The sequence below is a fragment of the Coenobita brevimanus genome, chromosome 8 (genome assembly GCF_032717465.1).
Source record: "Coenobita brevimanus isolate Jiangsu-jjx chromosome 8, ASM3271746v2, whole genome shotgun sequence".
Taxonomy (NCBI): Eukaryota; Metazoa; Arthropoda; class Malacostraca; order Decapoda; family Coenobitidae; genus Coenobita; species Coenobita brevimanus.
This window is the reverse complement of record NC_136961.1, coordinates 38,162,883-38,451,240: the sequence shown is the minus strand read 5'-3', so window position 1 is coordinate 38,451,240 and position 288,358 is coordinate 38,162,883. Positions and strand designations below refer to the sequence as shown.

Genomic DNA, 288,358 nt, shown 5'->3' with positions numbered 1-288,358 from the left:
ACAATAATCAGAGAGCGCATACCTTTGCCAACGACTATACCAGACAACTTAGATTTCCCCCCAAACTCTATCAACTCTTCGTTTGGCCATGACCAACATATCCAAAAAAATTAAATCCATCTAAAAGTCTTTTCAGTATCTGGTGGACAAACAAACAAAAACCAGTCCTGAACCAGGATCAAAAGCAGATCGTCCCTGGAATTTAATCAAATCTTCCTTGGCCTTTGGCCCACATATCCACAAACTTTCATTGAAATCCATCATTTACTTTTTAAGGCATCTTGTGGGCAAACAAACGAACAGACAAATAGGGGTGAATGCACAACCTCCTTCAACTCCGTGGGCGGAAGTAATGACCTAGGCAAGAAAAGCTGTGATTTTATTTATTTATGTATTTATTTATTATTTTTTTTATTTTAGTTTGAGCGTCTCAACATAGATTAGGAGGATGATCATGATGATGATGATGATCATGATGAACGTATATAGTTTGGAACAATGTTTGGCCTAATATTTCACCTCTCCTACTTCTCACTTTCCTCTGCTGGCAAATGTTGCTAAGCTCTGCGAGGCTTGCTATGTTGTTCTGCCAATAGATGATTCTTCTTAGTATAAGGCATCGGGGAAGAAAATGTCGGACATGCTCTAAATGTGAATTAGACGCAATGGAATGGAAGGCCATTTTTGTTCCCGACTGTACAGATCCAAAATGTTCATGTCAAAATGCCTTCTCCATTCATCTTCGATTTTCACGCCAGTCAGACTTTTGGACAAAATATGTTTCCCTTTTGTTCCTGTTTAGCCAGTGGTACAGTTGGGAACCTGGATATAGACCGACTACAGCTGCTTATATTCCAGGAGATGAAGACTTTGGGCTGTATTCAAAGTCGCATCGTTGGTTTCGTATCTCCTTTTTGTCAGCGATTTATTTTGTAAAGTACACATTAACATTCTTTTGTATGTTACCACACTTGTTCTGATATCGTCATAGTTTGCTTTAATAACATGCATCAGGATACTGAAGTGTAATTGCTATGTGTACTGTAAAATAAATCGTTCGGTTGGAAAATTACGAAACTACATCAAATGAAGAAATTCTAATGTCAGCCATGAGGACGTCAGAGGTGGAAAGTGATGGAGGAACAGCACCCGAATCTTAGCATACCCTGTTTCAGCAATAAAGTCATTAATATAATATTGATTAAAAAAATTATAATAATAATAGTCAGCCATGAGTACGTCAGAGGGGGAAAGTGATGGAGGAACGGTGTCGGAATCTTAGCATGCCCTGTTTCAGCAATAAAGTCATTAATATAATAATAAGAAGAAGAAGAAGAAGAAGAAACCACCACTACTACTACTACTACTACTACTCCAGGTCGCTGTGACTTCTATGTGTCCCGCACCACATACGCCACATCTCATCTTGGCTTTCTGGCTCAGAAAAACAGTCCATTGATTCCAGGGTTAAACATCATGTAAGTAATGCATTACTATAGCCCTTATATGGTCAAAGGAACCCTGGTGTTCTATTGCAGCTATACCCACCGCCAGGTAGCTTGTCTCTTACGCTCCGCTCGTCCTCACCAACCCCCCCGAGAGTGGGTGGGGACGGGCGGGGCCACGACTTCAGGAAAGAGGTAGGGCCTAAGAGACAAGTTCCCTGTTGGGGGGGGGGGTATAATAACTGACGATTTGTATTCACGAAACTGGTTTAGTCTGTCAGATCTCTAAACTGTTCCCAGTTTCATCCCAGATCAATCTTATCCCTTTCAGTATGGTGATATCTTTACTATAATTTATTTTACACTAACCTGTCACAAGTTTTCGTCCTTTTGTAGCTTAAATTACGTAGCTCAATGCCAGAAAAAGACAGTGCTTTGGCTCAAAGTCTTTCCATTTTATCCTTGACTAGGACCAGAATTTAACATGAAGGGATGATAATTTTAGGTCAAGTTAAAGTGAGTATAATAACAGGCGACTTATGTACAGCTCCGCGGCACAGGTTTAGTTCGTCCAGTCCCTAAAATGTTCCCAACCCCATCACGAATCAATCTTGATCACTTCACTACGGTGATTACTTTACCCCATTTACTCTACCTTGGCCTAAAATTACCATCTCTTAATGTTCAGTCCTGGGGTTTAACAAGAGATTAACACTAGAATATGTTGCCAGTCATTGTAGAAGGACGAAAACCATGGCTAAGTCAGGTGAAAAGGGTATAAAATGTTTTTCTTGTATGCATGCCATTTACTGACGTTGCTTCTCAGCCTGGGAAAGGCAATTAGGTATTTGGGTATAGCCTTCATGAATTCTTTTATTATTAGAAACTTTCACAAGGGAAATAAAATCGTCAAGATGTAGCAGCAATAAACTAAAAAAAAAAAAAAAAAAATCAACAGACTGAAGACGTCAGTTCTTTACGCCCACCATTCCTGTAATCTATCCCTTAACACATTTATCACCCATGGATTTTTCTGTCTAGTACCACACGATTTTATTATTACTGGTAGAGTGGCCTAGTACCCAATTCGCTAATGAAGGTTATAACTAATTTCTTTAGCTCGAAAAAATATGTAAAAATCGTTCAGAGACAGCAAGACAGGAATAAATGTACATCTGAAATATGGGGTTGAGAAAATGAAAACTAAAGAAGTACGACTTAAATCACAAAGATTTATTGATTGTGTGTGTGTGTGTGTGTGTGTGTGTGTGTGTGTGTGTGTGTGTACAGAGTGTCAGCACTGGTTCAGTCGGGCCTCTACGAGAGATGGATGAAGTTTTCAGAAGGGAACGCCACCGCGTGTAACAACCTGCCCAAGATTATCACTGCTCACACCGTCCTCTCACTCTCCAGTCTGTGGGTAAGCCCCCCTCTCACTCACTGGTGTGTAGGTAACCTGTGTAACATTATCATTTTCCTGCTTGTCTATAGTGGTTAAAACTTCCTTTCATTTGCCAGTCGAAAGGTAATTCACTCACTTGTCTATGGGCATAAAAAACAAATTAATTCACCAGTCGCAAGGTAATTCACTCAGTTCTGTATGGTATATGAGTAAATTAATTCACCAGTCAATGAGTACCTCTGACTGACCTCTGGTACCACAGTCACCTCTAGAATTTCTTTAGAGACTTGTGCTGATTGACCCTCTCACGTTTAGGAAAACTCTGTTAATCTTTTCCGGCTGGCTTGGCGTTCTGGCCTATTAGTTTTGCCTACACAAAAGCGTTTTCTTGCTGTATTGTGACACTGGGTTAGTATGCTCGGTGGATAATCAAGTTTATTCCCTATGCTCTAAACCATTTGTAGTTCATCTACAAATTCGGAGTCTGAAACCCTACCTGCTCTCAAGTGCATAGATATGAAGGCAAATCTTTTAACATTAATATGATGATTCGAGTGGTAATGCACATACACACATCTGTAGATTTTTTGTATACCATAGTCGTCAGGACACCTTTATCCCTGATTACCACTATGTCCTAGAAGGGCAGAACGCCAGACCAGCCAAAGGATCCTTAGTTAATTTACTGAAAAACTTAATATACATGTAGCTTTTAAATTCCACACACAAAATGTAATACACCTTGTATAGGACAATATGTAAAAAAACCAAGTCTTACACAATAAGTATAATGTAAGGACGCCCCAGCAGAGTGGTGGCTTATACAATCACAAAGCATCCAATGATTCCACACTGACAGGAAAGCTTCTAAGATATTAGCAAAGTCGAAAAATTCCCCTGAAAGAAATATAACTGTACCATGCTCAATTTCCATTACAAATGAGAAAAAGGTAAACATGAGCCATGGTTATTTTAATGTGATTAACCGTTAACCGAATTAATTAATTAATACAAAGCAGTATCCACAAGGCAAATTTTTTTTTGTATAGGCTTGCTATGGTTTAGGATGCAAGTTCATGCGATGTGAGGTGAAGTGAGGTTAGGTCATGGTACGTCTGCTCAAGTGAAGCATGCCTTTGTTTTGTGTGCCTCTCCCAGCTGCAGGCGTATATATGTATGTGACTTCCAACCCTCATACCTCAACGTCACTTAGTCTGAAGGTGGAGTATACGAAGTACTTACTGTCTCTATTTTCATTTCTCCTGTGGTCAATTTGCATACATTCTTCTAACGGCGAAGTTTCTGCGGATAAGTAAATAATTAACTGGGTAAATAGATATATAAATATAGAATATATGACCATACACACACCCTATATATAAATATCCAACTTTCTAATACAAGAGTTAACGATATCCTGCCTTTAATATATGGTACAGGTGAATTCAACAACTGTCTTCCTCTTTGTCATTCTCACACTTACCTCCAGACATCTGGAAAGGAATGTATGTTGAACTAGGATTTCTTTATGTTTAGATATTTGTGAAAAGGACTGGCATCCTTATGTTCATTCTTTTTGCATGGAAAAGAGGTTAATTACTTCAGTCAAATTCCTCTATTTTGATAAGTCTCTGCAAAGCAGGGCAAAATGGTCCGTCTTTGGCGATAATGCATTTATACACTGCATCATGCAAGTAAAGGGGTTAAGTGTCATCATTCTCATTCTAACATTTCAGGGAATGTTTGCGGTGCTGGGGATGGGGTTCCTATTGAGTGTGTTGGTTCTGGTGGTTGAGGCTGTAGCTGGTGGGGCCAGTACCAGGTGGGGCCGCTTGTGGCAGACGGCCAAGCAGAGTCTCACAGCCAATCATCCTTCACCCTAGGCTTTACTTGACTGCTGTTCTACACATTTAACCCGCCCCCATCCCGACCACTTTTCAACCACTGACTTCCCCAGTCCCGACCATTTTTGGAAAATTTTTCTTTTTGGCTGAAACCTCCGCTTTTGGTGAGAAACATTGATATTTCATAGAGAAATTGCTCACCTGAGGTTTAAAATACTCGATCCAGGTAGCAGTACCTCCTTACCTTACTGGGTTTTCTAACAGGTTGGCTCCAAAGAAAACGAGTTCTATGGGAGGGTAACTATTTCACACCACTCATAAACGATATTTATTTATTTACTTGGTACGAATATATATGTAGTACGAGAGTATGTTCGTTTTCAAACAGTAATATAGGCATTATAAGCATTGTTTCACTCACTAACTCATCACCATACCTGACCTTTTTTTCCCACATTACCTGATCATCATTTCTGACTGTTTCTTCCTCTAATGCTATGTAAAGTTTGTCCTCCACATTGTCATCGATTGGGGAATCACTCTGGCCCTGAATTTCGTACCGTGGCATGACATGGCTTTACTGGCCAGGTCACTGATAACGGGTGAATTGCTGAGACAATGGCATGCAGGGGAGGGGGAGGTCATGCTGGGTAAGGCATTGTCCCTGCCTGGCATCTTGTAGAGGAAGGTGTTCCATGTATACGTACCAAATATCACTTGCGAAAATTGAAAATTTTGCAAATTAGGGACCTTGCAATTGATTTGCATTTATGTACGTTGACGGGATTGGCAGTGCCAAAATGTGTGGACGTTAATTCACGTCAACGGGATGCCACGGGTTAAGTGCAGCTAAAATTAGGATCTGGAGTTACGGATTTGTGAGTTACCGTACTGCAGATACTTTTTGTACAAACACTGAAAAAAAAAAAATAATAATTTAAAATTACGGTGTGGTAAGCTTGTCTATTACTTTCCTTTTCATTTTACAGACAGTAAGTGGTAGATAATTAAATAATGTTGGTAATTATAATGCCTCTGTTAAACTAATTTGTAAAACACTTACTTTAGACTGGAGAACTATGTAGATATGAACGATATATGAATGTAGTTGTGGCCTTTGTGCATAGTCATGATAGCTCCTAATTTTGGACACTCTTATATTTGCTGCATGTGTGTCTAGTGTCTGTCAAAATTTTATGGCTACGTTTTTAACTGTAAATAATTGTCTCTGCGGCTGTCTGTACACAATTAGGCTGTAAGAATGAATTCTTATGGGGTGTTTGGATATAGTAGACGGATTCTTTAATTCCTGTGTGACTGGAAACTGAGAGATTTATTTATCATGACGGGAACATAAAAGTATTGTTCTTTTAACGTTAACATTAAATAACCTGGAACACAAAGGTTTTGTTCTTCTAATAGCAACATTAAATTGTGGTCCCTACATATCTAGGAACAAAGTGTTCAAATAACGAACATATGCGAATTTTATGGATCTTCTCTATCTTTCTCATTTTATTCTGCTTAGTCAAGCCACCAAGGTTAATACAGTTACACATACTGTATATTGATCCAGGTGTGTGCGATTTTGAAATGTGACCATTTCAACGAATTTCATAACTATGTGCGATATTGCATGGCATAAATATACATCTTGAGTAGCACAGCACTGACTGAGAGATGTGTAAATTTACATTCTGACCAGTAACGAGTATAACAGCTGCACTGTATTTACAGATTACCAACAAAACCACGACTACTGAATGTCACTGAAACACAGGAAACTCAGTTGCGACTCAGAGTGAAAGTAATAAAGATAATTTCCTTAACATTTAATATTTATTTCAATGAATAGGTTTGTTAATCCAGATTTGTCACCATCAGCTACTTTATGTTGCTTGTCTCAATGAAATTAACCGTTTCATTGTAAAAAAAATATACAATATCAGTTTCAGTAAAATGTATATTACACCAGTTATTAGGCAGTGTGAAACAATCAAGAAAATGGCAAATGGAACCTGAATATTAAAAAGAAATATTATACTGAAAATTTAAAATTAACTAAAAAATACTTCACTATTAAGAGTTCTGTATTAAGCTATCTAACATAACCTCAGTGCATACAGGACATGGGTAAAGATTAGCTAAGTCTGTTGCCAAACTCAGTACTGTCTACAACATTTCACAGATCAGAGACAATGATCGCGTTAGTTCTGTTGAATAAAGGCCTGCTCCTGTTACACTACAGTTGATAGGCACATAGGAAGGTGTATCAGCAAGAGGTGATGATTTTTACATATTCATGGCACCTGTTCCCTTTCGCTAGCCTCTTGTCTCCAACGGCCGCATGACACCTGAGAAAGGACGTCGTTAATGTCAAGGAATTATTAGGCGTCTTTCACACAGAGACCTTGGGTGAACGATCATATATTATTGAATTTGGGTGAGCAAAGGTTTAAGGAAACCCCGATATTAGACACTCACAGACACCTGCATTTGTTAGGTGTCATCACTTTGTGGACATTTATGGAACACTTGTAATCTTTATATGTGATCAGTTTATGGCTACTTATAGCAGAAACATCAATAGTTGATACAAGGGGTTGGCTCTCATCCTACATTACAGAGTGTATTCATTCATTCATTCATTCACCATCCAATCCTAAGTTGCCCCATGAGGAGCGTAGGCGCCCGGGGCTAGGCAAGTTGGTCTTGACATTTAAGATGAGAGTGACCAGCCGCACTTCCCTGGGTGACATTACGTGAGCAATGAACCCCAACCTATCCTTGGATATAAACCTTCACTGGCTCAATCAGATTGGAGTGCCGTAATTACCCACTAAACCACCAGACGCCAAAATTTGGTTATATGGTTAACACCCAATGCAGTAAATGGTTTCCTGGTGTACAGGAAACCATTTGGCTTGTCACTCGGTGTAGAGTTACCCACAGGCAGAAGGGAGAGGAAAGAATGAAGAAACAAAGACAGAAGAGGGAGTGTAAAGTCACCCGTAGGCGGAAGGACGAGGAAAGAATGAAGAAAAGAAAGACAGAAGAGTATGGAGGGATAGAAGGAAGGAAGAGAGGAAAGGGCAGACACCCGTCAGCAGCGCTACATCGACTGAGGGAAAGGTGAGCGCCTTCACCTACCCACTCTCTGCGGAGTGTAATCACCAACAGTAAATACTGGTACCAATGATCTGAAAATCACTTGAATACGATATGTTTCAAAACATTGGTGCAGACCTAACCAAGCGATGAATAGGGCAGGTTCTCTTTCATCATGCTGAAAAGGAAACCGATGCAATAGAACGAAAGAACGAAGCGGGGAAAGCTCCCCTACCCCCCCAAAAATTAAAAATGCACAAGCTTATGGTCAATACTGGGTAAAATTTGTACGTAAAGGGGGAATATAAATCATCGCATTCTTTTTCCCCGTCAGGAGTGAAGGGTCCGGGCTTCGGCTACTCAGTCGCGACATTTAAGGTGAGTGTGACCAGCCTCATTAGCCCCAGAGTGGCATTATGTCAGGCATAACACCTAACCATCCCTCAGATGGAAACCTTTATCGGTCCTATCCAACTGGAAAAACTTAATCCACGAAGGAGTCATTTGGCTCTATGGTTTCCATCCAGGGTAGTAAATGGTTTCCTGGGTTACAGAAAACCATTATTAGTGTCACACAGTATAGAGTCACCTAATCAAAACTATGTTCAGCGAGTGGCTCGTGGGGGGAAAAAAATGCAATACAGTAAAAGTTTCCCCTTGGATGATTCCCCAAGATGATCCTCACAACTAAACACAGAAATACAATATTATTCTGAAGAGCTACAAGGCCCCTTACACCTGACACAATCTGAATGATGTGGATACTTTTACCTCTGCAGTTCTTGCTACAGGATGGTGGGTGTGGAGCATTCCCTATTTTGTGATGATGGGAGAAACACAGTTACTATGTAGCTGTTGCTGCACTTTTATACAGGAGATACAGGATGTTTCCTGCCCCACTCATATCCCCAAGACAAAGCTATCACTCTACAGTTCTTGCCACCTGTGGGGTTACCTTGTGGGCCTCCAATCCTCTCGAAGGCGAGGAAAGATCACTTGGGATTCATGTCACAACAGAATTGTTGCAGGGTATTCTGCTTTTGCCTTCCTTTTACTTTTTACGGAGCCCTGCTCTAATGTTTGTTAACAGGAATCGGGGTAAGGTTGACAATGACAACCACATGATTTTATTCTTAACACAATAGAATCCTACCGTTTATATCGTATCGTTTATAAGGGCTCCAACATTCTTGGATGCATAGGCCTTGGCCACACGATGGTGGTTCTCTACGCTGCTCGATCTCTGGCGGCCTCCCTATTCAATACCTTATCTCTGATGTCACATTCTCTGACTTCGTCCCAGGTCTTTTTTGGTCTGCCTCTCGCAACCCTACTCTGGACGTTCACGCGTCTCACTTACCGCACCCAAATGTCGTCTTCTATCCTTTCAACACACCCAAGTAATCTCAGTCTAGCTCTCCTCATCAAAACACCAATATATACCAGTCCCACCCTTCCTCTCAACTTTTCAATCGCAATCGTAGCCCTCCCTCCACCAGGCTTGGCATTCAAGAACGCTAAATACAATTAGTTTCAATCATGGACTCTAAATAAAATTAGTCTATTGTCAATAATAAATTATTGTGAGTAAGTTTTGACATCTTGGGCGCTTCAGACCGTGTAATATTTTATGAGCACCTCCACTGCATTCACTGTCAGCATAGTAAATAATTGTTTTTGCTTCTGCGACCCAAGGATAATGTCGTCAGTCTTAGTTGAAGAGCAGAATACAGCGTGAAGGGAGGTGTTCACTGGCTGGTGTGGTGAGAGGGTAGGTGTTCACTGGCTGGTGTGGTGAGAGGGTAGGTGTTCACTGGCTGGTATGGTGAGAGGGTCGGTGTTCATTGGCTGGTGTGATGAGAGGGTAGGTGTTCACTGGCTGGTGTAGTGAGAGGGAAGGAGTTCACTGGCTGGTGTCTTGAGAGGGTAGGTGTTCACCGGCTGGTGTAGTGAGAGGGTAGGTGTTCACTGGGTTGTATGGTGAGAGTGTAGGTGTTTAGTGGCTGGTGTGGTGAGAGGGTAGGTGTTCACTGGCTGGTGTGGTGAGAGGGTAGGCGTTTGGTGGCTGGTGTGGTGAGAGGGTGGGTGTTCACTAGGTTGTATGGTGAGAGGGTAGGTGTTCACTGGCTGGTGTGGTGAGAGCGTAGGTGTTTAGTGGCTGGTGTGGTGAGCATGGAAGTGTTCACTCGCTAATGTGGTAAAAGGAGGTATTCGCTGACAGGTCTGGTGAGAGGTTACATGTTCACTGGTTGGTGTGGTGAGAGGGTAGGAGTTCACTAGGTTGTATGGTGAGAGGGTAGGTGTTTAGTGGCTGGTATGGTGAGAGGGTAGGTGTTCACTGGCTGGTGTGGTGAGAGGGTAGGAGTTCACTAGGTTGTATGGTGAAAGGGTAGGTGTTTAGTGGCTGGTATGGTGAGAGGGTAGGTGTTCACTGGCTGCTGTCTTGAGAGGGTAGGTGTTCACTGGCTGGTGTGGTGAGAGGGTAGGTGTTTAGTGGCTGGTGTGGTGAGAGCGTAGGTGTTTAGTGGCTGATGTGGTGAGAAGATAGGTGTTCACTCGCTAATGTGGTAAAAGGAGGTATTAGCAGGCAGGTCTGGTGAGAGGTTACATGTTCACTGGTTGGTGTGGTGAGAGGGGAAGTATACACTGGCTGGTGTGATGGGAGGGTAGAAGTTAACTGCCTGGTGTGGTGAGAGGGGCAGGTGGTTAGTGGCCGGTGTGGTGAGAAGGGAGGTGTTCTCTAGCTGGCAGTGTTTATATAAGGACAGTGGGAGGGGGTCAGCATTCACTGATCAACTGCTGCTCCAGGCCGTGAGAGTCCAGCTCCGGTATCACCTGCCCCCACACCGTCACCGTGAGTCATGTGACGCCATGTCGCTATACAACCTGTTGTCAATCGTGTGGCACCGTCTTGCTACACACTTCGGCGTCAGTCTTGTGGCACCGTGATGCTGCACACTTTGTTGTCAGTCTTGTGGCAGCGTGTTGCTGCACACTTTGTTGTCAGTCTTGTGGCAGCGTGTTGCTGCACACTTTGTTGTCAGTCTTGTGGCAGCGTGTTGCTGCACACTTTGTTGTCAGTCTTGTGGCAGCGTGTTGGTACACTTTAGTTACCAGTAATGTGTTATGATAATTTATTCAGGTCACTGTGATGTTTCTCAAATCAGAGTTGAAAACAAAAATAACAGTTTTTCAAAGCTATGTGACTTTGAGTGAATAATCTGTCTCTGTGTTTTTTCAGCTTCTCCAATTTCTGGTAAGTGTGATATATAAATTTGCAAATCTCTTGGTATGTTGTATATTACAGTAGCCCACAGATGGGGCAGCTTTTATTCTTCTGGAAAGTATGTAATATATATATAGTTTTTTTTTTGTGTGATAGAATGAGTTCTCCTCAGGAAGCTAAAACCATGATTTGAACGTCCACGTAAATATCATAGTTTGTTTCATTTCAGGCTTAGGCATATGTTGTATATGTCAGTTTTGATTTTTTTTTTTAAACCAGTCACGAGAAGTCCCTTCTGAACTATATTACGTCGTCCAGTTGTAGAAAGAAAATTATTCAGTAGGGCTTCAGTGTATATATGTGTTAAATATATAACAGAAAATAATGACTGGCCAGTAATAACATGTATGAAGGCATATCCGCTCAAGGAATAACTACAATTTCCGCCCGGTGTAATGTTAACACAGCAGGTCTTTCAGCAAAACCAGCAATTATTGAAAGTTATGACATGTCTGCCACTTTCCTCCCTCAAGCATCAAATAATAAATGGTTCATGTATGGCCAATGAAACATACCAAGCCACTCTCAGCTTAGGAATATTAGCCACCAGTGGAAAGTGACAGGCTAACAAGGTGAAACATTAGGTGAATACTTGTCCCCGACTCTACATGCAAACTTATGCCCGTTGTTGAAGGCAGTTAAGTCACACGATATAATGGTCAATGTTTTTTTGATGGAACAAATAAAGTTTTTTTGATGGAAACTTTTTCTCCTATATCGTGAAATGAAATATGGAAGTGAGCATGAAAGTAAAAATGTCACTGCATGATAGTACTGTGATACAAACTCTAACATATGGAAGCGAAGCTTGGACCTTGTTGGAAGGACACAAGTCAAGAGTGAAAGCAGTGAAAATGAGTTATTCGAGAGGAGCATGTGTAGATACAAGGAACCACAGACTGACTAATATGAAGTGAAGGACTGTTGTGGTGTGAATGTGGATGTGAGAGAAAGCGTATGGAGAAATACACTGAGTTAGTTTGGCCATGTGGAGAGGATGGAATGTGAGAGACTAACGTGGATAGTGTATGTGAGGGAGGTGAAGGTGGGAGGGGGAGGGGGGAGATTAAGGATGAGATGGAGGGATGGATTGGAGAGGTATAAATGAGAGGGGGAGTGAGCTGGAGGGAGTGATGCAAATGACGGGGACAGGGCGACATGGAGGCCCTTTGTTTTTGGCCACCCCTTACTGGATTAAGGGAAGAGCATGGGATCCATGATGTGGTCGCCTGTGATGGTACGTTTATGGCCAATCCATGGGGGAAGGAGGGAAGCGTGCTCGTTTCTGATATACTTGAAGGCAAGCTGTCCTAAGGAGTTGTTTTAACGAGTCATGTCGTGCTGTCAATAACCGGGTGAACATGTATCGTCACTGGTGGCACAAAATGCACTCTTAAAGGAGACTTAGAAGAAATTCCTAATAATATCATGCCATCAGCATTATGTCCATGAAACTGTGCGTTGTATTAAGAACAAGACTACAGGTAATCAACCCATTTTGCCAGATATGGCGGATGCCTGTTTTGTAATGACAAAAGAATGATCATAGAGAATAGCTCTAAATGAGTCTGTAAGGAGGAAACGGAGGTTAGCAATCAAGTTTAAAAAGAGTTTTCAGAACAAAAGTGAATTTTAACTAACTTATAGTATTATCACTCGAGGAATGATAATACAAATACGTACCTATCAGATGGTGTTGTTTTACTTTGGATTACGTCGGACGATTGTACGCCCTCCCAAAAAAGTATTGGCACTCATACAGCACATATCATTCTGAAACATGGGTGAAGCATTGTGATATATGGGGCAGCCTGTAATTATAAGTGCAAATCCTATCTATCTATCTATCTGTTTATTGTCAGACGCCTTACTCCCGTAAGGGGTGGCCATTAACAAATCGCCTCCATGTCGTTCAGTCCTCCGCCAATTCGCTGCCCTGCTCCCAGCTCACACCCTCCTCTCTCATATACCGCTCCACTCTATCCCTCACTCTCATGCTTGGCCTCTCTCTCCATCTCCCCCCCCCCATCCATCTCACTCACATACACTCTCAACGTTAGTCTCTCACTCTACATCCTCTCCACATGGCCAAACCACCTCAGTGTGTTTCTCTTAACACTTCCTATCACATCCACATCCACACCACATCGCTCCTTCACTTCCTCATTCGTCAGTCTGTCTCTCCTTGTGACTCCACATACTCCTCTCAAATAACTCATTTCCACTGCTCTCACTCTTGACTTCTGTCCCTCCAACAAGGTCCAAGCCTCACTTCCATACGTTAGAGTTGATATCACAACACTGTTATGTAGTAACTTTTCACTTCCATGTTCACTTCCCTATTTCTTATCACTGCTGTAATTATAAGTGCAAATATTATCTTTAGTAGTTATTAGAATTCAAAATTGCAAAAAAATTCACTTACAGGGTGGTATATGTTTTGAGGCATCAGATTTATAGACTCAAGTGTGTCAGCAAAAGTTGCTCATTGTCACAACCACCGTACCCAAAGGTGTCGAATAATTTTTGTGCAAGTGTACATTGCAAAGAAAATTTTGAAAGAGCAAACGAAAGCGTGGTAAGCTTAATGGACGTCAGGGAAAAGACTCTTTGGTGCCAGAGTCATGTAAATATATTTTTATGCAATGTTAACTAAACTAAGTGGAATAAGGAACAGCTCGTTAGGAAACCTTATAGAAAAATACCAAAGGTATGAGCACCCCATGGCTATGAATGCTCAAAAGATATGAAGTTGAAACTAAATGTGTGTGTGTGTGTGTGTGTGTGTGTGTGTGTGTGTGTGCTGCTGGAGGTCTTGACTGAGGATGAGCTACTTAGTGTCAAATTTTAACACAATGCGAACAATGTCATTGTTAAGAAGGCCTGAATTAGAAGAGTGTGTGGCCCACAGATTCCTTGTTCTTAATCAGCCCTGTATCTTCATTAGGGGGTCACCTAAACAGATAATGACGTTGAAGAAAAACAAATAAAAACAAAAGGGATTTTGTATTAAAGACTTTAAAACCTAACGGAAGCCCATTGGTGCTTCATTATAGAGGGACCTAAGTACAGTACTTTTTTCAGCTTATGACCTAAAGAAGTTTATTTATCTGAGTAGCGTGCCAGCTGTGCAAGAGTTAAATTACATTATTAGTAGTGTTAAATACAGATAACATTGAAACCAACAACAACACAAAAACAACAGCAGCAGCAATAACAATATTAATAATGATTATAATAATGATAATTAACAAAAACTTTGTTACTGTCTTTCGGACAGTCCCTAGTCTCCATCTACTGTTTCTTACAATGACCTTGACTCCACGGAGGAGATTTGGATTTTTTTTTTTTTTTTTTTTTTTTTTTTTTGGTCAGCATTGACCCATACCAGGACAAGAACTTGTGCTTTTCAGATTCCTTGTGCAGGTCGCATTGAAATCTCCATTACACATGACCAACTTAACTCGTTTACAGCATATATTGATAAGTCACTGACATGTCCTTCATCTATGCATTAAAGAATTTGATTTTTTTTTTTCAACAATGGCCCATGCTAGGACACATAACCTGGGCCCTTCAGATTCCTTCCACAGAGTCTAGATCTCCTGTAATCATCGCGAGACTCTGAGCCGGGAATAATAACAATGCCAACAAAAGCAACGGTCTCCACCTATGTAATAGATAGAGACTAATGACAACTAGGATTCTGAAACCGCTGATGCAATATTCACAGAACTCCACATTCCAGATGATAATGCCACATTCCATATTAGAATGACAAAAAAAAATATTAATCCAGGCTTGTACATCAGATATGTCTACAGTCTTTGAAACATACACAGTATTTTGATGATAGGTAAAAAAAAAAAAAAAAAAAAAAAAAAAAGGCATCAGAAAACGTAAAAAAAAAATATTGATTCGTTATAATCGCTGTTATGAAATTTTAAAAAGTAAACATGTGAGATACGGAAAATACTTTTATCACTGTACACCTAATATAAGGTACTTTCGGTATGCCTCAAATTTTCTTGCAGATTTGACCTGTGATCTTGAGATCGAGGTCAGGGTCATTCATACAGTACTATGCAAATCATGTTCACTCATGACCCACTACGTTTCTACCAAGCTTGGTCAAAATCGACCTAATTCTTTAAGATTTAGCACTTTCAGGCATGTGGTGGCCATTCTGATTTTCTTCAATATCTCAAAAAGTATTTATCGGACCTCAATATTAATACCTAGGTGCACTACAATATGTTGACGAGTATATACTGGAATATTTGTAAAGAAATCGATAGAGCAGTTTTTGATGCATAGGACAGCAAAAATTTAAGAAACTAGAGGGCCCCCAAAGGGAAAAATTACACCAGCCGCGAGCCGATACATGTAAAATTTTGTGATGATATCTTGTGCAGTTGCGAAGTTATGATGCTAACAGACAGACAGACCTTGACGTCCTTTCACCAATTTTGAAGTCGTGATGGTTTTTTTTCTGTACTACACACCTGCAAACTTTTCTTATGATATCTTGAGCAGTTGCAATGATATCTTGAGCAGTTGCGAAGTTATCATGTTAACACACACACACACACACACACACACACACACACACACACACACACACACACACACACACATTGAAAACAATACCAGCTTCGCTGTCGAGCTGGTAACAAGGAGACTTTCTTCTGTAAGTGTTAAAACATCTTAGAAGACTGGACCAAGTTTACACCCATAACACGTAACCAAACTGATACACTTAAGAAACGCCTGAACACCCTGTTTACGGCAATGAATGCAAAAATAACTGGTACAAAATTTAATGAAGTTGTTAGTGATTATGGCCCTGGATATATTCATGGTAATGTCAAGAATCACAAACAAGGCAACCCCCTGAGGCCGATTATCTCCCAGATACCCACTCCAACTTACAGACTGCAAAATGACTGAACCAAATAATCATGCCTTACATACCTACAACTTACTCATTGTGTTCAACAGAGGAGTATGTGGACATTTTGAGGGTGATCAGACCATATGGCATTGTTACCTCACTGGACATAGAGAGCTTATTCACCAATGTCCCAGTACAAAGAACAGTTGATAAAATCCTGGACTACGTCCACTGACATTGCGAACTATTACCACCAGGGATACCAAGAAGCATCATGGGAAACTTGCTAAAAACCTGCACAACAGAAGTGCCATTCAGGTGTACAGAAGGAAAACTGTACGTTCAGAAGAATGGTGTAGCCATGGGGTCTCATTTAGGAGTGCTCTTTGCATAAGCCTTCATGTCTCATGCAGAGCACCTGGCATTTGAACACTGAGATGGTAAACCTCAAGTCTGTTGAGGTACATTGATGATATACTCGTGTGTGCAGAAAATCATGATCGACTTCAGCAACTAAATACATGCCTAGAAGAATTATCTGGCTTATGATTCACTGCTGAGCTTAACAACAATGGTAAACTCCCTTTCTTGTATGTGATGGTAGACAGTGCGAATGATAGCTTCACTACTAATGCCCATCATAAGCCAAGCATCACTGAAAAATATATGGACAACAGAGGTGAATGTGCTCAGAACTACAAGACAGGTGTCATCAGAGTGTATTTTAAAATGGCCATCGCAGTGTGCTCCTAATGGCAGTCTATAAACCGAGAGATGCAACATCTATGTCAGATGCGCATAGATAATGGCTACACTAACAAAAACTTTGACTATATCACTAGCAAATATTTCGAATGTTATATATCTGGCCAGCATAAACCCCAGACCAGTGACATTACTGTCTTACTCTGCAACACTTTTAGCAACAGATTAAAAAAAAAAAAGATGAAAAGACTATTAAGAACATTGTGAAAAGAAGCTGTCAACCTACTAACGAAAATTGTATTGTCATCTATTACATGAACCCCTGTACCAGTGCCTTGGTAAGGAAAAACAACTTAACCGGTCAGACTGGGATGCTATCTAAAACCGAGGTAGTGTATGAATATCAATGTACTGGTGAGGACTGCACGCCTCATAATAACACCTACATGGGTAACAGGACTTGCACCCTAGATTGTCAGCTATCTCTACATGTACAGGTTTGAGCCATCAAATAACTTCGTCTAGGACATCATGGAACTTATGCTGACAGAGAAAGTATAGCTGAGAACACCAAAATTGTTGCACATTGCACTGACTAGAAACAACTGAAATGTCAGAAGCAATTTATATATGAGAAAGAGCACCGAAGATTAATATTCAGATTAAAATGACTATGAACATATTCTTGTGTGTTAATGCTACGTGCAGCCATGTAGGAGACAGTGACACTCACCTCAGGTCAGATAATAAATTTTTCTGCTATGTAGAAGGTAGTACTGAATGATTTTGTGGTCTCTGTGAATTTGATGTCTAACTTAATCATACTAATATCTTGTATTTCTATACCAGTCACATTGTATAAATCTAAGTCACAGTCTAACAAAAACGTCACTTTTCTTCTATTCCTAAAAATTCTTTCAAACTCATCTTGCGTTATTGAATTCACTGGTGAGCCTGAATAAAAAAAATAATGAAATCTTTTCATCTTAACAGACAGCAGAAATGAAAATGCTTTCATTTCCAAAAATACTTCCTAAGTTTAATATTTGTCTTTTTGGGTGTTTTAAGCAATGTCATCATTTGTGCTGGTATGACCTTCCTCCAAGTTATAGACAGATACAAATTTTTCTGCTGTTTTACAGTCTGAGGTCCAGTGACCGACAGATTTGTGTTTCCTGCAGAAGGGTTGAAACCCTTTTGTCTTTTCTCTGTCTTCTTCATTCTTAATGTAACACTCAGATATTATGCGGCCAGGGTTCGCACTGATAACATAGTGTATCTCTTGAATTTGATGTTTGAGGTGATTTGTTTTGTTCATTCTGTTGGTTGATATCTGCTCAGATTACGGCCTGACTTTTCTGCTGGTCTGTTGCTCCACGTGCGGGAATGAGGCCTTGAGCTCATTTGACTGTTTGTTTGTTTGCACTCTGGTTGAGGTAGTCTTTGGTCCTTGCCTGGACTTGATTTACTTTTCCCTGCAACAATATCTTGTACTTTCATTCCTGTCTTATTGGCCTATGAAGTGTCAACCACACCAGCTTTGCTACAGTTTAATTCCACCTCATAAATGAAATCAAGTAAGCACATGTCTTTATTATATGGTATTGTTTTTGCCATGTTGAGAACTCTTTCTGGCAATATACATGGAGCTGCTGTGTACTCAGTAATGTCAACAACATGCATGGGTGACATATACCATTACCTGTGACTCAATTTCAGTTTTCTAGGTTAGCTAACAGGGTTCTCCTAATAGTGGAAACATTGCTGTCATATCCCCTAGATCTGAGCTGGAAAGTGTTTGCCTTAGTAGGTCCACAGTTGTATGTAATTCTGGGGTATACCACCAAGAAAATTCCTGCCTCCTGAGAAGTTCCTGAGAAATTAGGTCTTAAAATCCTCAAATGCTAGAGCTCTCAACAGCTTGTCTGACCTGAGCAAATTGCCAGCTGGGCAATGTTCCTGATTTATTCTAGCTGAAAAAAACAGCTATTTTCTCCTTCTCAACTGTAATATTTCTTCTAATGAAATATTGCTGACATTCATCTATCATCGTATGGATATCGACTGTCTTTATCTGCACCAGAGAATTTTGTGAGATTTTTATCCTCATGAAAAACAAACACTGGCACTGCAGTCGTACTGGAATTTTGTGGAAAAGGTACTGCACTCTTGCTTGCTGTATTTGTGTCAGCCATCTTTACAGTGGTTTCCTTGCAATCGTCATTTATAGGGAATTTATATGTTTTTCCTGACCTTAGTACTCTATGATCTAGGTTAATATAAGTTTGTGGTAAACTATAAATTTCACTGTTTATATCTGAAAACACTGACCAGCTATCATCATTGTTCATTTGTTTGTTGCTCTTGCTTGTTGTTGCCCTTGCTCTCTGTCTCACTTGTTCACCTCACTTCCTCATTGTTTTGCTTTCCTTACACGGTACGTAGTTTTGCTTTCCCTGGCTCATCACCTATGTTGATTGTAGCTGATTATTGATTGTTACCTGTTGATTCCACCAATGTTGACTGTGTTGCCCTTGCAGTGGTTCAGGTGAATTGGTAGCCGCATGTAAAGTCGTGAGACATAGATTGTAGTCAATTTATTTTTTCCACTCGCCGCCAAATGTCGACTGACGTAGTTTATCATTGTCATCGTTGTTATCGTGCTGTAAGTGTCGTCTTTTACTGCTGCCACCAAATGTCGATAGACGTAGCCGAGGGGTTTAATTAGATGGAAATAGATATTGTGGGTGTATTATACAGTAATGGCTGCCCCTCTATCACCAGTGGAGTGGAACGTGGGCTGCTGCCAGTAAAATGGTGAGGCATTGAGTATAGAAAACAGGTAGGTCTCTCCTTATCTCACTTTCCCACTTTGTGCATTCTTTTATCATAAGTGAGGTGAGTTATAGTCACATCTTAGGCTAAGGAGTTTTACTGCGGACAGTTATATCGAGATGTGATTTAAAAGAGTAACGTAACGTGACAGCAAACCTCCCAATTACCCTCTCCTACTTCTATCTTTGAACGTTCTCTCGGGCTTTCTGCTCTTATAGATTCTTTCCCTGGGATTATATACCAACCAATGTATAGGTGTGTCTATGACTGGTACTTTTCCACAGGTGGCTTTCAATGACGTCAGATAACTGGCTCAGGTTGGTTACATTGTGTGTTCATAAAATATTTGTCTGGCTAACAGGGTTTTGTGATACATCGGGTGGTCTAACATTTCTGTCTCGAATTATGGCATGACTTTTCCTGAACTGGACATATGCACCTACATTACATATACCGATGACTATAGCTATATAGCTACCTAGATACATATTACATAGCAATGCCTACAGGGGGAGAAGGGGAGGGAGAGACAGATGATGAAATCAAGGGATGGAGACATTTAAGGGAAGGGGTGTGGAGTTGGACGGATGGCAGCCAAATGACATTACAGAGCAACGTGGAGACGATTAATTTGTGGCCACTCTTTACTAACGGGATTAAGGGATCTAGCAACAGGTAGATAGATATACAAACATTAGTTTCTTGGGGTGATTTTGCAGAGCGTTGTCATTGGTGGAGTCTTAGTGCTTGAGATTCTGCGACCATATTAACAGTGATTCTTAGAGGCATTAAGAGCACTTAAATTAATTAATTTCTCAATTTTACTCCTAAATCTGCCTGTTGTAACCAAGCACTGTTTACAAAAAATTTTGATGCTAAAAATAACACTTAGCAGAGGAAACATTTAAGATGCCTTATGAAGTGTCAGTGTACATTAAGAATTCTTAAGCTTCCAACATGGCTGTATAACAACAACAACAACATCAAGTACGCCGTGTAAAAACTATTCACCCTCAACAAAAATTTTTTTAAAGTATTAAAGTTAATTGGAATTCAAGACTTTTCAAGAGGTACAGACTAAACCGTGCAGGGTACTGTAAAATGGTCAGCTCGTCAGCATTGCTAACCACAATGGGTTTCCTTTATAATGAAGTTTTTGGAATAATTTAAAATCCTACTTTTCATTTTCTTTTAGCCTCAAAGGCATACCCAGAGTTATAACAAAAAAAGTATGTGGGTTAACGAAATTTTATGATAAAAGATTTTAAACTTGAAAATAACTGGTTAGCTAGGGTTCTCGGTCCGTCGCTTAAGGGTTGTGTGACTGATTTAGTGATAGGAGCTTTGGAAAGGCCCACAACTAGGAGTATGCCTATCTCCCCTCAAATAAATTGCGTGTATCTTAATGTTATCTGGCTACAGACAAAATGCACCAGTGCTACAGTTTGGAGAAAAGAAAACAAAAACGACAATGTAATGTCTGTAGAAGATAAGAAAAAAGTAAAGAAATAATCAGTGCACAGCAAAACAAAAAGACTGAAAAGGATAAAGGTTGGGATGCTGATATAAAGGCTTCGACCCGCCTTTAACTACTATTACCACTACTAGTCATGACATAGGACCTTCACAACCCAGTGGGTGTAAGCAGAGTGCTAAGTCAGGCAGCAGATGCTTTGGCATCATCATCAGTTGCCATTAGGTTCATCAAATCCCTGAGAAACAAACAAGAAATTCAACAACAGGAAGCTGATTTTGTGCATAGACTCTTACTGAGGTTTCGTCTACAACCGTTCGGCATTAGATATTAGAGACTTCATGAAAATACCATTTCAATGATTTCTAGCCCAATAGAGTCTGTGGAAAATGTACTTACCTTTAATTAAAAGGTTTCTTAAACATTTCAGCCTATAACACTTTAAACTCTTATGTTTACATTCTGTAAATTTTGCTATGTGAGGCTTTCATACTAAAAGAAATATGTCAGCCTTACAACTATCCTAGTTGAGTATGTCTAAAATCTGCTGATTATTCTAAGGTGTTTTCCTCAATTAAGTTTAAGAATGAGAGTTAAGTGTAAAATTTAAGAAAAATTTTATGAGTATTTGTCAAAACAGGCCTTGACTACCATACTTAACCACCTGTTTCAACGGACACACCACTATCACAGTCAGTACATTCTTCTTTGTCGTATAGACAAACCAGTGACAGCAAAGTGGCATGTGATTCTGATATCAATATTTAAACATATAAGGAGAATATAAGAAGTTTAACCTTTTTACCTTGTTGCTAATTGCGTTACATAAAGCACAACACCCCTTACCCATTATCTGTCAACAGGTGTTCTTAACGAACAGCTACAATTTACGGATGTACCTACGTCTGCAGTTGCTGGAGAGCGATGTCCTCATGCAGTGACACCTTTATTACCGAACTGCTTTGCTGCCTGGTTATAAAAACGTGCCTCAGCTCCCTCCCCGTCCCAGAGAAGGATAATGGTAGGTTGAAGGAGGAGGGCCACTTAAGCCTACAGTACACTGATTTCACGTTCAGATGAGTCTTGGGTTGCAACTACTACTACTACTGCTGCTGCTACTACTACTACTACTACTACTACTACTACTACTAGTACCACCACCACCAACACCACTGGTACCTGAATCTGCGGTTACTTAGTTTTAATAAATAATATGACCAATGGACTTGGTACGTTGTGGGTGTAACAGAGTTTTGTCACTGGTGGTGTCTGGAATGTTTGAAAAGTGGCTGAGACGCTCGCTGCCAAACTCTGCTACCTGCCTAAAGCAGTCCACCACCATCACAGTCAACACAGTCCTTTAAGTCACCAACTAGTGGGTTAGCATATCATCATCATTAATGAGTAACATCTTCTTCTTTTGCCCACCTGCAAGTGGGGAGATGTAGGGTAAAGAACGTCAAAAAAGTAAGGAATACTAGCACTTAAGCCTGTCTCCGAGTACAACCCTTAGGAGTCATCTCCCCACCCACTTTTTTCCCCATTGACCTATACTCATTTCATTGACCACTTTCCTCCATGGACCTATTTTCCCGCCTTCAGCCCATTTTGTTTAAAACCACATTTCCTCCAATGTCTTAATTTTATCCATTGACGTATTTTCCTCATAGCCAGACTTTCCTCATGGACCTACTGCTCCCATGGACCCTTTTTACTCCACGGATCATTTTTCCCTAATGGACCCCTTTCCCACATGAACATATTTTTCCCATGGACCTATATCCCCCATTGGGCCCACTTTCCATCATGGACCTACAGTATATTTCCTTCATGGACCTACTTTTCCTTAAATGCTGAATATTCCCCATGGACATGTTTTTCCCCATGAACCTATTTTCCTCCATGTGTCTAGTGTCTTCCAATGGGTACACACCAGATCCCCCCATGGACCTATTTTCTCACATCTATCTATATCCTCCATGGATCATTTTTACCCACTGGGCCTACTTTTCCACTTGGGGTTATTTTCCCGAAGCACTATTCCCATGGGCCTATTTTTCCACATGGACCTGTTATGACCATAAACCAATTTACATCACAGATATACGTCTATGGGCCTGTTTTCTCCTATCCAACCACCCATCAACCAGCCAACCCACTATATACATGCCCATTTGCCCAGTATAGTAAGCCAATCTCCTAGGCTGGTCCTCAGGAAAACCACACAGCCACTCTACCACCCAATAGATCCACTCACCCACCCACAAAATCCACCTAATGTACCCACGTGCCCATTCCACCCAACCATCCCATCCTACCCACCCACACATCCACCACACCATGCTTGCTTGTCCAACCCACTCACCCACCCAAGCACTCCATCCTGCCCATCCACCCACCCACCACATCCTGCCTGCTCGCCAAATCCATTCCCCCACCAACATCGCCCACTCTTCCAACTTCGCCCACCAGACCAAACAAACCCTGCCATCTTTAAAAGAGTACAGTCACGTGGCCTGGGTTTTTTATATCGACGGAATCGCTTTTTCGAATACGAAAATTACTGCAAATTACGCTGTACAAAGATGTCAATGTGAACTGTACAGCTTCCAATATATGTAGATCCTCAGATGGGACACAGTAATGAGGAGAGGGAGAGCAAGAGGCAGCAGCATTTGCCAAAGCATCAGCATGCTCATTGCCTATGACTCCCACACGAGCAGGGACACAACACAACCGTACAGAGTAGGGATGTATCGGATATCTGCATCCGCATCCATTATGACATCCGCATCCGCGCTTATGTAAAAATATACATCTGTATCTGCATCCACATCTGCATTGACATTATAATAAACATCCGCATCCACATCTGCATCCGCATTTGAACGAAACATAAGCAGATGTGGTGGGCCACTGCATTATCGTGACTTTAATTGAAATGTATGCCTTCGTTATAAACAAATACATTAGTGTTTTTCCGTGATGTGACTTGCTTGCTGTGTTTACTGTTTACTCTGGTAGGCGGTCATAAGGGCGAAAATTTTGCAGTTATTCTATAACGCTTTGGTCTGCACAAGACCAAAATGCTGTGACTAACTCAACCAAGTCGATAAGAGTCGTATGGGTAATACACTTACCTTCGTACTTTGTAAAATCTAACAGGGTTAATAGGAGTCAAAATGCATTTACAGTGGTGTGTATGGCTGTGCGTGTGTGCGTGTTTGAGTGTGTGTGTTATGGAGACTAAGGCTAGGGAAGTGTCACAGTGAGTTAAAGAAAGATGGTGAAAGTACCACTGTCTGAAAAAGCTATTTTTTACAGTACCTAAGTTCATTATGAATATTTTAAAAGTAGGAAAAAATCAGTTACCAAAGGCCGGGATAAGGGATAGGCAGCTGTCTCAAATGGCCGAGCTTTAGTTAAATGATTAGGCAACAATATATCCTGAAAACATCCGCATCTGCATCCGCGAGGATGTCATAGTTTCACATCCACATCTGCATCTGCATCTGCAGTTTTTAGAAACAAACATCCGCATCTGCATCTGCAAGATGCAGAAACATGATATTCGCATTCACATTCGCATCCGCGGATGTTTAAATTCTGACATCCGATACATCCATAGTACAGAGCATCAGTGCCTGTATAATAAGAAGAGCTATTCCAAGACAGACAGGACTATGGGATATGATGGGAAGCCACGAAATAAAGTTTGCAAGGCAATGGCTGTCACTAAAATCTGTAAAAGAAGATGAAGGGAAACTAACAATCAACCGAACTGCAACTAAAACTGCAGTAATTTCAAAGGTAAAAACAGATGCAGAATGAGAGAGACTCCAGCCATGGCTAAAATCACTGAAAATGACACCAAAGCCTGTCCCTGCATGGGACTGGTCCATCAGTATATATAGGGATCCAGTCTCTGTGAGCAGAGGGATGTTCTAAAAAATAAGACAAACCTTCCTGTGAAGATAGAAAGGCCTTCCTCTCAGGGAAGTCAGCACATGGTTGTACCTCAGGGGACAGGGAGCCACTCGGGGAACATGCACTGGGCAAACAGGGGAGGAATGAACACCCAACTTCCCCATGGCACCCCTCACTCTGTACTCAAACAGGTGTGCATAGCTTGGGTCGGCGTTATAAAAAAGTAGAAGACAGACAGCCTTACAACAATGAGACAGGAAAACGGTGGAGGCAGTGCCAACGCTGCATCATTAAGGGGTGTTGAGGGAGATCCAATGGCGGTTCATTTGCGTCATCAAATAGACTAAGAATCGGGGAAGACTGGAATGCCCAGTTGACAGATGGATCCCCGCATGACGGATTGAATTTAGTGGTCGCATACGTGCCTCTGTAGCCGAGGAGTATACTACACCACCATAGTTCAATTTGCTCCTTACTAAGGCACAGTAAACGCAGAGCAGGGTAGTTCCGTTGGCACCCCAAGACAAGTGAGGCAGAGTCTGTAAGAGAGAGAGGCGTTGGAGGCATGACCGTTGTAATCAACGGATATGAGGAACCCAGATCAACCTCCTGTCAATAACAAGTCCAAGAAACTGTATCTTGCCAACACATCATACCTTGTGACCATATAACTGGAGGGGTGAACACCTCTCAAGTGGCAGAAATGCAAGGCCACTATTTTTGTTGGCAAGAAATGGAAGTCATGCATGGTGGTCAATGGAAGACTGTCTAGGGAGAGCTGCGTGTGACTTTCAGCCATGGACATTCGCAAAGTAGTATACCATTGAGACAATTCAATGACATACAGTGAGGCAGACATCCCCTCTGGAAAAGACACAATAGCATCCAGTGCTATAGCTGAAGACACTTCCTTGAGGCACCCCTTCCTCCTGAGGGTGTGAAGGAGACAGGGTGACACCAATCCAAACCCTGATTGAATGGTTATGCAGAAAATTCAATATGAATAGGGGCAGCCTGCCACGTAAACCAAAAGAATGTTTTCGTTTGAAGATACCAATCTGCCATGTAGTATCATATGCCTTCATTAGGTCAAAGAAAATGTAGACCATATGCTGCTTCCTAGCAAAAGTATCACATGCTGGAGCCTGAAGAAGGACAAGTGCATCTGCTGTTGAATGGCATTTTCGAAAACCCGACTGGCACTGAGACAGGCATTCATTCCTTCGGAAAAATACATTAGGCTGGTACTGATCTTTTTTTTTTTTTTTTTTTTTTACAAAAAAATCACACAAGCAAGGTGTCAGGGCAATTGGGTGATATTCCAGGGGACTGTAACCTGCCTTCCCTGGCTTCTGGAATGGCAGGACTACAGCCTCATGGCAAGAAGTGGAAAGAAAAGGGTCCCTCCAGATTCTGTTAGGAGGCTGAGGAGAAAAGACAGTACATCATCATCCAGGTGCCGAAGCATCGTGTATGAAATATCATCTGGCCCTGGCGAGGAGTCATAACAGAAGAAAAGGGCAGACTGGAGTTCACAATCAGAGAAAGGGAGATTGTAAGGCTCACCATTCTCTGAATGGAAGTCCAGCATCCTAGCCTCCTCTACCTTCCTATGTCTGGCAAAAATTGGAGAGGTAGTATCTCTATGACTGACCATTGCAAAGGCAGATGCCAAAATATCTGCCACAACTGCAGGTTCAGCAACAGGCTCACCAATAAACAAAAGCATGGGGGACATGCCTTGAGCAAATTTACCCAAAATCTTTCGCACCCTCAATAAAATTATTTTAAAAGTTTTAAAGTTAATGGGAATTCAAGATTTTTTAAGAGGTACAGACTAAACAGTGCAGGGTACTGTAAAAGCCATCCAAGAGTCCCACATAACTTGTCTTAGTACCCAAAAAGCCTTAGCCTGCACCCTCCTGAATTCAACAAGATTATGCTGTGTTCTGCATCTACGATAATGGGAGCAAGCTATCTTCTTAGCACATACAGCAATACTGCAATCCTCATTCCACCATGGGACAGGTTGATAGTGATATGTGCCAGAGGTGTTAGGAACAGCATGAAGGCAGCAGAATGCAGGGCTGAGGTAAAGAGTGAAACAGCCTCTTCTATATGTGGAAGTCTTCAACTGCAACATTAACAGAATTCAAAGAAGAGAAAAGGGACCAGGTTGCCTTATCCAACCTCCACCTCAACAGACAGGAACAAGAACTAGATACCACTGCAGTTAGGAGGATGGGAAAGTGATCATTCCCATGTACAGTAATCCCTCATTATATGATGCCTCTTTATACGATATTTCGCTTATACAATGTCAACATTTTAGTACCCTATGCTCGCTATACGATGGGAAAGATTCACTACAACAGTGGATCGTCCGCGGCTCAATGAATAGTGAACACATGAATACAATACAAACGTACCCACACAGTCGGCACTGGACAACACACACTCGTCCTCTGGTCCAGCCTCATCAGCCAGCCCTGCCCAGCCAGCCAGCTACATATCAGTTTATTTAGCAAGTACACTAGTTTTTGAGTACTTCTACCTCTTCGGAGTCTTTTTAAAATATACCCAGGATGTTGTAGTACCAACGGAAATTAGTGAAGACAGCTATGGATGATGCTAGAATATAACTCAAAGTCAACTACAACGACGTAGAAACAAGTTAATTATTGTTTAAAAATGCAATTTATAAATGATATCCAAAGCCTACGATATTGAATGAACATAGACTTCGATTGATCACCCTGAAAATTAGTTATTAAAGTATCAATTAATCAATAATAAGTATATTTATGGAATGACGGTGAATTGTCCTGACGGGGAATCGTCCATATTTTGACGACGAATTGTCTAGGAACCACATCAACAACCCTACTTGCTTCAGTAAAGGTAATAACTACTGTATACTGTAATTTTCATGTTTTTTCCTCTTTATTCATTATTAATGTGTTACTTTATGAGTAAATGTTTAAACATAAGGATATTTCATGTAAGTGCGTGCTAAGGTGTGTGTATGTGAGAGTTTAGGCAGGTCTGGGAACGTAACCCCATTGACTCTATGTAATAACGGGCTCACTATACGATGGATCACTATACGATGGGGTTTTCAGGAACAGGACCCCATTGTATAACGACGGGTTACTATAGATGCTCCATAACCTCCCAGGTCAAGTCCTGGAGGTAGTCAGGAGAGCAGACACAAAGGTCAGTTGCAGTAAATAAACACGTTTGGGAGTGAAAATGCGAACTCGCCCTGTATTGAACAGGGCAAGATCCTCATCCTCCAATAAGGACACAACACATTAGTTTACAAGACTGTCACCCCACACAGAATGGCGACCATTAAGGTCCCCAAGAGAAGAAGGGACATAGGTAACTGACCAAGAAGAGTTTCAAGTTCTGACCTTCCGACTGCTGTGTTGGGTGGTAAATAAATGGAACAAACTGTATACCAGCAGTGGACATACAAGTGCACATCATCACTCTGGGGTTCACACTGGAGGTGAACTGGTCAATAATGGACGTTAACCCTCACCAAAACAGCACTACCACTAACAGGACCTTGGGTTGGAGATGAGCAATAAGCATAGTACTGTATGTATATATATATATATATATATATATATATATATATATATATATATATATATATATATATATATATATATATCATCATCATCAGCCATTATAAGTCCACTGCTGAACAAAGGTCTCCCCCAACCTTCTCCATGAATTCCTTGGCTGAGCCAATCTTTGCCACGTTTTCCCTGCAAATTTCTCTATCTCATCTCTCCACCTCCTGTCTGGCCTTTTTCTTCTACGCTTACCATCTCTTGGTGTCCAGTCAGTCAACCTCTTGCTCCATCGATTATCCCTTGTTCTTGGTACATGGCCTGCCCACCTCCATTTCTGTTCTTTTATAACTTCTATAATATCTTTGACTTTAGTCTGCTCTCTCACCCAAGTTGATCTTTTCCTGTCTCTTAAAGATATTCCCAACAATGACCTTCCCATTGCTCTCTGAGAACGAATAGATTTATTTTCCATCGATTTTGTCAGTTTCCAAGTCTCACAACCATACGTCATAGCTGGAATTATACATTCGTTATATACTTTTCGTTTCATACAAATTGGCAAGCTACTTTTCATAATGTCTCTATGTTTACCGAAAGCTTTCCATCCAATTGTAATGTGACTTTTTATTAAGCTATCATTATCTTCGTTAATTTTAGTATTTGTCCCAGGTAATTGTACTCCTCAACTTCTTCAAGAATTTCTCCACTTATTCTTATGACGCTCATTGGTGTTTGAGGATTAAACATTACTTTAGGTTTACACCGGTTCATCTTTAGCCCTACTTTGAGACTTTATCTGTTCAGGTCATTTATCATTTCTTGCAACGTCTCTGCTTTTTCTGAGATTAGGACACTGTCATCTGCAAATCTTAAATGGTGTAGCTTTTCTCCTATGTTTACTCCTTTGTTTTTCCAGTCTAGCTTTCTGAAAATACTTTCTAGGCATGCTGTAAATAACTTTGGTGAAATTGTATCTCCCTGACGCACGCCCTTCTCAGTCTTAATTTTTTCTGAGTCCTTATGTAATTTAACTGTAGCAGTTCCCTCTTTATATATATATATAAATATATATATATATATATATATATATATATATATATATATATATATATATATATATTCAGACCATGATATGTTTTTGAAATATGAATGTTTATAAAGCATTCTTTAACACCATTGCCGGATGGCTATAATACACACAATAGATTCGTCTAAAAGCAGCAAGAATAAAATAAACACCTCATCATAATGAAGGAGCTAACCACCTCACCTCATTGACATCGGTCATATTTTTCTTTTAAATATTTTCAATGACTTTTATTCAGCTTTAAAAATAAAGCAGGCTGCTGGAGACAGGTAGAGCCATTATTGGTAGTATTCCTACGCTGAAGATCATCATCTGGTATTGATAAGATATATTCGAGAATGTCGGAATGTAGATTTCCTGTTTCCGCGTCTTCTTGTCTGTTATTTCCTCCATATTCCCTTCATTGGCACAGCACGGACAGAGTGCAAACAAATAGCTGGTGTTGACATACGAAAGGGCAGTACGCCAACGCTCACCATACTGTATGCTGATGTGAAGGTGGAGGGATGTGGTAGAAATCTTGAGAAGTGTCTTCCTAGACCAAATGTGAAAAGAAATAATTCTGATCTCTATTGCCCCGAGGCCTGTCTGAATTATAAAATGAAATACTTAAATCTACTCCATAGGGAACAAAATTGTGCGAGTGTTACTTATGTGCTTAATGTTTACTGATTCCCTTATATTTACTACCCGCGATGCGAACCGAGCTGACTGGAAATATTTTCAGTTGTAAGGTTGGTTGGCTGGCTTTGTGTTTGGATAAAAAAGATATCTCATGGGCTGCTTGACATATAAATATGAAATTTTCAGGGTATCAAGATATGGTCAGAATCTTGCACGAGTTCGAAAATGGGCACTCGGGGTCAAGGTCACCAAAATGACTGTGAAAGGTCAAGTAGTTGACCTTTGGTGACCTTGACCTTGACATAATGCAAGTGAAATTCGCCTTAAGAATAATCATACACTGCATATATGATTTTGCTCACTCACTGAAGCTGCAGAAGTTCGACAGTTGTAACGAGTATGTTGCTTGTTATTGAAACTGAAGAATGTTGCAAAGTACTGTAGTACACTAAACGGCACATTGTACCGTTGTTTGCTATTCATAGGCGAATGTACAGACATTACTCTTCTTCTGATATTTATGTTATTCATAGGCCACTGTATACGTACGTTATACTGTAGAGTATTTTCATTATTTTCTTAACACTTTTAGCACAGTGGCATCTGTTTTATATTCTTGCCACATTCACACATTTTTATTTGATATGTGAAAGGCCGATCAAACTGGAAGGGTTGCAAACGACATTTGTCCATCACTTTTAAACGAGGACATTGGTTTCTTGTAGTCTTGCAAATAATGGATAATATTCACTTGCTGGGAAAGATATCTCGTGCTGAGACTGTTACTTGTTTGGTGATATTTGCTAAACAGGGATACCAAATAACTGGATTATTATTCAAGCAAACATCATGAGATATACAGTTTTCACACACACACACACACACACACACACACACACCGTGACAGTGCACAGCACTGTGGTAAAAACTTCTGCAGAAATATAATTTTTTATCAATGTCTTCCACTACGTTTCACGTCCCTGGCCTCGCACTGTTTATATAAAGGGCGCGGGATAGGGTTCAGCATTCAGTTCTCAGCTGCTGCCCTAGGCTGTCAGACTCCCGCTCCTGCCTCACCTGCTCCTGCACCTTCACCGTGAGTCATGTGGCATCGTCTTGCTACACACTTTGTTGTCTGTCATGTAACACAGTATTAGTACAGACTTTGTTGTCAGTCATGTGGCACCGTGTTACTACACACTTTGTTGTCAGTCATGTGCTACCGTGATGCTGTAAAGTTTGTTGTCAGTCATGTGGCACCGTGTTGCTAAACATTATGTTGTCAGCCATGCAGCACCGTGTTGCTACCCACTTTGTTGTCAGCCATCAAGAACCATATAGCTAAAGAAACTTGGGCAATGTTGTGTCAAAGTATGTGCATATTGAATGACAGATCTCCACAAACTTTCAGACAGTGTAGTCATTATCTCCTGCCGATGTATTGCATTCTCCTTAATTTACCGAAATTAGGATTTTTGCTAGCTACATTGCTCCCGGAATCTCTCTCTCTCTCTCTCTCTCTCTCTCTCTCTCTCTCTCTCTAATTTACCTAAATTAGGATTTTTGCAAGCGAAAGTGCTCCCGAAATTCTCTCTCTCTCTCTTTCTCTCTCTCTCTCTCTCTCTCTCTCTCTCTCTCTCTCTCTCCATATGTACCAATAGATAACGTCACAGTCCCACTAGATGCTAGCAAGGCTGTAAAAGAAATGTTTTTTTATTGACAATTACTATATGCTATAATTTGCCCATTCGTAATAATGGGATGATACCACCGTCAGCGGTAGTATAGCGTGTCAATGAGTTGCAGAAGCGATATGAATGTAGTTTACTCCAAATCAAATCCTAATCAACAGGGAGAGCTTGTGTCTGTCTGTGAAATTTATCAGACAAATTAATATCATCATCATCGTAACCAATTACAGTAGAGAGGACGGGTTTCTAAACAGGAAGAGGAAAGCAATAAAGCGGGAAACTCTGATTGGGTAATCAGTAAAATACAGCAGGACATGCTGTGCATCTATCTGATTCAAGCCCTCACATATTTCTAAGCTCAGTCTCACAGACCAAAATTATCCCCAAATAGTTTTTTGCAGTGTCCACTAGACAGAGACGAATGCTTCGACGTCCAGGTTAAATAAAGAGTTGTAACTATTCCACACACTGACCTATTATATAGATCTAACTTTTTTTCACGCCTTTTCCTACGCTTAGACTCATACCGTAATTATTGTCGCGCTATTTATACCTATTTAATTGCGACCCTATCACGGAGTACGGTAGCACTCCATTATTTGGAATGGCGCAGGTTCAGTGGCGTCCTCTTAAACAGGGTATAGGAGCATTCGCAGGAAAACTGTCACAAAGCTTAGTTCTAAACTAATGAACTAAAAGACCTTTGCTATTCAAGTACAAAACTACTCGCAAAGTCTTGCTAACCTTCGCAGGAGTCGCAAAATAGAACTGCAAGAATATCGATTTTGTTGTTCTTTCTTTGTTTCTTTCTTCTTAACCCACGGCGTCCTGTCGACGTACTTCCACGTCCTCACGTTATGTCACTGCCAATCCCGTTGACGTACTTCAACGTCCTGCAATTGCAAGTTCCATAATTTCCACAATTTTCAAAATTCGCGCGAGATTTTCGATTCGCCCACGTACCCAAGCCTCCCCTACCTGCCCCCAAGCGGGCAGCGTCCCAGACCCCGCATGACCTGTGCTTGCCCTTGTCTCGCTCACTCACCTGTTAGCAGTGACCCAGGTCAGACATGGCGCGTAAAGGTCTCAGACGACGAAATACAATCCGCCCTGGATGCCTTCACTGGAGATAGTGATTCTCCACTTGATGATGATGTGGTGGATCGAGATTATGTGCAGCCTGAGGAGGAAATAACAAGCAGTGATGAGGAGGTCCCTTCGCCCCGGAAAAAGCGGTATGTCACGTATCGTAAGGCAAGGGAAGGCCAGCCTGCACCCAAAACACCTGCATGGACCTCTCTCCATCCCCTAGAGAGAGATTCTGATGAGGACAAGGATGAGGACGATGATGATGACGGCGGCTTAGGACGTGATGTTGCCTCGTGGTTGGGGAAGGAAAAAATGTCACCCCGAGGATCAGAAGGTGGGGCGAGAAGGCAAATAAAGTATGGCCTAGTGTTTTGTCTGGGGAAGGCGAAAGTGGTGTGGTGGGAGTGTGGGGTGAAAGGGAAGTGGTGTGAGGGAGGCAGCACGAGCACGTGGTGCACGTAGGCCTAGGGGAGAGGAGGTGGAGCCACTCCCCAGCACGTCTTTCTTCATACAATATTCCCAAACTTCCTCCACACAGCCCCAGGATGTGGGGAAAGGAAGGAAAGGGAAGGGAAAGGGTAAAGGAAAAGGGAGAGGGAAGAGAAGTGCGAGTGATGAAAGGCGCCGCTCTCCACCTCCCCCACCACCACCAATGTTGCGTTGTGCCTTCAGCCATGTTTCAGAGAGTACCATAACTTCCTACACTACTGAAACTGTGTGGGATGGCGATATGACGCTCAGTATAATGGTAAGGCCAGTCAGTATGTGCCAAGTCTTATATAAACTTGAAACGGATGTAATGTTTGCAGGAAAGTAATGTATAAGTTGAGAAATAGTGTAAGTTGAACGAAGTGATATGAAAACTACACCCACTGTATAACTCTGCGAAAATATGACGCTCAGTATAACACTCTGGTCAGTAAATATGTGATAGCAAGAATATAAAGTGGAAACGGGTGTAATGTTAGCATGAATAAAACGTATAAGTTGAAAAATAGTGTAAGTTGTTATAATTGATGTCATGAGTACACCCACTGTGTAAATCTGCGAAAATATGATGCTCAGTATAACACTCTGGTCAGTAAATATGTGATAGCAAGAATATAAAGTGGAAACGGGTGTAATGTTAGCATGAATAAAACGTATAAGTTGAACAATAGTGTAAGTTGTAATAATTGATGTCACGAGTACACCCACATTCTGGTCAGTATGTGATAGGAATTATATAAAGTGGAATTTGTTGTAATGTTGGTAGTAAGGTATTTTATAAGTTGAATACTAGTGTAAGATGAAACAAATGATATCGCGATAACACTCACTGTGTAAGTACGCGCTAATATGACGCTCAGTTGCATCGTAAGTTCTGAAATTATGTGATTTCAATTATATCAAGTGTAAACATGTGCAATGTTAGTGGAGAATTATTATATAAGTACTAAAATAGGTTGTAAGTTGAAATAGTAGTCATAGCGACCTCTCAGTGTGTGTTATTATGCGCTATTATTACGCTATATATTTAAGTAAGGCCTGAAATTATCTCAAAACAGTTCTATAAAGTTGAAAAGTGTATAATGTTATTAGAAAAGTATTATGTAAGTAGAAAAAACACAATACGAGTTGAAACAACAGTCACAGCGAGTTCACTCACTACGTAAATAAGCACTAACATTATGCTAAATGTTATCAAAAGGCCTGTGAATACGTAAAAACAGTTCAATAAAATGTAAAATGGTATAATGTTATTGTAGAAGTATTATGTTAGTAAAAAAAATGATATGTATCATGATTTTCGAATATTAGCGATTCATCGTGACCAAGTTGCCCGATTTTGCTCGTTTCGCACGATGGTACAATGCTTATTTCTGCTCTATTTTTGTATAAAATCCAATATACTCTTTTATCACATGTTTTTATGTTTGTAATAAACACATATCTACTTACTTTCATTGGTTTCCCAGACTTAAAATACCATAGAAAACGTTAGAGGCTCAGACCGCCTATGGAGAACACGGGGCCAGGTGGGACCAAGGCATACCTGGTTAGGGTAATTATGGACCCCGGGGAACAGTTTCTTTGTCACTGACCATTGTTTCTGACCAAAAGTGAAAGTTTTAGCAAAAAAAAAGGGGTCGAAAAATGGTCGGGATTGGGGGGTACCAGTGGTGAAAAAGTGGTCGGGACGGAGCGGGTTAATCAGTCATAACTCCAAAACAAAAAGGCACACGCGAGCGTAGTATAAATCAAAATGCTGCTTGTCAAGTGCAGATCTTACTTTTCATGTTTAGAAAAGTATTCTGGCTACGGTTCGCGAGTTACGTCCTGAAAATCACATAGCAGTCACTAGTAAGTACGCCATTTTGCACAATATTTGCTAGGTACAGCTCGCCTACAGTTAACAATGCCATCAGCTGGACCTCTCATGTCAGATCACTTGCTAAAACCGCCTCAAAGAAACTTGGATTATTGTACAGAGTCAGTAACTACTTCACTGATGAGCAGTTAGCTATAATTTATAAAAGTCATGTGCGATATCAGCTTGAGTATTGCTTACCCTTGTGGAATGGTTGTAGAGAGGTTGCTTTAAAACAAACAGACAAAATTCAGAACAAAACTGTTAGAATCATTAACAACCCTGCCATTACAAATAAACTACCTCCCCTGCAAATAAGAAGGAATGTTGCCTCCTTATTATTATTTTACAGATATTTTTTTGGAAAATGCTCAGACGACGTTGCGTCCATGGTGCCACCTGTCCATGCCTTCCCTCGTGCTACACGGGCTCCTGGTACCGCTCATGACTGGAATGTCACTCAGCCATATTGCAGAACTTCTGCCTATCAGAATTGTTTCATTCCCCGAACTGCATCTCTCTGGAACTCGCTTCCCCAGAGTTGTTTCCCTCCAAATTTTAACCAACAGCTGTTCAAGTCTAACTGTTACAGATATATTAGGAACAGAGGACACCAGTAATCTGGTGTATGGATTATTTTATTTATTCATTTGTTTTTCCTACCTCTGTTCTGTTATATATATATATATATATATATATATATATATATATATATATATATATATATATATATATATATATATATATATATATATATATATATGATATATATATATATATATATATATATATATATATATATATATATATATATATATATATATATATATATATATATATATATATATATATATATATATATATATATATATGTATACATATATATATATATATATATATATATATATATATATATATATATATATATATATATATATATATATATATATATATATATATATATATATATATATATATATATATATATATATAAATGTATATATATATATATATATATATATATATATATCTATATATATATATATATATCTATACCCACACACCTCTATATATTGTTACGGAACAGAGAAAGATAATGTACACTTTAAGTGAGAATACGAAGAGTCACTACTGTCCCGTAAAGTTCCAGGTTCAAAACAAAAGAGTTAGGTAAAATTACAAGTTAAAGTTTAATGCACAAACTAACAACAAAACATTCAGAACTCATAAGGATAATGTAATGGCAAATAAACAGGTTAAATATATGGTTAACTGCAATAGCCTCTATTAACACGAAGTTAGCAAGAGTAAATTTATCTAAGTCAGCCCTGATAAAATGAGATACCAGATAATACTCAGTGAATGCCAGATAAATTTTTACAGATACAAACTATTATCAAAAATGACTGACATAAAGATCCATACATGAATTACAAAAACTTCACTAAGCCTACAAATTAAACTTATGCTATACAGTACAAGAAAAAATGCAATAACAGTAATACTCAAATTACACACAGCTGCTAGATGGTTGGAGATTTCTTGAGCACTCACAATAATAATATCTGTATAGGGGAGGACAGAGATGTGAACAAAATGAGGAGCAGATCTAAGTGGCCATGATGCAGAGACTGAGCTCATTATATAGGGGCCAGCAGAGCCTGATACAACTTGTAAGCAGGACGCGCAAATGAAGCCATGGGGACAAAGAGCTGATAATCCCGCTCTAAGCAACAGAGAGAACGACTTACTCTACTATAACGGTAGAAGGGGGGAACTGAGGCAGAACACGCTCGTGATCAAACATGCAGCATACTGAGCGTTAAAATTACACAAAGCATGATGAAATCATAGGCTATGTAACACCTCCCCACAAAGAAAAAAGAAATTTACAAAGGAAATTTCTTATTACTCTAAAACAATCTGAACATGGCATTATAGAACATGCAAATGTCCTTCCTAATGTTACAAAACATGAGATCTCCCTAGCACGTTCAGTCATAGGTACTTGCCAGTATCCCTTTAACAAATCAAACTTACTTATGTACCTAGCCTTTCCGATCTTGTCTGTGCAATCTTCCACATGAGGGAGAGGGTAAGTGTCTGTTTTGGTTATCTGATTAACACGTTTGTAGTCGATGCAAAGCCGCTGTGACCCACCTGGCTTAGGGACTAGAGTGACAGGAGAACTCCACTCGCTCTGACAGGGCTCAATCATCTTGTGGTCCAACAGGTAGCCAAGCTCCTTCTGGATGAGAGGAACTTTCACTGGGTTCACACGGTAAGGAGGCAATTTAATTGGCTTTGCGTCTCCAACATCGACATCATGCATCAACACAGTGGTTCTTCCTGGAGTGGCACGGAACACTTGCGGGTACTCCTGCAGTAATGCCGAAAACTCCTGCCTTTCCTTGGGTGGTAGATGAGAAAGCTTAGTCTGGAGATCATTCATGATATCAGGATTCTTCCCCAAACTATCACTCAGGCTCATACTGCATGGGAGAGCTTCACTTGCAGACTCGGGTGGAACAGCTACAGTGCAGACTGGATTATTTTCATCCCGCTTGTGATATAACTTTAGCATGTTGATGTGACATAGTTGCTTGCTCTTTCTACGATCTGGTGTGGCGATGACATAGCTGACATCACTGAGTTTCTTCTCCACGAAATAAGGGCCACTAAACTTGGCTTGAAGAGGTTGCCCATGAACTGGTAGCAGAATCAAAACCTGATCTCCTGGCTGAAAGTGGCGTAACCTGGACTTCTTATCATACCAAGTCTTCATCTTCTGAGCAGCTCCTAAATTCTCTCTCGCCAGCTGTAAAGCAGTGGACAGCCGTTCTTTGAAATTCATCACATACTCCAGCAGGTTGACGTCATCTTCCTCCGACAGCCAGCATTCCTTGAGTAACTTAAGGGGTCCTCTTACTTCATGGCCAAACAGTAGTTCAAAAGGTGAGAAGCCCAGTGATTCATTTGGAGATTCTCTTGCAGCAAACACAACGAATGGAAGACCTTTATCCCAGTCTTTCTGATGTTCCAAACAGTATTTCTTGAGCATCGATTTGAGTGTTTGATGATATCTCTCCAACGCTCCTTGGGTCTGGGGATGGTAAGCTGACGACGTGATCTGGGAGATGCCCAACTCTTTCAAAGACTGCTTGAAAACATTTGACATGAAATTACTTCCTCGGTCTGACTGTACCTCCTTGGGCAGACCAAACTTTGTGAAGAACCCTAGCATTTCCTTAACCACGTTCTTTGCTGAGATGTTTCTAAGTGGAATGGCTTCAGGATAACGAGTAGCCATATCAATCATGGTCAACACATAAGAAAATCCTGAAGAAGTCTTAGGAAGAGGGCCCACAATATCCACCAACACACGGGTGAAAGGCGCCTCAAAAGGAGGAATGGGAACTAGAGGTGCAACCTTTTCGGTCTGATTACACTTCCCCACAACTTGACAGGTGTGACAAGACTTACAATACCAGGAAACATCCCTGAAGATACCTGGCCAGTAGAAGTGTTTCAAAATGCGTGCCACAGTCTTCCTCACTCCAAGGTGTCCTGCCAAACTGGAATCATGAGCCACTCGAATGATATCCTGCCTACAAACACGAGGGATGACAACTTGATGTACAACCTCCCATTCACAGTCGGCTGATGCTGTTGGGGGTCTCCACTTCCTCATAAGTACTCCTGACTTTACATAATAACAAGTAGAAGCACCGGCTGACTCTTCTTCACTGTAAGCAGAGTTAGCTAGACCTTTCAACTCAGGGTCAGCAACCTGCAACTCAACCAACTCTTGACGAGACAAATTATCAACACTACGGGGTACTGCCTCATCTGGTGAGTGGTCCAAATTAGCAAGAAAAGTGTCAGCTAGGATAACATCATCATCATTATCCTCTAAATCACCAGTAACTTTAGACTTAGCCCTAGTGACAGCACATGCAGGGAACACATCAGGGACATCACAATCCTGGGACGCAGCCACTGGCTCACTAGACAACTGAGGAGCTGGACACACTTGACTTCCACCAATATCATTTCCAAGTAAGAAAGTTACACCTGACATTGGGAGTGTCTCAACCAACCCAACCATAACGGAACCATTAACAAAACCAGACTCTAAATTCACTTTGCACAGAGGAACAGAGAAGTAATTATTCCCTACACCTTGTAAGATTACAGTTTCATCAGAGGAATTAAAATTAGAGCCTAGAACACTGGTCAGCATAAGGGATTGGCAAGCACCTGTATCACGATATATTTTAACTGATTTCCTGTCATTACTGTCCAGAGGACTGACAAAACCATCAGACAGGAAATTAGCACATGAACTCTTGAGAGTGTCACCCACGTTACTGCTCAAAAGAGGAGCTCCATCATGAGAATTTAAGTTACCCCTCAAAGCAGGTTCAGTTAACTCAGTTAAAGAATTCTGGGAACTCTCAAGAGTGGACACTAGACCAATTGACTGAATATTTAAAGACTCCTTTTTGTTCACATCACGCTGTCTCCTGAAACATCTCTCCGTAGTATGACCAAGCTTACTACAATAAGTACATTTACTTTTCTGAAATCTAGAGGTGAAGCTGGTATTTACTTCCTGAGAAACATCATCCTTATTCTCTTTCCTGTTACCTGTACTCTGAGTAGAGGCAACGTACTTACTCTCAGCTTTCCTTTTTCTCTAGAATATCTCTTGTGAGTGAGAACATACTCATCAGCTAAAACTGCAGCATCAGACAAATTATCTATTCTTTTCTCATCAAGATATAGGCTTACATCTTTATAAATACACCTTTTGAAGTCCTCCAGCAAAATCATCTGCTTAAATTTGTCAAAATCAGAATCCACATTCTTAGAATTTAACCACTGCTCTAACAGATCTTCTTTGATTTTTGCATACTCAACATGGGATTGCTTATCTTTCTTGTAAGTTGTCCTAAATTTTACTCTATAGGCTTCAGGAACAAGCTCATAGGCCTTAAGAATCAAGCTCTTAACTACATCATAATTATCAGATTGATCCTGAGGCAAAGATGCATAAGTTACTTGAGCTTTACCGGTGAGAACAGTTTGAAGGAGTACTGGCCAATACTCCTTAGGCCAATTAAAACCTGTAGCTACCCTCTCAAACAACTGAAAATACTTTGTTAAATCAGATTCATTAAAAGGAGGGACAAGTTTAACATTTTTAGCCACATCAAAATCATCAGAGCAAGATGATCCAGTTCCACCTTGTTTCATGCGATACTCATGGTCTGCCTGAATCCTGGCAAGTTCAATTTGTGCCTGTATCTGTGCCTCCTGAATCCGAACCTGAGATTCCGCCTCCTTAGCCTGAGACTCAGCCTCCTTAGCACGTGCATGAAATTCAGCCTCCTGAATACGAGCCTGAGACTCCGCCTGCTTAGCATTTGCCTGAAATTCAGCTTCTTTAGCACGAGCCTCCTGCAGAGCTAGCTGTAACTTAGCTAATTCAATCTGCGTTTGCTCATTTGGAGGAGTTACATTAAACAAGCTTTTATTAATCATGCCAACAATTTGATCTTTAGAATGATGAGAGTGAACTGCAATTCCCAATTGTTGAGCAACAAGCTTAAGTTCATTCTTTGTTCTGTTTTCTATATCACACACTGTTTGCACATTTGACAAAAAATCTTTGGCTTCATCAAGTGTAGAAATAGTAGCCATCATGAATATATCACTGTCACAAAATATCAAACAATATCCTTATGATAATATCCTGAATATCCTGATATGAGGTCGCCAAATTTATGTTACGGAACAGAGAAAGATAATGTACACTTTAAGTGAGAATACGAAGAGTCACTACTGTCCCGTAAAGTTCCAGGTTCAAAACAAAAGAGTTAGGTAAAATTACAAGTTAAAGTTTAATGCACAAACTAACAACAAAACATTCAGAACTCATAAGGATAATGTAATGGCAAATAAACAGGTTAAATATATGGTTAACTGCAATAGCCTCTATTAACACGAAGTTAGCAAGAGTAAATTTATCTAAGTCAGCCCTGATAAAATGAGATACCAGATAATACTCAGTGAATGCCAGATAAATTTTTACAGATACAAACTATTATCAAAAATGACTGACATAAAGATCCATACATGAATTACAAAAACTTCACTAAGCCTACAAATTAAACTTATGCTATACAGTACAAGAAAAAATGCAATAACAGTAATACTCAAATTACACACAGCTGCTAGATGGTTGGAGATTTCTTGAGCACTCACAATAATAATATCTGTATAGGGGAGGACAGAGATGTGAACAAAATGAGGAGCAGATCTAAGTGGCCATGATGCAGAGACTGAGCTCATTATATAGGGGCCAGCAGAGCCTGATACAACTTGTAAGCAGGACGCGCAAATGAAGCCATGGGGACAAAGAGCTGATAATCCCGCTCTAAGCAACAGAGAGAACGACTTACTCTACTATAATGGTAGAAGGGGGAACTGAGGCAGAACACGCTCGTGATCAAACATGCAGCATACTGTGCGTTAAAATTACACAGAGGATGATGAAATCATAGGCTATGTAACAATATATATCTATATATATATATATATATATATATATATATATACTGTATATATATATATATACTGTATATATATATATATATATATATATATATATATATATATATATATATATATATATATATATATATATACTTTATATATTCACTATAGCATTTGTAAACTGATTTCACTTAAACAATCACTTGTATCTGTATATAGAATTAGATCCACACGATATTCGCTTTGCTGATCTCTACTGTCATGAGAATACCGTTGGGGCCGTTGTGTAATCCGCCGTTTTGGAAACAATCGCTCGCGCACAGTCCAGATACAACTAGAGATGTGTAAGATCAGAGTGGTGTGACTTTTTTGCTGTTTGGTTACGGCTCTTATTCACTTTATATTAGTATATATTAAATAATTTAATTAGGGCTGACAGTTGATGTATTTGAAATAGTTCCTGCTTCTAACAGTTCTGTTTCTTATATTGATGCTCACTATAATAAACCAAGTGCCTTGCCTGACAGCCAACAGGTGAATACAAGTGTGCAATATAGAAAGGTATTGGACTTTTATAGTCGATGGTGTTCTGACGGGTGAGGTGTTTCAGCTTTTTCATACGTAAATGCTTTCCATCCTTTTCCATAAACTCTCTTAATCTGGGCCGACAGTTGACGTATATGGAATAGTTCCAGACTCCATTGGTTCTCTTATATACTCGTATTGACATCCCCTATAATAGTTTATGTGCCTCGACCGATAGTCAGCGGGCGATGAGTGCTGGCGGGTAATGTAGAAAGGCCTTATATATCTGTAGTCGATGGAGTTCTGTTAGTCGAAGTACTTTCCCTCTTAGTATAAATACTATATATATTTCTTAGGTTTATCTATTTGTACTGTATGTTTAGATTTACGTGTAATGTAGCGATTTCTTTGTTAGGTTTATCAATTTTAGGTTCGTAAATTTTATTTAATTTTTCAAAACTCATAAAAATTTAAAGAAAAAACTAAAGAATAATATTAATTTCAATATATATATATATATATATATATATATATATATATATATATATATATATATATATATATATACTCTCCTCCTTCCTTCTTTCATTCCTTCCTCTTCTGTCTTTCATTCCTTCATTCTTTCCCCTCCTTTCTGCCTACGGGTGACTTTACACTCCCTCTTCTGTCTTTCATTCTTTCCTCATCCTTCTGCCTGTGAGTGACTTTACACTCCCTCTTCTTTCTTTCATTCTTTCCTCATCCTTTTGCCTGTGGGTAACTCTACACTGAGCGACAGGTCAAATGGTTTCCTGTACACCAGGAAACCATTTACTGCGCTGCATGGTAACCATATAACCAAATTATGGCGCCTGGTATTTTAATGGGTAATTAAGGCAATCCAGTCCTATTAGGCCTGTCCAGGTTTATATCCATGGGGTGGTTGGGGTTTATTGTTCACGAAATGCTACTCAGGGATGAGTGAGGCTGGTCACTCTTATTTTAAATGTCAGGACCAGCTTGTCTATCCCCGGGCCCCAACTACCCTCATGGGGCAGCATAGGATTGGATGATGGATGGATGGACGAATGTGTGTGTGTGTGTGTGTGTGTGTGTGTGTGTGTGTGTGTGTGTGTGTGTGTGTGTGCGCGCGCGCTTGTGTGTATTTATATATAAATTTGTCTTAATGACTTAGGCCCTTGGCCTAACGACCGATAGGCAAAAAAAAAAATAATAATTATCCAGCTCACGGGTAATTCTTGACTTTGATCCATACAGCATATTTTATAAAATGGTATGCAATAAGCCCTGTCCTCTCTCTTGGGTATTGCCTGACTTTGAAACTACACATATTATCATAAAACGGTATACGTAGTACAATCAAGTCCCTTGTCACGGAAGGGTTAATGAAGGATATATGTAACCCAGGTTCCAAGAGCATGTCCTGAACTGAATAAAACGTCTAGGCCTCTAGGAAATCTGGTGCTCTCATTCACTCTGTCTCTATGTCTGTACGATTATACTGAGTTTTGCGGAGAATTTCTGAATTGTAAGACTCAGATATAACCCTGTAGTTCGTGAAGTCTTATCGAATATACCTGTAAATAAAATAGTTTGTTGGCAGCAAGAAAAAAAATGTAAACTAAGTCACTGGAATGAAAAAATACATCCTTTGGATGAAATGGTAACCGTTATCGTCTGCAACCGGCGGTTACGACTTTCCAAAAAAAAATATATATATCGTCCAAGTCGGATAGTACGATTATCAGTTATATTTCCCCCATCAGATACTTGCATGGAATCTGCTTAACCCGTTCTCTAAGATGACGTAATTCCCATTTTACTCAAACAATACATGACTTTCATATATTTAACCTTAAAAAGGATCTCTAGGAATAAAGAGGTTATTGAATTCTATATCTAACCTCTGCAGTTCGAAAATACTATCAAAAAGTTAACTATATTTCCCAGAGGTTATAAGAATCAAATTAGAAATACATTCCCTGGCGTTAGTCGTTAATCTGTTGTTCATATTCAGATTCCCACTATCATTTCTTTGAACGCTAAAACAAGAAATTAAAGGCATCACAGATGGTTCGAAGTGGGTTTTGCAACTGTGGTTACTATGTAGTACCGATAAAAATTTCCATATGCCCTTCAACCAAACAATATACAGTATTCTATATATATATATATATATATATATATATATATATATATATATATATATATATATATATATAGATAGATAGATAAATAGATAGATAGATAGATGTATATATATATCAGTCTCATGGGAGGTGTCTCTCTCGTTCATATCTATCTATCTATCCATCTATCTATCTATCTGTCTGTCTATCTATCTATCTATCAGTCTTTCACGGGAGGTCTCTCTGTCGTTAATATATATATATATATATATATATATATATATATATATATATATATATATATATATATATAATATATATATATATATATATATACTATTTTTTAACACTCTATCTGGAAATAAAACCCAAGATTCCAAGGTAGGATCCAGGCACTGATATATCTACACCATGGCGTGATAAAGACAAATCAACCAAGTTTTATGAAGAACCAGGTAAATCCATTATGGGAGGATATGTTTAAACCCATACCCATATGATGACACATATTTCAAAGTCATCTGGATTTTTGCTTAGCCCCACGAAACTCGGCAAATGCCATAACAGTTTAAATTTATCCTAGCCACTACAAGCGCTTTTCTGTATGTTTGAGAAACACATAACACGTGTGGACATGTTTGCAAAGATATACCGTTTTAATGTTCTGACCGGAAATCGCACCCGGAACTTCAAGAGAGGAGCCAGTAATTGTTACCACTACCTGGTGTAGTGATGTCTTGTCTTGATTTTATTCAGCTTAAGATTGAATTTTCCAAATGAAGGAGGTATAGATATCCTTCATTAACTCCTCTACTAGGACATTCTAAGTTGAATGAAGCTGTCTAGTAGCAGCAAGAATAAATAATATAACGATGATGTCCTTTGATGCAAGGAAATAAGGGTTTATTGAAACCGATATGCAGCATAAGTATTTTAACATTTCCTGAACTTAAAGTTTGTGTAATAATAATAATAATAATAATAATAAATAGTACAATTATCGATTTTGCAGCCATAAGACTGAAAATATGGTTTCGATATATGGCAAACATGAAAAGTGTTGGTGAACGGTGAAAGTATTTGGTAGTTTGATATTTCCATTTGCGTACAATATGCTACAATCATTAAACCTGTGTTCTGGAGAACAGTAGTTAAAATCCGTGACAAATGATGAGAGTAACAGTAACAAAGGAGAATTGATATCATTTTTGCAAAATGACATGGAGGCGATTTGTTTATGGCCACCCCTTACAAGATTAAGGCGTCTGGGAATAGACAGATAGATAGACATTATTTGTTGTTGATGAGTGTTACAGTGGTAGGTATAGGGCTGTCCTTGTACCGGTCAGTGCGTGCTCTTATCGGTGTGCGAATGTTGGTGTGTCACGTAAACCTCTGTGGTGGTGGGAGGCAGGGGGTGAAGCATCTCGCGGTGTCTCGGATTATGTAGCAGTTGCCCGCCAAATCGCCGCAAAATGCCAAGGGAGGCCATATCCATAGTGTTAAAAGCTTCTCTGTATGTAATGTATTCTTTACCCAGTATGATATGGCAGGTTCTTTTCTCTATCATTTCTAGCTGTTGCATCTGTGTAATGCTGATTGGTGGGAACCAACTTGGGAGGCATATATACTTGTGGAATATACACCTTAGCTCCCACTGCAGTGCGCCTAGGGATTTGAGCCTTCGCAGCATGTATCGGCAGTAAGAGGCTGACTGGGTGATGGTTGGGATATGCTGCTTCCAGTCTAATTTGTTGTCTAGTATAATCCCCAGGAGTTAATTTGCCTCCACAGCCTGGAGTGGGTGACCTCCAAGTGCGACTGTAGGTGGTGGTACATGTATGGTGGATGTATGGAAATGCATCATCACTATCTTGTTGTAGTAGACGGTGGTGTTGTTGACTTCAAACCAGGATTGCAGGTTGTCCAGTTGTTGTTGTAGGTGGAGGTAGTCTGGTTCCGTGGAGTCATCCACATACTTTCACCGGTGTGGCGTGTCGGTTAGGGTGTCGCTAATGAGGATTAGGAAGCACAAAGGCCCCATCCTCGTTTCCCTGAGGTGCACATGTCAGGTGCTGAGGTGTTGACACAGCACCCTGATACCTTACCACCTGCTGCCGACCACTCAGGAAATCTGCCAACCACGCTCCTGGCTCCATCCAAATACGCAGTGGCTTATTTAACACTACATTAAGGTTCACCAGATCGAAAGCTATTTTGAAATCAATGAAAGGCAGTGCTACTGAGGTCTACCCTTTCTTTAGGTTTCTGTATATGAAATCGAGAAGGTTAATGAGGTACTATGTGGTGCAAGATAATTTCATATTGCCCATACTGTTGTTGATCAATGGCGTTTGCAATGTTGGAAGGACCCGGTCAAAAACAAAACTTTCACACAAATGACTGGAGAGGAGGGTTATGGCAATAGGTCATACCTGATCAAATGACTGAGGATTAGAGAGGTTAGGGATTGGTGTGACATATACTGTTTTCCAATCTACAGGAACTTTATACTGTTTCATGGATGCACTGATTATGGAGCAAAGGAATATGGCGAGATCAACGGCGAATTCTGTATATAGTTTAATGGGGAGGTCAGTGGAAGTGGTGAAGCGTCTGAGCTTAAAACTTGAAAGCTCATAGGCGACCTCGTACTCGTGTACTCGCGGCGGTAGGGGGGGGAGGGGAGGGAGGCAGCTAGTTGGGATGGGTCAAATTCGGGCAATCTTTAACATATTGTCGTGAAGTGATCGTTGAGGAGGTTTGCTGCTTCCTGGCTGGTATGTCCGCTGGTGCTTGGGAAAGTGGGTGAGTGTTTACCAATCCCACACACGTCCTTCACCTTGCTGTACCACTGGCTGATGTCTGTCTGTTTCAGCTACTGTATTTTAGTTGGGTAGTGCCTAAGTTTTGTTGTTCTAATTTTCCTAAAGACTCTGTTACGAAACAGATTGTATGTTGCCCTGTTGGGAAAAAATAATAGTAATGGTAATGGTAAGCTTAGTTGATGGTTGTTGAGTAGTTCTCCAATTTGGTGTTTATATCACCGACAGTCAGTGTCACCGTCCACGGATAACGCACCAACCAATGACCAAATTGCCTCATTACTGAATCAGGTGCAGGCCTGTACTTCCTGGTGGTGGTGGTGGAGGGGGACGGGGTCGGTGGTAAGTGGTGGTGGCAGGGGGGGTTCACACGATGGAGAGGTCCGTACTCTTTCCCACATGTGTCAGTGGTTGTGGTGGGACGTACTGATCTGATAGGTCAGTGATGAATTTGTCGACGACACTCTGGTTTCGCGTACGGATATTGAGAACTTGGGTGAGGGAGAGTTCATCTTAAATACGTTTGTGTCGATTTCGTTAAAGTCCCAGTATATCACAACTTTTCCTGACTGATACTTGGTCCGTAGAGCATCACAGGTGTTGATGATATGATCAATCAGCGCTGCCTGAGCTGTTGCACGTAGTGGGTGGTAAACCAGGCAGTAAATAATGAAGGCGGTGCGTCGAGGGTGGGAGGGAGGTGTTAAGCTGACCTACAGGACCTCGATTCCCTCGATTTGGGGACGGTATTTGTCCCGAGCAAACAAAGCTAAGCCGCCGCCTCTAAGGGGATGGAACAGAGTAACATTTTTCATATAGCACAGTTCAGGTACTATTTGTCATGCTTCTGTAACACACAACATCAACACCAATAGATTTGACTATCAACACTAGTTCATCTACCTTGTTGCACAAAGATGTCATGTTTGATAGGAATAAGGTGGGCGAATCAAACCACAGGCGAGGTACATTAACAAAGTTCCGTGGTTTCACAGTAACAGTCTGTTTCTGTTTCCTACTTGTGGTGAGCACTCGAATTGGTCTATGTTTAGTTTTACTTGCCTTACATCCCCTGCTATAAAAAAAAAAAGGCCGATTTTTTTAGGCGGGTACCTACGTTGCCAAGCGGGCATCCAGCTCCGGGTTTGAGCTGATATAGAGAGGCACGGGAATAGCGGTGTGATGCAGCTTCACTATGGTGGGTTACGTGAACCTAATCGCTCGTAAATTTTCATTAAACTTCACCATTTGTCAGTTCGCTCACTCTGTCTCTCCACTGCACAGCACTGCAATACTCCTTAGATTATTGATGATGTTCTGTGGTGATGAATATGAGGTTACTCGCTGACCTTGGCTGCCTCGGAGAGCGTCTTGTCACACGCCTGACCCTCACGGTGTCAGGAGTGTGTGTGTGTGTGTGTGTGTGTGTGTGTGTTAGAGAGAGAGAGAGAGAGAGAGCATCAGTATACCACTGCATTATCTGCCAAAAAACTCTGTCACTCGTGCTTCCCTCTCCATGGATAATTGTATATCAGTGCAGTGAATCTGCAGTAACTGACTCCCGTGAATTTATTTGCTCACAGATAAGTGTCCGGCTTGTGTTGCTGATAGCATATATCAACAAAGGTGTAATTATCATCCAGCCTTGCATGATATCACACTCCTTGTTTCACTCAATAACTTTGGACTGTGCATCACTTTTCATACAGCCTTTGGTAACCCTTTACACTAAGAAAACCGCCTGACACTAGTAAGCATAAGTAATCGTGTAGAAGTTGTTAATCTTCTTACCCATAGGTTGCGTTGATCCTTTCAGTCAGAAGACGTAAAAATAATTCATATCTTATGGCTACCTCCAGACGATGGTACCCAACTTAGGAAGAGACTGTACTGGTGAGTAGGGTAATAAAGCCTATATCCAAACTCATTTGTTTCACTGTCTCTCTTAAGCTGCATAATAAAATCTTCTAAAACTACTAATAATATAATTTCTTCGGTCTGATTTTCTTTCTTCTTTAACCATATAAATCCACTGAAGAATTTCCTGTTATATTCTTGTTGTTGCTAGACGATTTTATTATTCTTAGGACAGAGTCTAAGAGGCAGCAGAGTCATATACAGCCTCACTTAATCGCTTTGGTGTCAGGTAGCTCTTCTAAAGCAATGAAATCATATGGAGACTGCAAGAATAAAATACAGAGTACGTCATTAGATTGAAGGTTTTACTGTGGTGTTACAAGAATAGAATTTGATAACGTTTCCCAGGGCAACCCTATCCTAGTGACTTTCTCTTGCTGACTTATTACCTGTCAGATTATGTGTGCATATATGTATGTATGCATGTATCTCTCTCTCCCTCCCTCTCCCTCTCTCTCTTTCTCTCTCTCTCTCTCTCTCTCTCTTTCCAAATACGAAAAAAAAAAATGCCTGACTAACCACAGCATGAGCAGTCACCAGAAAAAAAAAACCACACAATCAGACACAAAGTTCCTGCCAAGGTCTAGTTGTCTAGGAAAAATGGCCAGACAAACCGACAGCGTGACGCCGTCTTTACACACCCTTCCTCTGCTGACCTTATTGTTTCTCCCCCTGATGTACCCTTTCTTTCCCTGCCTGCTTCTCTCTATCATATATCTCCGCCTACTCCTACTGTTCTATCTTGCCTCCTTTTCTTCACCCCTTTCAATAAAATGACGTATTCTAGTGACTTATTCTTGCCATCTCCAGACAATTATATTTACCTTATGGGACTCTTACGTATTGTAGTGAGAAGGTCAGTGGAGGCCATGTCTCACCCTAGAGTTAAAAATGTAACCTTTAAACAAATTAAAATTGTCTTGAAAGAATGAAATACAAAGTTACGTTTTCGATTTTGACAACTAAGTAGTCTGTGGCACTCTTCCTTAACCGCTCCAGTTCGATGGCTTATGTTGTCTTATTCTTGTTGTCTCCTGGCGACTTTACTCTGTTTAAGAGAAACATGTTTAAAGTGGAGTTGCTTGACAAGACTTCATCATTTCCTGCACTATCAAAAACCTCCTCTGATGTAAATTAAATAGATCGTCTCTTCGAACAAAAATTGAAAATAAATATGTGTTGGGACTGAAGAGGTTAGCATGCCTTCTTCCTACCACTACCTCTCTATTCCGAGACTCATTAAAGCAAGAGCCCCCCCCCCACCTCTCTCTCTCTCTCTCTCTCTCTCTCTCTCTCTCTCACACACACACACACACACACACACACACACACACACACACACACACACACACACACACACACACACACACACATTTTCTGCACTGACACAGATATTTAAAACACAAAATGACCAGGGGAAGGAAAATAAAGGCCTAATAAAAATACTGGTGCGATTGTTGTTATCAGGTTATATTTTCCCCCGCCATAAAGCAATTACTATTAAAATAAACATTTGATGATATTGCGTGGGAATAGATAGTGACAGACTATTTATGTGTTCTACTATTGTCATCATTTCCGATTTTTTCTTCCTCAAAAACTGGATGTTTTTTAAGTTGACTGTCTGGTATATGATTTGGCTTTTTTTTTTTTTTTCGTCAGAAATACAGAAAATATTCTTTCAAGATGATAATACCATTACCATGATAGGGAACGTATAAGAACTATGAAAAATGCTGCACTTGTTAGTTTGTGATAATCAAGGCAACGAGCTTTTTGGTCCAAACCCTTCACCCTATCTACCCTAGGCCTGAAGGAACTGGACGTTAGATGTAATCTGTCTTACGTACGTATAGGGGGCTTTCCTATACTTAATACTCTCGTGTAACAGCAGCAGGAATAAAATGATAATACGTCATTAACTAAAATCAGTTAATGTCGTGTCTCATCAACATTTGAACTCATATTTTTTAGCAGAACTTCTGACGCATTGATCAGTTATCGCTTTTGCATCTGTTAGTTATTTATTCATTATTTTTTTTTATGCGTCCTACTCTGGACATAGGCTTCACAGCCTGTTCTCTGAAGCCCCAGTAGTCATCCTACATACCATACACCTCTACATATCACCAGTTCGGCGCTAACAACCACCGTCCATATTGAATATATGCTAGGGCTGTCTCATACAGGACTGGTGTATTGGTATTTGCGGGAGTATTTTTACGACATGTCGGAGGGTCTTCTGGTGGATCAGGAAAGTCTGATTTTATGAAAGTCAAATTCTTAAACTGTTCCCTGCCCCAGCGGGGATTTGAACCTGGGTCCGGTAGGACTGCGGGCCACCTCTCTACCAACTGAGCCACCGCCTCCCCCAGTACAGGTGTGCTATAGCTGGTTTGGTTTTTATTTTCCTATGGAATTATAGACGCCACTTTAAAGGAATGAACATCTACATTAGTCTTTAAAACCATGATAATTATGTAATATACCTATTTATCATGATCAGCTGTTCTGACGTGTGTGTGTGTGTGTGTGTGTGTGTGTGTGTGTGTGTGTGTGTGTGTGTGTGTGTGTGTGTGTGCCAACTATATTAGGTATACAGAATATGATGGAAAAACAGACAGTTATTTGAGAGAAGATGGAATAAGCCAAGATAGCAGGGGTGGAGTGTGTTAATTTACTGTATGACCCAGTGTTTGCATTACCATCTTTAAAAAAGTTTGTTTGCTATCGGCAGTTATAATAAGCTAATTATCGTAGTAGTAGTAGTTGTTGTTCACTAGGCAATCTGGCCGAACAGCACCGAGTCCCTAAGGAAGGCCACGGCCAAGACCGGGCTTTCCCATAAAGCTCTCATGGAGTGTATGTTGTGTTGTCGGCGCAGGCAATTGTGTGCAATGCAGCCTTCCATTATGTGTTAAATAGTATGGGGTGCTGTGTTGATTCATGGACAGGCATCAGCGACTGAGTCATCCAGCCTCTTCTGATAACTCAAGAGGGCTGGATGATGCCCACATCTCAGCCTGGCCAGGTGGACCCTGTCCTCACAAGGGAGGTAGGATTCAGAAAGGTGGATACCAGGCGGCCGTGCATACAGCTGTGTGTTGTCTTTGAGTGACTGAATGGAGCAGCAAGTGATCTGAGCATGGATATGCTTCTGGAAGCTGGTTTGAGGCTGGCTGATATCGTGCGCTGGGTGTTGTTTTGATGTTCCTTGGTGTGTGTGGATGTGCTGCCATGTAGTGTAGTGGATGGTGTGAATTTGTAGAGGCTGCGGCAAGAATTTGAGTGTCTCTCTTGTATGATCCTTGACTATGAGGACTTTGGTTTCTTGGTGCAGGTGTTCTTTAGGTGTAGTAGCTGTGCAACCTGTGATTAGTTTTAGGGCCTTGTTCTGTATGGTCTGTAGGGTGCTGTAGTGTGTTTCAGTGAGGTAAGAAGCTCCAGTAGGTCTTGCATAGTTCATCACTGAACGTAAATATTGTTTCTATACTGTGGAGGTGGTTTCATTGTTGTGTTGGAATGTTGTATGGGCAAGTAACCATAGGGAGATGAGTCTTGGTGCTAATTTATTTTTAACATTTGTGATCTGTTCTTTGAATGACACTGATGTATATTACACCAAGGATTTGTGTGTGTGTGTGTGTGTGTGTGTGTGTGTGTGTGTGTGTGTGTGTGTGTGGTAGGGGGACGTTGTTTATGGTTAGGTGTGGAACGTGACTATGTTCTGCTGTCCAGTTTGTAAGAAGGGTCACTGTAGATTTGGCTAGGGCTATTCTGTGTCTGTTTTTGGTGAACCATTCGTGTAGTGTGTTAAGGTATGGTTGGAGGACGTGTGTGGCTTGTTTGGTCCTGGCGGGTACATGCAAGTGTTATGTCGTCTGCATAGGAAGCCATGTGTATGTGTGCGGTGTGGGCATGTCGTGCACGTACAGGTTAAAGAGTGTAGGAGACAAAGATCCTTGAGAGACGCCTTTGCGAAGTTTCTGATGTTCGATGACTGACTGGCAAATGTTACATGTGCACATCTTCCTGCTAAGTAGTTTGTCAGCGATCCTTTTGCGTTATTGTGTCAAGGCATTAAAATATCACCAGACACTACATAACAGTTGGAGACATTAATATGCTGTTAATATGTAATGTTGAGGTTTGAGGAAAGTAATATCTAAATTCTAGAGAGTTGGAGGAAAGAGCAGTGGAAATTCTAGCTACGGAATGTCGCACACAGCACATCATGACGTCATGGGAAAGCCACACAACACACCTGATCACCACAGACTCATACACGTGCCCACACATATTGACCCAACCAGGCATATACGGGGGAAATTGGAGAGACTGGTCAGAAGGGGTTGGGACGCAACGGGAGAGAGAAGAGGCACGGTGGAAAAGGCAGGAGTAGAGGGCACGGCGTTAGTTAGCATATACCGCACTCACCTTAGTATTACTCTTGTCAAGATATCTCCCTTTTGAGAATAAAATTGCAATCAACCCCCACATTGATATTTATCTTTCTTCTGCCATCCTCGACAAGAACAACTTGAAAATTCTCTCCTTTTACAACCCGATAATCTAACATTTTTGAGAAACACCTCGGCTACACCTACCGGATTTGTGGTGACAGCGATTCTACGAACCACGACGACAATCGATTAACGCCTCACGATTTTATCAACAATCAACATCTACTTTCCGCCATACGACGTCTTACGACTTTATATGCATCAGCCAACTACCCTGAACTGCTACAGCAATAAACAACAGCTGTAAACGAAGCTGATTAACGTCTCTATCAACAATCAACGAACAAATTAAGAATCAACTCTACACCCGAAACAAGATACTACGATCCCAGTAGTAAACTACAAGCAAGTGAGACGGTAATCAAGATCAGCTTCAAGTTCGCACAATACAACAATTAACTACAATTAAACACTATACAAGTACTCACAGGCCTTCAAGTTAATCATGACAAAGAGAAGATATACAAGTATGAAAGTCAGTTACCCGAGGCACTGAGGAGGCGGTCGCGCGAACAAGCAACAGAGTGAGGAGGCGCTGATTTAGTGTTGTGTCTGGGGAGAGACAATGCAGCAACACCTAGGGCTGCATTCACATGCCCTGACTCCCATTACTCACCTCACTCACCACTACTCACCATTACTCACCGCTATTCCATCACCACGACGTTGAGTTTTCGGGGTGAGGAGGCATGGTGATGCCAGCATAACAACCATCACCTACCTACACAGCCTGTACAGCATCCTGCACCTTCTATATAGTATCGATGAGGGGACTTATACCATAGATTCTCATCTCTATAGCAAGAGGATCAGCTCACTTACATCGTCAACATATAATAAGGCAAGGATGCCTTATAGCCCCAACGGCCTCGACAGCAACTGTGAAAGATATCATGGATGTCTTATATGAATTACCGGTATTGTTGGAGAACATTGCTAAGCCACTGAGGACATTGGAAACAATGATAAGTTCTGCCTCAGAAGCTCATCACACAAAGGAAGTGACTGAATTCATGAAGTTAACAAAATGGAAGTTAGAACAGGCAAAGACTACCTTGCTCACCATGATCCAAGGTATCCCATCTCGTGGATCTGAGACACTTAGGGACATGAACAATACCGCACATACATGTGAGAGGTGCGGTTTGTTCGACCTGGGTGGTGCAATTCTAGGGGATACTTTTGGATTGTCGACGGAAAAACATCTTCAAATAATAAACAACAAAATTAATAAGGTACCGAGGTTCAGGTATTAACATATGAACAGAAGCTAGTTGACAATCAAAACACAGCAATGATGACGTCTGTGAAAAATCTCAGATAGGCAGAAAGAATACCTCAAGAAAGTGTGGAAAAATAAATGCAATGGAAGGAAACATGACACTTTTTCTGATTTTTTCAGTACTCTCGGAACATATTGACATAAAAATACTTCATTTAGACAATACCAACGCTCGTTATCAAGCTTTGATGAAAGGTATTGCAAATGCTGGTAATGGCAAGATCACCATTAACATGCTTCCAGTTCACGATCTACATCAACTAATCAGTCATGGCATACATAAAAATGGTTTGATGCCTTTGTTTCAGGAAAGGAGTCTCATGCTGTATTATTCATACTTAGAAACGACTCTAACACCAACATCAGTAATAGTTCGTATACCATTCATAACAGATAATCTGTTCACAGTCTGTCAAATATACTAATTTCCTTCTAAAAAGAATGGCACCTTGGTCAGCATCAACATCAACACCAACACAGAATGCATCATGGTCTTCAAGAGACAGGACACTGTCACTTTCGCTAGTGAATCAACGATTGAACGCAAGTGTCGCACATCCTTACATGCTGTTTACCTTTGTCCTGCGTACATCTTCACGTTTCAGCCAACTGGAACAGTTCCTTGTGAAATGGCTATCATTAGATATCATGACATTTATCAGTATCGCAACTTCACATTTGCTCCAGATAAACTCACCCACCATCAGCACACCGGGCATGCACAGTTTCCTGTTTCACTCGTAACACATTAGTTTTCGTAATTTATCCACGCACACCACCATCCGACACTTCGGCGTCAGGACTATACATAACACCTGACTATTGTGCTGTATTTAAACCACCTTTGTCCACCATAGCTACAAACAATCACTATGCCATCCTTAATCACATACATAACACTTCCAACCAATGCCTAGATGGACTTAATCATTAGCACCTTAGTTTGAAACTATGTAATTTAATCGGTCAAACAATGAAGCCCTGGGAAATATTGAGTATGAGTATGTTCAAACTATATTATGTGTATAGCCCAGCTCCTGTTGTCTTTAAAATCATCTCCATAATATTTAGTATATTACTATTGGCTATCCACAGAATGCAAGCAAGAATTGCAAACTTGGAACCAATATTTACGGAAGGAAGAGCTAACATTCAAGTGTGACCCCCCCCCCCAAGTGAAATGTGTATATCATGTAAATATTATATATGAACAGATTTATATACTGTATACAGAGAAAAAAAGAAAATGAAGGAAAATTATGTGGTAACACATTGTATATTATTAATCTAACTGTAAATAAATGAAAAAAAACTGATATACATGTATCCATTTTATATAACGATATTAACACATCCCATATATATATATATATATATATATATATATATATATATATATATATATTGTTACGGAACAGAGAAAGATAACGTACACTTTCAGTGAGAATGCTAAAAATCACTACTGTCCCGTAAAGTTCCAGGTTCAAAACAAAAGAGTTAGGTAAAATTACAAGTTAAACTTTAATGCTTAAATTAACAACAAAACATTCAGGACTCATAAGGATAATGTAATGGCAAAAACAGGTTAAATATATGGTTAACTGCAATAGCCTCTATTAACACGAAACCAGCAAGAATAAATTTATCTAAGTCAGCCCTGATAAAATGAGATACCAGATAATACTCAGTGAATGCCAGATAAATAATTACAGATACAAACTATTATCAAAAATGACTGACATAAAAAACCCTACATAAATTATAAACTTCACTAGGCCTACAAATTAAACTTATGCTATACAGTACAAGAAAAAATACAACAACAGTTATACTCAAATTACACACAGCTGCTAGATGTTTGGAGATTTCTTGAGCACTCACAATAATAATAATTGTACAGGGGAGGACAGAGATGTGAACAAAATGAGGAGCAGATCTAAGTGGCAATGATGCAGAGACTGAGCTCATTATATAGGGGCCAGCAGAGCTTGATACAACTTGTAATAAGGACGCGCAAATGAAGCGATGGGGACAAACGGTCGACAATCCCGCACTGAATAACAGAAAGGACGACTTACTCTACTATAACGGTAGAAGGGGGGGACTGAGGCAGAACACGCTCGTGATCAAACATGCAGCAACTGTGCGTTAAAATTACACAAAGGATGATGAAATCATAGGCTATGTAACACCTCCCCACAAAGAAAAAAGAAATTTACAAAGGAAATTTCTTATTACTCTAAAACAATCTGTCTAAAGTCTGGATAAGCAATCTGCAATAACATTTTCTTTCCCCTTGACATGTTGTATGTCTAATGAATACTCCTGAAGAAGTAGACTCCATCTTGTCAATCTCTGATTTTTATCTTTAAACTTACTAAGGAATTTCAGTGGGTTATGATCGGTATAAATGACTATGGGGTCAAAACCAGAACACAAATAAAATGAAAAATGCTGTAAACCCAAAATCAAGGCCAAAAGCTCTTTCTCAATAGTTGAGTAGTTCTTTTGAGGTGGAGTGAACTTCTTACTGTAATAAGATACAGGATGTTCAATACCCTGATCATCCTCTTGCAGCAAAACAGCCCCAGCTCCTGTATCACTTGCATCAACAGCCATCTTAAAAGGCTTAGCAAAATTTGGAGTAGCGAGCACTGGCTGACTTAATAAAATAGCTTTAAGTTTGTTGAAAGAGGATTCACAGTTATCGGTCCAGACAAATTTAACTCCCTTTTTCAGTAGGTCTGTAAGTGGTGATACAAGAATAGAAAAGTTAAGAACAAATCTCCTGTAATAACCTACCATTCCCAAAAATCTTTGTAGCTCTTTCCTACTTTTAGGTCTGGGAAGATCACTTATAACCTGAACCTTAGCTCCTGGTGGTGCAACATGTCCATCACCAATTACATACCCAAGGTACTGAACTTTAGCTTGACCAAACTCACACTTTGATAAATTAGCTACAAGATTAGCATGAACTAAACGGTCAAGAAATTTACTGACATGGCATAGGTGATCTTTCCAGTTGTCACTGAAGATTAATACATCATCAATATAAACAACACACCCTGCCAAACCCTCTGTTACAACATTCATGAGCTTCTGAAATGTGGCTGGTGCATTCTTCATACCATACGGCATTACTGAACATGCAAAAGCCTTTCCTAGTGTTACAAAACATGAGATCTCCCTAGCACGTTCAGTCATAGGTACTTGCCAGTATCCCATTAACAAATCAAACTTACTTATGTACCTAGCCTTTCCGATCTTGTCTATGCAATCTTCCACACGAGGGAGGGGGTAAGTGTCTGTTTTGGTTATCTGATTAACACGTCTGTAGTCAATGCAAAACCTCTGTGACCCACCTGGCTTAGGGACTAGAGTGACAGGAGAACTCCACTCGCTCTGACAGGGCTCAATCATCTTGTGGTCCAACAGGTAGCCAAGCTCCTTCTGGATGAGAGGAACACTCACTGGGTTCACACGGTAAGGAGGCAATTTAATTGGCTTTGCGTCTTCAACATCGACATCATGCATCAACACAGTGGTTCTTCCTGGAGTAGCACGGAACACTTGCGGGTACTCCTGCAGTAACGCCGAAAACTCCTGCCTTTCCTTGGGTGGTAGATGAGAAAGCTTAGTCTGGAGATCATTCATGATATCAGGATTCTTCCCCAAACTATCACTCAGGCTCATACTGCATGGGAGAACTTCACTTGTAGACTCGGGTGGAACAGCTACAGTGCAGACTGGATTATTTTCGTCCCGCCTGTGATATAACTTTAGCATGTTGATGTGACATAGTTGCTTGCTCTTTCTACGATCTGGTGTGGCGATGACATAGTTGACATCACTGAGTTTCTTCTCCACGAAATAAGGACCACTAAACTTGGCTTGAAGAGGTTGCCCATGAACTGGTAGCAGAATCAAAACCTGATCTCCTGGCTGAAAGTGGCGTAACCTGGACTTCTTATCATACCAAGTCTTCATCTTCTCCTGAGCAGCTCCTAAATTCTCTCTCGCCAGCTGTAAAGCAGTGGACAGCCGTTCTTTGAACTTCATCACATACTCCAGCAGGTTGACGTCATCTTCTTCCGACAGCCAGCATTCCTTGAGTAACTTAAGGGGTCCTCTTACTTCATGGCCAAACAGTAGTTCAAAAGGTGAGAAGCCCAGTGATTCATTTGGAGATTCTCTTGCAGCAAACACAACGAATGGAAGACCTTTATCCCAGTCTTTCTGATGTTCCAAACAGTATTTCTTGAGCATCGATTTGAGTGTTTGATGATATCTCTCCAACGCTCCTTGGGTCTGGGGATGGTAAGCTGAAGACGTGATCTGGGTGATGCCCAACTCTTTCAGAGACTGCTTGAAAACATTTGACATGAAATTACTTCCTCGGTCTGACTGTACCTCCTTGGGCAGACCAAACTTTGTGAAGAACCCCAGCATTTCCTTAACCACGTTCTTTGCTGAGATATTTCTAAGTGGAATGGCTTCAGGATAACGAGTAGCCATATCAATCATGGTCAACACATAAGAAAATCCTGAAGAAGTCCCAGGAAGAGGGCCCACAACATCCACCAACACACGGGTGAAAGGCGCCTCAAAAGGAGGAATGGGAACTAGAGGTGCAACCTTTTCGGTCTGATTACACTTCCCCACAACTTGACAGGTGTGACAAGACTTACAATACCAGGAAACATCCCTGAAGATACCTGGCCAGTAGAAGTGTTTCAAAATGCGTGCCACAGTCTTCCTCACTCCAAGGTGTCCTGCCAAACTGGAATCATGAGCCACTCTAATGATATCCTGCCTACAAACACGAGGGATGACAACTTGATGTACAACCTCCCATTCACAGTCGGCTGATGCTGTTGGGGGTCTCCACTTCCTCATAAGTACTCCTGACTTTACATAATAACAAGTAGAAGCACCAGCTGACTCTTCCTCACTGCAAGCAGAGTTAGCTAGACCTTTCAACTCAGGGTCAGCAACCTGCAACTCAACCAACTCTTGACGAGACAAATTATCAACACTACGGGGTACTGCCTCATCTGGTGAGTGGTCCAAATTAGCAAGAAAAGTGTCAGCTAGGATAACATCATCATCATCATCATCCTCTAAATCACCAGTAACTTTAGACTTAGCCCTAGTGACAGCACATGCAGGGAACACATCAGGGACATCACAATCCTGGGACGCAGCCACTGGCTCACTAGACAACTGAGGAGCTGGACACACTTGACTTCCACCAATATCATTTCCAAGTAAGAAAGTTACACCTGACATTGGGAGTGTCTCAACCAACCCAACCATAACAGAACCATTAACAAAACCAGACTCTAAATTCACTCTGCACAGAGGAACAGAGAAGTAATTATTCCCTACACCTTGTAAGATTACAGTTTCATCAGAGGAATTAAAATTAGAGCCTAGAACACTGGTCAGCATAAGGGATTGGCAAGCACCTGTATCACGATATATTTTAACTGATTTCCTGTCATTACTGTCCAGAGGACTGACAAAACCATCAGACAGGAAATTAGCACATGAACTCTTGAGAGTGTCACCCACGTTACTGCTCAAAAGAGGAGCTCCATCATGAGAATTTAAGTTACCCCTCAAAGCAGGTTCAGTTAACTCAGTTAAAGAATTCTGGGAACTCTCAAGAGTGGACACTAGACCAATTGACTGAATATTTAAAGACTCCTTTTTGTTCACATCACGCTGTCTCCTGAAACATCTCTTCGTAGTATGACCAAGCTTACTACAATAAGTACATTTACTTTTCTGAAATCTAGAGGTGAAGCTGGTATTTACTTCCTGAGAAACATCATCCTTATTCTCTTTCCTGTTACCTGTACTCTGAGTAGAGGCAACGTACTGACTCTCAGCTTTCCTTTTTCCTCTAAAATATCTCTTGTGAGTGAGAACATATTCATCAGCTAAAACTGCAGCATCAGACAAATTATCTATTCTTTTCTCATCAAGATATAGGCTTACATCTTTATAAATACACCTTTTGAAGTCCTCCAGCAAAATCATCTGCTTAAATTTACCAAAATCAGAATCCACATTCTTAGAATTTAACCACTGCTCTAACAGATCTTCTTTGATTTTTGCATACTCAACATGGGATTGCTTATCTTGCTTGTAAGTTGTCCTAAATTTTACTCTATAGGCTTCAGGAACAAGCTCATAGGCCTTAAGAATCAAGCTCTTAACTACATCATAATTATCAGACTGATCCTGAGGCAAAGATGCATAAGTCACTTGAGCTTTACCGGTGAGAACAGTTTGAAGGAGTACTGTCCAATACTCCTTAGGCCAATTAAAACCTGTAGCTACCCTCTCAAACAACTGAAAATACTTTGTTAAATCAGATTCATTAAAAGGAGGGACAAGTTTAACATTTTTAGCCACATCAAAATCATCAGAGCTAGATGATCCAGTTCCACCTTGTTTCATGCGATACTCATGGTCTGCCTGAATCCTGGCAAGTTCAACTTGTGCCTCAGCCTCCTTAGCTTGTGCTTGAAATTCAGCTTCCTTCACACGAGCCTCCTGCAGGGCTAGCTGTAACTTAGCTAATTCAATCTGCGTTTGCTCATTTCGAGGAGTTACATTAAACAAGCTTTCATTAATCATGTCAACAATTTGATCTTTAGAATGATGAGAGCGAACAGCAATTCCCAATTGTTGAGCAACAAGCTTAAGTTCATTCTTTGTTCTGTTTTCTATATCACACACCTGTTTGCACATTTGACAAAAAATCCCTGGCTTCATCAAGTGTAGAAATAGTAGCCATCATGAATATATCACAGTCACAAAATATCAAACAATATCCTTATGATAATATCCTGAATATCCTGATATGAGGTCGCCAAATTTATGTTACGGAACAGAGAAAGATAACGTACACTTTCAGTGAGAATGCTAAAAATCACTACTGTCCCGTAAAGTTCCAGGTTCAAAACAAAAGAGTTAGGTAAAATTACAAGTTAAACTTTAATGCTTAAATTAACAACAAAACATTCAGGACTCATAAGGATAATGTAATGGCAAAAACAGGTTAAATATATGGTTAACTGCAATAGCCTCTATTAACACGAAACCAGCAAGAATAAATTTATCTAAGTCAGCCCTGATAAAATGAGATACCAGATAATACTCAGTGAATGCCAGATAAATAATTACAGATACAAACTATTATCAAAAATGACTGACATAAAGAACCCTACATAAATTATAAACTTCACTAGGCCTACAAATTAAACTTATGCTATACAGTACAAGAAAAAATACAACAACAGTTATACTCAAATTACACACAGCTGCTAGATGTTTGGAGATTTCTTGAGCACTCACAATAATAATAATTGTACAGGGGAGGACAGAGATGTGAACAAAATGAGGAGCAGATCTAAGTGGCAATGATGCAGAGACTGAGCTCATTATATAGGGGCCAGCAGAGCTTGATACAACTTGTAATAAGGACGCGCAAATGAAGCGATGGGGACAAACGGTCGACAATCCCGCACTGAATAACAGAAAGGACGACTTACTCTACTATAACGGTAGAAGGGGGGGACTGAGGCAGAACACGCTCGTGATCAAACATGCAGCAACTGTGCGTTAAAATTACACAAAGGATGATGAAATCATAGGCTATGTAACAATATATATATATATATATATATATATATATATATATATATATATATATATATATATATATATATATATATCTATCTATCTATCCATCATCCTATCCTACATTGCCCGATGAGGAGCGTAGGAGCCCGGGGCTAGGCAGCTGGTCCCGACATTTTATATATATATATATATATATATATATATATATATATATATATATATATATATATATATATATATATCATCAGCCGTTCGAGTGTTCACTGCAGGACCGGCCAATCCCTGCCGAAGTGGGGACGATACAGCCTATGTATCTCAACCAAGTGGCTTAGGCTGTCTGGTAGAGATTGTATGTAGGGTGAAGTGCTTGTAAGTGTGATTGTAGTGTTGGAGTGGCTTTGAATGTGTGTGAATTATATGAACCAAGTGTAATCGGCCCGTGCAAGCCGACTGGGTGCAAACATACTTTTATAGCATGCAGCACTGGTTCAACCACAGCACCCCTTATGTCCACCAAAGCAATACGTAGTCGGAAGAACGCTCCCAAAGGTTATTAACCTGGCAGGACACGAACCTTCGTTCTTCAGTGTATGAAAACGCACACTTTACCACTGTACCACAAAGCCTCTCTCTCTCTCTCTCCCTTTCTCTCTCTCTCTCCCTTTCTCTCTCTCTCTCTCTCTCTCAAGATAGATAGATAGATAGATAGATAACAGGTACATTACATATGGCTGATTCTTAACACAATTGCTCATAATTGACTTGTCATGGTACCGCCATTATATTATCATTGTATAAATGCATCTATACTGTACATTATATCACTACAATACAATGTTCTATGTTCAATTTTTACTACCATGCATTTACTTCATACAATATATTGCTACGATATGTTTCTACAGTATTATTGTGTCTATACTATATTGCATTGGTTCTTAACCTTTTTTGAGTCACGGATCCCTTCGAGACTCTGGTGAAAGCTATGAACCCCTTCCCTACAAAAATGCACATAAGCACATAAACACAGCATTTTGCATGCAGTGAACATACTTTACTTTATAGAAAACCACCCCTTGCAGTGTATGACATACACAAAGTATAAAACAGTCTTTACAAAGAATTATGTTTCTCACTCTTCTTCATGCAAAAACTAATGACCACTCGAAAAAATTAAGTACATCCAATGTGTGCAAATTAAACAAAATAAAACTTTAATTCTGCCAAAAAGTTCATTTCAATGAGAGGGTTGTTGTTTGGTTGGATAAGACGAAATTGTGGAGTGGTCTTTGACAAGGCAACACGCACGTCATCGTTGACATCCAGTTGATTTTGACTTTTCGTTTTGTTAGAGAGACACAAGTCAAGAGTGAGAGAAGTGGAAATGAGTTATTTAAGAGGAGCATGTGGAGTCACATGGAGAGACAGGCTGACGAATGAGGATATTAAGAAGCGTTGTGGTGTGGATGATGGAGTGTGTAGTGAAATGCTGAAGCATGGGGGAGAGATAGTAGTAGAATGGATGTGGAAGATGTGCAGATTGGCCTGGGAGGAAGGTAGAGTCCCAGAGGATAAGAAGTCAGGTATAATTATTCCCTTGTACAAAGGAAAAAGGGAAATAGAAGTGTGTGGTAATCATAGGGGCATTTGTCTTCTTAGTATAATAGGAAAAATGTATGGTAGGATACTTATTGACAGAGTTAGACAAAGAACAGAGGAAATAGTTGGAGAAGAACAGGGAGGCTTTAGGATGGGAAGAGGTTGTGTAGATCAGATATTCATTCTTAGATCTTTAGTGGAAAAGTTTCTACAGAAGGGAAAGAAGTTGTATGCGCCTTTCATGGATTTAGAGAAAGCATATGACAGGGTGGATAGACAAGGATTGTGGAAAGTGTTAAGAATATATGGAGTAGATGGGAAGTTGTTGAATGCTGTGAAGAGTATATATGATGGTGCTAAGGCTGCAGTGCGTGTGAATGGTGAACTAAGTGAATTTTTCTCTTTGAAGGTTGGGTTGAAACAGGGATGTGCCATGTCTCCATGGTTGTTCAATCTGTACATGGATGGGGTAATAAAGGAGGTACAAGGTAGGGTAGTGGATGTTGGAGTGGCCCTGGTGAGAGAGGATAGTGTTTGGAATCTCCCTGTACTGTTGTTTGCAGATGATACTGTGTTGTTGAGTGAAGACGAAGGGGAGCTGCAAGGCTTAGTGGATGAGTTTGGGAGAGTGTGTAAGAAACGGAATCTAAAGGTGAATGTAGGGAAGAGTAAAGTGATGGTCTTTGAGAGAGGTGAAGTCAGTGAATGTACAGCGAGGTTGGATGGTGAGGAATTGGAAAATGTGAGTACGTTTAAGTACTTGGGTAGTGTGATGAGTAAGGATGGAGGTTTGGAGGATGAAGTGCTTAAAAGGGTACAGCAGGGAAGAAAGGTTGCTGGTTCTTTGAAAGCAGTGATAAGAAACAGGGAAATGAGCATGGAAGTGAAAAAGTTACTACATGACAGTATTGTGATACCAACTCTAACGTATGGAAGTGAAGCTTGGACGTTGTTGGAGGGACACAAGTCAAGAGTGAGAGCAGTGGAAATGAGTTGTTTAAGAGGAGCCTGTGGAGTCACATGGAGAGAGAGGCTGACGAATGAGGATATAAAGGAGCGTTGTGGTGTGGACGTGGATGTGATAGGAAACGTTATGAGGAACACACTGAGGTGGTATGGCCATGTGGAGAGGATGGAGGGTGAGAGACTGACGAAGAGAGTGTATGTGAGTGAGGTGGAGGGGGGAAGAGGGAGAGGGAGGCCGAGGATGAGATGGAGGGATGGGGTGGAGAGGTATATGAGAGAGGGTGGTGTGAGTTGGGAGCAGGGCAGTGAAATGGCGGGGGACAGGGCGACGTGGAGGCGATTTGTTTGTGGCCACCCCAAACGGGATTGAGGCATCTGGCAATAGATAGATAGATAGATAGTCTTAATAGAAACAAGCGCTGAAAACCCTGACTCATAATGGTATGTAGTAGCAAACGGAATCAGAGCACCCACAGCTCACTTTGCGAGACGAGGGTAGGCTTGTGTCAACTAACACCAAAATTCTTCAAGACTCTTCGAGTTTTTTTTTTTTTTTTTTTTTTTTTTTGGGGGGGGGGCGGGGGCAGCCAATTAGGCCAAACGGCATCACGCAATATCGCTAAATTGTTCTAAATTATTCTGGCCTTCACGGCTCCCCTGAAGCCCATCCATGGACCCCAGGTTAAGAATCCCTGCTATATTGTGATGAATACTATACATTAATATCTTATGGCAGAATATGTAAATTGTTACTACATGCTGTCGTAGGTACAACAGCTTAGCATGACCGAGCGATGTCTATCTATCTACCTATCTATTGCCAGATGCCTTAATCCCGTAAGGGGTGGCCACAAACAAATTGCCTCCATATCGCCCTGTCCCCCGCCATTTCACTCCCCTTCTCCCAGCTCACACCCCCCTCCCTCATATACCTCTCCACTTCATCCCTCCATCTCATTCTTGGCCTCCTCCTCCCTCTCCCCCCTTTCACCTAACTCACATACACTCTCCTCGTCAGTTTCTCACTCTCCATAACACACTATATAACATTTAGAGACATTAATATGCAGTTAAAATGTAATGTAGAGGTTTGAGGAAAGTCGTGCCTAAATTCAAGAGCTGGAAGAAACAGTAGTGGATATTCTAGCTAGTGAATGTTGCACACAGCACATCATGACGTCATGGAAAGACCACAGAACACACCTGATGGAAATCACCACAGACTCAAACATGTGCCCACACACATGATCCAACCGGGCATATACGGGGGAAATTAGAGAAACAGGTCAGAAGGTGCTGGGATGTGATAGGAGAGAGAAGAGGCACGGTAGAAAAGGCAGGAACACAGGACTGCGTTAGCTAGAATAAACCGCCCACACATTAGTATTGCTCTTGTCAACGTATCTCTCTTTTGTGCATAAAACTGCAATCAAACCCTAGATTCATGTTTATCTTTCTCCTGCCATCCACAGCAAGAACAACTTGAAAATTCTTCCCTTTTACAGCCCGATGATCTAACATTTTTTGGAAACGCCTCGGCTACAGCAACGAGAACTGAGCATGTTTTGTTTGTGAGGTTATGGCAGGGGATGGCAGCAAAAGCTTTAATAATATCTAGTATGACTGAGAGTGTTCTGTGTGGTGGCCTAGCTGAATTGGTGCCATCAAAAACTCTTTGTGTAAAGTCTGTAAGAAGAGTGGTTATGGAGTGTAGCGGCCTAAAACGATGCTGTGATTGGGCTGGTTGGATGTGAGGTTTTACTAATTGCAATACTAGTCATTCAGTGATTTTGAAGGGGGTGCAGAGGAGTGTGATGGGGTGGTTTGAGGAAGGCAATGTGGAGTCTTTGTTGGGTTTCCGGGTGATGATAGTACCATGCTTCCAGATGTTGGGTTTTATGTTGTGTGAGCAGCTGTAGTTTGATATTGGTGAGTGCTTGTATGCCTTGTGATCCAAGATGTTTAAGGTGTATCGTTTTCCATTATTTTGGGAACATACATTTAAGGCTGCATGACACCATGAAATGCCGAGAACTTGGGCCCCAGGCTGTCAATGAAAAGAGTGGCTTGGTATGCCTCTGCCAAGCATTATGCATGGATTCGCTATACAAATTTCACGACAGGGTTCATTGTGGGCTGAAATGAGACTAAAGATAAACCAAGTCTACCTCATATAACTTTGACCTTTGTAATCTTGAAACTGTTGACCTAGTCAATTCATCGTCCCTTCATAGTGTATCACTGACAAAAGTTTGGTCGAAAGCCGTCAAAGGGGTGAAAAAATATCACGCCCACTCCCATATGACTTAGACCTTTGATCCCTTGACCTTGCTGACCTGATCAATTCATCATCCTTTCATTGTGTATCACTGACTAAAGTTTGGTCAAAATCCATCGAGGGGCTTAAAAGATATCGCTCCGACACCCATATAACTTTGACCTCTGACACTTTGACCTTGCTGACCGAATGAGGTCATCGTCCTATCATACTGTATCACTGACAAAAGTTTGGACGAAATCCATCTAAGGGTTCAGGGGATATCGCGCCCACACCCATATGGCCTTGACCTTTGACCTCTTCAAATTGCTGATTGAGTCAGGCCTTCGTTCCTTCAAACACTATCACTGACAAAAATTTCATCGAGATCGATTGAGGGGTTCAGAAGAAATCGTGCCACAAGGATAAACTAACATATTTCTTTATCACGATCAGCTATTCTGACGTCTGTGCGTGCATGCTTGTGTGTGTGTGTGTGTGTGTGTGTGTGTGTGTACAGTATATGTGTGTATGTATGTGTGACAACTATACTGGGTATACAGAATACGATGGACAAAGAGACGGACGGTTATTAGGCAAGAAAGGAGTTGAACTTTGACCCGTTGACCTAGCTGACCTGATCACTCTATCATCTCCTCATACTTTATCACTGACAATAGTTTGGTGGAAATTCGTCAAAGTTTTCAGGAGATTTTGTGCCGACAATACCTTTACAAAGCACACCCACAAGGATAAAGTAAGTTGACCCCATATGGCCTTGACCTTTGACCTCTTGACACTGCTGACCTAATCACTTTGTCCTCTCTTTCTATATCAATGATAAAAGTTTGGTAGAAATCCGTCAAGAGGTTCAGGAGATATCACACCCACAAGAACAGCAAAGTCGACCTCATATGATTTTGACTTTTGACTTCTTGACCTAGCTGACCTAGTCATTTCATCATCTCCTCACACTGCATGACTAAGAAAAGTTTGGTGTAAATCCGTCGATGGATTCAGGAGATGTCGCTTCCAGAAGTGTTACGAACGTAAGAACACACCGACCCATCCACGGACGGACAGAGCATTCAGTTAATGCCTCCTCCACCATAGGTGGGGGGAAGCATAAATCTATACTATCTACTCTGTTGAATTCTAAAATCAGAAGTATTCGAATGTGTTCCTAATCAATAATGATGTTATCACCCTGAGTTTTTCTTATTCCTGTTTCCATATAGTAACCAGTAAAAATATGTTTCTGATGAAGGTAACAAACTTCATTAGCAGAATTATGAAAAAGTTGCAGGAGCAGAATATAACGTTAGAGAACATGATCATATTCGAAAAAAAAAAATAATGAAAAAAAAAAGAATGAAAGTAAGAAGGTATATATATATGCTATATGAGGGATACTCAGGTTTTCTGCTAAATGGCTAAACTTTACATTAAACAAGACCTACGTGCCGCACTACAATGTTATTTAAATGGGATTCAGGATGATGTAGATTACTCAATGTCTGCTGCACTCAGCCTGTGTAATAAACATTATGACTCGGTGAATCATTGATTAAATGTAGGAAAATGCCGGAAAGTATTTAAATTCCGATGCCTGAATATCAGGCAATAAAAATATGCCTATTAAATTCTTTTTATAAAGAAAAGTCTTGAGGTGGATCAATGGCGCGCCACATTTGACGCGCGAGCGGCAGGTTGTGCACTGCCTAGCAATGACTACAAGCAAAAATTAGAGCTGATTAACAAATCTGAGACGGAATGCACATATGCACACAGTCTTCCAAATATCTGAACGTATATATCAGCTTAATCAGAACAAGAGAAGGGATAGGTGTTCCCTGACAGGTGTCCTGAGAGGGGAGGTGTTTACACCCTGGTATGGTGAGAATGGTGTTCACTGGCTAGTGTGGTGACGGTGAAAGTGTTCACTGGCTGGTGTGGTGAGAGGGGAGATGTTCACTGGCTGGTGTTGTGAGAGGAGAGATGTTTACTGGCTAGTGTGGTGAGAGGAGAGGTGTTCACTGGCTGGCAGTGTTTATATAAGAGCCGCGGGAGAAAGGTCAGCACTCAGTGCTCAGCTGGTGCTACAGATCGTGAGTTCTGCTCCGGCCTCACCTGCCCCCGCATCTTGACTGTGAGTCATGTGGCACCATGTTGCTACACACTTTGCTGTCAGTCATGTGAAGCCATGTTGCTATACACTTTGTTGTCAGTCAATTGGTATCATATTGCTACACACTTTGTTTTCAGTCAAGTGGCGCCAGGTTGCTGAACACTTTGTTGCCATTCCTGTGGGACCATGTTGCTACACACTTTATTTTCAGTCATGCGGTACCGTGTTGCTACACACTGTCAGCCATATGGCATCAGGTTGCTACAATGTTGTCTGTAATGTGGCATCGTGTTGGTACACAATTTGTCAGTCATGTGACACCGTCTTGCTATACAGTTTTTCAGTCATATGGCACCGTCTTGCCACACAATTTGTTGTCAGTCATGTGGCACTGCGTTGGTACACTGTTGTGTGTTACATTCAAGTATCTCTTTATTGTTTATTGTAGGGGCATTTTGAATCTAGGTTTATACTATGTCCTGTTAACACTGATTCATATGCCTTTTTACATTTTTCTAAAAGGTTCGGCTCATTATGCATGGCAGCTGTTAAGGTGGCTGTACCTCATGTTTTAAATATATCGCTTACGCGTTATGGAAGTGGAAAAGTTATTACATGACAGTATTCTGATACCAAGTCTAACGTATGGAAGTGAAGCTTGGACGTTGTTGAAGGGACACAAGTCAAGAGTGATAGCAGTGGAAATGAGTTATTTGAAAGAAGCCTGTAAAGTCACATGGAGAGACAGACTGACAGATGAGGATGTGAAGAAGCGTCGTGGTGTGGATGTGATGTGATAGGAAGCGTTAGGAGAAACTCACTGATGTGGTTTGGCCATGTGGAGAGGATGGAGAGTGAGGTGGAGGGAGAGAAAGGGAGGGGAAGGCCAAGGATGAGATGGAGGGATGGAGTTGAAAGGTATATGCAGTACACACACACACACACACACACACACACACACACACATATATATATATATATATATATATATATATATATATATATATATATATATATATATATATATATATATATATAAAGAGAGAGAGAGAGAGAGAGAGAGAGAGAGATTTATAACAACTGGATTTTAACTGAACTAGATTAAATGTTTGTGGGAAACAACTCCCAGGAAATGAATTCCAGAGAGTAGTAGTTCTGGGGATAAATGAAGTTTGATACGCAGAGGTTCTGCATTGCTGGGGAGAGAGTGTGTGTTCATGGGCGCTCCCAGCTGCCCGAGTATTTCGGGAGAAAATGTGAAGGGTAGGCACTATTGAAGCCAGTTCGTTAGAACACTTACCGTAAAAATATCGATAAAATAATGCTAAAGAAGCAACATCCCTACGTACTGATAAAGGAGGAAGGTCCTGCGTAATGGCAGGATTATTGATTAATCTAATGACTTTATTTTGAACTTTGTCCAACTGCCTTAATGCAACCGCTCCACATCCACTCCACGGTGGTAGACAGTATTCGATCTGAGAACGCACATGACTTATGTATATTGTGGCCATCTGCTCGTCAATGAAGAACTCACGAATTCTGTACATAAGTCCCAATTTTTTGGAAGCATTTTTATCAAGGGATTTAACATAAGCTGTCCAGCTTAGGTTGGGCTTTAGAGTAACACCTAGGATATCAGTTGTAGTGGATATGGGAATATTGAGTTACTGACATCAATTAAAATTACAGTATGTGAGAGTCTGAGGGACTCTTTCTGTTGGAGAAATTAATTTATTTAGTTTTCTGAGCATTATATAAGACGAGAATTTTTGGTCCCCATTGATTAATTTTAGAAAGGTCCTAGTTCAGAGAAATTCGTGTGTTTATTTGGGAATTTATAATATCAAATTGTGTAAAGGAGGTACTAAATGTGAAAGAACTATGAAGGGTCGAGTCATCAGCATAAGAGTGTATTGGGTTGTGAGTGACAGATAGGAAGTCATATATATGAATGAGAAAGAGGGTTGTTGCCCAAACTGATCCCTGAGGTACGCCAGCATTTATGGAATGAAATTGAGAATAAATTCCATCTACCATGACCCGTATTTTTCTATTATGAAGGTGTAGGCTCCTACGGCATTGCTCGCCGCGCCCAAAGAGCGGCGAGCCCTCTGGTGGGCTGCCGGGTTGCCCTGGTGGACAGCTGGGTGGCACACCAGCGGAGCCTGATGGGTGGCAGCTGACCACCAGGAGATGCCCCTGGCAAAAGCCATCCCCACTGACCGGGCTAATGCACGGCCCGGCTCGTTTTGTAGGAGGGAGATATCTTTAAACAATAAAGCTCCCACGGACAAACGTACCACAATTATGGAGTTGATGCTTGCTTAACAGGTATTATTGTTGTTTCTACAGTTACTTAAGGTCAATGGTTATTGTAGCTTATAGTAAATGGGAATAAAAGTTGTTGGAGAGAGTAGTAACCAGCTGAAATTGATATTAAGCGGTGCTGAAAGTGTCACAAAATTACATGTAATAAATTAACTGCACATTTCATAACAAATCCTTAGGTGTCCCAACAAATCCCAGCCTTAATGCCTAACCTAAATTATACTTATCTAAGTTAATATTTTTATAGTAGCCTACGTTCGTTTTGTTTTCATGAAAAGTTTTTTTTTTATTTTTTCCCTAGTCTCAGTGTTAGCATTTATTTCGTATATTACGTAACTAACCTAACTTTAACGAACGTAACCTACATACAACCAAACCTACATACAAACCTTTATGACAATCTGACGGTCCTAACCTAACTTAGCATGCACTGTCCAGTTTAACAACCTAATGTACTCCAACTTAACCGAAGCAAATCTTACCTAACCAAAGCATATCACAGCCTACGCTGATTTCGATAAGGTTAGGTAGGCTTGGCCCTCAGACGATCAATAGAACAGAAGTGTGGCCCTTGGGAAGGACTGAGTTTGACACCGTTGCTCTAGTAAGTCCATTACAAGCCTCTGTAGTAGGATTATTAGTCTGGATAGATTGTATACCAGTATAGAGTTATTTGAATGGCTTCAGACACACGGTATCACTGCCTTTGGTACTATAGATTCTATCAGGAAAAGCATACCACCAGAGATTAAGACAATCACTGAAAAGGAGGATAGGTCACATCAAGTATTCTGGAATAAACAAATGGAAGAACGGACACTGCACTCCTATGTAGCACCCACCAAAAGCAAAGATAAGTAAAATGTGTTACTTCTGAGAACTGTCTCCCCTATATTAGGCATTACCATGAATGGATGATGATTTGGAAAAAGAAAAAAAAGAAAAAAAGCTGTATTTAAATTGTATGGTTTCACTAAAGGAGACACTGACATCATGGATCAGAGGATTAGTTTTCGTACAGTACACAGTAAATCTCGAAGATGGACAATGAACGCTCTTGGCTATATCTCGACACTGCCAGAGTGAAGTCACAGATAATTTATTCGTTACATTATAATCGGGACCCAAGAAAAATTGCTTCAATCACACATGGCTGGCAGTTAATGAAGCACTGTGTAATCCTCAAATTGAAAGAAGGTAAGTTCAGGTTTGTGGTTTTACCAGGAATACGATAGCAAAGATGAATGTAATGCTAGGACAGAGAGAGGAAGAGGAGGCCATCCCAGAAGTAACACGTGAGAATAGGTCAGGGAAGCTCCACAAATGTCATTCATGTCTGGAGTCGATCTGTGGTCCAGGATACACTCAAAATCGCTGTAAAGTAAAACTGTGCTCGAAACAATGTCAAGTATGTCACAAGCACACATGTGATAAGCATTTAAATAAAGTGTATGTGTGTATATATGTGTATAGGTGGGAGGCCCATCATCCACCCAATTAGTGTAGTGGTACTCTTTTTTTAGGGTAGCTCTACATTGAGTGGCAAGCCAAATGATTTCCTGTAAACCAGGAAAGCATTTACAACGCTGGTTGGTAACCTTATAACCAACCGACACATGTTCCCTACGTGACAGCAAGTGGGTTGGCGGAGGGTTAGTGGCCCTTTCTGGAAAACAACTAACTAAAAATACGAGCAAGAAGCCTCGGACCAGGACTGACCAAAAGATGATGACTAAGGACCGAACAAAGGACATTATAAGGATGGCAACGTTGAATGTAATCGGTGCAAAGGATGAGGTGAAAGAGAGAGAGATTGTGCAGGTGCTTCAGGGTGCGAAAGTGGATGTATGTGGATTAACTGAAACTAAATGGAGGGGAGAGATGTGAGAGAACAGAAGTATGGATGGGGCATATGTGTGGGAGTAGGTGAGAATGAGAGGGCAAAAGAAGGAGTGTGAATTGTTGTGAGAACAGATGGAAGGAGAATATACGAGAGCATGAAGCAGTTGGCTCTAGGATTGTGTGGGTAAGACTGAAAGTCGGACCACAAATGTGAGTGATTGTGTGCGTGTATGCACCAATGCAAGATCGTGCAAGCAGAGTGAGAGAAGAGTTCTGGACAAACGTGGAAGTGTGTGTGGAAAAGTTTGAAAGGAATGAGTGTTTTTAAGGCGATATGAATGGCAAAGTAGGGAATGTGACGGTGGATGGAGTAGTTGGTGAGTGGGGTGTGCCTGCTGAGATAGATGAGAATGGCAGTACTTTAGTGGACATTTGTTCCGGGATGGGGTTGGTGATAGCCAATACCTTCCACAGGCACAAAATGATCCACAGGTACACATGGCAAGTGATGAGAAGGGTGGTTGGTGAACTGAATGAAAGGAAGGCAATGATTGATTATGTGTGTGTAGATGAAAGGATGCGAAGGTGTGTAATGGATGCAAGAGCATATAGAGGTTGGGGGAGTGGGCTTTCTGACCACCACTTGGTGATGGTCAGAATCAGGATCCAAGTAAAATGGAGAAATAGACGAAGGGAAGGACGGGAGGAAGGAGTAGATGTAAGGAGAGTGGAAAAGTTCTAAGAGGATGAGAAAAATGCAGAATATACAAGAGAAGCGGAGAAATGATTGGGTAAATTTGGATTGGAGCAGATGGGGGACATGGAAGGTGTGTGGAAGATATTCACAGAAGAATTATGTGCAGCATATGAGATGGTGTGTGGGGTGAAGAGAAGACGAAAGGGGGTGCAAGGAACAGCGTGGTGGAATGAAGAGGTGAGACAGGCTGTGGCACGAAAGAAGAAAGCATATAATGAATGGATGAGAAATAGGGGCGTGGAAGAAATTGAGAGCCGGAAGAGAGAGTTATATGTAGAAAGGCAGAGAGAGGTGAAAAGGTTAGTAAGAGAGTAAGAAGAGAGTGGATGAGGAGTTTGGAAGTAATTTGAATGTAAACTGGAGGGACTGTAAGAAAATGTCCTAGAAAGAGGTAAAGTGAGTTAGACAGGGTGGTAATGACGTTAGTATGGGAGTGAGAGATAAAAATGGTAGAATACTAGTGGAAAAGGGAGAAAAAGTGAGCAGATGGAGAGAACACTGTAAGGAACTGTTGAACATAGAGAATGAAAGTAATGCGATGTAAGTGGCTGGGGAATGGCTGGGAAAAGGAAGGAGGTGAGAAGAGAGGAAGAAATCAGTAGGATGGAAGTTGGGGAAGCAATGAAGAAAGTCAAAATGGGGAAAGCTCCATGAATTGATGAAGTGTGTGGTGAAATGCTGAAGCACGGGGGAGAGATAGTAGTAGAATGGATGTGGAAAATGTGCAGATTGGCCTGGGAGGATGGTAGAGTCCATGAGGATTGGAAGTCAGGTATAATTATTCCCTTGAACAAAGGAAAAAGGGAAAAAGATGTATGCGGTAATCATAGGGCCATTTGTCTTACTGTAATAGGAATAGTATGTGGTTGGATAATTACTGACAGAGTTAAGAAAATAACAGAGGAATTAGGTGGAGAAGAACAGGGAGGTTTTAGGAAGGGAAGAGGTTGTGTTGGTCAGATATTCATTCTTAGGTTATTAGTGGAAAAGTTTCTAGAGAAGGGGAGGAAGTTGTATGAGGCCTTCACGAATTTGGAGAAAGCATATGAGAAAGTGGATAGACAAGGATTGCTGAAAGTATTAAGAATATATGGAGTTTTATGGGAAGTTATTGAAGGCCGTGAAGAGTATGTATGAGGGTGCTAAGTCTGCAGTGCTATGGATAGTGAACTGAGTGAATTTCTCTTTTTGAAGGCTGGATTGAAACAGGGATGTGTCATGTCTCCATGGTTGTTCAGTCTGTACAAGGATGGGATTATAAGAGAGATACAAGGTAGGGTAGTGTATGTTGGAGTGGCCCTAATGAGAGAGGGCAGTGTTTGGAAACTCTCTGTACTGTTGTTTGCAGATGATACTGTGTTGTTAAGTGAAGACGAAGGGAAGCTGCAAGGCTTGGTGGATGAGTTTGGGAGAGGGTATAAAAAACGGAATATAGAGGTGAATGTTGAGAAGAGTAAAGTTATGGTCTTCGAGAGAAGTGAATTCAGTGAATATACAGTGGGGCTGGATGAGGAGGAAATGGAAAATGTGGGAACGTTTAAGTACTTGGGTAGTGTGATGAGTAAGGATGGAAGTTTGGTGGGTGAAATGCTTGAAAGGGTACAACAAGGAAGAAAGGTTGCTGGTTCCTTGAAAGCATTGATAAGAAACAGGGATGTGAGCATGTAAGTGAAAAAGTTACTACATGACAGTATTGTGATACCAACTCTAAATGTATGGAAGTGAAGCTTGGACCTTGTTGGAGGGACAGAAGGCAAGAGTGAGAGCAATGGAAATGAGTTATTTGAGGGGAGCCTGTGGAGTCACAAGGAGAGACAGGCTGACAAATGAGGATGTGAAGGAGCGTTGTGGTGTGAATGTGATCTAGGTAGCGTTAGGAGAAACACAATGAGGTGGTTTGGCTATGTGGAGAGGATGGAGAATGAGAGACTGACGAGGAGAGTGTATGTGAATGAGGTTGAGGGGGAGAGAGGGAGGGGGAGGCCAAGGATGAGATGGAGGGATGAAGTAGAGAGGAATATGAGAGAGGGGGAGTGAGCTGCGAGCAGGGCAGTGAAATGGCGGGAGAGAGGGCGACGTGGAGGCGATTTGTTTGTGGCCACCCCGTATGGGACTAAGGCTTCTGGCAATAGACAGATATATAGATAGATGTGTCAAATGCTATGGTAGCATGCCCAGTCAATGAGTCTCATTCTGATTATTAGGAATGAATATTCTCGTCTGCGAATGAGTATTGATATGACTGTGTTTACATTATTACAGATTGGATTTTTATGTTTAAAAATTTCCTTATGTGATAGATAGATTGATTGATTGACTGACTGAATATAATTAAAATCTGGCGGTGCAACTGCCAGGGTCATATGCCACCGGACAACAAGGTAAAAGATGTCGCAAAGAAAAAGAAAAAGTGCATATTAAAAAAAAAAGTTAATACCTATTAGTAGGAGTAAAACACTGAAAACAACAAAAGTATAAAATATCAATTACTTATAAAATGGAAGGAGGCCTGCCTCCTGAAGAAAATTAAAAAACATCAGTATAATCGCCGGAGACTCGCCCAAGCATCGAGGAGAGACAGTGGGCACCTTCCGCCCCCTTAATTCTATGGAGGAATCTCTGATGTAGGTCCCACAGACTTGGACACCCGACCAGCAAGTGATGGACAGTAAGGGAAACAAGGCAATCATCACAGTACAAATGAGTTCCACCACTCATCAAAACCCATGTGTAAGCCGAGAGTGCCCAATGCGAAGCCTGGCAAGGGCCACCTCAAATCGCCAAGGAATGGAGGGGAGAACCCTTGGCACAACCACTCTCTGAATGATTTCTTTTAGCTTATTAAGAACATCACCATCCCAGTGTCTGCCAATACGTACAAATCGCATTTTTTTTTTTTTTAATGTGAGGAAGAAGGAACCAAAGGCAACGAGCCCACAAAACTGTTCCTTCCACGAGAAAAACAAAATACAAGAGGGAGCCAAATTCAAGATCCATTCATTTCGAGATGCCTGGACACACTGCGTTTGAAAGACTGGAGATCATAGGAAGCAGGAAATACAGACAGAGGGAAACAATTCCAGAGTTGACCTGTTGCATAAATGAAGGACTGGGAGTAACGGTTAACTCTTGCATTATAGAGTTGGACAGAAAAGGGGTGAGAGTATGCTGCTAGACGGTCGTAGAGGTGGAGGAATGCATGCAGACAGTTCAGAGGAACAGTGACCACTGAAGTAGCGATAGAAAAGAGATAAAGATGCAACAGTGCGGTGAAGAGACAGAGGTTGAAGGGAGTCAGTAAGAGGGGGAGAGTTAATGACACGAAGCCTTTGACTTCACCCTATTGAGAAGAGCTGTATGTGGGGAGCCTCCCCACACATGAGAGCTGTACTCCATGCAGGGGCGGATAAAACCCCTGTATAGAGTCACCAATTGTGCAGGGGTAAAGAAGGAACGGAGTCAGTTTAGCACACCCAATCTCTTGGAAGCAGATTTTACAAGAGATGTAATATGATCTTTCCAAGATAAGTCCCGAGTAAATTATACCCCAAGCATGTTTAACAATGATGTAGGATTAAGCTAAATATTATTAAACATTAGTGGGTACACCTGTGGAAGATTTTGTCGGGTTGATAGGTGCAAAAACTGAGAAGGAAGAGAGTTGGTGATAGGACAGAGCTCTGAGGAACGCCACTGTTAATAGATCTAGGAGAAGAACGATGGCCATCTACAACAGCGGCTATAGAACGACCAGAAAGGAAGCTAGAGATGAAGGCACAGATAGAAGGATAGAAACCGTAAGAGGGCTGTTTGGAAATTAAAGATTTATGTCAGACTCGATCAATAGCCTTTGAGATGTCAAGTGCAATGACAAAGCTTTCACCAAAGTCCCGAAAGGAGGATGACCAGGAGTCTGAAAGGTAGGTAAGAAGATCCCCTGTGGAGCAAGTAAGGTGTTGCATCAGAAGCAGGAAGCGGGTAGTCAGCTGGGGGCTGTTGAGAAGATGCAGCTTTAGCTAATGTAGCTGCCCTCTCATTGCCCACCACACCAACATGTGTGGGAACCCAACAGAAGTCCACATGGCGGTCACGACAGCCAAGAAGAAAATGCCACTCTAAAATTGATAAAACCAATGGATGGAATGCATTAAAAGACTCCAGTACAGAGAAAGCACTACTGGAGTCACTAAAAATCACAAAAACAGATTGGGAGAAAGTAAAAATGATTTTGAGAGCATGTAAAATCGCAGTCAGTTCCGCTGTTTACACTGAGGCAATGCCAGGAGGGCTACCACCCCTACTTAAGGAAGGGAAGACAACACCAAAGCCTACTCCAGTATCAGTATTAGACCTGTCAGTATATACGTGGACAGAACCCTCATGAGTGGAGATATGTAAAACGAGAGAATGGGACAACTGAGAGGAAAATGAGCCCTTTTTCCCTACAACGGACTTACAAAATTTCACACGAGGGAGTAGCCAGAAACACATCATTGGGATTTGATGTGGACAAACTGCCAGTCTCGGAACAGAGAGGGCTAACATAACAGACAGGACCCTGTAACTAAAGGGCTTCGGGAAACTAGGACAGGTGTCATAAACAGAGGATCGTGAATCCTGGGAAACTATGACACGAGAAATTGAGTCTGGAATGCGGTGAAGACGATACCAATACCTCATCATCAGCAAGTGGCATCGCAAATCTAAGGGAAGTACACAAGCATCCACCAACAAACTTGAAATCGGGGATGACCTGAATGCCCCAGCTGCCCGATGTACACCAGCATGATACACAGAATTTAACAACCGTAGACAGGCATCTGTTGCAGAGGAGTAGATCTCACACCCATATTCAAGTTTAGGAAGAATAAGAGACCTATGCAAGAGGAGCAGGGTCTGACAGTCAGCATCCCAAGAGGTATGAGTCAAAATCCTCAAAAGACTCAAAGCTTTTAGACAAGCCGCCTTAACAGAACGAATATGAGGAACCCAGGTTAGTCGTCTATCAAACATAAGACCCAGAACCCGGGTCTCCTTCACACAGGATATTCTCTGACCATAAAGATACAAGTGAGGGTCTAGGTGAACCCCTCGAAGATGACAAAAATGGATAGCCACTGTCTTTGTTAAAGAAAAACGGAAACTGTGAAGCTCTGCCCAGTCAGAACTTCTATTAAGAGCCAGCTGCAACTTCCTTTCTCTATCAGAGACATTCTAGATCCGGTGAAGGAAATTTAAAGGTCATCGACATATAGTGAGCCTTGTACACCATCAGGAAGTACACCTATTACACTGTTGATGGCTACAGTAAAGAGAGTAACACTAAGGATACTCCCTTGTGGTACTTCATTTTCTAGTGCACGGGCATTAGAAAGCATTCCTCCCACACGGACCCTTAAAAAGCGATTAGATAAAAAACTGCTGAATAAAAATAGGTTTGCGCCCATGAAGATCAAACTCATGAAGAGAAAGTAAAATGCCATGACGCTATGCAGTGCCACATGCCTTCTCCAGATCGAAGAAGACCGTGACCTGATGCTGGTTAGTGGAGAAAGCCTCACAGACAGATTCCCAGGACAGTAGTGCATCAGAGTCGAAAACCATACTTAGCAGGGGATAATAAGTCACCTTTCTCCAAAAACTACACAGGCCTAACACTGACCATCTTTTCCAGAACTTTACATATATAAGACGTCAGAGGAATAGGCCGATAATTCGTCGCCTGTAGGCGGTCCTTACCCCAACATGCCAGAAACTCACCAGAACACCAGATAAATAACGACGGCAAAAACGAAAGGGACTCATCAGAGAGGTGACGTAGAAAGGCATAAGGAATATCATCACAGCCAGGTGAAGAATTATGGCACTGTGACAGAGCTACCTGGAGTTCAGTAATAGAAAATGGAATATTGTAAGACTCTCCCCCAAGAAGGGCAAAACTGAGACCACGAGACCCTAGGCACTGATAGTGGCAAGCCGAGGCGTATCTGCATCCTTCTGTGACACACTGGAAAAATGATCGACAAGTAATTCTACAACAGAAAAAGGATCAGCCACGGTTCCACCTGCTGTAAAGAAAACAGGAGGGGAGGGAATTGTAAATTTTCCTGAAATTTTTCTCATCCAGTTCCACACTTGAGTGATGGAAGTCCTCGAATTGATGGAGGAAACATAACCCTTTCAGGATGAACACCTGGCCTCCTTTAAAACCCGTCTCATATGAGCTCATGCCCTCTGATACGCCACCAAATACTGAGGATCCCCACAGTGATGAAGTTGAGAGAAGGCGACTCGTTTGGCTCTCACTGCGTAACTGCACTGAGAGTTCCACCAAGGAACCGGACGTTTAGGAAACTGACCCTTCGTTCTTGGAATAGATAAGAGAGTTGCTGAGTGCAACAAGTCATTGAAATATGACACTGCCTCAGTAAGACAGCCAAACTCATTGACAGAAAGGGAGGTGGAACTTAATTCCCTGAAAAGTGGCCAGTCAGCTTTATCCAGAAGCCAGCGAGGAAGACATGGCTGAGGACCACCAGTACTAGCAGTTAAGTGTAGCAGAAAATGGTCGCTGCCATAAACGTATGGCAACACATCCCAGGTAAAATCTAAAACAGCATCAGCTGAGCATAAGGACAAATCAACTGCAGTAAAAGTTCCAGTCTGGTTTGGGAAATAAGTCATTTTATCACAGGAGAATATGCCCAACTGCTCATCTTCCACTAAAGAGGCCAGCATAGACACCTCAAGCACTGGCCTCACTATTTCCCCATAGTGGATGGTGACCATTCATATCTCCTAGTAGCAGAAAGGGAGGATGAAAGCCATGAATAAAGCTTTCCAGATCTGCCCTTTCAACAATAGCACTAAAAGGAAGATAAAGACTGCAAACTGTATAGTGCTGACGTAAAAACATCCGGACAGCAACAGCCAGCGGGGGAATGGAGATGTCCAGATGACTGTATGGAATATCTTGGCAAGAGAAGATAGCAGCACCTCAATGATGACCTTGGCCTGGCACAGGATCAGAATAAGTGGCATGGTAGCCACAAGGATGGGAAGGAACAGCATCACCTACCATGGTCTCCTGGATGCACATGCCCAGAGGAGTAAAATGAGAAACAAGATGAGACATTCATAGTTAGCACATAAACCCCAACAATTCCAATGGATGATAGAACCCATAGTGGAGGGATGATGATTAAGTGCGGGACTGCACACCTGACAAGTGAGCAGGTTTGGATTGATGCTTATGAGGAGGAGCCTGCCCAGCACCAGAAACCCACACCCTCTGCCAAACATCCAAAGGCAAACGTGAGGACGAGGAAGTAAGTTTTACAACACTCCTTGGAGTGGGCATACCAGTTTGTTTGGAAGGTGGCTTGGGGCCTGCTTTTGGAGATGTAGGGCGGCCAATGCCCCCACCAGAAGCCCCAGAAATGGAAACAGAGTCCACTGGACTCGAATCATTTAAGGAGAATTTCCTATGCTTCAGATAAGTATGATGTCGAAGTGAAGTCCCCCCTCGGATCCTCGGATCATTGTCTGATTCAAGCCACCAGGTTCACACCTACCACACCCTCCTGCTCTGAACCTGTCGTGATGACTAAATGGCATTATAACAGGGCAGACTGGGAGGGACTTCAAAATTTTCTCATGGATGTTCCTTGGACCTCCTGTTTCTCCCATGATGCAAATTCCACATTGGGCCACATACAGGATTTCATTAAAGTTGGCATGGAAACATTCATTCCCCATCATAGTTACAGAAAAAGATGTAATTCTCCTAAATGGTTTGACCACAATTGTGCTAGAGTAACAGAACATAAAACAATAGCCTATAATACTTACACAAGGACCAAAACCAAAGAAGCCTATAACTATTATAAAAATATCAGAAACCATGCCAAAACTATTATCAATCTTTCTAAATCAAACTTTCTACATAGACAAGCTAACAAACTACTAAACAATCCAAACGATAACAAAATATTCCAGTCAACCCTTAATTCATTCAAAACTAACTTCACCATCACCTCTTCCATTCCACCGTTACAGTCCCCCAATGGAAATGTAGTAAGTGACCCACGCGGAAAAGCCAACCTTCTTGTTGATATTTTTTCAACAAACTCAACCCTAATTTCGGAAAATCATAATATTCCTGTACTTGATTTTGATTCCCCTCAATTACCTCCTTTCATGATTCACACCAGACACGCACAAGCCATATTACAGAATCTATCAGTAAACAAAGCCACTGGTCCAGATGAAATTCCTTCAATAGTACTTGAAAATTGCTCCTCAGTGTAGGCTCCTGTATTAGCAAATGCACACTAATGCATCCGTACCTCAATTTTTCCAGCCCCTTGGAAAGAAGCAAATATCCATCCTGTTCCTAAAAAGGGGGCAACTTCTGATCCATCAAACTATAAACCAATTGCAATAACTTCCATTCTCGGTAAAGTTTTTGAGACATTAATTAACACACACATAGTCAAGCACCCAGAAATCAATAAATTAAGCAATGATCGGCAGTATGGATTTAGACAGGAACGTTCAACTGTAGATACTCTTTGCCTTCTTACCCATCAGATTAACAAAATAATAGACCAACATGGTGAAACACACACAGTAGCACTTAATATTTCAAAGGCATTTGACAGAGTATGGCACCAGGCCTTATTGTCTAAGATGTCACACTATGGCCTTGCATCACTGGTTCCTCTAATTTCTTCTTACCTTCATAGTAGAAAAATACAGCTCATGGTAGATGGAATTTATTCTCAGTTTCATTCCATACAGTAGTTGTTGGCGTACCTCAGGGATCAGTTTTGGCGCCCACCATCTTTCTCATACATATAAATGACCTCCTATCAGTCACGCACAACCCAATACACTTTTATGCTGATGACTCGACCCTTCATAGTTCTTTCACATTTAGTACCTCCTTAACATAATCTGATATTATACAGTAAATTCCCATATAAACACAACAATTTCTCTGAACCAGGACCTTTCTAAAATTAATCAATGGGGACAAAGAAATCTGGTCTCATTTAATGCTCAGAAAACTAAATACATTAATTTCTCCAATAGAAAGAATCCATCAGACTCTCACATAATTTTAAATAATGTCAGTATTCCCATATCCACTACAATTGATATCCTAGGTGTTACTCTAAACCTCAACCTAAGCTGGACAGCCTATGTAAAATCCCTTGCTAAAAATGCTTCTAAAAAACTGGGACTTATGTACAGAGTTTGTGAGTTCTTCACTGACGAGCAGATGGCCACAATATACAAAAGTCCTGTGCGTTCTCAGATCGAATACTGTTCACCACTGTGGAGTGGATGTGGAGCGGTTGCATTAAGGCAGTTGGACAAAATTCAAAATATAGCCATTAGATTAATCAATAATCCTGCCATAATGCAGGACCTTCCTCCATTATCAGTACGTAGAGATGTTGCTTCTTTAGCACTATTTTATGGATATTTTTACCGTAAGTGCTCTAACGAACTGGCTTCAATTGTGCCTCCACTTCACATTTTCTCCCGAAATACTCGGGCAGCTGTGAGCGCCCATGAACACACACTCTCTCCCCCACAATGCAGAACCTCTGCTTATCAAAATTCATTTTTCCCCAGAACTACTACTCTCTGGAATTCACTTCCTGGGAGTTGCTTCTCACATACATTTATTCCTCTCAATTTTAAATCCAATTGTTATAAGTATTTTATGAATGGAGGATGCCTTTAGGCACATGGACTTATTATTTTTTTTCCTTTGTTTTTCCTTCCTCCATTCATTATAAAAAAAAAAAAAAATCTGATGCACCAATCAGCTGTCCAACAACATCCCCAGGTGGAGACCAGACCAATGGTTAACCATCAGCTTCAACTGCCACCTGGCTAGATCCCTGAGTCTGCAGGGCAGAGGGAGCAGGAGAGGGGGTCGACACAAGAGTCAACAACAGAGACCTTTGGTGGCCGGTCTTCAGGCATAGAGGACTCTGACAAACAACGGTGACATTTGCCAGGTACAGAAGGAGTCTCGGTCATACTGGGTAAATTGTGAGAAGGAGTCTGGTCAATGTGGAGATCTGCCACCACCACAGAAGTGTGCCAGCCGTCAGCCACCGCAGTGGGGGCGGAAACAGTCGGAGTAACAGTCGGGCAAACATCATTCTCACAAACAGTACTAACCGTGGGGACAGCATCCTGCAAATCACGAGTTGAAGAAGTGGGCACTGGAATGGGTCGAGGCTGCCTCTGAGATAGAGGGCAGCACACTGGCATTCTTGAAAGGACAGAGGCATAAGTAACCCCAGGCTGAAAGACGAGAGTCTGGGCTCTCCTTTTTGCTTCAGGAAACTAAACCCTCTCACGTGTACGAATGGACAAAATCTCCTTTTCCAGACAGTATCTTGGACAGTTTTTAGAAGAGACATCATGAGGACCTCCACAATGATAGCATTTAAGGAGTCCTTTACAATCACTACTATGGCTTGGTCTACCACAGGAGACACAGACACCAGGAAGGCCAGCCTGTGCATGGCAGCAAAATCTACTAACGTGCCCCGACATTGGAAACACCGCTTTGGGATTGGCACATACGGTTTCACAGGAAGTGACAGCCAAGGAATTTTCACAGCTGAGGACAGCATTAACCTGTTAAATGTCAGGAACAAGATTGGTGTTGGGGTCAGGATACTTTCTATTTTCTTGTGCAGGCGCTCAACAGTTACCACACCGGAAGACTGCATTTCCTCCAATAACCGTGCCTCTGAGTAATGGAGGTAACGAGAAAAAATTATTCCTTTCCATTGGTTAAAAAGTATTGTGTGGAATGCAGGAAACATCTGAACCAAAAACTGAGGTCAAACCCATCATTCGTGAGCTCTCTTCAGGTGAAGACTCTTCAGTGAGGATGATTCCATCACCCTGGGATGAGATTCTAGGTTCTCTGCCACATGCTGAAATGATGGCATAATGCAGTTCAAATATGTCGGTATCTAGCACTGATCCACCTCTGAAGGATTTGAGCACCAGATATTTGGCATAGGACTCAAGCTTCGTGTCATCTGAGCCGAACCCGAGAGCTGAACCAACCTGATGTGGCCTCCTCCTAGTCCCAGTTGAATGCTGGGGCAAAGGAGGAAAGTCACCAGGGGCCTGGAAAGGCTCCAGAGTGGCTATAAGGGTGGTGCAGTCCGAAGAACGTCCAGGGACAGAGGCCATGTCGTCAACAACATTTTTATGAAAATTCTCCATGTAGTAAACTACCAAACTTCATTCCCCCATCCCTCCACCCATCATGGAGTCCAAAAAGGGGAGGTCTTTTGCCAGGGACGACATCACTGGCGACCCCAGAGGTAACAGGAGAGTATACACAAGTAACCACTGGGTGACCTGGGCAACTCCAGGACGATACAAGTTACCAGGCCCACCAGTGCCCACTTGACCCTAGCCAACGTATGACCAGCCGTTTGACCTGGTTGGGCCAGAATAAGGGACCAAAGAGGTGTATTGCTAGCTGCAGGGCTCATCATGCAGCATTACTCAACCCCCAGGACTCCCACCTCCCAGCATTACAGGACGCCATGCACGGTAAACACATGGGGAGGCAACAGTCCTGTCCTAGATGGAAAATGGGCAGGGACTAACATCACCAGTTGGCCTCCTCCACCAGTGATGTAGGGGGTGCTTGGTCCACGAGGCTGACAAATACCCACCCTACAGAGGTAGGCGTCCTGAATAGGTGGCACTGCAAACCACGGATAGTTAGACAGAATATAATTATACATTATGTCCGTAAATAGATTGGCCTGGCTCTAAATCTATCTCTTTATCTATCTATCTATATATTTCTTGCTTCCCCCAAGAAAGGGAGGTAGCCGAGACAGGATGACACACTCCCAACTTACTCATCCACTCAAAAACATTCATTCGCATCTTAGCCCCAAAGGGGAGAAGGGACAGATCCTCACCACACCACACCGCATGAGGGTCAACTGCGCAGTGCAATCAGTGACGTCTGTAGCAGGGCCTGACAGCAGAGCTGGATTATCCCTGCCACATCATAATAGACCCATCCTCTTACCCGCACCTGACCTGATCAGCTGATCAGACCAAATGTGGGAGAAAATCCCCTCAGGACTGCATCATCATTTATTCATTCACAATTTCTCTCCATTTATTTCTATCATGCACAGCCACTCTTCCTTGCTCAACAGACATCCCTCTCTCATCCAACGCTCTCTTCACACCGTCCATCCATCCTATTCGTGGTCTCCCTCTCAGCCTTACACTTCTCACATCAGATCTAGTTATCTTTTTCACCAATTGCTCATTATCCATTCTCTCTATATGCCCAAACCATCGCAAACCCCTCTGCTGAACTCGATCAGCCATCTCCCAAAAATTCCAGTTCTCCTTCGCACTTCATCATTTCTCACTCAATCTATACGCGTCGCTCCACACATACTCCTCAGACACCTCATCTCCATTACATTCAAACTTTTCCTCTCTTCTACACCCACATTCCATGATTCAGCCCCATATAATGCAGTCAGTACCATAACACCTTCATACAGCCTTCTCTTTACATCCATTCTAAGTGAACAACATCAACACACATTTTTTCATTCCTCCCAGCACATTTCCTACTTCTTTTATTTTAAACTTCACTTCTGCATCTATTCTTCCATCCACAGCAACATGTGATACCAGATACTTAAAACAGTCTACCTCCTCAAGCAGCTCACCATTCAAAACTATATTCATCCTCGTACCATCTACTGACCTCGTACAGTTCATCACTTTACTCTTATTCTCATTAATTTCAATTTCCTCCTTTCACGCACCCTTCCAAACTCCTCTACCAACTGTCTCAATCTCTCTTTTGAATCAGCTACCAGTGCAGTATCATCTGCAAACGGCAGCTGCTTCAGATTCCACTCTCTACCATCAACATTCACCAGACACAGACCTCCACCTAACACTCTTGCATTCACCTCCCTTACAACACCATCCATATAAATATTAAACAACCAAGGCAACATCACACATCCCTGCCGCGGCCCCACTCTCATGGGAACCCAATCACTCACAGTATTTCCCACTCTTACACACGCTATACTGTTTACATAAAAACTTTTCACCCCTTTTAGTATCCTACCATCAAGTCCATTCAATCTTAAAACAGTCCACCAAGCCTCCCTATCATTTCTATCATACGCTTTCTCTAAACCCATGAACGCCCAGAACACATCCTTGCCTCTTGCTAAGTACTTTTCACACACTTGTCTCACAGCAAACACCTGTTCCACACGTCCCCTCCCTTTCCTAAAGCCACACTGCTCATCACCAATCACTCCCTCTGTGCCCTTTCTAACTCTCTTAGTTAACACTCTACCGTACACCTTACCTACAACACTCAACAGACTTATACCCCTAAAGCTATTGCATTCATACTTATCACCCTTATCTTCATACAATGGGGCCACACAAGCACTTGCCCAGTCAACTGCCACCATACCTTTCATAAAGCACACATTCAACGATCTTACTAACCAATCAACAGTAGTCGTTTCACCACCCTTCAGGCATTCCACAGCACACCCATCCATAACTGCAGCTTTCCCTTTTTTCATCTCCCTTACTGCCTCCTGCATTTCCTCCTTTGTGATCAAAGAATCATTCAACTCTCCCAACACATTTATTCCTTGCACCCTTCCATCCGCCACAATCTCAGCCTCCCTTTCCTCCTCTATATTTAACAATCTTTCAAAATGCCCTGCCCATCTCTTCCTTACTGCATCCATCTCAATTAACATCCTTCCATCCTCTACTTTTACTCGCTCTTCCTTCCCAGCCTCTCCCTTTCGCACCCTTTTCACCTCCTTCCAAAACATATTCTGTTGAAAGTTCTCAGTCAACCGCCTACCCCACTGCTCATCTGCTGCCACTTTAGCATCATGCACAGCCCTTCTCACCCTATTCCCCTTTTCCTTATACCTCTCATATGACACCTCATCCTTCCTCTGCAGCCACACTTCATATGCACGTTTTTTCTCAGCCACAGCCATACTTACTTGCTCGCACCACCATTCACTTCCTTTTCTTACACCACCACCCACATGTCTCACATCACACACCTCTTCCGCATGCCTCACCACAGCACTCTTAACTGCCATTCCTCCTCCACACTGCCATTTTCCTGATCTTTCACTGCGTTCCACTCATATTTCAATTTCTCCTGATACTCTCTCATTTTCTCACTTTTATCCAACTCACTCACTTTCAAAACCTCCCTGCCATACCTAACTCTCCTAGCTCTTACCTATCTCTTACCTACTCTTAACTTGCCCTCCACCAGTTAGTGGTCAGACATACCTCCACCCTCCCCTCTCAGAACTCTCACATTCAGCAATCTTCCTGTTACATTCCTGGACACAACCACATAGTCCATCAGTGATCTATCAACAACCCTTCCACCCTCCTGTTTCACCCACCCATGTACTGTATACTTATAAAATTAATATCTTCCTTCTCAAACAGGGTATTTCCAATCAACATCTCTTGCTCAACGCACATCCCTATCATTTGTCCCCCATTTTCATTTCTTCCAGGCACACCATGCATACCAACTACACCTTCAACTGGTACATTTCCCACTCTAGCATTCAATTCTCCGTTCATTACCACATTCACATTCGCTCCAAAACTCTGCAGACACTCATCAACATCATTGCAGAAAGACTTCCTCTCTTCTTCATCCCTTTCACTACCAGGCCCATATGCACTCACAAACACCCACAACTCACTTTAAAATTTCGGTTTCACCCACATCAGTCTCGATGACACCTCCATCTATTCAATCACACACTGCTGTACTTCCGGACTCACTAACAAGGCCACACCTTCTCTTGCCCTTCCTCTATCAACACCTGATAATCTTCCATTCACACTTCTAAACATAGACTCACCCTTCCCTTTCATCTGCGTTTCACTCAAAGCTAACACATCCAACTTTCTTCTCATAAACATTCTCCCAATCTCCTCCCTTTTAGCCTCAATCGAACTACGTCCGCGCACATTCATAGACCCAATCTTCATATTCTTTTTATTTAGGATCTTTATTTACCATTCAGTACAAGCCCCAATTCTCTGGGGAACACTGTCCCTCAAGGCCAAGCAGGGAGGGGTGCATGAGGAAAACAGTATCGGTATCACAGGGCATAGAAGGTACAGAAGGAATTATCATTACAAGCACAATAATGAACAAAGGCATACAGTGATACATACATGGTACAAAGTTGGCACAGTTATTATTATTACATGTTTTGATATGAGTGAAGTGGTACATAGGTACACACGTATGTACATACATATGCAGAGAGAGGCACATATGCACACATACATATACGTATATATCTATACATATATGTATATATTCATGCACACGTAGCAACAGACATACTGTATGTACGGGGTAGGTAGGTATGTATAAAAATATGGGTATGTGTACTGGCGTGCATACATATACATATGCAACATGCGCATATATGTGATATACTCACATATACATAGACAGGGATACATATATATACATATACATCCTAAGCAGATACATATACATAATCACATACACAGGTGGGTAGATTGAGAGAGAGAGAAAAAAAAACCAGTGCATTATAATATAACCTCTTGATTCAAAATCCCAGCACTAGGACACTACATGAACATGCACCTGATGTGTGCGCGTGTGTGTGGACAAGACACACACACACACACACACACACACACACACACACACACACACACACACATACACACACACACCTAAATGCCTGATCACTGTCCTAGTGTCAGAGCATTACAATTAAAGGAAGTCGGGGTGAAGGGTGAGAATGTCTTCGAGTACATCAAGATGTGTGATAAAGTAGGTACACAAAGCAGAAAACAAGAGTCCAGGGGGTCTGAAAGGGGCAATAACTGGGCAGTTAACGATATGATGTGATAATGCTTCATCCATGGATTGTGACAGAGTTTACGTGGCCTATTGGCGGTTGGTTGTCCGGTGATTTCCCCTGGGGAGCGATACCCCAGTTGAATGCGGGCGACGGCCACATCACAGCGGCGGGTGTGGCTGGGGTGCTTGCCATAGGTGTGTCTCACGCCACAGTAGGTGTCATAGTGCTGGATGGTGACGCTAGTGGGACGTTCAGCATCGGTACACAGGGCTAGGTCCTCCTTGGACTCCTCGAGAAGGAATCTCCTGACAATTGTCGTGGACACAGGGAGGCGGATGGCAGCTAGGGGGAGGTTGCAGGCAGCTCGGGCCAGGCAATCTGCCTGGTCGTGGTGGATGTGACCAACATGAGCTGGGATCCAAATAAAAGAAACCCTGAGACCAAGAGCATGAGCCTGATGAAGGCGAGAGTAGGGGGAGGCAAAGAGAGGGGAGGGGCGTACGGAGGGGGGGTTGCAAAGTAAGGCAAGGGCAGCTTGGGAATCGCTGATGATTAGACCTGGTAGGTGACGAGAGATAAAGAGGCAGAGCGTATAGCAGATCGTTCACACTGGGTACTGCTGGCCCAGTTGGGAAGGTGGTGGGAGGTGAAGACAGGGGATGCAGAGTTAGTAAAGGCAATGCAAGCAGCTCCCGCCTGGCCGGTAGCGAGGATAGAACTGTCAGTGTAGACGTGAACAGGAGGGGAAGGGTAGCTGCGGGCTACAGAGTGAAGGGTTTCAGTGATGGAAAGCTGTGAGGGGATGGGTAAATGGTCAGAAGCAGTGGCAGAAGGTGTGTAGTGCACAGCAGGAGTCGTACATGTCCAAGTAGGGGGCAAAGGATCAGTAGGGATGGGAGTGACAAGATCAGCACGGATGCTGGCGAGATCACTGCCAGAAAGCTGGAGAGGACAGTTGAGTGCTGAACGAATTTGTTTTAGCCTGAATGCCAGGCCTGGTACGTGAGTATGCCAGATCCGATCTAGGTGAGTGGAATCTGAGAGAATGTCAACCAGCTGGGAGGAAAAAGATGAAGCAGGAGACGGAAATGAGGTCAGACACTGTGTGGCAAAGAAGACTCCAAGCATATGAATGCGATCAGTGATGGGACATAGACTGAGTTCATGGAGCATGTTAACTACTCTGGCAGACCTGGGGCATTGAAGAATGAGGCCCATCGCCCAATTTTGTACCACTTGAAGTGGTCGGAGCTGTGCTGGGGGGACAAGGGAGATAGAGATAGCATGATAATCAAGAAGGGAGCGAATATATAACAGGTAAAATGATCAAGCTACGAGGGTGCTGACCCAATGCGATTCACAAGTGAGTGTGCCAAGGAATTTAAGACTGCAGTGAAGGCGGGTGAAGATAGTGGAGACATACTGGGAGGGGTTAAAGAGGGAAGAAAGGGTAATTCCAAGATATGTATAATCCTGCACTACCTCAAGATGAGAGCCAAGGAGGGTTATAGTTGTGCAAGCAAGCCTATGAGTGAGGGATCATGTAAACAGTTTGGTTTTGGCAGTGTTGTTAATCAACCCACAAGCAGATGCAACCTGCCTGAACTGGGAGAGGATGAGTGGATTCAGATATCATCAGCATAGGTTAGGATCAGAGAAGAATCAGGGATAGGACCTAAAAGATGGAGGAGTCTATTCATGAGAAGATTGAAGAGAAAGGGGCTAAGTACCCCACCCTAAGGTGTGCCAAGATTGAAGGGTCGATAATCACTAACCACCCCACAAAACAGAACCTGAGAGTGATGATGAGACAGGTAACTTTCCAACAAGCAGAACAGATGGCCAGATAAACCCAGGTGGGCAAGTTCGTCAAGGATGACATCACGGATTGCGATGTTGAATGCAGCTTTGAGGTCAATGAAGGCTGTACAGGAGGAGGATGTGATGTAATTTTGCAAGGCAATGTTGTATGCTTCGGCCTGGGAGGAAACCAAAAAGATGAGGAGAGAGCTGGTCCTGGAGAAGATTGCGGAGCCTTGCTAAAAGAATTGCTAAAAGAATTCTCTCGAGGACTTTGCAGATGCAGGAAGTCAGGGAAATGGGACAGAAATCGGAGGAATTAGGCTTAGGGATGGGGATGATGGTGCAACGGGTCCAGTCTGCAAGGAGACTACCTTTGGAATGACTCAGGTTGAACAGTGAGAATAGGGGTTACCGGGGACTTGAGCGATGAGTCTGAGTGTGGCGTAGGTAATCTCGTCATCACCTGAGGCAGTTGCCGTGCCTTGCAACAGTGCAAGGTGCACCTCATCACCGGTGATGGGGTGATTATCGAGGGGAGAGGGAGTGGAGCGAGCCTCTGCAATACGTGCTATCCTATTTCCGCTAACAGCTGAGAGGCGAGCTTTGATGGGAGGAGGCAGGGATGTCAACTGAGATTGGGTGGACCGTTTGTCAACTAGGTTGTTGACATATTCAACAGGATTGTGGTGGAGAGGAGGGGAGGGGGACTCATGTGACTGAACAACTCTATTAACAAGCCGCCAAGCCTTAGATTGAGGAGTGTGTGTTAATATGCTTGAGAAAGTCATGCCAATACTCCTGGTGAACACTGTATTTAAGGTCAAGGAGATTCAACCAAAACCTGCCCTGTCAGGCACTCCGTCACCATTCACTCTCCCAGTCCCTGTGCACCTGACCCTCACTCTTTTGAGCTCCCAGAACTGCCCCTACCAATCCCGCCACCAGCCCCTACTGACCCCATGGCTGCCAAACCTCGTCTCCTACATTCACCACAGTTCCAATGCCCTCGGTGTGTGCGTGTGGGCATCACTGCTTGGCACCTGGATTGCCCAACTCATCACTGCTCCTGCCCCCACCGCCACCCCTGCTCCCGTTCATCAGCCGATACACCCTCCCTCCGCTAGTTCTACATCATGCCCCCCTCCCCCATCCCACCCTCACCCCCTGCCCAACCCATTGGACCATCAACTTCAACTCCTTCAGCAACAGTATGAGGAACTACGCAGTCTCCTTTTTTATGTACTCTCTCACCTTAATATTCCCTCTCTGCCTACCACCCAGTTCCCTCAAACCAACTCCCATGTAACTACCACACCTGCTGTTATCTCTGCTCCTTCCCTCCCTCCCGTCTCACCACCACCCAGCCTTGTCCCTCCACCTGTGTCCCAGCCTCACCCTCTCACACAAGCCTCCTCTGTCTGTACTCCCTCACCCACTCATTACCCCATACATCCTCGTCTTTCCATCTTCAGGGTACGGGGATAACTCAGTCCCCCATCCCTTTCTCTGGCCTGTCTCTTTTTAGGAACTAAAAAACAGAGGAGGGGGTCCCTAGTCCCCTCACCCCGCCCCTTTTAGTCACCTTTTACAACATGCAGGGAATACGGTGGCAGTATTTTTCCTAACACAAACTGGCCGCAGAGTAGTAGTACCACCACATAGTGTGGCCAGATTGTCCCCCCCGCCATATGTGTGTGTGTATATATATATATATATATATATATATATATATATATATATATATATATATATATATATATATATATATATACTCTCTCTCTCTCTCCTCACAAGGGCACTAAGCCTGTAAAGCAGATATAAATATTTATATATATTCCGATAGCGTTCTAACTTATGGATAAAAATAAATGTTTTCTTTATTCCCTGTGCATTAGTAGAATAAATATCCAATTATAAGCATAATGTTTTATTGTTAGCTCATAGTGATACACATTATATACAATATACTGTATATGCGTAAATTATAGTTGTCAATCTACTATGAGTTTATTCTATTGCGGATGTCTACTTTTCCACTTATATCAACTTATTTACATTTATATGACATTATACTGACATATTGTTATAAATGAAAAAAATTACTTTCAGGGTTTGTTGTTGATTGGACCTGGTATCCTTGCTGTAATATCACCTTTACCTCAGTGCTGGTTGTAAGTCCCTCGAGGGCCCTGATGGCCTGAGACAATGCTTGGGATTTTTTTTTTTTTTTTTTTTTTTTTAGTACCAGTGATTTAGGCATCAGTGGGTAGCCACATGCGGCGTCCACAAGGGAAGTACGAGTGCTGCTGCAGTGAGAACGGAACTGAGGTCTCTGTAGTTTCCTTTTTACTGTACAGTGTCCCTGCAAGACGGCTGCCTCCCCACCCGCCGTTCCTTCAACTGCTATCACAATGCTCTTCTAACTAACGCATCTTATCACTAGCTTGATTAAAACAGAATGTTTAGGATTGATCTGCCGAGGTGACCTTTGGGGGGTTTTAGAGGGACTCTTTTTGAGTGTATGGTAAAGTATAGGCACCAGCAAAAGTTGTGCTACTTCTCCAATTTTTTACTGATTCGTATTTTTTTTTTTTTTTAAGGCTAGGAAGAAGGAACCAAAGGTCACGAGCCCGCAATAACTGTTCCTTCCAAGAGAAAAACAAAATACAAGAGAGCGCCAAATTCATGATCCGATCATTTAGAGATGCTTGGACACACTGCGTTTGAAAGACTGAAGAACACAGGAAGCAGGAAATACAGACAGGGAGACAGTTCCAGAGTTGACCTGTTGCATACATGAAGGACTGGGAGTAATGGTAAACTCTTGCTTTAGAGAGCTGGACAGAAAAGGGATGAGAGTTTGTTGTTAGACAGGTGCTACGCACCTGTCATAGAGGTGGAGGAATGCAAGCAGACAGTTCAGAGGAGCAGTGACCATTGAAGTAGCGATAGAAAAGAGAAAAAGATGCAACAGTGCGGCGAGGAGACAGAGGTTGAAGGGAGCCAGTAAGAGGAGGAGAGTTAATGAGACGAAAAGTCTTTGACTCCACCCTATTGAGAAGAGCTGTATGTGGGGAACCTCCCCACACATGCGAGTTGTACTCCACACAGGGGCGGATAAAACCCGTGTATACAGTAGAGTCAACTATTATGCAAGGGTAAAAAAAAGGAACGGAGTCGGTTTAGCACACCTAATCTCTTGGAAGCAGATTTAACAAGAGATGTAATATGATATTTCCAAGCTAAGTCCCGAGTGAATGAAATCCCAAGCATGTTCAAGGGTGATGTAGGATTAAGCTGAATATTATTAAACATTAGTGGGTACACCTGTGGAAGTTTTTCTTGGGTTGATAGGTGTAAGAACTGAGTCTGATGCATTAAAAACAAGATTATTTTTACCCCAGTCAGAGATACGAGCCAAGTCAGACATTAGGTGTACCATAGCCTCATCCCGTGTTTGCTGAAGTAACTGCTGAGATGGACGTTGCGCGAACTGAATGGACAGGTGAAGGGAGGAGTCATCAGCGTACGAGTGGATAGGGTTAGATGTACAGCTTGGAAGGTCATTGATGAATAAAAGGAAGAGAGTTGATGATAGGACAGAGCCGTGAGGAACACCACGGTTGATAGATCTAGGGGAAGAACGATGGCTGTCTACAACAACGGCTATAGAACGACCAGAAAGGAAGCTATTGATAAAGGCACAGACTGAAGGATAGAAACCGTAAGAGGGCAGTTTGAAAATTAAAGGTTTATGCCAGACTCGATCAATAGCCTTTGAGATGTCAATTGCAATGGCTAAGCTTTCGCCAAAGTCCCGAAAGGAGGATGACCAGGAGTCTGAAAGGTAGGTGAGAAGATCGCCAGTGAAGGTAGATTGATCGTATATAAATGAAAGGGAAAGCGGATCCTTACTCTTCTAGCCCTACATATATATATATCAATGCAGCTGCATATTTTTCACACCTTGAAAATATTTGGTATTCAAGATCAGGGACGGAGGAACGGTATAGAAATTTTGCTGGAAACTGTACTACCAAGGCCTGGTTTTCACATGTTTTATCTTAACAGCCACAAAAGCTGCAGACCATGTATGATGCTTATACTCTTGAACAGCCAAGTTCATAAATTGTCAAGCAACGCTGCAAGATGCTACGTCTTTCAATCCAATTATTTTCCAGATTTTCAGGCGGGGCTAAGAGACAACTGGTGTAGGGGTATGAGGGAGAGAGGTAGCATATCATAGCATTATTTGACAACTTACGATCTTGGCTGTATAGTCGCTATTGTTGCTCCATGATGGTTTTGGCTTTGCTGACGTTATACATGGTGCAGCGTCAGTAACCGTTTAGAAGAAATGCATAGCGAGAACAGAAATTAGAGGCTTACTAGTTCCGATGGTATCTCTTGAGATTGATTGTGAGATCTGGTAAAGGATTTTTTTCTTTTGTCAATTATGGTATTTATAAAATGATTCAGAGTCAAGTATTATATTTCCCTGTTGAATATTTCCTTATATGCATGCCTAATAATTTTCATAACTTTAATAATCCAGCTTTGGGATGTTGTACGATTCCGCATTTCCATTTGGTGACTACTAACAAACAATCAAGAGGCTGACATCTGGAGAGACTGGCAGGCTGACTGACAAAGGTCTTAGGGTTAGACTATAGTAGCCGCAGCGAGAAATGAACGCTGTGGTGGGGCAGCCGGTCATCCGGGGATTCCCCCACTGTAGCCATATCTACATGTCACCGACCATCGGCCACCGCTGCAGCCCCGCTCCATGATCCTTACCCTGTGTCTCTGGCTTTCTCTTTCTCTCTCGGTTTTTATATAAACTGGTGTATTTCCGAAACTAATTATGAAATTATTATGACTTTTGTTCCACACCACCTTTGAGGTAAAAATCAAGGAGAGTTTTCTGTATAAAGGTTTCCCCCCCCTCCTAAATGTGGCATATGAGCGGGGAGTGCGGCCTTGCCGATACCTCCGCCTGACCTATAATTATACACTCGCCAGAACTGACCTGCCCTCAGACAAGGGGGGGGAAACCTTTATACAGAAAACTCTCCTTGATTTTTACCTCAGTGGTGGTGTGGAACAAAAGTCATAATAATTTCATAATTAGTTTCGGAAATACAGCAGTTTATATAGAAACTGAGAGAGAAAGAGAAAGCCAGAGACACAGGGTAAGGATCATGGAGCGGGGCTGCAGCGGTGGCCGATGGTCGGTGACATCCTACCTCTATGGTCGGTGACATGTAGATATGGCTACAGTGGGGGAATCCCCGGATGACCGGCTGCCCCACCACAGCGTTCATTTCTCGCTGCGGCTACTATAGTCACTGACGAGTAGGAAATTACTGACAAACTGACATCGGAAGGACAGTCTACAGAATAATGTGTAGGTATTTAGGGATTGACTGCCGCACTGAATAACCACTGATTTATTTTATAATTTTTTGGATATAACTATACATAACTGAATTTTTTTTTTTTTCATTGCATTGCTCTGGATACTCCTTGGGGCGTAGCATGAGCAGATAGAGCTACTGTGCCGTTTGAATAATTCGATATAATTGAATATTTCTTTTTGCCCTTCAATTGAAATTTACAGTACTCAAGTATAGAAATAACTATGTCATGTATTTGTGAGAACACAACAGATTCGGCCTTCTGAAAGACCCTCTTCAGATGTAAGTAAGGAATGAGAAACAGGTAGACCTTTATTATACAATTGAGGGGCGGGGAGAACAAGAAGTGGGCAAGACACAAAACTGTAGATGTGGAGTATTGCAACTATTATGCAATATGTCTGTATCTTCAAACATTTTTCTTTTGTATATCTACCGCCTTGTGCCTTATCTACCTCCTGCTCTCCCGGCTTTTTTTCACTTGCCGTCCATTTGTATAATAAAGGCCTACCTGCATCTCACCCCTCAGTTACACCTGAAGTGGGTCCATGAGAAGGTCAAATGTTTTGTCCTCGCAAATAAATCACACATCATCACAATCCTCACACACAAACACACTCACCACACACCAACAATCACCATACACCAACATAATCCTCAAACCACCACAATCCTCACACACCACCATAGTTCTCACACACCACACACGTGCATAGTTAATTCATAAGAATACTCCCCCAGTATCCCTGCTTGTCATACGAGGCGACTAAAAGTGTTGGCGGAGGGTTAGTGCCCCTCCCCAGAAAACAGCTAACAAAAAAGACGAACAAGAAGCCTTGGACAAGGACTGACCAAAGGAAGACGACCAAGGACCGGACAATGGACATGGTACAGATCGCAACATGGAATGGAATGTAAGGGGTGAAAATGATGAGGTGAAAGAGAGAGAGAGAGAGATTGTCCAGGTGCTTGAGGGTGTGAAAGTGGATGTATGTGGAGTAACTGAAACTGAATGGAGGGGAGAGAGTGTGAGAGAATGGGAGTATGGATGGGGTATATGTGCAGGAGTAGGTGAGAATGAGAGGGCAAAAGGAGTGTGTATTGTTGTAAGTAAAAGATGGAAGAAGAACATAAGAGAATGGATCAGTTGGGTCAAGGATTGTGTGGGTAAGATTGAAAGTTGGAATACAAATGTGGGTGATTGTGTGCATGTATGCGCCAATTCAAGATGGTGCAAGCAGAGTGAGAGAGGAGATCTGGACAAATGTGGAAGTGTGCGTGAAAAGTTTGGAAGGAATGAGAGAGTGTTTTTGATCGGTGATATGAATGGTAAAGTAGGGAATGTGAAGGTGGATGGAATAGTTGGTGAGTGGGGTGTGCCTGCTAAGACAGATGAGAAGGGCAGTGCGTTAGTGGACATTTGTGCTGGGATTGGGTTGGTGATAGCCAGTACCCTCTTCAGGCACAAAATGATCCACAGGTATACATGGCGGGTGATGAGAAGGGTGGGTGGTGAACTGAATGAAAGGAAGGCAATGATTGATTATGTGTGTGTGTGGATGAAAGGATGCGAAGATGTGTAATGGATGCAAGAGCTTATACAGGCTGGGGGAGTGGACTTTCTGACTGCTCCTTGGTGGTGGCCAGAATCAAGATCCAAGTAAGATGGAGAAAAAGTAGAAGGGAAGGACAGGAAGGAGTAGTTGCAAGGAGAGTGGAAAGGTTACAAGAGGATGAGAAAAAGGCAGAATATAAGAGAAGTGGCTGAACGATTGGTAAATATGAATTGGAGCAGATGGGGGATGTGGAAGGTGTGTGCAGGATATTCACAGAAGAAATATGTGCAGCATGTGATGTGGTGTGTGGGGGTGAAGAGAAGACGGAAGGGGGTGCAAGGAACACCGTGGTGAAATGAAGAAGTGAGACAGGCTGTGGCACAAAAGAAAGCATACAATGAATGGATGAGAAATATGGGCGTGGAAGAAGTTGAGAGGCAGAAGAGAGAGTTATATGTAGAAAAGAAGAGAGAGGTGAGAAGATTAGTAAGAGAAAGTAAGAAGAGAGTGGATGAGGAATTTGGAAGGAATTTGAGTGTAAAGTGGAGGGACTGTAAGAAAATGTTCTAGAAAGAGGTGAAGAGAGTAAGACAGGGTAGCAGTGATATTAGCAGGGAAGTGAAAGATAAAAATGGCAGATTACTAGTGGAGAAGGGAGAAAAAGTGAGTAGATGGAGAAAACACTTTAAGGAATTGTTGAACATAGGGGATGGAAGTAATGCGAGTATAAGTGGCTGGGGAAATGGCTGGGAGAAGGAGGGAGGTGTGAAGACAGGAAGTAATCAGTGGGATACAAGTTTTGGAATCAATGAAGAAAGTCAAATTGGGGAAAGCCCCAGGAATTGATGAAGTGTGTGGTGAAATGCTGAAGCATGGGGGAGAGATAGTAGTAGAATGGATGTGGAAGATGTGCAGATTGGCCTCGGAGGAAGATAGAGTCCCAGAGGATTGGAAGTAGGTATAATTATTCCCTTGTACAAAGGAAAAGGGGAAAAAGAAGTGTGTGGTCTTAGTGTAATAGGAAAAGTGTATAGTAGGATACTTATTGACAGAGTTAGGGACAGATCAGAGGAATTAGTTGGAGAAGAACAGGGAGGCTTTACTAAGGGAAGAGGTTGTGTAGATAGATATTCATTCTTAGATCTTTAGTGGAAACGTTTCTAGAGAAGGGAAGAAGTTGTATGCAACTTTCACGGATTTGGAGAAAGCATATGACAGGGTGGATAGACAAGGATTGTGGAAAGTGTTAAGAATATATGGAGTAGATGGGAAGTTGCTGAATGCTGTGAAGAGTATGTATGATGGTGCTAACGCTGTAGTGCGTGTGGATGGTGAACTGAATGAATATTTCTCTTTGAAGGTTGGGTTGAAACAAGGATGTGCCATGTCTCCATGGTTGTTCAATCTGCACATGGATGGAGTAATAAAAGAGGTACAAGGTAAGGCAGTGGATGTTTGAGTGGCCCTGGTGAGAGAGGGTAGTGTTTGGAAACCCCCTTCACTGTTGTTTGCAGATAATACTGTGTTGTTGAGTGAAGACGAAGGGGAGCTGCAAGGCTTGGTGGATGAGTCTGGGAGAGTGTGTAAGAAACGGAATCTAAAGGTGAATGTAGGGAAGAGTAAAGTGATGGTCTTTGAGAGAGGTGAAGTCAGTGAATGTACAGTGAGGTTGGATGGTAAGGAAATGGAAAATGTGAGTACGTTTAAGTACTTGGGTTGTGTGATGAGTAAGGATGGAAGTTTGGAGGGTGAAGTGCTTGAAAGGGTACAACAAGGAAGAAAGGTTGCTGGTTCCTTGAAAGCAGTGATAAGAAACAAGGAAGTGAGCATGGAAGTGAAAAAGTTACTACATGACAGTATTGTGATACCAACTCTAACGTATGGAAGTGTAGTTTGGGCGTTGTTGGAAGGACACAAGTCAAGAGTGAGTGTAGTGGTAATGAGTTATTTAAGAGGAGCCAGTGAAGTCACATGGAGAGACAGGTTGACAAATGAGGATATAAAGGAGCATTGTGGTGTGGATGTGGATGTGATAGGAAGCATTAGGAGGAACACACTGTGGTGGTGTGGCCATGTGGGGAGGATGGAGGGTGAGAGACTGATGAGGAGAGTGTATGTGAGATGGAGGGGGGGAGAGGGAGGGGGAGGCCGAGGATGAGATGGAGGGATGGGGTGGAGAGGTATATGAGAGAGGGGGGTGAGTTGGGAGCAGGGCAGTGAAAGGGCGAGGGACAGGGCGACGTGGAGGCGATTTGTTTGTGGCCACTCCGTACGGGATTGAGGTGTATGGCAATAGATAGGTAGATAGATAGATATAGTAACATTTGAAAAATAAATGTAGCCACTTTCTAAAGGGCTGATGCTGGGGAAAGTCGTTGGTGGGATACATAAGGAGTTGGGTCTTCGTCCCGTATTCTGGTAATACATTTTTCTGAGTGTGCCTGAAACTCGCATAGCTAAATCGTATATTCATTCATTAGAAAGAAATATATGGTGGGATTATCATTTTATCATCATCATGTACATTCAGTTTTTAGTCCACTGCAGGACTGGACTAAGGAGGTTTTAACCAGGAAGCCCTAGCCCACGCTGGCTGAGGGCGGGTTGGATAGGGGTATGTGTGGAAGAGGTGGGGTGCAAATGATATACTTGAAATGTCCAGTGGTTGCATGTGCTGGCAGTCTGTATTTTAATGTTCTGATGACCTCGGCGTACGAGTTGCAAACTCGATTAACAGCCAGGTACCCACTTGCTGCTAGGTGAACAGGGACCCAGGGGGTTTGGAAAATTGTCCAACAATTTCACTGCTCCGGGGAGCGCAATCCCGAAGTCTGCTGCTATTCGGCATCCGGCCCGGTTTAGATTAGGTTAGGTTCAGTTAGGTCAGGTTAGGTTAGGATAGGGTAACATACAGGTACATTTTGCCGGGAAATACACTGAGAACAGTTAGAATATAGTCATGTGGTTAGTTTGTGAGCTCTGACAAGACCGTCACCCACGGCTCAGGCATCTAATAAAAGTGCCGGATAGCAATAGACATTGGGAATATGCGGCCGAGAATCGAACTATCCACAAAATACTCTATGCATGAGCCATCTTCTGGTCATGATTCATCTAAATAATGGTTTCTAAACACCTGTTTGTTCAGTTGCTCTAAGAAATGTGATGCCATTACCATTTCTGTTATCTGAATGTATAACCAGTGGCGTTGAATAAAGAAATACCGGTATCTATATCATTTATATGCTTATAAAATTACATTTCATTGACTAATACCTCTCCTCCATCAACAAGTCTACCCATTACTGGAAAAAGTAAATCCACTGAAAGTGGGTTTAGAGTTATGATGGTGAGGGAGAGAGCGCAAGTATTTTTGGTGGAGAATGAGAGATGGTGGTGAGGAAAAAAGTGGAGTGAGGGGGAGGTAAGGTAAGGTAGAAGTGCTAGTAGTGGTGAGTGCATGGATGGATGGAGGGATGGTGGTGAGGGAGGAAGATAGGGAGGTGGTGAGTGTAAGGGGGAGGAAGAGAGGAAGGTTGGCGGTGGTAAGGGAGATAGGAGGGAGACAGTATGTAAGTTATCCAACTCCATGTTGCGGACGGTATGTAATAATAATAATAATAATAATAAACGGTTTATTGATACTGCAGCTCTCATACTGAAAATATAGTTCTGATATGTGGCCAATATGATAAGAGTTGGTGAATGGTGCAAATATTTGGTAGTTTGATATTTACATTAATTTGCAGTTTGGTAATTCAGTTAAACGTGTGTGTGTGTGTGTGTGTGTGTGTGTGTGTGTGTGTGTGTGTGTGTGTGTGTGTATGTGTGTGTGTGTGTGTGGTACGATATGTGGTACGATATACGTCGCTTGCCTGCTACGGCGCCGACGGGTCTGAATGCATTCGTCTCACTTCGTCGTACCAGTAATATTACTCAAGATTTTTTTACGATACTAGAGTCGTGAGTCTGGGAAATCGCCAAGGGATACATCGAACAGGGTTAAGGGAAGGAGAGAGAGGATGGGAGAGGAGCAGCTAATATCTCTCCACTAGGTTCTAAAACAAACACTGAGAGAGAGAGAGAGAGAGAGAGAGAGAGAGAGAGAGAGAGAGAGAGAGATGAGTGGTCTGCTGTCCGATGACTGAGATCTGCTAACTGAAAATTTATTCTCATTTGTTTGTGCTTATTTTCTTGTCTTCTTAGTCGTATTTTTTATGACTTGTATATAATATAATTATATACATTTTATACTTCTTGAGACTGTAAGCACGATGTTAACATGAGAGATCTATTATTAAAGTACGGCAGTATAGACTGCATTGATTGTGCAGCTGAGGTACGATTAAAACGAGTGACACTCCTGGCTAATATAGGACAAAGCCGTTCGTAGGCTCGCCCCGGGGAGGGTTGGGCAATAATGATACCGGGGAGGAGCTGAATACAGCTGTACTTAACACTTAAGAGGATGACCAACAACTACATACAGGAATCCGATACTCAGGTGTAAGGAAAACAAGTTGGAAAAGAGAAGTAGCATATTCTCCCTCAGTTCACGCTTGTGGTGATGCGACGCCACAAAGTTGCATATGACCACAGTCTGTAAACCTCCTGTTACCTCGCACTGCCACGTAAATATTTATAGCACGCTACACTCAGACATCGATATAAAGATTAATGTACTGTCTTCTATTAGCTAGCTTGGTTTTCACTTTCAAATGAATTTCAGGGTCAACCTGCAGGAATGCATCGATCTCCTAGGAAAACAAACTATGCTGAGCGTTCCATCTTCGTGTGGTTGTGGGTGCAAGGTATGTCTGCCCGAGCCATAGCCCAGGAGACGGGCAGCAACGTCAGTACAGTGTGCAGATGGCTCAGGCGATGGCGGATGGAGGGACACGTGGACACCAGGCCTCGCTGTGGCAGACCCATCGATTATTATTTATGCGGCGGACATAACAGCGGCGATGCATAGTACGACAACTTGCTTCGTCAAAACTTTCATCGATTTTTAATGGAATTTACATATCCAGGAACTGTCGTGAATGAGGGATACGGACCACATAATCGGTACCCTTATCAGTTTTGATTGGTTAATTGGAGAGTCTGTTTACCCAAGCTTGCACGAAGAAACAACTAAATAAAATAAATGGATTTGCTAACCAACAGTTGCTTGTCGTAGTTTGAGGGAATGCTTATTGGATGTTTTGTCCTCTCAGTTTGCTCCCCTCCTTGTCCCTGTGCACCTAGCAGCACAAGCATTATCAAGGATCTGGATGTAAACTGCTCAGTCCTGGTCGTGTTCTAGCATGGTGTTTGGGACTTAGCAAGTAAATTGTATGCTTTCATGTACTTGTGTAGTACATAAACAAATCTTTTTTTTTTTTTTTTTATGCTACATGCATATACAGAATGGTCACTACTGAACTGAGAGTCCTGATATCACTGAAAAGTTCTCCCGTGCAACTACGTTAATATTTTTAGAGACTTTTTTCACGTCTGTCAGCTGTACCCCACCTTCCTTTAAGGCGTCTGTTATGTTTGACGGGCAGGGGACCAGCGGCATGTGTTTGAGTGACAAGAGTAGTATGTCTATCATCATTTTATTAATATGATACAGCATACGCTAGGCAAGCTGATACAACAATAATTTTCCACGACAACGCCAAAATTATCGCTTGAAGAACGTCTAAGGAAGGTACAAAGAGAGACTGCTCTGCCAAATGACGGAAGAAAAAATGGAAAAAAATCCATAATAAAAGAAAAAACTAAAAGCAAAACATGCTTAACTATATATTTCTTCAAGATCTGAGTGAAAATCGGCAATTGTCAAATAAATATACGCAGGCTCTATAGCTAAATAAAAAAAAAATAAAAAAATAAAAAGTTTCTGGTTTTCAACAGCCAACACACAGATACTGCACGATCAGTGAGTTCTTCTGTATCTACTATATATTGTATATGTGTACAAATATAGATCATTCGATGAACTTGAATAACTAGAATATTACAAATGAATTGCAATATTCATTTTTAAACTTATTTTGAAAGATATAAATGCAGATCATCTTAATGCTATTGTATGCAGAATATATTGTAATTATTGGTGAGAAAACATCATTTTATTTTTTTTAAGTACTGGTATAGATTCATGTTTCCTTAACATTCCTGAGAACAGTGAAATGGATCTTGTAGATGATATGTATATTGAAACGTTGATGTGTTGCTGAACTATTGTATTAGTCAACTTGTCTCATACTGTGGCAACAAGGTGAGACTATTTGCCACAGTCTCCCCAACCAGAGATGAATATTGTTGTTAATGATTTTACGGGCATTCCTGTCAAATCATTGTCTACTTAAAGTCCTGCCGCACTGCCTCCTGTGCTTATGGACAGTGTGCCGCTGAAAGTGAGTCAGCAGTGTCTTGGTAAATCAGAGGCTGGTACATTAAACAAGCTGAAATCCCGGACAGTCTATGCGTACAATGTAAGAAGCCTCGCAGAAGCTTACAAACTAAATACCTTAATGAGTAAAGTAGATAACAAAAGTTGGGATATAATAGATCTGACTGAGAGACACGGAAAAAAAAGAAAAAGAAAAACTGATTCAACTCCAATGCAGTAACCACCTATTTTACTACACAAGAGTGCAGAATGAAAGAGCTAATGGAGAAGGATTTCTAATTGACACATCTTGCAAGAAACAGTGTCGTGACGAACATTATACACTTTATTACCAGACGTTTCGACATTTCTCAAATGTCATCTTCAGTGGTCTAAAATGATAAAATTATTAAAACTACTTACATGTAAATATCAAAGTACTTTAAAAATACATCAGTGGTAAATAAGAGAATTAAGCTACGTTTAGGGGGTAGGATGATACAGTACTGTTAGGTTGGGACTTGTGCATTTTAATATACAAGAACTCTAAGATTCTTACACTGTCACTGGAGCAACTACCAAGTATTTTAAAATATTCAACTTTAAGACGAGTACCACACTGAATACTTTGCTCCCTCACAGCTGAATAAGATGGTGAGTTCTCCCAGACTGATTCATATGTTCGGCGGTGAGTGTATTGAAAGCACGTAATATACTCCCAATATACCCTGTTTGGCAACTAGGGCAGGTAAATGAGTAAACTACCGACGAACGTAAGTCAACTGGCAGAGAGTCCTTAAACCGAAACAAAGACCCAACTTTGAAAGAACTGAGGTGAACGAACCGAAAATCTATACTAGGGTAAGATTTTTTATAAAGTCTGGAATAAAGTTTGTTCCATTTTTGCAGAAATCTCTCCTAGATAAGGCAAAATTAAGTAGACTACCTTATTATTCACTGTATGGGGATACTGTTTGAGTTGGTTTCTTTTGTTCTGGAAAATGTTCACCATTTCATCGAACATTTGTCACTATAACCTTTATTCACAAAATATTTCCTCGAAAAAGTTACTTCACTATGAAAAAGGGTGTATGTAGATGCCAGACAAAATGCTCTGGGAATAAGAGTCTTTACAGCACTGATCCTGTATCTGATATGACTGAAACTAAAAAAGCTTGTGCCCAAACCTGAAAAGGCTGCCTTGCGAAAAATGGTGTGTAGATCAGAGAAGGGAAAAGGAGTTGTTCTGTTAAATAAAGACGACTACATTGCTGAGATCAATATTATTCTCAGTGATCTGACTAAGTTTGCCAAGATATGAGGATACATATTCCATAAAAACTAGAGTAGAGGACAAAGTAAACAGATTCACCAACAAACTCGTCACACTTCATGCAATAACTAAAGAAACTTCTCACTAACTCAGAGCTACAGGTTCTACCCCTGGTGTCATGTATGGTCTCCCTAAAATTTATAAAGACTCTGTTCCGTTACGTCTCGTCATGGCTGCCTATGACACAGCTTCGTTTAAGTTGGCAAAATTTCTTGTACCTTTGTTAACTCCATTTACCAATAACAAGTTTACACTAAAGAATTCGTACGAACTGACCACTTCCCTGTCCGACTATCCAATACTTGAGTCTTACTTTTTATGCATTTTTCACATTAAATCTCTTTTTATTAGTCTGCCATTCGATGAAACTATAGGTATTTGTTTGTCATTAGTATATCAGGGAGTAGATATTTTTAATGGTATGACCCAATCTGTTTTTGAGTAGTTATTGTCACTTTGTGTAAAAGATGTCCTTCTTGTGTTTAATGAAAATTTGTATAAACAAGTTGATGGGGTGGCGATGGGTTCACCATAATGGCCCATACTAGCGAACATTTTGCTACCATGAGAAAACGTGGCTAGAAACATGTCCATCAAATTTTAGACCCATTTTATATTGGAGGTATGTGGATGACACTCTAGCAATATTTTAAGCCAAAGAACACGCGTTGAAATCCTTAAAATACCTCAATAGACAGCATAAATACATTTTCTTCACACTAGAGACGGAGAAAAATAGTCAACTCCCTTTTTTAGATTTAATGATTTCGAAAAGCATTGGTAAGCTTCTTTTTTCTATTTTTCGCAAGGCAACCTTTTCAGGTTTGGGGACAAGCTTTTTTAGTTTCAGTCATATCAGATACAGGATCAGTGCTGTAAAGACTCTTATTCCCAGAGCATTTTGTCTGGCATCTACATACGCCCTTTTTCATAATGAAGTAACTCTTTCAAAGAAATATTTTGTGAATAATGGTTATAGTGCACAACTGCTTGATAAATTGGTGAACATTTTCCTGAACAAAAGATACCAACTCAAACAGTGTTCCCATACAGCGAATAAGGAGAGAGTCTACTTATTTTTGCTTTATCCAGGAGATATTTCTGTAAAAATGGAACAAACTTTATTCAAGAGTTTATCAAAATTTTACCCTAGTATAGATTTTCGGTTCGTTCACCTCAGTTCTCTCAAAGTTGGGTCTTAGTTTCGGTTTAAGGACTCTCTGCCAGTTGACTTACGTTCGTCGGTAGTTTACTCATTTACCTGCCCTAGTTGCCAAACAGGGTATATTGGGAGTATATTACGTGCTTTCAAAACACACACGAACAGCCTAAAATATGAGTCAGTCTGGGAGAACGGGTCGTAGGCTTCACTCACCATCATATTCAGCTGTGAGGGAGCATAGTGTTCTGTGTGATATTCGTCTTAAAGGTGAATATTTTAAAATACTTGATAGTTGCTCCAGTGACAGTGTAAGAATCTTAGAGTCCTTGTATATTAAAATGCACAAGCCTCAACTTAACAATAATGTATCATCCTACCGCCTAAACATAGCATAATTCTATTTACCACTGATGTATTTTTAAAGTACTTCGATATTTACATGTATGTAATTTTGATAATTTTATCATTTTAGGCCAGTGAAGATGACATTAAAGAAATGTCGAACGTCTGGTAATAAAGTTTATTATGTTCGTCACGACACTGTGTTTACTCTTCCTGCTGAAGATCCATTTCCCCAGGAACGAACCAATATCAACTGCAAAAACATTACTGAATTCAGCAGTGTCTGACAATAGGACGGATTGTATTTAGACTATGCAAAAGATACACCCTAAAAGTATTACAAGTATATGCATCCAGAGATGAAGAAATACAGATATTCTATGATGACATCACCCAGATTATGGAAGAAGAAAAGGTCAAATATAATATACCCATGGGAGACTTCAATTAAAAAGTTGGCAAATAAAAAAATGGAGAAGGATGTAGGGGAAAATTCGGATTAGGAGAGAGGACTGTCAAGGTGGAACTGTGGAATATTTTGCTGAAATGAGAATAATGAAAACATTATTCACAAAAGAACATGAAGAATATTGGCCTAAAGAAGTCCAAATAGAGAAGCAATAGAATCAGACTGACTTCATTATAACAGATAAGAACTACACGATCACTATGTCACAGTCATCAACAAAGTAAATATGGGAAGTGACCAAAAATGGTGGGTTGAAATGCTTGATTAGTTATCAGAGGAGAAAGAAATAAGATAAAACCAGTTACCTATTCTCACTGTGTATCCAATGTAAGGAAGATTCATCGTAATTAATCATTGTATATATATATATATATAGGGTATATGTAATATCAACAAGATCTGAAGATCCTACAGTAACTTCATTATAACATCAAGAAGATGTGAGGACAAAGATTTCAAAGAATGCATATGAAAACTTGGTGTTTGTGTCAGTAACTGGCTAACTCTATGCTAAACCCTCTTGTTACCAATCGACGCAGGCTATGTCCAACCGCGAGTGAGAACCTGGGATACAGGCCTGGTTGCCCAGGGCCACACACTGAGCCCCCCCCCCCCCCCGTAACCGCGCTATTCTCACACACTCGTTAGTTCATAAATAATTTCTCACACCCTTATCTATGCTTCGATATTTTTTTTTTCCACCTAATCATGAAAAAATGTACTTGCGGTGTTGTAAAAAAAGATCAGCTGAATATAAATTATGAATTAATTTATTTTTTTCATTTTTTTCTCATAGAAACATAATTTTTATGGTAACTGTAACTGAGAAAAAGTTACGGAATTTATTTGGTTACATTTTGGTGTATAAAAGATTACTGTAGGTCAATTAGGGGCAATTGTATGGTACACGAAAGGAAATTGTCTTACACAGTGTTGCCAGGTGCTGGCCCTAAAATATCTGTAGAATCATCCATAAAATTTCTTGAGATTTGAAAGAAATTCTGTAATCATAATTTCACGCATATATTGACAAAAAGTATGCAAATACAGTATGTCTTAGAAGTTATCTGTACCTTTATTTAAAAGAAAAAAAAAATATGATTAATTCCATACGAATAATCTAAGATTAATAGTTTTATTAAGAATATGGTATGAATTTTCATATTTCAAATTCATAAAATGCGGGTTAACACACAGTTACTATGGGTAAACTTAGACACGATCCTAACTGAAAACTTATACTGAAAACAAGGGCTAAAAGAGCGAGCCCCTTTTTCACTTTTCGTTTTGCTCATAACTTTCTAGGCCAAATAACTATATCCTTGTTATATTAGATAACCGTAGGAACAGTCGCTGACACCACTAATATATTCCAAATATGTCCAAACTTCCGAAACTAACTCTAACATACCTGCTTCTGACTCCCTCAGAATGTAAACAAAAATGACAGTACACCGGCGCATTCCATAGTAGAAAAATGTATATATTTAATATTGAAATTTTCGTATTAGTTCACAGATTAAGCAGTTTATGAGTATATTAATTGTTATACTGCAAGTACTAGTCTAATATAGCTTAAGCGACATGATTTGAAATTAAAGAAAATACAATATTTCATAGAAACCTTTACGTTTCAAGGGTTAACTACTGTATACAATACGCTTTCTTTCAGGACTGTCCTCTTGCCCACTGCTAAATTTCTCTATGGTATTTGTAAATTGAATTCCTTTCCATATTGCTTGTAAAATTTCTTGAGAATTTCTGTAATATATCAAAATATCTGTAGATTAAGCACAAAATTCTGTATTTCTGTAGATCCTTCCAAAAATCTGTAGAAATACAGAAATTTCTGTAGACCTGGCAACCCTGGTCTTACATTCAAGCAAGGCTTGTAACACACTGACTGGGACAGTGGGGCGCCACTGGGTGTGGAGTGGGTTGAGCCTGGCGGAGGGATACACAAGGATGCAAGTAGTGCTTTGTTCTCACCTAGAAATGGATGCGAAATCATTCCATAACCAAAATAATAGGGGCCATTTCGTTCGCCACAACCGGCATTGAATGGTAACGAGCAGTTGAAATGTGGGCAGACGCGGCCTCTGTCAAATGGTAACAAGTGCATGAAATCTGCTCAGCATCCATAACACCAAAGGGTTAACTGCAACCATATTCCTTTCAAATCATAAGAGAGACCACAACTTCACATCTAGAAAGTTACAGCATTAAAACTTTTGTGGTTTTCTCTGAAATATCTTCCCAAAACACAGCCGAATAGAATTCGGCACTTTCTACTATGCTAAATGGAAAACTGTTAAGCCAAAATTCTCAGCAAACATTCTTAGCATAGGACTTTTAACAAAACAGCTGTATGCCAATTATACTGTTCGCGTTAGCCTGATTCTCTTGTGCCCCGCCCCCTTGGCCCCCGCCCACTCACCCGTCGGCCCCAGTAGGAGTTCTGAGCCAGACCTGCCGAGCCAGCGTCAGGTAAACATGTCAGGCACTCCAGCTAATTGAAGCAACAAGACTTTTACTTAATCCCTTAACTGCAATGATATCTTTTCCATTTAACTAGGAAATATGTTTTGTAGTAAAGGATGTTGGAAAAATGTACCAAGGAACGTCATCGGCCTGAAAGGTTTGTGAAGTAACGAAAGTTCCCACTATGAAAATAAAAAGGTATACATTCTATAGAAAACTGTTTTGACTTTTTCCTTATGTATAAGATGGAAAAGGAAAAACGATAAGAAATATAGAATAAAAGTGACAGAGCAACGGGAGATGAATTTGCGAGGAGGACGGCGATGAGGAGGAGGAGGAGGACTGGCGCGCGCACGCACGCACGCACACACACACACACACACACACACACACACACAGCACAACCCTTTTCCCTCTATAAGATTTTAATGACTTCACATGTATAGAATAAAAATTCTTATACGGAATTGTTGGTATAAATAATTATACTGTATAAATAATTATACTATATTGAATAGGCGAAGTCAGTGTCATTTCGTTATCGTACTTCTGTATTCGATCCCTCTAATTTTAATGAAGGAAATATATAAGGAAAATTACAATATGGTTATGATACTGTGGTAACTTACCAGACATAACAGATGACTTACTATGTTTCATAGCAACAGCGGCACAGCTGCGATGTGTTATTGCCAAGCTCCAAACATCCTTGGCGCCAAAACTCAGCTGCAGTCGCGGGAGGAGGCGGTGTGGTCCAAACTGATTTTGATTCAGTTAGCTAATTTTTGTGCTTCCTTTGTCAAAAAAAATGAATTCAAAGTAAAAGTAAATAATACGATACTGTTTCGTGGTAAGGCTCATTATTCTATCAGTAAGAAGAATAATTATCTCAGCCAATCAGCAACAAGTAGAGCTGGAAGTGGGCGGGGATCTGAAGGGGGCGGGGCACAAGAGAATCAGGCTAACGCGAACAGTATAGTATCTGCAATATTTCAGTTTCAAATATGCAATTTTTTTATAATTAAAATGCATAAATGACCTTCAAAAACAGGTTAAGGTAATTTATATCTGGCACAAGGACTTGGGTTATCGTAGGGTACTGTCTTGTTTAATATCGTCAAGATCGAAGAAACAATAGTACAAAGAAAAATAATGGTAACTAGTTACTTATCCATATTGTGTAGACACAGTAAGGAAACTGCCATATTGTTTAAAGGGTATTTGTAATATAAACAATACATGAAGACAGTAAGGTAACTTATTGTGTAACATCAACAAGATCTGAAGACCAAGGTGTTAAAGAATGCATGTTTATATTTTGCATTTGTCTCAATGACTGGTTAACTGCATACTTAAGTTTAACCATATTCCTTTCAGATCATAGGAAGGACCACAGCTACATATCTGGAAAGTTACAGCTTTAAAGCTTTTGTGGTTTTCTCTAAAGCATGTTGCAAAGAAAAATTGAGTAGTACTTTCTGCTAGGCTAAATGGCAAAATATTAAGCCAAAATTATTCACCAAACATTTTTATCGTGGGATTTTCAACTAAATAGCTGTATCTCAAATAGTTTCTGAGATATTTCAATTTCAAGTATGCAACTTATAGAATAAAAATGAGAATATCAAATTCAAAATCAGATGAGGGTCATTTATATTTGCCACAAGGACTTGGTGTACCTTACAGTACCTTCATGTGTCATATCAGCATGACTGAAGAACAAAAAAGTGTGAAGAAAAATAATACTGACGAAAACAAGAAGCTTCACAATTTTCATGATGAAGTCTAAAGAGTTTTCTATTCTAATTCTGTAGCCACAATAACGACGCTTCACCACAACTACTTACGGTATATTTTGGAGAAGATGCGAACAGCTGTAAGCCTAGCTGTTGTCCTCACCAAGTTGAAAATTTCCAACCTATTATTTGGAATGTCAACTGAATCCCTTTGCCAGACAGCTGAGCACAACCCAATTGTCCAAAATCTTAGCAGAGACTTTGGTTCTTTGTGGTCTACTGGTAACTTCTTGTGTAACATCAACTGGATCTGAAAACAAAGGTGTCAAAGAATGGCTGTCTAAATTTTGCGGTTGTCAAAATACCTGGCTAACTGTATCCTTAACTGCAACCATATTCCTTTCAGATCATAAGAGAGACTGCATCTACTGTATATATCTGGAAAGTTACAGCTTCAAAACTTTCATGGTTTTCTCTAAAACGTGATGCAAAAAAACACTGAGCATATTTGAATTCGGTCCTTTCCACTTGGCTAAATGGCAAAATGTAAAACCATAATTGACATCAAACATTTCTATCAAAGGATTTTCAATTACATAGCTCTATGTCAATAAGCATCTGTGATATTTCTACTTCAGATATTCAATTTTTAGAATAAAAGGGAGTATACGACATTCAAAAATAGGTCAAGGTATTATATATTTGGCTCAAGGACTTGGGTTACCCAAGGGTACATTCATGTATATCATCATAAATGAAGGAATAAAAAAGTGCAACGAAAAATATCTATTCACCTACTCATTTCATGTAGCCACAATAAGGAAGCTTTACTATATGGCATATAAAGTATGTGTAAGGGAAACAATTTATGAAGACCTTAAAGTAACTCTCCTTGTGTAATGCCAACACGTTCTGAAGATAAGGGTGTCGAAGAATGCATGTGAAAATTTTACTTTTGTCTCAATAACTGACTAACTGTATGATTAACTTTAATCATATTCCTTTCAGATTATAAGAGGGACCACACCTATATATCTGGAAAGTTACAGCTGTAAAGCTTTTGTGGTTTCCTCTAAAATGTCTTACTTAGAAAAAACTGACTGGATTTGAATTCGGTACTTTCCAATAGGGAAAATGGCAACATTAAGCCAAAATTACTCAGGAAACATTTTTAACATGGGATTTTCAACCAAATAGCTGTACCTCAATTAGTTTCTGAGACATTTCAATTTTACATACGCAATTTTTAGAAGAAAAAAAAATCATGCAGTTTTTGGAATAAAAATTAGAATATTACCTTCGAAAACAGGTAGGAGACACTAATATTTGATACAAAAACTTGGTGGACCCTAGAGTACCTTCATGTGTAATATCAGTAAGATCGATAAAAAAAAAAATAAAAAAAAAAGTGCAAAGATAAAGGAGTCTAGCAAAACCGAGAAGCTTCACCACTTTCACAGTCAGGCTTACCTAGGTATCTACTCCTAATGTATATCCACACTTACGAAACTTTGCCTTAAGTAATAATGGAATATGAGGTACATTTAATATAAAGAAGATCTGAAGCCCTTAAGGTAACATCTTGTGTAACATAACCAGAAGATCTGATGGCAAAAGTGTTGAATGACACATGTGTAAATTTTTATGGTTGCCTTAATAATTGGCTAATTGTACATTTTGCTGTAAACATATTCCTTTCAGATCATAAGAGGGACCACAGCTGTATATCTGGAGTGTTATAGCTTTAACCCCTTAACCGCGGGGCATCACTTTCGTGACGCTTGGGAGCAAGGGATCATACCGCGGGGCGTCACTTTTGTGATTCTGTGTTATTTTGAATTCGCCCGGGCTTTGAAGTGGTGGCTTGTATCATCTATCAGTACTGCCAATGTCCAACACTAATCAGCACTCCTAATCTCATCTGAACTCACATCCATTGTTGACAATTTAGCCATTTCTCCCTGTTCTTGACTGCCCCCCCTACCTCCCCTCCATTACCCTCTCCTCTCGCCTGCCCGGCCGTGCTCCGCTAAGTAAATCATCCCTGGAATTTTCCACTGATTTCATCCATTGAAGTAAGCCCTATGTCCTATTCTTATACCAAATAATATATACAAAAAAGAAATAACGTAAGTGAGAATGCCGTACACCTGGAATTGGCTAATTATCACCTGACAACACCTCATGTGCACTCATTCGCTAATTTCCGCTGTTTATTTCCCCTTGAAATATGCCATATAATCTATTCTCATAATTAAAATATATATATAAGAAAGGAAGGGAGAAGCCTAAGTGATAATTACATTCACCTGGAACTACCTAATTATTGCAGGCCACCACACTGTATTCTATGCTAAGTAAATCTTCCCTGGAATTTTCCACTGATTTCATCCATTGAAATAAGCCGTATGTCCTATTCTGATACCAAATAATATATTCAAAAAAGAAATAAGGTAAGTGATATTGCCATACACCTGGAATTGGCTAATTATCACCTGGCAACACCTCATGTGCACTCGTTCGCTAATTTTAGCTGTTTGTTTCCCCTTGAAACATGCCGTATAATCTATTCTCGTAATAAAAATATATATAAGGAGGGAAGGGAGAAGCCTAAGTGATATTTACATTCACCTGGAACTGTCTAATTTATTATGTATTATCTAGATTTCCTGCCAATCATTTCATAGAGTATATATTAGCAGCTGTCACCCCGCTGACACTGGCAGCTCCCCTAGGCAGGCCACCACACTCTATTCAGTTTACTGTCATCTTTCAAGGTGAGAGCACGTCAGATTCGCGCCTGTCAAATTCCGCCGCTTTTTAGCCCCATGCAAAGGGTCCTGTGACCTCTATCCCCTACTAAACCTCGTGTGGAAAGAGGTAAAGGGCTGTGGTACGTGAACTGGCTAATTTGTCAATGAAAATGATAGAGAGTGATTACGATCTTTCTGGTGAGTAAACCAGTGCAAGTGGAAATCTAAATAATGTGTAAATAATGTGTACACAGCAAGTGAAAGCAATGAATGTAAATATAAGTGAACAGTGGAAAATAGTTTTATAAGTTACTGCAAGTGACAGTGCCCAACACAGTGTAAATAAAATAGAAAGGTAAATAATGTAAATAAAATAGAGAATGTAAATAGAAGTGTAAATGAGTAGTAATATAAGAATACGAGTATATATACTAGAAGTAAGGAAAGTGAAAGTTTCACTCTAGCATGTATGAATACTATGAGTTATGAAAGTGAAGGTGAAAGTGACATTCACTCTCAACGCTAGTATACAGGATGAGAAAGTGAATGCTACGTATTTTACTGAAAGAGAAATTGAATGCCTACAGTGACAATAAACTACTATTACTGAAGGAAACTTATGGATAAAGACTGTAGATATATATAAGTGTTATATAGTAATAGAAATATAAAGCGTGAGGGGTTTTATGAATAATAAATGACAGAACACCAGCGACGCACGATCGCAAGTGGGAAGGTCATACGCGCTCGTAATTTTCATTGCTTTCACAGTGTGTTTTTCTTTTTTTGAGTATGGATTCCAAACAATTTGAGAATCATAGAATAGTGTTTCTAGTGATAATATCAGGCTGTGGTAATCATATTACGGGTTGTCGGGAAGTGTAAAGTGGAGACTTCATTACCCAACTTCAGAGGTCTCCACAAGTGCTACGGTACACGACGAAGGCTCAGCAGACATCCCAGGGGAAAGCTGAAGGTATGTGCCATATGCATATTTAATTTTAATATTCTAGGACTAATAACTGATTTTTAGCAAATATTTTTAGAGAGTCTGTCGGAACGCGAATATGCCCTGTGGGACACGCAAGTCAAAGCAAAACTAGCACGCAGTTTAGGGGTTAAAGCTTTTGTGGTTGTCGGTTCACGTTGCAAAGTAAACAATGAGAAGATCTGAATTTGGTAATTTCCACTAGGTTAAATGCCAAAATATTAAGCCAAACTCTTCAGTAAACATTTTTTATTGTAGGATTTTCGACCAAATAGCTGTACCTCGATAGTTTCTGAGTTATTTCAATTTCAGATTTACCTTTTTTTTTTAATTAGAAATGAGTATATGACCTTCAAAAATAGGTTGAAGTCATTTATATTTGGCATAAGGACTTCAGTTACCCTAGGGTACTTTCATGTATAATATGATGAGGACTGAATAACAAATAGTGCTACTACTACTACTACTACTACTAATAATAATAATAATAGTAATTAGAAAATGGAAATTGCCATTAGCAATTTGAATAACTTACCACATGACAAGGTCCTCCGTCTTGTGCATGTGACCTCAGTACATAAATAATAAGAGAATTTTTAAATTAAACCTTGGCCCTGACCTTCAGTTTTGGTTCAAGGTCATCCATATTTGGTAGCCATGCATAGCATATGCATCTGTATAAATTTATTTTAAAAATTGTGGCGATTGTAGCTGAGTTCCATCTTCGTTTCTTGTTTGTTTGTTTGTTTTCAAATTGTGCAGTTGAGTTTTGACCTTGCCTGTGATCTTAAGCTTTGGGTCAAGGGCATTCGTACTTGGTTGCCAGCAATTCACCACATTACGAAGTCATCCAATTTGTTTCTGAGCTCAGCTGCAAGGGCCAATATCTTTCCCAGTATCTATCAGTGGACCTGGTCATTTCAACTGTTTTTTTGTTCCATAAAGCAAATTTTGAACTCTGACCTTCACTGTGACCTTAAGTTTTGGGCCAAGGTCATTCATACTTGGCAGCCATGAGTAGCATGTTAACCCGCCCCATGCCAGAGCCGTTTTAAAATGGCTTTACACAACTGAGCACTCAGTAGCAGTGCCGTTTTAAAACGTCATTTTTTTCAAAAAATCATGGAGAGCACAATTCTCAAACTAGGCATGCAAAAATTGGTGGGGATGTACGTCAACTCTTTCAACACCTTGCCTCAGGCACTCAGGCCTATACATCCATGAGCTGAGTCATCGCCCTCGCTCTGCCTCACTCTGCTTGTACCACTTATACTGTACAGTCATGTCTCGCCGCAGTCTCTCTGACGAGGAGATTCAGGAGCTCCTGAAGGTGCCCTACACTGGCGAAAGTGACATTGACAATGACATGCAAGGTAAGGATTATGTGCAACCGGAAGATGAAAGTACTAGTGAGGAGGAAATACCCACACCAAGGAAATCCAGGTATGTGGGGTGTGCTAGTACCCAAGGGATGAGGCCATCAGCACGTTGTCGCCTAGCCCTACGGGACAATGAGGAGGATTCAGAGGAGGAAGGTGAAGCTTCTAGTATTTCTGGGTGGCTGGGGAAGCTGAGGATTTCCCCACGTGGGGTTGGAAGTGTTAGGAGGAAGAGAGGGAGATTTGGAAATATTCCACTGGCTGGGGACATGGGTAAGTCATCTCACTCGTGCTATCCCTCGCACCCACGTGACCCAGCCCACCCTAGCACCTCAGGACAAAGTGTTCCCCCATTCCCCGCTTTCAGCTCATCCACAGAAAGTGTTCCCCAATTCTACACACCCACACATCTCGTGAAAGTGTTCCTCCTTTTGCTACATTTCCCAGCACATCGAGGGAAAGTGTTCCCCAATCCCCTACACTTCCCAGCACCTCCAGTGAGACTTTTCCCTCCTTCCCCACACTTCCCCACAGTTCCCCACAGCTCTTGGATGAGGGAGATGATGGTGATGAGAAGGAACTGACGTGGGAGTGGGAGGATGGGACTCTAGGTATATGTGTGCACATTGCAACCTTAGTCTGTGCATCTCTCCTTGCTTTGAGGAGTACCACACTCTTCAAAACTATCGGGTAAGACAGTGAAAGTTTCCTGTAAATATTTTCTCATAAGTGTAAGGACTGTATGTAGTGAAGTAATGTTGTTATCATAAGTGTAAGATGATGTATTCACTGTGAGACACTCAGAAATACTCTTACGGTGTCTGTGTATACTGAAGGCATGTTGTAAATAATATACTGTAAGTGTAAGTTCAGTACACAGTGAAGTAAAGTTGTACATAAGTTACCGTAAATGTAAGACGAAGGATGCACAGTGAGAGAGATACATGACAGGTGACAGGTGTTGCAGTACTAAGTGATTTATATGGGAAAATAAGATGTTTTCTGTATGAAATCCAGTGAAAAAAAAAATTATGCATATGAAGTGAACTGAAAAGTGTAAAAAAAACATTCCTAGACCTTCCCAGAGTAACGTTGGCCAGAATACCTGAGTTTACCTCCATAGAAAACAAGGTTTTCTCTCACTTCTGCTGCAGTTCCGGGAAACCACACCTGAGGGGCGGACCGGGGACTTTCAAAAACTCACTTCGAGCCTCTGGTGAGTCTTTTAATGGTCATATTGTTTTTTTTTCACATTAAAATCTATCATTTTTTTTTTTTTAGCCTAAAAACATAAATGAAAATTGGCCGGCACTGGCGTGCCATTTTATGTCTGGGGTGTCTGGCATGCGATGGGTTAAGTTTAATAAATGTACCAAGTTTGGTGATTGTAGCTCAGATCTATTTATTTTTTTTTATGTGCACTCAGTCACCTCTAACTACTTACCATTGACCCCTTGGGTGATCTCAGAAACTTCTGGAGCAAATGGGCCCATAATCATTTCAGAACTGCTCCCGTACCATGGCTATGTCCCGCACAAAAAAATCAAGTCTCTACCTTTAACGGCTCCTGAGAGTCCGCGAATAGACAATTTTTTTTTTTTTTTTTTGGCTATAACTGGAAAACCAGTACATGGAAACTGGAATGGGTCATACGAAGCCACCTACTGGAGGACTAAGATGGCCAAATATGATGGCAGTAGCTTTGGAATTAAACAAATATGAACAATTTACTTCTTCACAAGAAATAATAATAACAATAATAATAATAATAATTATTATTATTATTACCGGTATTATTATTATCATTATTAACAACTAGAACATGGAAATTGCCATTAGCAATCTCAACAGCTCACCACATAACATGGTCATCTGTCTTGTGCATTTGACCTTAGTACATTAAAAAAAAAAAGCAAATTTTGAATTTGTACTTGGTTGTGACCTTCATTTTTGGGTAAGATAATTCATAATTGGTAACCATGCACTGCATATGAAGTTCTATAAATGTACCAAGATTAGTGATTGAAACTTAATTCAGTTTTTCTTTTTAATTTGTGATATTGAACTTTGACCTTGGCTGTGACCTTGAGCTATGCATCAAGGGCATTCATGCTTCGTAGCCAGCAATTCACCATATAACAAGGTCATTCAATTTCTTCCTTAGTTTGACTGCAGAGGTCAATTTCTTCCACAGTACCTATCAGTGGACCTTGTGATTTCATCGGACTTCTTATGGTGATCTACAAAATAATAATAATAAAAAAAAAAAAAATCTGAGCTTTGACTGTGGCTGTGACCTTGAGTTGTGGGCCAAGGTCATTCATACTTCGTAGTCATGGATAGTATGTCAAGTTCTATAAATGTACCACGTTTGGTGATTGTAGTTCAAATCCACACACACACACACACACACACACACACACACACACACACACACACACACACAATCTATCTATCTATTGCCAGACGCCTCAATCCCATACGGGGTGGCCACAAACAAATCGCCTCCATGTCGCCCTGTCCCCCGCCATTTCACTGCCCTGCTCCCAACTCACAAACCCCTCTCTCATATACCTCTCCACTCCATCCCTCCATCTCATCCTCGGCCTCCCCCTCCCTCTTCCCCCATCCACTTCACTCACATACACTCTCCTCGTCAGTCTCGCACCTTCCATTCTCTCCACATGGCCAAACCACGTCTGTGTGTTCCTCATAACACTTCCTATCACATCCACATCCACACCACAACGCTTCTTTATATCCTCATATGCCAGTCTTTCTCTCCATGTGACTCCACAGGCTCCTCTTAAGTAACTCATTTCCACTGCTCTCACTTGACTCGTGTCCTTCCAACAACGTCCAAGCTTCACTTCCATTCGTTAGAGTGTTGTTGACAGAGTTAGAAAAATAACAGAGGAATTAGTTGGAGAAGAAAAGGGAGGTTTCAGGAAGGGAAGAGGTTGTGTAAATCAGATATTCATTCTCAGATCTTAGTGGAAAAATTTCTAGAGAAGGGAAAGAAGTTACATGCGGCCTTCATGGATTTGGAAAAAGCATATGACAAGGTGGATAGACAAGGATTGTGGAAAGTATTAAGAAAATATGGAGTAGATAGGAAGTTGTTGAAGACCGTGAAGAGTATGTATGATGGTGCTAAGGATGCAGTGCGTGTGGATAGTGAACTGGGTGAATTTTTCTATTTGAAGGTTGAATTGAGAAAAGGATGTGTCATGTCTCCATGGTTCTTCAATTTGTATATGGATGGGGTTATAAAAGAGATACAAGGTAGGACAGTGGATGTTGGAGTGGCCCTAGTGAGAGAGAGCAGTGTTTGGAAACTCCCTGTACTGATGTTTGCAGATGATACTGTGTTGTTAAGTGACGACGAAGGGGAGCTGCAAGGCTTGATAAATGAGTTTGGGAGAGTGTGTAAGAAACAGAATCTAAAGGTGAATGTAGGGAAGAATAAAGTTATGGTCTACGAGAGAAATGAAGTCAGTGAATGTACAGTGAGGTTGGATGATAAGAAAATGGAAAATGTGAGTTCATTTAAGTACTTGGCTAGTGTGATGAATAAGGATGGAAGTTTAGAGGGTGAAGTGCTTGAAAGGGTACAACAAGGAAGAAAGGTTGCCGGTTCCTTGAAAGCAGTGATAAGAAACATGGAAATGAGCATCGAAGTGAAAAGCTACTACATGAGAGTATTGTATACCAACTGTGACGTATGGAAGTGAAACTTGGACCTTGGTGGAGGGACAGATGTCAAGAGTGAGAACAGTGTATATTAGCTATTTTAGAGTAGCATGTGGAGTTACATGGAGAGAGAGACTGACAAATAAGTGAAGGAGCGTTGTGGTGTTTATGTGGATGTAATAGAATGCGTTAGGTGAAAAACAGTGAGGTGGTTTGGCCATGTGGAGAGGATGGAGAGTGAGAGACTGACGAGGAGTGTATGTGAGTCAGGTGGAGGGGGTGAGGGAGGGGGAGGCCAAGGATGAGATGGTGGGATGGAGTGGAGAGGTATATGAAAGAAGGGGGGGGGGGTTGAGCTGGGAACAGGGCAATGAAATGGCGGGTGACAGGACGACATGGAGGAGATTTGATTGTGGCCACCCCTTACGGGATTAAGGCGTCTGGCAGTAGATAGATACTTTTACCTGTGACAATCATTCAGTGTCCTTCTGCAAAGAAAAAAAAAAACTCAGGAAAGTCGTGGAATTGCGTGGCTCTTGTCAAACTCCAAGACACTCTCAAATTAATGAAACAACTACTCGAGGCTATTCACGCTCAAGAACCTCGTGGCAGACCTTCTACAGGACGACCTCATCACCTTCTTGTGATAAAAAGAACCTCCTGATTTTACCATACAGTGAGAAATTATCCGAAGCTCATTATCTGGTGAAAAGAGGGATGCAAATTTAGTGTTCAATAGTTCATGTACAATGAAGAAGATGTTTATCAAGAACTAAACTTGATAATTCAAGTGGTTACATCTACAAAATGCCATGTAAAGAATGCAATAAGTTTTATGCTGGACAGACAGGGAAAGAACTTGATGCTAGAATCAATATTTTTTTTTGGACAAGACAAACATCCGATGCCTTATTCGAACATGCTAGTGTTAAGAATCAGTGTATACTGTACAGTAGACTGTGACAATGCGTCCCAAGTGTTGTCTTGCAAAATCTACTATGAATAGGAATATCACTGAATACATTATAATCAATAACAGTTTGTTACTATGAACCTGGACAGCGAGATGTATATAACAGAAAATTTCATTACAGACAAAATGTGTAGTCTAGCTAATATCACCTAATTATTTTACCTCACTCGTGAATTGTTATTTTTTCTCTAGTAATTTATATACACACCTGTACATGGGGGATTTCTGTATATATACGTATGTGATTCCATTCCGTACATATTTGTGCATGCTGTATGTGTGTTTGTCTATTAGTTTAACTATATTGAGTATTAATGGTTATGTATGTACAGTATATATCTGTATGTTTGTGTGTATTACACTGTGTTTATGTATACACGAAGGTAATTGCATTCACACACACACACACACACACACACACACATATATATATATATATATATATATATATAGATAGATAGATAGATATAGATATAGATATATAGATATATAGATATATATATATAGATAGATAGATAGATAGATAGATATTAGAGGTATAACTTTTTTACGACCTTATGTTCCTATACTTCAAGTTAATGAACTTTTGCTTAAAAACTAAAAAGAATCTTATTTCCCTCAGACAATCACTGATTCACTCCCCTTTCCACTCCATGTCACGCGTCTTTCTGCAGTTTTTAATATTATATATATATATATATATATATATATATATATATATATATATATATATAATAACTTTTTTACAGCCTTGTTTCTGTACCTGAAGTCGATGAACTTTTGCTTAAAAACTAAGAAGAAAGCCCTTATTTCTCTTAGTTTAAAAAAGTCACCCCCAAATAAAAAATAATACGATTTTTGCAAGTGTATATTTACATGTTTAATAATAATAAAATAAAAGAACTTATACAAATCCATTAATACTCAAAAGCACTGTTTATTACCTATAATAAATGTAAATTGCAGTTTGGCTTTGTTTCTGCAGGCAGCATTAAGTTCCTGCATTACTTTGATTGCACGTTCTGCACGCTGATTACTTCTTGGTATCTTGAGTATGGATGACTCCTGCTTCCAGTGATTCTGCAATGAGTTTAGTGCTTTTTTTGTAAGGTTTCAATATTTCTGGCGAGTTCTTGAAGTCATTTTCATTGTACATCTGATTAGTAAACCAATACTCTCCCCATTCATACAAAATGAATCTGCTTATTTTCTCCAAAGTCTTTGTTGTTGTATGTATAAGAATGAATGAAAGGATAGCGAGAATTGCTCCTGAATTCCATCTCACGTTATTGATATTTGGATTTTTGTGAAAGTTAATCAAAGGAATATGCCATTTTTGTTCAAAGAATCTAAACACTCGTGTTAAATGGTACAAAAACTTCATGTCATCTTTCCATCCCGACTTATCGAGGATCTCTTCTGTTCCATTAACAAACTGTGATTTTAGTTTTTCATAATTCTTTATTAGTTGAGACACAAATGGATATTCGATGTTTGGAGAATTGGTGTTAGTGCCAAGTTCTTCGTCCATCACCAAACAGAGAATCCTGTCCAGGATGTGATGCTCACAGCTGATAAATTGTGGTTTGTTGAAACTCTTATTCGAGAACATTTGTTGTAATCTGACAACAACACTCTTTTTCCCAGTGTTAACATTAGTTGTATCAGCAATGATCATTTTTATTGCATTCCATAAATTGTACTGATCAATAACTTTTGCCATTCCTTCAGCAATAGTTTCAGTCTTGCCATTTCCCAAACGCAATGCATCCAATTTTATTTCGTTTTTCTTTTTTCATTTTTAGGTAGTACTACCTGGTACTCATTTTCATCAATCCACTTTCCATGGAAATGTAAAAACCATATTTGCAACTGTAACTTTTCAATTATTTCCTCCTTCAGTGTAGCAACCTCTTTGTATATCGACTTGTCAATTGCTGCTTGACTTGGAGCTGAAATGTCAGTACCATCATGTGACAATTGTTTACATATTTTTGCAGCTTTATTCGTCGATACTCCAGCGGATGTCATCAAGTTTGTTGCAACTTTACTTCTGTTGTGTTTTCTGGTTCGTGGATGATTAGTTTCATCTTCATCCTTATATTTGCTGTCTTCAGATTCAGTGCAACTACCACCAGATGTGAGATCGTAAGATGTTGATGGTATTATAGGTTCATCGGGCAGTTTTCGTCTTTTTGAAGGGTCAATGGTTTCCTTACTTGCAAAATGACCTGTTGAGTACCCCACTTCTCCTTTGCTTTGCACTTGTAGGTGGTAGCGTTGTTTATTTTGGGCATCATATTTTCCCCTCTTGACACATTCATTGTAAAATTTTAGCAGCTTGTCAAGCTTTGCTTGTATTGCTTGATCTGACACATGTGGAAAGTTCAATTTATTCTCCTATAATTTTGTGATATCTTCGGAGATTTCGACTATTCATTCGTTTCTTAATTTGATTTTTGCTCCAAGAAACTGGTAACCTCTAACAACTTGCGTTTGGTTTGGCAATCTGCATTTTTCTTCTAAAGATTCTTCTAAAGACACAACTCTTCTTCTATGTGACTGCTGGAACCGCACCATATTATTCGTCCAAACATCCTTGCTCTTCTATACGATAATATCACTTCTTTTGACATCATGCTTATCTGAAAAACACTAATATTTAACATATAACAGTAACGCACTAAGCAGTTATTATGCTGACTGTTCACCTGCAAACTGTGAAGATAACTGTTAGATGCTGAAAACTGCGTCCCGTTTTATAATGTTTAGATTATTCTAGAATGTTTTAAACAATGTTAAACAATGAATGTTACAAACTGTTCTAGAAAGTTCTAAACAGTTATAAAATCTTTTGTGCCAGTCTGTAAAGTTATAAAAAATCTATATAATGATTAAAAAACTGATATAGCTTGCGTGTGGTAACGTTAAATATATGGAATATAATCCATTTTTGTGCTTTTTTTTTTTTTTTTAACTGAGAGGAATAAGGACTTTTTTCTTTGTTTTTAAACAAAAGTTCATCAGTTTATGATACAGGCTACCTTTTATTTTAAACAAAATCAAAAAGTTATAACCCCTAAATATACTGTATATATATATATATATATATATATATATATATATATATATATATATATATATATATATATACCTAGGCTGCTTCCCCCAAGGAAAGGGAGGTAGCCGAGAGAGGATGACACACAAGTTCGAAACTGGGGAAAGTGAGTCAAGGTCTGTCTGTTTCCACGATAACTTCGTAACTGTTCAAGATAACATCACAAAGTTTTACAAGTGTGTAGTAGGGATGAAAATCTCCTACGAGTATTGTTTTATTGTTTTCTATTTGTGTGTCTGTCTGTGTGTCTATTAGCATGATAACTTTGCAACCACCCAACATATCATCACAAAATTTTACAGGTGTGTCGTAGAGATGAAAATCTCCTAAGAGATCTAAATTGGTGAAAGTCCGTGCCGCATTAGATATGTATCGGCTCGAGGCTGGTGTGATTCCCCCCTTGGAGGGGCCTCTAGTTTCCCATTGTATCTAATAGTGGACAATGATGTCCCAACATTTTGGTACCGAAATAACTGAGCACGCCCAGTGTGATTTTTTTTTTTTTTTTTTTACCAGCTGCAATAGCAATGCTTGTATCGTTTTCATTTTGTCTGTCTGTGTGTGTGTCTGTGTGTCTGTTACCATGATAACTTCTCAACCGCTCAAGATGTTTTCACAAACTTTTACAGGTGTGTAGTAGGGAAAGAATCGATCACGATTTCGAAATTGGTGAAAGTAGGTCAAGGTCTGTGTGTCTGTTACCACAATAACTTCACAATGCTCAGGATATCATCCCATAATTATACACGTGTGTAGTAAGGATGAAAATCTAATATGAGTATTGTTTTCAGTTTGTCTGTGTGTCCGTATGTCTGTTAGCACGATAACTTCGGAACCGCTCAAGATATCATCACAAAATTTTATAGGTGTGTAGTAGGGGTGAAAGTCTCCTACGAGTTCGAAATTGATGAGAGTAGGTCAAGGTCTGTTTGTCTATTACCGAGATAACTTCGCAACTGCTCAAGATATAATCACAAAAATTTACAGGTCTGCAGTAAGGATAAAAGTCTCCTTCGAGTTCGAAATTGGTAAAAGTAGGACAAGATCAAGATCATTTTCAGAGCCGCGCTAAATTTGTTTTGGCTCGCAGTTGGTGTGATTCTTCCGCTTGGGAAGCCTCTAGCTTTTTTGTTTTGTTCGGGTATACTTAGTCATCGATTTATATTGGCAGTGTTGGAGAAAGTTCAATGAGAAATTATTCGGCAGTGTCGCACCTTCACTAGGAAATAGATGAAACAGTTCTGCTAATCAAACCAAAAAGTTATCAGAAAAGCCGTATTTTTACACAAAACCAACCTATACTTAACCAACTGAGGCTTAACCTAACGCTGACCTAACATAATACCTTATTTTGTTTGGGGGGATGATGAAGGTACGACGTTGCCGAGTCTTTTCTCGAGGCACTCGATCCAGCAATGCCAATATGAATGATTGAGCAATTTACACTCGGAACAAAGAAACTGCAACCGGGCAGCTCTGCTGGTTGGATGCACAATCGTCCCCAAATTTCCTCACGTTGCCCTGAAAGGACGATGGTGGACTGCAGGAGAACAGAGAATTTAGCCTGCAATCAACCGCTTTCACGTTCAGATGAGCCTGGGGCCACAGCACCCAAAACAACCACTCTACCTACATTCATTACATCACAAGATCATATAAGAGCACCTTCTTCAAATCACTTATCAGGAGAATTTTTACTCCACATTCTTCTTGAATAACAATAGTTTACTTTCCATTTATTGTATGCACTCCACACATTCCTAAATAATCCGACAACCACTGATCTTGCCCTTGACTTTTCGTTCTCACGCCATTTCAAAGCCCCACATTCACGAGTTACAAGGTTCCCTGGCACACCTTCATGCAGCCATCTCGAAGCCTCTTCACAATCAGCCTTCTGTTATAGTGAAGGCCATCGTAACACCATCCATCTACTTTCCCTTTGTTGTTTTACTTTCGACATCCTAAGCGCATTTACCTTTCTTTTTTTTCTTACACCACCAAAATACTTATCTCCCGCACACATTCAAGTCTCAAGTTTTTTCATCAATATTTTACACTGAAAGTTACCTTCTCTTACAAGAACGATCACTGCATCTGTCTACATTTGCATTTAAATCACAACATAGACATCCACAAATCTCCACACCAGTGTGCACATATCCCGTTCAAAATCAGCATGCCATACAGCATCATCTGCATACATCAGATGTGAGATACTCTACCCTTCACTGTTCATTACCATATCCTCCTCACTCACCACGACCACAATCTTCCCAAGAATATGCAGTACCTGAATATATGAACACAAAGAACAATTGTTTTTGTTTATCTTCTTTAACCAACTATACAACGACAAAGTTTCAGTATTAATAGAACTGTGGAATGAACAAACAATGGATGTATATCTTACTGTTTAAACTTAGTATCTTGTTTTCACAGGGAAATGAACATTGGAAACATTGGAACAATGTTTAGAAGTGAATGCAAAAGTGTGTTTTTCTTCTAGGATCACGTTTCAAGAGTGTTTGGTTGTAGTGAAGGTAGTGGTGATGAGTGGTGCTGTGTGGACACTGTGGTTTGCCCTGTCTAGGTGCTTCCTCATGGTACATGCCCGCCTGCCCGGCTGCTGTGGTAAGTACCTTGCACACTGTTCACTTAATTCCTTCAATCCGGTGACTTTTTTTTTTTTTTTTTTCTAGGTAAATCGATACGATTAGTAGCTTTGGAGAAGTCCCGTTTTAAATGAAAGGGAAAATGAAAGATACAGTATAACTAGTCACTGCAGTTTGAAAAGAGTATCCTAAGATGAATACAGTCGTCTGGAGATTCGAAAATCAGAAGTTGGGATAAACCCAAGACTGAGGGAGACTACATGGCTGTTATTCATTTTCTTCACAATAGAAAATCAGACTCAGTTTTATTTCTTGTTGTTTCTACTTTGACAACAAACTAATTTATCATCTCATCACAACGAAGAAATTTCTTATTTTCATGCTATCGGCAGTCAACTTTATGGAGCTTAGGTGACACCCTTAACGTTGAAGGAGTTAGGCTAATTTTTTACTTCTTAGTGCTCGGATAATATCATGGATTTCAGGTAATGTTCATATTAAATCCACAATAGTATATGTTTTTTCCATGACTTCCTAACCTTTGAATTATATGAAGAAAGAGTTGAATACCACCGGGTACTGGTGAGAGACATAGTAGCCTTACAGAATAGTTATCAATATACTTCAGGCATTTTTTCTTATCCATCTCCTACGGCAGTAAAGATTAACAGTGAAATAATGGTTAGTGATAAACTTCGGGATTCTAAAAAAAAGTTTTACTATCCATCCCTAATATGGAGGTTGTAGGATTTCATAAATGGATATTAAGATTCTAAAAGGCTGGGAATTTGTTAGATACCCTGTAAATGTGTGTGTGTGTGTGTGTTCTTACCTAATTGTTCTTACCTAATTATATCTTTACAGGAATGAGTCAAGCTCGTACTGTCCCGTGTCTTAAACCATATTTATCGTATATATCCTTAAATTTGTGAATTGTTTTGGCACACACTATTTCATTCGGTAGTGCATTCCACTGATCAATTGCTCTATCTGGGAGGCCGAGGATGAGATGGAGGGATGGGGTGGAGAGGTATATGAGAGAGGGGGGTGTGACTTGGGAGCAGGGCAGTGAAATGGCGGGGGACAGGGCGACTTGGAGGCGATTTGTTTGTGGCCACCCCAAACGGGATTGAGGCGTCTGGCAATAGATAGATAGATAGACTTTATCACCTCTCTTTTTATGCAGTTTTTTGCAATGACCTCTTGCTGATGCTTCCCCATACATTAAGTAATCATTTATGTCTATTTTCTCCTTCCCTGATATGCATTTATATAGCATAATCATGTCACCTCTTTTCCTTCTCTCCTCTAGTGTTGGTAGATTCAATTTACTTAGTCTTTCTTCGTAGCTTAGATCCCTTAAGTTTGGTACCCATCTTGAAGGGGCCCTTTGAACTTTTTCAATCTTGTCTATGTGTTTTTCGAGATGAGGACTCTAGACTACTGATGCATACTCCAGGGTTGGTCTGATGAATGATGTTATTATCTTTCTTAACATGTCTTCATTTATGTATGTAAAGGCTATTCTCATATTGGCAAGCAATATATACATGTTCCGTACCTTCTCACTGATGTGGTCAGCCGGAGATAGTCTGTTATTGACAATCACACCTAGGTCCTTCTCTCTTTCTGATGTGTGTAGGGTTTTATTTCCTAATGCATAATCCCAATCAGGTCTTTTTCCACTTTACCAAACTTGATTACATGACACTTGTCCACATTGAATTCCATTTGCCATGTATTACTCCATTCATGAAGTTTATTTAATTCTTCTTGTAGCTCTTTACAAGAGTCTGTGTTAGTAATTCTCCTTTCTATTTTTGCATCATCTGCAAACATATTTAGATAGCTTTAATTTCCAGTGTTACTGTCTGTATCATTTATATGCACTATAAACATGCTTGGTGCCAGCACTGAGCCCTGTGGAACTCCACTAGTCAATTCTTTCCATGATGAGTATTTTCCCCTTAGTACTGTTCTCATTTTTCTTTTCATGAGAAAATTTTGCATCCAACAATACAGTTTGCCTCGATATCCTCCTTGATGGTACAGTTTCCATAAAAGTCTCTGGTGTGGTACTGTGTCAAATGCTTTCTTGAAATCTAAGTAGATACTGTCCACCCATCCTTCTCTTTCTTGTAATGTGTCTGTTACTCTGTCATAGTAGCTCAACAGATTCGTAACACATGATTTTCCTTTTCTGAAACCAAACTGTCTTTCTGTTATCATACTGTGTTCTTCTAGGTGATTTACCCAAGCTTTTCTTATAAGCTTTTCTAATACCTTGCTTACAACACTGGTTAGTGATACTGGTCGGTAGTTAAGTGGATTTTGTCTATTCCCTTTCTTGAATAAGGGAACAAAGTTTGCTTTCTTCCAAATATCAGGTAGTTTACCTTGACTCAAGGATTTCTTGAAAATTAAAAATAATGGTTTACTTAACTCCTTTGCACATTCACGAAGCACCCAACATGAAATTTCATCAGGACCATTTGCTTTTCCTTTGTCTAATTTACTTAGCTCCACCTGTATTTCTTTTTCTGATGTTTGTATATCTGGTAGTGTGTGTGGGCATGCATGTTCCACATAATCCCTCTCATAATTTTTTTCCTCTGTAAAAATTGAGTGGAAATTCTTGTTTAGTGCTTCACAAATATCCTTCTCTTGTGTATAGGTGATTCCATGGTCCATAATGGATTGTATTTTATCTTTTACTTTGGTTTTGCTTCTGATGTAGCTGTAAAAATGCTTTGGTTGATCACTACTTTTATTTATGATATCCTCCTCAAACTGTTTTTGGGCTTTCCTCTTTATTCTTGTATAATCGTTTCTTGCCTGTTTGTAATTATTATATGCCCTTTCACTATTGTGCCTTCTGTATCTATTCTGCAACAAATCTCTTTTTTCTTTTGATTTTTTACATTCTGTATTGAACCATTTCTTTTTTTTCTTTTCTGCTTGTGCTGTGGGATGTGCTTCTGGACTCCTATTTCATAAAGTTCACAGAATTTTTCATATATAGCATTTAAATATTGTCCTCTAAGCTCCTTTTCCCAAGCATTTTCTAAGAAATACTTCTTTAGGTCATGATACTTTCCCTTTTTATAGTTTAGGCTCTTTTTGTAACTTTCATTGCTGTTATCTATTTCATATGCAATCCTGAAATTGTAGTACTGTATGGTCGCTTTTGCCAAATGGAGGGTGATATATTAAATTGTCAACATCGTTTTCTTTTTCTTTTTTCATTCATTCATTGCCAGACGCCATGTATCCCAGACGGGGTGGCCAAGGGCTTAGAGTTAATTGTTTTCTTGCCCAGTAAATATGAGATCTAGCATTGAGGGCACATCGAGTCCTCTTTTTCTGGTGCTTTAACTTACATGTTGTGTTAGGAAAAACTCTTTCACAAGATCCAGGAGCTTTTGGTCGCAACAGCTTTCTTGGCTTATTATATCTAGGGTATTCCAATTTTTATTTGTATTAAAATCTCCTGTTAGTATAATTCTTTTCGATTTCTCTTCCATTTTATGTAATAATGCTCCTAAACTCTGAATTGTACTTTCCGCCAGGTCCTCATATTCGTCTCTTTCCCATGTGTTTGATCTTGGTGGCACGTACAAATTGGCTACAATTACTTTCACTTCAGATGTATTTATCTCTACTGCAATCAGTTATACTTGTGAGGGTATATCTAATTCTATTTCTTTGACTTTTAGATTTTTCTTAGTTAATATTATAATTCCTCCTCCTTTTTTTAAGTTCCTATCTATTCTCCATATATTATATTCCTCTAAGTTTAGGATGTCATTTGATATCCTTGGTGTTAATTTTGTTTCAGTTAGGCATATTATATGTGGTTCATTTTCTCTGACATAATTATTCATCTCTAATAACTTAGATACCATTCAATCCACATTTGAGTACATCAACTTAATCATCTTGTTTATATACTTATCATGATTTGGTTCTACTACCTTCCTCCTTTTTATTCCCTCTTGTTTATGTACCACTTTTGTACCTGTAATCCAATTACTTTGTAAAAAAAAAGGTATTCTTCTCCTCCTCTGATCTTCCGTCATTTTTTGTTTTTGCTTCCTCCCTCTTCTCTTTCAGTAATTCCAGTTCCTCTTGTGTTAGGCATATTTATATCCATACATTTTTGAACTCTTCTTTTTCCATAAGGTTCTTTGCATTTTTTAGTATCTCCTCCACGGTGTTTACACTCTGGAAGGTTACCTTTAGGGGTCTTGACTTGCTTTTCTCGTATTTCCCTAACCTTTTGTGTTCCTCTATGTCTTTACTACAGATTTCCTCTGGTACTTCTTTCAATATGCCCATTACATTTGCCATCTCCTTTTTGTCTCTTGAGATCTTGTTTTTTACTTCTTCCCCTCCTATACCAGTGAATAGTATAAATGTGTTAATATCTACTGAATCTCTGACTAACTTAGGATTGTTTTGGATTATTCTTTTCACTTCCTTTTTAATGCTTTTTTCTTCCACCCTTGTTTCCAAGTCTTTCTTTACTTTCACCATTTCAGCGTAAGTGGTTTCCACATCATTTTTGTAGCTTTGCACAGCTTCATTCACCTGTGTTATCTTCTCCTCAATATCAATGCTCTGATCTATCAGACTGCATACTTGCCTAATTGTCTCTGTATCATTTTTGAACTCTTCCATAATACTCTCGTGGTTGACTACTGTACTTGCCATTTCACTAATTTTCCTCCTGAGTGTACCCACTTCAACTGTTAGCTCATTTATGGTTGTTTCTTTCTTGTTGACTTCCTTTCCTAATTTTTCTATTTCTTCCTTTTGCAAGTGCATCTGTTTCTTAATTTCATCAATCTCATTCTGAAAAGCCATCTTCAACCTATGTACTCTTTCAACCAGTTTGTTGTGAGTCTCCATTTCAACCAGTTCTTGGTAGAAATCATCATCCTGCTTTCTACCTTTATCCCTTTTCTTTCCCAGATTTGCTTTACTAAAGTATGTGGTCATTTTGTAGTACTAAAAGCGCATATAGTACTTACATTCCCTGGGGCAGATTGTAGACAAAACAACGATCAGCTGATTGTGCACATTCCTGCACTGCTTGTTTACTTTCCTGTTTGACCAAGTCTTACTTAAAACTTCTTCTTCTTCTTTTTTTTATATTAGAACATCATTTAGTCTAACCTTGTACAGAGCTTGACTCATATAAAGATACTCATTTAGGTAATGCCGCTGGCCAAGTTGGCCAAGTATAGAGTGCTGTCGACGTGCGTCTGATCCCTCTCGGTGCCTCGGTGTGTGTGTGTGTGTGTGTGTGCGTGTGTTTACATTGCTCTGTATTGCCTTTATCAGACTCAGACCAAGGTGTGACGGTGATGCAGCAGACAGTGAACACATTAATAGCCACAGAACAGTGTTCCCGCGCCTCCGTCCTCCTCCTGACCGACGGATCACCAGGCTCAGCACTCCTCTGGCAGGTTAGGTCATGTTCATTCACTTTTCGTTGACAAATTGGAGAAAGATCGATGTGAGACTCAGTGTGTATTGCAGTTTCGGCTCATGGCTTCCTCAGCCATGAGACGAAACTTCAATACACACTAAGTCCCATATCGGTGTTTCTTTCTCCAACAGGTCAGGTCTTATACCACACTAACAGGATTTGACACAGAAAATTAAGGGAACGAGTTTTCTGCCATAAACTTTACACTGTATTCAGCTGTACAGTGGCGGATTTAGTACTCAGCAAAAGGAAGGCCCAGATTTCATGCAAGAAGATACTGGAAAGTTGCCTCGGTTATCAATGCTCATGATTCCGTTGATTATTGCTATTTTTTTAATAGGTGTGTGTCATAACAAAAAGCAACATAACCTCTGGCTGCCTGGGCAAATTATAGAAAGGACTCCCAGAATCACGATCTAGATCCATCATTATATAACATGAAGATTCTACTCTATCTTGGCCTAATCTTGAATGCTCTGCTGTAACAACAGATTAACACTAGAAAATTTTGTCAGAAAGGACTGCTGTGGAAAGGATACGGAACTGTAGCAATATCTTCTGCCACTGATACAAATGGCATTAACTGCAATGGGGAAAATACTGTACAGTATCTGTGTCGAGTGTACTGTAGGTGAAAAAACTATCTATCTGTGTATCTCTCTCTCTCTCTCTCTCTCTCTCTCTCTCTCTCTCTCTCTCTGTAAAAGGTAGACGATGCTGTGGTCATTTACTGAGGACGAATAAGGGCAGGATGGTGAAAAAGATACACAAAGGATGAGTCTCAGGACAGAAGGAAGCAAAGGAGGCTAAGTCTGTTTTTTAACTGAATGCATGAATAAACATGTTAATGAAATTGAAGAAGCAAAGCGAATGATGGAAGACAGAGATGGATGAATGAAATATGCATAGACTTGGGTACAGCACATGACAAGGGCTGAACCCCATTTTAAAGTTGGGAGTTGAGGAAATGGTTTTGATGTCTTGTTCCTGTCCATCACATTGCGTCCATTACACATCTACCCACCACACCTGCGCCATCATAATACTGTCTACTATACTTTTATCCATCATACTTTTGTCCGCCCCATTTCTACTCTTGTTTACCACACGTCTGTCCACAACACTTCATCTGTCCACCAGACTTTAGTGGGAAGAGGCGTCCCTTAAAGCAATGCCGGTGTGTGTGTGTGTGTGTGTGTGTGTGTGTGTGTGTGTGTGTGTGTGTGTGTAAGACATGCCAGGGACTGCTTGTTATTTTAATTTCAGGATGTGACTGCCGTGCCAGCTCCCTGGGGAGTTGGTATGTACGAGTTGCCTCACGGACTGGGCACAAACATCACGCATGGGTTTCTTTCCCAAACAGTAGCCCAAGCACGGCAGGTAAGAACCCTTATACTGATCTAACAGATTCATATATGACTGATCAGAAGTAAAGTAAATAATCTATTCACCTGAAGTTCATAGGTCACACAAGTGGCAGTATAAGGTGCAACAACCCTCACACCACAACATACGGGCACTAATTTTGGAACCTATACTAGCCTTCTCATAGTTGTGTCATCTCATAATTTATTCCAGCTAACGCCAGACGATATCATTTGGACCATGGGGATATCAAGATACGCTTTGTTAAGGGATGACCTTAACAAATAAAGCAACAGTGTGGCTGGATCTAGAAACGTATTTTCATTGCCCGTCTCTGCGGCATAAAAAAAAAGTGAAAAGTGTTTTAACGGTTGGAATTAAAACATTGTCCATGTCAGTATGTGTCCATATATACCGTAATCTATCTATATCTATCTATCTATATTTATTGTGTGTGTGTGTGTGTGTGTGTGTGTGTACTGTATGTATGTGGCATATATATATATATATATATATATATATATATATATATATATATATATATATATATATATATATATATATATATATAAAACCCATAGAGCAGGTGTTTCCCAGTGGCAGTGAATTTCCTCTTGTGGGAAAAATGGCCGTGAGAGCGGAGGGGGGGGGGGAATAAAAAGATAAGCCTAGAATGCCCAATGAATCCCTTCTGATTTTTTTTTTTTTTTTAGTTTTAATAGTGTATGATCAAATGATTTCTTGGCACCTTAATTGTGCTTTTTAAGAGCAAGGTAAGAATTTTCGTCCCCAGACAATTAGCACATGGCGCATTACAGTAGAAAATCTCGAAATCATTTCCCAAACTCCATTAATATCTCCATAGCACAGCTAGATTTTTTGTAGCCATATGTTGAAAAGTACCGCTAATTTGACACGAATATAGTGGAGTGTAGAGTTATTTTAAAAGAACTCCCAAAGTGGGGATATTCCCCGTTTGGGAGTTGGGGACAAAAGAAAAATAAATTTACGGGAGAAGTAGGCAATGATCAGGAAAACATCTGGAACCTTTGGTCTTGTCACGTGTGACACAATTTCTGTCAGGATATCCACATCCATATTAAGAATTCCCTCTCTCTCTCTCTCTCTCTGCTCACTTTTGTTCTAGATTCCATATCTATAATAGACCTAAAATTTTGCTTTCTGTACAAAAATCGTCATCGTCATTAGTTTGCACAATAAAAACATCAGACACTCACATTGTCATCTTCATCTTAAGATCACACAGCTGAAAACCTTTAGGCAGTTATAATGTCAAACATCAGTCAGAACATCATCAGGAAGTCATATTGTTAAGAAGCTGGATTTTCTTGTTAGGTAGTGCTGGAGTATTTTGACAATTCTCACATTTCTTTTACCAGCCAGAGTTGCCAGTTAGCCTGCTGTTGTGAGCAGAGTTTTTTTTTTTTTTTTTTTTTTTGTAAAGGTATGCAATAATTTTTGTTATCTTTTTCTACATAATGTTTTATTTATGTAATTGTTTGTTGAATTATGCAATTTAATTTTAGTTTGTATGCTAAAGAGTTTGAAGTGCTACATAATGTGAGAAGGCTCTGGAATGTTGCAGCTGTCTCCGGCTTGGAACTGTTGTTGCTAGTAGCAGGTAGAGACCCTATAGAGGGACTGGACAGCCAATATTTTCAGCTGCCCACTGATTGGTCGGGCGACATGGCAGCATTTTGGTTCAAACGCTCACAACCCTGGTGCTGACTGACTGCAGATTCGTCTAAACATACCTCTCATCACCTGCTATGATACATGATTGGTTGATCATTAAAATGTCGCAATAACTGTAGCATATTTTGTTAATTTCAGCTACTAAAGATTTCAATTTAATCCTTATCGTTACATATGGATATTATTTCAAGGTCAGGTAAACACCTAGATAATCACCGAATTACGAGGTGCTACCCCAAAGATCCAGTAATTTGAACAGAGGGAGCCAACCGTTTGCAGTTTTGCTTTTTGCTGCTAGGAGGAGTCAGCAGCACCCCTTGTGCGTCAGTGTGGCCCCGGCCGTGTCTGTGAGTGGACGTGTTGTTGAGCTACGCTATTTACTGTAACGCGATGTGTAGGTGGTTTTGCGGTTTTGCAATGGAGGACCTCACAGAACAAAAAACCTGCATCAAGCTCTGCTTCAAGATCAACAAGATGGCTGCAGAAATTCAATGGTTGCATCAGCAAGCCTTTAGTGACGATGCCATGTCCCAGAGCAGAACATTTTTCTGGTACAAGCAGTTCATGGAAGGACGAACGTCCATTGAAGATGATGCCATCAACGACAGCAGCACCAGAAAACTTCGGAAATGTTCATCAGGTTATTCTTGCAGATTGTAGACGAACTATCCATGATGTTTGTGATATCGTTGGACTGTCCTACGGGAGCATGCAACGCATTTTGTCGGACGTGTTGGGCATGAGATGCATCATTGCAAAGTTTGTGAAAAGACTGCTGAATGATGAGCACAAGGTACATCACATTGCAGTTTGCAGGAAGCTCAAGAATCAGGTCAGAGATGATGCCACCTTCATCTCCAAGGTCATAACTGGTGATGAATCATGGGTTTATAGTTATTACCCAGAGACAAAGCAGCAGTCATTGCAATGGAAGTCTCCCAATTCACCGAGGATGAAAAAAGTGCGTCAAGTTCGCAGCAATGTCAAGTCGATGTCGATCATTTTCTTTGATATCCAAGGGATTGTTCACAAGGAATTCGTCCCACCCGGTCAATCTGTCAACGGAAAATTTGACTGTGAAGTTTTGCAGCGTATGAGGGAGAACATCCGCCACAAACGTCCAGAACAGTGGAAGAACAAGAACTGGGTCCTGCATCATGACAACATCCCCACCCACACATCAATTGCTGTCCAGCAGTTCCTGGCTTCCATTAACACGGTAGTCATTCCTCACCCTCCCTGTTCGCCTGACCTTGACCCCTGCAACTTATTCCTGTTTCCCAAACTGAAATTACGACTGAAAGGGCATCGAGGAGATCCAGATAGAATCGCAGGTGCTCAAGACCATCACGCCTGAAGCCTTCCAGGGATGCATGGACTCATGGAAAAAAATGCTTGGACCACTGTATTCATGTCCAAGGGGACTACTTCGAAGGCGACATTGGGAACTATGAGGTAAGGTAACTAATTTTCCTACAATATTCAAAATACTGGAACTTTTGGGTAGCACCTTGTATATTTTTGACAAACCAAACTGTTAGTAGCAGCAAAATGGGTGGTGATGTGTTCTTTGACTGTGGCTTTTTGCCCTTCTTAATAGTCTGATTGTGATGCATACGCACACAAACACCATATATTTGCACATATAGATAATCGTCTTCTTTGTAATAAATCGGGATCCCACACTCGAATAAATATTTTATATTATCAATATCCTTTCTAAAATACATCCTCCCATGCTTGCTTATTTTGATCCATTCCAGAATATGAGCCCGTTCCATCCTCACACTTCCTCTCGGCACTGCCTATCAACTTTGTCTCTCTCAACCAGCAATTACAGAACGCTTAATGAAGGTTAGATTAGATCTAACATAACATAACGTAATCATCCAACTTTAAGTCAGCCAACCTGACTACTTAATTTAACCCACCCTCATCTAACCCTAATGCACCTAATCTAACTTTTCTAACTTCACCCAACAATGCACCAAACATTCGAAGCAGAATCATTCTGAAAAACTCAGCCAAAACTCATGTAAACCTACCCAAACCCACTCTAACATAGCGAAGCAAAACAAGCAATTAAACCACACTTAATCTTACCTAGTCTACTCTAATTCAACCTTACCTAACCGAAAGTAACCAAGCAAAGCAACAAAAATACAAGCAACTTCAATCTCCCCTAAGCCATGATTATAATACATCTACCTATTGCCAGATGCCTTAATCACGTAAGGAGTGGCCACATACAAATTGCCTCCATGTCAACCTGTCCCCCCGCCATTTCATTGCCCTCCTCCCAGCTCACACATCCCTCTCTCATATCGCATATGCATCTTCACTCCATCCCTCCATCTCATCCTCGGCCTTCCCCTCTCTCTCTACCCCTTCACCTCACTCACACACACTCTCCTTGTCCGTTTCTCCTCTCCATCCTCTCCATGTGGCCAAACCACCTCAGTGTATTCCTCCTAACACTTTCTATCACATCCACATCCATACCACAACGCTCCTTCATTTCCTCGTGTGTCAGTCTGTCTCTCCATGTAACTCCACTTGCTGCTCTCAAATAACTAAATTCCGCTGTTCTCACTCCTGACTTGTGTCCTTCCAACAAGGTCCAAGAATCACTTCCATATGTTAGAGTTGGTATCACAATGCTACCATGCAACGACTTTTTTACGTCCATGCTCACTTCCATATTTCTTGTCACTGCTTTCAAAGAACCAGCAACCTTTCTTCCTTGTAGTACCCTTTCAAGCACTTCATCCTCCAAGCCTCCATCCTTACTCATCACATTACCCAAGTACATAAATGCACTCACATTTTCCATTTCCTCATCATCCAGCGTCACTGTACTTTCACTTTCTTCATTTCTAGCTAATTTAACCTAAGCAAATCTAACTTGAACTAACAGTGCCACCTAACAGCCTAATCTAGCCTACACTAGTATAAGAGAACCACGTAACCTAAAATATACTAGTTAAACTAACATGGAGAAATCTTCCTAACAAAATCGAACACTAAACAGTGTAATTAACAGAATCACCTGACCCAACCTATTCTACCATACACTAACCTAAGTTAACCTAGAAAACAATTTATCCAAAGATAACCGCGTAATTTCATAGAACCAAACTATTTTACATTACATTCTAATCTAATCTAATCTAACAAGCATAGTATAACGTAACTGAACCACACAATCAAACCTATTCCAGCCTAACCAAAATTAATCACAAAACACCCACCTTAACCTACCTAACCCACTCAAACCGACCTTAACAAGCCTAATCTATTCCAAGTTACCTTGATCTATTTAGCTTATCCTAATGTAACCTAGCCTACAATAACTCGACAAACTCATCTACTGAAAAATCAACTAGCCCTGCTTACCAAATGCTCACAACTTAACTGAGCATAACAAAGCCGCATCACTAAAAAAAAAAAAAAAATCACGAAGCTTAACAATGCACTCAACCTAACAAAGCCACGAACTCTAAGCTAAATATTACCCGATGAAACGTAACCATGCCGACCAAATCAAATGACCTATCAGAACAAGTTGACCCAAAATAACCCCCCAAAGCTATCTCTATCTATCTATCTATTGCCAGACGCCTCAATCCCGTTTGGGGTGGCCACAAACAAATCGCCTCCAAGTCGCCCTGTCCCCCGCCATTTCTCTCCCCTGCTCCCAACTTACACCCCCCTCTCTCATATACCTCTCCACCCCATCTCTCCATCTCATCCTCGGCCTCCCCCTCCACCTCACTCACATACACTCTCTTCGTCAGTCTTTCACCCTCCATCCTCTCCACATGGCCAAACCACCTCAGTGTGTTCCTCATAACGCTTCCTATCACATCCACATCAACACCACAACGCTCCTTTATATCCTCATTCGTCAGCCTGTCTCTCCATGTGACTCCACAGGCTCCTCTTAAATAACTCATTTCCACGGTTCTCACTCTTGACTTGTGTCCTTCCAACAACGTCCAAGCTTCACTTCCGTACGTTAGAGTTGGTATCACAATACTGTCATGTAGTAACTTTTTCACTTCCATGCTCACTTCCCTGTTTCTTATCACTGCTTTCAAAGAACCAGCAACCTTTCTACCCTGCTGTACCCTTTCAAGCACTTCACCCTCCAAACCTCCATCCTTACTCATCACACTACCCAAGTACTTAAACGTACTCACATTTTCCAATTCCTCACCATCCAACCTCGCTGTACATTCACTGACTTCACCTCTCTCAAAGACCATCACTTTACTCTTCCCTACATTCACCTTTAGATTCCGTTTCATACACACTCTCTCAAACTCATCCACCAAGCCTTGCAGCTCCCCTTCGTCTTCACTCAACAACACGGTATCATCTGCAAACAACAGTACAGGGAGTTTCCAAACACTATCCTCTCTCACCAGGGCCACTCCAACATCCACTACCCTACCTTGTACCTCTTTTATTACCCCATCCATGTACAGATTGAACAACCATGGAGACATGACACATCCCTGTTTCAACCCAACTTTCAAAGAGAAAAATTCACTTAGTTCACCATCCACACGCACTGCAGCCTTCGCACCATCGTACATACTCTTCACAGCATTCAACAACTTCCCATCTACTCCATATATTCTTAACACTTTCCACAATCCTAGTCTATCCACCCTGTCATATGCTTTCTCCAAATCCATGAAAGCCGCATACAACTTCTTTCCCTTCTCTAGAAACTTTTCCACTAAAGATCTGAGAATGAATATCTGATCTACACAACCTCTTCCCTTCCTAAAGCCTCCCTGTTCTTCTCCAACTAATTTCTCTGTTCTTTCTCTAACTCTGTCAATAAGTATCCTACCATACACTTTTCCTATTATACTAAGAAGACAAATGCCCCTATGATTACCACACACTTCTTTTTCCCCTTTTCCTTTGTACAAGGGAATAATTATACCCGACTTCCAATCCTCCGGGACTCTACCTTCCTCCCAGGCCAATCTGCACATCTTCCACATCCATTCTACTACTATCTCTCCCCCATGCTTCAACATTTCACCACACACTCCATCAATTCCTGGGGCTTTCCCTGATTTAACTTTCTTCATTGCTTCCACAACTTCCAACCTACTGATTTCTTCCTGTCTTCTCACCTCCCTCCTTCTCCCAGCCATTCCCCAGCCACTTATACTCGCATTACTTCCATCCTCCACGTTCAACAATTCCTTAAAGTGTTCTCTCCATCTGCTCACTTTTTCTCCCTTCTCCACTAGTAATCTACCATTTTTATCTTTCACTCCCCTGCTAACTTCACTTCCACCCTGTCTTACTCTTTTCATCTCTTTCCAGAACATTTTCTCACAGTCCGTCCACTTTACACTCAAATTCCTTCCAAATTCCTCATCCACTCTCTTCTTACTCTCTCTTACTAATATTTTCACCTCTCTCTTTCTTTCTACATATAACTCTCTCTTCCGCCTCTCAACTTCTTCCACGCCCCTATTTCTCATCCATTCATTGTATGCTTTCTTCTTTTGTGCCACAGCCCGTTTCACCTCTTCAGTCCACCACGCTGTTCCTTGCACCCCCCTCCGTCTTCTCTTCCTTCCACACACCACATCACATGCTGCACATATTTCTTCTGTAAATATTCTACACACACCTTCCACGTCCCCCATCTGCTCCAATTCATATTTGCCCAATCGTTCCTCCACTTCTCTCTTATACTCTGCCTTTTTCTCATCCTCTTGTGACCTGTCCACTCTCCTTGCAACTACTCCTTCCTCTCGTCTTTCCCTTCTTCTATTCCTCCATCTTACTTGAACTTTAATTCTGGCCACCACCAAGTAGTGGTCAGAAAGTCCACTCCCCCAACCTCTATAAACTCTTGCATCCAATATAAATCTTCGCATCCTTTCATCCACACACACATAATCTTATCATTGCCTTCCTTTCACTCAGTTCACCACCCACCCTTCTCATCACTTGCCATGTATACCTGTGGATCATTATATGCCTGAAGAGGGTATTGGCTATCACCAACCCCCTCCCAGCACAAATGTCCACTAACGCACTCCCATTCTCATCTATCTCAGCAGGCACACCCCACTCACCAACTATTCCATCCACCTTCACATTCCCAACTTTACCATTCATATCACCAATCAAAAACACTCTCTCATTCCTTCCAAACTTTTCCATGCACACTTCTACATTTGTCCAGAACTCTTCTCTCACTCTTCTAGCACGATCTTGCGTTGGCGCATACACACACACAATCGCCCACATTTGTATTCCAACTTTCAACTTTACCCACACAATCCTTGATCCAACTGATCCATACTGTCTTATGCTCCTCTTCCATCTTTTACTCACAACTATACATACTCCTTCCTTTGCCCTCTCATTCTCACCTACTCCTGCACATATACCCCATCCATACTCCCATTCTCTCACACTTTCTCCTCTCCATTTTGTTTCAGTTATTCCACATACATCCACTTTCGCATCCTCAAGCACCTGGACAATCTCTCTCTCTTTCACCTCATCATTTTTCACCCCTTACATTCCAAGTTCCAATTGCAATGTCCTTTGTCCGGTCCTTGGTCGTCAACGTTTGGTCAGTCCTTGTCCGAGGCTTATTGTTTGTTTGTTTTTTAGTTAGTTGTTTTCCGGGGAGGGGCACTAACCCTCCGCCAACCCTTTTAGTCGCCTTTTACGACAAGCAGGGATACTGGGGGAGTATTCTTGAAAACCCCCCTACCCCCTACCCTCAAAGCCATCAAGTTTAAACTAATCTAAATAACTAAACAAAACTCTACAACATAAGATGACCAAACTTCGTCTACCAACTTAGATTAGCGTAGCTAAGTTAGTCAAATTAGGTGAGATTAGGTTAGACTTTTTTATACTTAGATCATGGATATCTGGTAAGCTATTTGAGATACTGTTTGGTTTAGTAAGTTTAATGTTTTTATTAATTAAAATGACATCATTGAATTTTACGTTAGTTTAGCATAGAACAGGTAAGGGTGGGTAGGTGGTTATGCTGGGCTGAATTAGGTTACGCAAGGTTTACTGGCTTTGTTAGACTAGTTTACGTTAGGATATTTCAAGGGAGATTATGTGAGTTTAATACAATCAGTTTAAGTTAGCTGGTGTGTCCAGTTAAATTAACAAAGGTTTCATTAGGTTAGGATAGGTTGCTGTGTTGATCAGTTACGACATTAGGTATGATTACTTTGATTTTGGTGGTTTTGATTGATTTAGATAAGTTGGATAATGATAGTTTAGCTTAGTTCTGAACAAATTAGGCCTAGAATCTACTTTTGTTAGGTTATGTGGTTTTCTTAGGATAGGTATTTCTGGATTCGGTTAACATTAGTCCTTAGAGTGAAAGGCATTGCAAACTGGACTACTTTGTGGGTAGGATGAGGTAATGTAATGCTAGTTATTCGCATATCTCTTGTTTATTTCATACCGCTATGCCTTTATAAGTTTTCACATACCATCTCCGTCGTGGCCAGCAGAGCTACGTCAGCGAACTATTGATTTTGACAGTACAGCAGTTGCGCTGATTATTGTTCACAACCCGATACTGATGATTATGTCCTTAGTTGCGTGAGGTGGAGTGGTGTGTGACCGTGGTGGTTGGGAGCGACAGCCCAGCTTTCCTTGCTGCCTTCGCTGATTCCTCCTTCAAGAGCCACCTCCTCCAGATCCAAACAACAAGACTGCTCGCCTTCACTCGACTCCCTCTCCACCGCCTTCACACCGTCCACCACCTTCACAAGACATTTTCACGCACCAACTCACTCCTAGCTATCATCAACGACAAAACACCGGATGTCAGGTAAAAGTTTAAGTAAAAATCACATGATCAGTGTAACCGGAGAAGTAACAAAAGTCTGATGTATCCGAGTTTTAACTTCTGTATCTTTTTCCTGTATATACTGGATGCAGTCCGTCCAACCTGGGGAACGTGGTCTAAGGCAATGCAGAATTTAAGATATATTATGTAAACATGGTCTGTTCGTTGCAAGCACCATTACCGTTTTGATTTCCTACGTTGTCTATGGAGGGGAGTATTGGATGGACCACGTTCAGTAATTGTTATCTCAAATTCAGGACAATGATGATCAAAGATGGAATTCAGCTGATTTTTCATGTGTCTTCATTAAACAGTCAGGAAAAAAAAAGATAAGGAGATTGAGAGGGTTGAATTGCTGATCTTCACGACAGATCTGATGGTGATCAGTGTTCCTGCAGTTTCCCAACCTAATAATCCTGCTATAAACAGGGAGTTTAGGGATTTCAAAACCAAAAGCCATCAAAACATGGAGAGAGACTGGAAGATTGATTGTATCAGCTTCCACATTCCACATAAGACTTGAATCAATAAGGGATAAAATAAAGTCAAGAACGTGTCCCGTAATTTGACGGACATCGAGACATGTCACGAGACATTATCGGAAAAATTTCTGGTCAGTGAATTAAGGCGGGCCAATTACACTTGGTTCACAGACAACACACACACATCCAAAGCCACTACAACACTACAATTATTACACTTACAAGCACTTCTCACCCTACATACAGTCTCTACCAGACAGCCTAAGCCAATGGGTAGAAATACATTGGCTGTATCGTCCCTGTTTCGGTAGGGATAGCCCGGTCCTGTAGTGGACCTCAACGGCTGATGATGATGATGATATATATCTCTATCTATCTATCTATCTATATCTATATCTATATATATATATATATATATATATATATATATATATATATATATATATATATATATGCGGTGGCTGAATCGGTAGAGAGGCGGCCTGCAGTCCCGGCTGGGGCAGGGAACAGTTTAAGAATTTGAATTTCATAAAAAGCAGACTTTCCTGATCTACCAGATGACCCGCCGACATGTCGTAAATATACCCCCGCTAATACCAATACACCAGCCCTGTATGAGAGCCCTAGCATGTATTCAATATGGACGGTGGGTCTTAGTGCCGAAGTGGTGACATGTAGAGAGGTGTACGGTATGTAGGAGGACTACTGGGCCTATGCCCAGAGTCGGACACATAATATATATATATATATATATATATATATATATATATATATATATATATATATATATATATATATATATATATATATATATATATATATATGTCGATAAAGAAGAGTTGCCACGAAGCCTCTTATACCAGTTAGAAAGCTGTCCATAAAAGTACTGCCTGTACTCGTTCTTTTTTGTGCAGATGATCACATTTACACCTGGGACAATATTAGTGTGTAGCGGAGGCCAGGTTGATTCTACACTTATGGCACACGTTTGCTGAAATGCCCAAGTAAATGTGATGCATTATTGTTGCATAGCTAAACCTCCGCAACACTGCCCTCTACTCCAGATGTGGATATTGTACAAGGTTAACCTGTTACATTACCCGTTTCTTGTTCTGGATGAATTTCTTGAAATACTCGTTGTGTGGTGTCCAGGGCTATGTAGTTATGATAATGGTTTTTTACAGGTTTAACTACTTACACACACACACACACACACACACACACACACACACACACACACACACACACACACACACACACACACACACACACCTGTGCTGGGATCGGTAATCTCTTTCCCCTTGTGACCTGTATTTCTTTACCCAACAATCTTTCCCTCTCCCTAAGGATTTCCCACTGTGTTGTATAGGGTTCACCAGTTACAATGATTGTTGTTTGTTGTGCAGAGTAAGTCGGTAACAAGATATTTGGTGGAGAGTTAATCAATTACCGTGCACTAATCGTTTGTTTTCTCATGTACATCTTAACCATTTCCATTTTTTCCGGTTGGTGTACAGGGTGAGCGTGCACTCAATGCTCCCGTTCACCAGTCCAGACACTCAGCCGCTGCGGGTGGCCACATGGACGCCGGAAAGAGGATTGGTGCGCGCTTCAACACACTTCTTCCCACAGAAGTTTCTTAAGTAATATCGCGCTGCAAGGGGAGAGAGAGAGAGAGGGGGGGGGGTATGGCAAGAGGTTTAATAATACAGTTTGCAATCTTTGAGTCTCCAATTGTAAAAGACCACTCAGCACCGCTTAATCCCGACATCTTTCAAACTCATTCAGTCTTAAATCTTTATTTTCATCTTTTATGTATGCAAAAAGAAAGCCAAAGGTTGTAGACAAGAAAAAAAAAGTGCTCTTTCCGGGAAGCAATGTAACAAAAGAGAAACAAAACCAAGTCTGGAGCCAGATTCACTTTCAAGTTCTTAAGGTGAGGCCATAAATTATGCCATCCTAAACAATGCCACGCCGGCTGATTCTCGCTCTGCCAGTGAGAGAAGTTCCTGCAAGCGGTCCTTCAGCACAATTAAGTTCCAGGGAGTCTGACTCACTGATTTTGCCAGCCGAGGACAGGTGGATCTGGTAACACTGCACGATGCACTCGGGCGGTGATTGGTGGATTTCCGTTGTGTTTGAATGTGCGCCCTGTTGACTTTGTATTCCTGCCACCCCGCACATTTATTTGTAAGATACAGGATTATAAAGATGTAAATTAATGCAATGATATCTTTTAATGATAAATATGTCCCTTTTAATTTATTAGTGATAAACCTGAATGACACTGATAACAAAACTAAGTAAAGTCGCAACTGGACGCATACGGACAAGTGTTGGCGATTGTCGCTGGAATTCAGACGTTCAGAACAAGGTGGTTTCGTAGGTCCTTTGTAGGCTCGAATGTTTTTCCCACTACTACTACACTGTCACAGTCTACACCATGCCCTTCATTACCTCATCTACTGTAAGAATTTTTGGTATATTTAGTCCTAACTTAGTCGTAGTGTGTGATGATGCTATGTACAGTTCATAATTCAAAAATTGTTCTCAAGCAAATAGTTTCTGTACTCCTCCGTCGTGTTAATATTCATCGTGGGTTGTAGTTCCATTACTTGTTGGTAATTAATAGTAATAAGGAAGAACGATTATATGAATTAGTACAATCAGTTAATAGCAGTGCTGGTGTAGAGGTAACAGCGAGCGAGACAGTAGGCCATGTTTGCGACGTGATAGCACCCGAATATGGCCTGTAGGCTAGCTGCAAACGCCTGCTCAACTTACGTAGCCCTGGCTGGTAGGATAACAGAAAGGAGCCAAAAATATCTGTAGATTTTCTTAGTTGTGTTATATAGACATTACGTAAGCATCCTTTCAAATTTATGAAGCTGTTGTAATAACCATGTCAAAAGACTTGACTGCCCAAAATCCTTTTTAAATAGTGCCATAAACACTGCATAATTGATGACCTATATTATAACATAAAGCAGCACAAGAGTCAAGTATTGCATAGGTTTCCTATACTTGTTAGAAGTATGAAATTATTTATATATAGTATAATCTTTACGATTGACGGGTTCATCTGTAGGTTTTTCGTTTATTTTTAATATATTCCTGCTTAGGATGTGTTGCCTGAAATAAAGATTTGTCGGCAGGTATGTACTGAACAACATGCATGGAACCAGCATGACATTACCTCCACCACCGCCACAACACTAACAACAACTACTACAGCAACAACAAGTAGTAATACTAGTACTACCACCACTGTTACTACTACTACCACTACCACTAATACTACCGCCACCTGCACTGCAAGTACAGAGCAACACACAGGCTCTGACAAAAAGTTCCAACGGTCCCCACACAATTATGGAAGTCAGAGTCGAAATATTATAATGAACGTTCACCGAGTTTTTTACGAGGGAGGGTCTGTGTGAAACACAACTACAAGTGACACTGAAAACAGCAAAAGCAACTGGAGTCAGCTACAGAACTATCCAGAGGATAATAGCAGAGGCTTCTAAGTCACCTAATGGTATAATGTGTTCACCTCCTAAACGTGTACGACCATCGCCCATCGTAGGAAATCTGGACAGTTTTGACCAAGGATGCATCAGACGAGAGCTGCTGGCATTTTATGAACGAGGTGAACTGCCAACGATTTCGGCTTTATTAAAGAAAGTCCAGGAGCCTCCTATGAATTTCAAGAGGTGTCGAACTTCATTATTTAGAATAATAAGACAACTGGGATTTCAGTATAACAAGGTGCAAAGTGGAAGGAAAATTTTGATGGAAAGGAAGGACAGTGTGGCAGCCACAAAAGAATACCTTCGAGAAATGAACAACAACAGAGCAAGTTCCCATCCCCGTCCGGTGGTCTTTTTGGATGAAACATGGATCAACCAAAACATCTGTGTTGAGCGTTGTTGGACTGATCCAGACGGAACAGCTGGCCTTAAACTTAAGACGGGGAGAGGTGCCAGATTCACCATAGTTCATGCTGGTGGTCACCAAGGCTTCATACCTGGAGCTCTTTTGATGTTCCGGTCCAAGAATGGGTCAAAGAGGGACTACCATGATGCTATGGACCATGAACGGTTCAAGATCCGGTTCCAAGAACAATTACTTCCCAACATCAGTGAAGGATCACTAATAGTTTTAGATAATGCACCATACCACTCAAAAATCACCTGTAAAGTGCCAACAACCAGCAGCAGAAAAGATGAACTACTACAGTGGTTAGCTTCAAACAACATCTCCTATGATCCCTCTGCTACTAAAGTACAGTTACTTCAGATCTGTAAAAAACACAAGTCAAAGCAAGAATACGAAATTGGTCAGATAGCACTTAGTCACGGACATAGAGTACTCAGGCTACCCCCCTACCACTGCATGCTGAACCCCATTGAACTAATTTGGGCACAGGTGGAAACTGAAGTGAAGCAGAAAAAGTCTAATGGTAACCAGTACCTGAAGAGAATTGAGCAAATAACCTACGAGGCAATCAACAACATAACATCTGAACATTGGCGGAAATGCATCGACCACACACTAAAAACTGAGGCTGAATTTAGGGCCAAGGACATTGCACAAGATCATTATGTTGAAAATTTTGTAATTAATGTGGCATCATACGAAAGTAGTGTGGACGATCCAAGTGAAGAGGAAAGTGATATGGAGATCTAAATATACAACCTTACCTTAGATATGCTTAGCTTTTCTTAATTACGATTTGTGTGAGCACACACACACACACACACACACACACACACACACACACACACACACACACACACACACACACAATCTCACTGGGGTCAATACATGCTGTTCTTAATAAACACACATTTTCAATACCTTCATAGGTAACAGTAGCTTTACAGAGCTACATTATTTTGTTTGTATTCATAGTCAGATTCAGTAAAAATTTTTCTTTTCTTACAGTAATACGTTTGGTGTTTATTTTCCTGAGCCATTTCATGAGAGAGAGAGAGAGAGAGAGAGAGAGAAAGAGAGACCCGGAAAGTAATGGATTACATTATTGCAGAACATAAGAACATAAGAAGAGAGGATAACTGCAGTAGGCCGGTTGGCCCATGCTAGGCAGCTCCTAGAAGAGTAACTGAACTACTAGAATGAGATAAGGATAGCAAAGAAGAAGGCTCTCCCCCGCCCTCCAAACCCTCCAGCCGAAGCCAGCAGGAAAAAGTCAGAAAGAACACCACGCCGTATAGAAAAACTGGCGTGGACATTTTACAGGAAAGTGGGAAAGGAGAATAGAGACTATCATAGTGTAACCTGAAAAGAAAATTTTTTTTAATTAGTATTGGTTATAAGATTTTCTTTATTCTATATCCACCCCTTATTTGTCATATGCTTATCTAGCCTATGCTTGAAACTCTCAATGGAAGAGGCAGCAACTACTTTACTAGGTAGCTTATTCCATTCGTCTACTACTCTATTACCAAACCAATTTCTACCTATTTCCTTACTGAAACGGAATTTTTCTAGTTTGAAACCATTATTTCTAGTTCTATCCTGTATGCTCACTTTAAGTACCTTGCTAATATCTCCCTTATTTATACCATTCATCCACTTAAACACCTCAATTAAGTCTCCCCTTACGCTACGCCTCTCTAGCGAATGCAGACTTAGTCTTTTCAGTCTGTCTTCATATGACAGGTTCCGGACGTCATATATCATTTTAGTCATTCTTCTCTGTACATTTTCTAACGAATTAATATCCATTCTATAGTAAGGACACCAGAATTGTACTGCGTAGTCTAAATGTGACCTTACTAATGCTAGATAAAGTTTTAGTATTACTTTAGATGATCTATTGCTCACGCTTCTCGAAATAAATCCTAGGACCCTATTTGCTTTATTTCTCGCATTAATGCACTGTTGCCTTGGTTTAAGGTCGTTACTAATCATAACTCCTAGATCTCTCTCGCATTCCGATTTGCTAATTTCTTTGTTATCTAAGCTGTATTTAGTATCTCGAATGGTCTTGCCTACGTTAAGTACTTTACATTTTTCAACGTTAAATTCCATTTGCCAAGTTTTAGACCATTTGGACAATGTATCGAGGTCTTTTTGTAAGTTATGGCAATCGTCAGTAGAGTTAATGATACGCCCTATTTTTGTATCGTCGGCAAATTTGCTGATGCTGCTATTGACTCCTAAGCCTAGATCATTTATATATATGATAAATAATAAGGGACCGAGTACTGAACCCTGTGGTACACCGCTAGTTACTAATCCCCAGTCCGACTTAGTTCCATTTATTAATACTCTCTGCTTTCGTCCTTTCAGCCAGGATTCTATCCATTTTAAGATATCGCCGTCTATACCGTGTGCTCGAACCTTTCTAACTAACCTTTCGTGTGGGACCCTATCAAAAGCTTTACTAAAGTCCAGATAAATAACATCGTAAGCTTTATCGCTATCTACCACCTCATAGACCTCCGAGTAGAATGACAACAAATTTGTGAGGCAGGATCGTCCTTGCCTGAATCCGTGCTGACTTTCGTTTATAAGATTAAATTTTTCTAAGTGTTCTCTAATCTTATTTGCCAAAATTGACTCTAACATTTTTCCTACTATTGACGTTAGACTTATCGGACGATAATTCGACGCAGCTGATTTATTACCCTTTTTAAAGATGGGCACTACGTTTGTGGTTTTCCACGCCTCTGAAACTTCTCCTGAACTTAAAGAGTCATTAAATAACGTTAAAAGTGGCTGACATAATTCTTCTTTGGTTTCCTTTATAATTTTTGCATATATATCGTCCGGACCTGGAGATTTTTGAGGTTTTAACTTATTAATTTCTTTCAATACGTCCTCCTTACTAATGGTTATTTTACTAAGAATATTTTCCGTATTCTCATGGTAAATATTTGCTGCTTGAGGGACCAGGCTTAGATTTTCCTTGGTGAATACTGATATGAAATAATTATTTAGGATGGAGCACATTTCTTTATCTTCACTGGTAATGTCACCTGATTCTGTTCTGAGTGGTCCTATCCTATCTTTATTTTTCGTTCGGTACATTTGATAAAAACCCTTGGGGTTTTCTTTTGATTCACTGGCAACCTTAATTTCATAACTTCTCTTTGCTTTTCTTATCTCCCTCTTCACTTCTCTATTTAAAATCGTGTACCGGTTACGTAAGTGTTCCTCTCCACGTTTTATTTTTCTATATATTCCTTTCCTTTGGCCTATGAGAGATTTTAATCTGTTGTTTACCCATCTAGGTTCTGAATTATTAGTTCTAAACGGTTTTGAAGGAATATATCTATCTTGGCCTTCGTGTATGATATTTATTAACTCGTTATACTTCTCACTGGTCGAACGTCTGCTTGGTACTGGAGCTGAGTTAATTTCCGTCACCTGGACTACATTCCTATCTACCACTTCCCCCCTCACAGACACCTGACGGACATCCCCAGGTGTTTCCTGCGCCTGACATATGACCTGGGGTTCCCCACTGACCTGACATTCCCTCAAATAGCTAATCTCCCTGTGGAATACCGTTCGAAAATAAGCTCTTAAGCCATCGAAATCTCCTAGGCGAAAATTAGGAACGGTGGAGGTATTTTCAGTGGAACAGACATCCCAAATAAATTTGAACTTAATTTCTTCATGATCGCTATTACTAAGTCGTCCACCAACCTCTATATCGCTAATGATATTTTCTTTATTAGCTAAAACCAAATCTAGTATATTATTACCTCTGGTGGGCTCCCTGATATACTGATAAAGGAAATTATCCTGTACTACCTCTAGAAATTCCTCTGACTCTGCATCTCCTGTCTGATTTCTCCAATCTATCCTTGGCAGATTAAGGTCCCCTACAATTATTACTAAGCTGGACTGTGATGCTTTCCTAATTTCCTCCCAAAGGTATTTACTATCAGCTCTACTTAATTTAGGAGATCTGTAAATTTCTCCTAAGACTAATTTCTCCCTATTGTTACTAATTTCAACCCAGACACTTTCTGTGTCCCTATTTTCTTTAATGTCTGCTTTATTGTAACAGTTTAATGAATCCTTTACATAAATAGCTACCCCTCCCCCCTTTCTTCCCTGACGGTTTGACACAAAAATATTATAGCCTTTTATCTGATATTCTGCTAAAAATTCTCGAGTGTCTGTATTCATTCAAGTTTCACTAATAACGGCAATGTCTATTTTCTCTGTACAAATTAAAGCCCTCAGTTCATCCATTTTATTACGTAAACTCCGGCTGTTTGTGTAATACACTTTCAGATTAATACTAGTAGTTATGCCTCTACCGTGGCATTTGCTGTTATTTATTTTATTAATAACTGGGAAACTCTTTACTTTACTAATATAACAATTTTTTGTACTATCGCTTATCGCCCTTCTATCATCGCTTGTTCTATCATCTATCTTCGCCTGCTCAATTTGAGGTGCCTGAGTGGATGTATCTACACTAATGGTTGAACTTTTGTTCTTAATTTTGCAAGTATTGATGCATCTATCCAAACATGGTAATAATGATTCCTGAGTGTAGTTGCTGCATCTTCCTGTACACCTACTTCTCAATCTCGAAAAAATCCCTCCAACTCCCTATCTATCATTCCAGCTAAAACAGTAACTCCCTGCCTACTAAGATGAGTCCCATCCCAACTATACAAGGCACTCCGTCCATAAAACCGGTCCCAGCTGTCTATGAAAGGTATTGCATTATCTTTGCAATACCTTTCAAGGCGGCAATTAAACCCTATTGCCCTGCTCAACCATTCCCTTCCAACCCGCCACCTTGGTAAAACACCAAGCACTACAGGGGTTCCTCCCCTCTCCCTAACCTTTTCTAACATCATCTTGTACCTTTTCCACAGTACCTCACTCTTACGGCTACTAATATCATTGCCTCCTACACTGAGGCACACAGTGGGTTTGTCACCACTTTCCTTTACGATATTTGAAATTTTTTCTACCACATTAGCCACCCTGGCCCCTGGAAGACACACATGTTTAGCGAGTGGAGTGTACATGTCCCTGTTCAGATATCTCACCCGGGAGTCTCCAACAACAACAACATTTTTCTTACCTTTCTTGTTCTGTTTATACTTACCTGTACTGGAAGTTCTCTCACCGTCCTTCTCCTCTACTTCCCTCTCTGCCTTCCCTTAAATGAACCGAGTATTTGTTAATGACGGAATAAAGGAAAGATAAAAGCAAACCCCATGAGAAAATAATAACTTGTACCATGCCGCTACAATTAAACCGCGTAAAGTGTGAACGAAATTAATCATAGTGAAATGACAATATAAACAAATAAATCATAATTATCATTAGGCCTGCTTCTGTCCTTAACTGTTGTCCGTCTGCGTCCAGTAGCGCCTTAGTTTTGTTATCAGTGTCGTTCAGGTTTATCTCTAATAAATTAAAAAGGACATATTTATCACTAAAGATATCATTGCATTAATTTGCAGCCGTATAATTCTGTATCTTACGAATAAATGAGGAGGTTGGTAGGAATACAAATTCAATTTGACGCACGTTCAAATACGATGGAAATTGACCAATCACCGCCCGAGGACACGGCGCAGTGTTACCATTTCCGCCTGTCCTCAGCCGGCAAAATCAGTGGGTCAGACTCCGTGGAACCGAGTATAGGCACGGAGTGTTTTTCTTGTCACCTGCTTGACTCCCTGAAGTAAATACAAAGCGCGCCCATCCACTAGTGTAGGAAAGAACAGTCATCTCATTAATTATTATAGGTGACTTCACCCCAACTTGGGGTGGGAAAGGAAGTTGGGTGAAGGTGCTGCTGCTGCTGCTGATGATGATGATATGGGAAAGGAAAGATAATACTCAGAGCCTTACAGAACTTGTCAAAAGGCGTCCGACCTTTTCAGTGACGAACTAATAAACTACCAAGAGACTGGAGGAAGTATGATTGATATATAAATAATTAAAGAATGAAAGAAATATGTATATACAGATAGATAGATATATACAGATAGATATAGATAGATAGATATACATACATACATATATAGATATATATATAGATAGATAGATATACATACATACATATATAGATATATATATATAGATAGATAGATAGATATACATACATACATATATAGATATATATATATAGATAGATAGATAGATAGATAAACATATATATATATATATATATATATATATATATATATATATATATATATATATATATATATATACACACACACACGAGTATACTACAACTCCATCCCACACTGCCACAGGCTCCAACAGCAGTAGTTCAGCATAGGAAGGATGGTGCCAAGCTAATAAAATAAGAGGAATAATCCCCCCCAAGCTAAACCTTGTTAGATCATATAGCCCTGTTTGGCTGACGGGAGAGCGATACCCCTCCCAGCACGCCAGCCACCTGGATGTGGCATAAACTCTCGACCTCACGGTCTCAAGCCCTACACCCTACCACTGAGATACGACGCTCCCCGGCTGCCCAGCGAGTTGTTCTTCCTATGGTCAGCCTTTCGGTTTCCAACAAGATCGGCTTAGGCGTGGTAATTAAACACTGGCCTCTCAAGTTCACGGTCTTTATTCACCAATACTTACACTTAATCATTGCCAACTATACTTCACTGATTCCACAAGTACCGGAGTTGTTCAATCTTCACTAAGCTACAGTTACACTGACCTGACACTGAACTGCACTGAAAATAAAACTGAAACGAAACTGAGTCATCTAGGCTATTCCACCTCCTTAAATATCCTTTCCTATTTCTCCAAAATTCTAGTACATACTCGAAGGAGCAACAGTTGCCACTCGGAGACATTCAAAATACTCCAGACTTTTCTGATACTAGGTAACACTCTTAATTATTTAGCATACAAACTGTAACAAAATTACTTAATTTCACAATCACATTAATGAAACACTATAGAGAAAAAGAACAAAACTTAATGCATAACTTTACAAAATGCCTCTACTCACACGTAGCAAGCTAACTGGCAACTCTGACACCTAACTGAAAAATATGAGAAGTACTGAGAACCTTTCAGTACTTCCTATGTAGCAAATCCCGCTTCTCAACACTACCCCCTCCCTAGTCATTTTGTTGTCCTGACAAAACTACAGAGTACTTACAGACATAATCATTAATCCTGATGAAACACCTAATTATACACAAAATAATCCTTCATCTTATCATGTCATCCCCATTCCGCTTCTGACGATGTCCCTTTCCTCCACGCAGTCCACCCCTCCTGGAATGACTTGGTCCTCCTTGTGATTCACTTCTTCCCTCGGGAAATTGTCACCCTCCTCTTGTACTTCAGCTCCTTCATCATCCTCAACATCCTTGGCTATAGGTGAGCACGATTCCTCGAAGATGTCGCAGCTGTACTGTCCTGGCCCATGATACTGCTACAGATTACTCATGTGTACCACCTTTGAGCGAGATTTCCTGCCTCCCCAAATTCGGTACCTTACGTCTGACAGGCGGTCCTTCACGTTGTTGGGCCCATCCCACAGGCTCTGCAGCTTCGCTGACTGCCCCTTCATCTGCTGAGGATTGTACAGCCAAACTCTGTCACCATCCTTGAAGCTCACCCCACTTGCCTTGGCATCATACTTGCGCTTCATCATTTCGCCTGAAAACTTCAGGACTCTTGTACTTGATGATGTACCTCTGCCAGCTTTTCCTGAAGATTTATTGAATTGCTGGAGGTGTCAGTACGCAGCTCTTCACCAGGTGGTCTTCCTATTAACAGGTCAACTGGCAAATGTAACTCATGGCCCAACATCAGTTTTGCAAGGGTGTAGCTGGTTGACTCATCAGATGCAGAAGGATATGCCATCAGCAATGCAGTAATTTCTGGTCACATTCCCTCTGTCCCTCTACACAGTACTTGGCCAATTCTTGCTCAAGGGGCCAGTTTAATTTCTCCATCATCCCATCTGATTTTGGCCTTAGTGGGGTAGTTCTGGTCTTCTTAATACTCAGTAACTTGTAGCACTAACGGAACACAGCAGACTTGATGTTTCTACCCTGGTCTGAATGTAGCTCTTGTGGAATCCCCAAACAACAGAATAATTGGTTAACCAACACTTGAGTAACAGTTGCAGCATAGATTTCTGGCCACTTTGTGAAGTAGTCCATGGCGACATATATATTCCGGTTTCCTCTTTCATTGAGTGGCAGAGGTCCAGCAATGTCCTCCGCTACTATTTCCATTGCTGCACCCACTTGGTACAGCTGAAGAAAAATGCAACCAAGTTTCCTGAGTCCCTTATTGGTACAGCATACATCACAGGCCCAACACCACTCTTCAACATTGTGCCACATGCCAGTCCAGTAGAACCTCTGTCACAGCCGATTTATGGCTTTCTTCACTCCCTGGTGTCCACTAGTGATCTGGTTATGGGACTCATCCAAGATCTTGGACCTCAATTTCTTTGGAACTACCAGTTGCCTATACTTGCTGAGGCCACATAGTGTCTCCCACTGACACTCCAGTTGTTTGTTGTTCAAACGAAGAAGGTCCCATTGACTCCAGTAGATCTTATTCACAGGATTGAACCTGGAAACCTCTTCCTAAGGTGGTCGCACTGTACTCTGCTGCACCAATTCTAGCATTGGTTGTAAATCTGCATCGTCCTTCAGGTCTTCTTCATCGGACGCTGACCCTATCACTGCAGTACGGCTGCATTTCTTGCTACGATCATCTTTCATACTTCGCTGCTTGCAATCTGGGTCATGAGGCCGATGACTCAAGCTGTCAGCATTGCCATGTGCCCACCCAGGACGGTGCTGCACCTCATACTTGTGCTGGTCCAACTTCCCATGACAGCATGCCAGTTGTCCTTCTGGATTCTTTAATGACTTCAGCCACTTGGGTGCTGCATAGTCTGTCCTGGTGATGAAGTAGGACCCATACAAGAAAAGATGAAAGAAATGAAAGCCCTTCATCACTGCCATGAGCTCCCTGTGGGTCACACTGCAGTTCCACTCTGGTGGGCTGAGCTTCCTGATGGAATACGCCACCACATACTCTTTCTCATCCTTCTTGTGCAACAGGACTCCACCAATGCCCTGGTCACTAGTGTCACAGTCCAGGATGAATGGCTGCCTCCAATCTGGGTATGGCAACATTGGAGAGCTTGCCAATGCATGCTTGAGTTCATCGAAGGCTTTCTGAGTTACTGCAGTCCACGTCAACTTCTGCCTCTTCCCCAACAACTTGTGCAGAGATGCAGCTATCATCGCAAAGTCCTTGATAAAATGCTGATAGTAGGCACACAAGCTCAGGAAACTCCATTGTTCCTTCACACACGTTGGAACTGGTCAGTGTTTCACAGCTGCCCCGTTCTACAGTTCAGTAAGGACGCTACCCTCTCCAACAATGTGTCCCAGGTATTTCACTTCCTTCTGAAACAAGTAGCACTTCTTCGGGTTCAGCTTGAGGAGCACTGCTCGGATCCTGTTGAACTCCTCTGACAGCCTCTCCAATTCCTGGTCAAAAGTCTGTCAAAACACAATTACATTATGAAGATAGATGAGAGCTGTCTGCCAGTGCAGGCCTTGCAGTACTTGATCCATGAGATGCTCAAAAGTAGCTGGGGCGTTACATAGGCCAAAAGGCATCACTTTGAAGTGGCTTAAAGCCCGCCTGAATGAAAAGGCTGTTTTCTCCTTGTTCTTTTCTTCAACCTTGACCTGGTGATATAATGCTTTCGTGTCTAGGGTGGAGAACGACTTGGCACCCGACAGAGCACCCAGCATGTCATCAATTCTTGGCAAGGGATATGCATCCTTCAGGGTCATTTATTTCAAGGCTCAGTAATCCACACAACACCTCACTGAGCCATCATTCTTCCTTACCAGAACAAATCCTGATGCCCAAGGACTGCTGGACTTTTCTTTCACTCCTTGACTTTGGGGATTCTCCATTACCTTCTCCATTTCTTGCTGTTGAGTTGGTGCCATCCTCTGAGCTTGCTGTTTAACCCTTTGACTTGTGGTGTATTTTTTTGGTTGGATGTCCCACACACAGGGGTTTTGAGATATACAAAGATAATTGTTTTGGTAAACTATTCCACACCAAAAAAACAGACCATAATTTCCTGAGTAAAATGATTTAAAAAATTATGCAAAAAAAAATAATAATATGTGGTGAGCTGTCAAAACCATTGGTGCTGGAGCTCCTCCACTGCTAGACGTATGCCATTCGATATAAACTTGAAGTTTTTTTTTTTTTTTCTGTTATAGTAGCACTTTCATTTTCATTCTCACTTTTGTCTGACAACATACTCTGACTCATCAGACACTGGTTCCATCAGATCCAAGTAAGCTGCCACGGCAGCAAAACATCTCATATCGCATGCCTCGACATGCTTCTCGTACAATGTTCTACCAGATCTGTGCATTCCAGGTCTAGCTCTCCGGTGGAAAAGACATCAGCAAACTTCACTAGCATTTGCCTTAACTACCACACTTGTGAGTCATTCAGGCACTGGCAACTCCTTGAAAACAGGCCTCGTAAGTGGTCTGGCTGACTCCCATCTTCTTTGACTACACTCTTTTCACAAGCCTTCCACTGATGCCACTCAGGGTCCACCGCCTGGCACAGTCCCATAATTTCTCCCTCGTTGATGTTTTGTGGCTCATGGGAGAAACTGGCCATCACAACCGGCACTTCACCTGCACCTGTTTCCACCAAAGCTCTCCCCATCATCACTCTGGCTTTCATCTTGCACCATACATCATGTTCCACTACACCTAGACAGCTGTGAAAAGAGCCACTCACCTTGCACTGGATCAATAGTTCTGATCTTCAGGGTATCATTTTAGTGTGAAACACTCTCCCCCGGCCACCAGAACTGGTACATCTCATTGCAGTGACATGAACCTACATTCCTCAGTTCTTCAGCTTCGTGGAGCAGAAGTCCAGCTCACATCCCATGGACATCAGATAGTCTACACCAAGAAGGCAAGGATCCGTTATCTTGGCTATGTAGACTGGAAGCATGGCCTCTTGCCCTGCAATTTCTACCCTGACATCCAAGAGTCCCCTAAGTTCTGCATGGTGCCCAGTTATGCCACACAATTGTTCTGACGACTCACAAATACCAATGATGTAACACATGAGACCTCACCAAAGTCAGCGGGAGATTGAATCATTCACTGGGAAACACTTCTTACCTATTCTTCCATCGACTCACACACTGTCAATCACAGTTCTCTTGCATTTTCTCCATGCTGGGGCTGCTTGTGAAAAGCTGGCTGTTGTTTGCCCATTAACACCAGTCTCCACTAGTTTTCTGCTTCTTTCTGGTCTTCTGCAGCCTTTGTCTTATCCTCCTTTATTTTTTTTGGACATTCAGAACTGAAGTGTCCCAACTCACCACATGTCCAACACCCATTTGTTACAATTGTAGATTTCCTTGCACTGCTCTGTTCTCTCCATCTTCCATTTGTAACAACCCTCCTTCTTGTGTCCCAGCATCCCGCGGAACCAGCAACCTCCTCCAGTCTCCTTCTGTTCCCTCTTCCACTTGTAGCAGTCCTCTTTCATATATCCTGGCTTTTCCCAGTACCAACAACTTCCTTCAAATTTTTATGCTTCACATACCTGTCCCTTTCTTGCCTTGAATCCTGCAGTATGACCTGCCTGAAAAGTGGACGTACTGGACCTGACATAGGACTCATATTCCAGAGCCCTGGTTAGTGAGTCTTGCATGCTTCTGGGTTGTGCCTGCGTCACTAGCACTTTCAGCTCTGCACTATCAAGAGCATCGATGATCTGGTCCCTCAGAAGAATAGCCAACAGGTTCAGTGCTGTTCCAGTGTATGCCTTGTGTGCCGTGCTCTCCAGGTCATGAGCAAGCTGCTGGAGGGATTTGCCTCGAGCCCATACAGGGGTCCGGAATCTTGCCCTGTAAACCTCAGTCTTGTACATGGTCCCATATCTTTGCTAAAGCACGTCTGCTAGGGACTAATAATTGTTCCTTTCCTCCACTGACATCTGCCCAACAATCTCCATTGCCGCACCCTTAAGGCTGGTAACAGGCTGCACTGCCCTCTGCCTATCATCATAACCATTCTGATCAGCGAGTAACTCAAACTGTGCCCGGTATGTTTCCCAAGAGACTTTGTCATCAAATTCCTAAGGTTTCTTTTTAAATGAATCATTATAGCCATGTACTTCACTAGTTTGAGGCCTAAAAACTGGGGCATCACAGTTAAGTCCAGGACTCAAAACTCCTGCATTCTGATTACTTAACCCTGTAATGCCACCTTTATATTCAAGATTGAACATACACTGTCCTTTTTTTTTTTTTTTTTTTACTTCTCCTTGTACACTAACCTGATGCTCAGCAGTGCAATATTTCTGTACAGCCTCAGTTATCTCACTAATTATCATCACATGGTCGACTACATGCTTCAAACGGTCATCTACATGCTGTCTGCACTCCACCACTATTCCCTCACTAATCTTCAACTGGCCGTCTGCTTGCTGTCTGCACTCCATCACATTATTGCTCTTCTCAAACTTCCGCTGCTGAAGCTTAGCATGTATTTCTTTCATCAACTGTTGCTTTTCTTCTTTCATTTCCCCCGTGAAAACGTCTAGCTGTCCTTGCATCCTCAGTTGCAACTCCTTCTGTTGCTCCTGTAATATCTCTTGAAGTCATGCATATCGGTCTTTCTATTCTTCATATTGTGCCACTAGATGCTCCTTTTTTGCTTTCAGTTGTTCTCTGAGTTCCTTCTGTCCTTCATTTTGTATTTGTAGCTGTTCACTTTGTGCCTGTAGCTGTTCTTTGACTTCGTTCTTGAGTTTTTTCTGTTCTTCAGTTTGTGCTTGTAATTGTACACTTTGTACTTGTAACTGTTCACTGAATTCTTTCATGAGCTTCTTCTGTTCATCATTTTGTGCTTGTAGTTGTACACTTTGTGCTTGTAATAGTTTTATGACTGCAGCCAGGGACACCTCCTTCTCCTGCCAAGCTCGGCTCCTTGTCTGCACACCCCCTTGCTCCATATCGAAAATTAGACACACTGCAGCATTTTTCTAATGATCCACACTCCTGACTTCACTGTTACATCTCTGCCCCACACTGCCACAGGCTCCAGCAACAGCAGTTCAGCATAGGTTGGACGTTATCCAGTGAGTTGTTCTTCCTATGGTCAACCTTTTGGTGTGGAACAAGATCGCCTCAGGTGTGGTAAATAAACACTGGCTTCTCAAGTTCACAGTCTTTGTCCACCAAATAGTTACATATAATGCTTGCCAGCAACACTTCACTGTTTTGACAAGTACCAGAGCTCTACAATCTTCAATAGGCCACACTGACACTGTAGCACCAGTCGAGCAGGGCAGCATTCCCAAGGTGGATGGAAAGCTGATGACAGGGAGAGCTGAAGCTCCCGTTTCATCAGCCCTCAGGACTAGTTGCTGACCATCCCCCTTTGCTGAACCTTTTCAGTGTTTCAGTAACACAGAGAGTAGGCCAGCATGCTCTCCAATACAAGTTTCTCTAACTATCATCACTAAACTACATGCACAGTACACACTACATTTCCTTTTCAAAATTTAATAAAAGAAAACTGGTGCAAAACAGCAATGCCTTGGAGTCCCCAGGGAAGGGAACAATAAATGCCCCTACCATCCGCTCTCTCCCGGTAACGACACTCTGAGTTGCCTGGATCCACTGTCTGACTCACTTATTCTTCATGTCTGCAACATTAGCGGCCTTTCCTCTAACTTTCTGTCTGTTGAACACCACCTCTCCTCTTAAATCTCACCTTCTCTTTCTTACTGAGACTCACTGTCTGAGGCAACTGACAGTAAACCCTTTTCTGTATTCTCCAACTTTCTCTATACTCATTTCAAAGCCAAAGGTGGTTGCTGCGTATATGTACGCGGCGACCTATCTTGCTCTCGTGTTCCTGAACTTGATTCTTCTGAATTCTCTGCTCTCTGGCTTCGGCTTTCCTGTCATTCTTTGACTAAATTTATCTGTGCTGTTTACTTATCTCCTAATTCTACTATCAAAAATTCTTTGACTACCTTACTACCCCCCTGTGGCGGGGGGGACACAACCTGGCCGCACTATGGGGTGGTGCTACTACTCTGCGGCCGGGTTGTGTTAGGAAGAATACTGCCACCGTATTCCCTGCGTGTCGTAAAAGGCGACTAAAAGGGGCGGGGTGAGGGGACTAGGGACCCCCTCCTCTGTTTTTTTGGTTCCTAAAAAGAGACAGGCCAGAGAAAGGGACGGGGGATGGAGTTATCCCCGTACCCTGAAGATTGGGTCTATGAATGTGCGTGGATGTAGTACGATTGAGGCTAAAAGGGAGGAGATTGGGAGAATGTTTGTGAGAAGAAAGTTGGATGTGTTAGCTTTGAGTGAAACGAAGATGAAAGGGAAGGGGGAATATATGTTTGGAAGTGTAAATGGAAGATTGTCAGGTGTTGATAGAGGAAGGGCAAGAGAAGGTGTGGCCTTGTTAGTGAGTCCGGAAGTGCAGCAGTGTGTGATTGAATGGAAGGAGGTGTCACCGAGACTGATGTGGGTGAAAGCGAAATTTGAACGTGAGTTGTGGGTGTTTGTGAGTGCATATGGGCCTGGTAGTGAAAGGGATGAACAAGAGAGGGAGTCTTTCTGGAATGATGTTGATGAGTGTCTGCAGAGTTTTGGAGCGAATGTGAATGTGGTAATGATGGGAGATCTGAATGCTAGAGTGGGAAATGTAGCAGTTGAAGGCGTAGTTGGTATGCATGGTGTGCCTGGAAGAAATGAAAATGGGGAACGAATGATAGCGATGTGTGTTGAGCGAGAGATGGTGATTGGGAATACGCTGTTTGAGAAGAAAGATATTTATAAGTATACATGGGTGAGACAGGAGGGTGGAAGGGTTGTTGATAGAGCCTTGATGGACTATGTGGCTGTGTCTAGGAATGTAATAGGAAGATTGTTGGATGTGAGAGTTCTGAGAGGGGAGGGTGGAGGTATGTCTGACCACTACCTGGTGGAGGGAAAGTTAAGAGTAGGTAAGAGATGGGTGAGAGCTAGGAGGGTTAGGTGTGGCAGGGAGGTTTTGAAAGTGAGTGAGTTGGATAAAAGAGAAAAAGATAGAGTATCAGGAGAAATTGAAAGATGAGTGGAACGCAGTGAAAGATCGGGAAAATGGCAGTGTGGAGGAGGAATGGCAGTTGTTTAAGAGTGCTGTGGTGGAGCATGCAGAAGAGGTGTGTGGTGTGAGACGTGTGGGTGGTGGTGTAAGAAAAGGAAGTGAATGGTGGTGCGAGGAAGTAAGTATGGCTGTGGCTGAGAAGAGACGTGCATATGAAGTGTGGCTGCAGAGGAAGGATGAGATGTCATATGAAAGGTATAAGGAAAAGAGGAATAGAGCGAGAAGGGCTGTGCGTGATGCTAAAGTGGCAGCAGATGAGAGGTGGGGTAGGCGGCTGACAGAGAATTTTCAACAGAATAAGAAAATGTTTTGGAAGGAGGTGAAAAGGGTGCGAAAGGGAGAGTCTGGGAAGGAAGAACGAGTAAAAGCAGAGGATGGAGGGATGTTAATTGAGATGGATGCAGTAAGGAAGAGATGGGCAGAGTATTTTGAAAGATTGTTAAATGTAGAGGAGGAAAACGTGGCTGAGATTGTGGCAGATAGAAGGGTGCAAGGAATAAATGTGTTGGGAGAGTTGAATGATTCTTTGATCACGAAGGAGGAAGTGGAGAAGGCAGTAAAGGAGATGAAAACAGGGAAAGCTGCAGGTATGGATGGGTGTGCTGTGGAATGCCTGAAGGGTGGTGGAGTGACTATTGTTGACTGGTTAGTAAGATTATTGAATGTGTGCTTTGAGAAAGGTATGGTGCCAATTGACTGGGCAAGTGCTTGTGTGGTCCCGTTGTATAAAGGCAAGGGTGATAAGTATGAATGTACTAGCTTTAGGGGTATAAGTCTGTTGAGTGTTGTAGGTAAAGTGTATGGTAGAGTGTTAATTATGAGAGTTAGAGAGGGTACAGAGGGAGTGATTAGTGATGAGCAGTGTGGCTTTAGGAGAGGGAGGGGATGCGTTGATCAGGTGTTTGCTGTGAGACAAGTGTGTGAAAAGTATTTAGCGAAAGGCAAGGATGTGTTTTGGGCATTTATGGATTTAGAGAAAGCGTATGATAGAATTGATAGGGAGGCTTTGTGGACTGTTTTAAGATTGTATGGACTTGATGGTAGGTTACTAAAAGGGGTGAAAAGTTTTTATGTAAATAGTAGAGCGTGTGTAAGAGTGGGAAATGCTGTGAGTGATTGGTTTCCCGTGAGAGTGGGGCTGCGACAGGGATGTGTGATGTCGCCTTGGTTGTTTAATATTTACATGGATGGTGTTGTAAGGGAGGTGAATGCAAGAGTTTTAGGTGGTCTGAGTCTGGTAAATGTTGATGGAGGAGAGTGGAATCTGAAGCAGCTGCTGTTTGCAGATGATACTGCATTGGTGACTGATTCAGAGGAGAAATTGAGACAGTTGGTAGAGGAGTTTGGAAGGGTGTGTGAAAGGAGGAAATTGAAAGTAAATGAGAATAAGAGTAAAGTGATGAAGTGTACGAGGTTGATAGATGGTAGGGGGATGAATATAGTTTTGAATGGTGAGTTGCTTGAGGAGGTAGATTGTTTTAAATATCTAGGGTCACATGTTGCTGTGGATGGAAGAATAGATGCAGAAGTGAAGTTTAGAATTAATGAAGTAGGAAAGGTGCTGGGAGGAATGAAAAAAGTGTTTAAATGTCGTTCGCTTAGAATGGATGTAAAGAGAAGGCTGTATGAGGGTGTTGTGGTACCGACTGCGTTATATGGGGCTGAAACATGGAATATGGGTGTAGCAGAGAGGAAAAGTTTGAATGTAATGGAGATGAGATGTCTGAGGAGTATGTGTGGAGTGACGCGTATGGATCGAGTGCGAAATGATGAAGTGCGAAGGAGAACTGGAGTTGTTCGGGAGATGGCTGGTAGAGTTGAGCAGAGGGTGTTGCAATGGTTTGGGCATATGGAGAGAATGGATAATGAGCGATTGGTGAAAAAGATAACTAGATCTGATGTGAGAGGTGTAAGACTGAGAGGAAGACCACGAATAGGATGGATGGACAGTGTGAAGAGAGCGCTGGATGCGAGAGGGATGTCTGTTGAGCAAGGAAGAGTGGCTGTGCGTGACAGAAATAAATGGAGAGAAATTGTGAATGAATAAGTGATGACGCAGCCCTGAGGGGATATTCTCCCGCATTTGGTCTGATCAGCTAGTCAGGTCAGGTGCGGGTAAGGGGATGGGTCTGTTATGATGTGGCAGGGGTAAACCAGTTCTGCTGTCGGGCCCTGCTGTGGATGTCACTGATTGCATTGCGCAGTTGACCCTTGTGCGGTGTGATGCGGTGAGGATCTGTCCGTTCTCCCCTTTGGGGCTAAGATGCGAATGAATGTGTTTGAATGGATGAGTAAATGGAGAGTGAGTCGTCCTGTCTCGGCTACCTCCCTTTCCTTGGGGGAAGCAGCCTAGGTATATAGAAGTCTATCTATCTATAGATAGATAGACTTCTATGATGGAACACATTCTATCCATTTCTCCTTTCTCTGAAATCACCATTCTAGGAGATTTCAATGTTCACCACCACCTGTGCCTCTCCTCTCCTTTCAGTGATCCACCTGGTGAACAAGCCTTCATCTTTTCTATCCTTAACGACCTAGAGCAGCTTGTACAGCACCCTACCCGTAACCCTGACCACCTTGGAGAGAGCTCCAACACACTTGACCTCTTCCTTACAACTAATCCTTCTGCTTACACTGTTAATCTTTTCTCTCCGTTGGGCTCCTCCGATCATAACCTTGTAACTTTAACCTGTCCTATCACTTCGGTACGGCCTGTGGACCCTCCAAAGAAACGTCGTCTGTGGCACTTTGGAGCTGCGGCTTGGGAGGCCCTCAAGCAGTACTTCTTTTATTTTCCATGGAATGATTATTGCTTCCGTGGCCGGGAACCATCTTTTTTTTTTTTTATGTGTCCGACTCTGAGCATAGGCTCCACAGCCTGCTATCGTGGCCCAGCAGTCCTCCTACATACCATACACCTCTACATGTCACCACTTCGGTGCTAACACCCACCGTCCATATTGAATACATGCTAGGGCTGTCTCATACAGGACTAGTGTAATGGTGTTAGCGGGGGTATTTTTACGATATGTCGGCGGCTCTTGTAGTAGCTCAGTAAAGCCTGATTTAATGAAATTCAAATCCTTAAACCGTTCCCTGCCTCAGCGGGGATTTGAACCTGGGTCCTTTAGGACTGCAGGCTACCTCTCTACCGATTGAGCCACCGCCTTGCGCATTACGGAGGTTATTCTCTGGGGCATGGAAGCATACATTCTTTTCTCATATCCTCTGACTGATGCAAGAAAACCTTGTTTAATCACGCTTCTTCTAATGGTGTCCGCAAGAAGAAGAGGGTCTATAAAAGGTATCAGAGCCAACCCATCACCAAATTACATCTTTTTTATGTTTCTGCCTGGAATCATGCTAAGTCTGTTCTTCGCTCTGGAAAAAATAATTACATCCGTTCCAAATGCTCTCAACTCTCCAACTCGAATTCTTCCTGCTCTTTCTGGCACCTTGCCAAAAACCTTTCTAACAACGTTACCTCATCATCCTTCCCTCCTCTTTTCTACTCCGATGGCTCTGTAGCTATTTCTTCTACTAATAAAGCAGATCTCATTTGCTCAGACTTTCTCCTCCAATTTCACCTTAGACAATTCTGGTGCTGTTCCTCCCTCACTTCCCCCCTCTGACTTCCTCATGACTGACATTAAAATTTCTTCAGCTGATGTATTTTCTGCCATCACTGGCCTCAGAACAAACAAGGCATATGGGCCTGATGGGGTCCCTCCTCTTGTCCTCAAGAACAGTGCTTCAGTGCTTACACCCTGCCTAGGTAAACTCTTTCGCCTTTGTCTTTCTACTTGTACCTTTCCTTCTTACTGGAAGTTTGTTCTCATTCAGCTGGTCCCAAAGAAGGGTGACCGTTCCAACCCACTAACTATTGTCCAATTGCTTTAACATCCTTTGTTTCAAAAGTTTTTAAGTCCATTCTTAACAGAATAATTTTTAAGCATCTTTCCTATTACAACCTTCTTTCTGATCATCAGTATGGGTTCCATCAGGGACGCTTCGCTGGCGATTTTCTCACCTACCTCTCAGATTCCTGGTCATCCTCCTTTCGGGACCATGGTGAAAGCTTTGCCATTGACATCTCAAAGGCTTTCGATCGAGTCTGGCATAAATCTTTAATTTCCAAACTGCCCTCTTATGGTTTCTATCCTTCTTTCTGTGCCTTCATCTATAGCTTCCTCTCCGGTCGTTCTTTAGCTGCTGTTGTAGATGGCCATCGTTCTTCTCCTATATCTATTAACAATGGTGTTCCTCAGGGCTCTGTCCTATCACCAACTCACTGCCTTTTATTCATCAATGATCTTCTAAGCTGTACATCTAACCTTATCCACTCGTACGCTGATGATTCCACCCTTCACCTTTTCATTCGGTTCCTGCAACATCCATCTCAGCAGTTACTTCAACAAAGAAGGGATGAGGCTATGGCACACCTAATGTCTGACTTGGCTCGTATCTTTGATTGGAGTAAAAATAATCTGGTTGTTTTTAATGCATCAAAGACTCAGTTTTTACAGCTATCAACCCATCAGAATCTTCCACAGGAATATCCACTAATGTTTAATAATATCTAGCTCAATCCTGCATCATCCTTGAACATGCTTGGGGTTTCATTCACACAGGATTTATCTTGGAAAGATCATATTGGATCTCTTGTGAAATCTGCTTCGAAGAGATTAGCTGTATTAACCCGCCCCATCCCGTCGACTGTATGGGTACGTTGCAACGAATTGCATTTGCGGTCCTGGCGACGTACCGGTACGTCGTGCAATTGCAAGGTCCCTAATTTGCACAATTTTCAATTTTCGCACGTGGTTTTTCGTATGTATACACGGGACACCTTCCTCTATCCCTCTACAAGATGCCAAGCAGGGACAATGCCTTACACCACATAACCTCCCCCCTCCCCCCCTCACGCCGTTGTCTCGGCAATTCACCTGTTACCAGTGACCTGGCCAGTAAAGATATTCAGGGCCAGAGTGATTCCCCAATCGATGACAATGTGGAGGACAATGTTTACAAAGCATTAGAAGAAGAAACAGTCAGAAATAATGATCAGGTAATGTGGCAAAAAAAGGTCAGGTATGGTGATTAGTTAGTGAGTGAAACAATGCTTATAATGCCTTTATTACTGCTTGAAAACCAATATACTCTCATACTACATATAAATTCGTACCAAGTAAATAAATAAATACTGTTATAGAGTGGATAAAATAGTTACCCTCCCATAGAACTCGTTTTCTTTGGTGCCAGCATGTTAGAAAACCTAGTCAGGTAAGGAGGAACTCCTACCTGGGTTGAGAATTTTAAACCTCAGGTGAGCGATTTCTCTATGAATTTTCGATGTTTCTCACCAAAAGCGAAGGTTTTAGCCAAAAAAAAAAAAAATTCAAAAATACCTCAGGATAGGGGGATGTCAGAGGTGCGGAAAACCTCGGGACGTGACGGGTTAAGCCGACTCCGTGCCTTCTTTACTCCTGCACAGTTGTTGACTTTCTACAGGGGTTTTATTCGCCCCTGTTTAGAGACGAATTCTCATGTGTGGCAAAGCTCCCCACATACAGCTCTTCTCAATAGGGTGGAGTCAAATGCTATTCATCTCATCAACTCTCCTCCTCTTACTGGCTCACTTCAACCTTTGTCTCTTCACCGCGCTGTTCCCTCTTTATCTCTCTACTATCACTACTTCAATGGTCACTGCTACTCTGAACTGCCTGCTTGCATCCCTCCACCTCTACGACGGGCACGTAGCACCCGTCTAGCAACAAAGTCTCATCCCTTTGCTGTCCAACTCTCTAATGCGAGAGTTAACCGTTACTCCCAGTCCTTCATTTATGCAACAGGTCAACTCTGGAACTGTCTCCCTCTGTCTGTATTTCCCACTTCTTGTGATTTCCTGTCTTTGAAACGCTGTGTCCAGGCATCTCGCAATTAATGGATCTTGAATTTGGCTCTCTTTTGTATTGTTTTTGTTTCTTTTTTGGATGGAGCATTAATTCTGGCTCAGCCTTTGGTTCCTTCTTCCTTGCATAAAAAAATCTGCACTAAAACTTACTCTGAAATGAAACTGAGTCCCATAGGCTCTTCCACCTCCTTAAATAGCCTTCCCTACTTCTGCAGAGTTCTATTACATACTTCAAGGTGCAACATTTTACCACTCGGAGACATTCAAAATACCCCAGAATTTTCTGACACTAACACTCAAAATTATTTATCATACAAACTGAAATAAAATTGCATAAACAGTCACATAAATTAAACAGTATAGAGAAAAAGAAGATAAAATTTAATGCAAATCTACACCAAATACCATCGCTCACAAATAGCAGCCTAACTGACAAATCTGCCTCGTAACTGAAAAATACGAGAAGTACTGAGAACCTTCCAGTATTTCCTGTCTAGCAAATCCCGCTTCCCAACACACACACACACACACACACACACACTTTTATTATATATATATATATATATATATATATATATATATATATATATATATATGCAAGAAAGAAGGAACCAGAGCCTGCAAAGCGTTCCTTCCAAGAAAAAAACAATTCAAAAGAGAGCCTATATATATATATATATATATATATATATATATATATATATATATATATATATATATATATATATATATATAACTGTCATTTTCGTTTGGTGCCTTCATTGGAATAGAGGTCCTATAAGTGGTACTAATCTTTGAAAACTTCCTTATTTTACTTAATACTTGCACATAATTGTTTATCACCTGCATTGTTCTGAGAGCCTTAATATCTCTCCTGGGATTTTCATACAGCATATAACTCACTTGGGTGATTGCTAACACAGGACTGGCTTAATCCTGCAGAATCAAGAAAAACACTTTGGAATGACCAACTGGCATAAAACCCTATAGTGATTAACTGTGTCACGACTGCATGAGAATCCCTTGTCGGATAACCAATTAGTTGATGAAATTCCTCGCACAAAATAATGTTTCCTGGGAAGGAACCGATGGAAACTTCATCTGACGAAATGAGAGTGTAAAGAGTCTATAAATCTTCTCTCCCAAAGTAAACGCTGGCGAGCTAAATATGCAACCACATCCTCAATCACTACCTTACCCTGAAATTAATATGATCATCATTTACCTTATTCGGTTCTAAGCAATTTATCTTCTATATAATTTTGTTGGGATTATTTTTTATGCACGGTACTTCGTTAATTAGGATGGGTTGGGGGAGTCTCCAGCTCCTAACTCCATTCGCTATTGCACGTACATTAAAATGAGCTAACCTAAACTGAAATACCATAACTATTCAAAACCTAACCAAATTAGACCTGACCTCACCTAAGTACAACGTAGAAGCCACAGTGCAGAGAGATAACCTTTCCAGCCATGACTAATATTAATGTAGATACCACAACAGACTGAGATGATCCAACCGAACCTAACCTAATCACAATAAACCTACCCTAATTTTAATGTAGATGTCATAATTTATAAAATACATTTCCAGTGGATGTTTATAGAAGCAAACTTGCTTAGAACTCAGTTATATAGATGATAATCATGGATATTTTGGTGTCGGTTAAGTGGGTGTAATTTCGAAGTACTGCACTTCCCACACTGGCACGGGAGTATCGCTTACTGCTCGATCGGCCTGGAGAAAGGTTTCCCTCTACCAACACCATTATACACATTCCTGTCAGTTTTTCCATTGGCTTATTATTCTCAGGACTTCTTACTGCAAGAAAGAGATCAAGCCACTTCTTTTATCCTTGTATCGATTCCATCCTTTTATCGATTATCCTTGTATCAATTAGTGCCTTAATAAAGAGTGGAAAAGGGTCAGAGGCTACTGACATGTCAAGGGGTTATATACGATAAACACACTGTTTTCATGTTGTGGCGTGGGTTATGGTATGTCCTCTTTGCGTTTAACTTGTGATGCCAGAGCCCATGCTTTGTTACGAACATATCTACCTCAGTGCCTTATTTTTAAGCAGCGTTTGAAGATCCTATGCCATATATATTGTGAATCAAGTCCATGTTCATTCCGAGATGGATGGACACATTGCACTTAAAGGCTGGAGGTCACACACTGAGGCAAAACAACTTTAAAGGACAGTTCGAGGGTTGTCTTGTTGCTAGTATGAAAGGCTGAGAGTATCGATTAATTCCTGCATTGAAGAATTCGGAAAGAAGATTAGGGTGCACTATTGGACGATTACTGCACTCTTGCCGTATTCAGGGATGCAAACATGGACACTATGAGAAGAATATTGAATACAACGACATTAGAGGTAAAAATGATACAGCACTTCTTAAACGAAAAAGGTTGTGGGCAATCAGAAAAAAAAAGGATGATTAGAGGAACAATATATATATATATATATATATATATATATATATAAAGGAAGGACTGAACAGCATACCGTTAAATATTACGGGATAAACTTTTGGAAGGTCTTGGCGAGTTGAAAGATGAAGGAGTTGATTTTATTATGTACTAAAGAGTGAAACAAAAATCTTTCACCCTAAAACACAGAAGACTGGAGAATCGGGATAAGCCACAGTTTTGTATTATGACTGGTGAAGTAACCGTTGCAATGGACGATTTTCGAAGTAAGTATATAGCGGGTAGATAAGGGAAGGGTGGACAAGTGAGTCGATGGAAGTAGGTGTGCACCTGACGAAAGGACAGAATCTTGAGGAACATCAGTACTGGTTTGAAAAGAACAGTGGCTGCCTGTAACAACAGCAAGAAAATAACCAAAAAGGAAGCTGGAGATGGAGACACATGCAGAAGGATGAAAACAGTAAAACGGCAGTTAGTAAACTAAATATCCGAGTCATGCTTGATTGAAAGCCTTTGGGACGTCAACTGCAACAGCAAAGATTTCACCCAGGCCCTGGAAGAAGGATGTTCAGGATTATATAAGAAGAGATTATAACACGACTGCCAGTGCAGTATCCCTAACACAACCCTTGTTGTTAATCAATAGAAAGATTATTTGAGGAAAGGTCCTTTAGAAAATTCCTACTGAGATAGATTCTGAGAATGCAAAAGGCTAGCCTCTAAATGCCAGGATCACAACAGCGTATCGGCAGACGCTGGAATTCAAACAGAATACCGACTTGTGTTCCACGACACTGAATGTTTGCGAGCTTGTGATATGGCTGCCTAGAAGTTTCCACCGATCACCCTGCACCAGTTTTATGTCAACTTCTGCCATAGGAGGTTGTACTCCCTGACCCACTCCATAGCTAACTTTGGCCACTGAGAATACTAGTACACAAAAAAAAAGAAAACTTCATTATATATATATATATATATATATATATATATATATACAGGGTGTTTCAGAAATAGTGTTCATAAATTTCAAAATGTATAGAGTAGGAAAATATAACTATACTTTCCACTGTGACATTTTGGGGAATTTGTCATATTTACCGTAATATTACACATTTTATGTTTAATAGGAAACTCTAGGGGATGAAAACGATCAGTAGCTTACCATCACCTCAATACCTTTATTTTTTCAAACATTTGTGTACACCGATCTATTGTACACTACAGAATTACAATAGGTGCTCGAAATTTCTCCCCCCCTCGTTGATACTGTACAGGCTTGGGCTCGGCGCAGAAGTGACTGGCGTACATGTTCAAATACCCCTGGTGTGTTCCTTACTTCTCTGCACGCCTCTTGAACTCTTTGCCACAGTTCCTGACGGGTGTTGACTGGTGTAGCATACACCATGCTCTTCAGGTGTCCCCAAAGATTAAAGTCAAGTGGGGTTCGGTAGGGTGATCTAGGTTGCCAGGCAATTGGACCTCCGCAGCCTATCCACTTGTCCGGGTACATAGCATTAAGGAAATCCCTCATACCGCGTGTAAATTGAGGTGGAGCCCCACCATGCTGGAACCACATTCGCGTACGTGTTCTGAGGGGCACATCTTCAAGTAGTATGGGGAGGTCATCCTGAAAGAATCGGGTGTACACATTGCTTGTAAGTCGTTGTGGTAGCAAAAATGGTCCAATTAGACGATCACCAAGAATACCGGCCCACACACTGATCGCTAAGTGTTCTCGATGTCCCCTTGTTGTTGTTACACGTGGGTTTTCTGCCACCCATGTGTGTGTATTACGTTGGTTTAGCATACCACCTCTTGTGAACACAGCTTCATCTCTCCACAAAACATGTGCAAGAAAACCGTTGTCCTCCCTTACATGAATAGGAAGCCACTTACAGAAATCCACTCGCTTGATAATCAAGTTCAGTCAGAGAATAGATGGGCTGGTGTTGATAAGGGTACAGACCTTGTCTGTTTACAATACTACATACAGATGCATGAGCCACACCGAATCGTGCACCAAGTCGACTTGTACTTGTAGATGGTTCATCTCCGATGGCATTGAGAATATCCTCTTCTGCAACGAGTAGGTGCTCAGCATGAGGCATTCCTCTGTTTACTTCATGCCGATTCAGTGTCCCATATTCCCGTAGTCGTCGTTCTACACAGAGGAAAGTAGGCAGAGATGGTTGCCTCCGGTTAGGATATCGGTCACCATACATCCTTACTGCTTCAGCTGCATTTAATTCTGCTGCACTCAACGTAAGTAACATGTCTGTGTACTCTGCAGACGTGTATGCCTCCATGTCTGGTGCTGACTTAGGATTGCTGGTACATCCTTGTTTCTCTCACCTTCTCTCAGTACCTTCAAATCATGAAGCTTCGTTCAAACCCATGAGGCAAACATGATTTGCTGCTTCAGGTTCACATTTACGTAGGTTTTGTTAATAGTGTACAGTACATTACATTGGTGTACACAAGATTATGAAAAAATAAAGGTACTGACTTTGAGCTCGTTGTGTACGACCTTCCCTTACGTTAAGAGGTTTGAAACGGTAAAAGTTCGAGGAATCAGAGTGATCATTTCTTGGTACATCGTGAATGAGAGTAGACCTCCTCAAGGCTAGGACATATGATGAATTTAAAACTGAATTTTTGAAGAAATTTTCTGGAGGTATGAACTTCTTGCCAGGTATATTTCCAGAATTACATAAAATTGTAGGTCTTGTAAGGGAACACACTACAAACCATGTGCTCAGTGAAATAACTGCTGATGTCTCCACAATCAAAAGAACATTGTTAGTTACTTTGGAAAACTCAAATTGGATAACAGATGATGGAGAGATGTCCCCAGACCTCGTCGTGGACATCATTGGTTATATAGCTGCCTTGTGTAAATTACCTGATAGGACCCTTAAGATCACCAAGACGATCACGTACACCCCAGGCATGTGCTTACTAGACTTAATGAACGAGGTAGAGATGCAGTGCAGTAAAGCAGGTATGGTCGACACACCCGCACATTCTAGTAGAATGAGAGTACCTGAGACAGTATCAGCTGTGAAAACATGTACACCGACCCCAAACAGAGAACAAAATCGATCGCGACCCAAAAGCAGGCAAGCAAACAACTAAATGTGACGAAGGTTCGATCACAAACACCAGGCTACAGGCAGTTTCATAAGTTTTCGCGCAGCCCAAGCAGGTCTCGCGCCATAAACAACACTACATATGGGAAATCACCTCGTAGGTCACGGTCAATGTCATTATTGTGCAAAACCAGGACACACAAGGTATAAATGCTTTATCAAAGCAAAAGAGGATAGACAAAAGACACAAGGATTTGGTCCTTACTGTAGGCATCATGGATACCAAGGGCACTGGACCAGTGACTGCAAAACAGTAGAAAAAATTGTGTCTATGTTCAAATCGGGGGAAGACCAAGTCATGACAAAAAACGAACAAACGTAAAGAAAAGCAAGTCTAAAATTCATATAGGAGGCATGTTGGGAAATGAGTGTATCTTGATACCAGCTGTATGTGAGGATCAAAACGTTTCCTAATTTTTAGACACAGGCTCTCCAGTGAACTTAATAACACATGAAGAAATAAATAGAATTCTTAAAAATAAAAAGAAAGTAACTTTTCTGGAAGAAGCTGATTTAGGTTTATATACGGTAGATGGAAAAAAAATTACAGTGAAACGTATGATAAGGTTAAATATCAGTTTCACGGAGACTACAAGACCATTTTCTGCATTTTTCTGTATCGTTGAAAACTTAGCAATTAAAGCTCATATGTTACTGGGCTTAAGATCCATGAGAGCAGAGAACATAAGTATACTCCCACAAATGAATGGAATAGACTTTGACAATGAATTCATAGAGGAAATACCATCAGGGCCTCACCGATTAGTAAAAGAGAACCAAAAAGGATTGGTAATATAAAAGGCTTAAACAAACATACACAAACAGATGAGTGTATAGATCCACTCCCACCACCAGTCCCAGCCTCCAGAATTAGTGACCCAGATAACAGTACTGATTTATCAGTTTTTCCAGCCCACCTCACCAATGATTTAGTTATACCACCTAATTCCTACATGAAAGTTACCATAAAGAGCAAATTACGGAATAGTACTGTTCTTGTCTTAGAAGAATTATGTAAAGTAAAGGGATTGTCAGTAGAAAACGCATTATGTCAGATAAACGACAAAGGGCAAACTCAGATATTCATAATTAATCACATGAATGGGGAAGTTCAGTTGAAAAAGGGGACTTGCATAGTTAATATTGAAAAATGTCCCGCCCCCTGTGAAGGAAATAGTTATATCTGGAGTGACAGGTGAGATAAAATCTACGGATAAAGAAAGCATAAAAGAGAATTTAATTCACTCAGGTGAATTTGATGAAGAAAATGATTTGTTAACCCTGCTGGAAACACACAGGGACACCGTAGCATTACCCGGAGAACAATTAGGGTGTACTAACCTGACTAATCACAAGATTAATGTGCACCCAGAAACACCACCAATTTTTGTACCAGCCTACCGCATCCCACATCCCAACGTACACTTGCAAATCAGTATGTCGATGAAATGTTAAAACTTGGAATTATTGAATCTTGTCTCCCCGTGGAATGCCCCAATATTCTTCGTGCCCAAACGAAATGGAGAAATGCGTGCGGTAGTAGATTACCGTAAACTAAACAATCACACAATCCCAGACCGATTTCCCATGCCATTGCTAAGCGACGTTCTACAGAATATTGGACCTGAGAATAACATATTCTCAACCATCGATCTACTAAATGGCTATTAGCAGATACCGGTTTCAGAGGAGTCACGTAAATACACTGCCTTTTCCACAAACAAAGGCCACTACCAATATACAAGGATGCCAATGGGACTGAGGACAGCCCCAGGCACATTCCAGCGTCTTATGAATTACGTATTGTCTGGAATTTTAGGACAAGGAATATTTGTTTATCTTGACGATATTATAATCGCAACGAAGAATATTACGGATCATCTCAGGAAATTAGACTTACTCTTACAAAAGCTTAGTAATGCTGGTTTAAAAATTAAGCTTTCTAAATGCAAATTTTGCTTTAAGGAAATAAATTTCTTAGGCCGCAAATTAAGTTCTAATGGTATTCACACCACTGATGACAAAATACAGGCAGTGAGAGATTTTCCTGAACCCACTACGACTGACGAAGTGAGACAATTTTTAGGTCTAGCTGGGTACTATAGGTCATTCATACCACAATTCTCTCATATAGCCTTTCCTCTATTCCAGCTACTCAAAAAAGATGCTATATTACAATGGGAAGAAGAACAAAAAAGGGCATTTAACAATCTACAAATTAAACTAACAAATGCACCTTGTTTAGCATATCCGGATTACACAAAATCATTTCTTATTTGTACAGACGCATCAGTTAAAGGACTAGGGGCTGTACTGATGCAGGAAGATAAAAGAGGAAAGAATCAACCAATTGCATTTGCCAGCAGACAAACAAAAGGTGCAGAGAAAAATTATTGCACTACAGACTTAGAGGCACTTGCAGTGGTTTTTGCATTACAAAAGTTTCGAGATTTGGTATATGTTTACGAAATCCACTTATTCACCGACCATAAACCACTTGTGGGTATGTTTAAAGAAAAACTCCTTTCTGGAAGGAGAGCAAGATGTAAATGTACAGTTGAAAACCACAATGTACAAATTCATTATATACAAGGTAAAATGAACATAGTAGCTGACGCATTACCTAGGAACCCGAACACAATTCAGGTCGCAGCATTAGATCTCAAAGGAAATATCCCAAACCACGATGATATCGCAAAAGCACAAAGATTTGACCCAATATGGTCTAAAGTTATATACAAGTTAGAAAGTGGAGATGATATACAATTACCCAAACTGCATGTACCTCTCGAACAATTCACAGTGGTCAATAATACATTATACAGGATTAACTCTAAACAACCAGAATGCCAAAGAAATACTAAACAGTTGGTAGTACCTAATGACATGATACCCCAAGTATTACGTACGATACACGATAGCCCACATGCAGGACATCCTGGAAAGTATAAGACATTCAAACAAGCCCAGCTGTTATATTACTGGCCTTCATTACGAAAAGATATAAACAATCATATAGACAGATGCGAATCATGTGCAAAACACAAAGGATACCCAATCACACCTGCACCGATGGGTAATTACCCTGTACCACATCAACTATGGGACGTTGTCGCTGTTGATTTACTCAAGATGCCATTATCATACAATAATAACCTATACCTATTCGTACCAACGGATCATTTTTCCCGTTATGTCATTTTAGCTCCAATTAAAGATAAGACAGCAGAGATAGTAGCAAAGGCAATAATAGATAATGTAATATGTCGCTTTACTACCCCAAAGGTACTAATAAGTGATAATGGAGGAGAATTTAATTCTGAGATCTTACAAGAAATATGTAAACAATACAACATCAAAAAGGTTAACGTTTTAGCCTATCACCCAGCATCTAATGGGTTAGTAGAGAGACAAAACAAAAAAGTATTAGATGTGCTATGACACATTCTCAGTGAAAATTATGCAAGCTGGGATGATTGGATTCCCAGGGTAGAAGCCTCAATTAATGGATCTATAAATAAATCCATAGGTGACACACCACATTTCATTATATATGGGGCATATAAAAAACTACCATATGAGCTCCTAGAAGGTGACAGTCTGCCCATATACAATTACGATGATTACTCTAAACTCCGTTTACGTGAATTCCAGGACATACACTATCTATCTATATACCTAGGCTGCTTCCCCCAAGGAAAGGGAGGTAGCCGAGACAGGACGACACACTCCCCACATACTCATCCATTCAAACACATTCATTCGCATCTTAGCCCCAAAGGGGAGAATGGACAGATCCTCACCGCACCACACTGCACAAGGGTCAACTGCGCAATGCAATCAGTGACATCCACAGCAGGGCCCGACAGCGGAACTGGTTTACTCCTGCCACATCATAACAGACCCATCCCCTTACCCGCACCTGACCTGACTAGCTGATCAGACCAAATGCGGGAGAATATCCCCTCAGGGCTGCGTCATCACTTATTCATTCACAATTTCTCTCCATTTATTTCTGTCACGCGCAGCCACTCTTCCTTGCTTAACAGACATCCCTCTCGCATCCAGCGCTCTCTTCACACTGTCCATCCGTCCTATTCGTGGTCTTCCTCTCAGCCTTACACCTCTCACATCAGATCTAGTTATCTTTTTCACCAATCGCTCATTATCCATTCTCTCCATATGCCCAAACCATCGCAACACCCTCTGCTCACCTCTACCAGCCATCTCCCGAACAACTCCAGTTCTCCTTCGCACTTCATCATTTCGCACCCGATCCATACGCGTCACTCCACACATACTCCTCAGACACCTCATCTCCATTACATTCAAACTTTTCCTCTCTGCTACACCCATATTCCATGTTTCAGCCCCATATAATGCAGTCGGTACCACAAAACCCTCATACAGCCTTCTCTTTACATCCATTCTAAGCGAACGACATTTAAACACTTTTTTCATTCCTCCCAGCACCTTTCCTACTTCATTTATTCTAAACTTCACCTCTGCATCTATTCTTCCATCCACAGCAACATGTGACCCTAGATATTTAAAACAATCTACCTCCTCAAGCAACTCACCATTCAAAACTATATTCATCTCCCTAGCATCTATCAACCTCGTACACTTCATCACTTTACTCTTATTCTCATTTACTTTCAATTTCCTCCTTTCACATACCCTACCAAACTCCTCTACCAACTGTCTCAATCTCTCCTCTGAATCAGTCACCAGTGCAGTATCATCTGCAAACAGCAGCTGCTTCAGATTCCACTCTCCTCCATCAACATTTACCAGACTCAGACCACCTAAAACTCTTGCATTCACCTCCCTTACAACACCATCCATGTAAATATTAAACAACCAAGGCGACATCACACATCCCTGTCGCAGCCCCACTCTCACGGGAAACCAATCACTCACAGCATTTCCCACTCTTACACACGCCTTACTATTTACATAAAAACTTTTCACCCCTTTTAGTAACCTACCATCAAGTCCATACAATCTTAAAACAGTCCACAAAGCCTCCCTATCAATTCTATCATACGCTTTCTCTAAATCCATAAATGCCCAAAACACATCCTTGCCTTTCGCTAAATACTTTTCACACACTTGTCTCACAGCAAACACCTGATCAACGCATCCCCTCCCTCTCCTAAAGCCACATTGCTCATCACTAATCACTCCATCTGTACCCTCTCTAACTCTCATAATTAACACTCTACCATACACCTTACCTACAATACTCAACAGACTTATACCCCTAAAGCTAGTACATTCATACTTATCACCCTTGCCTTTATACAACGGGACCACACAAGCACTTGCCCAGTCAACTGGCACCATACCTTTCTCAAAGCACACATTCAACAATCTTACTAACCAGTCAACAATAGTCACTCCACCACCCTTCAGGCATTCCACAGCACACCCATCCATACCTGCAGCTTTCCCTGTTTTCATCTCCTTTACTGCCTTCTCCACTTCCTCCTTCGTGATCAAAGAATCATTCAACTCTCCCAACACATTTATTCCTTGCACCCTTCCATCCGCCACAATCTCAGCCACCCTTTCCTCTTCTACATTTAACAATCTTTCAAAATACTCTGCCCATCTCTTCCTTACTGCATCCATCTCAGTTAACATCCTTCCATACTCTGCTTTTACTCGTTCTTCCTTCCCAGACTCTCCCTTTCGCACCCTTTTCACCTCCTTCCAAAACATTTTCTTATTCTGTTGAAAATTCTCTGTCAGCCACCTACCCCACCTCTCATCTGCTGCCACTATAGCATCACGCACAGCCCTTCTCGCTCTATTCCTCTTTTTCCTTATACCTTTCATATGACATCTCATCCTTCCTCTGCAGCCACACTTCATATGCACATCTCTTCTCAGCCACAGCCATACTTACTTCCTCGCACCACCATTCACTTCCTTTTCTTACACCATCACCCACACGTCTCACACCACACACCTCTTCTGCATGCCCCACCACAGCACTCTTAAACAACTGCCATTCCTCCTCCACGCTGCCATTTTCCCGATCTTTCACTGCGTTCCACTCATCTTTCAATTTCTCCTGATACTCTATCTTTTTCTCTCTTTTATCCAACTCACTCACTTTCAAAACCTCCCTGCCACACCTAACCGTCCTAGCTCTCACCCATCTCTTACCTACTCTTAACTTTCCCTCCACCAGGTAGTGGTCAGACATACCTCCACCCTCCCCTCTCAGAACTCTCACATCCAACAATCTTCCTATTACATTCCTAGACACAACCACATAGTCCATCAAGGCTCTATCAACAACCCTTCCACCCTCCTGTCTCACCCATGTATACTTATAAATATCTTTCTTCTCAAACAGCGTATTCCCGATCACCATCTCTCGCTCAACACACATTGCTATCATTCGTTCCCCATTTTCATTTCTTCCAGGCACACCATGCATACCAACTACGCCTTCAACTGCTACATTTCCCACTCTAGCATTCAGATCTCCCATCATTACCACATTCACATTCGCTCCAAAACTCTGCAGACACTCATCAACATCATTCCAGAAAGACTCCCTCTCTTGTTCATCCCTTTCACTACCAGGCCCATATGCACTCACAAACACCCACAACTCACGTTCAAATTTCGCTTTCACCCACATCAGTCTCGATGACACCTCCTTCCATTCAATCACACATTGCTGTACTTCCGGACTCACTAACAAGGCCACACCTTCTCTTGCCCTTCCACTATCAACACCTGACAATCTTCCATTCACACTTCTAAACATAGATTCCCCCTTCCCTTTCATCTTCGTTTCACTCAAAGCTAACACATCCAACTTTCTTCTCACAAACATTCTCCCAATCTCCTCCCTTTTAGCCTGAATCGTACTACATCCACGCACATTCATAGACCCAATCTTCAGGGTACGGGGATAACTCCATCCCCCATCCCTTTCTCTGGCCTGTCTCTTTTTAGGAACTAAAAAACAGAGGAGGGGGTCCCTAGTCCCCTCACCCCGCCCTTTTTAGTCGCCTTTTACGACACGCAGGGAATACACAAAAGAGTAAAAAAACAATTAACGATGTCCAAGGAAGAAATGATGGAGGCATTTAACAAGAAGGCAAGAGATTCACCTATCAGCTTAGTAGACATTGTTTATGGTATCATTCATACGAGATACAATAAATTATCCCCAAAATTTGAGGACCCATACAGAGTAATTAATATAAAAACAAACAAAGTTTTAATTAAGTCACTGTCAACTGGCGAAGAGAAACAAGTTCATATTGACCATTTAAAACGAGTTTCAAGGGAACTATCCAATAATTATTCAGCATCGGATACAACCGAACAGGCGAACGTAACTCAAGAAACCAAGCAAGAAAATAACAATGATTACAAAAAGAAATTAAGGTCAAATACCAAACAATCAATCATAGGTTCAACTGTTCCAATAAAATCTACAGTACATCATTTACGAGAATTAAATATCGATTTAAACTCCTTCTATAAATGAAATAACAATCATCCGTAACGCACATCATCACTATCATCGACCACAGCATGACCACATTAGGAAATTAATAGAATTTTTTTTCGGTAGGTAGCGATGAAGGGACATGCTATGAATTCTCCTCTACATAGCAAGAGGATATGCACACTTAGACCCACAACACATAGTACGACAAGGATGCCTCATAGCTCCAACGGCCACGACTTCAATCGTAAAAGACGTCATGAGTACTGAAATAAGTCTGGATTACTTGTATGAATTACCTTCTTATCTAGAAAATCTCGTGAAACCCATGCGAACCCTGGACTTCATGATAGGAAGCTATGTTTCACAAATACATAACACAAAGAAAGTGAATGAAATAGTGAAGTTAGCGTAATGGAAAATAGAACAGGCAAAGTCAACTATGCTCATCATGATCCAAGATCTCCCATCTTATGGAACGGAGGTATTGAGCGACAGGAACAACATCACACGTACTCGCCAAAAGCGCGGTTTGTTCGACCTGGGTGGCGCAGTTCTTGGGAACATCTTTGGATTGGCTACAGAGGATGACCTTAAAGAAATAAACAACAAATTTAATAAAATAGCTCAGGTACTAAGATACCAAGATAAATTCATCACAGGACAGAACTCAGCAATGAAGACAATTGTGAAAAATCTGAAAAAGGCAGAAAACATAGCTCTTGAAAGTGTAGAAAAAATAAATGAAATGGAAGGTAACATAACACTTTTCCAACACTTCTCCATCATCACAGAACATATTGACACGATTCTACTACAATTAGACGACACTAGAGTTCGTTACAGGACACTTATGCAAGGAATTTCGAATGCTGGTGATGGCAAGATCACAATTGACTTACTCCCAGTTCATGAGCTACGTCAGATAATTAGTCAAGGCATACATAAACATAAATTGAAGCCTTTGTTCCGAAGTAGGGAATTCATGCAATATTATCCATATTTAGAAGCAACACTAACACCAACATCAGTAGTAGTTCATGTACCATTCATAACTGAAGACCTGTTCACAGTATACCAAATACACCCCTTCCCCTCTAAAAATAACAACACTTTGGTCATCATCAACATCAACACAGACACCGAACTCATCATGGTCTCCAAGATACGGAACACTGTCACTTTCGCAAGTGAATCAACGATTGAACGAAAGTGCCGCACATCCTTACATGCTGTTCATCTTTGTCCTGCGTACATTTTCACGTTTCAGCCTACTGATACAGTCCCTTGTGAAATGGCTGTCATCAGAAATAACAATATTCATAATCATTGCAACTTCAGTTTTGCTCCAGATAAGCTTGTACACCACCAACGCATCGGACACTCAGTTTTTTTTATTTCACTCATAACACATCAGTTTACATAGTCTGTCCAGATATACCACCATCTCATACTTCAGCCTCAGGAATATACATAGCACCAGACTACTGTGCGGTATTTACACCAGCCATGTCTACTTTATCCACCATCAATCAGTACGCCATCCTCAATCATACACACAAACATTTCCACCCACTGCCTGATATAGACTTAAACATGAGCACAAGTATTAAGTTGACTTCACCTAAGTTTGAAACTATGCAACTGATCAATGAAACAATGAAGCCCTGGGAAGATTTGAGTTTGAGTATGTTCAACCCATATTATGTGTATAGCCCTGCACCTACTGTCTTTATAATCTTCTGCATTCTATTTGCAGTACTGCTGTTCGCAATGCACAGAATGCATGCAAGAATTGCAAATTTGGAGTCAGTATTTAGTGGGGGGAGAGTTAACATCCAAGTTAACCCCCCTGAATGAAGTGTAAATATTTTGTATATACAGGTAGTGTTAATTATATATATATATATATATATATATATATATATATATATATATATATATATATATAAAGAAGAATGACCCATGATATAGAAGTATGGCATACCAGTACCATTACATATATATATATATATATATATATATATATATATATATATATATATATATAAAGAAGAATCACCCATGATATAGAAGTATGGCATACCTGTACCATTATCTTTAAATGAAATATTAATAACCCTTACAATAATCTTACTTTTAAACTATTTTCTTTTTCTTGCATGTATACATTTCACTACAATAACCCATGTACATACTGTATTACAGTTAAATAGTTTACCTTTAGTGCATTTATTCAAATATGTATACAACTTGTTTAAAATGTAATATTACTGGATCATTGCAATTTACTATGAATATTATATGTATACAATATTATAATCAATATTATGTACTAATAGATTAGCATATGTCAATGATAATTGCTGTAAGAGGACCTTCAGCGGCGTGGCCGAGCAATGTTATGAGTCCATATTATAATTAAAAATCATAATAAATAAATAGATAAATAGACAGAGCTCAAAGCAAGCCTGGGAAAGGGAAATGATCTTGCAAGTTAACAGGAAATGTTGGCAATAAACAGGAAGTAGCAAGTCAGGGGATGATATAGGTAGTGTGTCAGCGAGACAGCATACGAACAAAGCCTAGTGACCATACACACACATACACACATACTCACACGCAGGTTTCTGGAACTTTCCAACCACAGTGTAACACACGTGACACGACCCCTGCTTCACCAGAATTTAGGAAGCAGAGGGCAGAAGGAGGCTAGCATTAGAACCGACAGGTAGTGGAGAGAGTGAACAAGAAAGAGGGGCCCAACTAGACTTACTTATTATATTGTCTTTGTAAGACATACCCTGCTCAACTTCGATTTTCTCTGAAGATAATGAATTAAGATCGACTCACTGTATTTCATCTTTAATTCCTACTACAAGAATTGAGAGTGACATACCTTTTATCTATTTAGTGTATCTCTCTATCTGTCCATCTATCTATCTATAGATAGATGGATAGATAGATAGATAGGCAGATAGATAGATACACTAGATGGATAGACAGATAGACAATAGATAGATAGACAGATACAGATAGATAGATAGATAGACAATAGATAGATAAACAGATAGATAAGTGATTTAGTGGTTCTCTATGTCACCCCATACATTATTGTCAGTGCTCCTCGTTTGATTGTCAGCAACGCTTACCATTGGATCCAGGTACCCAAACCTGCCCCACATTCTGGTTACGGCAGAGGAACTGCCCTATCAACAAGCGATAATGGTGGACGACCCAACAGCGGAGGGGGGCAAGCGGCTAACCTTCATTGGCCCGGCAGACAACGTCATGCGAATTGTTGCAAGATACATGAACCTCACGTAAGTTTTTATTACTCATCAGTAAAATGAAGGCTTAGATTTGATGCCATGAATGCACGAAGATCATTCAAGCAGATAATATATTTTTGCTCAGTCCCAGTCTTCCATTAGAACACGATACATATAAGTAGGATGGTATCTAGGTTGCCTTTGGTACTGCTGGAAGAATAGCCAAGTGTTTTGCCACTGAGAGAGAATCTGTATGAGGTTCTTCAGGAGGATAATGCATTTAGTTTATCCAGCTTATGATATGAAACACATATTCGACGAGTTAACCCCGAGTTTTTCGTGCACTGCATCTTTGTATTTAGCAGCTTCTTAGATGTGCCTCCTGTTGTTATTAATATTAGCAGCCAAGAATATCGAAGTTTGAATGACGAATGGATGGGGTGTGACACTGATCTGCTGGACACTCTGATGCTTGATCATTTAGTATTATTTACTTTTTTTCCTTAATTTTTGTCTGCCTGGAAGGTCAGAGCAATGATAATGGATTTTTTTAGGCGTGATCAGGAAAAATAAAAGACCGGTCTCTACATTAGTGAGTGATGAGCCCATATCTCAACGGTTGCCGTCAATCTCATGACGTAATTTCTGTTAAATTCTTGCAATCTCCATGCTATTATAATACTGCTCACACCACTCATGGCTACATCACACACTACAGTGTCACACATAATCATTCCTTGTAAGTTAAATGTCCACATTTCATGGAAAAATCACACCGTCACACTTCTTCCACACAACAACTGCTACACCTCCCAGTGCCATGCTTCATAATGGCCACACTCCATACTCTTAGACCTACACTGCCTCATCAAACTCTCCAACAGCAGACACGACACAAGATTTGGGGCCCTTCCCTACCAGAAAGGGGCAGCAGCATCCTTCATTTGCAGTATATTATTGTCTACAAGCACAGCTTTACTCTCTTGTTTTTGGCTAGTGACTCGTCTCCTAGGTGTAGAGTTCAGGTCTTTATAACACTTTTGCTATACTTGCTAAGTTTATTTTCGCTGGATGAAGTCCCTTCCAGTTTTTCCACCTCTGACCTAAGTTAACCTGTCCTAACCTAACCTAGGCTTACAGGTTAACCTACCTGACTAGGCGACTAACCTAGCCTGATACCTAGAAAGCAAAGTTAACTTGACTTACACTTTCTTGGATTAAAAAAAAAATGCAAAAATAGTACAAAGAACAGAAATCATCGTCCAAGGTAGTCCTGACTTCTCTACCATCCAAATTCCGTGACAGAGAAGGACCAGAGCCACAATTAAAAAGCATGGAATATGCCGTGACATAAGGGGATTGAAAAAATGTACATCTCAGGATGAGTGCTGCTTGTTTTTCTGCGATCAGAAGGGCGTCGTTTAATCCCATATGATGCCACGTGTAAAGAGAGACTAACGGCCAAATTACTAATCTGAATGGCTGAAGCTATTTGTAAGCCGTGTAGTTTCAGGTCATCCAAGGAACAGCTATGGCGGTTATATATTGGTAGCCTGCATGCCATGTTATTGGGTGCACCCAACAATGAGATGGAAAGTACATATACATTTTAACCTCAATATGCTTTTCACAAATGAAAATAAAAACTGGGGGTTCCTTACCCATTGTGATCCCGGTTTTGATACTTTGAATCAAATGAAGTTATTGTAGTTTAATCTTGCTACCCTCAGATAATGTTACGGTACTTTACTCGGGGAAGGCCTCTTGTACTGAGGAGTTTAATGAATGTTATAACTAACCCTTTTCCAGTTCACAAAGTGTATCCTATTTGAATAAAAATTCATGTAATTCAGCTGAAGATGTTATTAATACTACACATACTTTCAGGTACGCGTACAAGCGGCCTGCTGACAACAGCTGGGGTACTCTACAGAGTGATGGGTCCTGGACTGGTATGATGGGCCTCATCATACGTGAGGTGAGGCACGGCGGCGGCACCGCATAACGCCCATTGTGATACTTTTTTCTTATAATATTACTCAAAGGGACTATTTGACATTAATTTATCCATACTTTTGGGATATTCTCACGGTAATGCTGCCCTAAACGTCGACATGGAGGTAGCTCGCTCAGAGTAGGAAGCATTATAGTTTTCCACTGACAGTCATCGCAACCCCTTTTCAGCTTAGTTCATGAGAAGGCAAAGTTAGGTTGGAGAATAAATTATTTTATTTTGACCAGTAATCAAGGAGATTCGTTCCTATCTCATAACTAGAGCATATCAAACTTACAGTAACACAACCATGACTGCGCACTGAAGTTGTGAGTGACCCATTTTTGTCCAGTAGAAAAAAACCTACTATCCTCCACGACTGCTTACAGTCGAAAACGGTTACCTAATATGGTGTGTGGTTTGCAACTTGAGAGATTTGTGTTTGATCGTGCACGGGCAAAATATTAAAGAAAACATCAGCCTCCAGAACAGAACACTTAAATGATATCTATTATTTTTGTTAGGAGGTTGAGATGGCGCCTGTACTATTTTTCATGGGCTACGACCGCAATAAGGTGACAGACTACAGTTCCTATGTCTACACGGGAGGTTATGGTATTCTTGCTGCTCGTGGTCATCCTAAGGTGGACACTTGGGGCTTCCTGCTTCCTCTGTCACCACTGGTATGGATGGGTGTGTTCACAGCGTTGGTGGCAGTGATTACTGTCATGCTGGTCCTGCCATCTTTCCTTCCCCAACATGCTAACCAGCCACCCAGGCAGGAGACCAACATCTTCAATTGTGTTCGGGTCCTCCTTCAAGAAGGTAAACTTCTTAATGACTGTTATGTGAGTGGACTTAGCAAAAAATAGATAAATAGGAAAATCGAAAGCTGAAACTTGTTTCATGTTCCTTGTATGATATGAGACTGTTACCTGGTAACTCTATATGGCAAAGAGTTGATGGATATACTTTAAGTAACCATATATATCCTAATTATTATTTCTGAACAGCATGGAGTTAATTACTTGCATGGAACAAAGTATCAGCCTCATATCTTATAGGGAAACCTTATGTGAATTTCCTCTGTCGTCTTTACATTCATGATTTTGGGGGGACCAAGAAATGAACATATGTTGTTCTGGCCAACAGATACAAGGAAGACTAGGGAGTGGTGGTGGTGGGAACGTGTGGCGCTGGGGGTTTGGATGATGATGATACTGGTGCTGACACAAAGCTATGTGAGTAACCTTATGTCACTCCTGGCCATCAGACACATCGATAATCCATACCAGAGCCTCAGGGATGTCCTGGATGATGACGTTAAAATTGTGATTGTGGAAAACACAAACCTTCATCATTATTTTCGTGTATGTATTGGTGGTCAAGTAATTTAATGACACTACACCTTTTTTTTTTTTTTTTATGTGTCCGACTCTGGGCATAGGCTGCACAGCCTGCTATCAAGGCCCAGCAGTCCTCCTACATACCATACACCTCTACATGTCACCACTTCGGCGCTAACACCCACCGTCCATATTGAATACATGCTAGGGCTGTCTCATACAGGACTGGTGTATTGGTATTAGCGGGGGTATTTTTACGACATGTCGGCGGGGTTATTGATATTGCTCCTCAGTTGAGTTAATAGTGTTACTCTGAAGGGAAAAGGATGTTTGGAGAAAGTGTCTTCTCACCAAAATAATGAATTAGTTATGGTTAGCATGTCATTTGTATAATTTTCAGTCATCAAAATATGTATTTATTTTTTACCAATTAAATTATGGTGCATACACAGGAATGTATTTCACGTAAGTGCAAATACTGTTAAACTGCGTTCATTACTTTTTCACTGCGTCATTAAGTTTTTTAACTTATTTCCAATGAAAAAATGCGTTGAAAGAAATGCTAACGAAAATTGTGTCACTGATCTTGCTACTTAAGAGTAGGCTCATTTCTTTTCTCTTTTCTTTTTATTATGTCCTGAGCTATAAAATGAAATTATCTGCAAACTTCTTTGAAGATGATCCATCATTTTATCTGCACTGTGTCATTTGCATAAAGCAACCGGAAACGTTACAGTTCTCTTCTTTCATTTAAATGCTTGAGATACAGAATAAGTATGATTCGCGTCATATGCTTCTGAACGAAACCACTCCATGATAAGCCACATAAGGTACTTAACAAAAAATCCATACTTAAGCACAAAGTAGAGAATATTTAAATTTATGTAAAAATATTCATTATTGTATACTGATGTGATCCGCAAGACACATTTTCTATCACTATTAACAGCTGAAATCCCTGATTATTAATGAAATAGAGGTGGGCCCCTTGTCCTTTGGGCTGTGTGATCAATAGTCTTTGTGGTTTTCTTTTCCAAATATTGGATCCTATTCGCCATATTTATAACTGTGCAAATATGATGATACTGACAATGACAACAAAGCTGATGACATTATTCCAACCCCATCGTTTGAAGGAAGCATAATAATAATAACATTAAACCGTGGCGTCCCATCGACGTTCTTTAACGTCCACACGTTTTGTCACTGCCAATCCCGTCGATGTACATAAACGCGAATTAATTGCAAGGTCCCTAATTTGCACAATTTTCAATTTTTGTGAGTGATTTTGGTATGTACACACGTGACACCTTTCTCTACAAGATGCCAGGCAGGGACAATGCCTTACCCAGCATGACCTCCTCCCCCCCCTGCACGCCATTGTCTCAGCAATGCACCTGTTATCAGTGACCTGGCCAGTAAAGCCATGTCATGCCACGGTACGAAATTCAGGGCCAGAGTGATTCCCCAATCGATGACAATGTGGAGGACAAACTTTACATAGCATCAAAGGAAGAAACAGTCAGAAATGATGATCAGGTAATGTGGCAAAAGGTCAGGTATGGTGATGAGTTAGTGAGTGAAACAATGCTTCTAATGCCTATATTACTGCTTGAAAACCAATATACTCTCGTACTACATATAAATTCGTACCAAGTAAATAAATAAATACCGTTTAGGAGTGGTGTGAAATAGTTATCCTCCCATAGAACTCGTTTTCTTTGGTGCCAGCCTGTTAGAAAACCCAGTAAGGTAAGGAGGTACTCCTACCTGTATCGAGTATTTTAAACTTCAGGTGAGCGATTTCTCTATGAATTTTCGATGTTTCTCACCAAAAGTGGAGGTTGAGCCAAAAAAAAAAAAAAATCCAAAAATGGTCAGGATTGGGGGGAGTCAGTGGTGGAAAAGTGGTCGGGATGGGGCAGGTTAATAATAATAATAATAATAATAACAATAGTAACTGGTTACCTATTCTTATTGTGCAGTCACAATAAAGAAGCTTCGTCATAATCACTTGTGACTGTTGTTTAGATTTACCTCCCTTTGGAGGACCGGGCCAAATAAGGGCCCGCCAACTTGTGATTATAAGGTATGAGTAATAAGAACAAGATCTAAAGACTCTAAGGCAACTTCTTGTGTAACATCAACAAGATTTGAAGACAAATTGTGGAAGAACACATGTGTAAATTTTACCTTCGTCTCAGTAACTGGTTAACTGTGTGCTTAACCGTAACTACTTTCTATTCCTCTCAGTTAATAAGAGGGACCACAGGTATATATCTGGAAAGTTACAGATTTAAAGCTTTTGTGGTTTTCTCTCAAACGTGAAAAAAAAAAAAAAAAATTTAATTCGGTACTTTCCACTAGGCTACTTGACAAAATATTAATTAGCCAAAAGTATTAAGCAAACATTATTAACACAGGATTTTCAATCAAAGAGCTGCAGCTCAATATATTTATGAGATATTTCAATTTCAACAAGAGCCCCACCCCCCCTCCATGGGCGGAACCACACAAGCCGATACATATCTAGCGCGGTTCGGAATATGATCTTGACCTTGACCTACTTTCACCAATTTTGAAATCGTAGATTTTCATCCCCACTACACACTTGCAAAATTTTGTGATGATATCTTGAGTGACTGCTAAGATATCGTGTTAACAGACACACATACCTTGACCTACTTTCACCAATTTCGAACTCGTGATCGATTTTTTCCCCTATTACAAAAATTTTGTGATGATATCTTGAGCAGTTGCGAAGTTATCGTATTAACGGACACACAGACAAAATGAAAACAATAAAAGCTTCGCTATCGAGGCTGGTAAATATACACTTTTCAGAATAATAATTAGTATACGACCTTTAAAAAGAAAATGGTCACGATTATTTATATTAGGCACAAGGGCACAGGGTACTCTAGGTTACCCTAGGGTACCTTTGTGTATATCACGAAGATCGAAGAAGAAGAAAGTGTAAAGAAAAATAAGAATACTGGCGAAAACAAGAAGCTTCGCCATTTTTATGGCGAAGCTTAATAATAATAATTATTATTATTATAATAATAATGATAATAATAATAATAAATATTTATCTCCACAAGATAAAAATATCGAGACGATTATTTAGTTGGAAGGGTTAGATATAGTCTTCAGAAACCCCTTCACGATGAAACATCTTTCTGTACCCGGAAAAAAAAAATCGTCTGGAGGTAACAAAAATCTATCTGTCTAGTGCCAGATGCGTTAATGCCGCAAGGGGTAGCCACAAAAAAATCGCCTCCATGTCGCTGTCCTTTCCCATTTGGCTGCCCTCATTCCAACTCACACTTTTCCCTCACAGATCTCTCCGCTCCATCCCTCCATCTTATCCGTGGCCTCCATGCTCTTCCTTTCCTTCTCTCTCTCTCTCTCTCTCTCTCTCTCTCTCTCTCTCGCTGCTGCACGTGGGTAAATGATCTCAGAGTATTTCTCTTCCAATCACATCCACATCAGCCTCACAACGATTGTTATTTCCTCATCTGTCTTTTTTTCTCCATGTGACTCCACATGTAGCACCGTTTGAACAGGGCGGTACTCCCGAAGTGGATGGCAAGATGGTGAGAGGGAGAGCTGGAGCTCCCGTTTCGCCAGCCCTCAGGACTTGGTCCTGATCATCTTCCTTTGCTGATCAGTTTCAGTGTTCAGAGAGTAGGCCAGCATACTCTCATAATGCCTCTTCCTTCAGCTGACTACATCACACTACATACACATTAGATATCACGCCTTCTATTTTCATTCCCCCTTAGCAATGGCCGCTGCATTAACATCAACAAATGTGGTGGTATCTTCGATTGCCACCATCGGCTGGGTAGGGCTGGCGGCACAGGATCCTCCCGGTGGCTATCAAGCGACTGTGCAGACAGCGACTATTGCATACAAAGGTCATGCTCGTCAGCGCAGAAGCACAGGTTCGGCCCTATACTTCATCATTATCTGTGGTCTTAGTAATAATTTGATTATAGCTCACTTTTTTCTTCAGTCAGTAGCCCCTCTAACACTGTTCCTCACAGAATCCCAAATCTTTCCCTCTGCTGAACTATCCCCACTTTGTTCTGGCTACCATCTCCTCACAAACTTCCATAACAAGGGTGGCACCTGTTGTTATATCTAATCTGAATTTGCAGTTAACACTGCTTTGAATTTCATGTCAACTAATTTGGATTATTCACTGTATAAACTAAATTATCTAAATATTACCAGATGTATCTGTGTAGTCTACTGTTCCCCCAATGCTTTTTCAAAACCCCTGTGTATTTGACTCTATATCCTCACAGTTAATTAACCTTAACCTCACCCTTAGCACTGATATTACCATTTTGGGTGAGCTTAACGGATATATTGTAGAATGTTTATCGCAGTCTGCAAAGACAGACGATACTAGTCTAGAATGCGAGCTGTTTGGTGAATCGTTTAATCTCATGCAGATAGTAAAGCAACCAACTAGAACACAGATAATCCTGACAATGATGTCTATCTTTTGGATCTGTTCCTGACAATAATCCAGATCAGTACAGGATAGAAGTATTGTCACCACTTGGATCCTCTGACCACAGTCTCTTCAAAGCCTCATCAGTCGGCTCTCCCAAACCTCCCCTTTCTGAACCTGTCAGGGTGATCTAATGGCACTTTGACAGGGCAGACTGAGGTGGATTAAGAAATTATCTTGCTGATATTCCATGACAGTCTTTCTTCTCAACTGACAACAATTCTACCTTGTCCAACATTAATAACTTAATACAAGCTCTTGCTGACATTCCATGACATTCTTTCTTCTCAACTGACAACAATTCTACCTTGTCCAACATTAATGACTTAATACAAGCTGAAATGGTATTGTTCATACCAAGTCAACAGTTCACTTAAAGCTCGGACTCCCCAAAATGGTTTGATAGCAATTATGCCAGAGCAACGGCCCAAAAGTCATTAGCATATACAGTAACTCTTACTAAAAATAAAAATAAAAACATGTGAACCACACATTCAATTTAAAATTGCTAAAAACCATGCAAAAGCAATAAAAAATCTCGCTAAATCAAACTTTTGTCACAATCAAGCAACCAAACTACTTAACAATCTTAATGACAGTAAAATATTCTGGTCAAGTTTCAGTTCTTTCAACAATAACTTAACGGGTCATCACCCATTCGCCCAATAAAATCTTTTGGTGGCAACATTACAAACGACTCCTCGTGGTAAAGCGAATATCCTTGTCAGTACATTTGCCAGAAATTCTACGTTAGAGGAAGTCAGCCAGAACGTCCCAGTACTAGAACTTGACTCTCCCGATACTGCTCCACTTAAAATACATATTAGATACGTAAAATCTATCTTAGACAATTTACCAACCAATAGAGCTCCAGGGCTAGATGGAATTCCTCCAATTGTTTTGAAAATGTATCCCTAGAACTTACTTCTGTTCAAGCCAAATTATTCAGACTCTGCATACATACTTCTTCATTCCCTAATTCTTGAAAAAAGCCAATATCCACCCAATTCCGAAGAAAGGAAGTTCCTCTGACCCCTGACCAATAGCTATCACGTCTTCTCGCTATCACGTCATCTCTTGGTAAAGCATTTGAAATTGTAATGAATAGGCACATAGTAGAACATCTTGAATCCAACAACTTAATTAGTAATAGACAGTATGGATTTTGCCACGAAAGATTCAACAATGATATACTCAATCTCCTGACTCACACCATCCTTCAGTCAATTGACCACCATGGAGAAACTTATGCAGTAGCCCTTTATATTTCTAATGCTTTTGACAGAGTGTGTCACTGCTCCCTGCCATCCAAACTCCCTTACAGTACTATGGAGTAATGTCTTTTGCTCCTCTGATTTCCTGATATCTCAGCGACAGAAAGTTAAGACTAAAAGTAGATGATATATATTCCAATTTTCACTCAGTTAACACCGGCGTGCCACAAGCATCAGTTCTGGATCCCACCCTATTCTTAAATCATATTAGCTAATGATCTATCTGTCACCCATAATCCCACACATTCATGTGTGGATGACTCAACACTTCACAGTTCATTCACATTTAAACATCCATTCACAAAGTTTAACATCTCTAACTCACTACTCAGTACGGCCATCTCCATAAATCAAAACTTATCTAGGATCACTGGTTGAAGATAAAATAACCTTGTCTCATCTAATGGTACTAAAACCAAATATACACAGTTTACCAAGAGACAGATATTGCCAGATTCCTATATTACAATCAGTGCTTTAAATGTTCTTATTTCCAAAAGTATTGAAATTCTCAATGTTTAGCTTAACAGTGCCCTCAGCTGGACCTCTCACGTCAGATCACTTACTAAACTGCCTTAAAGAAACTTGGATTATTGTACAGATTCCGGAGCTTCTTCACTGACGATCAGTTACCTATAATTTATAAGAGCCCTTTCACCTGGAATATTGCTCATCCTTGCGGAATGGATGTGGAGAAGCTGCACTAAAACAACTAGACAAAATTCAGAATAAATCTGCTAGAATTATTAATAACCCTGTCATTACAAATAAACTACCTCCCATACAAGAAAGAAGGAATGTTGCCTCCCTTGCATTATTTTACAGATACTCTTATGGAAAATGCTCAGACGAAGTTGCATTCATTGTGCCACTTCTCCCTGCCTTCCCCTGTCCTACATCGGCATCTGGTAGCATTCATGACTGGAATGTCACACTGCCATATTGCAGAACTTCTGCCTCTCAGAAATCTTTTCTGCCTCTCAGAAATCTTTGGAACTCACTTTCCCAGAGTTGTTTTCCCCCGAAACTTCAACCTTCAGCTGTTTAAGTCGAACTGTTACAGATTTTTAATGAATGGATTACACCATTAATCTGCTGAATGAATTTTTTTAAACTCATGTTTTTCCTTCCTTTGGTCTGTTATTAAAAAATAAATAATTTCCACTGCTCCTGCTCTTGACTTGGATCCTCCCAGTAGGGTTCAAGCTTCACTTCCGTATGCAAGAGTGGGGATCAAAGTATTGTCATGCAGCGACTTTATTTTTATACTTCTGCACTCACTTCCCTGTTCCTTATCACTGCTTATAATGAACCAGCAAACTTTCTATGCTGTGTTACCCTTTGAAGCACTTCCTTGTCTAAACTTCCATCATTACTCATGACAGGGCCTAAGTGCTTGAATGCACTCACATTCTCCATTTCCTAATCATCCAGTCTCATTGAGCATTCTGTGACTTCATTTTTTGAAAGACCATACCTTTACAATCTACATTCATTTTTCGATTCCGTTTCATACATATCCTCCCAAACTCATTCACCAAGCCTTGGATTTCACCAAATACAGAACCAAATATAGAAAGGAAGTTAAAGCCTATGGGGAGACCAATATTGATAACCCTAAAGGAAGGAATAAAAGACAAGGTACTGAAAAATGCCTACAAGATGAAGGATGGAAAAAGCGAAATAATAAAGAAAGTGATTATCACTCAAGACGTGAGTAAGGAAGAGAGGCAAAAGAACAAGAAACTAAGAAAGGAAGTTAAAAATGAAAATAAAAATATTAGGGAAATTGAACCGGGAAATTTTTATGTAGTAATGGTGGAACCCTGGGACAGCCATCTGGTGAGGTTAAAAAGGAGGGAAAGGACAAAAGGAAAAGAAGGGACCAAGACAAGAATCAGGGCAAGAACTGCAGTGGAAGAAGATGCCAAGGCAGCTGCAAAGGCCAGAGAGATATCTGGAGCAGAGGATGGGATAAGGACACCCACCGTATAGGAAGAAGGAACGATGACCACCATAACTGATGGGAAGAGAGTCATGATGGGGAAAGAAAAAGCCCTAGTGGAATCGGTGAATCAGGTTTAAAGGTGACCCAGACCTATCAGAATAGTGTAAATAAATTCATTATAATGTTTAGTAATGTGGATGTTTTCTCTCATTATAAGCTTAATAAACTAAAAGCCAGAATATTAGAAAACAAGGCTGATCCACATGTTATTGCTCTACAGGAAACTGGACCGAAAAATTATAGATATGAATGGATGTTAGTAGAATAAAATCTCGATGGTTATGAGATGATTGACAAGAATGCCATAAATGCAGAGGAAGGTAGAGGATTATTTATATGTATAAGGAAAGATGTATCTTATAATGTGATAATCTTGAAACAACAGGACTGTGAATATATGTGTATAGAAATGAAGAGGTCCATATTACTATACAGGAGTCCAAGTAATAATACAGTAGAGAGTGACAAACTTTTTGAAGTGTTGCAGGAAATAAGTAAATATAAATTGAGCATAAATTAATATTGAGGGATTCTAATCCGCCAAATATCAAAGGGAAAAAAACCACCACGGCAGCAGGAGTTAATAGCCTGGAACCTAGGTTTACAGAAACAGTGAGGCTTTGTTTTTTGATCCAACATAATTATTACAGAGTTCACACGACTGAAAGTTGGGGATAATGCAAGTGTAACAGACTTGCTGTTTGCTAGTGGGGAGGAAATTGCGGAAGACATAGATTTAGGATGTCCCTTAGGTATGAGTGATCATGCATGTATAACTTTCACCTGCAGGATTGACTTATAAGAAAGTTCACATAAAAAAATATGTGTACAAGTATAAAAAGACAGATTTCGAGCTGATGAGAAAGCTGAGTATAAACTGGATGGACTATTTTGGTGGTAGTAATGTCGAAGAAATGTGGAAAATGTTTAGATATAAACTCAAGGAAGTGATAATGGAATGCATCCCAGTGAGAAAATTTAAGGACAAGGCAGTGGCAAGAAAAAGGACTAACAAAGAATTGACAATTAATAGATTGTGGACAAAAATTAGAAGAAAGAAAAGTCTTGGTTCCGAATGCAACAAATCAAACAGAGGTTAGTACAAGCAAATAAAGAACTTGTCACCGACAGAGAGTATCAAGAAGTGGAGGAAGAATATAGACAAAACAATCAGGTCAGAAGTGTAAGAAGGAAAGAAGTAGAAAATAAGGAACGAAATACTGCTAAACATGTGAAAAATAATCCAAAATTATTTTGGAAATATGTACAGGAAAAGTTAACAAGAAGGGTAGGTATCCCGAAATTAAATACCAACAACACAGGTAAAGTGAAGTTAAAGTCAAACAAAGAAAAGGAAGATGTCTTAGCAAAATATTTCAGTGAGATGTACACAGAGGAACCAGAAGGGGAAGTGCCACGCCTTCCAGCAAACGAGGTACCAGAACTGTCTTCAACAGAGATTCCGCTGGCACAGATAAAACATGCCATTAAAAACTTGAAACGAATATATCCCCAGGACCAGATGGACTGCACCCAAGAATTATTGAGGAAGGCCGTGACCAGCTAGCTGTGCCTCTGAAATCATTATCTGAGCATTCGTACAATACCAGCCAATTACCACAAGATTGGAAAATTGCATAATTATGTAACAGCTATCTTCAAACAGCGAGATCGCTGAGACCCCAGGAACTACTGGTCAGTGAGTATGACAAAGGTGGTTTGCAAGTTAATGAAGTCACTAATTAGAGAAAAGATCATGAACCATATGAAGACAAATTATTAAGTTAAAGGCAGTTCGGCTTTTTGCCAGGAAGGTCAACAAGTCTTCAGCTTATCAATGTGATAGACCAGTGGATTCAAATACTAGACGAAAGTGACGCGATGGATGCGGCATATTGTGATCGTATGAAGGCCTCTGATAGAATGCCACACAGAAGATTATTGGAAAAATAACAAGTTACAGATGATTGAATTGGAGCGAGGCCGTTTTGAAAAGAAGACAACAATGTGTCATTGTGGACAGTCATAATCTGAGCGGCAAAAGGTTAAGAGCGGAGTTCCTCACGGGTCATTCTAGGACCATAGCTGTTTGTCCTCTATATTAATGACTTTCCGGAGGTAACTGGGAATGGTAGTGAGTTATACTTGTATGCAGACTATACAATAGTTTACAGACAGATTAGGAACCAGACATACACTATAAAGGTACAAAAGGATTTATGTGCCATCAAGAGATGGTAGGAAAAAAGGCTACTTTTCTTGCAACCTAAGAAATGTCATCACATGAGAAATGGACCATCAGAGACTGAGAACAAGGGAGACAGTGTGGTTGGAAAAATGCTAGAAGTGAACTCAGAAAAGGATACAGGGGTTATAATGGATAATATACTTAAATTTACGGACCATTTTGCAGATGAAATAAATAAGGTAAATCGGATTGTGGGACTAACTAGGCAAACCTTTCTATCCCTGGATGAGGAAATTTTTAAACCACTGTATGTGACTAGTAAGACCGCATAAAGAATATGCCAATCGGGTATGGTGTCCATATATTAGTTAGATATATAGAGACAGTTGAAAATATAGACAGAAGAGCAACTATATTACTTCCTTCCCTGAAAACCTTGAGTTATGGATAGAGTCTGAAGAAGCTAGGATTACCCACATTGGCATATAGGAGAGCAAGAGGTGATATGATTGAAACATATAAATAAGATTTTGTGTGGAGTTTAAGACCCAGAAGTGTGCCAGGATACTTTTAAACTGAGAGGAGACCAGACCAGAAAATGACATCACAAAGAAAGTTTACAAGGGAAGAATCACAATGGATAAGAGTAAAAACTCATTTTGCAATAGAGTTACTAAGAACTGGAATGTATTTCCCTGGTATGTAGTGGAATCAAAATCAGTTTTGCATTTTGAAATTTATTTGGATAAAGCTTGGGCAGATGAAGATGTGATGTATGACTCTAAAGCTAAAATACAAAATAGACATAATTATATTGACGGACACCGCATATTTAGTTGATAGTTCAGAGCTAGATACACAGGCCTAAGCAGGCCTCTTCCATAGGGTCAGCTGTAAGAAACTGTGAGAATCATTCTGGACCCAATCTTTCTTCAAGGCCAGTGTGAACATCTTTCATACTCATTCTGTCATTAACTCTCCTCCGTATTTCAACATTTCATTGCACATTCCCTCAGTTCCTGGGTGTGTCCCCATTTTAATTTTCTTCATTGTCTCTGATATTTCCGTTCTGCTGATCTCTTCCTCCCTACTCACCTCTCGTCTTCTCACGGCCATTCTACAACACTTATACTTGAGCTACTATAATTTTCTGTGTTCAACAGTTCTTTAAAGTGTTCTCAGCTTCTGCTTAATTTTTCCATTTTCTCCATCAGCTTTGTCATTCTTACCTTTCACTCCTCTGCTGCTTCCCAAACTTCTTGACCTCTTTCCAAAACAGGTTCTTAGCGCTCCTCCATTTTATACTCAGATTTTTTTCCGCTAATTCAACAACTATTTTTTTTACAATTTCTTACTAGTCTTTTCACCTCTCTCCTCTTCACTGCATATACTTCTCTTTTGCGTCTCATCACATCATCCATTCCTCTAGTTTCCAACCAGTCATTGTGTGCTTTCATCTTTTCTGCCGCAGCTGTTTCTGGTACCCCTTACGTATCATCTTCACCCCACATACTGGCTCACCTGTTGCATATATTTCTTCTGTGAATATTTTACACATGTTTTCCACTTCATCCATCTGCTCCAAATCATATCTATCCAGTTACTACTCTACTAAATAAGTAAAATACATAATCGAAGTGAAGGTTTAAAGTTGATAGGTATCGTTTTACCCTAAATCACCTTACAGTCAGCCGAATTCAGCATGTCCTACCCTAAATCACCTTCCAGACAGTCGAATTCCGTATGTCTTACCGTGAATCATCTTACAGACACCCAGATCAGGTATATCCTGCCTGAATCACCTTTCAGACAGCCAAGTCCGGTATGCCCTGCTGTAAATCACCTTATAGACAGCCAAATCAGGTATATTCTCCCCTGAATCACCTTACAGATAGCAAAATACTAGACAGCCAAATCAGATATATTCTCCCCTGAATCACCTTACAGACAGCAAAATACGGTATGTCCTACCTCATTCCCCTTACAGACAGCAACATCAGGTGTGTTTCGTGAGGTGGGCGACCTGCTGGACACGGAGCGAGTCACCTACAACACGTTCAGAGACATCACACACAGCATGAAAACCATCGTGAGGTCTGGATCCCATGTGTTGGTCGACGCCGATATCAACTTCAACAATATGTTGCCCAGCGACTTCTCTCGCACAGGTGTGTGTGTGTGTGTGTGTGTGTGTGTGTGTGTGTGTGTGTGTGTGTGTGTGTGTGTGTGTGTGTGTGTGTGAGAGAGAGAGAGAGAGAGAGAGAGACTGCATTCTTCTACCCCGCTGCTAAAGTCTTTTCTTTTGAATTCTCACACCATCCTTAACACACTGAAATGGAGTTTATATTATAAACACCCTGCGTAGTGACCCTCTGGATCTAAATGAAACTTGACGCGGCTATTTCAGCACTGATTTGATTGCATCTGAATAATTGTGATGGTCATAGGCCTGGGGAGACTTAAATAATCTGAAAAGAATTCGAGGTACAGCCATGAGCACGTAAACACCGACAATCCATTGGTAGCATTGTGTTCTCCCTCCCATGTTTCTCACTTCTCCCTTAACGTTAGGGAGCATTCATCCTTTTCATATTCTTTTGCTGTGTAATTCATGTTCCTATCACACAAAATATTTTATATAACACTGTCCAGGCACAGCCGGTAGGAAAGATTCAACAAACATTTACTCATGGCTGCACCATATTTACACTTGGAGTAGCCTGTAGGACTCAAAAGGATAAAACTAAGCCTGAAGTACTATGAATGGGCCTGAACTGCCGTCACTGCACCTGATTCTGTCTACCTGGACCTTAAGTTCCCTGAATGAACTGCGGATGCCCTCTTTGGACGTGATGGGTGTACAGTCGATGATAAAAGTTTATAAAATATTTCACCACTTCTCTCACATTCCTATGTTCGTAAGTAAAAAGACGGCTTATTTCTTTTGCTCAGGGTTCATTCTTTTTATATGATACGTTAGGAGGGTCAAGTGACCGATATGTCATAAGTGGGAAGCACATCCAGTAAAAAAGTGAGCCAACTTTTGCCTGTTAATGTACCAAAAACAGAGGTGACGTGATGCAATCAGAAATGACCTAGGTAAGAACAGATGATTTTTTTTTTTTTTTTTTTTTTTTTAGCTTTCGCATCTTGGCATAGATAAGCATGATGATGATGATGATGACGATGATGATGATGATGATTATGATGACGATGATGATAATGATGATGATAATGATGGTGATGATGATGAGGAGGAGGAGTACGACGAGGATAAGGAGGAAGATGGGCAGTTTGCAATAAAAGTTGGCCTAATATTTCAGCTCTCCTACTTCCCACTTTCGTCTGCTGGCTAATGTTGCTAAGCTGAGAGAGGCTTGTTATATTGTTCAGCCGAAAGATGATTCTTCCTAGTATAAGGCATCAGGGAAGAAATTGTTACTTGCCTTAAATGTGAATTAAATGCTATGGAACAGTAGGCAACTTTTTGTTCCTGACTGTACAAACCCAAAATGTTGTATGACAAAATGCCCTCTTTTTCCCACCTTCGATTTTCAGGCCGGTCAAACTTTTGGACATAATACATTTCCCCCTTGTTGTTGTATAGCCAATGGTACAGTTGGTAACCTGGATATAGACCAACTATATCTTCTTGTATTCCATGAGAAAAAGACTCTGGACTGTATTCAAAGTCGCATCATAGGCTTCGTAGCTCCTGTTTTTTTAACAATGTATTTAGTAGATTACACGTTAACATTCTTTTGTATGTTACCACACTCGTGTTGATATCGGCATAGTTTGCTTTAAAAAACATGGATCAGGATACTGAAGTGTAGTTGTAATGTAGAATAAATCGTTCAGAAGGGAATATTACGAGATCCGAAAGGCACTTGCAACAGGAAATTTTAACCTGAATGCATGAACAAAGCTCGTGCAGTCGATAGGAAGTACGGCTGTATATTGGTGAAAGGAATGTCACGTTCCCAATTTTCAATGATCATACATGGAAGAGTTGTGAGAATTAGCTGTAGTTTGCCTGCATACCTTGTTATAAAACACATTCAGGAACGAGTTGGAAAAAATTAAACATAGTAGTAGTAGTAGTAGTGGTTGCTGCTACTGTTGTTGTTGTTGTGGCAGTGGCAGTAGTTGCAACCCCGGGTTCAACTGAACGTCAACAAAGTTGGCTGCCGGGTGAAACTGACAGTCTCCTACAGTCCACCATCCTTCCTACGTTGGGTAGGGAGGGAGTGGAGGGACATTGTATAATCGGAAAACTCCACCGTCCCGTTATATGGGTGCCACCACGTGAAGGCGTCGCTCTCCAGAACCCAAGGGAAAGATGCACTATCCTTATGGGTTTTATAATTGAATATCAGAAAATGAAGGCTTGACCACACCCGTTCGATCATTGATATAAGAACACGATTTTTAGGCCCGTATTGTTGAGTTTGAGAGGGGAATCATTTCAACAAGCCTACAGTTGTTGACGATAATTTCTAATTCATGTGATGATGACAGAACATGCTTAACCATTCAGTGTCATTGCTGAATATTCTCTCTGATGTAACAAGGAGGCTGACCCAGGCTAACAAGTACAGATGTTCTGTAAATGATCGTCAGAAACTTAGTCTTTGCTTACATCTTAGAACGCCCTGTTTAAGTAAATAAAGTCGTTAATAACAACACTATACTACTACTACTACTACTGCTGCTACTACTAACTAAAGGGGCACTCAGAGAGCGCATATCTTCGCCAAAGCCGGATCCAGATCTGGATCCGCCCCAAAATTCAATCAATTCTTTCTCGCCCCATGACCTTCCCATTCAAAGAAATTCATTAAAAAATAATTGAGAACTTTTCGAGACACTGTCCGGTAGAATCTGGATCCGGATCCGCCCCAAAAGCTAAGATTTTTTTTTTTTTCTTGGGCCATGGCCTACCCTTCTACAAAATATCATCGCAATAAAATTGAGAACTTTTGGAGATACTGTGCGGCAGGATCCGGATCCGCCTCCAAAATTTAACCACTTGTTTCTTGGCCAGTAGCCCACCCTCCCACAAAATTTCATTGAAATTCATGGAGAACTTTTGGACATATGGTGCGAACAAAAAAAAAAAAAAAAAACGGATCACAACCAAATTCTAATCTATTGTTCATTGGGACATACCCTATCCCTCCAAAAAATTTCAGCAAACTCCATTCATAACTTTTTGAGTAATCCTGCTAACAGACAGACTGACAGACAGACAGACAGACAGAAAGACAGAGAAATAGACAAACAAATCATCGCGGGGTAAAATATATACCTCCTGGCGGAGGTAAATGATGCTAATAATAATAATGATAATAATAATAATAATAATAACAATAATAAAATAATACTACCACCGGTTCGTCTGCTACTACTACTCCAGGTCGGTGTGACTTCTATGTGTCCCGCACCACATACGCCACATCTCATCTTGGCTTTCTTGCTCAGAAAAACAGTCCACTGATTCCAGGGTTAAACATCATGTAAGTAATGCATTACTATAGCCAATATATGGTCAAAGGAACCCTGGTATTCTATAGCAGCTATACTCACCGTCAGGTAAATTGTCTGTTACGCTCTGCCCCTCCTCACCAACCTCCCCGAGAGTGGGTGGGGACGGGATGGGACACGACTTCCGGAAAGGGGGTAAGGCTTAAGAGACAAATTACATGACGGGGGAGGATAATAACGGACGAACTGTGTTTAGCTTCACGAAACTGGTTAAACTGTTTAAATTTTTTAAAATTTTCCCAGCTCCATCTCAGATCCGTCTTAACCCTTTCAGTATGGTGATTTCTTACTAAACTCCTTTTACACTAACCAGTCTCAGGTTATCGTCCTTTAGGAGCTTTAGTCACGTAGCTCAGTGGCAGAAAAAGACAATGCTTTGCTCTAAGTCCATTCTATGGTATCCTGCTTGACGGGCGTCATATTTTAACGTTCCTGTTCTGAATATGAAGGGATGGTAATTTTAGGTCAAGTTAGAGTAAAATGAGTATAATAACAGACGATCTGTGAACAGCTCCGCAGCACTTATTTTGTTCTTCAAATCTAAACTATTGCAAGCCCTAGCTCGGACAAACCTTAATCGCTTCATTATAGTAATTTATCTTTGCTATACCCTATTTACTCTAATTTGGCCTAAAATTACCACCTCTTAATGTTGAAAGCTGAGGTTAAACAAGAAATTAATATTAGAATATGCTTCTTGTCAGTGCAGAAGGACGAAAATCATGGCCAAGTAAGGTGAAAAAGGTATTGTTTCTTGCTGCCACTTGCTGACGCTGCTTCTCAGTTTGGGAAAGACAGTTAGACATTTATGTACAGCCTTCATGAATTCTTTAATAACAAAGAACTTTCACAAGGGGAATAAAATCATCAGGAAGTAGCAAAAATAAAGTAAAAAATAAAAAATAAATAAAATATAATCAACGGATTGAAGACATCAGTTTCTTACGACCAACATTTCTGTAATCTACCTCTTAACCATATCACTCATGGATACTACCACACGATTTTATTAATACTGGTTGAGTCGCCTAGTACCGATTTCGGTAATCAAGGTTATAACTAATTTCTTCATTTTGAAAAAAAAATATAAAAATCGTTCATAGCTAGCTTGGAATAAATGTAAGCCATCTTAAATAATGGGTAACGAGAAACCCAAAACTAAAGGAAATCGATTTATAGCAAGAACTTACTGCAGATTTGTGTGTGTGTGTGTGTGTGTTTACAGAGCGTCGGCACTGGTTCAGTTGGGCCTCTACGACAGATGGATGAAGTTTTCACAAGGGAACGCCACCGCCTGTAAAAACCTTCCCAAAATTATCACTGATAACACCGTCCTCTCACTCACCAGTCTGTGGGTAAGCCCATTTCTCACTCACCGGTGTACAGGTAAGTGGCAGTATCCTTTCACCTGCCAGTCAGTGGTTAAGTATTACACTCTGTAACAAAGATTTTGTTTATTCAGTTTTTATTGTCTTGTTAGACTGAGTGTTCCACGCTGATTCCAATGATGTATGTATTGTTTGTCTATCTCTAGATTTTTGTCAACAATTGGCAATTGTTTATTTCAATTCTTGTTACCGCACACCTATGTAATGGCTAACGTATCGCATACCTCTTCACACACACACACACACACACACACACACACACACCATCTGCGTCCATGCAGATGTTGCTGATATGACTACTATTGCGTCATGCAATGCAGATTGAGTCAGTTCGTTCGATGAGCTAGTCTCACGTTGCTAGTTTGGCTGGTCGACGTGTTTTTGTGCCATTCCTAAAGGTGTTTCTATTGATGAGAATGACCAGTAGACGTTCTTGCAAGCTGTCAGCCGATACATTTTGTTATGTTTGTGGAGAATATATTGGACCAAAGATGATCAAACACAATATCCACCTTGATACCAAATTTGCTCGTGCATACAAAGCATATTCAGCGTGGCAATGGGCGATCAAGATAAGGATTGGGCTCCACACTACACTTGTGGTAGCTGTCGCTCTGCATTTGAAGCTTAGCTACGAGGAGCAAGAAAGAAGATGCCTTTCGCAGTTCCGAGAGTGTGGCGAGAGCCTTCAAATCACCATGACGATTGTTATTTTTGCATGGTTGATATAAGTGGTGCGAAGAGCATTAAGGGCAGAATGAACATTGTATATCCAAATTTGCATTCTTTGATCTCTCCGGTGCCTCACAACGATGGCTGGCGATTCCCGTCCCTCATGCGGACATGGAAGTTGTCTCTGACCACGAGCACATCGTTGATGATGGAGGGGAAAGTGATGATGAATCGTATGTTGGAGAATGTTCTGGAGACACTCCACACTTTCCCAATCAGCAAGAACTGGATGACTTGGTCCGAGATTTAGGACTCACCAAGTCCAATAGTGAGCTGCTAGCATGACGTCTAAGTAATTGGAACTTGTTGGATCCCAGCTGCAAGTTGAGTTATAGGAATCGCCACGGCAAGTTTGTATCCTTCATATTTTGTGAAGAAACCTTGTTGTATTATTGTTTTGATGTTAGGGGTTTGTTCCAAGCCATGGGAGTGGATTACAAGGCCTCAGAATGGCGACTCCTCATAGCTAGTTCCCTGAAGAACCTAAAAGCTGTACTTTTGCAGAACTGCAACGAACTCCCAACAATTCCATTTGTACCCTGTGTGGAAATGAAGGAAGGCTATGAGAATGTGAAGATTTGTCTGACAAAGGTCAAGTACTCAGATCACAGTTGGGAGGTTTGTGGGGATTTCAAAATGATTTCATTACTACTTGGAATGCTAGGCAGTTATACGAAGTACTCATGTTATTTATGTTTGTGGGACAGCTGGAGCGATGCAGAACATTTCGTGAGGAAAGACTGGCCTTAAGAAGTCTCACACCCGGGTTGTACAAGGTTCTGAGAGCTCCACTGATCTCCAGAGAGAAGGTATTGCTCCCGCCGCTACGCATAAAACTTGGTCTTTTGAAACAATTCGTGAAAGCTGTCAACAAGGATGGCGATGCTTTTCTGCATATCTGATCAATGATTCCCAAGCTGAGCATGGGAAAGGTGACGGCTGTCATATTCACCAGGCCACAAGTTCAAAGAATGGTTGCAAGTCATGAACTCCAGGGTAAAATGACCGATGATGAAAAGCGCGTAGGAATGCTTTCAGAGGGGTTGTGGAAGGTTTTCTTGGCAACCAGAGGAGACCAGATTCTGCACAGCTTGTCAATGACCTGATCGGCGCACTCCACAGGCTTGGGTGCAGAATGTCAATCAAAGTGCACTATCTGCATTCCCACCTTGATTTCTTGAAAAGCAACCTGGGTGCAGTCAGCGAGAAGCATGGTGAACATTTCCACCAGGACATTCTCCTGATGGAAACAAGATATCAGGGCAGGTGCAATGAGGCGATGATGGGCGATTACGTTTGGGGATTACACCGCGATTGTCATCACAGCTACAGAAGAAAGTCAAGATCAAAAGTGCATTTCTAGATACTACTGTATGTGTCCTGCATTCCTTGTGATGTTACTGTTTGCTCATTTTCTAGTTATATTCATAAAATATACTCCCAGAAGTGCATAAATTCTTTGACATTCTCAACATTCTCGAAATGATAACAAGTTGCAGTTCTTGTCCTTTACGATACATATGTTGTTGCATAATTCCTGTAACTCTACAGCAAAGTGATACAAAATCAAATAGCATATTCGGAATTTATGCATTGACACCGATCAGAAATAGCGTAAAACTCAACATAAAGAAAAAATTGTTTAAGATTGTTACACAGTGTTATTTTCACTTCTTAGTCAAAAGGTAATTCACTCACTTGTTTATGAGTAATTCTGACTGGCTTGTAGATACCACAGTCATCTCAAGATTTTCTACGGCCATCTCAAAATTTTCTTTACAGTCTTGTTTTGAGTGACTCACGCTCAGGAAAACACTGATTATGTTTTCTAGCTGGCTTCGCGTTCTGGCCTATTAGTTTTGCCTCCACAAAAGCAATTTCTAGCTGTACTGTGACACTGGGTTAGTATGCCGAATGGATATTTAAGTTTATTCCCTATGCACTGAAACATTTGTAGTTCTTCTAGAAATGCTGGACTGAAATCCTATATGCTTTCAATTGCATGTATATAATGACAGATCTTTTTACATAAATGTGATGATTCGAGTAATAATGCACATAGACATATCTGGACATTTTTTTAATAACTTATTCGTCTGTTTACCGTTATCCCTGATTACCTCTATGTCCTAGAAGGGCAGCACGCCAAACCAGCCAAAGAACCCTTGTCCTTCCTTTCAAAGAAAATTTTTTGATATAGTTCACATACTGAAAAACTTGATATACATGTAGCTTTCAAGAATAGTCCATCAAGCATTTCTGATGCTGCACATAAAGTAACATGCCAGACCTGTAATACATCTGGTATAGGACAATATGTAAAAGATTTGGAAACTAGGCCCTTCCAGCATAAGTATGATGTTACGACGGCCCAGCAGAGTGGTGGCTTAGTCCATCACAAAGCATCCAATGATTCCACACTAACTGGACAGGTTCTAAGATACTCGCAAGGTCAAAAAGCTCCCATGAAAGAAACGTAACTATATCATAGTTTATTTCCGGTTCATATGAGAAGGTAAACATGAGCTATGGTCATTTTAAATGTGATTAACTATTAACAGAATTAATTAATATAAAGCACTAGCCACCAGACAAAAAAAAATTTATATGCTTGCTATGGTTTAGGATGCAAGTTCATGCGAGGTGAGGTGAAGTGAGGTTAGATCATGGTACACTCGCTCCAGAAAGTATCGGTGCAGAATATGTGTTAAATATTATGACACACGGAACAAAGGAAACTGGTAATTGCGGTTCTGTCCTCTCCCATGCAGGCATCTCAGACGATAGATGGGTGCTGTATCAGATACCTCTTGAGTCCTTCATAATGTTTAGGAAATGGCCGTAAATGTTATAATATATACAGGTATTAACGGGCTGTCACTGCCACATGGTCGAATCATTCCGGATGGCATCGGACACACAGTGCACCGATACTTTCTGGAGCGAGTGTACGTCTGGCCAAGTCAAGTATCCCTTTGTTTTGTATAGTGTTGCAGGTGCATATATAAAGGGGCGTTCACACGTGTGCTGAAACATATGTTGGCAACACAGCTGACAACATGCTCGGGAACATGTTTCCAGCAGTATTTGGACAGATGTATGCAAACATGTTTCGGTGCAGCTTCGAACACTCGTAGCCGAGCGATGGGATAAATGTGTTCATACTGAGACTTGATCATGATGTTGCCAACATGAACTGGACGCTGCTGTTCCCAACATGTTTGCAGCGTGTTCGTTACTGTGTTACTTACATGTTGCCAACACGTTTGAGCACTCGTGTGGACGCGCTCTAAGATTTCCACCCTCATACCTCTATGTCATTCTGTCTGACGGTGTAGTCTACGAAGTACTTACTGTCTTTGTTTTCAATTCCCCTAAGGTCAATTTGCATAGGTCTACATTTTTGCCACGGTATAGTTTCCGCAGATAAATAAATAATTGATTAAATAGGTAAATAAATAAATAAAAATAAATATATTATATATGACCATACACACACCCTAATTTTAATTATCAAACTCTCTAATGCAACAGTTAACGATATCCTGTCCCTAATATATGGAATAGGTGAATTCTAGAACTGTCCTCCTCTTTCTGCCTTTCTCACTCATACTTACAGACATCTGGAAAGGAATGTATGCTGAACTACGATTTCTTTATGGTCAGATAATTTTGAAAAGGACCGGCAGCCTTGGGTTCCTTGTTTTTGCATGACAACTGGGTTACCTATTTCAGTCAAGTTCCTCCATTTCGAAAAGTCTCTGCAAAGTGGGGCATATTGATCTGCCATTGGTGATAATGCATTTATACACTGCGTCATGCAAGTAAAGTGGTTAACTGTCATCATTTCCATTCTCACATTTCAGGGAATGTTTGCGGTGCTGGGGATGGGGTTCCTGTTGAGTGTGTTGGTGCTGGTGGTTGAGGCGGTGGCTGGTGGGGCCAATACCAGGTGGGGCCGCTTGTGTCAGACGACCAAGAGGACTCTCACAGCCAATCATCCTTCACCCTAGGCTCCACTTGACTGCTGTTCTACACATTTAAGCGCGAATATAAGATAGAGTCTGGAGTTACAGATCTGAAAATACATTGGCATGTTTCGTGAATTCCTGCAGATATTTTTTGCACCAACTCCGAATATTAATGAATTTAAAATTACTGTGTGGTAAACTTGCCTCTTACTTTCCTTTTCATTTTATAGACAGTAAGAGTTAGATGGTAAATAATGTATATAATTACAATGTCTATGTTAAACTAATTATTAAAACAATTACTTTAGACTGCAGAACTTTGAAGACACGAACGACATATGAATGTAGTTGTGGCCTTTGTGCATTGTCAAGAGAGCTCCTAATTTTGAACATTTTTATATTACTTTTCATGCACGATCATTAACTCTGCTGGTTGGCACCAGCAAAGTTTAATATGCCAGGCACCGTTTACCAAAGAGAAATGTTTCCTTGGCTACAGCACAGCAAATATCCTTCATTCTCCCATTTGCCGCGTGTGTGGCTAGTGTCTGTCAAAAGTTCATGGTGATATTTTTAACTGTAAACAATTGTCTCTGCGGCTGTAACAATGAATTATTCCCTGTTTGATGAGAGTAGGAGGAATTTTAATTTTTGTGTGATTGGAAACTGAGAGACTGACTTGTCATCACCGGGAACATAAAGTCTTTGTTCTTTTAATGGTAACATTAAGTAACCTGACAAACAAAGGTTTTATTCTTTTTAATGACAATATTAAATTGTGGTCCAACATACCTAGGAACAAAATGTACGAATAGCGAACATAAGAGAATTATATGGATCTTCTCTATCTTGCTCTCCTTATGCTGTTGCGTCAAGCCACCAAGTCTACTATAGTTAAACTTTTGTAGGTCCAGGTGTGTGGGATATTGAAATGTGACCATTTCACAGAAGTTCATCGCTAAAGTATGTGCGAAATTGCATGGTAGAAATATACATGTTCAGTAGCACGGCACTGACCAAGAGAAGTGTCAGTTTACATCCTCACCAGCACTGGGTTTAGCAGCTGCCTTGTATGTACTCATTACAAAAAAAAAAAGAAAAAAAAAAAGGGACTAAATGATGTACAGTCAGGGAAAGGTCCGCATTACCCACTGTTCGGAGCATTGGTGGTAGACGAAGAGTCACGAAACAGCAACCAGACCCCACATGTCTGGTAACTGTGAGTGGGAGGGAGGGTGGCCGGGGGTGGGAGGGTTTGTGGAGTTGCTCACGTCACAGTATCAAGAGCCAATGGTAATTCGTCCGACGTATTCTTCAAGTGCTAAAGCGGTATGTTGTTTGTCTAGTATCACACTGTTTTCTGTTTACATTACTGCATAATAATACATTTTTAATGTCAACGGTATGCTTCTTTGCCTCCGTTTTGTAATGTTCGATAGCAATGACAGTTACAGAGACTGATCTTACGATTAGGAGTTCTCATGTCAATTTGTCTAAAGAAAAACGAAAAGTCTGTTAATCGCTCATATAGACTGCTTTTTTACAAATTATTATTATTATTACACGCTATCCCATAGTCAAAGTTTGAGATTAATAATTACTAGATTTACAATGGAAATGTTTATAGGAGGATATTATTTTATAGCGGGGTGACAGAGGAAAAATAAACAAATGTGTAAAAATACACGTACATATATATATATATATATATATATATATATAGTTATAGTTATAGTTATATATATTCCATCCATCCATCCATCATCCAATCCTACATTGCCCCCTGAGGAGTGTAGGAGCCCGGGGCTAGGCAGTTGGTCCCGACATTTAAGATGACAGTGACCAGCCTCACTCATCCCTGAGTGGCATTACATGAGCAACAAAACCCCAACCAACCCTTGGATATAAACCTTCACCGGCTCAATCCAACTGGAGCGCAATAATCACCCACTAAACCACCAGGCGCCAAAATTTGGTTATATGGTTACCACCCAGCATAGTAAATGGTTTCCTGGTGTGCAGGAAACCATTTGGATTGTCACTCAGTGTAGAGTCACCCACAGGCTGAAGGAAGAGGAAAGAAAGAAGGAAAGAAAGACACAAGAGGGAGTGTAAAGTCACCTGTAGGCAGAAGGACAAGGAAAGAATAAAGGATTATATATATATATATATATATATATATATATATATATACCTAGGCTGCTTCCCCCAAGGAAAGGGAGGTAGCCGAGACAGGACGACACACTCCCCATTTACTCATCCATTCAAACACATTCATTCGCATCTTAGCCCCAAGGGAAGAACGGACAGATCCTCACCGCACCACACCGCACAAGGGTCAACTGCGCAATGCAATCAGTAACATCCGCAGCAGGGCCCAACAGCAGAGCTGGTTTACCCCTGCCACATCATAACAGACCCATCCCCTTACCCGCACCTGACCTGACTAACTGATCAGACCAAATGCGGGACAATATCCCCTCAGGGCTGCGTCATCACTTATTCATTCACCATTTCTCTCCATTTATTTCTGTCACGCACAGCCACTCTTCCTTGCTCAAGAGACATCCCTCTCGCATCCAGTGCTCTCTTCACACTGTCCATCCATCCTATTCGTGGTCTTCCTCTCAGCCTTACATCTCTCACATCAGATCTAGTTATCTTTTTCACCAATCGCTCATTATATATTCTCTCCATATGCCCAAACCATCGCAACACCCTCTGCTCAACTCTACCAGCCATCTCCCAACAACTCCAGTTCTCCTTCGCACTTCATCATTTCGCACTCGATCCATACGCGTCACTCCACACATACTCCTCAGACACCTCATCTCCATTACATTCAAACTTTTCCTCTCTGGCTACACCCATATTCCATGTTTCAGCCCCATATAACGCAGTCGGTACCACAACACCCTCATACAACCTTCTCTTTACATCCATTCTAAGCGAACGACATCTAAACACTTTTTTCATTCCTCCCAGCACCTTTCCTACTTCATTTATTCTAAACTTCACTTCTGCATCTATTCTTCCATCCACAGCATATATATATATATATATATATATATATATATATATATATATATATATATATAACTATAACTATAACTATATATATATATATATATATATATATATATATATATATAGTTATAGTTATAGTTATATATATATATATATATAACTATCTCTCTCTCTCTCTCTCTCTATATATATATATATATATAGTTATAGTTATAGTTATATATATATATATATATATATATATATATATATATATATATATATATATATATAGTTATATATATAGTTATATATAGTTATATATATATATATATATATATATATATATATATATATATATATGTATATATATATATATATATAGTTATATATATATAGTTATATATATATATACAGTAGATATATATATATATATATAGTTATATATATATATAGTTATATATATATAATTATATGTATATATAGTTATATATATAGTTATATGTATATATATATATATATATATATATATATATATATATATATATATATATATATATATATACATATATATATATAAATATATATATATATAGATAGATAGATAGATAGATAGATTTGCGCTCATCATCCACTCACTCGATGTAGTGCTGGTCTCGGATGTCTGCCTTTTCCTCTCCATCCTTCTTTCCTTCCATTCTCATCTGTCTTTCTTTCCTTCATTCTTTCCTTGTCCTTCTGCCTATGGGTGACTTTACACTCCCTCTTCTCTCTTTCTTCTCTTCATTCTTTCCACTTCCTTCAGCCTGTGGGTGACGCTACACTGAGTGACAAGCCAAATGGTTTCATGTGCACCAGGAAACCATTTACTACGCTGGATGGTAACCATATAACGAAATTTTGGCGCCTGGTGGTTTAGTGGGTAATTATTGCGCTCCAATCGGATTGAGCCGGTGAAGGTTTATATACATGGGATGGTTGGGCTTGATTGCTCATGTATTGTCACTCAAGGATGAGTGAGGCTGGTCACTCTCTTCTTAAATGTCGGGACCAACTGCCTAGCCCCGGGCTCCAACGTTCCTCATGGGGCAATGTAGGATTGGATGATGGATGGATGGATGGATAGTGGATTTGTTTTCGAGTCAACACAAAATGTAAATATAAGTTATATCGTTACGAATATCTCCTGGGAAAACATCTCATGTTAACCCGCCCCGTCCCGTCGACGTATGGGTACGTTGCAACGATTTGCATTTGCTAGTCCCGGCGACATACCGGTACGTTGTGCAATTGCAATGTGCATAATTTCGACAATTTTCAAGTTTCGCGCTTGATTTACAGTACGTATCCTCATATGACCTTCCCCTACCTGCCACCAGGCGGGGACACTCGGCGACCCCGCGCGACCCGTGCTAACCCACCACTCGTCCACTCACCTGGTAGCAACGGTCCTGCTCAGACATGGCTAAGAGAGGTCTCTCAGACGCGAAATTCAAGCCGCCCTGGACGCCTTTACAGGCGACAGTGATTCCCCACTGGACGACGAGGTTGTTGATAAAGATTATGTGCAGCCAGAGGAGGAAGAAACCACCAGCAGTGATGAGGAAGTTCCGTCTCCCAGGAAGCGGCAGTACGTGACTTACCGTGCTGCTAGAAAGAGGCAGCAGGCAAAGAAGGCACGTGCAACATCCTATGCCTATCCCCAACATGATTTGGAACCAGGATTCGAGGACGAGGACGATGACGATGACTGAACCGTGGGACGTGCTGCCACGTGGTATGGACGTGAGGTCATCACTCATCGTGGCCCAGAGTGCACACCACGTCGGATGAGCAGGTATGGGCCTAGCATTTTGTTTGGGAAGTTAGGAAGTGCCATGGAGGGAGTGGGGAGTGAAATGGAAAGTACAGGGAGGATTAGGGAAAGTGAGAGTGACGTGAATGAGTCATTGCTCTCCCTACGTAGTGTGAGGCGGCGTAGTGTATCACGTGGGCGAGTGCGGGTGCGTTCATTATCACGTGGGGTTGTAAGGGAGGGGGAAGGTGGGGAGGAACCACTCCCAAGCACGTCTTATGCTCCCCGATATCCCCTAACACGTGGTCGAGCTAGGGTGCGTGAGAAAGCACGTGGTGTTGTCATTGAGGGGGAAGGTGGGGAGGAACCACTCCCCAGCACGTCTTCTGATCCCCAATATTCCCCTACTTCATCCCCACAGCCCCCTAATGTTCTTCAAGGCCGTAAGGGTAAGGGAAAGGGAAAGGGTAAAGGCAGAGGGAAGAGGAGTGACAGCGGGGAAGCCCTCTGCACTCCTTCTCCCCCACCTCCCCAACCAGGATCTCCTCCCCACCCAGACAAAGGCGGTGATGGGGATAATGGGGACGAGGGATTTGTGGCGTGGAATTGGGAGGATGGGAGTGATTTTTCTCCCCTCATTCACTACTTCACTGAGCAGGGGTGCTCTGGCTGCATTGCTCCAAGAATTCACCGTAATTCCACCAGGCTGGATTTTTTCCACCTGTTTTTTAGTGAGGCATTTGTGGAGCAGATTGTATACCATACCAACCTGTTTGCAAGCGCCCAGCGCCTTGAGAGTGAAAGATTGGGAATAAGGAGTAGGCATTCTATCATCTATGATTACCCTGTCTCCCTTTCAGAAATGTTCTTATTTTTTGCCCTGGTCCTTTTGATGGGTATTATACGAAAGAACAGAATTCCTGCTTACTGGACTAGGGACCCTGTTATGTTTACCCCAATATTTGGTCAAGTGATGAGCCGTAATCGGTTTCAACAAATTCTAAGTCGCCTCCATTTCTATGATGCTCGTGATCCTGCAAATGCGAACAACACTGACAACAGGAGTTCAGGAAACCTTTGAAGGGTTTGTGAAGGAGCTCACAAGAGAAATGTTTGCACGGTATGCTGTAGAAAGGCCCCTACATCGCAACCGCACTGCCCCTATTGCACAAACTCCCCTGAGAATATCCGGCCGCCATTTCCCCACTCCTATCCCTCCCCAGCCCAACAGACCTAGGCCCCAACGCAGGTGTCACGGGTGCAGCAATTCCCGGGAGAGACTCATGACACAGAGGAAGGACACCCGCTATGAGTGCGTCGAGTGTGACGTGGGTCTCTGTATTCACCCATGTTTCAGCGAATATCGCACGTTGATGCAATTCTGATATGGTGTGAATGCGACAGGACGCTGAAACTATGAGATAAATGCGACAGACAGACGCTCAGTGAAATTATCAGTCATGTTGATCTCCAAATATTAGTATAAAGTGCATACGGGTATAACATAAGTGCAAAAATTGTATGTAAGTGTATAAATATGCTGTAAGTGGAAACATACATAGCGAGGGTTTTATGATGCGATATTCTGTCGCTCAGTGCAATAAATACGGCCCGTAATTATATAATTATTATTATTGGAAATGCTTATGGGTATAAGTTCAAAGTATTGTAAGTGCTGAAATATATTCTAAGTCAAATATTCATAGCGCGTGTATAGAGATGCGATATCCTGACGCTCAGTTGAATGAATAAGGCACGTAATAGTGAAAATAGAAGTCAACAAGTGGTAAAGTGTGTAATATATGTGAAGAATTAGTATATAAGTGTGTGAGTATTATGTTGGTCGAAACATTCATTGCGAGGGTATTTTCATGCGATATTCTTACGCTCACTTGAATAAATAATGCCAGTATGTACAGTGCATTATAGGGGTGTAAACGTGTGTAATGTAAGTGGGAAATTATAACTGGAGTGAATAAATAAAGTAGATGATGAAACACGAGTGTTTGAGATCGTGGTTGCTACGTGAATATGCGCTAGCATATCGCTAAATGCCCTCGTAAGGAATGAAAATAATTGAAAACATTTACAGTGGTGGAGGAAAGGTTCTATGTAAAGGAAAAAATAATTGGAAAGTGATAAAACAATTGGATATGTTGAAATACGAGTCATAGCGAGTGCGCTTACTAAGCTGTGCGCTAGACTTACGCTGCATGACATCATAATGAATGAAAACATCTGAAAACACTTACAAACAGTTGTAATTGGTAAAATGTCATTGTAACAGAAGTATACAAGTAGAAAAAATGATATGTTGACTGATACAATAGAAACTTAGCATATAGCATGTTACGACTCGGACCAAACTCGCTATGCTCGCGCGATGGTACAATGCTTATTTTTCATATATATGTGTCTGAAATCCATTATATTGTTACTGTTATTGTTTATTAGTTCAAATTCAATAAATATAGAGGTGTTGTGTGTTGTTTCTCTCAGTATTCCTTACCATAGAAAACGTGAGCACCTGGCACGTCCATTACAGAATACGCTACCTGGCTCGGGGGACCTCACCTGTTTTGACCACTTATAGACCACGGTAAGCCCTTTCTTGGTGATTTTCCTTCGTTTCTCAACCTAAGCGGAAGTTTGAGCCAAAAAATGTTTTTTCCAAAAAGGCTCGGGACTGGGGGATGTCGGAGGGGCGGAAAACCTCGGGACGTGACGGGTTAAAGTCGTGAGGGAATGAAAGCATTCAAACCTCTGTCCGAACTCAACAAACTTCCCTAATTTTCCTGACAATACTACATCTACAGACATCTTTGTCATTTTTAAAAAATAAAATGTATCATATTGTCATCTATCCTCACTAAATAAACTCACACCGTTCAAGTCATACACTGCAGTATTACACGTGATACCCAACCTATCACAAACCCTCCTCTGCCCCGCCTCCACCTCCTTCACACTCACAGTTACAAGACACATGAGGACTGGCTGCCGCTTCACATTTGCCCGTCTCACACCAGTGCTTCAATAGGTGGGTAATACGGAACTTTCCCTGACTGTCCCTGAAGCACAGGAAATTCGGTCGCGCCTCAGAGTGAAAATAACATAGTTAATCTCCTTACTATTCAATACTTACTCCATTGAATAGGTTTGTTAATCCAGATTTTCCACTTCCAGCTATTTTATGGTGCTTGGCACAGTGAAATTAAGTATCACTGTAATGTATATATATATATATATATATATATATATATATATATATATACCATAACAGTGTCAGTAAAATGTACATTACATCAGTTACTAGGCATAGTGCAACTATGAAGAAAATGACAAATAGAACATGAATATTAAGGGGAAATATAAAATATAATTTACTGATGGTTTAAAATTACCTAATAATACTTCACTATTTAGGAGGACTGCATCAAGCTACCTAATATAACCTCAGTGCATCCAGGACATGGGTAAGGATTAGCTAAGTCTGTTGCCAAACTCAGCACTGTCCACACATAACACGGATCAAACATAATAATTGCGTTAGTTCAGTTGTATAATGGACTGCCCGTGTGACGACAGTACAGTTGATAGGCATATAGGAAGGTGTACCAACAAGAGGTGACGATTTTTACATATTCATGGCACCTGTCCCCCTCCACTAGCCTCTAGCCTCCAACTGCCACATGACTCGTGAGAAGGGATGTCATAGATGTCAAAGAATTATTAGGCGTCATTCACACAAAGGCCTTGGGTTACCGATCATACATTATTGAATTTGGGTGAGCAAAGGTTTCAGAAAACCCTGATATTATATAGACACTCGTGAACACCTGTATATGTTAGATGTCATCGTTTGTGGACATTTATGGAACATCTGCAATTTTTATATTTGATCAGTTTATGGCTATTTATAACTTAAACACCAGTAACAGATACATGGGGTCAGCCCTCATCCGACATTACAGAGTGTAGTCACCAACAATAAGTACTGTTGATAATGAACTGAAAATTGCCTGGATATGATAGCTTAAAAACAATCTCCACTAAATAACTCCAGGTCCAAAACAGTGACATATAATCATACGTTGGTGTAGAGCTAACTTAGAGATGAATATGGCAAGTGCCCTTTCATCGTGCTGAAAAGAAAACCGAAGCAATAGAACTGATGAACGAAGCTGGGACCCCCCGACCCCCGCCAAAAAAAAAAAAAAAAAAAAAAAAGATCGTTACTGAATAAAATATGTACGTAAAGGAAGATTATATATCATCGAATTCTTTTTTTCCCCCCCTCAGGAGTAAAGGGTCCAGAGTTAGACCACTCAATCCCGACATTTAAGGTGAGTGTGACCAGCCTCACCAGCACCAGAGTGGAATTACAGTATGTCAGCAGTAACACCTAACCATCTCTCAGATTGAACCCTTTACCGGTTGTCAGATTGGAGTCATTTGGTTATATGGTTTCCATCCAGACTAGTAAATGGTTTCATGGGTTACAGGAAACCAATTTGAGTGTCACACAGTATAGGGTCACCTGAGATGCATATTATCATGAGTGCGTGGATCGTGGGGAATAAAATAAAAAATACAACACAGTAAAAGTTCTCCCTTGGATAAGTCTCCAAGATGATCCTAATAACTAAAAAAAGAATTACAGTATTAGTCCGAAGAGTTATAAGGCACCTTACACCTGACACAGTCTGAATGATGTGGGTAAAATTACCTCTGCAGTTCTTGTTACAGGATGTTGGATGTGGAGCATTCCCGTTTTTTTTGTGTGATGAGAGAAACAAAGTTATTATGTAGCTGTCGCTGCACTTCTATAGTATAGAAACCGAACGTTTCCTGCCCCACTCATCTCCCTAGGAAAGAGCAATAAGAGGGGTTACTTCGTGGACCTCTAATCCTCTTTAAGGCGGGGAAAGAACATTTGTGATTAATGCCACAACAGAATGGTTGCAGGGTAATCTACTTTTGTGCCTTCCTGTTGCTCTTTATGAAGCCCTCCTAGAATATTGTTGCGTCCCCGTCCCATACTGCCACAGGCTCCAAAAGGTAGTTCAGTATAGGAAGGACGTGGCCCTGTGAGTTGTTCTTCCTATGGTCAGCCTTTAGGTGTGCAGGACAGTACAAAGGATCAGCTCAGGTGTAGTAAAGAAACACTGGTTTCCTAAGTTCACCGTTTTTATTTCCACCCCCCCCCAAAAAAAAAAAAAAAAAAAGAAAAACAACACTTAATGCTTGCCAACTTCACTTCACTGTTTTGACAAGCACTGGAGCTATATAAGCTTTACTAACTGCAGTTACACTTAATGCGTGACAACACTTCATATATATATATATATATATATATATATATATATATATATATATATATATATATGAAGCCTCTGTGGTACAGTGGTAGAGTGTGCGTCTCACACGCTGGTGGGCGGGGGTTTGCCTCCCCGCCAGAGTTGTAAAAACTTTGGGAAGCGTTCACCACGCCACTGACCACTTTGGCTGACACAAGGGGTGCTGTGGTTGAACCAGTGTCGCATACTAGTATGCTTGCACCCAGTCGGGTTAAGGCGGGCCGATTACACTTGGTTCACAGACTACACACACATCCAAAGCCACTCCAAGACTACAATTACACTCACAAGCACTTCTCACCCTACATACAGTCTCTACCAGACAGCCTAAGCCACTTGGTTGAGATACATTGGCTGTATCGTTCCTGCTTCGGTAGGGATAGGCCGGTCCTACAGTGGACCTCAATGGGTGATGATGATAGATATATATATATATATATATATATATATATATATATATATATATATATATCTTGTTCTAGTCTCTTCCCCATCCGTATATAAACTTGTACATTCAGTGAGAACAACAGTTGTCAACGCAGATATACAAAACATGCCAGAGTTTTCTTGTATTACAAACACTCTAAATCATTTACCATATGAGCTTAAACTAAATTATAGAATTTAACATGCAATCACACAAACATTATAAAGGAAAAGAGCAGAAAAATTTATGCATAATGTACGAAATACCTACGCTCACAGTAGCAGGCTAAGTGGCAACTCTGACTTGTAACGATAAAATACCACGAACATCGAGAAAAGTCCAGACTACATAACTAGCAAATCCTGCTTCTTAAGGGTGTTTAGCCTCTGGGGGGTTCCCGGCCGCAGTACACTCCTCCCTATGGGTAATTTCCGAGATTTTGGAAGAAATACCCTTACTTCAAACCCTTATATCTGCCTAAGTATAATAGCTAGAGAATCAAATTAAAGTTCATAAGATTCAACAACTCTTCCTCTTTCCAATGAAGGTATCCCGAGGTCTCTAGGTGGTCCCGTTGATGAGTAAGGATGAGTTGAAGACGAGCGGTTTTTCACGTTTTGGCGCGCGGCTCCGAGCATGCACCAGTGGCTATGGCCTTGGCCCGGCTGACTAGCGTTGGCAGCACTGACTGGAGTCGTGATTGTAACACTGCCCGTGCGTCCTTGGAATGCGGAATCTTCCACTCATTTTTTCTACTCCTCCTTACTCCCAGCCATGAAAATGAGTCATCGTCTGCTTCATGTGGCTCACCCAAGGATTCACCGCCCACATCACCATGCCGCTATCCCTTGTAAGGTGTGTGGGAAAGGAAATATCTTGTCGTTATTCTGTACTCACTTCTTCCGTAAATAATCACATTTCTCCTTTGCTTAGACACTTAGAACTGCATTTTACGTCACGATAACGGGTAATTGCACTTTGACAAGTAAATGCTGTTGCTCTTTCACGCATGATCGTAGAGTATGAGGTAATTATTTGTACTGTAAATCAGACTGCTTTGTACTAATCAGGGTTATAGTGAAAATCATATAAATGTTTTACACAACTAACATTAATTGTACTTCACATCACAGATACACTGATGCTCATATTTGGCACAATCCCCCTGAGTGCTGAGTGAAATCATTTAGGTATAGCGAAGCAGGTATTGTTCATTGCGGCCCACTCACAAGTGGTTTTCTTTCAGGTAACAGGTAGGCAAACTCAAGGTATATCCAATAATTTTCTAACCAATATCCAATAAACAGTATCAACTGTATTGCACTTAAGACAAATCACTTATATGCACTTGTAGGGCTCATAAAAGACATATCTTATCACTTTCTGTAATTCACTTATAATATCACACATTTCACTCATTTATGAAAGTACACAAACTTCTGCAATGCTGTACACTATTTACACTTCCCCACACACCAGCTCAGTACTCATACCACTCCTGAAGGGCCTGGTTGTGGAGATTCTGCTCTTGAAGTGGTAGGCTGAGGTGTGGGAGAGCGCTGGAGGAAGATACGTCAGCAAGCAGGCGGCGAGAGTGTGGGGGAAACAGCTCTGCGGCGTTTTTTTCCACAGATGACTGCCAGGTCTGCAGTCACTTTCCCAATCTCATTGGTCATCTTGCGTCTCCTCATTGCCGAAATCATCACTCTCATAGACTGTCCTTTCCTCCTGGAGAAGTTGGAGAGCCTTCTCTGACTTCGGAGGGCGAGTAGGGGTTGGAGGGCGAGAGACCTTGCTCTCCACGTCGTAGCTTTTTTTTTCTTCAGAGGACGTACTCTAGCTGAGTGTACGAGAGGAGACAGTATCGTCAAGGGCACGTCCTATGGCACTGTCACTAAGCCCTTTACCTGGCACTAAGGGCTGAATTGTTGCGGGGGTTGATGAGGCAATTGGCCCTTAATGCGGTGGGACGGAATCGGACGATGTCAAGGAAGATCACATGGCTCCTCTCGCTACTACTGCCGAGTACAAACTGAACTGTGCAACTGCAGGTTACCTGGGGGTCCTACCTACCCCGTAGGTATCACAGAAAATGGTACTGTGCTCAATCAGTGGTGGGAAGGTGAGTGCAGTATATCATCAACCAGCGGCACTCCATGCCCTGAATCCTGTCGTGCATACACGTCAGCCAGTGGATAGGGGTTAACACTGCTCCCTCTTTAGTTCTTTGTCATCCCAACAAAACTACACAATATATACTAGCATAATTAATCCTAATGAAACATCTAACTACTGTATACACAAAATAATCCTTCAACTTATCAAGTCTTCTCCTATGCCACTTCCGACGTCGTTCTTGCTGCTCCACACAGTCCACTCCTCCAGGAAAATATTGGTCCTCTTCTTGATTCACTTCTTCTCTTGGGAAACTGTCACCATCCTCTTGCACTTCAGCTCCTTGGTCCTCCTCAACATCCTCAGCTGCGGGAGAGCATGATTCCTCAGAGGCGTCTCAGCTGTACTCTCCTGGTCCATGGTACTGCCACATGCGATTCACATGTACCACCTTTGAGCGAGATTTTCCGCCTCCCCGAATCCGATATGTTACGTCTGACAGGAGGTCTAACAAACAGCCCGTCCCATGGGCTCTGCTGCTTCGGTGACTGTCCCTTCCTTCGCTGAGGATTGTATAACCAAATTTGGTCACCATCCTTGAAGCTTACCTCATTTGCCCTGGCATCACACTTGCACTTCACCTCTCCTGAAAACTTGAAGGCTCCTTGCACTTGGTGGTCTTCCCATTAACAAGCCAACAGGTAAGCATAACTCGTGGCCCAACATCAGTTTTGCAAGGGTGTAGCCGATAGACTCATTGGATGCAGACCGATATGCCATCAGCAATGCAGGTAATTTCTGGTCCCATTCTGTTTGTCCCTCTATACAGTACTTGGCCAGTTCTTGTCCCAGGGTCCAGTTGAATTTCTCCACCATCCCATCTGACTGTGGTCTTAGTGGGGTCGTCCTGGTCTTCTTGATCTCCAATAACATGTAGCACTCACAGAAAGCAACAGACTCGAAGTTTCTACCCTGGTCTGAATGTAGCTCTTGTGGCATCCCATAATGACAGAAAAATTGGTCAACCAACACCTGAGCAACAGTCGCAGCCTCTTGATTGGGGATAGCATAGGCTTCTGGCCACTTTGTGAAGTAGTCCATGGCGACACATATATACCTGTTTCCTCTTTCAGTGAGTGGCAAAGATCCAGCAATGTCCACCGTGACTCTTTTCATCAGCGCACCCAGTTGGTACAGCTGAAGAGGGGCGCAACCACATTTCTTGAGTCCCTTCTTGGCACAGCATACATAACAGGCCCAACACCACTCTTCAACATCCTGATGCGTGCCAGTCCAGTAGAACCTCTGTCGCAGCCAGCTTAGGGTTTTCTTCACTCCCCGGTGCCCACTAATGATCTGGTTATGAGACTTATCCAAGATCTTAGACCTTATTTTCTTCGGAACCACCAGTTGCCAATACTTGCTAAGGCCATTGGGTGTCGCCCACTGATGCTCCAGTAGTCTGTTACTCAAACGAAGAAGGTCCCACTGACTCCAGTAACTCTTGGTTGCAGGGCTTAACCTCGAAACTTCTTCCCAAGATGGTCACAGTACCCCGCTGCAGCCACTTTAGCACTGGTTGTAAATCTGCATCCTCCATCTGCATCTTCTTCATGTCATCTGACGCTGGCCCTGTCACTGCAGTATTGCTGCATTTCTTACTATGATCTTCCTTTTTACTACACTGCTGGCACTCCAGATCACAAGGCCGATGACTCAGGCTGTCAGCATTGCCATGTACCCACCCAGGACAGTGCTGCACTTCATAATTGTGCTAGTTTAGCTACCCGAGCCAGCATGCCAATTGTCCTTCTGGATACTTTAGCGTTTTCAGCCATTTGAGTGCTGCATAGTCCATCCTGATGATGAAGCAGGACCCGTACAAGTAGGGATGGAAGAAATCAGGGCTCTTCATCACTGCCAAGAGCTTTTAACGGGTCACAGTAGTTTCGCTCCAGTCGACTGAGCTTGTTGCTGTAATGCGCCACCACATGCTCCTTGTCATCCTTATTCTGCGACAGGACTCCACCAATACCATGGTCACTAGCATCACAGTCCAAGATACATGGCTGATTCTGGTCTGGGTAGAGCAATACAGGACGGCTTGTCAACGCATGCGTGAGTTCGTTGAAGGCTTTCTGAGTCTCTACTGTGCAGACTTCTGCCTTTTCCCCAACATCTTGTGAAGAGGTGCAGCTATCAATGCAAAGTCTTTGACAAAACACCAACAGTAAGTGCACAAGCCCAGGAAACTCCATACCTCTTTCACACAAGTTGGAACTGGCCAGTTTTCCACAGCTACCACCTTCTCTGGGTCAGTACGGACGCCACTCTCACCTAAAATGTGTCCCAAGTACTTTACCTCCTTCTGAAACAAGTAGTATTTCTTGGGGTTCAGCTTGAGGTGTGCTGCATGGATCCTGTTTAACACCTCCGACAGCCTCTCCAGTTCTTGGTCGAAAGTCTGTCCAAACACAATTACATCGTCCAGATGGATGAGAGCTGTCTGCCAGTGCAGGCCTTCAAGTATGCAGTCCATGAGGTACTCAAAAGTAGCTGGGGCATTGAATAAGCCAAATGGCATCACTTTAAACTGCCATAAACCCCATCCATATGAAAATGCTATCTTCTCTTTGTCCTTCTCTCAAACCTTGACCTGGTGGTATCCTACCTTTATGTCTAGGGTGGAGAACCACTTAGCCCCTGACAGAGTATCCAGGGTGTCATCAGTTCTTGGCAAGGGGTATGCATCCTTCACTGTCACTTCACTCAGGGCTCGATAATCTATACAGCACCTTACTGAGTCATCCTTTTTCCTTACCAGAACAGCTGATGTCCAAGGACTGCTGGGCTTTTCTATTACTGCTTGACTTTGGGGATTCTCCATCACCTTCTCAATTACTTGTCATTGGGCTGACACCATCCTCTGCGCTGGCTGTTTAATTGGGCGGTGATCCCTGGTGTCTATACTATGTTCCACCAGATCAGTGCACCCCAGGTCTAGGTCTCCCATGGAAAAGACATCAGCAAATTCCGTCAGCAGCTGCCTTAACTTCAGCACTTGTGATCCATCCAGGCATTGGCAACTCCTTGAGAAAAGGTCTTGTAAGTGCTCTGGCAGATACCCATCTTCTTTGACTATGCTCCTTTTACAGGCCTGCCTCTGGTGCCACTCAGGGTCCACCACCTGGCATAGTCCCAGAATTTTTCCCTCGTTGATCATCCGTGGCTCACGGGAAAAATTGGCCACCACAACTGGCACTTCACTGCACCTGCTTCCACCAGAGTTCTCCCCATCATCACTCAGGTCTTTGTCTTGCACAGTGCATTAGGCTCTACTATCCCTGTACAGCTGTCAAAAGAGCCATTTACCTTGCACTGGAGCAGTAGTTCTGTTTTTCATGGTATCACTGTAATGTGGAGTGCCCTAACCTCGCCACCAGAACTAATATGTTTCATTGCTGTGATTGGAACCGACCTTCCTCGAACCTTCAGCTTCATGGAGCAGAAGCCCAGTTCACATCCCATGGACATCAGTTAGTCCAGACCCAGAAGGTAATGATGCTCCATGTCAGCCACGTAGATTGGAAGAGTAGCTTCTTGCCCTGCCACTTCAATCCAGAAATAGAAGGGTCCCCTCAGTTCTGTGCAGTGCCCAGTTACGCCACACAGCTGTTCTAATGACTCAGGCAGACACCAATGATGTAACACATCAGGCCTCACAAAAGTCTGCTCTGAGGACAAATTAATCACCAGAGAACACTTCTATTTGCACACTGTCGATTGCCATTCTCTTGCATTTTCTTGGTGGTGGAGTGACTTGGGAAAAGCCGGCTGGTGGTTGGTCCTCAAGACCAGCCTTCACTAGTTTTCTGCTTCTATCTGGTCTTCTGCAGCCTTCTTATCATTCATTTTCTTCTTCGGACACTCAGAACTGAAGTGTCTCACCTCACTACATGTCCAACACACTTTTGTTACAATTGAAGATTCCTCTGTTCTTGCTCCTTCTTCCATTTGTGACAATCCTCCTACTTGTGTCCCGACTTCCTGCAGAACCAGCAGACTCATCTGGTCGTCTCCTGTTCCCTCTTCCACTTGTAACAGTCCTCTTCTCAGTGTCCTGGCTTTTCACAGTACCAGCAACATCCCCCAATTTTTTCCGTTTCACATACCTGCCCCTTTCTTGACTTGAATCCTGACTATGACCTGCCTGAAAGGTGGATGTACTGGCCCTGACATAGGACTCAAATTCTGGAGGCCTGGCTAGTGCTTCTTGCATGCTTCTTGGTTATGCCTGCTTCACTTCCACTTTCAATTCTACACTATCAAGAGCATCGATGAACTGGTTCCTTAGTAGAATAAGCCAACAGGTTAGGTGCTGCTTCACAGTATGCCTTGTATGTCATACTCTCTATGTCATGAGCAAACTGCTGTAGGGATTCTCCTTGAGCCTGTACACGGCTCCGGAATCTAGCTTTGTAAACCTCAGTCTGGTACATAGTTCCACATCTGTGCTCCAGCACTTCTACTAGGGACCGTTAACTGTTTCTCTCCATCAATGACATCTGGCCCAGAATATCCATTGTGGCACCCTTAAGGCTAGTAGCAAGCTGCACTGCCCTTTACCTGTCATCCCAACCATTCTGGTCTGCACGTAACTCAAACTGTGCATGGTAAGCTTCCCAAGGTACTCTACCATCAAATTCCTGAAGTTTCTTTTTAATTTGACCTCCATTATAGCCATGCACTTCACTGGTTTGGGGCCTAAAAACTGGGGCATCATAATTAAGGCCAGGACTTAAAACTTTTGCATTCTGATCATTCAACCCTGCAATGTTACCTTTAGATCCGTGGGCTCAGTCAAGATTCACCATACACTGTCCATTCCATTCATATGCTCCCTGTACACTAACTTGAGGCTCAGCAGTGCAATATTTCTCTACAGCCTCAATTTTCTCACTAATTACAGTATGTTCACATGGTCATCTGCATGCTTTAGGTGGTTATCTACATGCTGTCTGCACTCCATCACCATTCCCTCTTTAATCTTCAGCTGGTTGTCCACATGGTGTTTGCATTCCACCCCTATTTCCTCACTAATTGTCTTCAACTGGTCGTCTACATGCTGTTTACACTCCATCACATTATTGCTTCCCTCATACTTCTGCTGCCCTAGCCTGGCATCTACTTCCTCCTTAAGCTGTTGCTGTTCTTCCTTGATTTCCCACATGAATGCATCTAGCTGTCCTTGCACCCTCAGTTGTACTTCCCTCTGTTGCTCCTGTAATGCCTTTTGAAGTTCCTCATATTGTTATTTTTATTCTTCATCCTGTGCTTGTAGATGGACACTTTGTGCTTGTAATTGTTCTTTGAGTTCTTTCTCCCTCATTTTGTGCTTGTAGTTGGACACTTTGTACTTGAATTGTTCTTTGAGTTCTTTATTTTTGTGCCTGTAATTGTTCTTTTTGTTCCTCATATTCTGCCTCTAGTTGTTAACTCTGTGCCTTCAGTTGTACACTTTGTGCCTGTAATAGCTTCATAATTGCAGCCAGGGATGCCTCCTCTGGCCTTGCTTGGTCTCGTGTCTGTACAACTTCTGTCTCCGTGTCGAAGGTTAGACTCACTGCAACACTTAAATTATCCACACCCTTGACACCAGTGTTGTGTCCCCCTCCCACACTGCCACAGGCTCAAACAGCAATAGTTAAGTATAGGAAGGATGTGGCCCAGTGAGTTGTTCTTCCCATGGTCATCCTTTAGGTGTACAGTACATTACAAAGGATCAGCTCAGGCGTTGTAAATAAACACTGGATTCCTAAGTTCACTGTCTTAATTTATAACCCCCAAAAAATTACACTTAATGCTTGCCAACTTCACTGTTTTCACAAGCACTGGAGCTATACAAGCTTTACTTCCTGCAATTACACCTTATCCTTGACAACACTGCACTGTTTTTCACAAGTGCCGATAATATACAAACTTCACTGACACTGCACAACACTCAAACTGAACTGAAAACTGAATTAACTTGTTCCCGTCTCTCTCCCATCCTTATACTTGTATAAGCTTGCATTACCCTAGAAACTTCTACCTTCTACAAGAACAACAGTTGCCAATTCAAAGATATACAAAACATGCCAGAGTTTTCTTATATAACACTAAATCATTTACCATAGGAACTTAAATTCAATTACATAATTTAACAAGCAATCACATAAAATATTATAATGACAAAGAGCAGAAAAATTAATGCATAACTTACGAAATAACTATGCTCACAATAGCTGGCTAACTGGTAACTCAGACTCGTAATGGTAAAATACCAGGAACATCCAGAAACGTCCAGACTACCTTACTATCAAATCCCACTTCTTAATATTTATTAACAGGAATCAGGGTACGGTTGAAAAGGACGAGCGTGATTTTATACATTCTTAAGACAATGGAGTTGTACCGTTTATATCGTATCGTTTATAAAGGCTCCAACATTCTTCCATGCATCGGCCATGGTCACATGATGGTGGCTTTCCACGCTGTTCGATCTCTGGCAGCCTCCCCATTCAGTCTCTTATCCCAGAGGTCACATTCTACAAATTCTTCCCAGGTCGTTTTTGATCTCTTCCAGCCCTACCCTCGACGTTCACACGTCTCACCATCCGCACCCAATTGTCGTCTTCTATCCTCCCAACACACCCAGTCTCAGTCCACCCCTCCTCATCACAGCACCAATACATTTCAGTCCCACCCTTCCTCTCAACTCTTCAATAGCCATCGTACCCCCCCCCCCCAGGCTTGGTATTCAAGGGCGTTTTATACAATTAGTTACGTTCAAGGATGCTAAATATAATTATTCATTTTGTGTGTGTGTGTATATATATATATATATATATATATATATATATATATATATATATATATTGTTATAGAAAGATTTCTCACTAGCAAGCTAAAACTGATTTGGACTTCCATGTAAATATCGTAGTCTTTCATTTCAAGCTTAGCAATTTGTTGTTTTGGTTTTGATTTTTTTTCATCCTATCCGTCACGAGAAGTCTCTTCATACATTGTCCAGTTGTAGCAAGAAAATTATGTAGTAAGACTTCAGTGCATCGAATGTGTTAAATATATAACAGAAAATAATGGATGGTCAGTAATAACACGTTAAAGGGAAGATCCACTCAAGGAAAAATTACAATTTAATACAGCATCTCTTTCAGCTAAACCAGGAATTATTGAAAGTTAGGGCATGTCTGCCACTTTCTTCCCTCAAGCATCAGTTCAAAGAATGATTCATGAATGGGCAATGAAACATATCAAGCCTCTCTCAGCTTAGGAATTTCAGCCACCAGAGGAACGTGACAGGCTAACAAGGTGAAACATTTGGTGAACTCTTGTCACCGACTCTACACGCAAACTTACGCCCATTGTTGAAAGATGTTAAGTCAAGATATAATGACGTATGTTGTTTAGATGGAACAAATAAAGTTTTTTGAGGGAAACTTTTTCTCCTACATCGGGAAAAGTCATAGGGAAGTGAGCACGCATGTAAAAAAAAATCGCTGCGTAATAGTATTGTGATACCAACTCTATTATGGAAGCGAAGCTTGGACCTTGTTGGAAGGACACAAATCAAGAGTGAATGCGGTGGAAATGAGTTATTTGAGAGGAGCATGTGGGATTACAAGGAGAGACAAACTGACTAATGAGAAAGTGAAGGACCACTGTGGTGTGAATGTGGATGTGATAGAAATCTTTCCGAGAAATACAGTGAGTTGGTTCGGCCACGTGGAGAGGATGGAATGTGAGAGACTAACAGGGAGAGTGTATGTGAGGGATGTGGAGGGAGGAGAAGGAGGAGGGAGATTGAAGATGAGATGGAGGGATGGAGTGGAGAGGTAAATATGAAAGGGGGGGGGGGTGAGCTGGAGGAAGTGAAGCGAAACAGCGGGGACAGGGTGACGTGGAGGCCTTGTGTTTTTGTCCACTCCCTACGGGATTAAGGTACAAGCATGGGATCCATGATGTGGTCGTCTGTGATGGTACGTTTATGGCGAATCAAAGGGGGAAGGGGGGAAACGTGCTTGTTTCTTATATACCCGAAGGCAAGCTGTCCTAAAAAGTTGTTTTAACGAGCCGTAACCTGCAGTCATTAAGTGGATGAATATGTACAGTATTGTCATTCATGGCACAAAATGCACTCTTTAAAAATACTTAGAAATTCCTAATAATAACTTTCCATCAGCATTATGTCCATCAAACCGTGCAAATGATTAATATAAACAACTAGAGAGGATACCCCCATTGTCGAAGAAAAACGAATGAAAATAAAAGGAACATTGTCTTAGACTTTAAAACATAATGTAAGCCCGTTAATGCTGCATTATAGAGGGACCTAAGTACAGTACTTTTCTCAGGTTACTATCTAATAAGTTTACTTATCTAAGCAGCATCCCAGCTGTGCAATAGTTAAATTGCATCATTATTACTGTTTACTATAGATAACAATAAAAGCAACAACAGTATAAGAACAACCACAACAACAGATACAACAATAATAATAATAATAATAATAATAATAATAATAATGTAGCAGCTTAGGCGATTAGAAATGCTGGGCAGCAGAAATATAATTTATTCTTAAGTTACAAATAAGTGATACAGATACAGTCACGAGTGTGTTATTGTGCCGACTGTGTGTGGTTGACTGACTCCCAGGTGGTTACATCCTGCCAGCTAACCTCCAGTCGTTTAAGTGGTTGGGTGAAGCACTGAAGCACCATACTACAGCTTGACGACGGTTCGTAACCTGTGTGATTCAACCCGCCACATGACCCTCCCCAGAACCGGAGTATTGGAGACGGTCCGGCTTCCGAGAGGAGCGACCTGATCTTGTAAGAGTTCCTCCAGAATCCTTGGGCGGGACCTGATGGGTAGCAGGAGGGGTTTGCCTAGATGGAGGACGGCCTCTGCGGCGAGGTTGTGCTACCTGGACTGGTTGGTCAATGTCCAGGTGCGCCGGTTTGAGGCGGTCAATTGAGACTGTCTCCAGCTTGCCGCCCCTATCAATGATGAAAGCAGTGGTGTCATTTTGTAGGACCTTGTAAGGACCTTCATAAGGCCTTTTCAGGAGTGTGAGATGTGCGTCCCGGAGGAGGAAGACAAACTGGCAGTCCAGAAGATTGGGTGGAATGTATGATTGTGTGACATAATGCAGGGAAGTTGGAATGGGGGCAAGTGACCCGACCTTCTGACGTAGGCGTGCTAACAATGTTGCTGGTGTTTCTTGATCCCCACGAGCTGCTGGGATGAAGTCCCCTGGAACCGTGAAGTTGCTAGGTCTTCTTTAGGGGCTGTGCGAATACCAAGCATGACCCACGGCAACTCATCTATCCAGTCAGGGCCTGTGAGCCTTGCCTTGAGAGCTGTCTTCATGTGTCTGTGAAAATGCTCCACCAGGCCATTGGCTTGTGGATGGTAAGCTGTCGTGCAGTGTAGCATAGTTCCAAATAGTCGAACCACTGCAAACCAAAGGTCAGAAGTGAACTGTGCACCCCTGTCCGATGTGATGTCTATTGCTATGCCAAAGCGGGCGATCCAGTGGGAGATAAGGGAACAGGCACAGTTTATTGCGGAAGTGTCCGAGATTGGGATGGCTTCTGGCCACCTGGTGAATCTATCCACGATGGTAAGAAGGTGGGTGAAACCTCTGGATGGGGGCAATGGTCCAACAATGTCAATATGAATATGGTCAAAACGTCGGGCTGGTGGGGCAAAGTTCTGCAGAGGTGCTTTGACATGGTGGTGGATCTTGGAGGTTTGACATGGTATGCATGCTCTTGCCCAGTCCCCAACTTGTTTGCACAGCCCATGCCACATAAACTTAGATGCCGTTAAAGTCTTTGTAGCTCGAATGGAAGGGTGAGCCAAACCGTGCACCATGTCAAAAAGCCGACGGCACTAGGCAATGGGAATAATTGGTCTTGGCTGTCCGGTGGACACATCGCAGAGGAGAGTGTCGTCAGTGGGCCCAAATTGCACATCCTCCAACACCAGGCCCGAGATGGCTGTGCAGTAGGCCAGCATTTCTACATCGTCACGTTGCGCTGCTGCTAATGCTGTGTAGTCAACACCTGGAGCTAGAGCATGAATGGCATTGATGGCAGTATGCGACAATGCATCGGCGACTTTGTTACTCTTTCCAGCGATGTGTTGAATGTCAGTTGTATATTCAGAAAAGTAAGTCAGGTGGCGTTGCTAACGGGCTGTCCAGGGATCAGACACTTTGGCAAAGGCAAACGTGAGAGGCTTGTGGTCAGTAAAAGCAGATGAAGTTCCTGCCCTTGAGGAAATAGCGGAAATGCCGGATGGCTAGATATAGGGCAAGGAGCTCCCGGTCAAAAGCACTGTACTTCTGCTCAGAGGGCCTCCGATGACGACTGAAGATGGCAAGGGGGTGCCAACACCCATCTACTAGTTGTTCCAGCACCCCTCCTACAGCTGTGGTAGATGCGTCGACTGTAAGTGCTGTAGGAGCATTGGCCCAGGGATGTACTAACATTGCTGCCTTAGCAAGTGCTTCCTTGGCATTGTTGAATGCAGCCGATGAGGCCTCATCCCAAACAAGTACCTTAGGCTTGCCGGCCAGGGCCTTGTATAGTGGCTGCATGATCTTAGCTGCTGCTGGCATGAAGCGATGATAGAAGTTGACCATTCCAACAAACTCCTGGAGTCCTTTCACTGTAGTGGGCTTGACAAAGTTGCGTATAGGGTCAACCTTATCTGGAAGTGGAGTCGTACCATGTTGGGTAATGTGGTGACCAAGGAAGTTGATGGAAGTAAGGCCAAACTGACACTTAGCAAGGTTGATGGCCAGGCCGTGCTCACTGAGTCTTTCACACAGCTGCCTGATGTGTGCATAATGTTCGTGGCATGAGCGGCTAGCAATGAGGATGTCATCAAGGTAGATGAATACAAAATCCAGCCTGCATCCCACTATGTCCATGAGTCGTTGAAAAGCCTGAGCAGCATTCTTGAGGCCAAAAGGGACACGTAGATATTCAAAAAGACCAAATGGGATTATGATGATTGTTTTTGGAATGTCATCAGGATGGACTGGAATTTGATGGTAGCCACATACCAAGTCAATTTTGGAGAATATCTTGGTACCAACAAGGCGAGCTGAGAAGTCCTGGATGTGAGGAATAGGATATCGGTCAGGTGTCGTGACTGCATTAAGATGGCGGCAGTCCCCACAAGGCCTCCAGCCCCTTGTTGCCTTGGGGACCATGTGAAATGGTGATCCCCATGGGCTGTTTGAGTGGCACACTATGCCCATCTCTTCCATCTTCTGAAATTCCTCCTTGGCAAGCTGGAGCTTGTTGGGTGGCAGCCTGCGCGCTCGTGCATGAACGGGTGGTCCAGTGGTGGGGATATGATGCCACACTCCATGCTTAGGGCTAGCTGCTGAGAACTGTGGGGTCATAATGTCCGGGAACTCCATCAGGATCTTGGCATATTCACTGTCACTTAAAGTCATAGAGCTGAGGCCAGGTGCAGGTAATCCAGTGTAACATAAGGAGATAGATCCATATGTCTCTGAATGATCTAGAAGTTTCCTTTTCATGTCGACCAGCAGGGAGTGTGCTCGGAGGAAATTTGCCCCTAGCAGCGGTTGAGAGACATCGGCAACAGTAAAGGTCCACTTGAAACGATGGGAGTTAAAGTTTAGTGGAATGGTCCTATGTCCATACGTTCTGACGTTGCTGCCATTAGCAGCAGTGAGGGTAGGACATTTCACTTCAGACCGAATATCAACACCTGAGGGAGGTAAAACACTAACCTCAGCCCCTGTGTCGACGAGATAACGTCGCCCTGAATGTCGATCCCAGATATAGAGGAGGTTACGTTTCTGGCCAGCCATAGCTGAGGCTGCAGCTGACCGGCTAAGTCGTTTCCTGGATGTGCACAAGGTGGTCGGCATCGACGAACCTCTGAACCCCACTTCCAGTGATAGTAACACTACTTGTATTTGCTGTTGTTGTTGTGGGATGGTGTCGCTGGTGTGGAAGATGGAGTCGTCTGTATGGTTTGCTGGTTTACCACCGTCACCTTGTCAAGAGTGGCCCCACTCTGTTGTTTGGCTACCCACAGCTTATCTGCTCGGGCTGCTAGCTGTCGAGGATTGGAAAAATCCTCATCTGCAAGCAGTAAGCGAATATCCTCAGGCATCTGCTCAAGGAAGATTTGTTAAAATATGAGGCAGGTTGTGTGCCCATCTATCAAGGCAAGCATTTCGTACATAAGTGCAGATGGCTTGCGGTCACCTACACCATTTATGTGTAAAAGTTTTGCCGCCCTGTCACGGCGACTGAGGCCGAAAGTGTTCAGTAGTAGTGTCTTGAGCCCTCCATACTTGTTGTCTTTCGGTGGGTGGTGGAGAAAATCGATGATCTGCCCAGCGGTGTCTTGGTCCAGAGCACTGACTACGTAGTAATATTTGGTGGTATCAGTTGTTATTTGGTGAATGTGAAATTGGGCTTCGGCTTGCTCAAACCATACCTGGGGTTGAGACGTCCAGAAGGTGGGTAGTTTGAGTGAAACAGCATTTTGCTGGTCAAAGCTATCTCCTCCAGGCATGGTGAAATCAAAATAGGCAGTTTGGATCGACGGGGTCACCAATGTGGCAGCTTAGGCGATTAGAAATGCTGGGCAGCAGAAATATAATTTATTCTTAAGTTACAAATAAGTGATACAAATACAGAGTCACGAGTGTGTTATTGTGCCGACTGTGTGTGGCTGACTAACTCCCTGGTGGTTACATCATCCCAGCTAACCTCCAGTTGTTTAAGTGGTTGGGTGAAGCACTGAAGCACCATACTACAGCTTGATGACGGTTTGTAACCTGTGTGGTTCAACCCGCCACAATAATAATAATAATTACTAGAACTGTAATTGTCCTTCCGAGGGTCACTTGTCTCTATCTACTGTTTCTTACAATGACTTTGATCCCACTGGGAAGATTTGATTTTTTTTTTTTTTTCTGTCAGCAATGGCCCATACCAGGACACAGAAGTTGGGCCTTTCAGATTCCATGTGGAGGTCGCCCTGAAATCTCCATTAGACACGACCAACTTAACCCATTCACAACGTAATATTAACCCGGGATAGGTAACCATTTTTTTGTTACTATGGTAGGTAACGTGGGGTATGACATACCCCACGGAAAAAAAAACCTTCCGTTTGAGATGTTACAAAATGCTTCAATACACAAATAATTCAACCCATTATCTTTAAATAGGGCCAGAAATTTTAAAGTTTAATTGAAAAAAATATTTTGTTTAAAGTTTATACAAAAATGATAAAATTTTAGGTATACAAATTATAAAGTTAAATCTTGCAAAACTGAAAAGTAATATCATGATTCCTTGGGTGGCCTGCAGTAGACCGATGTTGGGACCTTCTGTATACAAAAGGAGAAAGATAGCAAATTAAAATTTAAAAAATCACAAGAGGGCTCAACTGAGGTTACATTATAGGTAACCCGGGATATGACATACCCCAAGGGCTCTATAGAGCAAAATCAGAGCCGGGTACAGCTATGACCCCATCATCCCCATGAAGAGCATCACTAGGCAGGAAGGTAATGAGACGGACAGATCTGTAGACCTCATGCTCATATTTTTTAAAATTAAATTTTGGGGACTGGGGTTTCTGATACCCTACGTTACCTATCTAGGATTAATAAGACTCTTTCTGACATGCCTCCCTCTGTGCGTAAAAGAATGCGAATTTTGTATCTTTCAACAATGGCCTATGCTAGGACACTTAACCTTAGCCCTTCAGATTCCATGCAGTCTCTGGATCTGCTGTAATCATTGCGAGACTATGAACTAGTAATAATAATAATAATAATAATACCAGCAAAAGCAATAATCTACACCTACATAATAAGTGGAGACTAATAACAAAAAAGGATTTTGAAACTGCTGAAGCAATATTCAAAGAACTCCACATTCCAGACAATAATGCCATATTCCAGATTAGAATGGTAAAGAAAAAAAAATCCACACTTGGGCAACATATATGTGTACAGTCTTTGAAATATTCACAGTATGTTGATAGGTTAAAAAATCGTCAAAAAACTCGAAAAATACTAATCTGTTATAATTGCTGTTATGAAAGCTTAAAAAGTGGACAGTTGTAGGATTCAGAAAATACCTTTGTTGTCACTGTACACCTAATATTAAGGGAGTTTTGGTATGATTCAAAACTTTTTACAGATCTGACCCATGACCTTGAGATCAAAGTAAAGATTATTCATACTATGCAAATCATGTTCACTCAAGACCCACTATTTTTACGAGTACGGTAAAAATTTACCAAATGCTTCCTCATTTAGCAGTTTCAGGCATGAGGTAGCCATTTTGATTTTCCTCTATATCTCAGGAATTATTTATTGGACCTCAGTATTAATACCCAGGTGCACTACTATCTGTTGACGACTACATACTGGAATATTTGTAAACCAATTGATAGAGTACTGTAGTTTTTGCTGCACAGGAGAGCAAAAATTGAGAAAAAGCTAGACCCCCCCCTCCTAAGGGGGAAATCACACCAGCTATGAGCCGATACTTATCTAGCGCGGCTTGGAACATGACCTTGACATACTTTCACCGCTTTCGAATTCGTAGGAGATTTTCATCACTCCTATACACCTGTAAAATTTTGTGATGATATCTTGAGCAGCTGCGACATTATCGTGCTAACAGAGAGAGACCTTGACCTACTTTCACCGATTTCGAACTAGTAGGAAATTTTCTTCCCTGCTACACACTTGCAAAATTCTGTGATGATATCTTCAGTGGTTGCAAAATTATCATGCTAACAGACACACAGGCAGACATACTGAACACAATACTCGTAGGTGATTTTCATCCCTACTACACAATGGTAAAATTTTGTGATGATATCTTAAGCGGTTGCGAAGTCATTGCGGTAACAGACAGACAGACCTTGACCTACTTTCACCAATTTCGAACTCGTGATTGTTTTCTTTCCGTACTACACACCTATAAACTTTCCTGATGAGAACTTGAGCAGTTGCGAAGTTATCGTGTTAACACACACACACACAGAAACTGAAAACAACACCAGCTTCTCTATCGCGGCTGGTAACAAGGAGACTTAACCATGTAAGTGTTGAGACATCTTAGAAGACAGGACCAAGTTTACACTCATACCACGTAACCCAACTGATACACTCAAGAAACGCCTGAACACCCAATTTACAGCAGTGAATGCAAGAATAGGTGGTACAAAATTGGATTAAGTAATTGGTGATTATGGCCCTGGATATTTTTACGGTAATGTCAAGACTCACAAACAAGGCAACCCCCAGGTATCTCACAGATACCTGGTAATAGTGACAAAATTACATAGTAGTTATATTTTTTTGAGAACATTCATCCAAAATATGTTAACTAGCACTATATGAAAAGAAATAAGTTTCATGATAAACCATAAATAAACAGCTTTGAGAACTTGCTCACTTTACCTTGGACAGCTTCTCCCACATGTCATAGATGCTGATGGTTTTCTCCGCCTCAGTCATCACATTGTCCTGCAATTGGAGCTGCATGTCTCTGGCCTGACGCCTGGTTATAGCGAGGCCATTGACTTACGTAATTCAGCAACATACTTAGGCTTGGCAGTGTTGAAAAACAAATTAATTTAGTACTTGTAAAATAATTACCTTCGCCAATGAAGATGGAGGAGGTTATGTTTTTGCCCCTGTTTGTTGGTCACTCTGCAGACAAGATATCTCAAATAGTAACGAACCGATTTTCATGAAATTTGTTGTGCAGATAGGATATGCACGATGAAGTGATTAAATTTAGAAGGCAATCGGTTTAGCTCACAGATAGGTATGCACTCTACCGAGTGCCTGTTGCAAAAACGGTGCATGGTAGTGCAATTTTTGTTTGATCAAGATACCATTAAAGTAAACGTTACAAGCCCTGACCATAAACTTTTTTACCCTTTAGGCGAACTAGTTGTTCAAGGTGACCGGTAGAGCACACACATAGGTGGAGGTATGCATTCTAGTGAGTGCCTCTAGTGTTACGTTCCCTTCCCACACTGCCCTAGGCTCCAACAGTAGTAGATCAGTATATGAAGGACGTTGCCCAGTGAGTCATTCTTCCTATGGTCAGCCTTTCCGTGTACCGTACACAAGAACAGCTCAGGCATCGTAAATAAACACTGACTTCTTAAGTTCACTGTCTTTATTTTCCAAATAATTACACTTAATTCTTGCCAACTTCACCTCACTGTTTTTACTAGTAATGAAGATATACAAACTTCACTATCTGCGCTGACACTTAATGCTTGCCAACCAGACTTCACTAGTTTCACAATGACCAAAGATATACAAACTTCATTAACTGCCCTGACAGTTAATGCTTGCCAACAACACTTCATTATTTTCACAAGTACTGAAGATATACAAACTGCACTGACACTTAACTAAGCTCAAACTGAACTGAAACTGACTGAAACTGCTCTTGTCTCTTCCCCAGCCTTATATAAGAATGCACTATACTTGAACCTTCGAGTACATTCTTGACCGGCAACTGTTGCCAACTCAGAGACATCCAAAACACGCTAGAGTTTTCTTACACTACTTAACACTCTAAATTATTTAGCATACATACTTAGATAAAATTACATAATTTAACAAACATTCACACAAATAAAACATTAGAGACAAAAAGAGCACAAAAATTAATGTACAAGTTACAGAATACCTCACTCACAAATAGTAGGCTAACTGGCAACTCTGATGCGTAGCGGAACTACTAGAAGCATCGGGAATTCTCCAGCACAATCTGACTAGCAGTCCAGCTTCTCAATGCTATCCCCTCTGTAGTCCTTTTGTCATCCCGACAAAACTACACAGTGTATGCAAATATAAACCTTAATCCAAACTAAACATTTAATTATACACAAAATATTCCTCCAACTTATCAGGTCTTCTATGCCACTTCCGATGATGTTCCTGCTCCTCCACACAGTCCACTCCTCCTGGAATGTCTCGGTCCTCTTCCCGATGCACTTCTCTTGGGAAACTGTCACCATCCTGTTGTACTTCAGCTCGTTGGTCCTCCTCAACATCCTCGGCTGCGGGAGAGCACGATCCCTCAGAGACGTCCCAGTTGTACTGTGCTGGCCCATGGTATTGCCACAAATGATTCAAGTGTACCACCTTTAGGCGAGATTTCTTACCTCCCCGAATCCATTACGTTATGTCTGAGAGGTGGTCTAACACAGTGTAAGGCCCATCCCACGAGCTCTGCTGCTTCAGTGACTGTCCCTTCTTCTGCTGAGGATTGTATAGCTAAACATTGTCACCATCTTTGAAGCTCACCTCACTTGCTTTCACTTCGCCTGAAAACTTAAGAGCTCCTAGCACATGATGTACCTCAGCCAGCCTTTCCTGAAGATGCTTTGCATAGCTAGAGGTGTCTGTAGGCAGTTCTTCACCAGGTGGTCATCCCAATAACAAGTCAACGGGTAAGTGAAACTCGTGGCCCAACATCAGTTATGCAGGTGTGTAGCTGGTAGACTCATAGGATGCAGACCATTATGCCATCAGGTACTTTCTGGTCCCATTTCATTTGTCCCTCTACACAGTGCTTGGCCGGGTTCTTGTGCCAGGGTCCAGTTGGATTTCTCCATCATCCCATCTGAATGCGGCCATAGTGGGGTCATCTTATCCCCAGCGACTTGCAGCACTCACGGAACACAGCAGACTCGAAGTTTCTACCCTGGCCTGAATGTACCTTCTGTGGCATCTCAAGAAGACAGAAAAATTGGTCAAGAAACACCTGAGCAACAGTCACGGCCTCTTGATTGGGGACTTTGTGAAGTAGTCCATGGCCACACATATATACCAGTTTCCACATTCAGTGAGAGGCAGAGGTCCAGCAATGTCAACCGCGACTTTCCATCGATGTACTCATTTAGTACAACTGAAGAGGGGTGCAACCACATTTCTTGGGTCCTATCTTGGCACAGCATTCATCACAGGCCCGACACCTCTCTTCAATATCCTGGCACATACCAATCCAATAGAACCTCTGTTGCAGCCAACTTAGAGTTTTCTTCACTCCTAGCTGCCCACTAGTGATCTGGTTATGGGACTCATCCAAGATCTCAGACATCATCTTTTTCTGAACCACTAGTTGTCCATACTTGCTAAGGCCACTGGGTGTCTCCCACTGATGATCCAGTAGTCAGTTGTGCAGACAAAGAAGGTCCCACTGGCTCCAATAGCTCTTAGTCATAGGGGTGAACCTGGAAACCTCTTCCTAGGACTGTCACACTGTACTCAGCTGTAGCCACTCTAGCACTGGTTGTAAATCTGCATCCTCCATCTGCATCCTCTTCAGGTCTTCTGTGTCTGACAACGACCTTGTCACAACAGTACAGTGGCATTTCTTGCCAAGTTTCTCATTCCTACTACACTGTTTGCCGTCTGTTCTTCCATCTTCTTGCACACTATTCTTCAAGGCTCTCTTGCATTACCTTAGTTGTGGGGCGTCTTGGGGAAAACTGGCTGGTAACTGGCTCTTGTCAATAGCCTTCACTGTAGCACTAGTCAAGCAGGGCAGTACTCCCAAGGTGGATGGAAAGCTTATGACAGGGAGAGCTGGAGCTCCCATTTCATCAGCCCTCGGGACTAGTTCCTGACCATCTCCCTTTGCTGAACTTCTTCAGTGTTTCAGTAACATAGAGAGTAGGCCAGCATGCTCTCTAATACAAGTTTCTCTAACTGTCAACACCAATCTACATGCACAGTACACACTACATTTCCTTTTCAAAATTAAAAGAAGAAAAGTGGCACACATTTAATCATGCCTCGGAGTCCTCGGGGGGGGGGGGGACATAAATGCCCCTATCATCTGCCCCTCTCCTGGTGACAACTCAACAAGCTGCCTGGAACTACTGTCTGACTCACTTGTTCATTTCTGCAACATTCGAGGCCTTTCCTCTAACTTTCTGTCTGTTGAACACCACCTTTTCACCTCTCAACCTCACCTTCTTTTCTTAACCAAGACTTAGCTGTCTTTGGCAACTGACAGCAAACTCTTATCTGTATCCTCCTACCTTCTCTATGCTCATTTCAAAGCCAAAGGTGGCTGTTGTGTATATGTACACAATGACATATCGTGCTCTTGTATTCCTGAACTTGATTCTTCTGTATTCTCTACTCTCTGGCTTCGGCTGTCTTGTCATTCTCAGACTAAATATATCTGTACTGTTTATAACCCCTAATTCTACTATAAAAAATTCTTTGACCATCTTACTTCTACGATGGAACACATTCTATTCATTTCTCCTTTCTCTGAAATCTCCATTTTATGAGATTTCAATGTTCACCACCACCTTTGGCTCTTCTCTCCCTTCACTGATCCACCTGTTGAACAAACCTACATTTTTTCTGTCCTTAATGACCTAGAGCAGCTTGTACAGCACCCTACCCATATCCCTGACCACCTTGCAGAGAGCTTTAACATATTTGACCTCTTCCTTACAACTAATCTTTCTGCTTACACTGTTAAACTTTCCTCTCTGTTGGGCTCCTCTGATCACAACCTTATTACCTTAACATGTCCTATCACTCCAGTATGGCCTGTGGACCTTCCAAAGAAACGTCAACTGTGGCACTTTGGAGCTGTGGATTGGGAGGCCCTCATGCAGCACTTCTTTGATTTTCGCTCGAATGATCATTGTTTCCGTAGCTAGGAGCCATCTGAGTGTGCCTTGTGCATTATGGAGGTTATTCTCTCGGGCGTGGAAGCATACATTCCTTTCTCACATCCTTTGATTAATGCAAGAAAGCCTTGGTTTAATCACGCTTGTCCTAATGCTGTCCGCATCAAGGACAGGGCCTATAAAAGTTACCCGAGCCAACCCACCCCTGAACCACATCTTTTTTATGTTTGTGCCCGGAATCGTGCTAAGTCTGCTCTTTGCTCTGCTAAAAATAATTTCATCCATACTAAATGCTCTCCACTCTCCAACTTGAATTCACCCCGCTCCTTCTGGCACCTTGCCAAAAACCTTTCTAATACTTTACTTCATCATCCTTCCCTCCTCTTTTCTACTCTGATGGCTCTGTATCTATTTCTTCTACTGATCAAGCAGATCTCTTCACTAAGACTTTCTCCTCCAATTCCACCTAAGGTGATTCCTGTGCTTTTCCTCCATCACTTTCCCCCTCTGACTTCCTCATGACTGACATTAAAATTTCTTCAATTGATGTATTTTCTACCCATCACTGGTCTCAGTACTAACAACGCATATGGGCCTGATGGAGTCCCTTCTGTTTTCCTCAAGAACTGTGCTTCTGTGAAGGTAAACTGTTTCGCCTTTGTCTTTCAACTTGTACCTTTCCTTCTCGCTGGCAGTTTGCTCTCATTCAGCCAGTCCCAAAGAAGGGTGACCATTGCCAACTCTCCAACTATCGTCCAATTGCTTTAGCATCCTGTGTCTCAAAAGTTTTCGAGTCTCTTCGTAACAGAAAAAAATTAAAGCATCTTTCTATCACAACCGTCTTTCTGATCATCAGTAAGGGTTCCCTCATGGACGATCCACTGGCGATCTTCTCACCTACCTTTCAGATACCTGGTCATCTTCCTTTCGGGACTTTGCCGAAAGCTTTGCCATTGCACTTGACATCTCAAAGGCTTTCGATCAAATCTGGGATAAATCTTTAATTTCCAAACTGCCCTCTGACTGTTTCTGTCTTACTATCTTTGCCTTCATCTATAGCGTCCTTTCTGGTCGTTCTATAGCCACTGTTGTAGACGGCCATCGTTCTTCTAGATCTATCAACAGCGATCTTCCTGAGAGCTCTGTCTTATCACCAACTCTCTTCCTTTTATTATCAATGATCTTCTAAGCTGTACCTCGAACCCTATCCACTCATACGCTAATGATTCCATCCTTCACCTTTCCTTTCGGTTCCCACAATGTCCATCGCAGCAGTTACTTCAAAACAAGGAATGAGACCATGGCACACCTAAAGTCTGACTTGGCTCGTATCTCTGACTGGGGTAAAAAAAAATTGTTTTTAATGCATCAAAGAGTCAGTTTTTACACCTATTAACTCAACAAAATCTTCCACAGCAGTACCCACTAATGTTTAATAACATCCAGCTCAGTGCTGCATCATCCTTGAACATGCTTGGGGTTTCATTCACTCGGGACTTATGTTGGAAAAATTATATTGCATCTTTTGTAAAATTTGCTTCCAAGACATTAGGTCTGCGAAGCCGACTCCTTACCTTCTTTTCCATTGCACAGTTGTTGTCACTATACACGGGTTTTATTCGCCCCTGTTTAGAGTACAACTCTCATGTGTGGGGAGGCTCCCCACATGCAGCTCTTCTCATTAGGGTGGAGTCAATGGCTTTTAATCTAAATAACTCTCCTCCTCTTACTGGCTCCCTTCAACCCTGTCTCTTCGCCGCACTGTTACATCTTTGTCTCTTTTCTATCGCCACTTCAATGGTCACTGCTCCTTTGAACTGTCTGCATGCATCCCTCCACCTCTACGACAGGTGCGTAGCACCCGTCTAGCAACAAACTCTCATCCCTTTTCTGTCCAACTCTCTATGCAAGAATTAACCGTTACTCCCAGTCCTTCATTTCTGCAACAGGTCAACTCTGGAACTGTCTCCCTCTGTCTGTATTTCCTACTTCCTATGATCTCCATTCTTTCAAACGCAGTGTGTCCAGCCATCTAGAAATGAACGGATCTTAAATTTGGCTCTCCTTTGTAGGTTTTTTTTTTTTTTTTTTGGAAGGAACTGTTTGTGGGCTCTGAGCCTTTGGTTCCTTCTTCCTCACATTAAAAAAAAATACCATCCGTCTCATTTGGACACTCATAGCTGCAGTGTCCCGTCTCACCACATGTCCAAAACCTGTTTGTTGCAATCGTGGGTTTCCTTGCACTGTTTCGTTTCTTGCTCCTTCTTTCATTTATAAGAATCGTTCGTCTTATGTCCCGGTTTCCCTCAGAACCAGCAACCTCCTCCAGTCTTCTCCTGTTCCCTCTTCCACTTATAACACTTCTCTTTCCTATGTCCTGGCTTTTCATGGTACCAGCAACTTCCTTCAAATTTTTCTGCTTCACGTACCTGCGCCTTTCTTGCCTTGAATCTTGCACAACGACCTCCCTGAAAAGTGGACGTACTGGGCCTGACATCGGACTCAAATTTTTGGACCCTCGCTAGTACTTCTGGCTTGCTTCTGTGTTGTGCCTGCTTCACTTGCACTTTCAACTCCGCACTATCAAGAGCATCGATGAACTGGTCCCTCAGAAGAATAGCCAACAGGTTAGGTGTTTCTACATGGAATGCCTTGTATGACATACTCTCCAGGTCATGAGCAAGTTGCTGTAGGGATTCGCCTTGAGCCTGTACACGGCTCTGAAATCTTACTCTATAAACCTCAGTCTGGTGCATGGTCCCATATCTGCACTCCAGTACATCTACCAAGGACTGAAATTGTTCCTCTTCTCTACTGATATCTGGCCCAGAATTTCTACCGTGGCACCCTTGAGGCTAGTAGCAAGGTGCACTGCCCTCAGCCTGTCATCCCAACCATTCTGGTCAGCAAGTAACTCAAATTGCACCTGATAAGCTTCCGATGATACTCCACCATCAAATTCTTAGATTTCTTTTTAATTGGACCCCCATTATATCCATGCACTTCACTGGTTTGGAGGCCTAAAAGCTGGGGCATCATAATTAAGTCCAGAACTTAAATCTCCTACATTCTGATTATTTAACCCGGTAATGCTACCTTTTGATGTTTGGGATCCGTCAAGATTCACCATTCACCGTCCATTCTTTTTATATGCTCCCTGTATACTAACCTGAAGCTCAGCAGTGCAATATTTCTCTACAACCTCAGTTCTCTCACTAATTATATTCATATTGTCAACTTCATGCTTCAGCTGGTTAACTACATGCTGTCTGCACTCTATCACTGTTCCCTCACTAATCTTCAGCTGGTTGTCTACATGCTGTCTGCATTCCATCACTAATTCCTCACTGATCCTCGGCTGGTTGTCTGCAGGCTTCAGCTGGGCATCTAGATGCTGTCTGAAATCTATCACGTTACTGCTTACTTCACACTTCTGTTTACTATAGCTGAGTGTATACTTCCCCCTTCAACTATTGCTGCTGTCCTTCATTTCCCCCACGAAAGTATCTAGCTGTCCTTGCATCCTCAGTTGTAATTCCTTTTGTTGCTCATGTAATACCTCTTGAAGCTGTTCACTCTGTGCTTGCAATTGTTGTTTGGTTTCTTTCTTTAGCTCTTTTTGGTCTTCAATTTGTCCCCGTAATTGTCCTTTGAGTTCTTTCTGTCCTTGATTTTGAGCCTGTAATTGTTCTTTAAGGGGGTCATCCAGGCGAGATTTAAATACTGATGGATCTCTCTGAAATTTTGATATGCTGTAGCATCTATGATGGTGAACTTGTCTACCAATTTTCATTTAGTTTGGAAAAAAAAATTTGGCCCTAGAACAATATCTTTTTTTTATTGTTTGCCCCTTTGACCTTTAACCTTCGACCTATGAGTGGGTCCATGTTTACAAAATTTTAAGGGTAAGTTGAGCAATCTATTTCAAAGTTTCTCTATGTCAGAATTCAGTTGAGATATGAAACTTTTTCTTTTAGCATTTTCTAATTAATGTGCGAATTTTGTCTTGTATTTATCATACCGGCCTCCAAGATATAACTGTACTACATATAGAACTATATCCAGTCTACAGAAGAAGCTCCAATCATTTGTCTTTGAACTTATATATATATATATATATAAATATATATATATATATAAATATATATATATATATATATATATACCCAGAACTTTTCCTACACCATAACTATACAGTAGTTGCTAAAAGGTACTTTTGAAATATCGAAGGATGATATTTCTGTGTTTGTAGAGTCAATTTATGATGTAAGTTTGATGGATGCCATTTCTTTATGATGTAAGTTTGATGGATGACATTTATTTTCACATACCAGATAATTGCAAGTGATCTGTGTTCATCTGGCACTTTGTTCCCTTCATTTACTGGAAGGTGTGCAGGTGGAGGTGGAAGGTATGCTGGTGGAAGTGGAGGCAGTAGCTGTGGCTATAGAACCTAGTATTTTCTATTTTCTCTTAGCTTGGGCAGCTTCCGGAGGTAGCTCTGCCCTGGCAATTATGGCAAGTTTCTTCTTAGACTTAGGCATACTGAATCATCAGCTGGAACAACAACAAGCAGCAAAAAAAAAAAAAAAAAGCAACAAAAAGGATACAACAAAAAGACATGCGTGCATCCATCTTGGCAGCAGGCTGGTTCTGAATTACTCCAGCCCGCCACCACTAACGCACGTATGAACAAACCACGAAAAGATACACTTCCTTCCAGAAGTCCATTTTATCTTGATTATTTGGATAAAATCAAACAAATAACGCTCACAAAATATGACAAAAAAGTGGGCGTGGTCCAGACTGTGTGCCTCGGCGTCTGGAAGAAAAGGCCTAAATAATGGCAGAAATAGGCAATATATTGTTTTAGCAATACTTCTTCAGTTACCCATAATACCAACGTGTTGTTTGGCAGTGTTCATAAAAAATCACACAAAAAATGATTTTTTGAGGTATATCTCGCCTAGATGAACCCTTTACTTTCTTTCTATCCTTCCTTCTGAGCCTGTAGTTGTGCTTGTAATAGTTTCATAAATGCACCCAGCGATGCCTCCTCCTGCCTAGCTTGGCCTCTTGTATGTACACCTTCTGCATCCATGTCGATGGTTAGACTCACTGCAGCCCTTAATGGTCCCACTCCCGGAACCACTGTTAGCTGCCCATCCCACACTGCCGCAGGCTCCCACAGCAGTAAATCAGTGTAGGAAGGATGTTGTCCAGTGAGTTGTTCTTCCTATGGTCATCCATTCGGTGTACAGTACAGAAGAACAGCTCAGGTGTCACCAACTCTTCCTTCATCAATGACCTTCTAAGCTGTACATCTAACCCTATCCACTCATACGCTGATGACTCCACCCTTCACCTTTCCATTCGGTTCCCGCAATGCCCATCTCAGCATTTACTTCAACAAACGAGGGATGAGGCTATGGCACACCTAATGTCTGACTTGGCTCGTATCTCTGACTGGGGTAAAAATAATCTTGTTGTTTTTAATGCATCAAAGACTCAGTTCTTACACCTATCAACCCATCAAAATCTTCCACAGGTATACCCACTGTTTAATAATATTCAGCTTAATCCTGCATCATCCTTGAACATGCATGGGGTTTCATTTACTCGGGACTTATCTTGGAAAGATCATATTACATCTCTTGTAAAATCTACTTCCAAGAGATTGGGTGTGCTAAGCCGACTCCGTTCTTTCTTTACCCCTGCACAATTGTTGACTATACAGGGGTTTTATCCGCCCCTGTGTGGAGTACAACTCTCATGTGTGGGGAGGCTCCCCACATTCAGCTCTTCTCAATAGGGTGGAGTCAAAGGCTTTTCATCTCTTTAACTCTCCTCCTCTTACTGACTCCCTTCAACCTCTGTCACTTCGCCGCACTGTTGCATCTTTATCTCTTTTCTATCGCTACTTTAATGGTCACTGCTCCTCTGAACTGTCTGCATGCATTCCTCCACCTCTACGACGGGTGCATAGCACCCGTCTAGCAGTAAACTCTCATCCCTTTTCTGTCCAACTCTCTAATGCAAGAGTTAACCGTTACTCCCAGTCCTTCATTTATGCAACAGGTCAACTCTGGAACTGTCTCCCTCTGTCTTTATTTCCTGCTGCCTATGATCTCCAGTCTTTCAAACGCAGTGTGTCCAGGCATCTCGAAATGAATGGATCTTGAATTTGGCTCTCTCTTGTATTTTGTTTTTCTCTTGGAGGGAATTCTTATTGCGGGCTCATGGCCTTTGGTTCTTTCTTCCTCGCATAAAAAAAATAACACTGGCTGCTTAAGTTCACGGTCTTTATTTTCCAGATAATTACACTTAATACTAGCCAACTTCACTTTACTGTTTTCACAAGTACTGAAGATTTACAACTTCACTAACTGCACCGACACTTAATGGTTGCCAACAACACTTCACTATTTTCAGAATTACCTGAGATGTACAAATTTACTAACTGCACTGACAATGCTTGCCAACAACACTATCTTCACAAGTACCGAAGATATACAAACTGCATTGACACTTAACAATACTCAAACTTTTTTTTTTTTTTTAATAACAGAACAGAGGAAGGAAAAACAAATGAATTAAAAAAATAATGCATACACCAGATAACTGGTGTCATCTTTTCATAAAATATCTGTAACAGACTTGAACAGTTGTGGGTTGAAGTTTGGAGGGAAACAACCCTGGGGAAGCGAGCTCCAGAGAGATGCAGTTCTGGGGATGAAAGAATTCTGATTGGCAGAAGTTCTGCAATATGGCTGAGTGACATTCCAGTTATGAGCACTACCAGATGCCCGTGTAGCACGAGGGAAGGCATGGAGGGGTGGCATCATGGACGCAACTTCGTCTGAGCATTTGCCATAAAAATATCTGAAAAATAATGCAAAGGAGGCAACATTCCTTCTTACTTGTAGAGGAGGCAGTTTATTTGTAATGGGAGGGTTGTTAATAATTCTAACAGTTTTGTTCTAACTTTGTCTAGTTACTTAATGGAACGTGTCCACATCTATTCCACAAGGGTGAGCAATATTCAAGCTGAGAGTGCACATGACTCTTATAAATTATAGTTAACTGCTCATCAGTGAAGTAGTTACGGACTCTGTACAATAATCCAAGTTTCTTTGAGGAGGTTTTAGCAAGTGATCTAGCACAAAAGGTCCAGCTGAGGGCATTGTTAAGTGAGACGCAGAGAATTTCAATACTTTTGGAGATGGGAATATTAGTAGCACCGAAGAAAATGTACATATTTGGTTTTAGTACCATTAGATGAGACAAGGTTGTTTTGTCCTCATTCACTGACAGTAGATAGGTCTTGATTTATGGAGATGGCTGTGCTGAGTTGAGTGGTAGAGATATTAGACTTTATAAATGGGTGTTTGAGTGTAAATGAAATGTGAAGTGTTGAGTCATCTGCATATGAGTGGATGGGATTGTGGGTGACAGATAAGAGATCATTAACATGAACCAGGAATAGGGTTGGCGCCAGAACTGATTCCTGCGGCACGCCAGCGTTGAGTGGAAATTGGAATATACATCATCTACTTTTACTCTCATTTTCCTGTCGCTAAGATATGAGGAAATCAAAGGAACAAATGACGTTAGTCCATAGCAAGGGAGTTTGGACAGCAGGGAACGGTGCCATACTCTGTCGAAAGATTTAGGAATATCAAGGGCTACTGCATGAGTTTCACCATGTAGATCAATTGATTGATGGATGGTGTAAAGCTGGTAATGTTATCCCACCGGTGATTCACCAGTGTAATACTGGAAAATTTATTCCCACTGGCTGACACCAGTGTAAAGTTGTGGATTTTAATCCCACCGGTATTCACCAGTGTAATGATAGTGATGTTTATATTCTTACCTGTTGTGGGTACTGATCAACTCATCCATGGATATACAAGTGGTACTCGACTTAGTATAACAGTTTATAGTAAATATTTTTAAAATATTATGGTAGCGTTTGTAGTTTTTGGCCGAGCTTAGATTTAGTCGGTACCACAGGTGGTTGTCGTTCCCTCAGCGAAGGAATCTTGAATTGGAAGGGAAGTGAATTTGGCTTGAGGACATAATTTCCTGGATTAGGTATACTAATGAAAAGAAAATGATATATACTTTACTCTACTTTAATAATTCTGTTAATTTCCACAAAAACATTTCTTTTTTTTCTAATTACATGACCCATTTTAGTATGAGAGAAGATTGTAAATGTTACCAAGATTTTTGGGTGATCATTCCTCTAACATTATTACCAGACGAAACAATTTGATACACGCGAGGTATGGAGTTGTTGTACTTTACTTTCTTTTTGGCCGTTACTCTTGGGCTCAACAATGGTCTCAAGACAGGGACACTTTTTTTACAGGCATGAATTGTCTGTTCGGGCTGACCTAGCCTCGAACCAATAAGAATGGTTATTTGTGTTCATCTTTCACCCATATAATATATTCTCGTGTAATTTTCTCGATTCCCACATCAAGACAGTATTATTTACAGTTCATCATCAACTATGTTATATAGTCACTAGAAATACATAATCTCTCGGGCCTGCCTAGCCTCGAGGAATAATTCAAAAAAAAGAAATATAATCACCAAGAACACCCAATCACTCGGGCTTGTTTAGCCTCGAGGTACAATTCAAATATCACATTATTGCTCACAATCACTAAGTTCCCTTCCACGCTCCTGATTATTTTTTTTTTCCTAATAAATTTATTTTAAAGAAAGAGAACAGTTAATGAACTTGAATTTTTCCTTTCCGTTACAGATCATATCACTTTTATATTTCTATTCCTTATCTACAAAAAAAAGTTCACTTGATAGGATCATTAATAACATATCAACTACTTTCGGTTTGTAAAATAACTCGTGGGTAGTGTAAATGTGAATGTAAAAGTCTACGGGCAATACTATGGGAATAACGTCGTGCTCACACGGACGTCGCCGGTGTCTGGGGAACTAAACGAACGTCCATTAGATACGATGACTGGAGCTCGAGTGAGTACGTTAAACTCTCAACAATATTACTTCATATAGTCCATAATAAGTAAGGATTAAACAAAGAAAAAGAGGGGGAGGAAGAAGAAATGTGGACGACTCACCTAAACGAACGTCTATTAGATACGATGTCTGGAGCTCGAGTGACTCAGGTGGGCACGCTAGCGACGCCACTGCTCAAGTCAAATGAGGTGGTGTTTTTGAAACATGGTGGGTTTCAATTCTCTTCACAATTTATTCAGCAGTGCACCCATGACGCCAGGACTTTTGATTGAATTGGGGAAAATTTGGGATTTATTCCTCACTTAATTTAGATACTGATTCTATCACTATCTCAATTTGAAACTGAGAGCAACTCATGCCATCTAGTGACGGCCAAAATAAACGGGACTTTAAATCCTCACAAATGACATTATTTAGGCCTTTTGGACTGCTAATCTTACATACTTGGGTTCTAGCAGCTTCATTAGCAAACATTTCACAACTAGGTTACGGAAAGAATTGTATATTCATCATTATTCTGTTTAAGGTTTAAACTCGGCGCCCGGCAACGACGCATAAAGGGAGGGGATAAGCTGCTCGCATATGTCTTTCATTACTCGGCCAGATGGGGAATTCCCATAGCTCAACATCCACAATTACATCACCCACTGCATAGATACAGAGATACATACATGTAAAAAAGTTAACCCTACATTAATCTTTAATATATGAATTACTACTTAGAGTAGGAACTTATAAACTAATATTCAGGTTACACCCTATCTAACTTAAAAATTACAGTACTTTTAAACACATACATGAATATTAAATTTGTGGCACTACAATGGTATGAGTTAGGAGATTGAGTATGTCAATGGTGGATCTTTCGTGGCAAAAACCATATTGTCTATCACTGATTAAGTTGTTGGATTCAAGATGTTTAACAATGGGCTTATTAATTAAAGTTTCAAATACCTTATCAAAAGAAGATGTAACAGCTATTGGTCTGTAATCAGAGGGGTCAGAGGAACTTCCTTTCTTCGGAATTGAGTGGATATTGGCTTCTTTCCATGAATTTGGGAATGAAGAAGTAAGTATGCATAGTATGAATAATTTAGCTAAAACAGAGGCAAGTTTAGGGGAGCACTTTTTCAAAATAATTGGCGGAATTCCTTCTGGGCCTGGAGCTTTGTTGGTAGGTATATTGTCAAGGATGGATTTTATGTATTTTGTCTGTATTTTAAGTGGGGCATTTTTGGGAGAGTCAAGTTCTAGTACTGCGACATTCTGGCTGGCATCCTCTATGGTGGAATTTCTGGCAAACGTAGTGGCAAAAATATCTGCTTTCCCATGCGTGTCATTTGTAATATTGCCATCTGAAGATTTTAGTGGGGGAATGGAAGATGACTTGTTAAAGTTATTATTGAAAAAATTAAGAATTGACTAGAATGTTCTATTGTCATTAGGGTTGTTAAGTAGTTTTGATGCTTGCTTTTGAAGAAAGTTTGGTTTAGCTAGATTCATTACAGCTTTTGCATGATTTCTAGTAATTTTAAACTGAGAGTGATTCAGATGTTTTTTATTTTAAGTAAGAGTTATATGCTAATGACTTTTGGGCTGTTGTTCTTGTACAGTTGCCATCAAACCATATTGGAGAGTTTGATCTTTTAGTGAACTTTTGACTTGGTATGAATAAATCCATACCAGATAGTATTGTCACAAATGTGGGACTGAGTAGAATTGGGATCACTAGAGAAGAAAGACTGCCATAGAATATCACCAAGATAATTTCTAAATCCATCCCAGTTGCCCTATCAAAGTGCCATTGGGTCACCCTGACAGGTTCAGAACGGGGAGGTGTGAGGGGGTTAACTAATGAGGCTTTGATGAGATTGTGGTCAGAGGATCCAAGTGGTGACAGTACCTCTATCCTGTATTAATCTGGATTATTTGTCAAGAATAAATCCAAGAGATAGGTATTATGGTCAGGATTATTAGGTATTCTGGTTGGTTGCTTTACCAACTGGGTGAGAGTAAACGATTCTGCAAACAGTTCGCACTTTAGACCAGTGTTGTCAGTTCTGGCAGAATGCAATAACTATTCAACATTATGTATGTTAAAATCGTCCAAAATGGTAATTTCGGTGTTAACCCGCCCCGTCCCGACCACTTTTTCGCCACTGGTACCCCCCAATCCCGACCATTTTTGGACCCAAATTTTTTTTGCTAAAACTTTCGCTTTTGGTCAGAAACAATGGTCAGTCACGAAGAAATTGTTCCCCGGGGTCCATAAGTGCCCTAAACTGGTATACCTTCGTCACACCTGGTACCGTGTTGTCTGTAGGTGGTCTGAGCCTCTAACGTTTTCTATGGTATTATAAGTCTGGGAAACCAATGAAAGTAAGTAGATATGTATTTATTACAAACATAAAAACATGTGATAAAAGAGTAAATTGGATTTTATACAAAAATAGAGCTGAAATAAGCATTGTACCATCGTGCGAAACGAGCAAAATTGGGCAGACTGGTCACGATGAATTGCTAACATTCCTGAATCATGATACATATCATTTTTTCTACTTACATAATACATCTACAATAACATTATACCATTTTACATTTTATTGAACTGTTTTTACGTATTCACAGGCCTTTCGATAACATTTAGCGTAATGTTAGCGCTTATTTACATAGTGAGTGAACTCGCTGTGACTGTTGTTTCAACTCGTATTGTGTTTTTTCTACTTACATAATACTTTCCTAATAACATTATACACTTTTCAACTTTAGAGAACTGTTTTGAGATAGTTTCAGGCCTTACGTTAATATTTAGCGTAATAATAGCGCATAATAACACAGACAGTGAAGTCGCTATGACTACTATTTCAACTTACAACCTATTTTTGTACTTATATAATAATTCTCCACTAACATTGCACATGTTTACACTTGATATAATTGATATCACACAATTTCAGACCTTACGATTCTACTGAGCGTCATATTATCGCGTACTTACACAGTGAGTGTTATCGCGATATCATTTGTTTCATCTTACACTAGTATTCAACTTATTAATTACCTTACTACTAACATTACAACCTTTTCCACTTTATATAATTCCTATCACATACTTACTGACCAGAATGTTCTACTGAGCGTAATATTTTTGCAGAATTTACACAGTGGGTGTACTCGTGACATCAATTATTACAACTTACACTATTTTTCAACTTATACGTTTTATTCATGCTAACATTACACCCATTTCCACTTTATATTCTTGCTATCACATATTTACTGACCAGAGTGTTATACTGAGCGTCATTTTTTCGCAGATTTATACAGTGGGTGTAGTTTTCATATCACTTCGTTCAACTTACACTATTTCTCAACTTATACATTACTTTCCTGCAAACATTACACCCGTTTCAAGTTTATATAAGACTTAGCACATACTGACTGGCCTTACCGTTATACTGAGCATCATATCGCCATCCCACACAGTTTCAGTAGTGTAGGAAGTTATGGTAGTCTCTGAAACATGGCTGAAGGCACAACGCAACATTGGTGGTGGTGGGGGAGGTGGAGAGCGGCGCCTTTCATCACTTGCACTTCTCTTCCCTCTCCCTTTTCCTTTACCATTTTCCCTTCCCTTTCCTTCCTTTCCCCACATCCTGGGGCTGTGTGGAGGAAGTTTGGGAATATTGTATGGCGAAAGACGTGCTGGGGAGTGGCTCCACCTCCTCTCCCCTAGGCCTATGTGCACCACATGCTCGTGCTGCCTCCCTCACACCACTTTCCCTTTCACCCCGCACTCCCGCCACACCACTTTCCCTTTCACCCCTCGCTCCTGCCACACCACTTTCCCTTTCACCCCGCACTCCCACCACACCACTTTCGCCTTCCCCAGACAAAACACTAGGCCATACTTTATTTGCCTTCTCGTCCCACCTTCTGATCCTTGGGGTGAGATTTTTCCTTCCCCAACCACGAGGCAACATAACATCCTAAGCCGCCGTCATCATCATCGTCCTCATCCTCGTCCTCATCAGAATCTCTCTCTAGGGGATGGAGAGAGGTCCATGCAGGTGTTTTGGGTGCAGGCTGGCCTTCCCTTGCCTTACGATACGTGACATACCACTTTTTCCGGGGCGAAGGGACCTCCTCATCACTGCTTGTTATTTCCTCCTCAGGCTGCACATGATCTCGATCCACCACATCATCATCAAGTGGAGAATCACTATCTCCAGTGAAGGCATCCAGGGCTGATTGTATTTCGTTGTCTGAGAGACCTTTATGCGCCATGTCTGACCTGGGTCACTGCTAACAGGTGAGTGACCGAGACAAGGGCGAACGCAGGTCATGCGGGGTCTGAGACGCTGCCCGCCTGGCGGCAGGTAGGGGAGGCTTGGGTAGGTGGGCGAATCGAAAATCTCGCTCGAATTTTGAAAATTGTGGAAATTATGAACCTTGCAATTGCAGGACGTGGAAGTACGTCGACGGGACGCCGTGGTTTAAGGGCAAGGTTAAGGTTACTCAACTGTGTGGATATGGAATTAAGTACACTGGGTTCCGAAGAAGCATTGAGGGAGTGCTAGACTACACAGATATATTTGGTAATATCTTGACAGTTTAGTTTATACAATGAGTAATCAAAACTGGATGAAGTGAAGTTTAAAATATTTAATATATATATATATATATATATATATATGGATAGAAAAAAAAGGCAGAATATAAGAGGGAAGTGGAGGAGCGATTGGGTAAATAGCCTATGGATTGGAGCAGATGGAGGACGTGGAAGATGTGTGCAAGATATTCACAGGGCACATTTGTGCAGAACGTGAGGTGGTGTGTGGGGTGAAGAGAAGACAAAAGAGGGCGCAGGGAACAGCATGGTGGAATGAAGAGGTGACAGAGGCTGTGGCACAAAAGCAGAAAGCATACTGAATAGTGAGTGGATGAGAAACAGGGTCGTGGAAGAAGTTGAGACACAGAAGGGAGAGTTATGTATAGAAAGGAAGAGAGAGAGGTCGAAAGATTAGTATGAGAAAGTAAGAATAGAATGGATGAGGAATTTGGAAGGAATCTGAGTGTAAAGTGGAGGGAATGTGAGAAAATGTTCTGGAAAGAGGTAAAGAGAGTTAGCCAGGGTGCCAAAGAAGTTAGTCAGGGAGTGAAAGATAAAAATGGTAGACTACTAGTGAAGGGAAAAAAAGTGAGCAGATGGAGAGAACACTTTAAGGAACTGTTGAACATTGAGAATGAAAGTGATGCAAGTGTAAGTGGCTGGGTAATGGCTGGGAGACGGAGGGATGTGAGAAAAGAGGAAGAAATTAGTAGCATGGAAGTTGTGGAAGCAAGGGAAAAAATCAAAATGGGAAAAGCCCCAGAAATTGATGGAGTTTAAGGTGAAATGCTGAAGCATGGGGGAGATATAATAGCAGAATGGGAGGAAGGTAGAGTCCCAGGGGATTGAAAATCACGTATAATTATTCGCCTGTACAAAGGAAAAAGGGAAAAAGAGGTATGTGGTAATCTTAGGGGCATTTATCTTCTTTTTGTAACAAGAAGAAGTATATGGTAGGATACTTACTGACAGAGTTAGGGAAATAGCAGAGGAATTAGTTGAAGAAGAGCAGGGAGGTTTTAGGAAGGGAAGAGGTTGTGTAGATCTGATATTCATTCTTAGATCTTTAGTGGAAAAGTTTCTAGAGAAGGGAAATAAGTTGCATGCGGCCTTACGGATTTAGAGTAAGCATATGACAACTAGGGTGGATAGACAAGGATTGTGGAAAGTATTAAGAATCTATGGAGAAGATGGGAAGTTGTTGAATACCGTGATGAGTATGTATGAGGGTGCTAAGGCCGCCGTGTGTGTGGATGGTGAACTGAGTGAATTTTTCTATTTGAAGCTTGGATTGAAACAGGGATGTGCTGTCTCCATGGCTGTTCAGTCTGTATATGGATGGGGTTATAAAAGAGATACAAGGTAGGACAGTGGATGTTGGAACGACCCTAGTGAGAGAGGGCAGTGTTTGGAAACTTCCTGTACTGTTGTTTGCAGATGTTAATGTGTTATTAAGTGAAGACGAAGGGGAGCTGCAAGGCTTGGTGGATGAGTTTGGGAGAGTGTGTAAGAAATGGAATCTAAAGGTGAATGTAAGGAAGAGTAAAATTATGGTCTTCAAGAGAAGTGAAATCAGTGAATGTACAGTGAGGTTGGATGTGGAGGAAATGGACAGTGTGATTGCGTTTAAGTTCTTGGGTAGTGTGATGAATAATGATGGAAGTTTAGAGGGTGAAGTGTTTGAAAGGGTACAACATGGAAGAAAGGTTGTTGGTTCCTTGAAAGCAGTGATAAGAAACAGGGAAGTGAGCATGGAAGTGAAAAAGTTACTACATGTCAGTATTGTGACACCAAAACTAATGTTTTGAAGTGAAGCTTGGACCTTGCAGGAGGGAGAGAAGTCAAGAGTCAGAGCAGTGGAAATGAGTTATTATAGAGGAGGATGTGGAGTCACCTCAGGAGACAGACTGACAAATGAGGAAGTGAAGGAGCATTGTGGTGTGGATGTAGATGTGATTGGAATTGTTAGGAGAAATACACAGAAGTAGTTTGGCCATGTGGAGAGGATGGAGAGTGAGAAACTGACGAGAAGAATGTATGTGAGTGAGATGGAGGGGGGAAAAGGGAGAGGGAGGCCGAGGATGAGATGAATGGATGGAGTGGAGAGGTATACGAGAGAGGGGGGTTGTGAGCTGGGAGCACGGCAGCGAAATGGCGGGGGACAAGAGAACATGAAGGCGATTTGTTTGTTGCCACCCCTTAAGGGATTAAGGCGTTTGGATATATATATATATATATATATATATATATATATATATATATATATATATATATATATATATATATATATATATATATATATATATATATATCTTAGTAAGGATTAGTTATTTGTACTGCATGTTTAGACTTACGTATAGTGTTGCGATTTCTTTGTTAGGCTGAGTAGTATTAGGTTCGTAAATTAGGTTTCTTTTTTCAAAACTATTAAAAAAATTTGAAGAAAAAAGGAAAAACAAAAGAATAATATTAATTTCAATATATATATATATATATATATATATATATATATATATATATATATATATATATATATATAATAGGATTATAACTTTTTTACAAAATTATGTTCCTGTACATCAAGTCGATGAATTTTTGCTTAAAAACAAAGTAAAGAGCCTTTATTCCTCTCAGTTAAAAACACACACACACACACCCGGAAGAGAAAATAGATTTTGTCAAGTGTATATTTACATGTTTAATAATAATAAAAACATAGATTACCTTATACAAATGCATTAATACTTAAAATCACCTTTTATTACCTAGAATACATCTAAGCTGCAGTTTGACTTTGTTCCTGCAGGCAGCATAAACTTCCTGTATCACTTTGATTGCACTTTCTGCACACTGATTACTTCTTGGAATCTTGAGTAAGGATGGCTCCTGTTTTCATTGATTCTGCAATGAGTTTAGTGCTTTTTTGTAAGTTTTCAATATTTCTGACAAATTCTTGAAATCATTTCATTGTACATCCGATTAGTAAAACAGAACTCTGCCCATTCGTAAGAAATGAATTTGCATATCTTCAAAGTCTTCCTTGTTTAAGGTATCGGAATGAAGGCAAGGACAACGAGAATTGACCTTGAATTCCACCTTGCATTACTGATATTTTGATTTTTGTGAAATGTAATAAAAGGAAAATGCCCTTTTTCTTCAAAGAATCTAAACACTCATGTTAAATGGTACAAAAACTTCATGTCATCTTTCCATCCTGACTTATCGAGGATCTCTTCTGTTCCGTTAACAAACTGTGATTTTAGTTTTTCATAATTCTTTAATAGTTGAGACACAAATGGATATTCTGTGTTTGGAGAATTGGCGTTAGAGCCAAATTCTACGTCCATCATCAAACAGAGAATCCTGTCCGGGATGTGATGCTGACAGCTGATAAATTGTGGTTTGTTGAACCTCTTATCCGATAATATTATTTTGTTGTACTCTGACAACAACTCCACTCTTTTTCCCAGTGTTAACGCTAGTTGTATCAGCAATGATCATTTTTATTATATGCTATAAGTTGTATTGATCAATAACTTTTGCTGTTCCTTTAGCAGTAGTTTCAGCCTTGCCATTTCTCAAACGCAGTGAATCCAATTTTGTTTCGGTTCTTTTATTTCTAAGTAGTACTACCTGACACTCATTTTCATCTATCCGCTTTCCATCAAAATGTGAAGACCATGTTTTCAACTGTAACTTTTCAATTATTTCCTCCTTCAGTGTAGCAGCCTATTTATATATTGACCTGTAAATTGCTGCTTGACTTGGAATGTCAGTACCATCATGTGACAATTGTTTGTATATTTCAGCAGCTTTATTTGTCAATACTCCAGTGGATGTCACCAAGTTACTCTAGTTGCAACTTTACTTCTGTTGTGTTTTCTGGTTGGTGGATGATTCATCTCATCTTCATCCTTATGATCACTGTCATCAGATTCAGTGCCTACCACCAGATGAAAGTTCGTAAGATGTTGATGATAATGTAGGTTCATCGGGCAGTTTTTGTCTTTTTGAAGGGTGAATGGTTTCCTTACTTGCGACCTGACCTGTTGAGTACCCCACTTCTCCTTTGCTTTGCGCTTGTCGGTGATAGAGTTGTTTATCTTCACTGGATAACGATTGACAATATACTTCTGTGATATCAAAAAGTTTATTTAGGGCTTCATATTTTCTCATCTTGACACAAACATCGTAAGAGTTTAGCACCTTGTCAAGCTTTGCTTGTATTGCTTGATCTGACATGTGGAAAGTTCAGTTTATTCTCCTATAATTTTGTAACTTCTTTGGAAATTTCGAATATTCGTTCTTTTCTTAATTTGATTTTTGCTCCATTAAACTGGTAACTCCAACAACTTGCATTTGGTTTGTTATTCTGCATTTTTCTTCTAATGAAGATTCTTCTAAAGGCACAGTTCCTTTTCTGAGAGCTGCACCAAATTATTGGTCCAGATATTCTTGTTCTGTACGATAATATCACTTCTTTTGTGCGACATTATGTGTCCTGTTTTATAATATTTAGATTATTCTAGAATGTTCTAAACAATGTTAAACCATACTAGAACTTTACAAACACTTCTAGAATGTTCTAAACAGTTCTAAAATCTTCTGTGCAAGTCTATAAAGTTCAAAACAAAAATCTGTAAAAAGATTAAGAGAGTGATAAAACTTCCGTATGGTAACGTTAAATATATGGTAATCCATTTTTGTATTTCGGGGTGACTTTTTTTTTTTTTACTGAGAGGAATAAGGTTCTTTGTCTTTGTTTTCAAACAAAAGTTCATCAATTTATGATACAGGCTACCATTTACTTAAAAAAAAATCAAAAAGTTATAACCCTAATATATCTACCTATCTATCAATATATATATATATATATATATATATATATATATATACAGTATATATATATATATATATATATATATATATCCCATTGGAGCCCAGTGTCCGGAATATTGGAGAGAACTGGGATTTTTCAAGTCCTTATAAAGTAGGGAACCCCCGGGTAGGGACCTATGAGCTTCGCGACTATGAGCCGATAGTCGGAGGGCGGTACGCTTAGTACCCACCCAGTGCCATGCCTAGCCCAGCACCATGTGATCCAATGGGTTAATGACTGGCAGACTTATCAGTCTCTTTAACCCATTGGAGCACAGTGTCCGGAATATTGGACAGAACTGGGATTTTTCAAGCCTTTATATATATATATATATATATATATATATATATATATGCTGATATCCACTGATATCCACAAGGAGAAGGAAACACGATATATCACGAGCGCTTTCATGTATCCACATCTTCAGGGGAGAGCAAATTGAAGGAGTTGGAGAACATCTGCCATTTTTATACAGAAAGTAGGAGCGTGGAAAGTCCCAAGAGAGCTTACTAAGTCACTGCAGGACCGGCCTGTCCCGACGGCAGTAGGGACAATACAGCCTATGCATCTCTACCAAGTGGATTAGGCTATCTGGTAGAGATTGTTTGTAGGGTGAGAAGTGCTTGAAAGTGTAACTATAGTGTTAGAGTGGCTTTGGATGCGTGTGTAGTCTGTGAACCAAGTGTAATTGGCCCACGCAAGCCGAGTGGGTGCAAGCATACTTTATAGTATGTGACACTGGTTCAACCACAGCACCCCTTATGGTCGCCAAAACAGTACGTGGCCGGAAGCATGCTCCCAAAGTTTATTACCCTGGAAGAGTACGAACTCTCGTTCTTCCATGTGCGAAAACGCATACTTTACCACTGTACCACAAAGGCTCCATATATATATATATATATATATATATATATATATATATATGTAATTAGGTATCGAGGATGAGGCTTTATATATATATATATATATATATATATATATATATATATATATATATATATATATATATATATATAATTAGGTATCGAGGATGAGGCTTATATATATATATATATATATATATATATATATATATATATATATATATATATATATATAATCATGTATCGAGGATGAGGCTTTATAAAAACCACTAGGTCGGCGTCGAGACCAAGGCTTTAGGGAAAACCATGAGGTCGAGGCAGACCTAGTTCAACAGGCCTCGACGCAGAGGTCGAGGTCTTTCATGGGAGGTCTCTGTCTTTCCTATTTATCTGTTTATCTACTGGGTGTCCCGGGAGTTAATGCGAAAACTTTGGGAAATGATAGATGAGGGAATTCTAAGCAAAAACTGTTAAATGAACATGTGGCTAAATCTCAACCATTACGGAGCCACAATTACTGATTACCTTATGGGTGAATTATGAAGGAGACCATTTTCGCCCATAAGGTCATCAGTAATTGTGGCTCCGTAATGGTTGAGATTTGGACACATGTTCATATAAAATTTTTTGCTTAGAATTCCATCATCTATCATTTTCCAAAATTTTCGCCTTAACTCACGGGACACCCTGTACCTCTCTCTCTCTCTCTCTCTCTCTCTCACACACACACACACACACACACACACACACACACACACACACACACACACACATATATATATATATATATATATATATATATATATATATATATATATATATATATATTTATCGGAAGTCCTAGTGAGTGATGAACAGGGTGGCTTTAGGATTGGAAAAGCATGTGTGAATCAAATATTTGCAGTGAGACAGATAGCGGTGAAGGCTTGTGAGAAGGACCATAAGGTGTTTATGGCATTCATGGATCTGAGGAAAGCATCCGACAAAGTGGACAGAGAAGGATTGTGGAAGGTTTTGCGTATGTACACTGTAGATGGTAAGCTGCTAGGTCAAGAGTTTTTATGATTGTGGTGAAGCATGTGTAAGGGTTAAGGGGCATCTAAGTCAGTGGTCCACGATCGGTGTGGGCGTGCGACAAGGGTGTGTGATGCCCCCCTGGTTGTTCAATATATATATGGATGGGGAAATGAGAGAAGTAAAAACATAAGTAATGGAGAGGAGGATGGCGCTGGTATTGGTGATGGATGGATTATCTCAAATTTGTTGTATGTGATGATGCAGTACAACTTGCAAATACCGGAAAAGAACTTGGCAGACTAATGCTGAGTTTTGCTGACGTCTGTGAGCGTCGTGCCTTGAGAGTAAATGTAGAGAAAAGTGATGGTTATTGAGAGAGGTGACTTTCAGTGCGATGTTACAGTGAATGAAGAGAAACTGGAATTGGTGAGACAGTTCAAATACCTGGGTACAGTGACAGAAAAGAGAGGAAAATGTGCAGAAGAAATGGAAAGTAGAGTGACACAAGGAAAGAAAGTAGCTGGTGTAATGAAGGCCTTTGTTATTAAATTTACATTAAACTTCACCATTTGTCGTTCGCTCACTCTGTCTCTCCACTGCACTGCACTGCACTGCAATAGTCTTTAGATTATTCATGTTTTGTGGTGATGAATATGGGGATGAGAGATTACTTGGCTAACCTGGGCTTCCCCTGAGACAGGCTTGTCACATGTCTGAGCCTCACAGTGTCAGGCGTGTGTGTGTGTGTGTGTGTGTGTGTGTGTGTGTGTGTGTGTGTGTGTGTGTGAGAGAGAGAGAGAGAGAGAGAGAGAGAGAGAGAGAGAACCTTATGAGACAGTTTCGTATTGTAGTGAGAAGGTCAGTGGAGCCCATATCTCACCCTAGAATTAAAAATGTAACCTTTAAACAGAATAAAATGGTCTGGAAAGAATGAAGTACAAAGTTACGTCGTCGATTTTGAAAACTAACTAGTCTGTGGCACTCTTCCTTAACAGCTCCAGATCGATGGCGCGTGTTCTCTTATTCTTGTTGTCTCCTGGCGACTTTACTCTTAGGAGAAACATGTTTAAGGTGGATTTGCTTGACAAGACTTCATCAATTCCTGCATTATCAAAAACCTCCTCTGATATAAATTAAATTGATCGTCTCTTGGAACAAAATTTGAAAATAAATATGTATTGGGACTGAAGAGGTTAACATGCTTTGTTCTTTCTACCACTACCTCTCTATTCCGAGCCTTGTTAAAGCAAGACCCTCCCCCCACCTCTCTCTCTCTCTCTCTCTCTCTCTCTCTCTCTCTCTCTCTCTCTCACACACACACACACACACACACATTTTCTGCACTGACACAGATATTTAAAACACAAAATGACCAAGGGAAGGAAGATAAAGGCCTAATAAAAATACTGGTGCGATTGTTGTTATCAGGTTATATTTTCCCCCGCCATAAAGCAATAACTGTTAAAATAAACATTTGGTGATATTGCGTGGGAATAGATAGTGACAGACTATTTATGTGTTCTACTATTGTCATCATTTCCGATTTTTTCTTCCTAAAAAACTGGATATTTTTTAAGTTGACTGGTATATGATTTGGCTTTTTTTTTTTTTTTTTCGTCAGAAATACAGAAAATATTTTGTCAAGATGATAATACCATTACCATGATAGGGAAAGTATAAGAACTATGAAAAATGCTGCACTTGTTAGTCTGTGATAATCAAGGCAACGAGCATTTTGGTCCAAACCCTTCACCATATCAACCCTAGGCCTGAAGGAACTGGAAGTTAGATGTAATCTGTCTTACGTACGTACAGTATAGAGGGCTTTCCTAAATTTAATACTCTCGTGTAACAGCAGCAGGAATAAAATGATAATACGTCATTAACTGAAATCAGTTAATGTCGTGTCTCATCAACATTTGAACTCATATTTTTGAGCAGAACTTCTGACACATTGAAATGCATAGATCAGTTATCACTTTTGTGTCTGTAAGTTATTTATTTTTATTTTTTTTATGCCTCCGACTCTGGGCCTAATCTTCACAGCCTCTGAAGGCCCAGTAGTCCTTCTACCTACCATACACCTCTACATGTCACCAGTTCGGCAGTAACATCCACTGTCCATATTGAATACATCCTAGGGCTGTCTCATACAGGACTGGTGTACCGGTACTAGCGGGAGTATTTTTACGACATGTCGGAGGGTCGTCTGCTAGATCAGGAAAGTCTGATTTTATGAAATTCAAATCCTTAAACTGTTCCCTGCCCCAGCGGGGATTTGATCCTGGGTCCGGTAGGACTGCAGGCTACCTCTTTACCGACTGAGCCACCGCGTCCCCCAGTGCAGGTGTGCTATAGCTGGTTTGCATTTCATTATTCTGTATAAATATAGAAGCCACTTTAAAGGAACAAACATCAACATTAGTCTTAAAACCATGAAAATTATGTAATATAACATATTTCTTTATCATGATCAGCTGTTCTGACGTGTGTGTGTGTGTGTGTGTGTGTGTGTGTGTGTGTGTGTGTGTGTGTGTGTGTGTGTGCCAACTATATTAGGTATACAGAATATGATGGACAAACAGATAGTTATCTGAGAGGAGAAGAAGGAATAAGCAAAGATTGCAGGGGTGGAGTGTGTTAATTATTGTATGACCCAGTGTTTGCATTACCATCTTTAAAAAAGTTAGTTCGACATCGGCAGTTATAATAAGCTAATTATCGTACTAGTAGTTGTTGTTGTTCACTAGGCAGTCTGGCCGAACAGCACCGAGTCCCTAAGGAAGGCCATGGCCGAGACCGGGCTGTCCCATAAAGCTCTCATAGAGTGTATGTTGTGTTGTTGGCGCAGGCAATTGTGTGCAATGCAGCCTTCCATTGTGTTTAGTAGTATGGGATGCTGTATTGATTCCTGGACAGGCATCAGTGACTGAGTCATCCAGCCTCTTCTGATAACTCAAGAGGGCTGGATGATGCCCACATCTTAGCCTGGCCAGGTGGACCCTTTCCTCACGAGGGAGGTAGAATTCAGAAGGGTGGATATCAGGAGGCCGTGCATGCAGCTGTGTGTTATCTTTGAGTGACTGAATGGAGCGGCAAGTGATCTGAGCACGGATATGCTTCTGGAAGCTGGTTTGAGGCGGGCAAGTGGGGGGAGAAATGAGAGTATTTGTGTATGATATCGTGCGCTGGGTGTTGTTTTGATGTTTCTTAGTGTGTGTGGATGTGTTGCCATGTAGTGTAGTGGATGGTGTGAGTTTGTAGAGGCTGCGGCAAGAATTTGTGTGCCTTTCATGTGTAGAAGATCATTGACTTTCAGGACTTTGGTTTTTTGGTGTAGGTGTTCTATAGGTGTAGTAGTTGTGCAGCCTGTGATTAGCTTTAGGGCCTTGTTCTGTATGGTCTGTAGGGTGCTGTAGTGTGTTTCAGTCAGGTTAGAAGACCAAGTAGGGCTTGCATTGTTCATCACTGAAAGTAAATATTGTATGTATACTATAATGGTGGTTTCATTGTTGTGGTGGAATGTTGTACAGGCATGTGACCATAGGGAGATGAGTCTTGGTACTAATTTATTTTTAACGTTTGTGATCTGTTCTTTGAATGACATTGATGTATATTACACCAAGGTTTTGTGTGCGTGTGTGTGTGTGTGTGTGTGTGTAATTCACCAGGACGGTCAGTCAGGATCACTTGATGGTCCTGATCGTCACCTTTTACCCTCCCGGAAGGGAGCTGAGAGCTCATATAGTCCGATCTAAGGGCAAGGCTGTAACCTTCACACACGCACATTCCCATCCCCTTGCTCCAGGGGGACAGTAACCACCCACTTCGTCAGTGAAACTTTTGCAACCTGAGCGAGGCGCGAACTCCCGTCTACCAAATGGCAAGCAAGAACGTTACCACTGTGCCAGCGAGTGGTGTGTGTGTGTGTGTGTGTGTGTGTGTGTGTGTAGTAGGGGGGCATTGTTTATGGTTAGGTGTGGAATGTGACTATGTTCTGTTGTCCAGCTTGTGAGAGGGGTCACTGTAGATTTGGCTGTGGCTATTCTAAGTGTTTTTGGTGAACCATTCGTGTAGTGTGTTCAGGTAAGGTTGGAGGACGTGTGTGGCTGTGTTTGCGTCCTGGTGTGTACTTGCAAGTGTTATGTCGTCTGCATAGGAAGCTATGTGTATGTGTGGTGTATTGGGTGTGGGCATGTCGTGCACATAAAGGTTAAAGAGTGTAGGAGACAAAACTGATCCTTGAGAGACGCCGTTTGCGAAGTTTCTGATGTTCGATGACTGACTGGCAAATGTTATATGTGCACATCTGCCTGCTAAGTAGTTTGTCAGCCATCGTTTTGCGTTAATGTGTCCAGGCATGAAAATATCATCAGACACTACATAACAGTTAGAGACATTAATTTGCTGTTAATATGTAATGTAGAGGTTTCAGGAAAGTCGTGCCTAAATTCGAGAGAGTGGAAATTCTAGCTAGGGAAAGTCGCACACAGCACAGCATGACGTCATGGAAAGGTCACACAATACACCTGATGGAAATCACCACAAACTCATACACGTGCACACACACATGACCCAACCAGGCATATACGGCGGAAATTGGAGAGACTGGTCAGAAGGGGATGGGATATGATATGAGAGAGAAGAGGCACGGTGGAAAAGGCAAGAGAAAAGGACACCGCGTTAGCTAGAACAAACCGCCCTTACCTTAGTACTGCTCTTGTCAAGATATCTCCCTTTTGAGAATAAAACTGCAATCAAAGTCTAGATTCATGTTTATCTTTCTCCTGCCATCCACAGCAAGAACAACTTGAAAATTCTCCCTTTTTACATCCCGATGATCTAACATTTTTTGGAAACGCCTCGGCTACAGCTACGAGAATTGTTCATGTTTGTGTTGAATATTTTGTTTGTGAGGTTATGGCAGGGGATGACATCAAAAGCTTTACTAATGTCTAGTGTGACTGGGAGTGTTCTGTGTGGTGGCCTAGCTGAATTGGTGCCATCAAAATCTCTTTGTGTAAGGTCTGTAAAATGAGTGATTGTGGAGTGTAGTGGTCTAAAACGATGCTGTGATGGGGCTAGTTGGATGCGAGGTTTTACTAATTGCAATACTAGTCACTCAGTGATTTTGGAGGGGGTGCAGAGGAGTGTGATGGGGTCGTCTGAGGAAGGCAATGTGGAGTCTTTGTTGGGTTTAAGGATAGTGATGATAGTACCATGCTTCCAGATGTTGGGTATTATGTTGTGTGAGCAGCTGTAGTTTGATGTTGGTGAGTGCTTGTATGCATTGTGGTCCAAGATGTTTAAGGCGTATCATTTTCCATTATTTTGGGAACATGTATTTAAGGCTGCATGACACCATGAAATGCTGAGAACTCGGGCCCCAAGCTGTCAATGAAAAGAGTGGCTCGGAATGCTTCTGCCAAGCATTATGCACGGATTCTATCTATCTATCTATTGCCAGACGCCTCAATCCCGTTTGGGGTGGCGCTATACAAATTCGCTATACAAATTTCACGACAGGGTTCATTGTGGGCTGAAATGAGACTAAAGATCAACCAAGTCTACCTCATATAACCTTGACCTTTGTCATCTTGAAACTGTTGACCTAGTCAATTCATCTTCCAATCATACTGTATCATTGACAAGAGTTTGGTCGAAAGCCGTCAAAGGGATGAGAAAATATCACGCCCACTCCCATATGACTTAGACCTTTGATCCCTTGACCTTGCTGATCTGATCAATTCATCATCCTTTCATTGTGTATCACTGACTAAAGTTTAGTCAAAATCCATCGAGGGGCTTAAAAGATATCGCTCCGACACCCATATAACCTTGACCTCTGACACTTTGACCTTGCTGACCGAATGAGGCCATCGTCCCTTCATACTGTATCACTGACAAAAGTTTGGACGAAATCCATCTAATGGTTCAGGGCATATCGCGCCCACACCCATATGGCCTTGACCTTTGACCTCTTCAAATTGCTGACTGGATCAGGCCTTCGTTCCTTCATTCATTATCACTGACAAAAACTTCGTAGAAATCCGTTCAGGGGTTAAGGAGCAATCGTGCCACGAGGATAAACTAACATTTTTCTTTATCATGTTCAGCTATTTTGACGTCTGTGCGTGCATGTTTGTTTGTGTGTGTGTGTGTGTGTGTGTGTGTGTGTGTGTGTGTGTGTGTGTGTGTGTGTGTGTGTGTGTGTGTGTGTGTGTGTGTGTGTGTGTGGCAACTATACTAGGTATACAGAATACAATGGACAGAGACGGACGGTTATTAGACAAGAGAGGAGTTGACCTTTGACCCTTTGACCTAGCTGACCTGATCACTCTATCATATACTCATACTTCATCACTGACAATAGTTTGGTGAAAATTCGTCAAAGTTTTCATGAGATTTTGTGCCGACAATACCTTTACAAGGCACACCCTCAAGGATAAAGTAAGTCGACCCCATATGGCCTTGACCTCTGACCCCTTGATATTGCCGACCTAATCACTTTATTGTCCATTCTTTCCATATCATTGATAAAAGTTTGGTCGAAATCTGTTAAGAGATATCACACCCACAATATAAGCTAAGTGAACTTCATATGACTTGGACTTTTGACTCCTTGACCTAGCTGACCTAGTCAGTTCATCATCTCCTCACGCTGCATGACTGAGAAAAGTTTGGTGGAAATCCGTCGATGGATTCAGATGTCGCGTCCAGAAGTGTTACGGACATAAGAACACACCGACCCATTCACGAACGGACAGAGCATTCAGTTAATGCCTCCTCCACCATAGATGGGGGGAAGCATAAATCTATACTATCTACTCTGTTGAATTCTAAAATCAGAAGTATTCTGATGTGTTCCTGATCGATAATGAAGTTATCACCTTGAGTTTTTCTTATTCTTGTTTCCACAGAGTAACCAGTAAAAATATGTTTCTGATGTAGGTAAAACTCTTCATTGGCAGAATTATGAAAAAGTTGCAGGAGCAGAATATAATGTTAGGGAACATGATCAGATTCGAAAAAAATAAAGAAAGAAAGTAATGAGATATTATGCTATATGAGGGATATTCAGGTTTTCTGCAAAATGGCTAAACTTTAAACAAGACCTACGTGCCGCACTACAGTGTTATTTAAATGGGTCAAGATTCAGGGTGATGTAGGTTACTCAACGTCTGCTGCATTCTTCGCCTGTGTAATAAACATTATTACTCGGTAAATCATTGATTAAATGTAAGAAAATGCCAGAAAGTATTTAAATTCCGATGCATGAATATCAGACAATGAAAATATGCCTATTAAATTCTTTTATCAATGGCGGGCCACATTTGACGCGCGAGCGGCAGGTTGGGCACTGCTTAGCAATGACTACAAGCAAAAATTAGAGCTGATTAACAAATCTGAGATGAAATGCACGTATGCACACAGTCTTCCAAATATCTGAAGTTTTATATTAGCTTAATCAGAACAAGAGAAGGGATAGGTGTTCCCTGACAGGTGTCCTGAGAGGGAAGGTGTTTACACCCTGGTATGGTGAGAATGGCGTTCACTGGCTAGTGTGGTGAAGGTTGAGGTGTTCGCTGGCTGGTGTGGTGAGAGGGGAGATGTTCACTGGCTGGTGTTGTGAGAGGAGAGATGTTTACTGGCTAGTGTGGTGAAAGGAGAGGTGTTCACTGGCTGGCAGTGTTTATATAAGGGCCGCGGGAGAGAGGTCAGCACTCAGTACTCAGCTGGTGCTACAGATCGTGAGTTCTCCTCCGACCTCACCTGCCCCCGCATCTTGACTGTGAGTCGTGCAGCACCATGTTGCTACACATTTTGTCAGTCAAATGGCGCCATGTTGCTACACACTTTGTTGTCAGTCAAATGGCACCATGTTGCTGAACATTTTGTTGTTATTCCTATGGGACAATATTGTTACACACTTTGTTTTCAGTCATGCGGTACCGTGTTGTTACATACTTTGTCAGCCATGTGGCACCAGGTTGCTACAATGTTGTCTAATGTGGCATCGTGTTGGTACACAATTTGTTGTCAGTCATGAGGCACTGCGTTGGTACACTGTTGTGTATTACATTCAAATATCTCTTTATTGTTTATTGTAAGGGCATATTTGAATCTAGGTTTATATTATGTACTGTTAACACTGACTGATATGCCTGTTAACATTTTTCTAAAAGGTTCGGCCCATTATGCATGGCAACTGTTAAGGTGGCTGTACCTCATGCTTTAAATATATCGCTTGCGCGTTACGTAACATGTATTCGTAATGCCTTAGAAATATTTGAATTCAAATGTTTTTCTAGACATAACTAAGCCGAATGTAACTGTGAAACAACTGGAAAAGACCTTAGACCTACTGAACTGACAACATTAATAAATTCTGATTCATGTCTTCCATAGATAATACTAGCACAAACAAAGTGAAAAGAATCCCTCGTGGAATGCCATTCATTATATCCTATGGTTTGATCTGTGCAAAAAAGGTTATCTTAGTTTTGGAGTTGACTGGCAATGCGAGAGATGGAAAAGGCATTGCATAATGATGAATATTAGGAAAAATCTTGACTCTCATTGCCTTGCTTTTTCAGTGTGATGAATTCATTTCATAGTTTACCCTTGTTACCGCTTGATGTTATTTATCTTGGGAAGAACTTCTCGTAGTGAGGAAGGTTAATCAGTCGGATCATAATAAGCATTTTTATGCATTGTACAAGATATATACTAGAAATGTCATGTCTACTGACACTCTTACATGCGTAGCTCTCTATGCAAGTACCGTGACCTTGGTCGTATTATTAAAAATGTTGTCAAGGAGACTTTGTCAGTCCCCTTGTTTATGACGATTCTACATGAAGCACGTTATGATGGAACAACATGTGTTACCACTCTGTGCCATTGGTGGCTGCACTGTGTAGTATGGCAGATCACATTTAATAATGACGGGTATCCTGCAAATGTCCGTCAAAATATAATGCCTGGTTAGGCCTCCGCTCACTCAGTTCTCATAGTGTCATTTCAATTTTTTTATACAGCGTGCAGAAAAAAAAAAAAAAAAAAAGACTAGTGAAAGAGTAAGAAACACTCCTCATTAACCAATTAAGTAGGACGATGTAAGAAACTCTCCTCATTAACCCAATAAGTAGGACGATTATCATTCATCCTAACGAAATTCGATATTCTTCAGATAATGAAAGCCCTTTCGTAGCGTCTGCTAAACCACATCACACGTCCTACTCCTAGGGTAAGAGAAGGTAGACTGATTTATCATACAAGCTTACACAGGATGGATGGACACCTGGGCCGATTGGCAACTGCTGCCCGCACCATGACTCGAACTCTGTCACTCTCGTACTGGCTGCTTCGTACCTAGTAACGCTAACCAATGATACCAAAACAATTACTACCAATATGCAGAAATACAGGTAAAGAGGTTTTAGGCACAGAACACCCAGATTTTCACTTCATACGTAGGAAATATTATGAGGAGTATTTACCGTGAGTGTATAAAAAACACTGGATTAGTGGAATATATATATATATATATATATATATATATATATATATATATATATATATATATATATATATATATATATATATTTTCCCCGTGATCCATGGCAGGATCTAAAGCACGGGTTCTCAACCTGGGGGACGTCCCCCTAGGGGGTCATGAGTAGTTTTCAAGGGGGGGGGGTGAGGACTCAGAAAATAATGAGTGGCTTGATGTATGTGTGTGTGTGTGTGTGTGTGTGTGTGTGTGTGTGTGTATGTGTGTGTGTTTGTGTTTGTAACGATGAAGTATTGATTTATATTCAGCATTGATATTCTATTTGCTTCAGACTTCAAAGCACATTTTCTTTGTACCCATATAGTACGTTGGGTTCTTTCCTTCATGTCTGTCACAGGGTTGTCTTCTTGCGTTTTTCTTATTTTTTTATCTCTTAAAAAATCATGGAGTACAAATATGCCATTATCATGTTCCTGATGCAGTAGGCTGTCTGCCATCTGTAAGGAGAACGAGCTCGGCGCCAGCTGTCTTTGTGGCGGACTGGACCCAGAGGTACCAAGTAGCAATACAAAAATAGATTTATTTTTTGCACACACTGTATTCATAAGTATCCTGATATTAATTTCTGCAATTTCCTCCATTTTCTATGGGTTCCCGAGGACTGATGACCAAACGGGATTTTTAAATACCGAAAGGTATATATACGTACTAAACCATGAGCAATGTATTTCAAAGTCAGTTTATGTACGTACTAACCCACCTACGGGCTAAAGATACCAGTAAGTGTTATACTGCAAGACAGACCAAACCCCAGTTAAAGTATACACATCCCTCAACTTTCTCCCCATCCGCTGACAAGAAGGACAGTGAACTGCAGGAGGGGAACTAATGCAGCCTGTATTCAACTGGGTTTACATCCACTTGAACCTGCGGCAAAATTAATAATAATTCCGGAAAAAGTTTTCAGAGTCACATGATGGTAGGAGGCGGTGTGGGAAGGGGGGGGTTGAGGCTGGATATGTTAACCAAAGCTAAGGGGGGCGAGTATGTGACCCAAGGTTAAGGGCGTGACCCGAAAAAGATTCAGAACCGGTGATTTAAAGGGAATGAGAGTTTGCTTGAACAGCATGAGTCTGAAAGTGGGTTTGAAGTTCATTATGAAGACGAAAATTATGCTTATGAGATTTTTTTTCATCCCCTTCTTGTAAAAACAGAATATGAAAAATCTAGAACATATTGAATGATGTATATACTTAGTTTCAGACAGTTCACTTTTAGTTCTTGACAACGATATCGAGTGAATGATAGAATGGCATCGTGAGTTTTTGCGAAACAAAACAATATAATGGAAATATTAAATACCCATCTGTAAAAATACGAGTGATACATAATAATCATTGTGGCTCATGAGCAAATTTAACGACGTACGAAGGAAAACTGGTCAATGTCTACAAGGGCTTTAATTTGGCCTGGATACGATATTTATGCATTTTAAAACATCGAAATTACCTGACTGGGTTACAAAACAGTCTCTGCGATTGGTGGTAAGTGGTCAGAGGTGGTCACAAAACTGCATAATTCTCTATGTGTTGGAGCGGTCAACAACAAGCATGTTTATAACACACACACACACACACACACACACACACACACACACACACACATACACTCTCTCTCTCTCTCTCTCTCTCTCTCTCTCTCTCTCTCTCTCTCTCTCTCTCTATATATATATATATATATATATATATATATATATATATATATATATATATATATATATATAATCATCATCAGTCATTGCAAATCCACTACTGAACAAAGGCCTCCCTCAACCTTCTCAACGAATTCCTTGACTAAGCAACTCTGCTAGAATTTGACTGCAAACTTCCCTACCACAGCTCTTCACCTCCTGTCTGGCTTTTTTCTGTTACTCGTACAATTGCCTAGTTAGTCTGCCTCTTTCTGTATCTGTTATCCCTTATTCTTGCTACAAGACCTGTCTCCCTCTCATTCTTTTCTTTTAGAACATCTATGTTTTTGACTTTTGTCTACTTTCTCATCCAAGCTGATCTTTCCCTATCTCACAAAGATATTACCAACATTGACCTTTCCATCGCCCTATTGAGAACGGATTAGTTTGTTTTCCGAAGATTTTGTCAGTAGTTGGGATTTTACATTCGCTGTATATAATTTTCGTTTCGACATATATGCAGCTACTTTCATGATTTCCCTTTGTTTATCGAAAGCTTTCCATCCATTCGCAATGCGTCTTTTTATTTTGTTTTTGCTCCAAGTAAAGGTACTACTCAACTACTTCAAGAATTCCTTCATTTATTTTGATGACACTGGTGTTTTTGGATTAAATATTAGTTGTACTAGGTTCATCTTTAGCCCTGCCGTGAGGCTCTCTTTGTTTAGGTCGTTTAAGGTTTCTTGCAATGCTTCTGTTATTTCTGACTTTACAACAATATCATCTGCAAAGCTTAAATGGCTTAGGTTTTCTCCATATATGTTTACTCCATCTTTCTCCCATTCTAGCTTTCTGAAAATACTTTCTAGGCATGCTGTAACTAATTTTGATGAAATTGTATTTCTCTGCGCAGGCTTTTCTCAATTATAATTTTTTCCGAGTCTTTATGTAACTTAACAGTAGCAACTCCCTCTCTGTATATGTTTTCGAGCAGTATTACAATGTTCTCGTTTACTCGTTGTTCCCATATTACATTGGCAGATGCTTTGTGCCCAACCCAGTCTAAAGCCTTTACTTAGTCGACAAAACCTAAGACCAATCGTTTATTATGTTCTATTGTTTTTACAATTGGCTGATTTATTGTGTGCAGATGATTTCTAGACGAATGCCCGCTTTGGATTCCTGCCTACTCACGAGGTTGGTTTTCCTCAAAATTTGTTAGTATTCCTCTCGTAAGAAATTTAATGAGTATGTAAATAACTGATATTAAGCTCATAGATCAATAGTTATTTGAATCCTTTGACTCACTCTTCTTGTAATGCAAAATAACTATTGCATTACACCAGGTTTTGGGAATTTTCTTCATGTTACACTGGCAAATTAGTGAGTCAGTCAGTTTTGAACATCTCATGCATCCGAGAGTAATCGTGCTATTCCATGTTTTCTTGAGGCCTTTCCTCTTTTCATACTTTTGAGAGAAAATTTTGCTTCATCTGGTGGTACCTGTAGTATCTTCCCTTGTGTCACCTTAGAAGTTGTTATCTGTACTATGGTTTTTGTAAAATCTTGAACCCTTTTCATCTTTGTAAAATCTTGAATTCTTTTCATTATCTCTCTACATTTAACGATTTCCTTTTTGTTTCACTCAGTGATATAATTTGTTGCATTCCTAACTGCATTTCAAACTTTTTCCTTTCTTGATCTGATTCATGTTTGTCTTTCAGTTTACTTCTATCTCTTGTTGATAAGGTGATTTAATTCTGCTATTTCTAGATCATCTTTCATCGTTTTTACCTTCATATCGTTTTTCTTCTCATGAGCCCGTGGGTCGATTTTGAGTGCTTGTTGGCTTTGGTTGTAATAGCTTTCCTTAGTAATTCCGCTGATTTCTTACCACTTTTGTTAGTCTGTCATTCAACTCAGGATAACTTACACCTTGAAATCTGTTCTTTATTTCTAACTGAAGGACAACTGTTATCACTTTTATTGGGCATCCTTTTTTTTTTTTTTTTTTTTTTTTTTTTAAATCAGCTTCTTTCTCTCACTTCTGAAATTGAATCTGGGTGTTCAACCCACCATTCAATGGTCACTTTCTGTATTTACAATGTTCCTAACTATCATATTAGTGGTCCTGATGTTCAAATCTACTGTAATGCAGTCGATTTCGTTCTTTGTTTCTCCTCTTGCATTTTCCAGGTCCAAGTCATATATTTCAGCAAAACTATGACCATTTCATCTTTTTTATTTCTCCCTCCTACTCTGGATTTTCCCATAACTTGATTCACCATTTTCGATTTCCAATTTTTGCATTAAGTCTCCCATGAGTATAGTATATCTGTTTATTTATGTCATCATTGAATGTCACTGTTTCTTTATCTGTGCTTTGTGAGGTTATACAAATACTTGTATCGCTTTCTGGGTGTCTGCATAGTTTAAATACAATCCATTCTGCTCTGTCAAACACGACGCTGAGTTTACCAGTGTTCTCTGCAAGATTTCGGTTAAACAGAAATCCCAAACCTCTAGCTCTTTCGTTCTGATTTCATGCGAGGTTGTTGTCTTGGAGCTGAATCAATTTTTCTTCTTTGTTGTGGATCTCTCTCAGACCTACAATATCCCAACCAATGTTTTTGTAATTCAGTCATTAAGATGTCAAGTTTGCAATCTTCTGCAGGGCTTCTTACATTGTACATGTCGATTCTCATAGATTTCAGTTTGTGTAATGTCCCGTTCTCTGATTTGCCGAGACAGTGTCTTCTCATTTTCGGTGGCACATTGCCCTTAAGCATAGGAAGCAGTGCAGCTGGACCTTTAGTAGACAATACTCAATCAGGAACATCTGAAGAGTCATTAGCAGAAAAATTCATGTTCGTTTGAGGGAACTTTACCAAATTTTCTCATCTTGTTGCCACATAGCTTCTGGAGAGATGTAATTTTTGTGCACAGGCCTGTCTACAATTTAGGCGGTCCCTTGGTCCATGTCGTTTAAGACGGTACGTCATACAGTAAATATATATATATATATATATATATATATATATATATATATATATATATATATATATATATATATATATATATATATATATATACACACACACACACACACATCTACAGGGAACATCAGTTCTCTTCATGGGATAATCCTGTATGGGGTCTCGATAGCGTGGTCGCAGGTACTTGTAGGGAGACAGGGAAGTCGATTGTGGATCGTCAAGCTCAGTCAGAATAAAGTCGTGAAACATAACGTCAACGAGGTGAGTTACCGCACTCTTGGATTACTGAGTTTTTATTGCACGGTTATGTCAATAGTGAGTTACAGCGTAACGAAGCGTGACGAGCCTAATGAACCTAGTGTCGGGTCTTAACTCTCTAGCCCCTCTCTCCCTTTTTGTGATCTGAAGGGAGTCTTTCCTACATTATATACAGCTTGGAGAGGATGTATGTGTGTGATGTAGTCTCTGGTAGATTCACCTGGACTAACCGACTAGGGCTGGTTACTTCACGTGTTTGAATACGTCATGAATTCCTTGGTCGTCTGGACAACAAAGAGATTGTTTGAGATACATCATATATTAAGAATTCTTGATGGTCTGGGACAATAAGATTGTGGATATGCATTATATGGATTGACATTCCTAGTGAGAAACTGCGTATGTCCCCAGCAGACGCTATATCCTGTACATTGTGTTATGAGATATATAGTGCTTATATAATGTCTACAGGGGGATTCACTGGCTGTGGTTGATGGGTCAGCGCAGCCAGACAGACCCGAGTTATTCAACAACAGCAACAACAATACCTAGTTTCCAATATTTGACGAGAGTAACAGCCAAATAATAAAAAAGTACTCTTCTTATCGACTGGACGAGGGTTATGATACAGGACAGTCTATATCATATTATGATTTCCCAACACTGGACATGGAACAACTGAATTTCCTTTTGTCTCCAACAACACTGCACCGTGAACAGGTATGTAGGGAAACAATCTTTGTCAAAGGGGCTTACTGGTCTAGATGGGGAATGGGAGTTTATTCATTGCGAGTTGGATGTATATTGTGTAACCATGAATCACCTGCTCCCTTTAACACTTTATGCAACCCCTGCTAGTGACAAAGAAACACCCAGCCGTAACGTTATGTCCCCGTCCCACACTGCCACAGGCTCCAACAGCAGTAGTTCAGTACAGGAAGGACGTTGCCGAGTGAGTTGCTTCTCCCATGGTCAGCGTTTTGGTGTACAGTACACAAGATCAGCTGAGGTGTTGTAAACAAACACTGGCTTCTTAAGTTCACTGTCGTTATTTTCCAAAAATTACACCTAATGCTTCCCAACTTCACTTCACTACTCTCACAAGCACTGGAACTATACAAATTTTACTAACTGCAATTACACTTAATGCTTGACAACACTTCACTATTTTCACAAGTTCCAATCATATACAAACTTCATTAACTCTTCACTGTTTTCCAACAACACTTCACTGTTTTCACAAGTACCGAAAATATACAAACTACACGGCCACTGCACTCACACTGCATTACACTCAAACTGAACTGAAAACTGACTGAATTTGAACTAGGCTCTTCCTCATCCTTTTATAAGCTTGCATTGTTCAAGAATTATCTACATTTTACGAGAACAACATTTGTCAACTCGGAGTTATCCAAAACATGCCAGAGCTCTCTTACATTACATTAATTATTTTGTATGCAAGCTTAGACTGAATTGCATAAATTAACAAGGAATTATATAAATAAACATTATAGAGAAAAATAGCACAAAAATTAATGCATAACTAACAAAATAACTATGCTCATAAACAGCAGGCAAACTGCCAACTTTGACTCGTACTGGAACTAGCTCCCGTAAACATCGGGAACCAGCGAGAACCTTCAAGACTACCTAACTACCAAATCCCGCTTCTTAACACTATTCCCTCCCTAGTTCTTTGTCGTCCCAACAAAACTGCATAATATATACAAGGATAAACCTTAGTCTTAATGAAATATCTAACTGTACACAAAATAATCCTTCAACTTATCAGGTCATTTTTGCCGCTTCTGACGTCCTTGTTCCTCCACACGATCCACTCCTCCTGGAATGTCTTGGTCCTCTTCCTGTTTCACTTCTTCCCTCGGGAAACTGTCACCATCATCTTGCACTTCAGCTCCGTGGTCCTCCTCAACATCCTCGGCTGCGGAAGAGCACGATTCCTCGGAGATGTCCCAGCTGTACTGTCCCAGCCCATGGTACCACCACAGACGGTTCACGTGTACCACCTTTGGGCAAGACGTCCTGCCTCCCCGAATCCGATATGTTATGTCTGATAGGTGGTCCAACACAGTGTAAAGCCCGTCCCAGGGGGCTCTGCAGCTTAACTGACTGTCTCTTCTTTCACTGAGAATTGTATAACCAAACTTGGTCACTATCCTTGAAACTCACCTCACTTGCCTTGGTATCATACTTGCACTTCATCACCTCTCCTGAAAACCTGAGGGCTCCTTACACTTGATGATGTAAGATTCGCATAGCTGGAGGTGTCTGTAGGCAGCTTTTCACCAGGTGGTCTTCCCATTAACAAGTCAACAGGCCAGTGTAACTCATGGCCCAACATCAGTTTTGCAGGGGTGTAAATGGTAGACTCATGGGGTGTAGACTGATATGCCATTGGCAATGCAGGTAATTTCTGGTCCCATTCTGTTTGTCGATCAATGCATTACTTGGCCAGTTACTGTCTCAGGATCCAGTTGCATTTCTCCACCATCCCAACTGACTGTGGCCTCAGTGGGGTCATCCTGGTCTTCTTGATCCCCAGCAACTTGCATCATTAACAGAACACAGCAGACTTGAAGTTCCTACCCTGGTCTGAATGTAGCTCTTGTGGAATCTCAAAATGACAAGAACTGGTCAACCAACAATTGAGCAACAGCAGCAGCCTCTTGATCAAGGAGGGCGTAGGCTTCTGGCAACGTTGTGAAGTAGTCCATGGCGACACATATATACCGGTTTCCTCTTTCAGTGAGTGGCAAAGGTCCAGCAATCTCCACCGTGACTCTTTCCATCGGTGTATCCACTTGGTAGGCTACAGCTGAAGAGGGGCACAGCCACGTTTCTTGGGTCCCTTCTTGGCACAACACACATCACAGGCCTGACACCACTCTTCAACATCCTGCCACATGCCAATCCAGTAGAACCTCTGTCACATCCGGCGTAGAGTTTTCTTCATTCCCAGGTGCCCACTAGTGATCAGGTTATGGGACTCATCCAATATCTCGGACCTCATCTTCTTCAGAACCACCAGTTGACAATACTTGCTGAAGCCATCGGGTGTCTCCCACTGACACTCCAGGAGTCCGTTGTTCAAACCAAGGTCCCAATGACTCCAGTAGCTCTTGGTCACAAGGCTTAACCTGGAAACATCTTCCCAAGATGGTTGCACTGTACTCTGCAGCAGCCACTCTAGCACTGGTTCCAAATCTGCATCCTGCATCTGCATCCTCATCAGATCTTCATCTGATGCTGGCCCTGTCACAACAGTACAGTGGCATTTCTTGCCATAATTCCCATTCCTACTGCACTGCTTGCCTTCTGTTCTTCCGTCTTCTCACACACTATTCATCAGGGTTCTCCTGCATTTCCTCAGTGGTGGGTCTTCTTTGGAAAAAGTGGCTGGTTGTTGCCTCACATCACCAGTCTTCACTAATTTACTCTCATCCTTCTCATTTGGACACTCATAGCTAAAGTGTCGCACCTCACCACATGTCCAACACCCGTTTCTTGCAATCTCAGATTCCCTTGCACTGTTCCGGTCTTGCTTCTTCCATTTGAAACAATCCACCTTCCTGTGTCCCAGCTTCCCATAGAACCTGCAACCTTCTCTGATCTTCTCCTGTTCTCTGTTCCACTTCTTCCACTTTCCTATGTCCTGGTTTTTCACAGTACCAGCGCCTTCCTTCAAAATTTTCCACTTCTCGTACCTGTGCCTTTCTTGCCTTGAATCCTGAACCAAGACCTGTCTGAAAAGTGTACGTGCTGGACCTGACATAGGACTCAAACTCTAGAGCCCTGGCAAATGCTTCTTGCATGCTTCTGGGTTGTGCCTGCTTCACTTGCACTTTCAACTCTTCACTGTCAAGAGCATCGATGAAGTGGTCCCTCAGAAGAAGAGCCAACGGGTTTGATGCTGCTCCAGGGTACACCTTGTATGCCATTCTCTCAAGATCATGAGCAAGCTACTGTAAGGTTTCGGCCCAGGCCCATGCACGGGTCCGGAATCTTGCTCTGCAAACCTCAGTCTGGTACATCCGCACTCCAGCACTTCTACTAGGTACTGATGACTGTTCCCCTCCATCACTGACATCTGGCCCAGAATTTCCATTGTGGCACGCTTAAGGCTAATACCCTCTGCCTATGATCCCATCCATTCTGATCCACAAGTAACTCGAATTGTGCACGGTAAGCTTCCCAAGATACTCTGCCATCAAATTCCTTACGTTTCTTTTTAATTGGGACCCCATTATAGCCATGCACTTCACTGGTTTGGGCCTAAAACCTGGGGCATCATAATTATGGCCAGGACTTAAAACTTGTGCATTCTGATTTTCCAACCCTGTAATGCTACCTTTAGATGCCTGGGATTCATCAAGATTGACCATAAACTGTCCATGTTTTTCATATGCTCCCTGTACACTAACCTGAGGCTCAGCAGTGCAATATATCTCTACAGCCTCAATTTTCTCAGTGATTATCTTCACATGGTCAACTACATGCTTCAACTGGTTATCTACAAGGTGTCTGCACTCCGTCACTATTTCCTCACTAACTGACTTCAACTGGCTGTCAACATGCTGTCAGCACTCAGTCACATTATTGCTTACCTCATACTTTCTGCTGCCATAGCTCAGTATATACCTCCTTCTTCAATTGTTCCCGTTCTTCCTTCATTTCCCCCATGAAATCAACTAGTTGTCCTTGCATTCTCAGCTGTAATTCCATCTGTTGCTCCTATGATGCCTCCTCAAGCTGTTCCCTCTCTGCTTGCAACACTTCTTTGATTTCGTTCCTGAGCTCTTTCTGTTCTTTACTTTGGGCCTGTAGTACTTCATTCTGTGCTTGTAGTTGTACACTTTGTGCTTGTATTTGTTCTTTGAGTTCTTTATTTTGTGCCTGTAATTGTCCTTTCTTTCTGTCCTTCGTTTTGTGCCTGCAACTGTTCTATTAGTTCTTTCTTTGAAGATTGTAATAGCTTCATAATTGCAGCCAGGGACACCTCCTCCTCCTGCACAGCTAGGCTTCTTGTCTGCACACCCCCTTGCTCCATGTCGAAGTTTAGACTAACTGCAGCACTTTAAAAAAAAATCTAAACTCCTAACACCAGTATTACGTCCCTGTCCCACACTGCCACAGGTTCCAACAACAGTAGTTCAATACAGGATGGACTTTGCCCAGTGAGTTGTTCTTCCTGTGGTCAGCCTTTAGGTGTATAGTACACAAGATCAGCTGAGGCATTGTACATAAACACTAGCTTCTTGAGTTCACTGTCTTTATTTTCCAAATAATTACACTTAATGCTTCCCAACCTCACTTCCCTATTCTCACGAGCACTGGAGCTATACAGACTTTACTAACTGCAATTACACTTAATGCTTGACAACACTTCACCATTTTCATAAGTTCCAATGATATAACAAACTTCAGTAACTCTTCACTATTTGCCAACAACACTTCACTGTTTTCACAAGTACCAAAAATATACAAACTATACTGACACTGCACTACACTCAAACTGAACTGAAAACCGACTGAACTCGGACTAGACTCTTTCCCATCCTTATATAAGCTTCCACTGTTCTAGAATTATCTACATTGTACGAGAACAACAGTTGCCAACTTGGGGATTTCCAAAACATGCCAGAGCTCTCTTACATTACGTAAGACTGTAAATTATTTTGCATACAAACTTAAATTGAATTACATAAGTTAACAAGCAATCAGATAAATAAAACATTATAGAGAAAAATAGCACAAAAATTAATGCATAACTTTAAAAACTATGCTCACAAACAGCACGCAAAGTAGCAACTCTGACGTATATCGGAACTAGCTACCTAAACATCAAGAATCAGCAAGAAGCTTCGAGACTACCTAACTACCAAATCCCGTTTCTTAACAATATTTTTACAGGCTACGGCAAACAACCGTTGAAAAAACGTCCATATTTTAGTTTTAAGTGTGAAGCGGCTGGGAAGGAGGGGGGAGGGAGGGAAGGAGCATTTCACAGCCACTTATCACAAAGAAATTCCCGTAGGTTTTATGGAACTAACAAAACCAGTCCGTCCTGGATAAATACAATGCAACTCTAGTAAATTATAAAACTAGACCTGTGTTCATTGCATTTGCTGGAGCCACCAAAAAGCACAAGTAAACTACTTAGAAATACTTATTTTACACAGCAGTATTTCCTTAAGTATCTAGGCTTAACCCTCTTCGATGCAGCCAGATACACTTCTGATGCACCTTAGTTAATATATACCAATAAACTATAGTTTTTAAGTAATACATGATTTTTCTTATTAAATTACTGGGAACACAACAAATGATGATTCCAAGTGGGGGAAAAAAAAATGGCTTGAAAAGGGCCTTTTCTATGGTATGAATGTTTTTGTTTTTTTTCCTTGGGGGAAGCAGCCTAGGTATATAGATAGATAGTAAAGCGTTAAACAAAAAGAAAACACGCGATGATGAGTGGAAAATCTTGGACCAAGATCTAAAGGGACTTTATTCAACCCAAGCCTAACGGCAACGATAAACCTTCCAGACGTACATTTGACAAGAGTCCCATCTGTCCACTTGGTTGCGGGATATGGCTAACGTGGTAACAACGCGTGTGTGTGTGTGTGTTCGTGTGTGCTGTACGATACAGTTTCCTAGATTAATTAGAAGTATTTAATCATGATGTATGTATGTGTTTTATTACCTATTATGATATATTATTTTCTATTTTTATGTATTTTATTATGTATTTTATCGTCTGTGTCTTATTCGCTGGTTTTGCATTGTGGCTCCTCATATCCAATGAAATGATTGTTTACACACACACACACACACACACACCTCGCGGCTTTCGTAGCAGCTTGCTGCCAGGCATTTACTTGTACATTTGTTAGGGGATGGAAAGGACATGCAGATGGACTCGTAGTCTTACTTCCGACTGTGTTGAAGAACCAGACTAAGATTACTTGGGAGAGGCTACTGGTGATGATTACGATGATGATGATGATAGTGACCTTGCCCTGGTGAGAGTTGCTGAGGCCGACGATGAAGAAGAGGAGCAGCATGATGACAATTCATGAAGAAGAACGGGTACCAGTGAGACACATGAAGCTATTTGTCTACATACCTTGGCTGCTTCCACCAATAATAGGGAGGTAGCTGAGACAGGACGACACACTCCCAATTTACTCATCCACACATACACATTCATTCGTATCTTAGCCCTAAGGGAAAAAGGGACAGATCCTCACTGCACCATACCGCACGAGGGTCAGTTGCACAGTGCAATCAGCAACATCCACAGCAGGGCCGACAACAGAGCTGGTTTACCCCTGCCACATCATAATGAACCCATCCCCATACCTGCACCTGACCTGATCAGCTGATCAGACCAAATGCAAGGAGAATACCACCTCAGGGCTGTATCATCATCTATTCATTCACAATCTCTCTCCAATCATTCCTATCACATGCAGCCACTCGTCCTTGCTCAATAGACTTCCCTCTCACATCCAACGCTCTCTTCACACTGTCCATCCATCATATTCGTAGTCTTCCTCTCAGCCTTACACTTTTCACATCCCATCCAGTTATCTTTTTCACCAGTCACCCAACATCCATTCTCTCCATATGCCCAAACCATCGCAACACCCTCTGCTCAACTCAGTCAGCCATCTCCTGCACAATTCCAGTTCGCCTTCGCACTTCATCATTTCTCAATCGATCTTTACGCGTCACTCCACTCATACTCTTCAGACACCTCATATCCATGACATTCAAACTTTTCCTTTCTGCTACGCCCATATTCTACTTTTCAGCCCCATATAACGCAGTTAATATCATAACACCATCATACAGCCTTCTCTTTACATCCATTCTAAACAGACGACATCAAAATACTTTTTTCATTCCTCCCAGCACCTTTCCTACTTAATTCATTCTGAACTTCACTTCTGCATGTATTCCTCCATCTACAGCAACATGTGACCATAACTACTTAAAACACTCTATCTCCTCAAGCAACTCACCATTAAAAACTATATTCATCCTCCAACCATCTACCAACCTCGTACATTTCATCACTTTACTCTTATTCTCATTTACTCTCAATTTCCTCCTTTCACACACCCTTCCAAACTCCCCTACCAACCGTCTCAATCTCTCTTCTGATTCAGCCACCAGTGCAGTATCATCCGCAAACAGCAGCTGGTTCAGATTCCACTCTGTGCCATCAGCATTCACCAGACTCAAACCTCCACCTAAAACTCTTGCATTCACATGATGCCATTGGTAAAAAATAGATCAATCTGTTCTTTGGACAGCTGCTTGAACAAACATTATAATGACGAATTTGTTCTGCCGCAAGGGCTCATGGAATATAATTGCATTTTAGAGAAAACTCACAGAGAATCAGATGTCTGTAGGTCAATAACATGGGCCAATCTTATCAAAGGTAGACCTGTTGAGAATGTATTGCTTAGTGAAGATGTTTGTTAGGAGAGGCAAGGTCAGCTAATACAGAAATAATGGCAAGAGAGTTGTTTATAACACCTACTATGAAAGATGATAGTGTAACCCATTCTAATAAAGAAGATGCAAAGTATAATTACCCAGATTTCTAATACAAACAATGCTAAAATACCAACACACATCAAGGTGGCATTCCATAGAATTAAAAACATTTTTCTGGTCTGCCTGATGCAAGAGGCTTGTTGAGACAAAACAAATACTGTTATACACGTCTCTTCATGGAAGAGTTTGGTAACCCAATATCTGGAGCTGTAATATCAGTAAAACTGTTTCTTACATGCCAACATATCT

General features: G+C 41.0%; 1 protein-coding gene across 1 annotated transcript; it reads left to right on the top strand.

The window, feature by feature from the left end:
- Positions 1–149,299: 149,299 nt before the first annotated feature.
- On the top strand, positions 149,300–150,445 carry LOC145407562 (uncharacterized). The gene has a single exon (XM_080278489.1). The coding sequence runs from the start codon at positions 149,300–149,302 to the stop codon at positions 150,443–150,445; it is 1,146 nt and encodes a 381-aa protein (XP_080134615.1).
- The last annotated feature ends 137,913 nt before the right edge of the window (positions 150,446–288,358 follow it).

Excerpts from the sequence above, each read along its gene's own strand:
- LOC145407562 (XM_080278489.1), top strand. The coding sequence starts at position 149,300 with ATGTGTTCACCTCCTAAACGTGTACGACCATCGCCCATCGTAGGAAAT.